This window comes from Sorex araneus, chromosome X (genome assembly GCF_027595985.1).
Source record: "Sorex araneus isolate mSorAra2 chromosome X, mSorAra2.pri, whole genome shotgun sequence".
NCBI lineage: Eukaryota > Metazoa > Chordata > Mammalia > Eulipotyphla > Soricidae > Sorex > Sorex araneus.
Window position 1 is genome coordinate 304533124 of NC_073313.1, and position 287719 is coordinate 304820842.

A 287719-nucleotide genomic window follows, 5' to 3' on the forward strand; every position below is an offset into this window, starting at 1 on the left:
ACATGGGTAGGGCAACTGGTCCAGACATTTTGGCAAACAATATGAACACTCTTCACAAAACTAGGAATTGAGGGTTGGGGAGATGGTAAAGTGGGTAGGTGCTTGCCTTGCATGCAACTGACCTGGGTTCTATTCCTGGCACCACATATGGTCCTCTGAGCACCAATAAGAGCATTCCCTGAGCAAGAGCCAGGAGTAACCTCTGAGCATCACCAGGTGTGTCTCAAAAAAAAAAACCAAAAACCCTAACAAACAACTCTAGGAATTGACCTTCCATATGATCTAGCAGTTCTATTCCTTGGTACCAACCTCAAGGGCCCAGCAATTCTATTGATAAAATTGACATTTGCAATTTTATATTCATTGCAGCACTATTCACAGTAATATTCACTATTCACACACTATTCAAAACCTGGATACGACCTAAGTGTCCCAGAACAGATAACTGAATAAAACACAAAACAAAACAATGACACATATACACAATGGAATATTTTACTAGGAAAAAGATGAAATCACAGGGGAATAACAAATGCACAAAGGAAACATACAAGTGGAGGAGGGGGTCTAGGGCAAGGAGGGGGACACTGGGGCAGTGACAAGGGAAGGGGTCATTCTGGTGGAGGGTGTGGTGTTGGTGGGTTTATGTGTGAAATACTACCAAGAACAGTTTTGTAAACTACAGTGATAAAATTTTAAATATTGTAATGTGCTTAAAAATAAAAACTGATATTGTCAGCTAAACAGGCCCAGAAATGCTCTGTACTCTGCTCCACACACCCACTTCCTGTCATCCCTCAGCCCCCAGCCTAGCTTGCTCCCACCTGCTGCCCCCTGCCCTGCTCGACCCATCCAGCTCCCCACGGGTCCCCAGGACACACCGTTCTGTCCAGGAAGAACAATGGTGTGTTCTTGGACACTTGGAAAACTCACGGTGAGTAAAATAGAGTTTGAAAAATAATAGTGATCAATAATCTCCTCACCTTCCACTCAAACAGCCCTGTGTGAACAACGGAAAGGTCAAAGGCTCCCGAGGCCTCGTGTGTCCCTCCCCCCTCTGTCTTCTCGGACAAACTTGTACTTTGCTCTTATCTAGAGTCTTGCTTTCTGCTGAGTTCTTTGACCAGCCTACCGCTCAACCACCACTCAAGCTTCTCAGAGACCACGTCCGAGGGACCCCTCCTCAGACCCCTGCAGATAGGAACTTAATTTTGTTATTATTTCTAAAATCCACACACTTATTGCTTTATTTAGGCTTGGGGCCACACCTGGTGGTACTCAGGACTTACTCCTGGCTCTGCACTCAGGGATCACTCTTGGTGGTACCCAGGGGACCATATGGGGTATTTGGAGACCAAAGCAGGGGACTGTATGCAAGACAAGAGTCTTATCTGCTCTACTATCTCTGTAGCCCCACACAGGAATTATAAAATTTTTTCTTTTTTTCATTTCATTTTTTGGGGTCACACCTGGTGATGCTCAGGGGTTACTCCCGGCTCTGCACTTGGGAATCACTCCTAGCAAGTTTGACGGACCATATGGGGGTGTGCAGGGGATCGAATTTAGGTCAGCTGCTTGCCATGCTAATGCTCTGCCTTCTGTACTCTCACTGTGGCCCAGAACTCTAAGTATTTGCATCACTTCGTGTTTATTATTTTTGTGTATTAGAAAAGCATCTGACTCACAGTCAACCTAGAATTTTGCAGGGCTCTATCCTGGTCAAGCAGCTAGAACTTGTTTATGCAGCTAGAACCAAGTACCTAGACCCTAAGGCAGTGTTCGGGGTCTGGGAGTCTGGAAATCTGTGCCGGGGTCTGCACATGGTGAGGGTCTGGTGGGAGCCTCTGGGCCTCTGAGAGGCAGCTTCGCTGGAAGGAGGCTGGAAGGGAAGCTGCGGACTTCCCGATGTCAGAAGTCAAGAGATAGACATGTCTGTACTCATTGGGAAAAAAGTGTTTTTAAATCGAATATCCCAGGGCCCCTGAAGCTGTCCTCCTCTTCCTGAGAACCCCACTCTGTGAATCACCTCCCAAAGGCTGCCTTCCCCCGCCCTCCCCCCGCCCCCCCCCCCGCACACCACCCCATGGGGAAAGGTTATCAGAGAAGAATTATGGAGGCCCAGACTATCAGTGTGTGACAGGCACTCCCAGGGGAAGAAAGAAAAAGAAAAACCATTTATTGAACGGGAACAAATAAATGGCTCTGAAGAAAATATTAAGTCAATAATAAATAATCCATGTAGTTGCTTGGCTATAGTGAAGAACAAGAGAGTTCGGAGACAAAGCAGGTTAGATGGTAAGCTCTGTGAAGTGATATCCAGCTCGTCTTGTATGTCTTCTTCTTTTTTTTTATTTCTTTGGGGGACCCACCCAGTGGTGCTGGAGACTCCTCCAAGCTCAGAGTTTGGGGTCATTCCCCAGCGGTGCTCAGGGGACCGTGCCGTGGCAGGACTCAAACCCAAGGTTCCCACGAGCAAAGCCTGCACTCAGCCCCTGAGCTCTCTCCCAGAAGTGGTTACTGTATCTGTGGGCGGGTTAGTGGGGTGTGAGTGGGCCATATCCGGGTAGCGGGGCTTACTCCTGACTGCTCAGGTATCACTCCTGGTGCTGGGGTACCCCAGTCAGAGCAAGGATTAAACCAGGGATGGCGGCATGCAAGGCAAGTGCCCTAGCTCCTGTACTATCTCTCCAGCCATTTTTCTATAACTTTTTATGAGGAGCAATATCTGGCTTGTAACAAGCAGTTCAAAGAGACTGACAAAAGTCCAAGACTTTCCTGTCTCAGGGGCTGGAGTGATTGCACAAAGGGTAGGGCATTTGCCTTGTACACGGAGGACTCGGGTTTGATTTCCAGCATCCCATATGGTTCCCTGAGCACTGCCAGAAGTAACTCCTGAGTGCAGAGCCAGGAGTAACATCCCTGTGTATTGCCGGTTGTGACCCAAAAAGCCAAAAAAAAAAAAAAAAGACTTCCCTATCTCAGAAATCAAGAGATAGACATGTCTGTACTCACTGTAAAAAAGTGTTTTTAAATCAAATATTACAGATACAGGGGATGTAGAAGCTGAAAGTTCCCCCCATAATTCTGCTTTCTAGATGTAATTAGTGATTTTACTTGTTGGAACCTTCTCCCAGATCTTGTCTGTGCTTGTGTGTGCATGCATACACATACACACATGCATCTCCCCCGACACACACACACACACACACACACACACACACACACACACACACACACTACAGGCTCAGAACTCTGAGCTTCACTTTTCCACTCTTTGACTCTGTTCTTCCCTGGTCGCCTTTACACATGCATTCGTGTAGACCTGCTCTATGAGGGGATTTTGACTTCGTTAGGCAATTCTTCAGGCTTGTGTTTGTATCAGACTACATGGAGTGCCATGATCCCAACGATGTGCTGAGTCTGACTTTCTCCCCATTATCCGTCAGGAAAATAGCACTGTAGCACTGTTGTCCCATTGTTCATTGATTTGCTCGAGCGGGCACCAGTAACATCTCCATTGTGAGATTTGTTGTTACTGTTTTTGGCATATTGAATATGCCAAGGGTAGCTTGCCAGGCTCTGCCATGCTGGCGGGATACTCTCGATAGCTTGCTGGGCTCTCTTAGAGGGACGGAGGAATCGAACCCATGTCAGCTGCATGCAAGGCAAACGCCCTACCTGCTGTGCTATTGCTCCAGCCCATCAGGAAAATTTTTTTTTTGCTTTTTTTTGGGTTATACCCGGCAATGCACAGGGGTCACTCCTGGCTCATGCACTCAGGAATCACCCCTGGCAGTGCTCAGGGGACCATATGGGATGCCGGGATTCGAACCTGGGTTGGCCATGTGCAAGGCAAACGCCCTACCCGCTGTGCTATTGCTCCAGCCCCTCATCAGGAAATTTTTTTAAAAAATCATAAGAATCTGGGTTAGAGTGGTAGTGCAGTGGGAAGGGTGCTTGTCTTGCACGTGTCTGACCCAGGTTCAGTTCCTGGCACTCCATATGGTCCCCCAAGCCCTAGCAGGAGTGATCCCTAAGCACAAGCCAGGAGTAAGCCCTGAGCACAGTTGTGTGTGATCCCCAAACTAACAAATCACAAGAATCACCAGTTCCTAGGCAGTGACTCCCTCTTCTCTGAAACCATCCCTCATTCCCAGCCCACACTCCCCCCAGCTGTCCTGCACCCCCAGGTGTGGGCTCTCTGTCCATTGCAATAATTCTAACCTGCCCCCCAAGGAGATTTTCCAGTTTATCCTCACAGGAAAGGTTTGAGTTGTTGGGGGGAAAAGAAATCAATTTTCTCTCAAGTGTGCCTGCAACAAAATATACCAAGAAAAATTATAATCAAAATGAACATGTTTCCTTAAAAGCCTATACAATAGTGGGGGATGGAGCAATAGCACACCGGGTAGGGCGTTTGCCTTGCATGCGGCCAACCCGGGTTCGATTCCCAGCATTCCATATGGTCCCCTGAGCACCGCCAGGAGTAATTCCTGAGTGCAGAGCCAGGAGTAACCCCTGTGCATCGCCGGGTGTGATCCAAAAAGCCAAAAAAAAAAAAAAAGAGCCTATACAATAGAATGTAATGTAAGCTGATGGAGGAACAAATAAAATACTTCTAACTGAAAAGTAAATTGAAGGCACCTGTCCTTTTGCAACAATTTTTCTTTTAGCCCTAGACCTGAGCTGCTGGCTGATGCACACCCCTGTCCATCTTTGCATGAATTTCTCAGGAGTGCATTGAGGGTGCCAGAAGTAACATGAATTAGTCATAATACCCTACTGTTTTTAAGAAAACAATTAGGCAAAATTGTTTGATATGTTATCAGAACAGAGGCTTTAAAAAGATGGGTGGGAGGGGCTAGAGCAATAGCACATTGGGTAGGGCATTTGCCTTGCATGCGGTCAATCCGGGTTCGATTCCCAGCATCCCATATGGTTCCCCGAGCACTGCCAGGAGTAATTCCTGAGCTCATGAGCCAGGAGTAACCCCTGAGCATCGCCAGGTGTGACCCAAGAATAAATAAATAAATAAATAAATAAATAAATAAATAAATAAATAAAAAGAAGGGTGGGAACATTGGTGGTGGGAAATGTACACTGTCATAGGAATGGGTGTTGGGACATTGTATGAATGAAACTCAATCATAACTAATTTTGTGTCTCATGGTGATTCAATTAAAAAAATTTCAAAATAAATTTAAATTAAAAATATAAAACGAAGGAGCCGGAGAGATATTATAGTGGGTAGGGGGCTTACCTTACACACAACCAACCAGGATTTGAATCCTGCACCACCCATGGTCCACCATGCCCTGCCAGGAGTGATACCTGAGCACAGAGTCAGGAGTGAGTCATGAGCACTGCGAGGCGTGACTCTTAAACCAAAAGCCAAAAAAATTAAAATAAGCAGAGGGGCCACACAGGTCTTTTTGTTTGTTTTGTTTTAATTCACATCTTACCTTGCTGAGGGCTGCTCCTGGCTTGGTGTGAGAGGTTTGTTCTGGCTGTGCTCAGGGGAGCTTGTGGCGCCAGGGATCAAGCCCAGAGCACTCACGTGCAGAGTCACCTCTGGGACCCCACACACATCTGTCTGAGCCACCCCACGCAGCCTGTGTACTGCTACTGGGCTGAGAGAGGGTGTCCCGCTGAATCAAGAGGAAGTTATTGAAACATCTCTAAAAATAGTCTGTACTCTATGACCGGATGTTAGTCATCTGAGCACTCAGGGGGTCAGAGGGAGAATTCAGAAAAGTGGCAAAAATCAAAATCCCATGATTCTATTTTCCCCTCTGTCTCTTCCAGTCTCCCTGGAGCTTCAAGAGAAGGTGTTACATTCCATCATTAGCACCAAGGCCTTTGTAGTCTAGATCACCACTGATTAACTTCAAGAGAGAATTGTTCCATTTTTTCTTCCTTAACAAAAAATAACAAAGCATAGCATGAATAGTAAAGAACACACTGAGACTATGGCCGCATGACTTTCTACATGGGTGTGAAGTTCCTCTCTATCTCTCCTCACCCGGGTGAACACCAGCTCAATGCAAAGGAGAGGGGTTGGAGAAATAGCACAGCAGGTAGGGCATTTGCCTTGTACATGGCCAACCCGGGTTCAATTCCCAGCATCCTATAGGGTCCCCTGAGCACTGCCAGGGGGTAATTCCTGAGTGCAGAGCCAGGAGTAACCCCTGTGCATCGCTGGGTGTGACCCAAAAAGCAAAAACAAACAAAACAAACAATAACAAAAAAAAAGCAAAGGAGATTCCCATCATTCTGAAGGAGCCCTTCCTCCTTCCTCCCAGGTCAGAGCCTTCCTCCAAAGTAACTACCATTCTGACTTTAATCACCACAGATGAATTTTGCCCATTTCTTTCCACTAGGATATTATTGACATACTATATTGTGTGATGAGAACTTATAGTTTTGTTCTGGGGTTTTGTTGTTGGGTTTCGGGTCTACACCCAGCAGTGGTCAGAGTGCAGAGGTTCTGCACTCTGGGATCACTCCTGATGGGGCCAAAGAGACCCTATGTGGTGTCAGGAATCAAACCTGGGTCAACTGCATGCCAGGCAAGCACCCTACTCACTGTACTGTCTCTCCAGCCCCAGTAGAAATAATTCTAAAAAGTAAGATAGAATGGGGTGGGCGATAGTACAGTGTGTGAGATGTTTGCCTTGCATGTAGCAGACCTGGGTTGGATCCCCGGCATCTCATATGGTGCCTCGAACCTGCCAGAGGTGATCCCTGAGCACAGAGTCGGGAGTAAGCCCTGAGCACAGGAGGAAGTGGCACACACACACACACACACACACACACACAAACAAACAAGAATAGAAATTGGGGGTTGGAGTTGAATCAGGGGTTAGTGTGAGGTCTTCTGTTTAGTCCCGGGTGCCACCACATGTACCAAGTATGATCCCACAGCCCAACGCTCTGAGATCCTTGGCACCACACATGAGTTCTGGCCACACTGCTCAACTGCTCAGCCAACCAAGCTCCTCAACTAAGGGGTGTGACCTAGCCAGTGCCAGAGAAAGACGTGCCAGCACTGAGAGCAGGAGCCTCCCGAGCCAGCACTGTGTGGGCACCATACATCCAACGCTTGACGTCTCTGCCAGTATGTGAGTGGCCCAGCCTGATTCGGGGCCCACAGCACCCACAGAGGAAGGAGAGGGGAAATAATAGCATGAGGAAAAGGGGGGAGGAGAGGGAAAGGAAAAAGAGGAGGAGGAGCAGAAGAAGTTCTGCTTAGAGAACACACAAACGAACCTCGGACCAGAGCAGCCTGCTGCAGAGATGGCCCTGGACTTTGCAATAGGCTGTTCCTGCTGGGAAGTTCCAGACGGGGGCAAGTGCCATCCCTCTGCCTGCCCTCTGGGAACTCTGGTGACCTCCATTTTCTAGAAGCCAGTGATAAGCTCCAGGTATGAGTGATGGTGGTGGCAAACTCCAGGCCTCATGGGACAGGGGTTGAGTGGACACTCCTCCTTCTTGTCCCGATGGGACTCTGAGATGAAGCCACACCCGGCCACTGTCTACTTAAGCTCCCACACAGCCAGGATCCAGAGACACACAAATGAATCTCGGACCCGAGCAACTTGCTGCAGCGACCTCTCCAGACCCAAATTATTAAAACTTTAGAATTCCTAGAGTGTGTGGCCACTCTTGTGTCTGTGCAACATTACACTGCATCCATAACAAACAATACAAAGCACATTGTCTAGCATTGCCTTTTCGCAGGTGGTGGGTCTGGTGTCAAACTATTGAAGGTAACTAAAGTAGAGAAAGAGAGGATTGTACAAATCGTCTGCCAGACAAGCAAGGGAGGTGTGGAATGGGGGTAGAAGGGGTTACTGGGGATTTTGGTGGTGGAAAATGTGTACTGGTGAAGGGACAGGTGTTTGATGACTGTATGATTGAAACTCAAACATGAAATCTCTGTTACTGTACCTCACAGTGAATCAGTTTAAAAAAAAAAAAAAGAAGTTCCACTTAGAGTCTCTTTCATGACTTCTCTAAACCAATCTGGTGACCTCTGACCTGTGTGGCCCAGCGAGGTCACATTCTCACTTAGGGACATGGGAAATTGCATTTCGGGGGAAGGATGGTCTCCCTTGGGCTGTGCGTGGTGCTGCCAGAGCTGCTTGAGGCCCCACTGGCCAATACGCCCCTCTGTCGGGAGGTCCCCCTTTGCTGAGCCAGCAAGGCTGCCCGTGTCCTGCCCCTGGCCTCACCTGCTGCCCTGGACTGCCACCACCCACGTCACTGTGCTCTGTATCAGTGTCGGTCCCTCACCTCCTGCCCCTGCTCTGGTGAGACAGAAAAGATGACAGTGAGAATCAGGGGGCCTCAGCAGGAATCCTTCCTTCGGACTTGGCAGAGTCCTGCATCCTCCCCCACCCCAGACTCTAGCACTTCTGCTGGGTCTCTAGGTCTAGCGAATTCTGTGCGTGTTTGTCCGAGGGAGGATTGCTCGTTGCTGCTCCAGGCCTCCCAAAGGACTCGTGTCTGCTGGGAGGTGAGTCCTGGTGTGATGCTCCTTCATCTGGAAATGGGCCATGGCCACGCCCCGACACCCTCTGTGCCCATGTGTGATCGTTTTTCTGTCCTGCCTTCCTGCCCTCCTCACCTCACCCGGCCAGGGCTCACCGGTCCTGCAATGGAACAAGCTCGTGTCCGGCTGACACTCTATACTGAAAACAGGATAAACAATGGCCCTTCGCAATGGGTCATTATATGGCCATCACGTGAGAGTTTTCTTGCTCCTGGGAGAGTTTTAGCAAGCGTGCGCCTTCTGGTGTTAGGTGCCAGCACTCTCAGTGTTGAACCTCCCCATGTTCAGTGGCCACAGCCTGAGCTCAGCGGCTGACTGACACACACACAAAGACAGGACAGGAATTTCAAGGCTTCCTTCACACCCCAAAACACACTCACACAAAAGGGACTCAAGGGGGTTGCAAGCCTAAGAGCCTTGGAACTCCGGTCGCCCTCCAGGAGAGGTTTTTAAGCCCTGTGCCCTCCTGCCCATGTGCCTGGGTGCGTATCTGCCTGTCTGGGCACCCCCTGCCAGGGGCATTCTCTTGGCATTCTCCGCAAGCGAGCGGAGGTACAGAAGCGAAACAGAGCGGCTCACACATCCTAGTACAGTTGCTTGAATCATCCTTATTATCTGTGGTTCGATATCTGGACACTTATGTCCAGGCCCTTGGGGTCTGGCATGTTTTTGGTACTAGGTTGTAAACTCGTAACCCTGCGGCACGAAACAGAGTCTGGCTTTCTAAAATGGAGTGGCGGTGGTCCTTTCACAGGCCCCGTTTCAGTTCAATAGTGACCCTCCACACCCTGCTCAGAGCCTTCAGAGGCCCCCGATGCCTGAAGGGCCCCATGCAGAAGCCTGTCCAGATCCCGTCCAGACCTATCAGGGCCTCAGCACACACCCACCACACCCTGGGCATCCCCACCTTTCACCTCTGTATTCTAACCCTGCCTGATGAGGCCTGGCACCAATGCCAGCTTTCCTCCCAGCACCGTCACCAGTGAAGCACGCTGTGTGGATTTGGGCAGCCACCCTTGCCATCTGTGGCCTGGCACTAAAGGTCAACTAGGTTAACTTATTTCACTAGTCAAACTGCTTCTCTGATTCGCAATGCAAGCTCCCAGTAGATCCTCCTGCTCCGTGGCACGTCAAATGCCTCCCCTCACTCTAAGCCTGGCACAGAAATGTGACTCCCACAGATAGATACATAGAGGAGAGAGCTCGTGTAGCAGTTGAGCTTTGGAAAAAACACACAAAGAAGTAGATGTCCTTGGTCTGTTCCTCCTCTCTCCGGTGAGCAATGCGTCGGGACTGCAGGCCTGGGTGGGCCTTGAAACTACGGGCTCTGGGGAAGCCCCATGTCTCCCCCTTTCCTGGGGTGGAGGAGGGGTATAGGCACTCCCTGGGAAACTCCCCCCAGCACAGGGCTAGGTGGCCCCAGAGCAGAAGCTCAGAGTTAAGAATGCCCACACAAAGTCCCCACTGAGACTTGAGCACCAATCAGCCGCCGAGTGCCATGGAGACCTCTGCGTGCAGAGAGGAGCAGAACTCCCACACCGAGGCCACTGTCTCTGAACCACGCTGTGCCCCCTGCTTCCAGCCACATCCGCTTGCTTTCCTCTCTAGCCCCCAGGAGGGTTTGCTCTGTGAGCCATTGCTCACCCCCACCCCTGCTGTGACATCCGGGGCGGGGGGGGGGGCAGGGCGCTGGCTAAGTCCTAGGGGAGGTGCCACCAGGCACCCTGCAAGTCCCCTTTGAAAGTCCAGAGGGAAGAACCTGGGCAGGGAGGTGGTCCAATGGCCAAGCACTTGCCTGGCAAGTGCGAGTTCCATCCAGGCACCTTGGAAAGCAAAAGTCTGTTCTGGGTGGCGCCGGCTCTCTGTTGCTCTGCCGGCCCACACCCCCCAAGCTGGACGTGGCTCCTGGAAAGGTGTCTGGGCCCCAGCTCCTGTTCCACTCAGGCCCTTCTCCTCTCCTGTTCCTGGAGGCAGCTTCTGGAGGTGTCTCTGCTGCACTCCTACACCTCCCGGCCCTTCCAGCTTCTTGAATCCAGGCCCAGCTACACAGATGCTGAGTAGAGTCAGAACCGAGCAGGGCCCGAGAGGCCTGAGGAGTCTGAGTGCTGGACCCCTGAAGCCCATGTACTGGTTTACAGAAGCGGCAGAGGTGTGAGGGGGGAGCAGCCCCGGGAGCCTCAGTCCAGCCCCTTCCCTCCAGCTTTGGCTGCTGTGAGCTGGAACACAGATCCTAGGAGCAGCAAAAGTCCCCGGAAGAGGAAGCCCTTGATCCTTGCAAAGGGGGGTCCATCAGCGGAAGGAGGGCTTGTGGGGGCAGGACTCTCAGAGCCTCTCTTCACAGGCACACACTGCCACCGGCCTTAAACTTAGCACCCAGAGCCCCAGGCTCCAGGGTCAGGGGCTGGTTGCAGCTGGGCAGCGGAGGCTGGGGCTAGGGGGACTGCGCTCCTGCCAGCTCCTGGGCTCCCCCCCCACCCAGCTCTGGGTCCAGCCCAGCTGGAGGGCCTGGGACTAGTTTGGCCTCTCCTTAGTTGCATAAAAGAGGCAACACTTTTGGGGAGGGAGAAGGGACTGGACAGGAAGGTCAGAGAGATCAGCAGGACACAGATGTCAGGGCCAGTCAATGACTGGGGCTTGGGGACTGCTCATGTTGCCTTTCTTACCTCTGGACAGCGCTGACCTCAGGGCCGAGGGATCAGGGGTGCTGAGGGGAACCCCCCACTGGCGGAGTGGCCCTGCCCCCAGTCAGCCTCCTAGGTGTGTGAGGAGGACTGGGGGGCAGAAGGGCAGGGCTGAGCGGCAGAAGCCCCCCTGACATTCCTATGGGCTGGGCAGGGGGGTGGCCAGTTAGTTCCTGGAATGTCCAAGAAAAACAAACTGGTTGTTCTGAGTGAAATTGCAGCCTGGCCTGGCGGGGCTGGGTCTGCTTCAGATTAAACACAGCATTTCTGAGATTCTTTTCATCTCCTTGCCACTGTGGGTTTGCTGAGACATTACCTCACCTCACCTTCCTGCTCACTGGGGGTGGGCCTGGTAGGGGGAGGGGCGGGGGATCCGGGCTCCCGGGCTTTTGCAGGGGTCAGAAAGGAGCAGCTTCTCCCTCCAGCCAGCCTCCCTGGGCAGAGAGGAGAGGGAGCGTGGACACTGGGGGTGGGGTGGGGGTGCCTGGAGTGCAGTCAGCCAACTCTCCGAATTCAGCTGGGGAATTAGTGTTTGCAAATCTGCTGCTTTTTCTAGGAGTGTTTGAAAACAACCCGGCTGCCCTTTTACAAGTGTGAGGTCAAATCTTTCCCTGGGTGGCCGGGGCCTGCCAGCTCAGAGCCCAGGCCAGGAGCTGAGGCCTGCGCTAAGGGGAGGCCTCGGTCAGGGTGAACTTCCATTTTGGCTTTGAAAGTTGCTTTTAGTCCGCTTTGCCAGTTTGCGGACTCCTAGAAAATTCCAGAGTGTGAAAGTCAGGCAGGCCTGGATGTGAGCCTCTGCAGCCTTACTTGATCTCACTCAGACCCTGAGTATCTGCGTATCGGAAACAGGGTAAGAGGGGCTGGAGCCTTAGTAGGCAGGTAGAGCGCTTGCCTTGCACCTGGCTGACCCGGGTTCCATCCCTGGCATCCCAGATGGTTCTTCAAGCCCTGTCAGGAGTGATTCCTGAGCTCTGAGCATCGCCACCAGGTGTGGTTCAAAAATAACACAAAATAATAGGGTAAGGGTGTTGGCCTTTAAGGAGCTCAAAATTATTATTTTGGGGTTTTTTTTTCCCTAGGTCACACCCAGAGATGCTCATGGGAGGGGACTGAACGACAGGAGCAACAGGCAAAGCAAGCGCCTTAGCCCCTGTACTATCTCTCTGGTCCCAGGGCTGATATCATGAAACGCTGGGACCAGAGGAATTGCGGTGAAGGGAAGGTGTTTGCCTTGCATGCTGCCTATTTTGGTTCAGTCCTCGGCACTATATAGTGGTCACTGGAGCATGGACATGGGTCACTCCAGAGCATAGAGCCAGGAATAAGCCCTGAACACCACACACTGGGTGTGGGTCCAAACCCCCCACCCCCTCTCAAGATGCCTTATGTCAAAGGAAAATGATTGCCTCGATTGTCTCCGTTGCTCTTATGTTTGAGTGACAGTTTGACTGTATACAAAATTCTTGAACCTCTCTGTCTGTCTCTGTCTCTCTTTCTCTCTCTCTCTCACTCGCTCATTATTTCTGCCTTCAGGAGTGTAGTTTCTCACTTGAGCAACAAAAAGGAGAATCATCAGGGGTAGGAAGGTATGGGATCAAAAAACTTCCATGAAAAAGGCCTCATGCATCTTGGGAGAACTGACCCTGAAGAGGCCTCTGGGGAACGCTTCTTTCTTCCTCAGACAGCCCTTCTCTTTCCTATTCACACTGGCTTCCTGCCACTCCTCCTGTGAAGCCCATTGTTGGCTCAGGAAATGAGGGCCATCTTCAGCGCCAGTGGGAGTCTCTGGAGTGGCTGAATGCTCTGCGTGCCCCCGGGGAGCTTCCTGCTCCCTCGAGATAATGGCTCTGTCTGTCTGTGTGTTGCTGGTGCTCAGCCCCTCAGACACCCACAGGAAACCACGGGAACAGGAGAACAGGCCTTCCTGCCCCAGCTTCCAGCCTGTGGGCTGTGTGGCTGCTTCCTGGGCCCACCACCTCTTGATCTTTCTGAGCTCTAACCACATCTTTGCCTTTTCCTTGCCAATCGGCTCTTTCTGTCTCTCTGTCTCTCTGTCTCTGTCTCTCTTTCTCTCTCAGGACCCAGTGGCCTAAGCACAGTGCATAGGTAGTAAGCAGATGAGCAGAGGTGATTTAAGTGGTTGACAACTGCATTTTTCACTTCCAACACCAGTGAACCAAGCCTCTGTCTTCTCCAGCCAAGCAAGTCTCACTTAGGGCTTGACCCTGATGACAGCTCATGACAGAGCTCCCAGTCTCTGGGCTTGATTGCCCAGACCGGCCACAGTGCACTGTCAAGTCTGTCCCTGTTTAGTTGCAGGGTGATGCGTGTTACCTTCCAGACTGTTTCCCCCACTGCATGAACTTCCTGTTTCTGACAGATCAGTGCTCAAGAGCTGGAGAGAAAGTACAGCAGGTAGGGCACTTGACTTGCACACCGTTGACGGAGGTTCCATCCCTGGCATCCTAGATGGTCGATCCCACTGTGGTGTATGCACTTCAGGACTGATGTCTGAGTGCAGAGTCAAGAGTCACCCTTGAGCATCATCAGGTATAACCCCAAATCAGTATTCAAAGACCTCGTTCTGGCTTCCATGCTCTGGTTCTATTCTTTGACTTGCAGGACCCATCCCTACCCCTCTGCTAGAGGTGATGTCTCACATTCAACTCCTACCACTCAGAAGAAGAAAACTTAGAAACCCAGGAGGGACAGTGTATGGAAGGGTCCTGATGAAAGTGGCTCAAAATAAACAGCATCTAACCAAGCAATTGCTGTACCACTAAAGAAACAATGGCTGGATAAAAGTCATCCCACAGAAAATATTTGCTGATTACTCATCTAACAAAGGGTTAATACCCAAAATATATACAATATTTGGGAAAATATAACAACAACAACAACAACAACAAGACTAGCCCATCAAAAAATGGGGAGAAGAGATGAACAGACACTTGCTTAAAGAAGACATAAAAAAAAGGCCAATAAATATATGGGGGAAAATGTTCTGCATCACACAAAATCAGGGAAATGAAAATCAAAACAATAGTGAGTTTCACTTCTTACCAATGAGATTGGCATATGTCACAAAGAACAAAAACAAATGCAGGGGGCTGGAGAGATAGCACAGCGGGTAGGGCGTTTGCCTTGCACACGGCCGACCCGGGTTCAAATCCCAGCATCCCATATGGTCCCCTGAGCACGGCCAGGGGTAATTCCTGAGTGCAGAGTCAGGAGTAACCCCTGTGCATCGCCAGGTGTGACCCAAAAAGCCAAAAAAAAAATAGAAAAAAAAAAACAAATGCAACCATTGTTGGCATGGATGTGGGGGCAAAGGACCCTCACCCACTGCTGGTGGGGTGTTGACTTCCATGGGAAACAATTATGACACTTCTTTTTTTTTTTTTTTGCGTTTTGGGCCATACTCGGTGATGCACAGGGGTTACTCCTGGCTTTTCAGTCAGGAATCACTCCTGGCGGTGCTCAGGGGACCATATGGGATGCTGGGAATCGAACCTGGGTAGGCCGAGTGCAAGGCAAACGCTCTACCCGCTGTGCTATCGCTCCAGCTCCCCCAGTTATGACACTCCTTAAAGATGATCTATTAATCAAATTCCTATAGGACCTAGCAAAGATCCACTTCTTGGCATCTTCCTCACTGGCCCTAATACACCATTTCAGGAAGGCATCTACACTCCTATGTTCATTGCAGCACTATTCACAATAGCCAAGATCTGGAAACAACCTAAGTGTCCAAGAGCTGATGACTGGATAAAGAAACTGTGGTGTATGTAAATATACAAAGAAATACTTGGCTGTAAGAAAAAAACCCAAGCAAGCTGTTTGCCACCATGTGGATGCACCTGGAGAGTACCGTGCTGGTGAAGTCAGTCGGGAGAGAGGCAGATGCAGAGTTGTTTCCCTTCTGTGTGGAATATAAAGAAACATAACATGGGATTAACACGTGATTGAAGCTAATGGACTCTGAGACCTGGTCTACAGAGCTGAGCTTACCTAGGGTGGGAGCCAGGGGGAGCTGAGGGACCCCTGAGACTGGTGGAGGGAAGCGGACGCTCTGGTGGAGTGTGCAGTGCTGGATTGTTGTTGTGACTGGAACCCTATCATGGACTGTCCTGTAAATCACGGTCCTTCAGGTAGAAAATTACAAAGATAAGTTGGATAAGTTGGAGTGATGCTTGATGCTTGTGACCCTTGGCCCTGTATTACAGAAATGAGAATGCCAAGACGGAGGGGCGGGGGGAGGAGAAAGGAAGCAGACAGGTGATAGCGTAAAGGCCTAGCTCTAACGCTGTGAAGGGAGTGCTCCGAGCAGTGCTCCAAAGACCGTGCGAGGCTGGGGGTCAAAGCTGCCTCCCAAGCACGTGCTCATTCACCGAACATCTGAACCTGGCTCAGGGAGGGGCTTCTCCCCAGCTCCCGGCACAATCACATGTCTTCAGACCGGGAGTCCTGACCTGGTCTATGCGTGTCAGGAGGCCTCGTGTCTTCTTTAACCCACGTAAGGCACCTCTGTTCTTTGAAGTGGTCGAGATGAACCTCAGTGGGTTCATTACGTCTGGCTTGAATTCGAGAGGGAGGCATCTCTAAGCACTTGGAAGCTGCACTCGAGGAGGCTAAAGTGAGCTTTAGACCAGCCTGTCTGGGTGTGGCTGGCACGGGCGGGGCGGGGTGGGTGGCAGAAGATGAGCCTGTGGCTGCCTCATGGCTCCGCCCAGGGTGGAGCTGAGTCCTGAGCAGGAAGGCCTGGTGGCTCTGCCTGTGGGGGAGGAGGAAGAGCTGAGGGGACAGCCCGTATCTGGCCTTGGTGCTGGATGGGATCGATGGGGCGCCATGTGGCAGGAATGTGGGCAGCCTCTCAGGTCCCAGGCACTATGGGAGGCATGAGTCACTCAGGGACTCGGTCACAGCCTGTGCCAGGCACCAAGGTTTGAGAGGTCACCAGCCCGGACATCCGCCCGTATGTCTGACGTGCCTTTATTCCAACTGCTGCCGCTGCCTCCCCTGACATGCAGGAGAATGGACAAAGCCAGCACAGAGGGGCCCACTCACCCCACCCTGTATGTGTGCCCCTGGGCTCACATACAGCAGTTACACGCGCCTTGCTGAGCGATGCAGGTGTACTAGGATAATTGTGGCCATCTGGCCCACACCACAGCTTAGGACGTGTGAGGAAAGGGGAAGAGCAAAGTCCAGCACCTGTCATCTGTCACCCATGGCCTTGGGTGAGCTTCCCGTACAGCCCACTCCGACTGCCTGGACCGCTAGTGACCCAGGTGAATTCCCCCAGCTGCAAGGGAAGCTGGGAAAGCATGTATTTTAAGTGGTACACTGTGTCACCGTCCCTCAGATATGAATTCTCAGTCAGGAAGAAGGGGAACTCACTTTTTCCATTGGTTTTTGGGACTACATCCCGCAGTGCTCAGGGCTTCCTCCTGGTTCTGCCCTTGCAGATCACTCCTAGCAGGGCTCAGGGGACAACATGGGGTGCTGATCGAATCTGAAAGCGTTCCACCTCACCCACTCTACTGACTTTCTGGGGCCCAGGCTCACTCTTGAGTTGCCACAAGCTTGGTGCTCCGTGGAAGCTTTGGGAGGGAGCGAGGGAGTGACGGACTCAGCAGTGTCCATGCTTCACCTTCTGAGAAAACCGAGAAGGCACTTTGTTAAGATTGGGCCAGACCTGGAAGGCGTTTCTCCACCAAGCAGCCAGGACAAGGCTGAGGCTGAGGAAACACCCCAAAGGGACCAGCTCGGTGTCACTGAGGAGGCAAGGATCCCTGCATCCCCTGGTCTTAGAAGTTCGTATGACAAAAGTTCATTTCTTTTTTTTTTTTTTTGGTTTGTTTTTGGGTCACACCCAGCAATGCACAGGGGTTACTCCTGGCTCTGCACTCAGGAATTACCCCTAATGCTGCTCAGGGGACCATATGGGATGCTGGGACTCGAACCCAGGTAGGCCGTGTGCAAGGCAAATGCCCTACCCATTGTGCTATCGCTCCAGCCCCAAAAGTTCGTTTCTTACTCACGCCGGCGTGCCCTCCCAGAGCAGGGCTGGTGGCCAGGCCAGAGCAGAAGTGGTAGCAAAACGCCGACTGGCTCTGAAGGGCCTTCAAGTCCAGTGACTGTGGCTGGTATCAGGGCAGAGGGGAACCCGGGGTGGGTGAGCAGTGCTGCATGCACAACTCAACTCAAGGGAGAGATAGGATTTGAGTGGACTGGAGGATAAACAGAAGCATGTACTGGAGAGAAAACATTCTAGATCAGGGGACACCATAGGTGGTGTATGCGAGAAACTTAGATCACTTCCTACTCAGTCCTCATGAGAGCCTGGAAATACGATTAGCCCTCTTCTTTCTTAAGAGACAGTTACAAAGCTTTCATATTCGAGATTCAGCCTTAACGATCGAACACCTATCCTCCACCAGTGCACACTTTCCACCACCAGTGTCCCCCGTATATTTCCCCCCACCCCATCCCAGTCTCCACCCAGTCTCCATGACAGGCAATTTCCCCAATACTCTCCCTCTACTTTGGGGCATTATGATTCGCTTGAATTTTCCCACCACCATTCAAGCCTGCCTGCCGGGGGCAGGTGATAGATCATTTATTGTCCAGTGCTCATTTTGTGTAACATGAGTCCATGGCCCTGTGCTTCTGGAATCCTAGATTGTAGATGGTTGGGTTCCAGAGACATTTCTGTAGGACACTAATCCATTTTGAAATTCAATTTGGCATCTCTGGACCAGGGCTGTTGGTGCTCTAAGATGGCGCCTGGAGGCACATTGTGGGGGTGACAACCAGGCTGACGAGTGGGAGGGGAGCTGGGCAGGAATAGCCTGGCACCTCTGCCACCACGCGGCATGGAGATTTAGTCCTGGAACCCGCATACCTGGGCCTTGCTCGTGGAATCTCTTGGTCGCTGGGATTCCATCTGGAGTAGTTCCATCGGGGAGACTGCACCTGCTCCATCTGGGGTGGAGTGCCCCAGTGAAATTGGCTTGGTATGGGGCCCGGAGAGATCTCTGGGTCTGTGGTGTCATCTGGGACTCGATGCTGTGTCTCTGGCTTTTGATCTCTTTCGAGATTTATTTATGGGTCTCTGAGGCAAGGCCAGGAATAAAGATTTCAGGGTGGTGCTGGAGTTGGTTCGTGGGGGTGACTGCCAGTGCTTCCATGAGTATTGGGAAGTAGGGGGAGGTAGCCCACCCCAACTCCACAAAAGCCTGGAGATTTCAGTCACAAAGCCTGCATACCCGAATTTTCAGCAGATTATATCGTGGTGAGGTCCGTCCTGAGACAGTGGAGTCAGGCCGGGGATATGGTGGTGATTTTAGATTGCGGAAGCAGGCGGCTGCTGGGGGCTCTGCTTGGGCAGGCACAGGCCAACCTGCCCCTCTCTGATTTATCCCAGTCTGTTCAGCCATGTGCAGGTCCGAGATTAACTGTGAATTCTGGTCTCTTTTGAGATTTATCTATGGGTCTGAGATAAGGCCAATATATGAGCCTGTATAGCTGAGTCGGAGGTGGTTTGTGGGTATGGCTCCCACATACCTAACTTTTGGCCGTTTAATTCTCAGGAAACTTGGTCTCAAGTTGTTGGGGTCTGGCCAAAGGCACAGCGGCAATTTTTGGGTATCAGGAAGCCTGAAGGCACCATCAGGCTGCTGATGCACATGCCCCGCAGGCACAGATAGATGGGTCGTAGTTTTATTTGTGGTACAATATACACAATATAACATTCATTATGTCAACCTAGGGAGTGAACTCAGCCCGGGCCTGTGCTGGCCACACTGTTGCAGGGCTGGTCGTCTCCAGACCGGTCCCTCCTGACTGCCCAGCCTCTGTCCTGTCCCCCACGCCCACCTCTGACACCCATTTGCCTGTCTCTGCATACTGCAGGTAAGTCGGTGCTTCTGCCCCCACCTTTCTTCCTGGCTCTGTGCTCAGGAGCCTTGCTCAGGGGATATGTGGTGGCGCGGGGTAATCCAGAAGTTGGCTGCATGTGAGGTAAGCACCTTAAACCCTGTACTCTCCTGGCCCCTGACCCCAGAGCAGTCACCAAGGCCCTTCTGTGGGGGTTGGAGGTGGGTGTCAGGGAGGTGGCTGGGATCAGGGCTATGCACATGCTGGAACAAGGACCTGGGGTCAGCTCAGGTTCAGGTCTGGACCATTAGGATGCGCTGTGCCGCTTAGGCCCTAGCAGTACTGACAAGCTCAGCCAGGCTGACACCTGAACACCCGAGCACTGCCTGGGAGTCCCCCCGAACTACAAGTGAGAAAGGGTCAGAGATGCCTGAGGGCTTTGTTTGGACTAACAGAATGCCCCTATACTACAGGATGCCGGCCTACGGCCCTCCCGTCCCCGCCGTCTCCTCCTTGCAACCCCCAGTGTCACCCCTCGCCAGCTGTCTTGGGGGGGAGAACCCATGGGTCTCTCTTGCACTGTGATTGGTTTCACAGGCACAGATCTTGCCTCAAATTGGGGAGTTCAACTTCCTGCCTTTCAAGCCTTGCGCCCCAAAGCCTGTTCTTAGACTGGCTTCCGGGGCCAGCATCTGAGCACAGCTGTGTGCACTGCTTCCCAGGACCCAGTTCTAGGGGGTAACCCAGAGCTGCTCGAGTTCTGAACTGAAGAGGTCCCCAATTTCCACCCATGGGAGGACAGAAGATCTTCAGTGACTAATCTGACTTATTTTTCTTGGTGGAGCTGCTTTCACAAAATCCTGGCCGGTCAGGAGGCCTCTCTGCAGGCACCCTGCTGGCAGGGACTTTTTTTGGGGGCGTGGGGTGGGACGGTGGGTGAAGATGGGGCATTCCTGGCATGCGCAGTGGTTGCTCGCAGCTCTGTCCTAGCTGCTCTGAGCAGTGCTGCAGAACCAGGGCCGGCCACAGCCAAGCCAAGGCAGAAAGGCAGAGCCTTAGCCCCTGGACTCTGGCCCAGGAACTTTTCTTCCTTTCTTTCTTTCTTTCTTTCTCTCTCTCTCTCTTTCTTTCTTTCTTTCTTTCTTTCTTTCTTTCTTTCTTTCTTTCTTTCTTTCTTTCTTTCTTTCTTCTTTCTTTCTTTCTTTCTTTCTTTCTTTCTTTCTTTCTTTCTTTCTTTCTTTCTTTCTTTCTTTCTTTCTTTCTTTCTTTCTTTCTTTCTTTCTTTCCTTTTTGGGGTCACACCCGGAGATGCACAGGAGTTACCCCTGGCTCTGCACTCAGTAACTACTCCTGGCAGTGCTCAGGGGACCATATGGGATGCTGGGAATTGAACCGGGACCGGCCACGTGCAAGGCAAATGCCCTACCCACTGTGCTATGGCCCCAGCCCCTGGCCCAGGAACTCTAAACTGAATAGCCCCCCGACTGTGCTGGAGGTGGGAGCTGCCTCCAGGAGAGCACATGGGGGCGTCCTCAGATCTCCACCCCACGCTATGGGGCCAGAGAGACTGACAGTACAAGCAAAGGGCTCTTGCCTTGCAGGCAGTGCACCCAGGACCGATCCCCAGCACCCCATACAGTCCCGCGAGCCTGGACTCAGTGATCCTGAACACAGTCAGGAGTAAGCCCTGAGCACCGCTGCGTGTGTTCCACCAGAAAGAAAACAAAAACCAAAAATCACCCAGCCAAGTAAGATGCCACGGGGCTCCCTGCACTCTACCCCACACAGACCACCCTGGAGGGGCAGAGACGAGCGGGGAAATCTGGTCCCCATGACTCCCTGTTCTGAGAAGTTGCTGCCCGAACGCGATACGGCAGTGGCCAGGAGTCGCTACAGCGCAGGTTGACTCTAAGTTACTGGTCCTCAATCCCGCCATGAGGAGCCTCTCCGGGGGATCTGAGAACCTCTGAGTGGACCTTGACTAAGTGGCCTGAGGTGCACATTTAGAAATGTTTGGCCACAGCTGCCTGGGCAACTGGGACTAAGAAGTGGGGTGGGAAAGCGGTTAGCGTGCCAGGTCAGGAGCTGGTCGAGTGTCCAGCAGCTCCATCATTCGCATGGCTACTGCAAGCGTGTTCCCTACAGCCCCCCAGCCAGGTGCAGTTCCAACATGTAGGACTGGCAAGGCATAGACACGTCGGCAGTTCCTCACTCTGCAGAGCACAGAACTCCAAACCTCCTCACTCATCAGGAAGCTCGGGAATGTCTGTTTACCGGGACAGTCCACATTCCATCTAAATCACACAGGAGCTGGTTTGTGGCAAGCTTCCAAAGTGTGTGTGTGGCAAAGGGAGGTCAGGATAGACAATAGACCAGTAAGAGATGTTAGAAATGATCACTCCGGACAAAAACTTAAGTGTTCAAAGTAGGTAAAAGGATGTACACGACAACCTTTTAGTATCTGTATTGCAAACTATAATACCCAAAAGAGGAGAGGGTGGGGAGAGAAGAGAGAGAGAGAATGTTTGCCACATAAGTGGGGGCACAGATGGGAGAAAAACTGGGGACATTGGTGGTAGGAAATGTACATTGATGAAGGGACAGGTGTTGGAACATTGTGTGATTGAAATCCAATCATGAACACCTTGAACTGTGTATCTATGATTCCAAAATATCAGTCATCCCGTTGTTCGATTCCAAAATAATAATAATAATAATAATAATAATAAAATCACAGACAACAGATAGGACCTATCTGGGGAGCTACAGAACCAAAGTCTAAGTACTGGCAGGGAGATGGGGACATGAGGATGGCGGGACGCTAGTGGCTGCAGCCAAGGACTGATGCAGAGAAAGAGGCTGAGTAGAGGAGTGCCAGGGCCCAGGGGCCGGGGCGCAGAGAAAGGCCACACTGGGATCAGGACCCGGCATATTCCTCCATCCATGACTCAGACAGAAAATGACCTAAATACTCATGGAGGACCAGTGAAAATGCTGAAGTGTCTTGATGAGAGTTGGTTAACAACAATCAACTGTTTATTTATTTATTTGCTTTTTGGGTCACACCTGGCGATGCACAGGGGTTACTCCTGGCTCTGCACTCAGGAATTACCCCTGGCCGTGCTCAGGGGACCATATGGAATGCTGGGATTTGAACCCGGGTCGGCCGCGTGCAAGGCAAACGCCCTACTCGCTGTGCTATCTCTCCAGCCCCAACAATCAACTGTTTTGTTTCATCGAGGCATCTACACAGCAGTGCTCAGGGGTCCGTATGGAATGCCGGGGACCGAACACGTGTCAATCACGTGCTAGGCAAGTGCCCTCCCTGCTGTACTAAATCTCATGCTCTGCTCCAAGCAAGGGAGCGGGACTGAGCCACACCAAGGAGCAAGGTGGGGGCAGGACCAAGGAACAGGCCACGCCTGGGCCCCCGACCTCACTGCCTCCACGGCACTGTGAACCCATTACTCACTCTCCATTCCATTTTGATTAAAAAATATGCTGTTGGGATTGCTTCATCTTCTTCAGCCAAAAATGGGCTTGGACCTTGATGTGGCTATTTCTGAAAACCAGATGTGCCCTCAGAGAAACCCCATTTGTCATTCCGGGGCTACTGCCACGGCAGGGGCTGGGGTGAGCCCGGGGCCATGCCAGCACCACAGGGTCTCCTGAGCAGCTCCATGAGCAATCCCCAAGCCATTAGTGACCCCTGAGCACTGCCAGGTCTGGCCCCCCGAAGAAATACCACAAAGAGAAGATGACTCGGTCTGAAGTGGCCTTGGCAGCCCCCCAAGAAGCTTCTGGACCCGCGTTGAGCTGCCTCCTGGTGCCCCAGGGTGTGTAGCTCTGGGATGTTACCCACTGGGAAGCGCAGGTCACAGCTGCCCGGAAAACATGGGGCACATGGGCAGGGCCCGTCACCAGCTCCCACCTGAGCTGGTGCCTGACTTCAGAGGGCACGACCTGTGCCGTGTCAGGGCCAGCCCGTCCCTCCCCTGCGCCTGTGGGGGAGCCCTGGGGCTGGGTGCTCACAACGGAGCCTGGGGGCCAAGAAGCTCTTCCCCATGGGTGTCTCCTCTCTGTCCTGGAGGAGGCGGAGACCGCCAGGCAGTGAACGGGCACCAGCTCCAAGAACACCTTGACCTTTGGGGCCGGAGCCTGAGGCAGCTCTTCCCTGAAGCCCTTAGCTGCGAGCCAGAGGGCACAGTGGATGACGACACAGCCATGACCTTGTGACTGATCCAGGCTCAATCCCCAACAGCACATATGGTACCCTGCACCCCTCCAGGGGTGACCCGTGAGCACAATGCCAGGAGTAACCCCTGAGCAGTGTGGGGTATGGCCCCCAAACAAAAACAAAACCAAACCCCACCTAAACAAAACCAGAAGACTGCACAGAGCAAAGTGGCCGTCAGCACTCCTGCCCACACGTCCCGCCCGAGCAGGTTTGCACAGGAGGGAAAGGCTAGTGTGGGGTCGTCTCTGGAGGGGGCTCAAGCATGGCGCCCTCTCAGCCCCCTTCTCCCGGGCTCCACTCCTGTCATGGGCAGCAGCTCTGACCCTCTGCCAAGAACAGGAAGAGGAACCCGGACTCGACTCTGCTGAGAAACATCAGTCCCAAGTTTTTGAATCACACCCGCAGAAGCCACAAGCCAAGGGAAAAACTGAAAACCCGAGGCATCTTTTTTTTCCCTTCCCAACAGTTCCAGTGATGTTTATTACTCAGCCTGGGCTGGAATAACTTTAGACAAAAATAGAAACGGTCTGTGGGTCTACAAAGCCTTTGCACACGTCCCCAATCTCTTCTGGTCTGTCAGGGTGCCTGGTAGCTGGAGTCAGGTCGGGGAGGCTAGAAGACTCCCCCCTGCACACCCCGTCTCGCCCTGCACTGGCCGGAGGGAGACCAGACACGCAGGCACCTTACTAACGGGGCTCTGCGGTTGGGCTGCAGGGCCGGGGGCTCGAGAAACATCAGAGGTCAGCAGGCACGGAGGCTGGCGTGGGAAGGCCCGTGCCACCCAGGCTGCGGCCCAGGCAGAGCGTGGGCGGACAATTCAGGCCAGTGTCCACGGGGGCCATGTGGCCGTGGAGAGCAGCTGTGGAGGCAGTGAGGTCTCCCCCTGGGGAGAGCCGGGCACTTTCCAAGGAGGCGATCGCAGCATGAGGGCCGGCCTAGCCTGGCAGCTCCGGCTGGAGCAGGTACAGTCTGGCAGCTGTGCCCAGGGGAACCTGGGCAGGTCGAGGCAGGTGCTGGCTGCAGGCTGGGAGAATCTCCCGGGCCCCGTGGGCGCTCAGTGGTCCTGGGGTGTCTCCGGACAGCGTGCCCGTCGCTATGTCAGGGGCTGCTTGAGCTCGAACAGGCCTGTCCCGCCCTTGACGACCTTCCCGACCACGAGGCAGGCTGAGGGGGACCGCAGCTCGTCGTGGGCTCCTGGAGACACGGGAACACGCGTCAGAAGGTCGAGAGAGACTCGGGGGGTGGGCATGGCGGGCTGGGAGTGGGGTGGGGGCCAGGCAGCTCTGCGACACCGCGGGAGGGGAGCCTGGGAGCGGGGCCCGCACTGACCCATCATGGTGGCCTGCTTCAGAAACTGGAAGCTCGTCTCGAACGTCATCTGCTGCAGCGGGGAGGAGTTGGAGCGGATCCCGAAGCGGTTCAGCGGCTTGTACACGCCCTCGAAGCACATGTAGTCCGCGACCAGGGAGAGGTGGCGGGGATCCACCGCGATGCCTGTGAGCAGGGGCCATGAGATGGGGGTCAGCGCCCCTGGACACAAGGCAGCGCTGGGCCCGGGGCCAAGCAAGAAGGGCAGGGCCCAGATGTCCTTAGCCCTCAAAGTGTGCCGGCCACATCTGCCCACCGGACTGTCCTCCGAGCCACACACGCCAGGAGGGACAGGTGAGGGCGTCTTGGGGACAGGCCGCCTTGCCCAGGACTGAGTGCCAGCCAGCCACCCTTGCCGTGACCCTCGGGGTCTCTTACAGGCTGTCCAGGCCTCCGTCCCCCGGAGACGGGGCTCCCGCCCTTACCATACACGGCAAACACGTCCCGGATCTCCTTCTCAATGACTCGCAGCGCCGCCTCAATGCCGTAGGTGTTGGCCATGGCGTGGATGTCGTTGGAGTAGAGGCGACGCAAATCCAGCACCTGGGAGGGAAGAGCAGGGACTACATGGGCCGCTCTGCCCACTCCTGCGGTGAGCCCTGGCCACCGGGACGAGCTGCCGAAAGAGTGGCCGGGAGGTGGGCCAGGCTGCGGAGGCCATGCGGGCAGAGCAGCTGCCAGCCCGTGTGCCAGGCCCCGGGTCAGTCTGGTCGTCACCACCAGTGCTAAGACAACTGGTCCGCGCCTTAGAGCCAACAGGAAACGGGCCAATCTTCGTTCAGAGACGACATCGTAGGGCTGAGGCTTGCCTTGGCAGAGAGGAACGTCTTCCGGCAGCCCCTTCACCACGTGCCGGGGGATAGAAGCGGGCTCTGCCTAAGGCCTAAGGCTCCGGTTCAGGCCTCCCTGGGGAGCTGGGCAGGTCATACCCCAGAGGACAGCAGAGTCCCTGGCAGCCGTGCAGGCTGGGTTTAAAGACCCCCTGACGACTCCCTGCACGCCAAGTGCTCCCCCAACGTGGCCTCTGCGGAGGGAAGCACAGGGCCCGGCCTCCAGGAGTCTATGGGCAGCGCCTGGATCCCGAGGCTGAGAGCACGTCAGAAGGTGCTAGGGGACTCTGGAGCGGGGACAGGAGGTATATTGGTGGAGCAAGTGGGAGAGCACAGGTCTCTGCCAGCATCAGCATGCGGCTGGGCCACCTCTGCCCCCTGCCTTCACCAGGTACGTGAGTAGCTCAGTCAGCCACCATCACCGTGCAGGTTCATTTCAGGGGGAAACAATCACTGAAACCAGCCCAGAAACTGGAGGTGAAAAGCCAGGAGGGTGTTTTGTGCTGTAAGCTTCAACTGGGCTGACATGGGCCCCCAGAGGTGGGATCACAGGCCGAGGATGCCAAGCGGGGCGGAGACCTGGTGCGTACCTCGGCGTACTTGAACAGCTCTGGGAGGTTGATGCCTTCCGTGTTTAAGACCAGCTCCTTCTCCTGCCGGCTGTTGGTGGTCTCGTTCAGGAGACACCGTGTGATGCCCTTGGTTGCGTAGACGACGGCATTGTGGGCCACGGACACGACCAGGGAGCTCATGTCAAAGTTAATTTTCATCAGAGGCAGCTTCAACGTCACCTGCGAGAGAACATAAACTCTAGGCACCGGGAGGCGTCTCGGCCCACACGGGCAGTGCTTCCGGTCACCAGAAGGGGAAAGAGCAGTGAGGTGCCATAAAAGCAGCAGCTCGGCCGTCACTCTGGCCACAAGGCGTCGTGTACGCGTATACGAAACCCTGGGCACTGGCTCAAAGCCAGGAATGAAAGGCTGCGCGATGATGCCCAGACACGCAGCCCACCCGGTCTTCAGGGCAACCATGCGCTCCTCGGTGTGAAGGCCTGACACACTCCGGCTGTGCCTGCAGGACTCTGCTCGAGGCTCCCCTAGTGCCAGGGCCAAGAGGGCCTTTGTTTGAAAGTCCCTAAGAGCCCAATGCGTAGGGCATGCTTTCGGGACACAGCAGCTTTCACCAGATTCCTCAAGAAATGTGGAGTAAGAAAGGGGATAACGAGGGTCAGGGAGACAGCCAGAGTGGGCACTGCAAGGCCCCGGGCCCCTCTGTGGGGTCAGCATTCCGAAGCTGCAGGGGGCCCAGGCCCACTGACCTCGCACCACAGGCTCTGCTCCGTGTCGAACTCGTAGCCGTGGATGAAGGGGTGGCACTCGAGCACGGCCCGCACACGGCTCTCGGCGGCCTGGGGCTCTCGGCCGCGGGCCACCCTCTGCTGCTGGCTCAGGGGGCCCTCGGGCGGCGTGTCTCCCTCGGCGCTGGCGCCTGCTTCCTCCTCCTGCTCCTGCTCTTGCTCCTGCTCCGGGGCCTTGTGGGTGTTTTCCAAATGCGCAGCCCCTTCCTCTGGCCGGTCCTCCTCGTCCTCCTCCCCTCCTTTCTCCTCCTCTTCCTCGCTCTCATAATCCACCTGGCAGGGGTTGAAGCAGAGGCAGGCCGCCAGCCTCTACCTGGATCCTGGCAAAAGAATGACCCCCCCCAGGGCCCGCCCACGCTGCACCCCTGCCTCCTGCTCCGGTGGGGCAGGCCGTGTCCTGGCGGCAAGCAAACGGGCACACAGGCGGCGCTGGTTCAGGGCCCTGCAGCCCGACTTCATCTTCCCGCCAAAGGCTGCCGGGTCCTCGAATTGGACCTTGAGTTGCACCCTATGCATTTCCCGCCCCGGAACAGCCTCCTCGCAGAGCACCTGTGGCTCTGACCAAGGTGTGGCCGAGTGCCAGAGCAGGCCCCTCACCTCCTCCTGCTGCTTCTCCTTGCGTTTGGCATCCGAGGCATCAGCGTCGCCCTCCTCGGCTTCTGCGTCCACGATGCGGCCCTCCTCCTCCTCCCCGTCCTGCTCTCCCTGACGTTTGGGGACAGGAGACGGATGAGCCCTGCTGCCAGGGCTGGAGAATCTGCCGATGCACCCCAACACCTGCCATCCACCAACTTGCCGTCCCTACCCCCTGACCCACCTGCTCCCCTGCCCACCCTCTGTGAGTGGCCCACACTCTACCCTCCCTCCACCCGCCCCCCCCACCCCTCCCACACTTCCTAGCCAGAGTGACTCTGTGCTGCTTGGAGCCTGCACCGTCGTCTCGCCAGCCTCCAGCCTGGCACCCAGGCACCTCCACAGCAGAGCTCAGGGGACACTCTTGGTGGTCCCTGGCCAGCCAGGTTGAGGCAGTTCCCTGCTGGGGCCCTGCCACACTTGGGATCATCAGGGACACCTGGGTGAGTGTTTGGGGGCCTCTAGGGGCTACACCGAGCAGTGCTCAGGGGTCATGTGGAACATGCCTAGTATATACCCTTGACCCCTGCACGACCTTCCTAACCCCCCCACTTTTGAAAAAAGCAAAAAGCAGTGGAGCTTTCCATGTCACTAAAAGCAGGAGGTACACAAGATTGTTCCAAACACGTCTGGTGCAGTGGGGATGAAGAGAAAAGATGGGCTGGGTGGAACACTGGAAAACAAAACCAAAACACACCCCAAAATTGTGCTCTTGTTTCTGACCTGGCCCCGGTCGGCTCTAGTCTCCAGGGCGACTACACGGTGTGCAGCGTGGGCAGTACTGGAGCCCCAGTGTGCACGCTGGCCCAGACCAGTCCCTTTCTCAGGGGCGAGGAGATGCAGGCCCAGAGAGGGAGAGCAGCGCGGGGCGGGGCAGCACCGTCTTTGCTCCATGCCCTGTAGCCTCATCGCCTTGTCTCTCAGCGGATGCAGCCACATCTTTCTGCTTCCCAGGGCCCCCCTCTCCTGGGTCATAGTAACGGTCTCACACCCCAGATTCAACATGCATCTCTGGCCCCTGCCAGGCACGCCAGAGCCTCAGCTCACCCGGCCTGAGTGAGCCCAGAGCGTACTTGGCGGCAATGCCTTACAGGGGCACCCTGAGCCAGGCCGCACTGTCTGGGGGTTCCCCACGGCCACCCAGGGCAGAGGGAGCTGCTGGGCTCTCACGGAGATCAGCCACGGTCAGCGTCTCTGCCCAGGCCTGGGGGAAATCACAGGGCGGAAGAACTCACCCTGCCCTGCTCTGCCTCCCCGTCCCGGTCGAGGTCCCGCTGGGTGGCTCTTCGTGTGTTTACATTTCTGAACGCTGAGGCTTTGCTATTCTTCTTTCTGATGGATTCCATCAGGATTTTAAAGAATCTGAAAGAAGAAGACAGCTGTGCAGAGCCTGTTTGGTGGCGGCGTCTCCACCCCCACCCAGGGGTGGGGAGTCACAGTCTCTCACGGCTGACTCGGTGCAGGGGGACAGAGAGGAGACAGATGCCCTTGGGGTGTACTTTGGAAAGATGCTGTCCGCAAAACCACTTCTTGTCATCTAGTCTCAAAACACTACAACATGGGTTAAAAAGGACACACATACACCAACCACCACACTTAGGGAAATAAGCCAAATGCCCCACTCCAGATTAGGTCAAGTTGTGGTCTAGGCACACAGCGGAATACTGTGCCGCTCTAAGTGAGGACAGTATTATGTCCACATCGTGCCGTCTGCTGTGACGAGGATGGACCAGAGGCTGTCATGCTGAGCAGTCAGACAGAAGGGAAGGGCCAGGCCCAGAGTGCTCTCTCACATGGGGGACTTGGGACACGCGCAAGGGAGCAAGAAAGGGCAAAAGGCAGCACAGCTGGAGAACGGACCCACACAGCTGGGGCAGCGGCGGCAGTGGTGGGGCTTTGAATGAAGGGGAGTGATGCTGAGCTTCGTGGGGGAGAGGTGGGTACAATGGGAGTGGGGGTGGGGCTGGAATAATGTGCATGAGAAATCATCACTAACAGAACTGTAAATCTGTTTTTAAAACGGAACTTAATAATAAAAAAAAAGGTGAAAAAAAATACTGAGGGGCCCCAAGTGAGTAGGGCGCTTGTCCTACATATGGTCGACCCAGGTTTGATCCCTGACAGCCCCCTCTCCCCCCACCAATACTGAACACGCAGGAAAGCAGGTTTCCTAGAGACTGACCCAAAAGCAGTTTTGAGTTTCTCTATTATATACAGATACTTTTTCTTTTTGTTTTGTTTTTTGGGTCACACCAGCGATGCACAGGGGTCACTCCTGGCTCATGCACTCAGGAATCACCCCTGGCGGTGCTCAGGGGACCATATGGGATGCTGGGATTCGAACCCGGGTCGGCCGCATGCAAGGCAAACGCCCTACCCGCTGTGCTATCGCTCCAGCCCCACCCCTTTTTTTCTTTTTGGGTCACACCTGGCAATGCTTGCGGGAACATATGGGATGCTGGGAATCGAACCCAGGTTGGCCGCATGCAACGCAAACGCCCTACCCGCTGTACTATCGCTCCAGCCCCCAACACAGATACTTTTTAAATGGAAAGAAAGAAAGGAAGAAAGCAAGCAAGCATCGAAGGGAGAGGGAAAGAGAGAGGGAGGGAGGAAAGGGAAGGACAGGGAAGGGAGAAAGGCTGTTGGTTGCAGGAGGCAAGGACTTTGTTTTCACTGGTGCTTCTCTGGGAAGAGGCCAGCAGCAGGAGGGAGGGAAAGCTGAGTGAGACCTGACTAGCAAGTAAGCGGCAGACAGGGTTTAGAGAGCTCAAGTTCTGGGGGCACAAATAGGGGTTTCCCCTTCTGAGGTGTGACTGCCCTGAAGGGTTGTTTACAGCAAGTGCAAGGCCTGGGAGGAGCAGGCTGCAGAAACCTCCCATCCCACATAAATAATTACAAATAGAACATGATCCCTGGATGTTTCCGAAAGTGCTGGCAACAGCCCCACCACCTGCTGTTTGCAAAGTCAGGCGCACAGAAGCTCTGGCAGTGGAGACAGCCAGCTCGTCCACTCCATGACGGGGGGCCAGAACTCAAACGCCACCTCCTTGCTCAGTGCCCGCTCCCTTCACCACCCTGGCCCGCCCTCCACTGCTGCATGTGTCCACGCTCGAGGCCCGACGCTGCATTCTGCTTGCTTCCCTCCGGTCTCTGCCTACCACCCCAGCCCCACAGAGACAGAGGGGAGAGGCGGGCACCACAGGGACAGAGGGGAGAGGCAGGGAGCAGGCGTGGGAGAGCAAGCAGGGAGACAGCAGGACACGCTTCCGGGGACAGCGACTCCTTTGAGAGTTCCACTGTCGCCACGGGCCACTGGGTTGCCCAAGCCTGACAAAGGCACCAGCTCTGGCTCTTAGGCCCGAGTTGTGGCAAGAGCTGCTGCCCATTGAGCCTTTTCAGGGGCATGTTCCCGCTGGGAAGAAGCCAGGGCGGCTTGGATGGATTTTTGATGCCCCACGGGAATGCAAGTGAAAAGGAATGGAGGCCCAGCCACAAGGCGCGCCTGGACGAGAAGACCCTGGCAGAGAGAAATGTGGGAGGATGGATCCTGTGTGCTCCAAGAACTGCAGCGGCCATGCAAGCTAGGTTCCCCTTCCAAGAGCAGGCTCGTGGCCAGCACGCAGGCGGTGCCTCCTGCAAGGGGGGCCGCCGGGCAAAGGGCAGAGTGGCCTTGGCACTAGGGCAGTGCGGGGAGAGCTGAGAGGTGGCCCGGAGCAGGACTTAGATGACTGACTAGGCTTCGATGCTGGTCTGATCGGTCACTGCCAGCATGGACTCCAGGCCCCCTGAGCACTGGAGTCACCGAAAAAACACATGCCCCAAGTTTTACAAAAGTCTGCCCCACCTTCAGTTATGCGACCCACAGCTTAAATTGTTCAGGAAGATACAAAACAAAAAACAAAACTAAACAAAAAAACCGACACAGACGACAGACACTAAACTAAAGTGTTCCCCGTCTTCAGTTATGTGCCCCATGATTTAAGCAGCCTCACCAGGTATTTACAAACAGATGGATGGGTGATATTTAGAAGGTCAGAGACATCCACAGGGCCGGAGAGGCGGCTCAAAGGGCCAGAGCAAGGCTTCTGGTGCAGGTGGCCCTGTTCTAGCCCCAGCTCCACACGGTCCCCCAGAACTGCTGGGGGAGGGGGACCCCCCAAGCCCAAAAGGAAAACAAAATCTGAAGACTCTTATTTATAAAAGCAAGAGCAAACAATCAAAGGCCAGTGACATGGAAAAAACAAAAAACAAAAGAGTGGGAGGCGGGGAACTTCCTGTTTCTGGTTTTAAACCAGAGATTTGGCACTCCTTGCCCCGAAGGGCCCTGCACCTGCCTCTGCACTCAGTGTTGGGGCCTGTGCTTGCCAAGTGCCCAACGGCCACTTGAGACAAAATAATGCTTGTCTTCCCTATCAGTGAGGAACAGAAGGAGAACTTCTAAGAATCTGGAGGTAACTCGACTTAGAGAAATGGGATTCAAGAGGAAAATGCCAGAAGCTGGAGTAATAGTACAGCTGGTAGGGCATTTGCCTGGCAGGCAACCAACCTGGGTTTGATCCCTGGTATCCCTTCTAGTTCCCTAAGCACCTCCAGGTGCTTAATTCCTGAGTGCAGAGCCAGGAGTGACCCTGGCATCGCTGGGTATCACCCCACCCCCAAGTGAACAAACAAAAAAACAAGAGCCACAAGCCAAATGCAAGTGAACAAAGAAACAAGAGCCACAAGCCAAATGCTGGCTCTCCACATGAGAGAAATGTCCCGGGGCCCACCCCAAGTCAAAGCCCTCCCCACTGCTGGCCCATCACAGAGCATGAGCTGGGGCCCCATTTCCACACCATGCCTGTGGGCGTAGAGGCTGCAGGGGGCGAGACTCATGCACGAGAGAAACTAAGTGTTCCAGGAGTGCGTGCGGGAAACAGACACCCCATGGCCAGGAGAGGTGGGAGGCTCCGGGGCCTGCCCGCTCTGAACGATGATTCCCAAGGACTCCCTTGAGCACCGCTGCCCAGCGGCCGGAGCCCTGCAGGGAGGCACCTGTGCCCTGACCTGGTCTCCATGAAGTGCAGGATGTCCTCGGGCCGCAGGCACTTCTCCTGCTGGTAATACGCGTGGGGCAGGAACTCAAACCTCAACCGGTACACCCGCAACTTGCTCTGCTTCTCCCCGACACAGAAGGACTCCTGGACGTCAATCTTCTGCAGCACCTTGAACCAGAGGGACACAGAGATGGCAGCTGGCCCAGGGCCCCAGGAGCGTCTGAGAACAGGGGCTGGGGCTCCAGGCCAGACACCAGGCGCGTGTGTACCCCAGAGAGAGGCCAAGGGCAGCGGGCGCCAGGAGTGGGTGGCGGCCCTGGGGTGCAGAGGAGTTGTGAGAATGCTGCCGAGTCCTTGGGAGAGCTTCTGACTGACCCTGCCCAGCTCCTGGCACAAAGGCAGCTCTCCACCAGAGGGAGAGGCGCCCTGCTCAGGGCCAGCAGTCTGGTCCTCAGAGAGGGCTCGGGGACGGGCCTCGCCTCCCGCGCAGCAGCCCTGGCCCAGACAATCACCTCTCCTAAGCACACCCTGGTGAGCTGCTTCTTCAGGCTCTTCGCTCTCTTCAGCGCTTTCTTGGTGTTGAACACCGGCACGCTCATCATGGGGGTCTTGATGCTGGCACTGGCCACCATGAGAATCTCCCGCAACCTGTCACGGAACAGGGGCGCAGCTGAGGAGCACAGCACCCACAAAACACAGACAGACAGATACACACACACGCACACACACCTGGTACAGATGAGGAACGCGCATGTGCACATATATGGGCACAGCACCCACAAAACACTGAAAGACACACGGCACAGCTGAAGAGCACAACACCCACTGTCACTTGCACACGCACAGCCGCAGAGCACAGCACCCACTGTCTCTCTCCCTCCCTCTCTCTCTCTCTCTCTCTCTCTCTCTCACACACACACACACACACACACACACACACAGAGCTGCAGAGCACAGCACCCACTGTCTCCCTCTCCCTCTCTCTCTCACACACACACACACACACACACACACACACACACACACACACACACACACACACACACACACAGCTGCAGAGCACAGCGCCCACTGCCTCACGCACAGAGCTGAACAGAGCAGGGGTGGGGCGAGCAAAGCTGAGACCCCCTCATCTCCCTCACACAGGAGCACACACGCACTGACGCGGCCGCACAGGCTCCGACAGACCTTGGTATGCCCAGGGTGACGTTCATCTCGCCTCTGCCTGCGAAGTGGAAGGTGTTGAGGGTCATCTGCGTGGAGGGCTCCCCGATGCTCTGGGCCGCCAGCAGCCCCACGGCCTCGCCCGGGTCGCAGAGCGCACGCTGCCACTTCAGCTGCAGCAGGGTCCTGAGGCTGGAGATGGGCACCACGGCCGGGTGAGGGGCACAGGCACCAGGCTGCCAGCACCACCCGCTCCCTCCCTCTCTCTGAGCGGGTTCCCTAGGCCTGACACACACTGACTCCTTGATTCCTGCCAGGGCAGCTGTAGTGCCCCCATGCCCAGCAGAGACCCCGTCGGCGAAGCAGGCCCAAGCGCTAGTGTGTGTCCTGGGAAGGTCACGTAGCCACTCGGAACCCCTGACCACCGAGAATGTCTGGGTTTCCTGCTCACACCTTCCTTTAGCTTTGTCCCCATTGGCTGTGACAGCTCTAAGAGAGCAAAAACCTCACCCCGCACCAACCGCGAAGACCAGGAAGGGGTTCACTAGGCCATTATGGGGCTGTGGGAGATGTGCGCCACCCCCCCTTCAGTGCCACATGCTTCAGACCTAGGAAATTCATTGTTTTTAGACCATACCCACTGGTGACGGGGGATCATATGGTCAAACTAGAGTTAGCCAGGTGTAACACCTTAACCCTGGTACTCTCTCCGGTCCCACACACCACAATTCTGTAGTTCTGCAACTCTAACCATCCTTCCTACAAAAGCTGGTCCTCTTTTTAAAAACAGTGACAGTAGTGCTCAGTGGTATGTGATTGGGGTCTCCGGCTGAGCTGAAGGTGGCCCCTCCATGCCCTGGTGAGCGTTCCTCGGAAAGCTCTTCTGACATCTTGCCACACTTTGGTGCTGCCTGGCTTCCCAGATGATCTGTCCACTGATCCATCCAGCCTGGACACCTGGGCCTCTCCTCATCGACCTTGGCTGACCTGACCTGTGTGTAAGGTTAGGGAACACGCCTGCTTCCCGGATTACTGACTGATGCTTCGGGGACGGAAGTGAGGGTCTCACGGGCGCCCTGCCAGCCTGTCCGTCCTGTATGATTTCTGGGACCCAAGTCCAAGCTGAGAGCCCCAGATGGTCCTTCTTCAGGAAACCCCAAGTGTAAAGGCTCATCAGAATCACCACATCCATCATCCCCACCCCAAGAAAGACAACCCAGCCGGCCCCATCTGTCCTGGCCAGAGGGGTGTCCCCAGTCCCATCCTGCCAGAGCTGCGCCCCCAGTGGCTGGGGCCCTCGTCCAGCGCACTGGGCAGTCCTGCCGCAGCCAGCACAGCCGTTACCAAGGTGATGTTACCTGTCGAGAGAAAGTGCTGGTCTCCTGTGACTCCGCTCAGCTTCAGCCGCCCACTCGCGACTGTAGTCATCCATCTTCTTCTCAAACGTCTCCGACACCGATGCAAAGTAGATGTCCGGGCGCCAGACGGCCAGGCTGGGGTCGGGGCATGGTGCTGCCCGCTTCTGGTACTTCCTCCGACTGTGCTCGTCTAACTCATACCACATACTCAGCATCTGAAAGCAAGACCGGGCCTCAGTGGCACGGTGAGACCCGGCCAAGGGCTCCTTGTGGCACCCCGGGAGGCTGAGGAGCAGCACAGGCATGGCCTCCCTGGGATGGGCACAGGAGAAAACCCTCGGCAAGGCGGAACCCACCAACTCAAGGCCCCGGCCACAACCATGAGCTCTTGAGGCCGGCCCTCCCCAGCACCGGCTGGAACACAGTCCACTCTCCACCGCGGTGTCCAGAGTAAAGCCGAGAGCTCTCACTGATGAAACTCAGGCGTGTGGCCCAGCCAGGGCTGTCCTGAGCAGGGCAGGACGAGCAGGGACACTGCCAGACCAGCCTGTCCCATCTGTCCACACACGCAGTGTATCTCCACGCCTGAACTGCTCCTGCCTCCCAGCCTTGTGGGGCGTGTGTGTGCGTGTGTGTGTGTGCGCGTGTGTGTGTGTGTGTGTGTGTGTGTGTGGAGGGTCCAACAGCAGAGGAGCAGGTGGTTGGAGTGGGCCCACTTCCTCTGGGAGGGGAGCAAGCCCCTCCCTGCCTCCAACTGGACGGGAGTGAGTCACCTGCTGAGTGTCAGGGCTGCGGCCGTTCTGGTTTGCACCCTCAAGGCCGGCAGCTTTCACTGCAGCCTGCACTTTCTGGGAGTAATTCAGGAAGGCGCCTCTCCTCAGCGGGGCGCCGGAGTGCTTGCTTTGCCACTTCTTGATAGCTCTGAAATGGCGCAGGGCTTTCTGGGGGTCCGCTCTGGACAAAACTTCATGCAGATGCTTCGATTTCATGATCACCTACACCAACAGAACACACAAGGCCAAAGAAATGAAGGTCTCAAGGCAGGGCCCAGGCACGTCGCTTCAGGGGGCAAACACGGCAGGACTGACACGCTAATCAGGCCCCTCAGAGGTGCGGGTCCCCACGGTGAATGGGGGCCTTCTTCACCTGTGCAAACCAGGCACAGGAGCCAGGAGTCGAGTGGGATATGAGGTTGCCCGACTCGCTCAGAAATATGGGCTTTCTGTGAAGAAAGGAGGCTCGGGAGTTGCGGGCGAAGGCTGGTTGCGGTTGCAGAGACGGAAAGCAGCCAGTGCTGGGCACAGCCCTCAACCAGCCCCCAGCACAGCGACTGTGCCAACATGTGTGGTGTGGGGTCTAGGGCTCTGCCACCACCCACAAGTGACCTGAGCTGAGTGTCAGGCTCTGAGCTACTGAGTGGGCGGCGAGGGAACAGAATCAGACAGGGCACAGCGGGCACACTCAGGACCCTCACGACAGCCGGGCGGCCACCCAGCTGTGGGGCATGTGCCTTTCTGCCGCCCTCCATGAGCTGTGAAGCTGCAGTGTCCTGAGGCCAGGCCAGCGCTTTACCAATACTTCCCACTCCACCCTCCAGTAGCCACAGGGCCTGGGTGCCAGCGCGCCCCTACCTCATAGTTGCTGGCGAGGAAGGGGAACTGCTTGGGTTGCAGGAATTGCGTCTTGGGGATGTCCAGGCCGTCCTCCCCGTACAGGAACTGCACCACGCTGCCATCGCTGTCCCGGACTGACAGGTCGTACTGGACCACCAGGCCCTCCAGGTGCTTGATGATACACCTGCGGGAGACCCTCCCTCAGGTCTGGGGTGGGGGACTGCCTGGACCCCAGGGCAGGCTGCCAATGCTGGGGTCACAGGCTGGGTTGGGATGGGTGGTTAGCCCACCCACCGCATCTCGATTCTGCCAGCCTGAATGCTGATGGGTTCTCTTCTCTCTCCCGGGCACCCCCCACCTCTGTCTTCCCAGAGCTCAGCTGCTCCCGTCTGCCTCTCCCCTCCTGCTGCCCGCCCCTCTGTGCTGGCTGCCTCCACTTCTCGTCCTGCACATGAAGAAGCTTCCCAGGAAAGTGCTCCCCTAAGTCCCGGGCTGGTACAACACCAACAGCCATTTCCACTGGAAACGCCCGAGGCCTGATCTCTCATTGCCAGGCCTCACCCTTGCAGACTGTGCCCCCACCTCCCGGGCCCCCCAGACTGCATTTCCCGCTCTCTCTAGCACCCCCCGCCAGGCTGTGTTTCCCCACCTCCTCAGGCCTTTGTCTCGAGGGTCCGGGACATCTCCCTCAAAATCCCGAGGCCACACAACACCCCCTTCTCTCCCCACCTGCACCTCTCACTTCCAATCACATGTAGCCATGCAGACTGGTCCCCTGCTCTCTTGTTTTTTGTCCCCACCTAATGTCCCACGCCATGCTGGTACTTTCTACTGCCACCCTCGGGGGGCACCTGCAGAGATTGCCTGGGACTCTCCAACCGTCCTGTCTTAAGTGCGTTCATGCCTCTGTCCCACGAGGCCCCCTGAACCAGTGTCTCCTGCTCCTCTGTCCTTCCCCCACTGCAGCCAAACGGCTCGGGCATCCTGCTCCACACACGACCCCCAGACTCGCCTGATGGTGCTTTAGAGCCTCTTTTACGCTGAACTTACATTCTTGGTGATTTAAGAAGATGGAGGTGGGTAACCCCTGCTCCTGGGGGACCTGGCTGGGGCACCGTGCCTACAAAGGGAGAGCTCGTCCAAACACAAGGACTGTCCACAGCTGGCTGGTGCTGCCATCTCGCTCACAGTGTCCTTACTGGCCTCCTTGCCATGGTACACGCAGACGTGCTCCCACCCAAACCCTATTCCCGACAAGGGGAAAGCTCAGGGGGGGTTTTTGGCTCAATAAAGAGGGCAATGGAGCAAGCTACCGGAGCATACAGGAGGCGTGCAGTTGGGGGCAGTGTGCCATGGGTTCCAGGGAACATTGTCCCCAACTGGCCCAGTGGACAACAGGCACTGCCTCGTCCATTTCCCATCCAAGCCCCAAGACAGTCTCTATGCTTCAGCCCAAAGAGGACGGTGGAGGAGCTGGCCACTGCTCTTGTCCTGCGGGCACCTTGGAGCTGGCCTTGCTCAGTTTTGGGCTTCAGTGCCCATCACCCTTCCCACACAGGCTGCTCAGGGCGCCTGTTTCTGCAGCAGAGCCAGGGCACGAGAAGCGCATGCCATCTGGGCCAGTCAGACAGACTGCTGCTCCCTCTGGGTGGGGACCCTGATGCCACCCCTAGAGCCTTCTCTGCCTGGTTCTGCCCAGCTGTCTTGCCCAGGGCAGGAGAGGAGCATGTCCCTCTTTCCCCAGGGACTGGGACCTGCGTGCCACAGAACACAGGGTTCCCATGCACAACCCTGATGGGGCTCTGCCACCCCATTAGGAGGAGAAGAACTGCCCTTCTCTCCCTTCTCCGTCTGTGTCCATGGATGCCGCATCCGGTGTGGCTGGGGACATCGACCCAGGCATAGCAGCGAGCGAGCAGGTGTACCTTACCTCTGGAGGTAGCCCGAGCGGCTGGTTTTCACGGCGGTGTCCACCAGGCCCTCTCGTCCTGCCATGCAGTGGAAGAAGAATTCCTGCAGGTAAGGGGAGATCAGCGCTGAGGGAGCAGCCAAAACAGTGCTCCCTTGGGCCGGGGTGGCCCAGGTCTCTGGCAGCCTTACTGCGTGGCCCTGTGACTACCACCCTGTATTCCTGTGGGGGACAGGGAGAGTTCTGTTGCCAACCAAGTACAAACTAGACATTTGCTAGAGCTCATTAGTGTTTTCCCGGTGAATGAGGAGGGTCTCTGGGGGTGGCAAGGCAGTGGGGAGTCTGACATAAACCCATGTGACGCTCCTGCCAGCAACAAGAGCACCAGGAGGGGCAGTGCCTTCTGCCTGGCAGGTGAAAGAAGGAAACAGGAAACAGGATGCAGTGGAGCCGGGATTGCCTCGCTCTGCTCTACAATGAAGGCCCCTTCCCAGCTGGGCAGCCTGCCTGAGGGCTACAACACTGGAAACAGCAGCATGGCCTCTCTTATGTCCAGTGGGCAAATGGGTCATTTGGTCGCCCCCCGCGCAAGATGCGGTGCAAGGTCACAGGTCTCTGTCCACGGAACTGAGAAAGCGAGAGAGAAAAAGCCGCATACGTACCGGAGGCCTGATGCCCGTGAGGAACCTGCCGGTGACGAAGCCTCCCGCCCTGGGGGTGAACTCGTAAGGCTCAAAGCAGGGCAGCGACTTGCCAGATGCCATGAGTGGGGGTCTGCGGCCTTCCAGCTCGATCTGGCCCAGCAGGCAGGAGATCTACAGGGAAGGAACCCACAGGGAACTTAGGATCCCCACAGCCGCCCCAGGGCCACACCCTGGAAAGGCTGAAAACTGCCCACGGGGGTCGGGGAGTGTCCAGGTTTCAGTTCAGTCGGGGCGTTGGGGCCTCCTGCTGTGGGCTTCAGGCTTCCGGTCTGTTCCCGGAGTCTACACCCAGCAACAATTGGTCCCAAAGGCCTGTGGCATGCAAACACAAGCCGCTCTCCTTTGTGAACACGCTCTGAAAGCAGTAGTGACCCAAGGAGGTAACAGGAGGCCACGCTCAGGGTGACGGTGCTTCCAGAACAAGGTTTGTAATGCAACGTTGAGTGGAGAACTCAGGTCACAGACCTGTAGGAACTCAGCTCAGATACCACAGGGCTTATATACATATATACTGAGGTTCTTATTTATTTATTTATTTATTTATTTATTTTTTTGGGAAGGGGCATTAAGGAAGGAGGTCTGAATATATTAATTAAAAATATGGAACGCTTCACGAATTTGCGTGTCATCCTTGCGCAGGGGCCATGCTAATCTTCTCTGTATCGTTCCAATTTTAGTATATGTGCTGCCGAAGCGAGCACGGTTTTTATTTTTTTATTTTTTTAATATTTGCCTATGTCTATGCCTCGGTCTGTACCACCGACATCAGTGGCCAGTGTCTACCGGCAGTGGTCCACTTCTGCGGCGATTTCTCTATGCTTTTGTACTCTGGCAGACTTGAGAATATTATATTTGTCTTTTCTTTATTCTTATTTTTTTCTTGCCAACATTTTAAATGGGAGGTGAATCTTTTTTAAGCCAAGAGAACAGTAACGTGTGTTATGGCAAAGCACTTCCCTTGCAAGCATTAGGCCTGGACTCAATACTGACCACTGCAAAGTACTACTAATAATAGGATAATAGCAACAATCACATAGCAATGAACAACTGCCAATCAAATCTGCCAAGTGCCCCCGAGACCACCCAACCTCCTGGCACGCTGGCCTTCGCTCGCACCTGCATGGTGTTCACGGTGGACCCTTTGGCTCCGGACTGTACCATCATCTGCAGGTTGTTGTCTGGGAACTGTCGGTGCAGGCCGAGGGGCATGCACACCTGCGAATCAAACAAGCGCGTGGGCCAGGAGGCTCAAAGGCCACAACCATTGCATGGCACCTGGAGACAAGAGCCCAATGCCACTCCCGGGAGAGAAGTCTCACTCTGTGCCAGCCTCTTGCCAGAACTCTGCCAGAGCTCCCTGATGGGCACTGGAACACCCTCTACCCAAGCCTTAGGTGACCGACACTGGCCAAAGGGCAGCAAAGGCGCAAACAAAAAGAAAGGGGAAGCAGACAGATGAGCAGTTTTTGAGCCTTTTTTTCTAAATATTTTTAACTCCAGGTTCAACAGAACCAGGAATGGGTGACCTCCCCCCATCTCCACTGTTTCCAGTAACTTGGCAGTCATGCCCACAAACCACCTCTGGCTGGTGCCTTATAATCGTCATGATCCAGAGACTCATTACAAATCAGAAAAGGGCATAAACCGACATACCATACCCATGCTGCTGGACCCTGAGCCAGGCTGTTTTACTTGGGGCGCTCGGGAGTTGGGCTGGTGAGGCCCCGCCCCGCCCCTAGCAGCCAGTTCTGGCCACTGAAAACCTCAAGAACTCAACTGCTGCCATGCTCATGGCCGCTCTCCAAACACTCAGGCCGAGCCTCACCATGAGTGAACCTATTCCTGCACCATGAGCATCGCTGGTGTGACCCAAAAAGAAAAAAAACAAAAGAACAAAAACAGCCCTAACTCATCAAAACCCAGGCTCTCTCCCAATGTCCATGCCACATTCACATTTGCCAGCATGCTGCCCAGGTATATGGGGGCTTGGGGAGCCCTGTGCTGGTGCCACTGGAAGAGCAAAAGGCCCCCAGATAGAGCCTGGAGAAGTGCCAGGAGAGTCTCAGTCTGTCAGAGCAACTGCCGCAGGTTCTGGGACCAAAACAGAAAAGGCAGAGCCCCAGCCTGACAAGCAGCAGCTCAGGGCTGCTTCTGGGCCGCGCCCAGCCCTGCCCCCAGCCCCGCCCCATCCGATTTGCGCTTCCTGGAAGCCGCCCCATCAGGGGCTCTGGAAGGTGCCGGGAAGGCTCCGTTGAGGAAGCCCTCTCTAGGATGGAGCTCCTGAAGTAAGGACTGTGCTCCTGGTAGCCTCAGAGGGGCTGCAAGGTGGTCAGGAGGCCAAGAGAAACTGGCCTTGCTGAGAATCCCGGTGGGCTTCGTGGCCTGGGAGTCCAGAGGAGCCAGGCTGAGGCCAGCTGCTGTGACCACAGGACTGGGAACGGCGGCCCTGGGGCTGAAAGGTGGGGAGAAGGAGGTGTGGTCTGGACTCGGGTGGGGGATTTCCCTTCGTTCTCCACCGAACAAAGAGGGACTCTGGACTCTGGGGGACTTCCCCAGAGCTCCTGCCAAACCAGGGCACTGTGATTAGCTTCTCCACGGCCTCAGCCACCCTTGAGGTCTGGGCTTGCCACGTCCCTGGCTCCAGGCAGGAGCCCAGGGCAGACTGGTACCTCACTCTGCAAGAACCCAGGCCTTCACGCCTGCCTCCGCTACACACGTGGCTTTGGGTCTTCAATGTGCCCCTTTCACCTTGCAGTAGCCCCGCAAGAAAAAAATGTCTTCAGGTTCCTTGAATGCAGGCACTCGAAACCCAAATACTTCACAAAAAATTCCCTCTCCACATTAATCAAAGATCCCTTTGTGCAGACCCAAATAGTGAGACTCAGAACCAGACCCTGGTTTCTCCAACGAATTCCACCCATCCCAACTCACACCGCACACACCTGACTGCCTCAACAGGCAAAGGGCCCAGGTGAGAAAGTGTTGTACCACACGCACTGCCAGGCTGACCTTGTTAATCTCGTTGCTGTAATGGTTCACTTCCTCCTTGAACTTCAGATCAATCATGTTAAAATCTCGCTGGTCTTTGCCCAGATGGGCATCCTGCCATTTCCCTCGGACCTCATCACATGACGCAGCCTCGGGCAGGTTTAACGCGGCCCTGACGGCCTAGGAAGGGGGAGGGAACGTGTCAGAGGCTGCAGCGGAGACAGGAGGGGGTGGGGGGTGGGCCGCACTCTGCAGCAGGCCCGGCTCTCCTGCCCGCTGCCCCTCACAGGGTCCTCCTCACCCGGGGCCCGCAGCCAGCAGACTCTTCAACGATCCGGCGCCTCTCAGCATCCGCCTTCGGCTTCACTAAAATGTCCTCCACACCTGGGAAGCCAAACACACAAGCTCAGGCCGCCTTCTCCCAGAACCGCAGTGGGTCGGGACAAGTGTGTGGTGACACAAGGAAGCACCTGAATGATGATGATCACGTTAGGGAGAAACTGTCCCACCTGGGAAGGGCTTCCCAGAGGCCAAGCCCCCGCTGTACACACGACAAAACCGAGGTGCAAACTGCAGCGACTCCCTTCCACAGGGACAATGTAAACCCAGACCTGTGACCCAAACTGGTGCGTTAGGCATCCACGAGACGGCCTCCACTAAGGAAGCAGCTGCTGGACGCAGAGACTAGAGGTGAGGAAAGACGTGTGGGTGGAAGCTTCAGCTTTAGGGAAAGAAGTGAGCGGGAGGAGGAACAGGCAGGGTTTGGCCTTTCAAGAAAGTCACAGGCCCAGCACACAGCTGCGATAAAGCACTTCCTTTCTTTGAACCTTTTAGTTTCGGAGGGCTGCGCGTGGGAAAACAATGGCTGGGCTCCCCATCTGGAACCCCACAGTAGGGTGCTTGAGGCTTGGTAGCTACTGTGGAGCCCTGCAGCGAGGGGAAGAAACGGGGGCTCTGAGGAAGCTACTGGCACGGGAGTGGTTCCTTCCTGCGATGGATCCAGGCTCTGGGGCTAACCCTGCACTGACCCCTCCCACTGGCCGGGCAGGAAGGCAGCGTCCCAAGCCCACCCTCTGCTGGGGGGGCTTGGAACAAAGCTTGGCCTTTCCACCAGTCTCGGCTAAGTGGCTGGTGTTTGCACTCAGGCGCTAACATCTCTGGCTACGCGCACCAGGCAGAGCGGTGGCTTGTGTGCTCACGCGTGTCCTCACCTACGGAACTTCTACTTTTCACCCTGCACGTGTCTGTGCAACGGGAGCCATCTCAGCCATAATGTGAAAACCTTGAAAGGGTTTAAAAATTTGTTCCCAGGATGTGGCTAAAAAAAGCCACGCTGCACCTGTCCAAACCACAATGACTGGGAGCCACAGGCCTGAGGACGGACTTATGTCGACTTTTCTACAGTTAATGTACATTGCATAGTTTAGAACTGCTTTAAAGGATAATTACATGAATGAAAACAATTCAAATATATACATCAGTATTATTATGTAGAATTTTATGTATTTATATACATAAGTGATGTAATAGATCATTTTATATACTACATCAAACAATTTTTTTCAAAAAATCATTCTTGTTTTTCAAAATATTTTGGGTCATAAGGACAAAACAACACACACACACACACACACACACACACACACACACACACACACAAAATCACAAAATCCGGTAGTGCTCAGGCCTGACCCCAGCACTCAGAGATCACTGTTGGCAGGTTTGGGGAACCCTATGAGGTGCTGGGGATTTAACCCAGGTCGGATACATGCAAGGCAAGCACCCCACCTGCTCTGGATTCAAAATCATTTTTCTTAATGTTTACACATAAAGTGCACTGTGCAGGCCCCACTACAGGCCAATGGACAAAGTCCACTGTGGCAGCCCAGCAGTCCACCCACAGGGTGTCTCTGCCCCACTTGCACAGGGTCATCCCCGAGCAGCCGTGACCTCACAAGCAGGCTGGATGGGAACCACCGTAGCAGGGTCCCGCTCACTGCCCTGAGCCGACCCGGGGCATCAGCACAGCCTCTGCGCTCTGGCCCGGCCTGGGGTCAGGAAGGACACACCTATGCTGTGTCTTCCAGTCCAGGGAGGAAAGAGGTTGTGTCCCTCCCCTGACTCACAGGCATCCCTGAGAGCTGTTGGCATGCAGGAAGGTGCTGGCACCTCCCCCGGGTGCCCAGGGAAGCCGGAGAGAAGGGTCACAGCGCAGTGAGGGTGCTGAGAGACTCGTGGTGGATGTGGTGGACGGGGAGTTGCCGTGTGGGGAGGGACGCAAGCAGAGTGGGGCCACCGCGCCGGGGCCCACCAGCACTCACCCAAGGTGAAGCCTCTGTAGAGCTGCAGGTAGGCCGTGAAGAGCCGGGCCAGGCAGGTGAGGACGCGGCCGCTGGTCTGGCCCCCGTAGACCTCGTAGCAGCAGTGCACCAGGCCGTAGGCGGAGCTGCCGTAGTGCGCCTTGTCCAGCACCCCGCAGAGCAGCTCCCCGGCCCTGATGATCACCTGCAGGGACGGCCTTGAGGCTGAGCTGGGGTGACACTTGGCGTGCACGGCCCCCCTCTCTGCCCAAGCTGGCCTGTTAGAGGACACTGTCCTCCACTGCACACCCTCCGCTCCCTCGCAGAAAGTCAGGCACAAAGGCCAACCCTGCGGTTTTCAGTTCTGAAATACGGCCTAAGGGCTCAGCTAGACCAATGGATTTAAAAAAATTGCTTTCTGGGGGGTCTGGGAGATGGCTCAAGGGGCTAGAGAGCAGGTTTTGTTTTTGGGAGGCCCATCTTCCGTCCCCGTCCCTGGAACCAGGGGGTCCCCTGAGCACTGAGCCAGGAGTAGTTCCCAACTTTCTGGGGCATGGTCCCCAAACCCAAGCATTTTGTGGGGTACCCCCGCACCCCACACACTGTCATGTACTCCCCAGTCCCCCTTTCGTCCCTCACTATCACGTCCTCCTCACAGGGCTGGAAGTGGGAAGGTCCAGACCCGGCCTTGGACGAGGCTCTCCCGTCGCTGTACTCTGGGAGCACTGTGACCTCCCTAGCACCCGCGGTCTGACTCAGCACTGTCACAGAGCTGGGGGAGTGCAAGGAGCTTGAGCTGTAAATGGGGGTGCGCAGCAAACCAATGGACTAGGAAAGGGAAGTGGCAGTTTCGCTTCTGCACAACGCTCCCCTCCCCCCGCGACAGAGGACCACAGTCAGAAGCCGAGGGACTTCTGTGCTCCCCCTCCAAGAACATATGGTGGTCTTGGAAATCTTTGTTGGGGGAAGCACCGACCTGCCCCTATGGCAGGGCATGCCTAGATGGGCGCTCTGGCCGGTGCCACCTGCCACTCCCGGCCCTGGCTCCTACGGCCTCGAGCTGGGAGATGCGGACCACTCAGAGAACTGTGCCGGCCTCATGCCACTTGGGGCTGCTTGCTTTCTGGGGCTGGGACACCCAGTGGCGCTCAGGAAACCACGAGGAGCTGGGAACGGAAACTGGAGCTCTGGCAGGCAAAGCAGGACCTCGGCCCTGGGCCATGGGTCTGGGACAGCACAGGCCCTGCCTCTCCAAGGCCTGCAGTCAGGGCCAGAAGCCTTCTGCGGAAGAAGCCTGCCCAGCTGGCCAGGAGGATGATCCCAAGGCTCAAAGGCCAGAGGCTGGCCCTGACCCTTTCCACAAGCAAAGGGTCGCCAACACAGCCACAACTCCCCGGCTGAGGCACAGAGCATGCCCGGGGGGTGAGGGGGGAGGAGAGGCGGGGGGGGGGGCTCCAGTTCCTTATTTCTGCTCTAGATCAGTCTGCCTGCATACCCCAAGCCCGCAGCAGCCACACCTGGGACTCGCACATGGAGTCGGGGTTGAAGCCGGGAACGGGCCGCGGGGTGTCCTGCACCCAGGCCTTCCCGCTGATCTTCGCCTTCCCAGACAGGTTCAGGGGGAGGTGGTCCTCCGGGATGATGTTGATGAGCAGCGTGGACACGACCTGGAAGGGAGAGCACAGAGCTCCAGCGTGAAGGGAAGGGGTGAGATGCTCCCTCGAGGTACCCCTCTCCATGAACACACCACTCGGACCCGTGGGACCTGCCAGGTTGGCTGACTTTCCTCCTACAGATGTGAGGATGGGAAAGACACCAGATCTGCATTCCTCCAAACAGTTCTTTCTTTTTTTTTTTTTTTGCTTTTTGGGTCACACCCAGCGATGCTCAGGGGTTACTCCTGGCTTTGCACTCAGGAATTACTCCTGGCGGTGCTTGGGGGACCATATGGGATGCCTGGGATCAAACCCGGGTCGGCCGCGTGCAAGGCAAACGCCCTACCCGCTGTGCTATCGCTCCGGCCCCTCCTCCAAACAGTTCTTAAAGTAAGCCATCCCCTCGGCCTCAGTACAGCAAAGGAAGGAAAGGAAAAAACGTGTATTGCTGTGGGCTTACACTTAAGATTTGAGTCAAGTATTAAAAAAAAAAAACCAGGGCCAGAGAAATAGCACAGGGGGGTCAAGCACTTGCCAGGCACGCGGTTTGACTGAGGTTCAATCCCAGCACCTCATACGGCCATCTGAGCCTCGCCAGGAGTGAGCCCTGAGTGCAGAGCCAGGAGTAAGCCCTGAGAACAGTCAGGGGTGGCCTCAAACCAAAAAAATAGTAAATAGAATAAAAAAGTTTTTTTTATAAATAATGTATATTAAACATATATTACCTATATAAAAGAACTGGAGTGATAGCACAGCAGGTAGGGCATTTGCCTTGCAAGCAGCCGACCCGGGTTCAATTCCTCCGTCCCTCTCGGAGAGCCAGGCAAGCTACTGTGAGTATCCCGCCCGCACAGCAGAGCCTGGCATGCTCCCCGTGGCGTATTCGATATGCTATAAACAGTAACAAGTCTCACAACGGAGCCGTTACTGGTGCCCGCTCAAGTAAATCAATGAAAAACAGGACAACAGTTCGACAGTGCTATCCATATAAAAATAGGAGAATCAGAAGGGGGGCCTGTTACTCTGCCTACGGCCAGAGGTACTAACACGGCACCAGTCATCCAGACAGAGGCAAAGGCCGGAGAACACTCTCCAGGAGCTCTCTGGAGAGATGACAGCCGTGAGACCAGCGCTGCGCTCCCACAGAAGCCGTGACATACTGGTGGGTGCCAGAGGAGGAAAGAGACAAAGACCAAGAGCCTCCCCCGGGGTACAGAGGTACAGCCGGTGAGCATTTGCCGTGCATGAGGCCCTCCCAGGTTTGATCCCTGGCACCCTGGAGAGTTCCCTGCCAGAAGAGATTCCTGAGCACTGGGCCAGGAGTAAGCCTTAAGCTGTGCTGAATATCACCCTAAAACAGAACAAAATGAAAAAGGGGGGGGCTTTCCTTCAGAAGGCCTGAGAAACAGCTGCAGAGGGACACTCCAGGGATAAGGGGGTTCCCGCGCCAGCCCCTAGAGAATGGGCAAGTGCTGGTGCCTGCCCCACCTCAGAGTGTGGTGTGAAGAATCCAGACAGGTCCTCCTGCTCCCCTGGCTGTTTCCTACAGAACGCTCATGCGGGCGTCAAGTCTAGGAGGGGCCTGGAATGCAGAGTCTCTGCCCGGGTGGAGCCCGCACCCACCCAGGGGCTGCAGGGAAAGGGGGTCAGTGTGGTGGCGGGGGAAGTAGGACCCGGACTGCCCGACGAGACTGGCAGGGAGGCTTCAGCCAGAGCAGAGGGCAGGGAGCCAGGCGAAGGCCACAGGAGCACTGCAGGGAGAGCAACAGCAGGGGGTGGGGCATGACGGCCTGAGTCTGAGATACCCAGCTCTCCCAGGATGCTACCCTCTACCTGGGCAGACTCCTGGTCAGCCAGTGGGGTTGAATCAATGCCAGAGAACAAGATGGTGAGGTGCTGACCAGAGCGACCAAGTGGAGAGCACCCCCCGCCCCCCCGCCGCAAGAGCTGAGCCATGGTGCAGCTTCATGACAACTAGGTTACGAGGTCTCCCACACATAGCAGGGTCTGGTTTGATTTTGGGCCACATCGGTGGTCCTCAGGGGTACTTCTGGTGCAGTGCTCTGGGGTCACTCCAGGCACTGCTCAGTGGACCACGTGATGCTGGGGACCAATCACGTGCTCCAGCCTGCTGAGCCATCTCTTTTGCCTCACCAGGAGTAAACGTACTAAATTTCGAGAGGCCAGGAATCTTCCTCCTGTGCCAACAAGCAATGGGCTCCTCAGTAAGCCGCTCCCAACAGGAGGACAGAAGAGGCCACTTCTTTGTTTCTCTTTTCTTTGTGGGGTACACGTGTTTGGGGCACATCTGGCAAGCTGAGGACATAATCCTGCTCTGATCTCAGGGATCATTTCTGGTGGGGCTTCAGGTACCATGTACAGTGCCAGGGAGCGAACCAGACTGGCTATGTGCAAGGCAAGAGCCCTCCCCACTTCCTGCCCTCCAGCCCCTTCCCTACTGGGGTGTGGAAGGGTGACAAAGTGGCCACTAGAAGGATTATGGGCCCTGGATCTCACGCCACAGGAAACCAGACCCTCACTCTGCCAAGTTAGGAGCTGCAGGGGTGGCTGGTTCCCTCCCGCTGACTCACGCCCTCAGGAGCTGTCCGGACTTGACAAGTCAAGTCTGACTACATATTATGGGCAGCAGCAGCCCCCAACCCTCCATCTCCCTTTGGGGACAGTTCTAATGTCCTTTATTTCTAACAGTGACATAATAGTAAATAAATGGATAAGCCAGAGTTTACTGGTCCCAATTTTGAACAGTAAGATCTTTACTAATTTCCCACCAATATAAACCATGGTATAACGGGCTGCTTCAATCAAGCAGTTTTTCCCACATTCCAGATTATTTCCTTAGGCTATATTTCCAGATTGAAGGGTAAGGCTACTTCCAAAGTAACATAAGACGGCATATAAAATAACACATAAATAGGTAATAAAAAATAATGCAAATATTTACATGCTAGAAAGAAACATAGGGGCAAGGTGTTTGTCTTGCCGGCAGCCGATCCCAGTTCGAATCTCCGGCACCACACATGGTCCCCTGAACTGCCAGGGATAACTGTTGAGCAAAGCCTGCTACAGCCCCGAGTACCGACAGGTGTGGCCTCAAAGCCCCTAAAATAACAGCAACAACCACCACAGTACTAGGAACAATAATAAAAGATGTAAACAGGAACAACCCTATAAACAAATACTACATAGCCAACCAAGTCAGGAGTCAGCGAACTACGGCCGTGGACAGAGTCTGGCCCTCCTCTGACTTTGTAAAGTTAAATTGAGTCACAGTCAAGCTCATTCACTTCTGAGTTGTCTATAATCTTCAACTGCAAAATTCCCCATTCATTCTGCCAGACTGACCCATTTTCTTTTCCAGTAGGGGACAGAACCACCATGACCAATTTACTTTCCTACCAGAAACATCAGGGACAGACATATGCAGGAAATGATGCATTTCAAGATAGCATGTTCCAGGCAGTGAAAGATCAAGCAGTAAAAGTAAGCAAGGGCAGAGCAGACCTGGATTGTTGATGGGACCTGACATTTGGACAATGCTATTAAGACAGATTGTATCTGAAGCCACAAAATTAACCTCAAAAAAATTCAAAACAATTTAAGTCATCCAAGGTCTGCTCTCTGGCCACAACAGAGTTGAATTGGAAACCAATAATATAGATAGCTGGAAAATCTCCAAATATCTGAAAACAAAATAGTGGATTTATAAATAATTCATAGGTCAAAAAACAGAAATAGAATCCAGAAAGTTAACTGAAGTAAAATGCAATAACTTGTAGGAGGACTGCTGGGGGGAATTGAAATTTTAAAAATGCCTGTAGTTTTATGAAGGATGGGATGTGTGTGAAGTGACAGTACAGGGAGTAAGGCGCTTGCTTTCTGTGCAGTTCCCTGGTTTGGTCCCTGGTGCCATCTGTGGTCCGCCTGAGCACAGAGCCAGGTAAACACCAGCTACAGCAGGTGTGATCCAACCCACCTCCATTTTTAATGATTTTTTTTTTTTTTAAATTTCAAAAGGATGGAGGTCTTAAACCAATGGTAACTGGAAAAAGAAGAGCAAGTCAAAATACACCGAAGAAAGGAGATTAAAGTTGGTCAAAGTAAAATTAATTTGAAATAGAAAACAGCAAAATAGAAAAAGTCATTGAAATGAAATGCAAATTCCCTGAAGGCAGTAAAACGGAAACAGAAGCATAAGTCCACACCTTCCAAATTCTGGCAATAAGGGTCTCTGCCCTGCAGGTTCCTTTGAGGATCAAGTTGGTAAAAAGAGCAAAAACTCTCACCACGTGCTTCACAGGTGCTTATAGCAGATGCTCCCACCACTGTGTTTGGATCTCACAAAAGGACCCTTGCAGTCCACCCTCAGTACCCACCCTCCTTTACATCGCCCAGACCTGGACCCTCAGACAAGGTCAGACCTCTGCTGGATTCACCAACTATCTCCAGAGCGGGGGAAACGGACCCTGAGCGCGGGAGGCATGCTTTCTCTCTGACGTGCACTGTTACCTGCTTTCCTGTCCAGAGTGGACAGGGCTTCAAGATGGCGGGAGGGAAGATTTTCACACGCCCCACTTTGTCGGTGAGTCCTCGGTACACCAGCTCCATGTACTGCTCCCGGGTGAAAAAGCACCCTCGGATGGTCATGTTCGCACCCGACACCATGTGATCCTGGATCAGCCCTGCCAATGGCTGACCGTCCTATGAACCAAAACAGACAAGAGAAGAATGAACTCTTTTCTTCCTCCTCACCTGCTCCTCTCAGAGCCCCGGCTGGCCGTCCCCTCGCTCACTGGGCCGTGCTTCAGGCTCCCGCCCCGAGAGCCAACTGCCCCTGAGCTTCTGCCTCTGCCATTTGCCACAGGGCTCCAGATCAGAACTGCTCTGAACTCATTCATCAGCGTTCCAGGCCTACTCTCCCAGACTCCATCTGGTCTTGATTATTCTAGTATAGCTCTGGCATTGGTACACAGCTTTGGTTAGGCTGCTGCCAGCTGTGTTCTTGTTTTTATAGTTTGGTTTTACGCTTTCGTATCTTTTCACACATTTCTGGTCTGATTCTCCACTCAGTCAGTCATCCATTCAGCAAATATTTATTGAGAGCCTAGTGCATGACCTGGGACTGGGTTTAAGCCTTTCCTCTGCTCCAGGGGCCCAAACAACCAACAGTCCTTCAATGTGCCCGGGAAGAGTTGGAAAGTAAGCAGAGGAATAACTCCGTGGGCACAGAGGCAACAGGAGAGGAGCAGGATGGGTAGTCTTCTAGATCTAGGGTGTGGCGGCTGGAAAGGAAAGGGTTAGGAGTGTATCAACATGAAGCTGGAGCTGGCAGGGAGGGAGGGTTCTGGCCAAAGTATCCCCAAGAAGGCCCTGAGGTCCACGGAGCAGAGGAGCCCGGAGTCCCATGTGACTGTTCCCTCGCAATGTGTCCTATGCGCACGGTGGCCGTAATGGCCGTTACCTACCAAGTACTCAGACAAAGGCTTTTATCCAAGTCCCAGGAATGGTGGACACAGTCCTCATTAGACTTTTCACAGCTTTCTGGACCCTCCACTTTCTCAAACCTCATCTGTAGAGGTTTGTGTTTATGGCAACGGAGGCAAACCAGAGCAAAAATAGTGACACTCACTGACATTCCTTAAGATAATTTTGCAAACTTTTCAACAGCTACGGGAACCCAAGGAGGGGACAGCTCTGTGCTTTGGATCAAAAGATTGTTATCATTAAGTTATCTGTTTAGCTCTATCCAATATTACGGATAACTGCTTCATAACTAAGGCCAAAGGAACTCACGAATGCAACCATGGAGAAGTGCCAGGAATTTAGCTACACATACTAATTCAAAAGCTAAAAAGGCTGCTTGCCAAATTGTCTAAATAAATAACCTTGGCAATGGGCTCTATGTAAACATCAAATAATTATTATAGATGGGCTGCAGAGGTGCTGTGGATGTAAAGCAAGATCGACTGAAGAAATAACCCTTCTCTTACGGAGACTCAGTTAAAACAGGAATAAAAAATAGACTCAAAATTTTGTTCCAAGATAAGGTCTTATTATGCTTGGGGGAAAACCCAAACCAATATTATGCATCTGACTCATCCCTTAGTTGTTAGGGGCAGATAGAGACTTTACCCTTTTGTTTCCTTCCTTTAAAAAAGCAAACTATGGGGCTGGAGCAATAGCACCGCGAGTAGGGCATTTGCCTTGCACTGGGCCCACCCGGGTTCAGTTCCCAGTATCCCATAGGGTCCCCTGAGCACCGCCAGGGGTAATTCCTAAGTACAGAGTCAGGAGTAACCCCTGTGCATCGCTGGGTATGACCCCAAAAGCAAAAAATAAATAAATAAATAAACAAACAACAACAACAACAACAACAACAACAACAAAAAGGTTCTGGGGGCTGGAGTGATAGCACAGCAGGTAGGGCGTTTGCCTTGCACGCGGCCGACCCGGGTTGATTCCCAGCATCCCATATGGTCGCCTGAGCACCACCAGGGTAATTCCTGAGTACAGAGCTAGGAATAACCCCTGTGCGTCGCTGGATGTGACCCAAAAAGCAAATAAATAAATAAATAAATAAATAAATAAATAAGCTAACTATAAGTAATATAATCTACTCGATATTTTCTCCTTTATTCAGATTTTTTTCCATGCCTAGAAAATAGCCTAAATAGTTAAACTGCTTTCAATGCAATAATCAGAAATTTTAGGGAAGACTGCTGATTAAAGCAATTACTATGGGTCTGCTTATACTTCTGAATTTCCTACACCTGCTTAGGATCAGGAAGACTGTCTCTCAGTTGAAAGTTCTGGGCCTTAATAGCTATCATATTTCACTTACGGTCATAACAAAAGGACATTACAATTAATGTCTTTGGGCAGGATGCTTGGAGAAGTAGGGAATTTTGTGGCTTGAACGTTCTAGCTGACTAAGTCAGTCAGGAAACCCAAGCCTTATTTAAATACTTCGTACTAAACTCTGGCTTCTCAATAATACAACAGGCAGAAAGGGAAAAATAAAAACCAAAGCTGAATCCAAACAGAAATATAAGTTTAACTTCTGAAAAAGAAAGTTTAAGCTTCTATTTAAAAAAAAAAAAAAGAACGTCTTTGTTAAGTGACAAAACCCAAAATAAATGTACTTTAATTAGTGCTGTGGTTAAGGAAGAAAAATAGAGGATGAAGTGGAATATAAGGAAATGGAGTAAGGAAGAAAAATAGAAACAAAAGGAAATTTACATTAAAAAAAATCGGTAAGTGTTCTCACAACCAGCTCTGGACCACTTAGGTTTATCTACTCCAGTGCTGCAAGTCACACTGCTTTTTTATAACCGTTAAAAACCATTCTCCCCAGTGACCAAAGACCCATAAGGACTAAATGACCCTTATCAAGAATCACAATCTCTTTCCCCTTCCTTCTTTGGTTTTTGGGCCCTGCCCTGTGGTGCACAAGTCGGCCTACTTCCGGCAAGTATGGGCTTGAGATTGCAGAGCTACGGCTTGGGCGGGTCCCCAGAGCTCTTCTCTCCGACAAAAGACAAGAGTGTGGCAAACCCTTGGATCAGGCCCTAGTAGCTCTTAAACTTTTTAAAGAAACCAGTGTGATGATGTACAAATCTATTTTCTACCTGTGTACTGCCCTAAAACTCACAGGCATGCATACTGCAGGGCACATGGACTTACACAGCCCCTTCATCCAATCCAAACCAACAGGGCACCCTGTTTCGCTGGTCTGAGAACTGTGGGGCACTTGACCCCCTTATAGCCAATGTCCAGGGTCACCTTCTCAGCAGGGACTCACCTGCTGCTCCCCAGGAATGACACTTGGTGAAAGGCCCATAGAACGGATCAGTCCTGGTGCCCTGCCTCGTCTAGCCTGTCCTGTTCTGGGGGGCTAGTAAAAACATGGCACTGACCGTGGGGCTCGAGAGTCACTGGTGTTGGTCTCAGTCCTGGCGTCACTACACTTGTGTTGCCCTGAGAAGGTTGTTATGAGCACTGATCACTGAGTAAGACAGCTGGCAAACGGCTGTGCACATAGACATTAGCGTTGCCTCCTACCACTGCTTGCTGCGGTCACGACGCTGCTGAGGCGAACAGGCAGGTCAGGACTTCTCATTTCCAAGTGTCTCTTCATACTCTCCCTTTCTTTTCGCCTATTCACTCATCAATACCCTTCTACGGGAAAAGGGGAAGGAAGGTCCCTAGTTACCTCACGGCGTCGGGAAGGGTGCCACACTGAGGTGGCGGGAAGGGCAGGGAATCGGAGGGACACTGTGCATCACCCTGGGGACAGCGGACTCTATCACCTCTGCACTAGGGTGACAGGCCCGCCAAGAGAAAAGGGCACACGGATGTGGGGGCTCTTCCTCCTAATCAGCTATGTATCCAGGGGCAAACTCTGCGGTTCCAATTCACCAAACCCAGAGTGGACACGAACAGTACCTTTTCCATGAGCTGGATGGAGACGGCTCTCGGGCTCAGCGCATGCTTTATTTCCAGGGGGCCCAAGGTCAATCCCAGAACCACACGGTCCCCCAAGCACTGCTGGGAACAACCCCTGGCCCAGGGCCAGGAAGAGAGTTCTCTTCCCACCATACCCTCACCACTGAGGGTACTTCCAAAAGGAAGAGGGGCAAACCACCTAGTCCAAGGACTGAGAGGAGACTTGGATGAAAGGAGATGCCACCAAAACCATGGTTGCCAAGTGGTGACACTGTCCTTGAGTATCAATGCTGGTTCTTTTTGACTGCGCATAAGCCACGTGAATGAGGTATAAGTGCATATCACTGTGCTGCAAAAGGCTTATCATCGGAAAGGCCTCGGGGTGGAGGGCGCTATGCAGGCCGGGAACGTACTCCATCAATCATGCTTCCTCTTGCAGCCTGGCTCTGGCCCAGAGGACCCCCCAGGAGCACATGCTGACTTCCGCTCCTGAACTCAGAATTGACCAGGCCAGGGAAAAGCAAATACATCCTTCCATCCTATGGGTCTCTACACGCACCCGTCTGAGGACTGATCTGAGAAAGAACTCCAAGGAGACACCGTCAAGTGCTCAAGGGGGGTCTAGTCTAACCCCCTTGGGGTTAAGCGGTCTCTTAAATCTCTAGTCAGACCGTGAAGGATCAGTTACCCACGGGCCACTGAGACCAGGAGAGCTGGAATGATAGCCAGGATGCTCATGTTTGCCAGAGACTGCTAGGTCACATCCAAGTCTGCAGCCACTAAACTTAACGAGGTGCCAGCCCTCCATCTGAGCAGTCAGCGAGTGACAAGGCCAGCTGGGAAGAAACCAGGCCCTCTGCCCCCACATGCTCTTACCTCCGAGCTGCCTGCTCACCCCAAGAGCTGACAAGGGCCCACATTGTGCTGGTAAGGGCATGGGATAAACTCAAGGCCACCTACCTTGGGGACAAGGTACTGCTGGTCTGTGCAGGCCAGGATGTAAGCTTCGGCCCGACCCAGCTCACTCTGGGGGAAGTGAGCATTCATCTCGTCGCCATCGAAGTCCGCGTTGTAGGCCTTGCAGTTGGCATAGTGGAGCCGCAGGACTTTCTCTTCGGGCAGGATGCGGGCCTGGTGTGCCTGGATGGAGGGTCTGTGCAAGGTGGGCTGGCGGTTCAGCAGGAGAATGTCCCCATTCTTCACGTGCCGACACACCTACCGGGTGGAATGGAAAAGGGGTGGTGAGCCCGGGCGACGCCAGAGTCATCCCAGTCAGCCTGGCTTGAGTGTGGAGTCTGGCCGGCTCTGGCTGTACTCAACTAACAGAGGAGGGATTCGAGGTGGGGGTCTAGAGTGAGACCCTGAGACATCTTTAAGAAATATCTCCCAGGCTACGCGGACCTGTTGGGAGACAGCCCCCAGCGCAGCAGAGCCCCGGTCCTGGCTCTGGCTCAGAGAGCCAAAGGGCAGTGGAGGGCCGAGGTCCCTGCCCCATCGTCTGCCTTCCTTACAGAGATGATTGGGCTTCCCTGGCCCTTCAGGAAAAGCTCTGGACAGAGCTAGAGACAGAGCATCACAGATGAGCATGGCACCCTAGCCTTGAACATCTGGCGGCCTTTTGACCCGCACCCCCTCATGAGACTTGCTCAAAAGATGAATTCTGGAATATAGGAACACCTGGCCCAGCATTATACAGCAGAGCGAGGGCAGGCACACTGAGCTCAAGATTGCCAATTTCGGGGCCGGAGCGATAGCACAGCGGGTAGGGCGTTTGCCTTGCACGCGGCCAACCCGGGTTCGATCCTCGGCATCCCATATGGTCCCCCAAGCACCGCCAGGAGTAATTCCTGAGTGCAAAGCCAGGAGTAACCCCTGAGCATCGCTGGGTGTGACCCAAAAAGCAAAAAAAAAAAAAAGATTGCCAATTTCAACACTTCTGACACATTTTGTTGCATGTGAGACACCGAGAAACTCACACTGCCACCAGTCTCTTGGGGAGGCACAGTGACAGAAAGAACTGAGGAGATCAACGGTGTGCGGGGCTGGAGAGACGGAACAATGAACGGGTCGGGTGCTTGTCTTGCAATCAGCCCACTGGGTTCGAGCCCCTGCACCCTGAGCTCCACAGGAGAGATCCCTGAGCCCACAGCAGGAGTAAGCCCTGCGCACAGCTGGGCCTGGCTCCAAAACAAAAAATAAAGAAAAAGAAGCCTTAAGCCTTGTACTGACCCCTACCAGGTACCTGTTCCATGAACTACCAAACTTTGTAAATGATGAGCAGAAATGCTACTTAGAAACAACAACAAACAGGGCCAGAGAGATGATGGACTCCCATGAGCTAAGGGGCTAAACACCTGCTCTGCTTGAAGGAGGTCTAGGTTGGATCCCGAGGCACTGCCAGGAGTGACGCCAAAACAACAAACACCAATGCAGGGCTGGAAAGAACTCAACAGGCTGCGTGCATGAGCCCAGGGGGAACCCCCGGCACTGCTGTGTGCAGGAAGGGCTCCTCCGCTGCAAGTCACCTTGAAGTCAGCGCAGTCAGTTTGGGGGACACGGCAAACTTGGAGTCACGGCAAATGACTCCAAGACTGGTGTCTTCTTATGCTGCCCTGCCCCCAGTTTTGAGGCTGCACCAGGTTACAGAGAAAGGCCAGGGGTTAGTAAGAAACACTCCCCAACTCCCCCTGCTCATCCTAACTCTGCTGCCAGGAATTCCTCTAATCCTAGCAGGCCCTCGAGAGTTGCTCGCCAGTCACCCTCCTGCTCCCGTGTGTGTGAGCCTCCCCTCACGTGTCAGTCTCCAGGGCAAAAGGAGCTCCAAGGAGCATCCAGCCAGCACGTACCAGAGCCTGAGCTGACTTCCCAGGTCTTGTGCTTCACCCCTCTAGGGAGGAGCTGCCCAGGACCTGTGGTTCGGCCCAGAACCCCAGGCTGGGCATTGGAGCAAAGGCGCACCAATTCGAGACCTCCTTCCGTAAATGCAGAGACTGCAGATGGAGGGCACCCGAGCCAGCCAGCCAGCCAGCCAGCGGCCAATCCAAACAGACGCCAAACCGGTGCCAACCCGCACCCAAGGCCCCCCTCTGTCTCTAAATAAACACCGCAGCAAAGATTAATGTGCCGCAGTGCCTGTGTCGGAGTTCTCAAAGGCAGATCCACAGCCAAAGATCTGTTTCTCGTAGACTACGGGTCCAGCTGTGAAGTAAGACTCTGCGGTCTCTTGGCCATTTCCTCCACACTTACACGGCCCAGGGGAGGGGGCTAAGATTTCACACCTCGGAGGAAACAGGTCCCACCAGCCATCCACGCCTCGGTGAGCCAGGGCTGTCCTCACCCACATCTGGGTGTTCCCTTCCCAGCCCTTCAGGGCTTTCCTCATCCTTGAGCAGCACCAGACGGGAGTGTGAGGTGTTTTTTTTTTTTTGTAAAATCCTCCTTCCTTCCACCTGTTACAGTGACAGGGGTTGCAGGCTTGGCTCTGGTGCTCACCTGCGGCTGCAGACTGCAGCTGTCTGCACCCACCTCACACGCACCAGCCACAGCCCCTAAGTGTTTTCAACCCTCATTTAACATCACAAACTGGGCCCAGGCAGAGTGTGCCTTGCAGAAGACAGGAGTGATGGAGCAGCCCTGCTGTGGACCTCCCTGCTGGCCCTCAGGGGCGCTCGTGGTCCCCTTTAGAGTCCCCATTTGGAGCCCTGACTCGTGATGGACTTCTTGCCAGCCTCCTCCACGTACTGCCATGCAGGGATTTGCACTAGGGGCCCAGCAAGTTGCTCTTGGGAACTCAGCTGGAAGCCAAGAGAAGCTGCTTCCCTCCAGTAGGGCCGTGCGAAAGGTGGGCCTCAGGGCAGTGGCTACAGCAGCCCCGTGAGTTCATGGGATAAAGACTAAGTCACTTGCATTTTGGGCAATGCTGGGTTGTCCTTGCTGCTCCTGCAGGGATCACACGTTTTAATGAGCCACTCCCACAACAGTGCAACTGAGGCACACCCGATTCCATCACTGTGTCACTGTCACTGTCATCATTAATTGCTCATCGATTTGCTGGAGCAGGCATCAGTAACGTCTCCATTCTGAGACTTGTTACTGTTTTTGGCATATTGAATACGCCACGGGTAGCTTGCCAGGCTCTGCCGCGCGGGTGAGATGCTCTCGGTAGCTTGCCGGGCTCTCCGAGAGGGGCGGAGGAATCAAATCTGGGTTGGCCGCATGCAAGGCAAATGCCCCTACTACTGTGCTATCGCTCCAGCCCCCAATTCAAGCACTAATAATTCTATATTGCTTCTCTCTTTCCTTTGTTAAATAAATCATTTGCATGGTCTATTAAACAACGTCCTTTTTGTATAGACACAAGAAGACAGTTAATGCTATGCTATGTCACATGGGAGTTAATTGACTCCAAAATAACATTTACTCCTGGGCATCCACATTTACTTGACTTAAGCCTCAGCTGCCCTTAGTTCCTAGCACCCCAAAAGCAGGGTCCTGAGGAAGGGACTGGATGGACCCAGGACAAGCTGTGAGCTACCCTGGCATTGAAATGGACCAGGCCAAGCGCCATAATACTTAACAATAAGTTCAGAGCAGGGTCATGGACACACACAGATGAGCATAACTAGAGTGTTTGGGGACTAGGGCCCTGGCATCAGTCTTAACTCTAGACAGCTCCTCCATAAGTAAGTCTGCGATCTGCCCTGGAGGAAGGAAACACTCATGGCATGGTGGCCAGCATCTGATGCTAGCTGGCTCTGAGGCTCTTCAAGGTCAAGAGCATCAAGTCCCTGCTTGACGTCTTTGGGGTGTCAGGCAGGAACTGACCAAACCCCTGGTCACACCTGCCCACTACTCACAATCTTGGTGCCCTGGGGCTTCGGTGCCCCTGTGGCGGGCGTCAGGAGCTGTTTGGCGACAGCCTCCCGCTGGGTTTGGTCCACCGCGCTCAGGGCCGTGCGGCTGCCGTCCTCGTTGATGACCATGGAGGCCCCGGGGTGCACGTTAGGGCCGTTGATGACTGCCTGCCTCAGTTCCTGTACGTTCCAGGGGGTGACTGGCTGCGGGTAGGTCAGTTTGGTGGCAAATACCTGGAAACAAGAAGTGGGTGTGGAAATTCAGAGCCGACAGAAAAGGTTACTCGGACCCAGACCGAGTGCTGCAACAGGCTGTGTGAGGCCTTCCCGAGACAGGGAGGCCCTGCTGGGGAGGACACAAGTGGCCTCTCTCCTCAGGCCACCCCTTCCGGTCACACTCCCTTGGGAGGGACCTGAGAGCTGGGCTCCTTTCCCGGCACGGCCTGAGGAGACACCTGAGGCTTAAGTGTTCCACAACATTTTAAACTATTCCGATACTTCACTTACCAGCCAATAAATTCACAAACCCTGAAGACAGGGACACAGATGGCAGCTTGAGGGGCCAATACCAGGCCATACCCTGACGCCACAGACGTTACTGGCTGCGGGGCCCTTGTCCTGAGCCCAGACATGGCCCCGGAGTCTCTTTATTCGGCCTGAGATGAAACCGACTGTTCCTGGCACGTGAGAAGAGGGGGCTCCTTTATACGAGACCCGCATATGCCAGAAGATCAGGTTCCATGCGTGAGTGGGCTTCTGAGCTAGAGCGTAAGCCTGCTGATGCGTGCCCCCATCCACACTGCACCAGGGACTCCGGGAGGGCCCGTCCTAGGATGCTGAACTCTGTCCAAGACTCTGGACACAAGCCCTCCGCCTGCCCTTCTGCCCAGGCGCGAGCACCAGCTGCCAGGGCGTTTCTGCATTAGGGTGTCAGCTGGGGCACAGGGGTGTGTCTGGTTCACTGCTTCCTCATCTTGTCATCTTACCTTCCTCGTCACTGCTTCACATCTTGGCCCAACCCACTTAGCTGCGTCCCCTGGTAACACCTCTCCAGAGCACACGGGGAGCAGACGCGGCCACCTCACCGTGGGCTGCGGCACGCGCTCTGCGCCAGAGGCACTGTGAGCGGCAGCCCTTGGCTACCACAGAAAGTAGAAGGCAGCTGCTCTAAGGGTCTCCCGGAAGCGACTGCCCAGAGGGGCACCCCCCTCCCCCAGCCCCTCAGCCCCAGAGCCAGGAGTGCCACCCCTCGGTCATGTCCTTCCCTGCCCTGTGACTCGGCTTTCAGGTGCAAAGACCCCTGACTCCCAGGGGGCGAGGGACAGAGGGACCAAGTGTTCCGACCTTGTCCCCTCACCTGTGCTGCTGAGCGGCAAGGCGGCAGGCCCAGGGGACGGTGGCGGGAGCCCCTGAGCTCGGCTCCCTCCCAGCGGCGCCCAGGAGGCAGACAGCGCAGGGCAGGCAGATGAGGCGCCGCACAGGGAATTGAACCAGCTTCATCTGACCAGCTGCTGGGTCCATTAAGGAGGAAGCTGATTACGGGGCTAATAAACATCACACCCTGCGCTGGCCGCGCAGTGAGAAAAGGCGGCTGGCTTCCTGAGGAAGCCCAACGGGAGGAAGGATGGGAAGAAAAACAAGCCCCTGTGGCTGCTCTGGGGGCTCACGCCCCTTTGCCTCCCTGCAAGGGATCACATTCCTGCTGCCAGACAAGAACACGGGGTAGAAAGCTTCCTTTTCCTCCCCCTGTAATGTCTTTAATCTGACTAGGTCTTTTTTCTGGGGGAAGCACACCTGGCAGTGCTCAGGGGTTACTCCTGGCGGTGTCCAGGGGATCAGATGGGGTGCTAGGGATCGAACCCAGGTTAGCCATGTGCAAATGGCCTACCCACTGTCCTGGTCCCCAGCGCGACAAAGAGATCATATTGCAAGGACAAAGGGCTGGGGATGTGGCTAAGGAGTGGAGCAGAAGGCTCCAGGCTGCATCCCAACACCGAGCAGCCCCTGAGCACCCTCGCAGCAACCTAGCGGCCCAGAAATGGGCTTTCCTGTGTCCGGCGATGCACCTGGTGTGCAGCAAGCTATCACAGCTGTACAGCTGCCAAGGGCCTTTCCTGGGGAGTGACAGAAGCGGGCCCGGCCCGAGACCCCACAATCAGCCCAACCCTGCTTGAAAACCTCATCTGCATCCAACCGCAGGGAACAGAGGCGCCTGAGTACACACCATGGGGATTCCAATTTCGTTGGTGTTGATGTACATATCTGGGCAGATGACCGAGCGGGCTGCGTAGTCCACACGCTTTCCCATCATGTGCTTTCGGAACAAACCTTCCTTCTTCTCTAAGATCTTGACGAAAGAAGAAAAGAAAGAAGGAAGAAAGGAGTCAAATATATTATTTTTTTCTCTTTGTTTTTTGGCCACACCCCTCTGTGCTCAGGGTTTACTACTGGTTTTGTGCCCAGGAATCACTCCTGGTGGGCTCAGGGGAACGATATGGAGTGCTGGGGATCGAACCAGGTCAGCCACTGGCAAGGCTAGCGCCCACACATTGTACCATCTCTCCAGTCCTCTTGGTCATTTTAACTTTTTTGTTCATTTGTTTCTGGGAATTTAGCTGCTCCAACTCACATCCTCATTCGGACTGGGACAGTTTAGTTGTGCCAATGGGTCTACATGCCCATGAGATGAGAAACCCATACCAGAAAAAACCCATACACAAACAGGGAGAACATACAAACTCCACGCAAACAGAAAGAGATTCTTTTTAAATGTCATTGTCACAATGAAATGACATCGAACAGAACATTAGTCAAAGACCGTCTTTTTTTTTTTTTTTTTGCTTTTTGGGTCACACCGGGCGATGCACAGGGGTTACTCCTGGCTCTGCACTCAGGAATAACTCCTGGCGGTGCTCAGGGGACCATATGGGATGCTGGGATTCGAGCCCAGGTCGGCCGCGTGCAAGGCAAACACCCTACCCGCTGTGCTATCGCTCCAGCCCAAAGACCGTCTTTCTTAACCCCTCCAGCTAGCAACGGGAATCCAATTTATCCAATTTCTGATTTGCTCACCTGCCTGATACCAGGAAATTTTTCCATCATCAATTTGTCCATCTCACTATCAAACACAATATTGACATGGCTCTGAAGGCGAATCCAAATGTTATAAAGTTTGTCTGGGAGGGACTGGCCGGGCAGCAAACCCAGAAAGGACCGGTCCATGGCAACGGAAGCATCTTTCTCCTGAAAGACAGAGTAAGAAAACAAACATGATGAGAAAAAACACAAAAGCCAGGCTTGATTTCATTTCTCTTTTGGAATCCAACTCAGGCAAATTTTGAGTTCCAGGGTTTACGTCTGTGTCTTCCAAACCGAACAGATGGGTGGCAAAAGTTATTAATGACAGTCTGGTCAGTCTGAATCAACAGGACCTCAGTCCCATCGAAGTCCAGCTAAGCCCATCTCTTTCTGGAAGTAAAAAGAACTTAATCTTAGAAGCAGGATGTGGGGGCCTGAGCAATAGGGGTTTACCCTGTGTCCAGGGGACCAGATGGGGTGCTAGGGATTGAACACAGGTTAGCCATGTGCAAATGGCCTACCCACCATTCACCCAAGGTGAATGGTGGGTTTACCTTGTACTCGGTCGCTCCAGGTTAAATCCTCGGTATCCCATATGGTCCCCTGAGCACTGCTAGGAGTAATTACTGAGTGCAGAGCCAGGAGTCAGCCCTGAACATCACTGGGTATGGCCCCAAAAACAAGAACAACGACAACAACAACAAAAAACAAAAAGGAGAGGAAAAAGAAATGAAATAAAAAAACAAAAACAAAATAATCCCCCCCCAAAAGACAACACAAAACCAAACCCCCCCAAAAAAGTACAAGCAGGCTCCTCTCTTTTCTATCAACAATTATTATTATTACTTGGATACTTTTACTATATTTTTATTTGAGGCACTGTGATTTACATATTCATGACCGAGTTTGAGGCATTCATTGCTCCAGCACCAATCCCTTCACCAGTGTCCACTTTCTCCAGTAATGCCCCAGTTTCCCTCTCAGCCTCCTGCTGGCCTTTGTACAGGCACCTTTTCTCCTTTTCAGCTCTGTGGTTTACAATACGGTTACAAAAGTGTTATGGTCTCACACGTAACACTTCCAGCATGCCCGCTCTGGAGCGGCCACTGCATCAGTCACAGTGCTCCCCTCCCTGTCCTTCCCCCACAACCCAGGGCCGCTTCCCACCGAAGGCCAGTTCTCACGTTATTTCTATTGTGCAACACATTAATGAACCCAAATTCTAGGCTCTAGGTTTCAGTCTTACCCAGATGACAATAAAGAATAGGCCAGAACTAGGGTTTTATTTGACCCTCTTCTGCTCCACTTTTTTTTTTTTTTTTTTTAGGGGCCACTCCTGGCAGCGCTCAGGGGTTAGCAAGGCTATACTGGCAGTGCCGGGGAGGGCTCACAGTACCAGGGACTGAACTCAGGGCCCCACACAGGCTAGACATGTGCTCAGCACCTGAGCCATCTTCCAGGCCTTCCGCTGAGCCGAAGGTTCAGCTTGGGGAGGATCCAATTCAAGACTCCTCTGACAACCGCTCACATCGTTCATGGTTGCTGGCAGGATTCGATGCCTGTGGGCAACCAAGGTCCTTCATTCTAATTTTTGTCATCTGTGACTCGCCCAGCACGCACCTGGTCATCTATGTATGCAGGAAGGTAACCAAGCAGGTGGCTAGGAGTTAGCGCCTTTCTTAAGGAAGGTGCTGGAGCTCCTTGATGTTTAGTTCCTAAGACAACCCTAGAACTTCTGGAACATTAATACTCTTGCTACGGGAGCTCTACTGTCCTGCCAGCTAACCAATTCCCATATAGAGTTTCAGTTCTATTTATGGCTATAGAAAAAGCTGATCAATTCCCAAAATGCAGGTGAACAATTTTCTGAAAGGAACTTTGCCATCCAGTCTTCTATGTTCTCAGTTCCCAAGCAAGACATGGCAAGTTCCAGGGCGATCTCCAAGGTTCACTGGAATAAACAGGAACTGACCCTTTAACTCTTTCTGTCCCTTCTCTGCCTCCTCCTCCTTCCCCCTCCTGCCCAAAAGACAAACCCTAAGCCTTAGGCTACCTTAAAGCACGGCCTACTGACTTCTATTTTCTACGGCCACCGACTGTCCCCATTCGGCTGAGTATGAGAGAAGACACAGGCCCCACTCCCGCCCTTCACTACCCACTAGAGTGAGTCACAGGAGAAGAGAAACCAGCTGGTGTTTTGGGGGGAAGGCTGGGAAAGGTGGGCGAAGATCCAAGAACCGAGATGTCATGTGACTCAGAAATCAAGAAGCGGGGCACTCCTCAGTCCTAAGGAATTACAGAGGGGTCTTCTTCAGTTACTTCGAAGACAACGATTTCTGCTCTGGTCACCCCCAGGGACGCAGGCCAGGCCCTCCCTCACTGCCTGCCGCTGCATGACCTAGCTCAGGGTCTGAGGGAACGTGGGGAGGGGAGCTGTATTTTTAAGGACATCAAAATACCATTCTTATTCCATTCTTATTGTCTCTGGCCTAGGGTGGTCATGCTGTGGTCTTATCTCCCAACTGGACTTCCATAATTTTTTCATAGATGGAAAACTTTTCATTCACTTAACCTTTATTTAAATATATATATATATATATATATATATATATATACACACATATATATATACTCACACTGGCAGAATAGAAAACAAGCCAAGCTGAAGAATCCCTTGGCAGTGGAAGCACAACTGTCCAGGACACAGACAAGTGGCGCCACCTGGTGACCAGCCCAGCTCCCTGCAGCTGGGCAGTGCCTTTCCTATTGGCTGGGGAAGACCTCAGTGATCTTAGTCTCCTGTGTCTGGGATTCATCTTTACAGTAACCTCACACACTGTGGGGCTAGGAAATGCGGGCTAGGTCAAAGCGGATTCGACTCCAGCCTCATTGAGAACGCTGAGACCCCAAACCCGGCAGTCCTTCTCTGGGGAAATCTAAGCACCTCCAACTGCCTTCCTGTCCCCAATGCTAAGCCTCAATGTGTCAAAACCACAGCAGTCCAGTAGCCCAGAAGGGACACTAGGAGGCCAAGAAGAGCAGGCTGTCCTTCTCAGACAAAGGTGGGCGGCCTCGAAGCACCTACGTGCAGGTGTTCACCACAGGCTATCCACACTGCCTATCAGCGAGGGGTCTGTGAGATGAAAGCAGCTAGCTCACGGCTCGCTGGCAGAGGCACTCTGGCTCACACGCTGCTTCATCCTGCCTGTCCCCAGATCCCTCCACCTGAGAGGTGCCCAGAATTCCCAATCAGCATCCCCCAGCACGGCATGGTTTTGCTTCCATGTCATGCGGAAGTGAAGAAGCACTAGGGCACTGGTACCACCCACTCCCAGGCGCTCTGACCTCCTCAGGGGCACATTCTGCCACCTCCTGGGGCAGCTCCTGTTCCTGGGCCATCAGTGCCAGCAGCTTCCGGATGAGAACGATGTCCTTCATGACTGCCTGCAGGTTCACCGTCTGGCCATTGGTGAACATCTGGTCCCCCAGGCGATTAACAGGGCGGTATCTGCGGGAAAGCCATGGAATCAGAGAGCACTCAGCATGGGAGAAGGAACACGCTCTTCAGAACATCACCCAACCCGACTAGAAGCAACTCACACCCACCAAACTCAGAACAGCCAAGAGAACAGACAAGGCCCTGTGAGGCTCAGGACAGACCCCCAGGAAAGTAACTACCCCACATTTCTGTGTCTTTTTCACCCATCCACACATTCCCAGAGACCAACTAACGGGCATTACCTTGAGGGTGGCACCACCAAGAAATCCAGGAAGAACATACTGGGATTGAATTTGGACTCCATGCCAACATCTGCCAGTCCCGAAAACAGGTAACTCAGAAAGAACCCTGTTTGAAAAGCCGAGAAGACTGTAAGGGCACTAATGGAGCATCACTCATACCTGGCAGTGTTTGAGGGTCATTCTTGGCCGTGCTGGGGACCATAAGGTGCCAGGAACAGAAGCTGGGACAATGCACCCAGTTCTGAGCCATATTCCACCCCCCCTGCTCCTTCTCACCCCACCTACGCCCACACACATGCAATTTATTGAGGGGAAATAATCTGGGAGTAGTGCTGGATAGGCAAAGGACTGAGGAAAAGTTCTGCCAGCAGGAGCCCCAGATTCAATCCTTTGCAATCATAGTGTCCGTGAGCACTGCCAGGTGTGTCCCCAAACCAAAACCCAATAAACTGAGCTCCCCAAACACAAGAAAATATGCAGCTTCAGAGCATATTCTCTTTAAAAATGAGAAAACACACAATCCCCTATAGATGGTGAGTCTACACACAGAGGGGACACAAGCTGGTTGAAGACCATTAGGGACAGCAGGGTCTGGGCAACCCACTGTGTCACCACCCTCGTTACCCTCCTGCCCATGACTTGGAGCCCAGACACTCTCTTCCTCTTTTTAAGAGTATTTTAAAATAAGGGGAGCCGCCAGCAGGGCATCCCGGCCACCACTGCTCCCCCCGGTTCAGCACTCACTGCCACTGGGGGCTCCAGTAGCGTATTATGGAGAAGACTCTCCCTGAGCGCCAACTGGCTGGATGGAGGTTTGTGCCCCTGGCCAAGTTCTGCTGGACTGGTGGCTGGGGCCCGCTTGGAGCACCCAAGCCAGATCCAGTAGCCGCCCTGGCCCTGGTCCCTGCTGGGGTTACTGCCGCCGTCACCTCTGGGGCCAAGGGCACAGCACTGCCAGAGGGTCAACCTGGACGCGCTGGGCGAAAGCATCAGCTGCCTGGTGGTGTCCTCGGGCTTCCAGACATCCCAAAGTCAGTGCTTTGTCTCTGGCCGGACTCCGGACTCCAACAACATGGGACCAACTTTTCCAAGAAATTAAACCACCAAAATTCAGGTATACAGGAGCCATGCCCATAAACCACCTCCAGCGACTCAAATAAGTCTCGAAAGAGATAAAAAAGATGCAGTCCATCTTCTTGGACTGGCTGAGTGATCTGGAGCACAGCGGAGAGGGGTGGGTTAGCCCAGTGCCTGTCCAGAGCCCCCAGCATCTGCTTGCTACCATAGTCCAAAATCGCCACCATGCCCCCTGCCAGACCTCACTGAGATATTAATCTGCTGAAAATTCGGGTAAGAGGGTTTTATGACTGAAATCTCCAGGCTTCTCTTGGAGTTGGGATGCTCCCCCTACCTCCTGTACTTCTGAAAGCCCTGGCAGTCACATCCACACCCCAAAGCTGCCAGCCAGTTAAAAAAGTTATTCCGGCTGTGTCATCCTGATAAAAATACTGAACTCCCTGAACAAACATGACGACCTCTTAGTAGCTGTACTGCAAACCATAATGCACAAAAGGAGGGAGGAGAGTGAGGGGAGAGAGGGGAAAAAGGAGAGGGGGAGCGGGGAAGAGAGCGAGGAGGGAGAGAGGGAGAGAAGGAGAGAGAAAAGAAAAGTGTCCATCATGGAGATAGGCTGCTGCATGTGGAGGGGCAGGGGTGGAATGATGGTGGGAAGGAAACTGGGGACCAATGGTGGTAAAAAATATACACTGATGGAGGGATGGGTGTTGGAACACTGTATGACTGAAACCCAATCATGAACCGTTTTGTAATGGTCTAGCCCATGTTGATTCAAAACAACAACAACAGTAATAGTAATAGTAATAATAAAATAAGGGGCAAAAAGTCAAACCTAGAAAAAGTCTTTTGAAAAGCAAAGCCAAAACAAACCCTATGTAGATGCCAACAAGATGGGTTCTTATGGGGATCAAAGTTTAAGTTCCTGGTGACCTTTACAAAAACAAAACCAAAAACTACAGAGACAAAGAAGAGAATGAGCTAGGGCCCATGTAAAATGAATCATGACAGTCTGAGTGTTTTCTCATCTGACATCCCTTATCCTTTCAGCAGCATTTCCATTTTTGAAGTGCTTCTCACTGTATAGTGTTTGAGCATATGCTCTCAAAGAGTGAGTCATAGGAGGGCTTGAATACACCACATCTTGGTATATCCACAAGAATTAAAAGCGTGTTTTGGGTAGGAGCTGAAAATATACACAATTTGAAAAGAAAAAGACATACTATGTTCATTTTTTGGATTTGCATAAGGAACTCTTACAGAAACCTTTGGAAAAAAAAATCTTTTTAGTTACAAGCACTTAAAGTGAGTCTCTACTGAACCTTCTAGAGTCACGTCCAAGTGTAGCAAGTGAGGCCCAGCTATGGCTGTCATTGAATGAGCAGGCTCAGTCACAATATCAAGTTATGGCCCGAGGTGAGATAAACTTCCCACTTTACAACATACTCTGAGGCTTGCCTCAACCCTATGGACATTTCAGGAAAGATCTAGAGTTCTGGAAAACTGAAAATAAGGCAGGGTAATTAATAATTAAGGAGATTAGCATCCAGGAAATTCAAGCCAAGAGACAGTAAGGGGTGGCTGTTTTAGTCTGGTACCGCACCTTCATTCTTCCAAATGGCCGTGAGATGCTCCCGGGCGGTGCTGGGAGTCAAGTACCCTCTCTTCCCCATCTGCGCTTCCTCAATTCCTGGAATTAGAGAGGGGACAGAGCACAGTGAGTAACAGGCACTCCTCCTATGATGGGATTGATCAATTCCTCCGCCCCATCCTGCCAAGCATGTAATTTGACCCCCAAAAAATCAATGTTCAAGACAGTATATTCTCAGCTCGAGACTACTCCCTTTCTTTTTTTTTTTTAAATTTATTTTAATTTTTTTGGCTTTTTGGGTCACACCCGGCGATGCTCAGGCTGACTCCTGGCTCTGCCTGCACCCAGGAATCACTCCTGGCAGTGCTTGGGGGACCATATGGGATGCTGGAAATCAAACCTGGGTCAGCCGCGTGCAAGGCAAACACCCTACCCACTGTGCTATCGCTTCAGCCCTGGCTGCTCCCTTTCTTAAATCAAACTTCTAAAGTTATGAAATAATGCAAATACTGCATAGAAGCCTAAGAAATAAAGGGGGGGGAAAAATCACCCAATTTCTATCACAATGTCAGCACCATCACTTTTTTTTTTTTTGGGGGGGGGGCACAACTGGCAATGGCCAGGGCTTATTTCTGGCTCTGTACTCAAGGGTCACTCCTGCTGGGACTCCAAGGACCAGCAGGGATGAAATCTGGCTGCAGGTAAGGCAAGCCTGCTACTCTCTCTCTCCAGCCCTAGTACTATCATTTTTATTTTATTTCCATTGTTTGACTTACACAGTGAGTCCTATTTATTTATTTTTTGCTTTTCAGGTCACACCCAGCGATGCACAGGGGTTACTCCTGGCTCTACACTCAGGAATTACTCCTGGCGGTGCTGGGGGACCATATGGGATGCTGGGAATCGAACCCAGGTTGGCTGCATGCAAGGCAAATGCCCTACCCGCTGTGCTATCACTCCAGCCCCCACACAGTGAGTCTTATTTACATTTTTGTTTATTGTGGGTTTTGAGGCCCACAGCTGGGTTACACCCAGTAGAGCATAGGGACCCTGTGGTGCCAGGGACAGAATCTGGGATGCCAACCAGCAAAGCACGTGCTCTAGCGCTTTGTACCATCCCAATGGCTCATGTAGGCATTTTATTTATTTATTTTTTTGCTTTATGGGTCACACCCGGTGATGCACAGGGGTCACTCCTGGCTCATGCACTCAGGAATCACCCCTGGCGGTGCTCAGGGGACCATATGGGATGCTGGGATTCAAATCTGGGTCAGCCGTGTGCAAGGCAAACGCCCTACCCGCTGTGCTATCACTCCAGCCCCTCATGTAGGCATTTTAAATTATTGCAATCTTAGTGCAGATTGGTTTTACATGCTATTCTGTTCATTTCGTGGCCTCTGTGAGCATTTCTGCCTGTTACCACATACTTTTGCCTTTTTCTTGGCGGGGGGAGGGGGGATGGGTTACGGAGGAGCATACCTGGCAAAGCTCAGGCTCTGAGCTCAAGGATCACTGCTGGTGGTGCTCAGGGGAACATATGCCAGGGATCGAACCTGGGTCAGCTGCATGCAAGACAAGAGTCGTGCAACCATATGTATGGTATCCCCAGTCCCCCATTTTCATTTTATAGCTGTAAATGATGCTAGGAGAATGTTTCCTGAGTGACTGAATTACATTGCTTTTGTTGCGTATCTTGATGTTACTTTTGTTTTGGTGTCACACACTCCAGTGCTCAGGGCTTACTCCTGGCACTGCACTTAGCACACTGCCCACTGTATTAACATTGTAGCCGTCTCACTTTTTAACCACGGGGTGTACGATAATAACTAATTCTATCCACAGGATCTTTAACCACGAAGGCTAAAACCGTTTGGGAAGCAGAACTATGTATGAGTCGTGTGTGTAAATGTCTATTTGATATTTCCTCTTTACAAAGATGATGTCAATGTGTAAGGAGTAGACTGCTGGTTTCTCATTTTAAGCAGAATTCTGGGATATTACCTGTCAACTACACCCTGACAATCAGGAAACAAGCCATAGGAGTCTCTACCATCTGCAGAGGATATGTCACCCCAAGTTTTTAGAAAAGCCTGCAAGAATCAACAAAAGTGCCCCAAATGACCTACTCTATTTGAACAGCCATGTAATGACTTCAGCTTTAATACTTAAATATTACTGGGTCAGAAAGAGTATACAGTGAGTAGGATGCTTGCCTTGCATGCAGCCAACCAGGATTGATCCTCAGCATCCCTGAGCGCTGTGAGGGGTAATTCCTGAGTGCAGAATCAGGAGCAAGCCCCGAGCATCGAGAATTGCTAGGTGTGGCCCCCAAAAGAACAAACAAACAAGCTGCTGACATATTTAATTCTTTGTATTAAATCACAGACGTGAAACTGCCAAATCAAGAAGCCTACAACCATACAAATTCTGATGGCCATAAACATTTCAACCCTGTCCATGTCCATGTGGAATAAAATAAAGAGAGGCTCTGACCTTCAGGAATAAGCACAGAATAAAAAAAGCTACAAATGTTTAGTGGCGGGGGGCTGGAGCGATAGCACAGCGGGGAGGGCGTTTGCCTTGCATGCAGCCGACCCGGGTTCGAATCCCAGCATCCCATATGGTCTTCTGAGCACCGCCAGGAGTAATTCCTGAGTGCAGAGCCAGGAGTAACCCCTGTGCATCGCCAGGTGTGACCCAAAAAGCAAAAAAAAAAAAAAAAAAAAAAAAAACCAAAAACCAAAATACAAATGTTTAGTGGCGGAGAAAAAAAAAAAAAACAGGTATAAGACTGTCAGCCACCTGCGGCGGTGCCCCCAGCGCCTGTCCCAGCACCGTCCTGCTGGAAGTGAAGCCCCCCACCTCTGTGGGGAAAAGGACTGGTGGGTCTCAGAACCCGAGTCCCAAGAGCCGACTGGGGGCTGCCACACCTCCTCCTGGGTGGCTGTCTCTGATGCTTTCGGTCTGCAGCAATATAATCTGCCTATTTGGAACGCCAGAAATTCTCCGGCATCAGTTTCACTCAGCTTTATATGCTTCCCATGAAGGAGTTGTTGGGGGACTAATGAAGGCTCAACCACGAATGGGAGATAATGCACCCAACTCTAGTTCATTGCCTGGCACGCCCTGAGCACAGAGACAGGAGTAAGTCCCGAGTACTGCTGTGTGTGGCCCTCTGAGGACTCTCTGGCCCTGGTTCTAAATATTTACCAATATTCAGAACTTTTCCTCTTTTTTTTTTTTGGGGGGGGGTCGGGGTAATTTTGATGCCACATCTGGTGGTTCTTAGGGCTTACTCCTAGCAAGATGTATCTGGCTCAGCCTGAGATAAACGAAGCCCCATCTGCTGGCTCTGCTGAGAGGGGGTCAAGCTCTCACTGGGATCCCTACAGTCTTTTTGTTTTGTTTGGGGCCACAACAGTGATGTTCTGAGCTTACTCCTAACTCTGTGTTCAGGGATCATTCCTAGGTGGTGCTTGAGGGACCATGTGGGGTGCCAGGGATCAAACTCAGGTCGGATGCATGAAAAGCAAATGCCCCACTAGCTGTACCTGCTCCAGCCCCAGTTCCCTCCGGTCTTAGGGGCCTGGATACTGTCTCCGGAGTTGCCACCGAGGACCCGGGGAAGAGGGCCCAGCCTGCTTACCCAGTGGCTCCGTGTCCTGGCCAGCTTTCTTGTGCACTATGGCGGGGTATGTGATTGTCAGTTTGCTGTTGTGTTCCTTTCGGACAACTGACCGCCCGGTCCTAAACACAAGAACAGTTGTTATGGAGGGAGAAAAGACCCAGCGAGATGATTAATAACAGCGGAGGGACTGGCCAGAGGCATCCCACCTGGAAGAGGGAAGACAGGCAGCAGCCCGATACTCACTTGCAGTGCGGACACCGCTTGGCAGTCATGTGCGTCTTCCAGAAGTAAGCGATGAGTTTGCTCCTGCTCTCACAAACGTTCTTGACCTGTTTCCAAAAAAACAGGCAGTGAACTGTGCAGTGCCATCCTGGAGAGAATCCAGCACACCTTCATTTGGGGGTTTTCGCCTTTTTAAATAAACCAGAGGAAGCCATGTACTTTCTTAAACAAACTTTTCCATGGCACCCTCTTGCTAGAGCCAGGCCCCATCAAACCCTGATGACACTTTGGCCCCTACAGCTGCCTCATTCATAGACAAGAGTATCAAGTTGCTCCTAAACTGAAGAGATCATGAGTGCAGCAGAGGATGTGCAGCCAACCAGGTTTAGTCCCTGACACTACATATGGTCTCCTGAGCACAAGGTAAGGAAGAAGCCCTGGCGACAGTAGGTACAGTCCACATGTGATCCCCTTTTACCCCCCCAAAAGCTGATCTGTTCCAACCTGTGTTAGTGAAAGGTGATCTGTATGTAATCTGTGGGTCGGATTCCAAGCCAGGGCAACTTTACCAGCCAAAAGCTCACACGAGTCAGCAGGGAGAGCTGGGGTGATGAAGCTAAGCTCAAATGCTCCAGGGAAGAAGGCAGGGTGACTCACATGTGCGCCATGGGGCCCCAGGAGGTTGTCTTGCACAATCTCGGCTGTCCGCTGCTCTAACTCCTCCTGAATTTCAGATCCAGTCGGGTCAGGGTTTTCTTCCAGAAACTGAAAGAGCAGAGTCACCTTGTCAGTGGAGCGCAAGAGCTCATGGCGGGGCCAGCCTGTCTGAGGGCAGGAGTTTAGCTGGGGCAAGCGGGGAGAGAGGATGATGGCCACAGGGACATTTTTAAATGCCCAACACAGATGAGAAGATGCTGCTCCCCGAAACGGGGTGCCGGTGGTTTTCAACGACAGTGAGGTGGTTTTCAATGAGAGTGAGGACCAGCGCTGGCTGCATGTGCAGAAAGGCCGAGTACACCAGGCATACTGCAGTGGCTGTCGGGATAGGTCACACATGTCTGCTGGTGTGAAAAGACTGAGACACACTGAGCCAGATGACTCCAGCCAACACTAGCACGGGAGAGAACCAGGCTGGGATTCAACACAGAAACACCTGTAAAGCTGAGGCACCAACAGGGCAGTGGAGACGGGGGAGTGAGGCCCAAGAGTGTGGGGCACATGCCAGGAGGCAGAGCGACCCCTGGTGGAGTCCTGTCCTGGGGAAGCTCTTCCAGGCTCCCTGGCACCCCCCCCCCCACCCCAGGAGCCACGAGACAGGGGCTCCGGCCTGCACACATTTTTCCTGATTCAATAACCGGGGACTTCATTCCGCCAGCCTCACACGAAGGGGAAAGAAGTCAGAGCCTGTTGTGCGAGGACATGAGATTTGTTCCTTCCACCCAACGCAGAAACAGAGTAAGCAGGGATCCCCCAAACCCAAGTGCGCAAGAGGCACCCCCACCGGTGCACCCGCCCAGTCCCCACGCTCAGATCGAACGCACCAGAGAAAACCGTGGCTTCTTTCATCACTTCAGCAACGTTCCTGGGTATACTGTCAGAGCGGGGGATGCTCCTGAAGCGTGTAGCCGTTTGCTCAATCCCCAGTGCTGGTCGCTGGTGGCCACTGCCACCAACAACTCCCCTTTGAGGAACCCCTATCACTCTACTCCACAACACTCTCCTTGAGGACGCTTGCCTCGCCTTCTTTGGGCTCTGTCCCTGATGCTGGGCGACCCTTATGGGCGTGACCTTGCCCCCTGAGCTCAGATGTTCCAAGCAGGCTGCCAGCACATGCCCAGATGTTCACCCTGGGACTGTTTTGCTCTTATCCTTCGGGTTCTGGCAGCGCACACTAGGCCATACCCATGTAGAATCTTTTCTGTGCTGCCCACCTTATGTCCTTACAGCTCAATGACTCAAGAAAGATAAGATGAAGAAGCAAGGGATAAGGTTTACATTTGGGACAAACCTAACACACCTGCTACCTTTCCAACTGGGCAATGGGAAACTGAGTCACCAGAAAAGAAACAACATGGAAAAACTGGAGAGAAGGAAACTCTAATCGCTCACAGATAACTGGATTGTGCCAAAAATCTAGAATCTATGGAATACAATTAGAATCAATAAGACACTTTTCCCAGGTGTCACATGAATTTTTAGTACATAAAAACTGTACACACAAAAAAATATTTTATGGCCTGTAAACAAACAAACAAAAAAGAATTAAAAAAAAAAGGTATTTGTAAATCACGCTAGAAAAGTCTCCGCAATGATGAGTGAAGAGGGGAAATATGTGTCATTCTGCAGAAGAGATCTGGCAGTGATACCATATCCGGGTACCACACACAACAGGACCAGGAGAGAGCAGCCTGCCTCTGGGCACCCTCTGTCACGTCTGTGAAGTGAAGCATCCCAACAGCCTACGTAGTATTTGAGAAAAATGTGTCTCACAAGGAAATCATAAAAAAAATTCAAAACATGAAAAATCTGTTAAGACCACTTACCTAGAGTTTTTGCTACCATAAAAAAAGTATTTTTATACATTAAAACAAATACACAAAAGGCCAGAGTATAGCTCAAAAGGCTAGAGTGGATGCACTGTAAAATGCAGGAGGCCCGGGTTTGGTCACCAAACACCACCTGGTCTCCTGAGTCAGGCGTAGCCCCAAGCACCACTAAATGTCGCCTCCAAACCACAAACAAAGAAAACTAGACTGAAGAGATTAAATAATCCAAAACAGTGCATGAGCCTCAAAGAAATGTTCCAACGTGAAAGACCATCTGATCGATTCCTGAGGATGAAATGGTTTTTCGCCGTTGTTTTCATAAACATTTCTTTCTGACTTTCACGGCTGTATGTCTCACGTTGAGTTCTTTGTATGAAATATTAAGACCAAAGCTTCTGGTGACTATTGGGATGGAAATTCACAGGGATGACAGACACCCAGCTCTTCTCCACACCATCCGGCTTTCCTGATTCCCACCATGCACCTACCCTGCTGAGAATTCTCTCCAGCTCATAGACGGCGTGCAGGGCCCCAACTTCCAGGACTCTCAGCTGACAGACTAAGAGATGAATCACAGCTCGGGGGCAGGTCAGCAAGTGACAGTTTAAGCAAGAGCCCCGGAGCAGCAGGTAGAGTTTCTGAGGGGAGGAAAAGATACACTTCGTTAGAATGAGTTGTAGTACCCAAGGTACTTATCAGTAATGGGCATTTGTATTGGTGTAGCAGCTTACCCTTGGGAGGTTTCTGCTACAGGGCCAGAGAACTAGTACGGGAGGCAGGATGTTTATCTTACCTGCCAACATCCTGGGCTCAATCCCTAGCACCCTCTGTCCCTTGAATATTGCTGGAAGTAATCTCTGAGCAGAGCTAGGAATAAGCCCTAAGCAGGTATGGTCCAAAAACAAAATAAGAATTCTACTTAATCATTAATACCTAAAAAAACTCTTTTGAACCCAAGAATTGGATAAATATTCCTCTCCATATTCTTCTGTGATCTTATTTCAATTCACGAAGAGTTTTGAAAGCTGGAGTAGTCTTCACAGCAGAGCTAGGGGATGTTTCTTTTGGGAGGCATGTGGAATACAGGCTGGGGATCATACCTGGGATTTTTGGCATGCAAAGTGTGCATTTGACCCCGATAAGCTATTCCCTACTCCCTAAGACTTACTTAGGTCTGAGATAAGGAACTACTTTTATTTTAACTAAGTTCTAAATACTAAACTTAATATTTCAAATACTTTATTACAATGCTAAAGTATTTGTACTTTAACATTAACATGAAGCTGACCGTGGTTTGATCCCCAGCACTGCATATGGGCCCCTGAACCACACCAGAAGTTGTCCTGAAGCACAGAGCCATCAGTAAGCCCTGAGCATTGCCAGGGCTGGCCCAAAAGTCAAAATATATGTACGCAGTACTTAAATAACTTAAATGTAGTTAAAAATTCAGTTTATGGATGAGAGAGCTCCCCGTCCCTCACATGACTAACAGGCTGCTCTTCAAGGTCCTGCTCCTGTGAGCACTCGCCTCACCGGCCTGTCTCTATATGCCCCTCCGCTTGCTTGCTCTTTTAAGCTGTGTTCCCACCTAAGCATGGGCTTTTCCTCTCTTCTTATAGCTAAGCAAGTTTTGTTTAATAAAAACTATCTTGCTTCATTCAAAAAAGAACCACGTATATAAACACCTATGTATGACTAACAGACAAAAAAGCACGCTCACATCCACTAACACCTGGATCATTTCAAACACACCTATGTGACTAGGTTAAGTGATAAAGGGCTGAAGAGGAACAATGAGGACCGTTAGGAGACTGTGAGGGCTTCTCGGGCTTTGCTCTTCCTAGCACCAAGCATCAGCCTGGCATCCACCTGAAGACATCACAGACTAGGGTAGGCCTGACTGTCAGCACGACCAGCACGAAGGGTCGAGATGAACCCAAACCCCTCCACCCACCATGTGATGAGATTCCATCTGAGGCACAGAACTGAAACTCCTGCAGGGAGGTCTTGGGTACCCAGGGGTAAATGTATGACTTGGCACAACGAGGTTTCACCCTGGGAAAGAGCATGTTCACCCCAAGGGTCTGAAGACACCTCCCTGTCAGGTGAAAGGTGGTATTTGCACCCCACCAGCAGGACTGAGACCCTCGCCTCCCGGCAGCCCACTGTGAAACGTACGTCGAAGAGCAGGGGATTGTAGACGGTGAGTGGGAGCTCGATGTGACCCAGGTGCCCGGAGCAGTTGCTGAAGTCCTGCACGCAGGTGGAACACACCTCCTTGGAGTCCGCAGGGCCCAGAGCCAGGTCATATAGGCCATTCGCTGACGGGTTGCCCAGGCTGTCCAGGTACCGAGGATTTGTGATTGACTTGACGCTTAGTTTCCTAAGGAGATTAAAACCAGATAGCAGGAAAACCAAGGTTACCTGACTTCTCAAAAGTTTCCCCTTTGCTGTGGTCGAATGATGGATTAATGTCTGTTTCTCAGACACTGGCAGCTGCAGAATATGTGTCTGAGTTCGTACCTCCATAGGCCAGTGCTGAGGTGAGCCTGCTCACAGGAGTGGCTCAATAAATGGGTACTCAATGACCAAGTGAAGTAAAAACCTCTCAAACATTAATTTTGTAGCAATCCTGCACTGAGCACACTGGAACACTATGAAAAGGAGGTTAAACCATCTGCCACTTAGATGCTTCAAAGTACTTAGTCAACCATAACTCTCCAAATGGGCATCACTACATGAAATTTCCAGAGGAGGAAACTGGGGCTCAGAGCAGAAAGGTGACTTAATTCAGGTGACCGAGACAGAACGAGGGCTGGCGAGAGACAAGAGATTTAGACTAACTCTAAGGACCCCCACAGTTTAATAAAGGAGTTGTAATCCAATAATCCCATTAGGCAAAGTGAGTGAGTGCTGAAATTTTGGCATATAAATTTAAGATCTCTGTGTGATGTTCAAGATGCTCAGAAAATAGCTGAATAAATAAGTGAGAACATCAGGAAAAGCAATTTGGGCTAGAAGGAACTGTGAAAGGATTGGCCAGTTAAGAGGTGAAACTGACTAGGGGAAAAAAAAACCCATTTAGAACAAGAAAAACTGTGCAGAGCTGGGCAGATGGCTCAAAGGGCGGGTGCACATGCCTGCAGGAGCCCCCAGGGTTACATCCCCAGCACCCTCATGGTCTCCCAAACACAAGTACTAGCCAAAAGAGAAAGAAAAAAGTTATGACCACTATAAAACCACGAGAACACCTGATTTAAGAAAAGGAGTCATCAGTTAAGAAGTCTGAGAAGAAACAATATAAGCACCTTGTTCAACAAGGTGTTGCTAAAGCAGAGTTCACTGCCTGTGAAAAACTGGATATTAACAGTGTCTTCGTTCGATAAACTGAGCAAGGAAAAAAAAGAAGTACTTTTCCACAGAAATTCAGTTACAGAAACAGAATCTGAAGACAGTAGAATGTTGAGGCTGCACTCAAGACTGTCAAAAAACTCCAGGAATCAAACTGAGGACGGAAGGGCGTCCTCAATTGATCTGGGTAGTAGAAGGAGAACTTTGCAAAAAGTTGTTGCCTAAACAGGCTTGAAGAATAACCATTTTAAGAATGAGACTAATGACGTTTAAGAAACCGCGTCTTGGGGCTGGAGCAATAGCACAGCGTTTGCCTTGCACGCGGCCAACCCCGGTTCGATTCCCGGCATCCCATAAGGTCCCTGAGCACCGCCAGAGGTGATTCCTGAGTGCAGCAGAGCCAGGAGTAATCTCTATACATCCCCGGTGTGAACCCCCAAAAAGAAAGCAAAAAAAAAAAAACCCGCGTCAATAACCTCATATAACTCCACAAACGCCGGTTAATTTACTAGGAGCCGGGAGAATGATACCACTGCAACCTGGGAACTCCCTCCATCCTAGCACAAACTCTTTCCCCAATCCCACCGCAGAAGCTAGCCGAGCATCTCCCGGACTACCAATCCCAGCAGGCGACGCGCCGAATATCGTGGGCTCAGAGCCCACACTGCGCGCAAAGCCTGGCGGGAACCGTAGTTTGAGGCGCCCGACTCTTAGCGGCACGCTTTGCTGCATTGCCCACCAACTCCTTACTTGAGCTCTTCGGCCGAATACATCCCAAAGGAAACGCCCTGCAGCCGCCGCCAGGGCAAATTCTTTGAGCCCAACATCTTCCAGGTCAATTTCGAGTCCGGACGCAAGAAATTTCAATCACCACGCGTACATTCTCATAGCAGCCCAGAGATCCCGGGCACCATGTGATTTTTCACTCCGCTTCCGCGCGAGATGCGCGCTGGGAAATGAGATTTACGTGGACTAAACAACCTCCTCTGCGGGGGGAGACAAAACAATTTCGTGACTTTTGCTCTCTAACTGTGAAGACCATCGGATATATATTTGAACATTAAAACAAGTATTTTATAAAATATCTCCGAGGCAAATGAGACATGTTGAGGCTTTCATTTCTGTCAGGAAAAAAAAAAGAGGCGCATGTTTCCCACCTTTCTCGTGCTTGGTTCGGTCTTGCCCCGTCTCCACCAATAGCAGCGCTCTAGCCGCGCTCGTTCCCGCCCAGCCCTCCGTTCTCCCCGCCCCCGGTGACCCTGAAGGGCGAAGGCGTGCTCTCCCAGCGTGCTTAGCGGGGGGCGGCCATGGCGGCGGCGGCGGCGGCCTCGGGGCTCTGTCTGCGGGCCCCCAGCAGGCTGTGCCTGCCCTTGACGGGTCGGCACGTGGGTTTATGTGGACGGGCCCTTAACTGCAGGTAAGAAACGCGTGGGGGAGCCCACGGGGAGGACTCCGGCGTGGAGCTAGTCTGGCGCGTCCTCGGCCGCGGCCGCTGCCATCCTTGCGGCTGGGAGGCGAGCGCCCGGCGCCCTCCTGGCCGCGCGCTCCTCCCGCCTGGCCGCGCGCTCCTCCCGCCCTGCGCCCGCCCGGCCGCGCGCTCCTCCCGCCTGGCGCCCTCCGTGCCGCGCGCTCCTCCCGCCCGGCGCCCGCCCGGCCGCGCGCTCCTCCCGCCCGGTGCCCACCTGGCCGCGCGCTCCTCCCGCCCGGCGCCCGCCCGGCCGCGCGCTCCTCCCGCCTGGCGCCCTCCCTGCCGCGCGCTCCTCCCGCCCGGTGCCCACCTGGCCGCGCGCTCCTCCCGCCCGGCGCCCGCCCGGCTGCGCGCTTCTTCCTGTGAATACTCGGGGGACTGTATGGGGTGTCTGGATTGGACCCCTTAGTGCCCTCAAGGCAAGCGCGCTACCCAGTGTGCTATCTCCCTGACGCTTGAGGCTGTCATAAGTAATTGAGAAAACTCCAGTCTAGGACTTGATGTTCGAATTGCGTTTTGTTTTTTTTTTTATAGGATGGTAGCACTTTTAGCACTATCGTCCCGTTGCTCATCGATTTGCTCCAGCGGGCACCAGTAACGTCTCCATGGTGAGACTTGTTACTGTTTTTGGCGTATTGAACACGCCACGGGTAGCTTGCCAGGCTCTGCTGTGCGGGCGAGATACTCCTGGTAGCTTGCCGGGCTCTCCGAGAGGGGTGGAGGAATTGAATCCGGGTCGGCCACGTGCAAGGCAAATGCCCTACCCGCTGTGTTATCGCTCCAGCCCGATCAAGCACTAGCCTTTAAGAAAATAGGAGTAAGTGAGATACGTAGTTTACAGCACATGATTCCTTTTCTTATATTTAAAAGGATGGGGATCCGGTGGTGGTCAGGTCTTACTCCTTACTCTGTGCTTAGGAATCATTCCTCCAAGTGCAAGGAGGACCTTATGTGGCCCCAGTGATTCAAATCAAACTCGGATCCATAGCATGCAAGGCAGGCGCCTCCTGCCCACTGCAGTGTAACCCTCCACCTGGTCCTGCACGAGCCTTAATGCCCTAGTCCAGACCCAGTCTTCGTTTTGCAGGTGGAGCTCTGTGTTGCCATTCTCCTATCCATTTCCTTTGCCTGGCAGCAGTATCTTCCCCTTTAGCTTCCATCCGTTGATCTGTGACTTAATAGCATAAGAAATAAGTAATTTCTTTTGTGAAATATTCCTGACTGATAGAGACGGTCTATCAGTTGAGATGGCTCAGAGAGCTGGAGAGCCTTGCATACTTTGCATGCAGGAGCCTAGATTTCCTCCCTGAATGCCATGCATGGTATTTGGAGTACCCCCAGGAACAACCCCCAGCTTTGAACCAGGAGTAGCCTGGTTCAAAGGGTATGACCCCAAACCCTAGAATAAATATCATTTATTATATAACAGTAAGTTAAATGATGCCTGAGACCAGGCAACAGTATGAAGAGTGTTTTTCTATTTTGGCAATTTTCTAAATAGTACAAATGCCATGTAAGGAAAGGGAACACACAGTAGACACATACATTGTGGTGTGTTAGCTATTTTATTTTTTGAGTGTGATCAAAACCTATTAAAACCAAATTGTGGGTCAGGATAAAATGAAAAAATAACAATTCCATGTTTTAAACTGCTCTTTCCTGATTGTTGAAGGAAGTAGAATGAAAAGTCATGGTGATTTTAGATTCATAATCAAATTTGCTTTGAGTAGGATGGCTTTATCAAGAACACAATGATTAAGATGTTGCTACAAAAATCAGGGACTTGCTAAATTGTTCTTAGAGTGTTAATCCGCCTTCAGATTTTTCACTTGCTGTTAAACTCCCCTTTTAGGGCCAGAAAGATAGTACAGTTCTACATACACTGTTTGATCTTAAGTACAAGTGGTCACCCTTCATGGTGGGGCATGGTCCAGTTCCCTCTTAGTCCTGTACCCCCACCAAAGAAACCACCCCTACCTCACTTCTCCCACGGCCCCTTTTAAAAAATTATGTAATGAGCTTGCGTGGTTTTTTCGGTTTTTTTTGGGGGGTGGTCACACCCAGCAGTGCTCAGGGGTTACTCCTGGCTCTGCACTCAGGAATTACCCCTGGCGGTGCTCAGGGGACCATATGGAATGCTGGGAATCGAACCTGGGTTGGCCGCATGCAAGGCAGACGCCCTGCCCGCTGTGCTATCGCTCCAGCCCCAAGCTTTCGTGGTTTAAATCATTTTGGCTGTATTATCTATCTGTTGCCCATTTTGTAATTTAATGTCTCTTGAGACTATTTTCTAATTGATCATTGACACAGATTGTTTGGTTTGATCTATGTGTGGTCATTAGGCCGCAGATTGTACATACGTTAGGTAGGAACTTTAGGTAGGAACATTAATGAGTGTTAGCTTCAGGTTTTTGTTTTGTTTTGTTTTGCAGGCCTTATTCTGGAAATATAGCTGTTTCAAAGGTTGAAGGAACTGATGTAACAGGTAAATATTAGAATAATTCTGTTGTTATAAAACGTTGGTACTTTGTAATAATAGTATTGAGAAACTGTTTCACTATTTTATTTTTTTTTTTCACAAAGGGATTGGAGAAGTGGTCATTCCGAAAAAGAAAACATGGTGAGTATTAAGAGTATTAAGCCCCTGTGGATTCATCAGGTGATTGAGGGCTTCTTATGAATGGAATGGTGGAAAAGATCCATTGACCTGAAGTGCATTAGGAGAGTATTCTTGGAAAGAAAGTCAGAAGGTTAGAGAGTTTTAAAGAGCATGAAGTGGGCTGGGGGTGCAGTTCATGGGTTGGGAGCATGTGCTTTATGTGGATGAAGCCCTGGTTTTGATCCCATGCTCTGTGTACACTCACATGGAACATGAGAGAGAAGATGGAAGGTAGTGAGTGGTGAATAAGATTTATTAAGATTTGAAAGGGAGGCACTGCAGAAATAGTATAGTAGGTGGGCACTTGCCAGTGACCCTGGTTTGGTCCCCCAAGCCCTGCTGGACTAAGCCCTGAGCACTGCTGGGTGCTTGCCTTTATGCGGTTGACCCAGGTTCGATCCCTGGACCACAAAGGGCCACGAGTGATCCCTGAGCACAGAGCCAGAATTAAGAAAGCCCTGAGCACTGCCAAATGCAGGCCAAAGACAACACCCCACTGCCCCAAATGTTTAAAGAAAATAAAGAATAAAAACATCTTTGGGGCTAAATTTGGGTTTACATTTTTGAGAAAGGAGGTAAAAGTAATCTTCATATGTAGCCTTTAAGAAGGTTGAAACTAATGATGCTGACTAAAATTTTTTTTTTTTTATCTCTTTTGGGGGGGGGGCATTCATACCTGTCAGTGCTTGGGAGCTACTCCTGGTCTATTGGTTGATGGTCATTCTTGGCAGTGAACCAGGATTGACAAAGATGCCTCCTGTGTGAAAACATATGCTCACTTCTTACAGCAGTCTCAACCCAAAACACTTCCCTTTTAACTCAATAAAAAGATCCTTGAGTGAGCTGCCTATTTTTTGAAATTTATTTATTAATTTTTTGCTTTTTGGGTCACACCTGAGATGCACAGGGGTTACTCCTGACTCTGCACTCAGTAATTACTCCTGGTGGTGCTCGGGGGACCATATGGGATGCTGGGAATCGAACCCAGGTCAGCCGCATGCAAGGCAAATGGCCTATCCGCTGTACTATTGCTCCAGCCCCCTAACTGCCTGTTTTTTAAATTTGTTTTTCTTTTTTGAACTGCCTATTTAGCATAAAAGTTCTTGTAGAAATGTTTTAATTGGGTGTATTTAAACACAAAAAAAATAGGTCTTCCCTGAGTGACCTGAAGATTCTGGTATATTTATTTAAGAAAAAAATTTTGGGACATTGCCTGTAAAAATATCCCCTTTAGAGGCTATTGAGGAATCTGAATGGCAGTCTTTTAAGACTATTGCATGAGTGTCACTACAGACCTAATGGACTTTTATGAGCCCCTCCACTCTGAGAGGAGAACCCATTGTTTGTTTTGTATGAAAAGTCCTGACAAGGGTTAACTTGTGGTTTTTATTCTTAGGGATAAAGTGGCTGTTCTTCAGGCTCTTGCATCCACAGTAAACAGGGTAAGTAAAGAATTCTGCGGTTTTGCATCTAGAATAGCTAATAACAAATGTGTTTATTATTCACACCTCTTTGTTATGCAGAATTAAATGTCTGTGAATCCAGAACAGTTTTCTTAAATATTGTCTTAAGTCAAACAACTTTCATGTGACAAGAGTCTTAAAAGTTTTTGAAGTGGTCTTGTTAGGATGATAAAGTCTGGATTTAGTTTCCTGTTAGAAACTCTTGAAATTCTATATACCTACTATACCTGTGTTACTTACAAACTTAATATTCTGAAGAGTGAGCTCATGCGATGTGTGTTCCCGGGGGATAGTTTGTACTGTCACGCAGGGTTATCTTCAGATCAGCTGTGGGAAATTGTGTCCAGGCCACGCTAAGAATATGGAACGTGAGTTTAAAAAAGCCAAATATTTTGTTCCATTGCCAAGCAGCTGGCTCTGTTAGCTTTGTGATTACCTTTTCAGTGTGATCATTGTTAATTTTTTTTTTTTGCGTAGTAGCCATCTTTTAATTCCCTGTGTATTTTGTGTTTTCCTAGAGTAGGGGTATTTTTGGGCCTGGGGGTCTCTAGTGTTTGACTAGTACTTAGCACGTAAGAAGTACTCAGTATTGGCTGGATGTATAAGGAATGCCTTGCACTCAGTGGCAATTAGCAAAGAGACAGTGGGGTTGGTAGGCAGAGCTATTAAGGCGCTGGAATTGGCTCAGTCTGGTAACAGTTTCACTGAATAGAAGAAAAATGCCATCCAGCTGGATTGCAACGTGGTCAGTGCCATTTATTGAAATAAAATAGGAAGGAGATTAATAATTTCAGGAATAAATTGGATTGGACTAGACTGTGTGATAAGGAATCCAGCATGGCATCTAAACGGGTTCCCAGATTAGTATTCTCGAATGTTGGTGGGGAATCAGAGCCTGCTCCAACTGCTTGAGCTGATCAGGGAGGAGCCTGGGGCACTTGCTCTAGAACTGTATTTCTTTTTGTGATATACTTGCCGTATTACTCAAGGGGGGCAGGTAGGTAGCCAGTAGGCACGGAGGGGACTTGGGTATTAAAAATGGCAGCAGGAAGATAGGACTGAAAAATACTGCCTCCCTTGAGAGCCACAGGACTCTCAAGGACAAGGCATCAGGGGGCTGGAAGAAATTTGGGTATCGGCGGGTTTGCCTTAGGAATCAAAGGTCCCAGAAGAACTGCAGAAGGGGAATCTGAGAAAGGGGAGAAAAGGGAGTAATTTGAGGACAGTTCTAAGTGTGTACTTGGGAATAGAGGGTAAGTATTCCTCAGAAAATTGAACCGTATAGAATGTTGTAATAAAATAGCAGAATAATTTAATGAGGTAAGACAAGACAAAGAATCTCCTCTTGGGGTTCCTGTGGTACCTTCCAGCTGAGCAGGAACTCAGGATCAGTGGAACTAGCTAGTTTGGGAGGAAAATAGAAATAGAAGAAACTGATTCAGCCCATACTAGTTAATTCAGAGGATTAATCCCTCGTCTCTAATTGACATAAACCTGGTGATAGACTCATCTTTTGCTCAGGCTTAGTCCTGATGGGACTGGGCTTGAACCTGGGTCGACCTTGTGTGAGGCAGGCAGATGCTTTAGCCACTGTTCTGTTGCTCCAGCCCTCTTTTTGTTGTTGTTTGGGGCCACACCTGAAAGTGCTTGGGACTGTACTGTGCTAGGGATCAGATCTGGTGCTCTTGTATGCAAAACCATGTAAGGTTTGGGTCTCTGGGGACAGAGAGAGTGTATAGATAGTAAAGTCTGATCAGTCCCTGTTCAATCCCTGGCATTGGTATAGTCCCCAAGCACTAAGCACTTTCAGGAGTAAGCCCTGAGCACTGCCAGATATGTCTCCAAACACCCCCTCATTCTCAAACCATCATAAAACACCAGAATTTAAGGCCTCACATACCCTGGTTGATCCCCACCACTGCATGGACCCACTAAGCACAGAACCCGGAATCACTCCCAGTCACTGCCTGCTGTGGGCTATGCCTCGGACAGGACTGATTTGGGGGTATCATTGTAGCATTGTCATCCCGTTGCTCATCGATTTTCTCAAGCAGGCACCAGTAACATCTCCATTGTGAGATCTGTTGTTACTGTTTTTGGCTTTTGGGGTATCATTGATTATTTTCTGTTGCGTATAATTATAATTCAGTCTGACAAAACTGAGTTTATTCAGGTTTTAGTGTTTTTTTATTTGTATATGTATATATAGAAAGGCTTATATATTATACATTAGCATGTATATTCTAAATATAATTAAACAATTAAAAGTAACAATTTTTAATTATCACTAAAATTTGCACGGTCCTCATTGAAAATCTCACTGAGGCTTGCACACAGATGGCCCAGGCAATCCCTGGCACCCCTGTGGTCCCCTGAGTACCATCAGGAGTGATTGCTGAGTGCACAGCCAGGAGTAAGCCCTGAAGCAAGCCCTGTGTGGTCCTAAGGCCTAAAAACCAAAACAACCTCCCTGCCCCTCCCAAAAAATGTCACTGAAGAGACTCTTCTCCACAGGATGTCACAGCAGTCCCATACGCCTTTCAGGATGATCCTTATCTCATACCAACATCTGCATCGGAATCTGTAAGTATTTTTTAATAACTTACATTGCTCAGTTTTATTTTGCTCGTGTGGACACAAGAGTGCCTATGTATGTTAGAAAAACCTTTGAAAAATAGGTGCTTGTATTTTTGGTAGATTTTCTGAAATTAACCAGGAAGTTTTAGAGTTGGTCTGTGGAGAGGGTTAGGGTTAGATTTTTAACACTTAACTTTCCTTCACATTGTAGCAACCACAGAATTTAAATTGTTTTTCTGTATCTTAAACTGTATAGAATATAACCTGATGGTGGGGAGATCCCTCCCAAATGTGGGGGAGGACACAACCCCAAAACAATAAATGGCCCCTCATGCTGACATGAAAAAAGAAAAGAAAAAAGTAACCTGAAGTCATCTCACCCATCACAATGGGAGATGATTATAATTAATTTGTATAAGGAGTCCATGTATTATACATTCTTTTTTCTTTAGGGAGGAAAACAACAGTAAAAATTCATGCCTAGGGTATGACTTTGCTACCTGTTACATGTAAATACCATTAACTGAATTATTTCTTTATTTTAGCATTCATTTTTATTGGCAAAGAAGTCTGGAGAGAATGCAGCAAAGTTTATTATTAATTCACATCCTAAATATTTTCAGAAGGACATAGCTGAACCTCATATACCGGTAAGGAGAAGTAACTGACATTTGGAAAGTACTGTAAATTAACCAGATTCTAATAACTAATATTGGAGTAATCGTTTGAATACCTTCAATGTTGGAATGAACATCTTTTAGTCTATATAAGCTTTTTCAATACTAGCCCCTTTTAATTTCTTCTTTGTGTATTTGCTTCTTATTTTCCACATTTAGCTTTTGTAACACTGGGCTCTTAGATTTTTTTTACCTCTTTCATTTTTTTTTTAGATACTTTCAGGAGCGTTCTCATCTATTCCTTGAACAATGATATCTTAGGTTTCTGTACTCAGTCACTTTCTCTTTGCTCCTAAAATCCTGGTTCATGACATTCCTTTTAGCTGTTTGTGTATCTGCTGCTGTCTCTGCTTTTAACTCTGCTTGTAACATTTTTAACTCAAATGTCCCGAAGAGTATCTGAAGAGTATCTTGCTGCGCTTGGTGGGGAGGGAAGCTGACTCTGCCCACCTGGGTTTATCACTGGGGAGTAACCTCAGGCACCTTGTCCCATGCAACTCCTCTCAGCACTTCCCCACTTCCCTGGAAATGCCTCGCCCAACCCTGTGCTCCAGAGCACTGAGTTCCGGGGTGAGGAAGCCAATGGCACTGTGTGGGCAAAATGACGGCTCCTAGAGTGAAGATGTGGCACATGGGATAGAACCCTGCATGTGGCCCTGAGGTGGAGCCCTGGGCCTTCAACTCTGTCCTCTCATACATACACCTGCCCACTGGACTCACCCCTTTCTCCCATGACCCGACTCTCTCCTCTCATATACATGCACCCACCCACTGGACTCACCCCTTTCTCACATGACCCGACTCTCTCCTCTCATATACATGCACTCACCCACTGGACTCACCCCTTTCTCACATGACCCGGCATGGCTCTTAGAACAATAAACATACATATTTGGCTGAAAATATCAGGAAACTTTAGGTGGATTTCTCAGTCTCTATCTCTCTCTCTTTCTCTCTACCTTGACCTCCCCATTCCACCTCTGTGCAGCATCTCTTTCTCTCAACCTCCGCCCACCCTCCATCATTGCATTGCTGGGACTGGCTCTTAGAACAATAAAAATAAATACTTGGCTTAAAATCTCAAGAAGCCTGAGCTAAGATCTTGGCTGTGGCTGTTTACTGATGTGCTGTTTTCCTTTTGTTTTTGGCTAACAGTTTTCTGTGTTGGCTCCCTTTGGCTGGATGCTTTCCTTCTGTGTGTCCCCTGCATCTGGGGCAGACAGTGCTGTCACACTCAGTGAATGTGTGCTGTTCACCATCTCCCTCGCTTCTTTGGTACCCATTATCAGAGTACTCAAAAGTGTTTTGATTTCCCTAACATCTACTTAAGGTCTCCTTAAGTAGTGTACATTAAAAAAGTTTATGATTCAATTAGTTTTGAATTAAAGTTCGCATACTCTGGTGCAACACATACTTAGAGTGAAAGAAGCATCACAAAGAAAACTATGTGTGCTGTGCAGTGTTTTTAAGCAAGATTGGGAGAGGGAAGACCTCAGCACATGAATGAATGACCATAGCCGGGATCTTAGTTCAGGCTTCCTGATTTTTTTCAGCCAAGTATTTAACTGAAGAGAGGGAAAATACTAAAGTCTAAAACTTAAAGTTGCAAAATTTAACTGGAAATGGGATTCTTAAATATGGATTAAATGTTTGTTTAATTTAGTTTAACCTCTAAATTCTCCTCAGCTAGGAGATGTCTAATCATTGAAACTGGAGACTTATTTTTGTTGAGGGGGCCAGGGAGTGGGAGGTGGGCCATATTCCACAGTGCTCGGAGTTAATCCTGTCTCTGTGCTCGTGGATTATTCTTGTGGGACACGAGGAAGTATGTGGTACCACAGATCAAGCTGGAGTGGGGTGCATGCATGCAAGATCCTTACCCTCTGTACTATCTTTCTGGTCCTTTCCCTTTTACTTTCCTTTTCTTCCACTATAAAGACTTTTGTGTTAAGATAAAGAACTCTGGTCCATGAAAAACACGAATGAGATCAATGAAGTTTTATTTTGATATTAATAAAAGTTTTGTCCTACTTGCCTTTGCCTATATGTCCTAACAGTAACACTGGTATCTTGTTTTCCTAGTGTTTAATGCCTGAGTGCTTTGAACCTCAGATTGAAGATGTAAGTGAGGCTGCCCTGCAGGAGCGGATCAAGCTCAGAAGAGTGAAAGCTTCTGTAAACATGTTTGATCAGCTCTTACAAGCAGGTGACTAAGTTTATTTGCAGCCTGTCTAGCAAAGTGTGCTTGGAATTAACATTTATATACTCAGATTAGTTGTGAGTAGAAGTTAGAAATGCTGTTTTATGTACTGTGTTTGATAGTTACATTGATCTGCTAATGGTTTACTAAATAACTTTTTTTTTTGCTTCTTCTTTTGGGCCACACCCTTTTATGCTCAGAGCTTACTTCTAGCTCTCACTTAAGGATCACTTTTGGCGGAGCTGGGGGGCCCATGTGCATTATCTAAGATCAGATCAGGTAGCCTGTGTGCAGGGCAAATGCCTGTTCTGTTGTACTGTCTCTTTGACCTTAGCTTTATTTTTAAATTGTAGGTGAGAAAAAGTTGGAACTTTTTCATTTATATTTTCTAGTGTTACAATTACACAGCTGTTCTGAGCTTTGTTCTGTTTTTTTTTTTTTTTCACTTTGAGTTTTGGTCATCACCAGACCGTGGTCAGGGGCTTCATTGCTCCTGAGAACAGTGTGGAGTAGGAGATTCAGCCCAGAACTCCCATATGCAGTGCTTGCTCTCCAGTCGGTTGAGCTCTGCCCTTGCTTTCAGTGTTGATGTGTGGAGGGACGTGTATTATATTGTTACCCTGTGTTTATAAAGGAAGGAGCACTAAATTGCAGAGTCTGCCATTTGGGTACTGGTTCTAGTTGTAACACTAATTGTGCCTTGATTCTATTTCTATTGAATCAGTCATTTTGAATGAGTGACTTGATTCCTCACGGTGACTGTCCACATGTAGATTACACGGCATGTTAACTCCCATGATCTTAAAGGAAGCAGCAGCGTCCTTTAAGTTTATTGAGTGATTTAGAATAAAAACCAAGTGGGGAAAAATGAACTAAACCACTCAAAATAATACCGACTATGGGGCCAGGGCGATAGAGCAGCTTACACAAGGCTGACCAAGCATCCTGAGCCCTGCCAGGAGTAAGCCCTGAGTGCCACGAGGGGTATGTCAGTGACCCCCCTCATTTCCCTCCCCCCACAAAAATAATCTCAAGGCCCGCATCCTAGTGAAATAGTTTTGGTTGCGCTTGTAAGAATGAACTGGACCGGGAAAACTTAAGTGGCAGTAATTTGCAGAGGATTTGGTTTGGAGATGCTTGTGAAAACCAGATAGGGCTGAGAAGACTGGATCAAGTGCTAGGGCACTTACCTAGCATGTGCCAGGCCCTGGGTTTAGCCCTGGCATCATATGCCTTTGGCATCTCAGGTGCAGGCCTGATTGCCCCTATACCAAGCACTGTTGAGTTTTTGCCCCTGCACCCTTCTCCCCCACCCAAAAAAAATCACTACAGCTCTGTGAGTACAGACTTGGAATATTCTCATGGGTATAGTGATACTTCACTGACACTTCATCTTGGTTTTTTAATCTTAGATGTCAAACCACACTGGTTAGTAGGGATTATTTCTCTGCCTCACTCCAGTATTTCAATTATTATGGAGTGTACATATTATCTTTGGATAAGATGTTGATGGTACTAAATAACCAAGAAAGGGAAGAATTTTAACTGAAAGGGTTTTTGAAGCTCAAAGGCTTCTTGCCTTTTTTTCTTTACCCATAGAAACTCCTGTGTCTCTGGAAACAACTAATAGTCTCTTGGATTTATTGTGTTACTATGGTGACCAAGAACCCTCCGCTTACCACCATTTTCAGCAACAATCAGAAGAGATGGTAATGTTTTAAAAGTTTTTGTACGTATAAAAGGGGGAAGGAGAATTCTTGTGCTCTGTTCCAGGGTAGTGGAGATTTGCTTTGGGGTACGTGGTTAAAGAGTGGAGCAGGGTAGAGTAAGAGAGCTCAGACAGAAATTGGTGGGTTCCACTCCTGCATTGCATGGCCTCTGAGTACTCAAGTACGGAGCACTGCTGGGTGTGGACCCAAAACAAGAACAAGCCATAGTGGTGCAGAGCCAGTGTGGTTTTCCCATTCTGTCACTGTAAATAGCAGAAGAGCTGGCCCAGACAAATCCAGACAGTTTTGTCTGTGTGGACCGAATTCGAGTAGGTAGTACAGAGATTGAGGCACTTGGTTTGTACCAGACCGACCCCGTCAGTCCCCAGCATCACGTTTGGTTCCCTGTACACCACCAGGAAAGGTGTACAGGAATGAAATCCCAGCACAGTCAAGTGTCAGCCCTGAGCACAGCCAGGTGTGGTCCAGATATTCCTCCCCCTCCCGCAAAAAGAGAAAGTTTTGCCTACATATAGACAAAGGCAGACAAAGTCTTTCTTTTGAACAGAGTTTTTTTCTGGTTACCAGATGTTGAACCTGAGTCCTCTGCATGCAGGGCATGTACTTTACCAATGAGCCACATCCCCAGTTTCTAAAAATACTGTTAAGGAGTCTGAGCAGGTCAGAAAGAGCTCGAAGGGCTGAGCCAGCTTTGCTGGATTCAACCTCCTGCACTGCGTGATCTGAGCACCGCTGGGAACACTGAGGAATGGGCAGGGAAGGTCTCCCCTCACCCCTGCCCCCTCTGAAAGTCAGTGCACCATGAACAATCCCAAAGCACCTTGGATTTAGGGGCTGGAGCGATAGCGGATAAGGTTCTTGCTCCACATGCAACAGACCCAGGTTTGATCCCTGGCACCCCATATAGTCCCCGAGCATCACCAGGAGTAATTCTTGATTGCAGAGCCAGGAGTAACCCCTGAACATCACCAGGTGTGACCCCCCCAAAACAAAAAAAAGCCTAGATTCATTACATATTTGATAATTAAATTTTTTATTGTTGGGACATTCAACCTTTTACTGTTGCCAGTTATTTTTTTTGACCCCCATATTTAGTTGCATGACCTCAGATGGGATTGTGACCATATTTGAAGAAACTAGGACCTACACAGTATGTGATTCCATTTTAATAAAAAGTTTTTTGTATGAGTAAGGGAAAGTATCAAAGAGTGTTATTGGGGTGGGAGATGGCTCATGTGGCTAATTGAGCGCCAGAGTCTCAGGTCTTGGCTCTGTCCTGCCCTGCCGCCTCCAGGTGTGTCCCTGCTGCTCCCCGAGCCCAGATCCTCTCGCCCGGCATAGGCTTTTGCTCTATAAGCTACCCTTGTCAGATGCTTAATTCTTTCCATGCTGGTTCATTTCAGGAGGAGACCACAGAGGAAGATAGTGAGAAGCCGAAGAAGAGGCCTGTTCATCAATTATACAAAGTTACATGGAGGTATGTTCTACAGAGCTTGCATTGTGGCTTATTCCACTGCCTGGGATGTTCCCCATCTCCCAGAAGGAAGGTATTGATCCCGTAATGTTGTAAGTTTTACCTACAGTGTGGTAAAATTCCATAATTGACACTTAAGGGGTATTTTCTTCAGCATTTTCCCCCATAGGATCTCTACCTCTCTAAGAAGGAAGTTGTCTGCCATAGAAGTGCAGGGGGCGGGGGGTGGGGGGTGGCGTGAAGGATACTGGGGCATTGGTGGTGGAAAATATACACTGGTTGGGGATGGGTGTTCGATCATTTTATGACTGAAACTCAATCTTGAAAGCTGTGTAACTGCATCTCACAGTGATTCTATTAAAAATAAATCTCTACCTCTTTAACACTAGCTGTCCATATTTGGTTTTCTCTTTTTCCTTCAGTTAGCTCTGTGGCCTTTGTAATAGTTTCATTAGTAATCCTACTTTGCAGTAGATAGCTCTAATTCCCAAAGATTCAATAACTTTGATTGCTTAAGAGTACACATGTGGGGGCTGGAGATAATTGTACCGCAGGTAGGATGCTTGCCTTGCATGTGGTCGAACCAAGTTCAGTCTCCCAAAAAACCCTAAAACAAACCAAAAAAGAGACCCATGGGCTGGAGAGAAGACAGCTACTGACCTGGTTTTGATACCCTGCGTCCCATTTAGCTCCCCAAGCACCACCAGTAGTGATTCCTGAGTGTAGAGCTCAGGAGTAACTCCTGAGCATCACCAGGTATGACTCAAAGACTAGTGGGGGGAAAAAATACATACTCGCGCTCGTGCATGCTGTAATATAGTTCTAAATTAAGAGATTTTTCCAGCAAGCAAGAATTGTTACTCTGTTTTGTTCTGGGCTTTGGAGAGCTGGTGCTGCGACTCCCCAGCTTGGTGTTGGCATGTGTTCCTGGCAGTGCTCAGTGACCATGTGATGCTGCTCGGGGCAGTGTGGGCTTCCTACAGGCAGAGCATGTTGTGTTGTCTCCTTCCCAGACATCATTTCTGAACAAAGAACCACGTTTAATTATTTGCCAGTTTATATCAGCAAAAGTGTCTAGACAAAACTACTGTGTTTGTGTATCTAAAGAAGGAAATCTCCTGTTACCTAAAATTTACTTTGAAGTGAAAAGTGAAGTATTTTCGATGTATTTTTATAATTTCATGTAGTGGATAGTATCATGGACTCTAAGTGCCATTCTCACTCAGATCCTGGTTCCAAATTCTGAGAGAGAAACTAAGTTAGTATGACAGGTGGTCTTTATTTTTTACTAGGCATATGGTTTCTGGGGTATAATATCTATATATCCTGGGTGATGGCAAGATTCAGGTCGATTGTCTCTGGAAAACTTGACTTTGCTCTTGGCTCAGTACTTACCTATATAAAAGGCATCGTAAAATGCCTTTTCAGTCCTTCTGTCACTGACAAACTTTGGACAACGTAAGGTCATTGAGCCTGAGTTATTTCCATTTTCAGAATAACTATGACCCATTATTGGCGAATGAATTATTTGAAATTGTATGCAAATAATGCTTAGTGTATTGTGAGTTCACAAAGTGTAGGGTATCCAATTTTGATGCCGGGACAGCTTCACCACTTGCCCCGGATCCATACCCGTCCCATGGCAGGACCTCTCTTTATAGGGTATTAGGCACTACAGCAACCGAAGTCTGAGTCAAGTAATTATGATGGGTGCCCACGAGTAGGTACATTTCAGTCAGTCAACTCCCAGATATTAGTAGTATAACATTAATGGTCTTTCTGTGTTTAAGCAATAGCACAGCAGGTAGGGCGTTTGCCTTTCACGCCGCCAACCTGGGTTCAATTCCTCCATCCCTCACGGAGAGCCCGGCAAGCTACCAAGAGTATCTCGCCCGCATGACAGTGCCTGGCAAGCTACCCGTGGCATATTTGATATACCAAAAACAGTAATGAGTTTCACAATGGAGATGTTACTGGTGCCCGCTTGAGCAAATCAGTGAACAATGGGATGACAGTGACAGTGCTCCAGTGCTGTGTTTAAGCAAACAATGTTGCTCTGTGGTAAAATATAAAGAGGCTATAAGGAAAATAGAAAAGCAAGTAATTCACTGTAAATGCAAAGACCAGGGTTACCAATAAGTTTGACTCATAAGTAACCAGCCCTGACTTGGGGAATTTTGACAGTGAGAGGCAAAGCACAGTTGAAAAGTTAGAGATAAACTCAGGATTAGGGATTGTCGAAAGAGCGCAGAGAGCTTTTCTGGGAGGAGGAGAAAGGGAAGTTCACTGAGGAAGCCTGAAACACGTAGGGTTAATGTTTAACACGGTAGTGCTTAGAACTTTGTGAAATGTAGTTGGCCATGTTTGGTCCCCACGCCCCCACCTTCGTCTATTTTCCCCCGGTTCACATTTATGTGCTTGTTGTGTCTAGGGCGAAAAACAATGCTGAAAGAATCTTTGCTCTAATGCCAGAGAAAAATGCACATTCCTATTGCACCATGATCCGAGGAATGGTGAAGGTAACTTGTTGGGACTTTATTTGGTTTTTCTTTTTGAATACTTAATTAATTTTAAGAATTAAGAATTATTAAGAACTAAGAATTAAAGAATACTTTCTTTTTTCGTTCCACTAAGTCAGGGTTTCTTAGCCTGAGAAGCATTCATATTTGAAGCCAGTCATTTGTTGTGGGGGCTTCCCAGCGCCTCGTCAAAATGTTCTGATTCCCCCAGACCCACTGCCAGACTTGACCCTCACCACCCCAATTGTGACAACTAAAAATGTCCCCAGAATGTCACCTAAAGCTGCAGTTGGCCCCAGTCAGAAATATTAGATCAGCTTCATGAGACCAGGATGCTGTTTTGTTCACAGCTATTTTCTCAAACCCTAGAGCATTAGATTTTCGGGTGTTGTTTTTTTTTTTTTTCAACAAATACATTTATTGATTGCTTAATCTTTTTTTTTTTTAATCTTTCCCTTTTCTAGCACCGAGCTTATACGCAGGCGTTAGACTTGTACACTGCATTATTAAACAACAGACTCCATGGTGAGTATATCTGGAGAACTCCCTTCCCTCCTGCTTTCATTTCTTTTGAGCCTATGAACTCTTTGAATCTTGCTTTAGTCACTGGCTTGCATGCATCTGCTTTCCTGTGGGATTACTAAATGAAGGAGGACTAAAAGAAATGCAGAGAGAGATGGACACATGTGAGAAGAGCTCACAAACCACATTTTATATGAGAGGACCACTGAGGATCAGTCAACCCCAAATTCTGTTAAAAGTAGTTTTCCTCTTTCAGCTGATGTTTACACTTTCAATGCATTGATCGAAGCAACAACGTGGTTGACAAATGAAAGATTTGAAGGAAAGTGGAATAGTGTACTGGTAAGAATATTTCACCTTTGTTTTGTCTTCTAACAGATGCAGGTACTTTTAGGTGGGGAGGCCTGGGTTGGTGCATCAACTGTGTGAGTCTGATTGGCCCTGCTGAGTGCACTGTGGGTTATCTGCATATTGTCCTGGCTGCCCTGTTGTTTTGTTGTTTTGGGGCCACACTCTTGGCTTTACACTCAGGAATCACTCCGGGGGTGCTCAGGGACCATAAGAGGTGTCGTGATTCACAAAGTTACTCATAGTTGAATTTCAAGCATACGGTGTCCCAGCACCAGTCCTACCATCAGTGTTCACAGGTTTCCTGAGCTCCCTCCTTGGCAGGAGTCTATTCAAGTTTGGTTGTTGTGATCTGGGTACCGTGTATTCAGTGTCGGCTCTGTGGTTTGGGTCTGTAGAGATAGCACACATTTTGCCGCCAGTATATCTGAGGCCCCTGGTTCCTACCATCTGCCCCCTTTTCTTAACTCACCTACTAAACACTCCTTCCCCAGAAGCCCCCTCCCCACCAGCCCTCAGTTTTTTCCCTCCCCTGTCCTTATTTCTGTACTCCAGGGTGAAGGGTAATCTAGCTATCCCCTTTTATGTTTTATATTTCCTTATTTTGTTACTTTGTCTACCACAGATAAGTGAGTTCTTCTGGAATTTGTACTTGTGACTGACTTAACAGGAAATCTTCCAGTTCCATCTGAGTTGCTGTCAATTGCATAATTTCATTGTTTCTTGCAGCTATGTAGTATTCCATTGCGTGTCTGCCACACTGTGTGATCCCCTCATCTGTCATCAGACACCCAGATTTGTTCTGTAACCTAGTTGCTTGCTAAGTGCTGCCGTGAAGAATGGTGTGCATGTGCTCTTTGGAATTTTGTCCTTTTTTTTTATTATTTTTTATTTTATTTTATTAAATCACCGTGTGGAAGATTACAATGCTTTCGGGCTTAGGTCTCAGTTATACAATGCTGAAACAACCATCCCTTCACCAGTGCCCATATACCACCACCAAAAAAAAAAAAACCCCACACAGTACACCTCCCATCCCGCCCCCCCACCCCCTACCTTGTAACTGATAAGTTTCATTTTACATTCTGTTTACTTTTGTTACATTCAATATTTCAACACAAACGTCACTATTGTTGTTAGGAGTACCCCACTAGATTCAGACCTACTGTGAAGACAAATAAGGTCGCGCGGCCGCTACTGCGGCCGCGTGGTTTTGAATTTCTGTACTTTAACAAGAAGTCCAGGGAGATTTCTTCCAGATATTAGATAATTGCAGGCTTGAAAACCCAATCTGTGGTCGTCTTATTATGGCGGCCACCGCGCCCTTCATCCCCGGAGAGAAAGAGGCGAGAGAGAAAAATACCTTTCCCCTCCTGGGCGGGCACGGGGCCAAGGCTTAGTTCTCAGGCTGGAGACATTCTGCGAGGAGTTGCCCACGCCGAAAGAGGTTTTGCTGGGTCTGGATTCACGCTTGTGCAGCTGCGGAGAGGCCGCACATGTGTGTGGCCCCCGGGATCACATCTCGGCGGTGGGAGGGAATTTTGTCCTTTTTGGCAGAAGGACAGAAAAGGAAACCAAGAAACAGAATTGCTGTATCCTGGCAGCTGTATTCTTTTCTGAGAAATCTCTCAATTCTGTCATTTAAATAACTCCTTATTCCAAGATGCGAAAAGAAAAAAATCTCTTCTTTTGGTGTGTTTTTTTTTTCTTTTTGGGTCACACTTGGCAGTGCACAGGGGTTACTGCTGGCTCTGCACTCAGGAATTACTCCTTGCAGTGCTTGGGGGACCACCTGGGATGCTGGGAATTGAACCCTGGTCGGCCGTGTGCAAGGCAAACGCCTTACCTGCTGTGCTATCACCACAGCCTCAGAAAATATTTCATGACCTGAAGAATACACGTAGACCTTAGTGAGATCTAGGTTGCTTTGTTCTTTGATTTCTCGTAATTATAAAACTAATGTACTTACTGAAGTAAATTTTACTGGGTAAGCTTTGAAAAATTGAATTGGTTGGGTTGGAGAATCACAGCAGTAGGAATGTGCTTTTTCATTTAAAAAAGAAGAAAAAGATAGGAGATGTGACTCAGGTGTACAGCCCACGTCTTCCCTACCTGAGGCTCTGGGTTTGTGCGCCAGCACGGTGTTTCCCCTGACGTCCTGGCCCCCAACATCACTGGCCTCTGAGCAGCTCCGCAGCCAACAATAAAATCCGTGATTGCAAATGGCGGGGAAATAGTACATGGCTTAAGGCACCTGTGTTTTATGCAGCCAACCACGGCTCAGTCCCCAGAACCACTTATGGTCCTCTCAGCAGTGCCAGCAGTGATCCTTGTGGGCAGGACCAGGAATAGCCGTTGCACACTGCTGGGTGTGGTCCCCTGCACCTTCCTGAAAATTAAAAAGCAAAGTATCGTTCTAGTCTGTCCTTGTGTTGACATCTGAAGACCTGCTAGGGCTCAGGGGTAGCTGGACCTTCTCTAAAATGCAATGTCTTTGGCCTACTGACTAACACAGTTTAGGGAAACATTTATTAATCTGCTTTATTGAGACTTAGTTGTGGTGGGGGAGGGGCACACCCAACATTGCATGAGAGACCTCTTGGAGCCACTTATTTTTTCTCTCAAGCCTTTATTGAAGAGCAGTGTTCCATAACCTCCTTTATATATAGTCCTTTAATCCCGTCACTATATTTAAAGTCATATTCTTTTGCAGTATATAATGTTATCTTACTGAGCAGATTAATCCACTAGATGTTAATAATAATCTCTATGTGGATTAAACAGGAGCTGCTGAAACAAATGGCTGCACAGAATGTAAAACCAAATCTACAGACTTTTAATACCATTCTGAAGTGTCTACGAAGATTTTATGCATTTGGAAAATCGCCAGCCTTACAGACCTTTCGGGAGATGAAAGCCATCGGGATAGGTGAGGGGGTGCCCGGGGTCAGGCCACCAGGGGTTCTGGGTGAGAGCAGCTTCTCTAGTGTGCTGTGATTGCATCTTTCTCCCATTTGGCAGACCTCCTGTGTGATGTGTCTTTGTGTTCTCTAAGGCTGCTCATAGTGTTCTCTTAGTGGTGTCAGTGCTTTTATGGACTGCACCTTAATTCTTGGGCAGATTACTGACTTCCAAGTTAGATCATTTTAAATCCTGTGATGTTTTCTAGCATAATTATGAATTTGAATCCAATATTAAATTTGAATATACCTCGATATTCTATATGCTTTCATTTGTTGAAGGTTATTTTGGGACTCGGTTCACTTTGATCCACTTTAGTGTTTGTAAAGTGTTTTGTTATTTTTGTTTTGGTCCACACCCTGCTGTGCTCAGGGGCTTATTCCAACTCTGTGCTCAGGAGTCACTCCTGGCAGTACTCAGGATCTTGTGGGAATCAAATCCAGACCTCCTATATTGGACTATCTGGTCAGCCTTGCTTTGGTATTCTGAAATGGACATCAGGGCCATAGAGATTGCTTAGGGGGTTGAGTGCATGTTTTGCAAGCAGTGGCTAGATTTACTACAGCGCACTGCAGGAAGTGACTTCTGAGCACAGAACTGGTTGTGAAGAGGGGAAAAAAAGAGTCATATTACAGATAGATTAGTTAAGACATTTCAGTAACTAAATATAATTTAATCATTTTGATTCTTAAACCCAGTGAGCCTGTGGTTTCCTTATTCAAAGGAAAGAAGAGCCTAGTCTTTCCTCTCAGTACTAGTGTCACTGTGTTCTCAGTTCACTGGGCCCCTATTCTGGAGAGCAGTGTTGGACTTGTAGCATTTCTTCTTTTAATTTTCTAATCTTCCTGGTCATTTCAGAACCCTCGCTTGCAACATATCACTACCTTATTCAGCTGTTTTATCAACAGGGTATGTATGAGATTATGTTACATTGATACATGTTGAACCAGTTTCAAAAAAGAACGTCCCTTTAAATTCATATGACCAGTTCTAGATCACCTTTGCATATGAATTAAGAATAGCTAATTTACCAATTGTTTCCGTTTTGAGCAAAATACTATGAGAGCACTGACTGCATTGTTTTTTTTTTTTATTATTTGTTTGTTTTTTTGTGGTGTAAATGAGCTGACTGGGAGGGGAGGCAAATCTCTAAATGTCTTCATACTGTTAGAAGTGGTCAGAAGGCACAGGAGTTTGCAGTTTCTTTGTTCTCCAGAGCTATGTACAGTAGTACCTGGCTGTGCATGACTGTTAGGTCAAGTGTAAAACACCTTCATCCCAGTAGTGCCCAGCGTCTACTAAAGTCACTGAGGCAGAGGAGTGGCCTTTCCTTCCTATCACTGTCATGGCAGCTGTGACCTTGTTTGGAATCCCCATGGGAGAGCCTTGCCGAAAGGGTTGGGAAACCTGGGGAACACGAGAACACAGACCTGTGGCTTGGACACTGCCCTGTGACATGTGTGTTCTGCAGCTGCTTCCTGACCTGAAGTGCGCCCGGTCTTGGGATAGAGGAAGGGGCAGGTGACCTCTGTGCCAGGTCTGGGCACTGGCACCAGAAATAGGCTTGGGTCAAGCCCATTTTGCCTTGTTTTGCAGAAAGTCCTTCAACAGGCGCAACCCACATAATCTATGAAATCATGGAAGAATTGACGGGAAAGAAATTCTCCCCAAAGGATGTGGATGATGGTAAGTACAGAAATAGCTTGTGGAGGCCGGAGCACTGGTATAGTGGCTAGGGCGCTTGCCTTGCACTGGCTGCCTGGGGTCCCATCCCCGGCACCCATATGGTCCCTCGAGCCCCTCCAGGAGTTATCCCTGAGCATAGAGCCAGGAGTAAGTAAGCCCTGAGCACTACCAGTGTGACTCAAAACCAAAACATATATAGCTTATGTAGTCACAGGAAGAACCTGCTTTCTGTGCAAGTTACTAGACACCTTGTGTTGAGGACAGGGTTTGATCTTTCGGTAGATGCTTTGCAGTACACTTCCTGTTGAGCTTTTAATTCCTTTAGGTTTTTTTTCTTACACAACATTAATTCTATGACCAGGACTGTTATTGATGTTACTAACCCCAAAATACATCTTAACTTCGGTAACCAGACTCTTGTGAACTTTGATTTTCAGATATGTTTTTTCAGTCAGCCATGAAAGCTGTAAGTATCATTTCTTCGCTTTTGTTTTCCTTTCTCCTTTGATCCATTTCCTATCGCTATCCTTATGCATTTTCTACGGCTGGGTGGTGTATCTGGGAAGCGGGGTGCTCCCTCATTTTTTCACTCCATTATTTTGTTCATGTCTTTCATATTTCTAAAATTGCTAAATCATCTACCATCCCTTCCTTACCTACTCTGTAATTGTGTATTTATTTTCATATCTGTTCACATAAGGCATTTATATTTATCTATTAGGGCAGCCCCCAGCTGTGCTCAGGGCATAGTTTTGGCTCTGCTCAGGGGCCACTTCTGCAGGCTCAGGGGAGCATATATGAGTCTCAGACTAGGGTCAGCTGCAAGCAGGACAAGCACCTCAGTCTTTATTCTCTGTTAGTAAATTTTAAGGTTGATGAGTGGCTTTTTTAAGTTTGGTGTTTCAATTTATCATGCTTCTCAGGGGAAAAAAATTAAAGCAGTTTCTGAATTGATAAGCATAGCCCATTCCCTCAGCTTTATAATCTAGTTGGTGTCTTTCAGATTTTTTCTTAGTCTTAACACACATACCCAGGCACATTTTGTGTTGTGCTGACACCGTGTAGCTGCATAGGTGGGTGGTACTAGGACTCACGGAGCCCTGCTCCTGCAGAGAAGTTGCGGGGTGAATTCTGTGAAATGCTTCTTGTCGAAGGGATTCTAAATGTCTGTGATCACCGGATCAGAATTCTGTGTTAAATTTCACAGAATATGGGGTTTGTTCTTTTCCTAAGTGTTTTATGGTTCATTTGCTCTTAACCAGTACTAGCACTGAATCAGTATAAATAACTCCACGTTTGTTTATATAATGAGCCACTATTTGGATAAGGATTTTAGTGATACTTATTTTGCTGTTTGCAAATTTTCAGTGCTCATCTCTGAAAGATCTAGAGCTTGCTTATCAAGTACATGACCTTTTAAACACTGGAGAAAACTGGAAATTCATCGGATCTGACAATCGACGTAATTTCTACTAGTGAGTGTGTTGGAAGTCTCTCCTATACTGTTGGGCTACCTTTTGGCACCCATGCTAGGTGGGGCAGGCACCTTTCCTAGCCCTTCTGTCTTCTTACTCGGGCAGTGTGCCACTGACCTCGTGATTGGGCACTTTGAAAATCAAGCAGTGGTAAGAATGCAGGCTGACCTTTCTGGTATATTCTTTAAAGCTTTTTCTCCTTATATATTTGAATCCACATATCTTTACCTTTTATGCTCTTGTGTATTTTTGGATTTTTAGCAAGGCACATCTCTAAAACTTTCATCATAGCCTTTTTAGTGGAGGATGCTATCTCCCCAGCAGTGTTTGAGAAGGGGCTTGACAACACTTGGCCCAATTTTGTGGACCTGATGGTTTATTACTTGGGCCAATAGTGCTCAGGGTTGAACTCATGGCCTCCTCACCAGCCCTTTGTTCCTCTCTGACCACAGTCTCATTTGTTTTAAAGATAAGATACTGCAACCCAAAAAGACTTCTTAAAACAGGTTTGCTCGAAGATGACATATCAAAACAAGAGTTGAGGGAGATAGAAGGAGATGTTGTGTGCTGATAGTTCATGTTCAGATCCTTACTTCACATTGTATGTTTTTTACAAAGAAAATGGTATCCCTAGTCTGCTGAGAGTATGCTGAGGCAGTCTGAATGATTGTTGAAAGTAAGATTTTCATTGGCAAGCAGAAAACACAGTTAGTATACCCATGTATCACTGTCATCCCTTTGCTCATCGATTTGCTTGAGTGGGCACCATTGTGAGACTTGTTACTGTATTTGGCATATTGAATATGCTATGGGTAGCTTGCCAGGCTCTGCCGTGAGGGCGGGATACTCTCAGTAGCTTGCAGGGCTCTCTGAGAAGGACGGAGGAATCGAACCCAGGTTGACTGTGTGCAAGGCAAACGCCCTATCTGCTGTGCTATCGCTCCAGCCCAAAGGTGCTGAGCATACCCATGTAACTCAGAATTATTGCAACTTTGAAATTACAAGAAGGCAATAAATGTTTATTCATTCATTTTATTTTGGGACGACACTTGGCAGTGCTGGAGGCTGCTCTTGGCATGTGCTGTGGGCAGGGGTCGAGGGAGTGTATCACTCCCAGTGGTTCTGAAGGTGCCATAATGTGCCAGGGATTGAGTCCTGTCCAGCAAATACATGTTAACCTTTTGAGCCATCTCAGCCCTGTTCCTCTATTATGTAGTGTTTTAAACAAACTCTTTCTTTCTGTTGCAGTTCTAAATTTTTCAATTTGATTTGTCTCATGGAAAAAATAGATGTCACCTTGAAGTGGTATAAAAACCTGGTACCTTCAGTAAGATCATTTGTTAACTTGTCACTTACTGTGGATGTATTTCGGTGTGGGGCGGTGCTAATTATTGCTTTCAAACTACATTTCTGTCTCTCTTAACTAGGTGTTCTTTCCTCATTGCCAAGCACTGATAGATCTGCTTCAAGCACTGGATGTGGCTAATCGGCTGGAGGTGATTCCTCAGATCTGGAAAGGTTAGTGTTAAGCTTATGTGTCTAGGCTTATACATCACTGTATTTCATTTTGATTAACAAACATGCTGTCAATGTTAGAAATAAATTTTTGATTTTTGTAGCTTACTTGAGTATGTTAGCTTGGATAGGAATTAAGAGATAGGACATTTGTACTCTGTCACTGAGCTCCATCCCTCGCCCTACAGACTTTCATTGTTAACTGAATTGAAGGCATTAGTTAAGTTAGCTCCAAGGTGCTCTTGCATATCTTGCTCATCTTGCCTATCAGATTTTATGAGCTAAAACAATCCAGTAAGTTCCTTTATGACAGGGGTGAACTTGGAACTGTCTTGCAACATGACAAAGGGGAGGTGAATGCTATGTAGCACACCCAAATCTGAATGTAGATGTCCCAACCCCAGAGTTCCTGCTGGTGCTGTGCACCGTGTTGAACTGCTGAACAGTGATTCTTAATGTTTGTGAGAAACAGCTCTGTATGAACTATGTAAATAGGCTGCACAAAATGTTATATCTGTTCCATCAGGTTAATGGTTGTCAGTTTCTGTCTAATTCAAAAATTAAGTCTTGCCAATGTAGTCAGTGACTGAGTATAGAGTGGGACTAGGAGGCTACTGGCATTGGCTTGCTGCTCTCTGTTCTAACCATGAGTCACCCTGTCTTTCTAGAATAGTACTGGAGTTTATCAAATTAGCATCTCAGTTTCACCCGCCCAAAAACATAGGTGACATTTAACAGTGAACCAATTGTGCCAGAAGGTTTATGACAGTGATCACTTTTTCACGTTGGTATTTATTTGTTTCAAGATTGTAAAGAATACGGTCACACCTACCGCAATGACCTGAAAGAGGAGATTTTGACACTTATGGCAAGGGATCATCATGTGCCAGAGGTAGGACTGAATCCCTGAGCTTCAGATACACACTGCCTAGTATAAACTCATGCTGACAGCCTTTTCAGGCCTCGTGGAGAATTCTGACACAGGTATCTTTTAGATACTGTGTATCTAAAAGAATTCTGTTCTGAAAGTTAATTCTCACTCCTCTAGTTCAAAGTAGACAATCAGTTGTGACATGTTAGTCACTTGTGGGATTTTCTTGTTTTTGTTTTCATATCTAAAATGAAAATCTGTGAGGCCAGAATGATAGTAATTCCGGTAGAGCGTTTGTCTTGCACATGGCCAGCCTGGTTTTGATATCCTGGCATCACATATGGTCCCCCCCAAGCTTGCCTTGGGTAATCCCTCAGCACAAACCTATCACTGTGTGTGGCCTAAAAACCTATAAAAATAAAGTGAAAACTCGTAATTGGATTATATGTGGAAAATTCAGCTCATCAGATTACACATGGCAGAGCGCCTTTTTTTCTTCTTTCTGTGTTTCCATGTGTGCTGTCCACATGTGCTCAAATGGCAAATGGTAAAATACGTCACACGATGGTCATGTGGAATCTCCTGAAGTCGTGAAGCGTGTGAGTTTGGCAGTTCTGCTGATTCTCCGTCTCTCAGCTTCAGGCGGCATTCGCTGACTGTGCTGCTGACATCAAAGCTACATACGAGAGCCAGGATGCCAAACAGACTCCTGATTGGCCTGCCAACCCTCTCAACTGTATAGTCCTCCTCCTCCTACGGGCCGGGAGAACCCAGGAAGCCTGGTGAGTACAATACACAAATATCACTACAAATGTTTGTATGTGGACCTCAGAAAACACTGAACCTGGTTAGTAGAGGTTCTCTAATTGGACTGTGTGATGTCTTATATATCTGGAGACAAACGAGGATGTTTACCGAGTCCAATGAGAAATTCCAAATGTAGTAAGTCTTTGCTTACCAGGAATGAGTAGTTGAAAAACAAAAGCAGATCATTAAATGCTGTCATTTCATTTAGCTTTGACAAGAATGTTTATCTCCATGGAGAGTATCATGCTAAGTGAAATGAGTTAGAAAGAGAGGGACAGACATAGAGGGACTGCATTCATTTGTGGAGTATAGAATAACATCACATGAGGCTGACATCTAAGGACCGTAGATACAAGGGCCAAGGGGATTGCCCCATAGCTGGAAGACTGCTTCATGAGCGGAGGGGAGAAGGCAGATGGAATAGAGAAGGGATCACTAAGAAAATGATGGCTGGAGGAACCAGTTGGGATGGGAGATGCATGTTGAAAGTAGATAATGGACCAAACATGATGATCTCTCAGTGTCTGTGTTGTAAGCTATAATGCCCCAAAGTAGAGAGAGAGTATGGGGAATATTGTCTGCCTTAGAGGCAGGGGGAGAGCGGGGAAGGGGGTGTATACCCGGGATATTGGTGGTGGGGAATGTGCACTGGTGAAGGGATGGGTTGTTTGATCATTGTGAGATTGTAACCCAAACATGAAAGCTTGTAACTATCTCACGGTGATTCAATAAAATTTTAAAAATAAAAAAAAAATTATATATAAAAAGGAATGTTTATCTCATTGCATTAAGAAATAATGTTACTCCAGAGATAAGTCGAGGTTGGAAGGAAGAACATTCATTCATTGGGCTTATTTTCTTTCCGTTTTTGTTTTTGGGCCACACCCAGATGTGGTTGGGCGCTATTCTTGGCTATACTCAGTGGACCCTGTGATTCAAGGATGGACTATGGGTCTCTGCATGCAAAACTGTGCTTGGCTCATTGAACTATGCCTCTTTCTGTGTGTGGAACTTCCTCTGGTCAACATTTTCTTTGGTGTTGGCAAGGATTGTTTTTTACTTTTCTCATCGGCATAATGAGTCCAAAGGAAAAGCAGATGTAGAAGAAACGGCGTGGTTAATTGGGCTTTCCATTTCTTACCTTTCTGTTGTCTCAGGTAGTCACTTAATTCACTTAAACTAAATAAACCAAAAATACCTGCTCTTGAGGGCCAGAGGACAGTTTTCCTGGCTGGAGTGCATGCTCTGCATCCAGGAGCCCGGGTTTGACCTCATGTCTTCAATGGTCCCCAGAGCACTGCTGGGTGAGGCTCCAGAACAAGTATTCTTCCAAGCATGTACTAAACATGGCCTTGACTAGAACCTTTCTGGTTTGTTGGCACTTACTTCACATACTAATTTTTACGTGGGTGTTACTTGAGCACAAGGAAATAATTTACTTTGAGAGGCCAGAGAGATCGTATAGCAGGCAGGGCACTTGCCTTGCATGTGGCTGATCTGCATTCATTCCTAACAGCCCATGGGCACTCCTGAGCATTGCAGGTATGACTCACAAACCAAATATAAATTGAAAACTTATTTTGAATATGATCATGAGTACAAAATGCAGCTATTCACAGCCTTAGGGTAAAGTTGATGGATGCTTCACTACTTCAGCTCTTAGGATCCTGAGCCATCCATGTGACCTGCTATGATGATGGCGAAAGAAACATGTGGTGTGAGACTTTGGTTGGCGCACACCCGTTATGAATCAGGCTGTGATGATTGGCGCAGGGGTACGGACCTCAGCTGAATCATGGGAGCTGAATGTATGTGTTTTGCCTTTGTCCTGCATGTGGCAGGTTGATGGCAGGCACTTACATGAGACTGATGCCTTAATCTGAGCCTGCTCTTCATAATGTAGTGTTAGTTTACAACTCCTGAGTTACATGAGCGTGCGGCTCATTGACTTGCATCCTTCTCTTCCAGCCACCATGAGTAAAGAGAAAACAGGCCATTCTCAGCAACAAATGAAACTTAGTTTGTCAGACTTCATGAGCTGTGTAGGGTGGGAGGTGTTGGCACACCAGGGGAAACTGAGCCAAGTCAAGGGTGAGTGGCAGGGTGGCTCACAGATTGACAATCTTTCTGCTATTTTACCTTCAACAGGAAGATGTTGGGACTTTTCAGGAAGCATAATAAGATTCCTAGGTAAGTTGAAGTTAAGCCTGTTTGGGCACATTGTGGAATCAGCAGAGGTCACTCTTGTGAAGTGACTAGAGTTAACTTCACAAATCTCAACTCTGGGAACTGGGTGTCCTCCACAGGCAGGTGAACGGAAAAGCACCCACCACTGGAAGCCTGGCTCCTTAAACCAGGGAGTGTGAGTCCATCATACAGATTTTGTTTTAGGGAACCCAGAGAGAGTACAGGGGCTCAGGCTTTTGTTTTGGGTCACACTAACTGCAGTTTGATCCCCAGCAACACATATGATGCCCCAGACATAACTTGGGGTGATTCCTGAGCACGGAAGAGGAATAACCCTTGAGTACTGCTGGGGTGTGGCCAGAAATCCCCCAAATACATTTAGTTCATCATAGAAGTTTGATTTATATATCCTACTTACCTGGAGTCAAAGTTTGCCAGGCAAATATGGTTGCAAGTGGAAAGAGTTATTTTGGGTGAGGAGTAGAAGGTTGGGGGCGGGGGAGGAGCAAGGTCACCAAGGATTGTACCAGGGGATCAATCCCAGCTATGCTCCAGGGATCATATATGGTGACAGGGATCAAACCCAGGTCAGCTTAACAGGCAGGTACCTTACCCACAGTACTATGTCTCCGATCCCACACATAGGAAAAACCAGTAGCCCTGCACCCTGCCCTAGAGAATCCAAGCAAACCCCTTTTGGAAACTCTACTCAGTGATTGCCACACACGTGTGGAATGCATTGACTAGTCTTTGATGAAGACATACAGAACTGCTGTTCATTATCTCTTTGGTCCTTTAGTTAGCCTTGTATCACATTACTTCTAAAGCTACTACGGAGAATTTTTGACTGAACTTGTGTTTCAACAAGTTTTAACAACAAATTTATTGTTTTAAATAGATTTTTGCACATAAACTATGCAAAGATTAGTTGTGTTGAAGAATCTTCCTGATACTCTCCCTTTAATAGAAATGATGTGCTGAAAGAACTCATGGATAGTGCCAAAGTTTCCAACAGTCCTGCACAGGCCATTGAGATTGTGAAGCTGGCACAGGCGTTCAGCTTACCTGTCTGTGAGAGCCTCACTCAGAGAGCGATGACTGACTTCGAACTCAGCCAGGAGCAAAAGTAAGTGGGTCTGTGCCCCCACCAAGAAAGATAAAAATGAGGGGCTGAAGCGATAGCACAGCGGGTAGGGCGTTTGCTTTGCACGTGGCCAACCCGGGTTCGAATCCCAGCATCCCATATGGTCCCCTGAGCACCGCCAGGGGTAATTCCTGAGTGCAGAGCCAGAAGTAACCCCTGTGCATTGCCAGGTGTGACCCAAAAAGAAAAAAAAAAAAAAAGATAAAAATGAAGCCGCAGCTGGAAAGATAGTACATTGGGTTGGGCGCCTGCCTTGCATGCGGCGAACTGGGTCAACTCCGAGCACCTCCAAGAAAAATTTCTGAGTGCGGAGCCAGGGGAGTAACCCCTGAGCACTGCTGGGGTTACTCAGATTGCTACGTTAAAATCTAAAGAAGTAGATAGCTAGAAGATGCTATCTGCCCATTTAGGTATCTTCCTGGGAGAGGACAGGGTTAGTTAACAGTTGTTTCGTCGTAGGAGTTGGGGGTGTCTGTGGAATTGATTGCTAGAACGTTTTCATCTGTAGAGTTCATAGCTGCAATGGAATTGTAGGTAAACCTTTGAATAACTCTGTTTATAGAGAGGCTCTGGGAAACCTAAGTGCACTGAGCAGTGACAGCGAGAGTGACAGTGACAGCGACATTGGTGAAAGCAAATGAAAATGAGATGAGAAGCAGCACTGGCTGGCACAGTTGTTGAGGACTACACTGTTAATACTGAATCATGATATCAAAGAAAAGAGACGTCAGACTTGGTGTACTGGGAACTGACAGAAGTCTTACGGAATTCCTGACTGGATACTGGCTGTCCATTCTGGCTGTGCCGTTATTCATGCTATTCATGTGGAACATTCCAGCCCTTCTCATTTCCACACACTGAGGTGCGCTGATTCTGGTGTCACTATAAACTCTGCACTTGTGACAACAGCACACTGTCATCGATAGCCTTTGGCTGGGGCTGTGATGCTGGTACGTCGGCTTCAGAGAAGGTGGTAATCAAAGGATTGGTGTTGAGCCTGTGGTCTCCCTGTTTCAGGGATGTTAAATGTGAAAAACCATACATCTTTGTAAATAAATACTGAAATGTGCATGTGTTCTCATTTATATACTGTATAGATAGGGAAAGAAAATTAAGGTCCCTAGAATTGGTTTCCACCCCTTGTTTGGGGTGGGGAGGCTTGCCCACACTTGGCAGTGCTCATGGCTCTTCTTGATCAAAGAACTGGGGTTGGCTACAGACATAGATAGTGCCTTCATCTCTGTCATCTTTCTAACTCTGGCATTCCCATATTTAAAAGGTTACTAAGGTTACTGAGCCCATATTTAAAGGGTAATTGCACTGACAAGTTGACATCTTAGCCTTGAATAGTAAAAAATGTGCTCCTTTTCAACTACCAAGTTTTAGTTTTGATTCTGGCCTTTCATTTGTTTTATACAGTCTAAATATTTCTCAAAGGCATTTACAGAAAGAAGCAACTTCTGGTAATCATCCTTCCCTTATGTTCCCATTTGGGCAACACCTAGCTCTCTACTCAGCCTCACATAGGGGAAACATGAACTAGGCCCTCTTGCTTCCATCTTTTTTTTTTTTTTTTGCTTTTTGGGTCACACCCGGCGATACACAGGGATTACTCCTAGTTCTACACTCAGGAATTACTCCTGGCAGTGCTCAGGGGACCATATGGGATGCTGGGATTCGAACCCGGGTCAGCTGCGTGTAAGGCAAACACCCTACCCGCTGTGCTATCGCTCCAGCCCCTCTTGCTTCCATCTTAATACTTGAATTTCAGTGTATCAACTGATGTTTATATGGGAAACATTTAATATTTTAAATATGAGAAAGCTCTGAGTTACTCAAATCTAATTTGGATATTGAATGGTTCTGAAACTCTGGAGCATTAGAAGGGGATATGACCATATGGCAGTGAAAGACATGCCCTTTGTCTCTGTCCAATTTACCCAGACATTCATATATAAGCTTCCTCTGCACATCATACCAGGACAGGTGGTGAGCTACATAAATATATATATATGAATCGAGTAGATCTGGACTCAGGACACTGTTTTACCAAACCTGACAGCAGCAGTAACATAACTGCTCCTACTCTCAGTCCTAGTGAATCTGACATCAGAAGGCACCGCTTATAAGAGGGGTGGGTCACTGAAGAGCATGACACCCAATAGCCACTCCTGTGTGTCCAAAGTGAAACCAGCAATAGGATTCAAGACTGCAGCCCCAGGAATCATCAGGCATGTAAATCATGCTTCCCCATCTCTTCAGGAGCTACCTCAAGGCATTTGAACATCGTGACCATTATCACTGGAACTCAAGCACTGACACATTATCAAGAACACCAGCAAGGATGTGAGAAAGTTACTGCAGGGGTTAAGGTGCTATCTTTGCATACCAACCCCAGTTTGAAAACCAGGCACCACATATCACTCCTTTTTTTTTTTTTTTGCTTTTTGGGTCACACCCGGCGATGCACAGGGGTTACTCCTGGCTCTGCACTCAGGAATTACCCCGGCGGTGCTCAGGGACCATATGGGGTGCTGGGAATCGAACTTGGATCGGCCGAGTGCAAGGCAAACATCCTATCCGCTGTGCTAGTGCTCCAGCCCCACCACATATCACTCCTTAATACGGAATCAGGAACAGTCACTGAACAGTGTGGCCCCCAAATAATAAAAACTATGTGCCAGGAGGAAATAGACTTTTCAAATGAAAATTTGCAACAAAATATACTTGTATTATAATAAATGCTTCCTTGCAAGTTAAAGGAGCTCATGAACATTAGTCATGATTTTAAAAAGAACGCTGGAAACTCCTCTACTACAAGGAAATAGGAAAAAGGTACACAAAACTGGGTAAGATTCTACTAACCAAAAAGTTGCAGGCCTATTTCAACATAGGACATCAGGGCTAGGGACAAAGCTAGAAGGGCCAGGGCACCTGCTCTGCGTTCAGGAGGCACAAGTTCAATTACTGTACCACATTTTCCCTCAATGGTCCTTTTCCAGGAAAGGCAAAGAAAACTAAAATTTGGGGTCAGAGATTCAACGCAATTGTGGTAGTGCACTTGCCAATGTGGGTCCTTTGGATCATTTGACACAGTATTGAACAATTTATACTAAACGCAAAGTTGGACATCTATTTTTGCCATAGAACATGTAACTGGTTAAATTTTTTTTTCTTTTTCAGCAGAGACAAAAAGGGACACAAGTAACAGTTGAGGCCAGAGAGAAGGCTCAAAGGGTTGAAGCCCGTGCCTTCCATATGGGAGGCCTGAGTTTTTACACAGGCACTACATGATCCCCTGAGCACATCTGAGTGTGTGCCCTCAGTAAAACGGTCATCAAAGGGCTGTAGAAAGAGTTTAGGGGATGAGACACTTGTTTTGCATGTGGCTAGCCCTGGTTTAATCCCAGTACCACACATGGGCCCCAAGAACGGCCCATACTGATCTCCAAGCAGAGCTAGAAGTAAGCCCTGAGTACCACCAGCTAAAGACAGTCATCATGGAAAACCAAAATAAAATGACATGTGAAACAAGGAAAACGGAAACAATGATTTAATGCAACAAGCACAAATGTAAGGAAAGGCCACAGATAGTACAAGGGTTAAGACACTTACCTTGCACGTGACAAACCCTGGTTCAATCCCCAGTCCCATATATGGTCCCCTGAACATCTCCAGGACTGATTTGTAAGTACTGCTGAGTATGACCCCAAATGCTGCAACACCCCCCAACCCCATCAAAAGAAATGAAAGCACAGTATAGTAAGTCACCCTTAGTGTCAAAGAAATGCTCACTAGTCTAGTCAGTAGGCTGGCTACAAAAAACACCTAGGGGTAATTACAAGATCAAATTAGGGTTGAAGATGAAACTTATGGCTAGTGGTGACCAAAAGGTAACAGGCATAGCCACATTTAACATCAGACTTCTATCTAGCCAAGAAGAAATGAGATGGAAATGAAGTATGATAAAGAGGTCAATTCATAAGGAAGACAGTATGTACCTAACACAGGCACCAGAATTTATAAACCACCAGGAGAATTTAATCTTACTTTTTAAAATTTTTTAATGCTTGTTTTTATTTTGGATTTATACCTGGTGGTGCTCAGCCCCAACCCCTACTGAATGGGAAGATCAGACAAATCAAGGTAAACTGCGGTCTTAAATAAAACATCAGACCAAAGAGGCTTACAGAAAATTCTATACAAAATGAATAAAACATTTCGCCAAAAATGTTCCATGGAACATTCTTAAGCAGAGACCATACACCAGTACACAAAATAATTTATGAACATGAACTCACATTTAGCAACCACTGATCCACAGTGGTATCGAGTTATAAAATACCAACAGGATGGATATATCCACTTATGCAGAGATTGAACAACATGTAAGAACTCAAAGGAAAAGTATCTGAAGACGAAAGCAGAAATAACTCACTGGAATCTCTGTGATGCAGCAAATAGTACTAACTAGGCAGTAGAAGACTACCTCTCAAAAGTCTGTCTAATCCTAACACCTAGAAAAACAAAGCACTAAGTAAAGAGAAGGGGGGATAGTCCAGAACAAGCTTCACTATGGAATTTACATTCAAAAAATAGTAACAGGGATATTAATCAGCCACAAAAAGTGCTTTTGCCATATTTAACAACAGAGCTAAATATTCTGCTGAAAGATTGTGATAAGTACTGATTCTCATGAACTATAAGTAGCAAATCAACACAGCAACAGAGAACACATTGCTCATCAGGTAAAATGTGACTAATGGTGAAAGGTTCTGGTGATCCTGTGCACATGCAGATGTTAAATGTAACACTACACAATAAACCTGAGAAAATTTATTTTTTAATTTGGCAGGGGTGAGCTCTGTGTTCTGCTTTGATAGCTGGAAAGTCATCCATATTAAAGGCATATAAAGCGACTAGTTTTAAAATCATAGTCAAAAGGCCAGAGACAGTAGAGCAAATAAGATTCTTGCCTTGCACATAGCCAACCTGGGCTGGATTGTTTTACCACACATATATCCGCACTGCCAGGAACAATCTCTGATCATAGCCAGGAGCAGTCCTAAGAACAGTAGTGTTAGATGTGGCCCCCAAACAAAAATAAACACACAAAAGCTAGAGAGCATAAAGCATAACTTTTTTCAAGAGGTGGTTTAGGGAGCCAGGGGACAGCTCAGTGTTGAGGCCCTGCCTTGTGTCCAACTCACCAAGAACAAAACAGGTGGCAGAGCCATTTGTGATGCCCACTGCCACAACCATGTGCCAGTACAGCAATGCAGCCCAGCAGAGGCCACAGTGCATACCACGGTCAAGTGAGAGCAAACCCAGGCCACCAAAACAGAAAAAAAAGGGAGGGGGTGTCTGCAAATACCTTGTAGCGTGTTACACTAAATGCTGAAATTCTAAAAATTAAAGACAAGGCTAAATGTTAAGTCTGGTTCATGACAACTCAGTCAGGAAGCAACAGGCTAAAGCCAACAGCAAGTGTAAATAAAAATGCTGAAGAGTCCCACCTTGACCACCCAGGGTCTGCCTACCTTCCTCTCCACCTCCTCATATCATTCAAGAGCTGGTAGGTAACCCAAGTCGAGCTGAACTCCACGTAAGAATGACAGGAAGGAGAATCAAGGCCTTGTCAGAGCCTTTCGACATCACCGTGTTACAATATGCAGTGAAGGGATCACAGCTTGCTGGAGGAAAGCCAACAAGTGCACTTCATTTTTTCGGTTTACAGAACTCAAACACACTACCCAGTGTTGCTTACTTTTTGTGAGCTGAGATCATCATAGCAGAAGCAAGTTATTCCTAGGAGCCAAGAGAAATCTACATTTCCTGATAAGCTATATTTTACAAGTTAAAAATCACAAGCACTTCTAAGATGAAAAACAGGTCACTCTGCAAGTACTCTGAATTTCATGCCATCCCAAAGGTGAGAAGGCTGAATTTAGAATGCCCTCATTATGTTCTAGCAAGAATTGAAGAGCTCTTAAATGACAAGTGCTTTCACTCTCGAGATTCAGGACATTACAGGAAGCATTGGTGCCAGAGAAGCTAGATATATCCAGCTGAATAAAGAATCTCGTTAAAGGGAAGGCCAGAAAGGACAAGGTCAAATGCTATGCAGACTTGAAAGAGGAGTTCAGGAGTTCAATTTACTCTTTCAAAAATATAAAATAATGCCTGGTATTTTTCGTGATTTGCAAGATGTGCTACTCAAATAAAAGCACTTCTAGGGGCCTGAGCAACGGCAGAGTGGGCTGGTCATTTGTAGTGCTGACCTGGTTCCTCCAAACCCACCAGGAGTAAGCCCTGAGCATAGCTGGGTGTAGTCCAAAATAAAAGTATCTTTCTATGCATAAATTCCAACAAAAAAATTTGGGGATAAGAAAAGCACCATTTGTGCCAAACACAATAGTACCTTGCACATGGCTGACTTCATAATCCCTTTAACACCACCAGGAAATGACCCTGGGCACCTTCGAGCGCAAACACCAAAAAGTAAAGTATTTGGTTCAATTCCATAACACCAGTGGGGGTGACCATCAATCACAGACCTGGAAAGAGCCTCCAGAACCACTGCAGGAGGCACAAACAGCGCCCCTCCCCCCCAAGTATCTGAATGGAGTTAAATAGTTTTTTCCTGGTGATCCAATATGGCAATTACCCAAAACATCAGTGGGCAAAGTTCCCTAAATTTTGTGGAAATACAGTTCAATTCTACCAGAAAATGAGTCAATCCTTTTAACATTACAGACTGCAGACCCAAAGATAACAGGGGTTAAGACACTTGCTTGCATATGGCCAATCCCCAGGGTCCCCTGGTCCCTGGGCACCACCAGGAAGAATCTAGTCTTAACACCACCACTGCAGCGAAGAGGGTCCAGGGTCCAGAAGCAAAGGAGCAAAGGTCAGTTACAGGAATTTCAAAGCTGTGCTGTGACTGGGGGGCTGCTGAGTTAAACAGTGGGTAGAGGAGATGGGCAGTTTTAATGCCATGTGACAGAAAAACTGTACAAGTGGAAATGGAAAACGGTGGTTCGAGAAATAGTTCATGTTCTGGAGAGAGGCTAAGAGACTGCAACATGAGTGGTCCCTGAGCACCAAACCGGGAACAGACCCCAGCACTACTGTTATCAAAACAACATGAACACCAGAATTGTTTCATATATATATATACACATACACAGAGTTCCAATTTGATATTTAATTTTTAACTGTGTATTTTTTGTGTTAGGCTTTCTGGCCAACTCACCTTCTCCTTTCCTGGTGGTGCCAGGTCTTATTACTTATACACATACACGCACAATTATTTTCCTGTAATACCTGTAAAATTTGGGATACACACCATTTCCTGTGTGTCTTGTATAGTGACTATCACTAGGTGGTAGAGCTGCAATTATATATGTCACTGTAGCTTCAGAATCAGTTTCTGAGTCTGACCAGTAGGAATCAGCACACCAAAACCTGAGCCCCTGGGAGCAATTCCGACTTCCCACTTCTGCTGTTGCTACTTGTTTGTTGTTTCTAGGCCACACCTGGGAGTGTTCAGTGCAAGGGAAGTGTGTCACCCACTATATTCTCCCTCCTTTGCTACTTAAGAAAATGCTGTGCACACAAAGCAAAACTAGAAACGACAGTTTTTAAAAAGCTACTCAGTTTACATCTTTGTTTTATTCAGTTTGCTCCAAGGGCAAAATCAATAGTAATAGGGATCACAAACATTATTTTGATTGGCTCACAAGCCTGATCAGTAAAACCTGAAAAACGGAAAATGTTACACGAGTTGCAAAGAAAGTACTCCCGGTGTTCACGGACATGATAGCAAATGGAAAGAACAGAAATGCAACAGGTGTGAACATTTACAGCAGCACGGTCACTGCCCGCTTTCTAGACCATTCTGGGACCCTGTCGCAAACCCTTCATGTCTCACCGCAGCTCTCCTGACACCAAATGTGGCTTTACAAAGCTCTTACTGGGCCTGCTCCTGCTGCACCTGGGTGGTTCCTATTCCTACGGCGCTGGCATATGCCGTCAGGATTTCCACTATCTGCTTTGTTTCTAGGGTCATTCGGGCTTCCTTGAGCCAGTCTTGGGCCACTCGTCTGGATTCCCCTTTCAGCTGATTGACAAACTTTGCTGCCAGCTCCAGATCGCCATGCTCAATGCAATAGGAGGCATAGGACAGTAGCTTAAATGTGTTTATGTCCTCAGGGCGGAGCTCTGCGGGTGGCTTCAACTGCTGCGGTGGGGACAGGAGTAGGGACTGCAGGTAGGAAAGGAAGTACTGATACAAGCTATTTCTGGTCTCATCAATCATAGCTACCCTTCGGGCCAGTTTCCGGACATCATAGAACCGAACTCTAAGGGTCTCTTCGCTGTACACCCCCCGGGTGAGGGACTCGGGCGGGATAGCTGCAGTTAAAGCTTGGGCGAATTCACTGTCGGCGCAGCTGGCCTTGATGGCCTCCACTGCACCCCCCAGGGGGACCGTGGGCTGCTCTGCGGACGCCGTCTTCATGCTGTACTTCAGCGCCTCCACCGACAGCCACAGCTGGTGGGCCTTGCGCGCCTCCTCCTCAGCAACAGCGTGGCCTATGGCACAGGGAAAGAAGACGAGGAAACACACGGTCCTCACAGCGCCGGAACTGCAGTACCTCAGCAAGCCCGTGCCAATGGGGTGGACAGGGTCACACAGTCATGCCCAAAGCCACTGCAGCACCTGTTTCCAGCAAGCGCCTTCCAGGCTGCTCTCGGCAGAGAGCACAATTCTAGGCTGTGATATTTGGGCCTTGAATGCAGACACTTATTCTCAGAATGGCTTTTTAGAAATCCTTACAGTAAAAAGATCATGATATTTAGACTAAAATTTACGTGAATGAATTCCTTCTTGCAAAAGAATATTAACTTAAACCTTCGGATCTTAAAATTTGAGTCTTTAGTTCAGCTTTAACTGAAGGGAGATAAAACTGATTGCACAAATATCCCAAAGAAACTCAATTCATGGGGTGCAGGAGGAGGGGGGCAGACTTTCATCCCTGGCACCCCACATGATCTCGAGCACTGCCAAGAGTAACTCTTCAGCCTCACCAGGTGTGGCCCAAGAAACAGACAAAAAAACAAACAAAAAAAAAGGTAAAGAAACCCATTTCAATCAATCTCCTCCTCCTATTAGTTCACCTTCCTTCACTGGGGTGCAATGAGGCGGAAGGAACTGCTGCTCATTTGGCAGGTGCAAAGCGCAGCACTCCGACAGCAGTGGAGACAGGCACATGTTCACAACGGCCGTTTTTCCCATCCAAGCCATGTGAGACATGTGCGCTGGGTAAGCGACTTTGCACACCGCTGTGTCAATGATGCCCATCAAATAAGAAATGAACGAACTCTTTGTTGTTTGGATTCTTAAAAACTTCTTGTTATCAAACATCACATTCGAGGTTTCTTATCTAAGAGATGAGTAAAATGTAGTATGCCCATGCCTAATGTTAATGCATTTATCCCACCAGCCCCACAAGAAGTTAAAAAAAAATTATTCTAAGAAGTTGGACTGAATAGTATTATCTATAAGAGGTTCGTGTGCTTACTCTGAACAGCCTGTTCAATTCCTCTCAGCCTGGCATAGGCAGTGTTTATATCCAAAGTAAAGTTGTCAACCTGCTCCTGACTGAGCCGACGAAACTGTAATTCTTGATCAGCAAGCTTATCAATCAAGTCCTAAAATAAAACATAAACAGCACACAGAAAATAACGGATGCAACCTTAATGTCTGTCACTAGCAACAGCTTCTTCCAAAAGCAAACAGACACCTATGATCTCCAGTGACACAAGACTTGCATACTGTGAGTCTTAAAAAAAATTTCCAACTTCTTTGTGATGTCTGATTTTCTGCAAATGTATTAATGAGACAAATTTCATAGTAAATGGACCAGGAGTAGTAGGTAGCTGTTAAAAGTGAGATCCAAGTGGGGCTGGAGCAACAGTATAGGGTAGAATGTTTGCTTTGCATGCGGCCTACCTGAATTCAATTCTCAACACCCCATATGGTTCCCTGAGGACTCCCAGTAGTAAGCCCTGAGCAATGCCTGGTTGTGGCCCAAACCCCCCAAAGGTGAAATCCAGGGCCGAGGAGGTGCTGTACAGGGCTGGGATGCATGCTAGCATGCATAGGGCCTCAGGGTTCAGCTGTACACCACCTCACGGTATAACCTACCAGCCTTGGCATCTCTGGAAAGATGATGCCAACCTCCCCCCCCCCAAAAACAAAAAACAAAAAAACAAAAAAAACAAAAAACAAAATAGTGAGATACAACCTGCCAGCATTAAAAAGAAAAGTAGGGCAGAAGTTGAGCATGTGAGATGCTCACCACCACCAGGAGTGACCACTAAGTACTGAGTCAGTCGTAGCCCCCAAGCATCACTAGATGTGGTCCAGAAATAAAAAATATTTTAAAAAAAATATTAAAAAAAAATTTCTCAAAGCAGGGATGATGCTGACGTGGAAGTGAGGGTGAAATACAAATTTTATGTGGTCTCTGGCACCACACGCCCCTAGCTCTGCAAGGAGCAACCTCCTAATAGGGTGCAAGGAGTAACCCTCCCAAGCACCACTGCATACAATAGCCCAAAAACAAAGAGAAAAGTTAAGGTCCTGGGTGGCGCTGGCAGATCAGACCCAGGGCCTCACCCATGCCACACCTGGCTGCTGAGTGCCCTCTGCCCCAACAAGCACTGTGCATGAACCATATACAACTGCCCCACCTAAGAGTGTATATTCAAGGAGGAAAGCACGCCTCGAAATGCATAAAGCACAGGCCCTGCCCATGACTGGGTGGGCCCTAGATGTTCCCAGCAGTGCAGGCCCCAAACAACACCAAACCCCAGGCCAAGTACCACCAAGAGTGGCACTGAGTGCCGCTTGGGAGGCGGGAGGCCAAAAAAACATAACAACAACAACAACAACAAAAAAAAAAAAAAAAAAAAAAAAAAAGGGAAAGGGAAAAAGTGTGTAAACCCACAAATAAAACGAAAATAAAATGGCTTTTTAATACTGGCATGAATTTCAAATTTTTGAAAAACTTTCTACATAGAAAACTTATTCCTTTCTCCTTTTGTTGCACGTATGTCACATCCAGTGGTACCCAGGGACTGTAATCATTGTAGGGATCAAACCCAGATCAGCTGCACACCAGGCAAGTGCCCCAGTTCCTGTACTCTCTCTTCAGCCCTGTTCAACCCCTTCTTTTAAGATAAAATAATTTACTATATTATAAAACAACTTGTGGAATGGAAAAAATAAAAGAATACTCTGATGATCTGCTTTGATTTCCAAACAACCTTTTGGATGAATTTCCTCAAAATATAATTTTTATTTTTTAAAGTTTTTGGGCCACACCTGGCAGTGCTCAGGGTGTACTCTGGGCAATGCCAGGGGGACCAATCTTTGGTGCCAGGAATTTGAAATAAAGTGGCTACATGCAAGGCAAACACTTACATCCTGTTCTCTCTCTCGAGCCCCCAAAATAACATTTTTAAGGAGAAGGGGGGTTGGGGACACACCTTGTGCTGCTCAGGGCTATTCCTGGCTCTGTGCTCAGGAGTGATCCTTGGTAGTACTCAGGATTAGAACCAGTGTCACTACTTCCATAGCCTCATATAAGGCAAGTGCTTTATCTCAGATACTATCTCTCTGGCCCAAGATATAAACTCTTGAGCACTACCAGAAAAGCTCTGGGAGTTTGAAGGTGGGGCGTAGCAGTTGTGATCTTCGGCATTCCTAAAATCCCCTATATGTCAAAGTTTTAAAGTACAAAATACATCTAATCAATAACATGTATGCAGAGATAAATAGATCTCTATCTCATTCTGTGCCTTTATGTAAATAGCAGTTTTGGAGATATACAAAAAGGTCTATTCTACCAAGACTTGGTATCTTTCTCCCGAACATAGCTCACTGGTACATAGGTTCGATCCCTGGATCAGCAAAAGATTAATCTTTTCCCCATTCTTGCAAATCCTCGGAGTGACTGGCAGAGTTCATTAAAAGGAAAGGAGAAGTGATTAATAATGTAAAGGAGAAAAAGAGGTAGAAGGGGACCTGATGCTTTAAAATAGTCCCTCACCTGCTCAAATTCGTATTTCAGTTCCTGCTCCTGCACCCTTAAGACATCTCGTAAGTGATCCGTGTGGGCAGCAGCCTGCCGGCGAAGCTGGGTTCTCATTTCATTCTCCATGGCATCTCTCACTTCCTCTACCTGCAAAACCCAGCAGACATGGTTAGTTCTCATCCTCATATATTTTTAGGAAAAGAGAAAGACTAGTAACAACAGTAGCAGTTTCTGGACTGAAAAGACAGTACAGGAGGTAAGTACGTGCAGGTCTTGCATGTGGCCAATACCAGTTTGATGCCAGTTCAAGCCCTGGCATGACATGGTCCCCCGAACACTATCAGAAACTCCTAAGCACGCACACACGCTCGACATGGTCCCCCGAACAATATCAGAAACTCCTAAGCACAGAGCCAGCAATAGATTCTAGCATTGCTACCTGTGCTGCTCCCTCAACACACACACAGACACACACAGACACACACACAGACACACAGACACACAGACACACACACACACACACACACACACACACTTCTTCGATCTGAGAGATGGTGCAGGAGGTAGGGTGACTGCCATGCACAGACATTTCCTGCTACCCCACAGGGTCCCCTGAGTACTGCCAGGTATGATCTCTGAGCAGAGCCAGAAGTAACCCAAGCATACCCATAAAATATTTCTTTAAATAGAAAAGTAACTTCCACTCTCCTGCACTCCAACCTATGTACTCATATTTCACTATTTACCTGAATCAGAAAGCTAAATGTGATAAAAATCCTATTCCAAACAAGGGTCTCTAGCCTAGAAACCTGGGATTCTTCCACATCACTAGGCTGTCTTCCATAGAAAACAAAGTCGATGGCATCCAAAATCACATATTCCGTTATGAGGGAAGATTCCCAGGCTGGGATTTAGCTCAGTGGTGAAACAACTATTTGCATATTGGAAGTTCTGGGTATGATTCCCTCACCACCAAGAATAATAAAGAAGCCACAGTCATAGGACATGGGTTAAGGTACTGGCCTGGCACACAGCTTGCCCCAGTTCAATTCCCAGTACTGTATTGTCTGTATTGATTGTATTGTCCTTGGAGCACTGCTAGGAGCAGAGCCAGGAGTAAAACCTTAGCACAGCCAGGAGTGGCCCAAAGTGAGTGAAAAATTAAAAAAGGTGCCAGAACAATGTACAGATCAGAGCAAAGACTCCAGGCAAAATATGTAGCAAAGGCACCAAAGATAGTGACAAGGCACTTAAGCAGTGAAAGGAAGAAAAGCCTTTTCTTTTTTCTTGACCCACAACAAGCAGGAAGAATATGAAAAGGCCAAGGGGTTTACAGTAACTGCAGTGGGCATTAGCTGGAGGATTTTCAGCCTAGTATCAAATGAGAATACTAAAGTCAGGGCCAGAGTTACATTACAGCAGGTATTATGGGCTGCATGCATTTGTTTTGCATGTGGCTGACCTGGGTTTGATCCTCAACATCTCAAATCATCTCCCGAATAATGCCAGAAGTTAATCCTGAGTGCAGAGCCCGGGGTAATCCCTGAGCATTGCTGGGTGTGACCCAAAAAGCCAAAGGAAAAAAAAAAAAAGAGTTCATTTATCCACATAAATAGGCAACAGAAAGATGGATACTTTGGAAGATGGATACTTTGGACAAAGACGGTGGTGAAGAGAAAGAAGAGCTAACAAATTTGGGCTGTACTTTTGACACTTTGATTATATTTATAAAGGAACAGGATGTGAAAATGCACAGATGGTGGTTTATTTAGAGAAAAAGAAGTTGAATGGGCAAGAAGAGAGGTGGGAGAGATTCAAGAAGTTTACTTGAACATAATGAATTTAAAACAACCACTGAAAATTCATCAGGAGACACACCAAGTCAGTTATTAGACAAGAGCCTGATGCAGAGATTAATGTCAGAGCCAGCAAAACAAATGTCTTCTGCATTGCTCACATAACCCGCTAAATCAATCCTTTCTAGAAGTTCTGACTTGGACAGCAAGGGTCAAAGACCAGGTTCTGGAGACAAGACCAAATTTCTGCATGCTACTTTAAGGAACCCAAAGAGTGGCCAGCCAGATCGGGGAGAAGGCAGAAGAGTGGGGTGTGGTGCTCTAGAAGCATCAGGTCAAGAGCGAGCTTTGGGTCAGCAGTGCTGCTGTGAGGACACAAGCAGACTGAAAGAGCCAGTCGGGTTCAGACACCTCTTCAACAGATGGGCCAGAGAGTCAACAGATGGGCCAGAGAGTCTACTGCCTCATCCATCCTCAACCATCAGCTACTTAATAATACAGGCTGACAAAAAATTACTCAGAACCCAACTAATTCTTTCAGTATTTTTTTTTTTTTTTGGCTTTTTGGTCATACCCGGCGATGCACAGGAGGGGTTACTCCTGGATCTGCACTCAGGAATTATTCCTGCTGGTGCTCAGGGGACCATATGAGATGCTGGGAATTGAACCCGGGTTGGCCGCATGAAAGGCTCTGCCACTGTACTGTTGATCCAGCCCCATCTTTCAGTACTTCTTTGGGAACAGAGGATCCAGTGGGAAAAGATACAGCCAACAATCCCAAATACCAGCAGCTTATTACTTTTTACACTCCTGCAACTGCTCACATAACCTGCTATATCAATCCTTTCTAGAAGTTCTGATTTGGACAGCAAGGGTCCAAGCTCCATTCACAAAATGTAAAGGCATGTCTACTACTTTCATGTGACTACCAGTATTCTTTTTAAAAGCAGAAAATCAACTTTAAACAGGGGATGAATGGTAGCGCAACAGGTTCTGTGCATGCTTCAAGTTCAGGTCACAGCACCGTCAGGTGTAACACAAAACCTAGACTGTCTTTTGAAGGGAATTTCTTTACCTTTCTGTCCTGTTCAGTCTGTATTTCACCTCTGTGATGCTCTAATGCTTTTGCCACTGCAGAGTCAAATGCCCGCTTTTCTTCCAGCTTCTGTTTTTCCAAAGCAAGTGAAATGTGCTGCTTTTCTTTGGCTTTCTGTTCTGCCAGTTCTCTATTTAGCTGATCTATGCGGCGATGTGCATGAGCAATCAGAGAGTTCAGATCATCTGTGGACAGCTTGTCAGCTGAACAGAAAAGCATATTAAAATTTTAATGACTGACTGGACACACCTATTCTCTCCTGACCATTTATCTTTCTCATCCCTCTCACACTTGTCTAAGCACATTTCTTTTTAAAAGAAACAAAACTATTTTACTTCACTAAACACAGAATGTGAATGATCTCACTAAAATTATGTATCTATAATGTAACTTGCTTCGGCTAGATTTTAATTATTATTATTATTTTTTTGCTTTTTGGGGTCACACCTGGCGATGCACAGGGGTTACTCCTGGCTCTGCACTCAGGAACCACTCCTAATGGTGCTCAGGAGACCATATGGGATGCTGGGAATTGAACCCGGGTTGGCTGTGTGCAAGGTAAATGCCCTACCCACTGTGCTATCGCTCCAGCCCCAGATTTTAATTGTTAACAGCTGCAAAGAGTAACTAACATTTGGAAAGAGATTTACATTCTCCAATGCAATCAAAAACTTGTATATTAAGTGTTCAATAACTTAAGTCAAATCACTACCACGCAAAGTAATTTAGGTAAGTCATAAATTATATAATCAATTCATTTCCCGGAACTCAAATTTCCAATCTGAACTAATTATAAACAGGTGTTGTCCACTCAACATAATCTTGCTATTAATGATGCATCTTGGGGCTGAAGCAATAGCACAGTGGGTAGGGTGTTTGCCTTGCACACAGCTGATCCAGGTTCGATTCCCAGCATCCCATATGGTCCCCCAGCATTGCCAGGAGTAATTCCTGAGTGCACAGCCAGGAGTATCCCCTGTACATCGCCGGGTGTGACTCAAAATCAAAAAACAACAAAAAAAAAGATGCAAGATGCATCTTATATAAACAACCATTTTTGTACTTTCTTTCATGCACCCAGAAGAAAAAAATTTTTTAAATTTTACTCAGGAAATATGAGCAGGAAGGGAGAGAGATGGGGAGGGAAATCATGCACTGAAACTGGGATGCAGCATGTCCAAAGGGGAATATGTCCCAATTAAAAATCACTTCTGCTAAAACTTATATTCTCATACTTTTCCCTATTAACATTTTTGTTCCTATTTTCTTCCTCGTTCCCCCTTTTGTTTCTATACTTAAACAGTGATGTATAACTAGTGCTGTGTATTGGAATCACTTACAAACTACTTAATTTACTGAAGCACAAAAATACTGACTTAAGCTTAAAATATATTCCCCCCAAATCTTGTAGTCTTAAGTGTGTTACCAATAGACAGGTAAAGAATTAAGGTTTCAACCAAGATACACAAAGTCAAAAATACTACTGGAGGAAGCCGAGGCGTTAGCACCAAGGGTAGGGCATTTGCCTTGCACGAGGCCGACCTGGGTTCAATCCCAAGCATCCCATATGGTCCCCTGAGCACCGCCAGGAGTAACTCCTGAACATTGCCGGATGTGACCCCCACCCCCTGCAAAAAAAGATAAATAAATATATTTAAAAAGAAATACTACTGGATACATGATAATTCTATGAAAGGGCAAAAAGTCAAACAAATTAAGGTTTATTGACCAAATTCAGTAAGTATGTCCTATAGACAAAGACAAATATTTAAGTAACTGAAAAAAATCATTCTATGAAATGGTTTTGGATATCTGAAAATGGGACAGATATTTGATGGCATTAAGGAAAAATTATTTTTGGTGTGATTATCTTTCCTAAAAACATTATTAGAAGTATCTAAGAGTGAAAAGATGGTATTTGGGATCCGCATATGACAAAACTAGCAATGTGCTATATACTGTTGAAATTGGGTGATGGATCTATGATGATTACTTGCTTTCTACTTTTCTAAAGTTTAAAATTACATATAAAATATAGGGGTCAGGAAGATATTTCAAAGAGTTAGTATTCAGGCTTTACATGCAAGAGACCCAGGTTCAATCCCCAAAAATGCACAGTCCCCCACAAATGCACTGGGAATAGTTTGTGAGCATTGCCATGTATGCCCACCCCCAACCCCCCAAACAAAACCCCATAAATATATATATGTCTCTCACACACACCCACATACACAAACATCTATCTATAGGCTTCAGATCACTTGGTAAAATTTTATATTCCTGACAGTTAATGAATAGCAAAAACTCCAAGTCAGATTTATCACATGCAAGTGAATTCTAGTCTATATTATTCAGATAGTTTAATATAAGAATCATAAGCAAAGAAAAAGACTTCAAAGGCCAAGGATGTGGCTCAGTGGTAGATCACATGCCTCTCATGTGTGAGGCCCTGGGTTTGATCCCCAACACTGGAAAAAAAAAATAGGCTTTAGTCTCTGAAGTCTCAAAAACAAACAAAAAAAGAGCTATTAAATATAAAATATACATAATTACTCACCTAGATCAGAAATACCTACAAAGAAAAAGAAAAACAGTTTGAAAAAAATATTTTTTACATTTCAATTAATGACCACTGAACAGAGTATCAGAGAAAACCAAAGGGAGCTAAAAAGGAATCCCAGAAAAAGCCTACTCAGGCCTCTTCTCAAAACCCATAAAGGGGGGGGGGGATGGGAGGGCCCGTGACATGCTTCAAGTACAGTAAATCCGGCAGAGACCAGTGAAGTAAAGCTAGTGAAGAAGGAAATTCTGGGGGAGCGCTCAAGGGGCTACGTGCACGTTTGTACAGAGGCGGCCCAGGATCCATCCCCAGTAAAGTGTGCATTGGGAAAAACAGGTGCAGCCCCTCAGCACCATGCAGTGTGGCCCCACAACAAAACAACCTACCCTCCAGAAAATCAAATTTGGGCAAATTACTTAATCCACTGCTTCAGTTTTCTCATCACTAAAATGGGCACAATAGGGGCCAGAGGGATAGCACAGAGGGCAAGGTGCTTGCATTTCAAGTGGCCAACCTAAGGTTCGATTTCCAAAATCCCATTCAGTTCCTCGTGCACTGCCGGGAGTGATCCCTGAGAGCAGTCAGGAGTAACCTGAGTACCCCCATGAAATAATAGTAAAATGGGCACAATAGCAAACTTACCTCCCTAGGTCTGTTGTGAAATTAAATGAATTAATACATAAGCAGCACTCAGAATAGAAAAAGCAGCTTAGCATTACCTACTAGTATGTCAGAGTTACAGAGAACACAAGGATTAGGTATCACCAGACATACAGAATCTTAGGTAAATAAAACTCAGAGAAACAAAAAAAGCAATACTAAGCATTATTACCGAGTTTATTAAATGAGTTCAGATTTCAGATGTGATTCTTTCTACTCTGTGACAGCATTTCACAGAAATGTGACTTCCCTTGCAGTCATGCAGTGTAATTCCTGAGCAAAGATCCTGGAGCATGAGCAATTCAAGGTCAAGAATGACAAGTTTTCCTTTCTCTTACAGCACCCCTGGGTGTGTTCTCAACATAGTACTGTTGCAAAGCAGTCTGAGGGGATGCCCTAAAGTAATTCAGCATATTACCAATTTTTTAAATTTTTTTACAAATAGATAATATTCTAACAGATTCAAGATCATAAAGTCATCCTCACTTGAATTCCTTTTTTGGTTTGTTTTTGAGTAGCCAAGACCACACTGGATTCATGGAATTTAGAATGAAACCCTGGCTGGACCTGACGCCCCCAAAGCTAATACTAACCGAATACACGGCAGGCATGTTATTTAACTGTGATGAAACACCAAAGTAACTGCTCAGCACACTCAACAAATTTGCATTCCAGAGGAATTTAAACTAGATGACTAGAGTTGGAGCAAGTTTAGGTAAGTTGATCAGCTGCTAAAAAGACGAAAAGAAACTTCATTTGCACTTACTTTTCCCTTTCCACCCCGGCTGGACATCTGGAGTAATACTGTCCAGTTCCCGCCTGAAGTCATCCCGAGCTTGGACCACCAGCTCATGGTACTGAGACACAACCTTGGCCTCAGACTGTGCTGCCTGGACCTGAACAAAAACAAAGAGTATGTAGCTAGCTGGACAAAAATCACCCGGAATCATTCCAAAATACACACAATATTCATCCATCTATTTATGATGGACTAGAAATGTGAAGTTCTGCAAAAGGATCAGACAAGCTTTGTTTCCTAGTTCTTTGCAGGAGCCACCAACAAGCTTTCCCCTCCTACTGTTCTAACCCTCTTTCTCTGGCTCACGGAAGCTACCTCAGATTACAGAAACAGATCTGCTACCAAATAGCCATTTTCAGAAGGGATTCATAAACAGGACCAAAAATATTACCAATTATAAAAAGTTTCAAAAATACAGAATATCTTACTTTGTGTCCAATGCAAGGTTTCGATATTTGTCACAAATGATATTATCTATAGGGCAAGTAAAGGCAATGGCAGGACTAGTATTATTCACCTAAATTCTTAAAAACCTTCTGCCCAAAGAGATGATATCAAAAAGGAAAATCAGAAACTGGTGATAGCACACTGGGTAGGACACTTGCCTTCCACAATGGCCAAACCTGGATTTGACCCAATGGTCTCTTGTGGCCCAAAAGGAGTGATCTCTGAGAACACAGACAGGTGTGGCCTCCAAACCAAATATAAGTAAATAAATACAAAAACAACTGTAGGGGCAAGAGATACAGTACAGTGGGCAGGGCACTTGCCTTGTAAGGAGCTGACCCAAGTCAGATCCCCGGCATCCCATATGGCCCCCCTGAGCACCACCAGAAATAATCCCTGAGTAAACAGCAGGAGTAACCCCTCAGCATCACCAGGTGTGGCCTCAAAACAAAACAAACAAAAAGTCCACCTGTAAAAGACCTGGGAAACACACCTTCTGGACCATCTTATCCAGATCGACTATCATGTTGTGAAGCTTCTCCTCTGCCGAAGCGATGTATGGCTTGGCCCCTGCAACCTCTTTTTCCTTTGCATGTTCAAGTGTAGTTTTCATCTTCTCTAAATGCTCTCTAGAAACCAATAAGAGAAATATTTAGGTTATTCCATGTCAACTTTATTAGAGAGTTCGAAGTCAATACACTACTTAGTTTTAAGAAGTCTATAAAAAAATACAACTTAAAACAAATAGCACTAGGTTTCTTCATAATTCACAGCCGAGAAGGCCCTCACAACAACTGAAAACACTAGGTTGGAAACTAGATTTAGCAGCACCGACAGAAGCGCATACGGCGTGCAGGAAAGACATGTTACCGCCCCAGTCCTGGCAGCCTCTCCCTGGCCTCACGCTCTCCGAAGGGAATAAAATCTGTGACAGGTACCTGCACTGTGTGAGCCATATCAGAGAATTCCTAGATAGCAGCTTCTGCAGGTGTGGGGCTCAACTTCCATGTTAGTGAGAGCAAGTTAAAAAGGGTGATATTCTCAGTCCACTTAAGTTTTCACATCTCAGAATATTTCACAGGCCAGATCAACTCTAACCTACCATTACAACAGAGACAGTGCAGTGGGTAGGGTGCTTGCCCTGCACAGTCAACCCAGGTTCAATTCATGGAACTCCAAATATTTCCCGAACACCGCCAAGAGGGACTCACAGAGTCAGGAGTTGAGCCCTGACCGCCAGGTGTAGCCCCCAAACCACCACCACACTCCCCCCAAAACACATGAGTTGGGGATAGGGGGAGGATGGGATTGGGGTGGTGGGAGGGATGCTGGGACCATTGGTGGTAGAAAATGGGCACTGGTGGAGAGATGGGCACTCGATCACTGTATAACTGAAATGCAAGCACGAAAGTTTGTAAGTTTGTTAACTGTACCTCACGATGATTCATTAATAAAAATTTTTAAAAAATTATTAAAAAAACACATGAGTCCTGAGACAATGCAATAATACGAACTCAGTGTCTTGGGTATATTACATTTGTGACTTCTTTCTATAATCAATGACTTTTTAAGACAAAAAAGTAAATAAATGAAAAACTATCCCCTACGTTGACAAGAATTCTTGATTCAAATAAACACTGTCAGAAGCTGATCCAAGAATCCAGACCCAGGTGGCCTATGAGACCAACCTGCACTAAAACCAGCAGTGCAAGACAATCTACCACGTATTTCAGTAGCTAAAGCAAAGACACGATGTGCTCTATAAATCCGGAGAAAAGTTATTCAACCATTCCATAAAACCCCTGGAATTATGATAGGTGATTTCAGAAAGTGTGTAGAGCTATATCACCTAAGCAATAAAGGAAGCAAAACAGGCTTTTATATAAAATCCTTAATGCGGGTCCCTGCCAAATTTATTTTGATTTAGTTACAGTTGATTCCCTCTTTTTTAAGCCTCTGTGTTCCTTATATCAAAATCAATCCAGTTGGATGAAGAGGGAAAGGGAAGTTTCGTTTCTTCCTCTTTTACATACAGACAGTATGAAGAAAACCCAGGCCCCGAGAAAGCCCCCAGGAGGCCCTAATTACTTGTCAAGTCCATGAGTAATTACTTGGCTTTGAGAAGGGCATCAGCAGCCTCATTGACTGCCTTTCTGCGTTCCTTCAGCGCACCCTCCACCGTGCGCCACTGAGCTGCTTTCTTCTCACCTGAAATCTGAACAAGACATTTAAATTATGTAAATGCAAGTAGCTGCTATTATTGGCACTGACACAACAATAACTGCTATTATTGCCAACATGACTAAATGTAGTGTGGTTCAATTTCAAAATCAACCATTTCCTCAGAGTAGAAATACAATCCATTAGGCTCTTAGGCTCAATGCCGGTCATTAGGATCAATGACGGTCACGAACCATCTCCCAACTACTACTACTGCCTCTCCAACCACAATTGCAAAAACATATGGCCCGGTGCATTTAAGTCTTTACTAGAGAGAGATTTTGTTTCCCTCTTCAGTTTCTGGTTCACTGATGCTCGGGGAACCATGAAGAATCAGGGATCAAACCCAGATGACTTGCACGGCAAAGCATGCGCTCATGCGCTCAGCCCTTTGGGCTTATCTCCAGTCCAAGAATATTTTTATTAGAGTGTCAAAGTATAAAGCAGTCAAGGCTAGTAAGCACAGTAACTTTTCATTGAGCTTGTTGAAAATCATTCTTCAGTGAAACATCAATACTTAAAAATTTTAATTATCCATTTACCAAAAGCATTATTTTAAAGATAAGTAAAAAGTTCCCATATGTGTAAGAGATTTACTCCTCTAAAAATATTAGCAAAGAGATGGTTCAAAGGGCTTTCATGAAGCAGCCCCAGGTCTGCTTCCTAACGCCGCCTGCACTCCTAAGCAATGCCAGGAGTGGCCACCACCCTCCTGCCCCATAAAAATGCTATCCTTAGTTTTTACTTTAAGAAAAAAAAAAAAGATTCTCTTCAAAATTTCTTAGGCTAGTAAAATGATTTTGCTTTAGCAAAGGAACTGAGTATCACTTCCCCAAATGCTGGTTTAAGGGATACATCAGGACAACAACAAAAGAACAAAAAAGCTCCTTTTACTACAAGGGTCACACTCCGTGCCACAAGGCACTCACAGAAGAGGGTCAAGATCACTATGAAAGAGACTTGATATGTACCTCCCTGTTTTGCATCACGTAAAACAAAAGTGGAATGTTATTTGAAACTGTCTCAACTATTTATATGACATTAACTAACTATTAACTATTTGAAATTGTTGTCTTTTTTTGTTTGTTTTGGGGGGACACACAGATGCAGTGCTGGAGGTGGCTGGGATTTCTACTCCCGAATGCAGTGCCAGGGATCAGACCTGGGGCAAGCACACGAAAACATGCCCTCCGGCCCTATCTCCTATCTCCTCGGCCCCTTTTCACTTCCTCCTCTTGCTCAATTTTGAGTACATGCAATTTAGTGTGCTTTGTATAGATATGAAGCAAAAATCACCTTATGGCTTATCTTTTAAGTACAATATACTAAGATCCCTGGATGAACAGAAATGTAATAAATTATAGAGAACACAATACTTTTCATCTAGGAAAATAACTGGCTCAATAATTATGTTTCAAATTACCCAGAGGGCCACAGCAGAGGCTGATGCCTACCGAGGACATGACCACCATGTCAATTAGGCGTCTCGGGTGACCCCTCTGGATCCTCTCATATTACAGAGACAAAAGGCTCTCCTTCTGCAGTCCCAGAGCTGCTACACAGCAAAAGTCATACCTCCAATTCCAGCTACTCGGAACCAATTCACATTGTGTTCCCACTTGAAATCTAGTGTGGCTCTGTTTTAAGACATTATTGCCAATGGAGCTTTTTAAATAATAAAGTCCTTTCAGGCAAAATTAATCTCACCCAATGAACCATTATGGCAATCTAAAGAAACATCCCAGAATATAATTTTTAAACATTTAAAATGAAACTACAAGTTTACAAAGAAATGAAATTACAATGAAGTACTGTCAATTTTTTTTTTAATTTTGTGAAACAGGAAGAAAGATCTAGTGATAGTATTGAAAAAGCCCTAATTTAGAAAAATTCACATAAGCATTTCAAGAGATTTCTAAATACTGTAATGTGCAAACACCAGAACTTTCCACTGTGATTTTAGTGCTGTTAAAATTATGGTGATGTGTTGCCATCACACATAACTGAAAAAAACTGTTGAGGCTAAGAAAAATACTGATGTTTTCCATAGCAATCTAATAAGCCCTGGAATTCTATCCATAGACCCAACTCCAGGTTAAGAACCCTGCTTTTAATAAATGTATTTGGTATTTTTTTCTTCTATCACAACTTTTTGTTAGTTATGTTCTAACAAAATGTTACAAATATCATAACATATTATAAATACTGTGCTATTAATAGGCTTAAGTTTTAGTGAATGTTAAGTCATCGTGGGGGAAAAAATACTTCAAAGAAGAATGCTGGTCAAAGATGTATGGATCTGTAACTGTACCCTCACGATGACTCTCTAATTAAAAATAAACTAATAAAAAAAAAAAAAAGAAAGGATTCCTAGCCAAAACAAAAAAAAAAAGAAGAATGCTGGTTTGCAGTATCCAAAAAAAAAAAATTAAGTTAAAAGAAAAAATTAAAATAAAATGAAACAGAAGCACTGACCCTCAAGGCACCAAAGACTCAATGGGGGAAATTCTAATTAAGAAATAAACCAGGGAGGGTGGGAGAAACAGAACAGAGGTTTTTGTCTTGCAATCAACTGACCCCAGTTCAATCCCTGGCAGCACACAGTGTCTTCCTGAGCACAAAGCCAAGAATACTAAGCCCTGTGCACCAACAAGGGTGACAGCCTCTCACCCCCCGCCCCGAGTCAAAACGTCAAAAAAAGGAGCAATAGGGGCTGGAGCAGTAGCACAGCGGGTAAGGCGTTTGCCTTGCAAGCAGCCGACACGGGTTCAATTCTCAGCATCCCATATGGTCCCCTGAACACCGCCAGGAGTGATTCCTGAGTGCAGAGCCAGGAGTAACCCCTGTGCATCGCCAGGTGTGACCCAAAAGGCAAAAAAAAAAAAAGAAGCAATAAATACATTCAAGAACTGTTAATATAGGAAAGCAAACTGGCACTACTTAGTGTGCCACAATATTACTGAAAGATAAAACAAGATATTAAAAACTAATAGGCGAGGGAGATATGTCATATGGCTTGAGGATGTTGGTGCCTTGGCTTCAACCCGCTTCAAGGCTTTTGTTGCTTGAGAAGTCAGGGACTCGAGATTCTTGCTTAGTGAGAGTAAGCAACGTAGCACAACTACAGGAGACCCGGCAGCCCTTACGTCCCAATCATGCTTTGGCTCACCTCTGCGTTGTCCATGGCTGCTTTCAGAACGCTGGAGTGTGCGCTGACGGCCTGGACCGCAGCCTTCTGAGCAGCAATGGCCTGCACGGTGACGGAAGCGGTGAGGCCCAGAGATTCTTCTAAGCTCTTAACTAGAGCTGAAGAAAAAAGAAGAGGTAAGAAACAGATCCCTCTCCTAAGAATGACTTTTATTTTAAACTTTTCCTGCTCATATTGAATCTGCCATTGTATTTCCCAAAAGTGTCAAAAGAAACAAAAACAAAGATTGAAAGAATCAAAGCTTCCTTTTCGAGTATGGCAGTGAGTTGGAGATAGTACACTGGGTAAGGCACCTGCCTGCACATGTAACTGACCCAGGTTCAATTCCAGGCACCTCCAAGTATGACCCCAAAACAAAACAAAAAAGCATGGTAAGAGGCCCGATAGATAGTGGAGAGGAGGAAGACATTGCCTTGCATGCAGCCAACCCAGGTTCAATCCCTAGCACTACATACGGTCCCCTGAGCAATGCAAGGAGTAACCCTTGAGCAGATTCCTGAACACAAAGCCCTGAGGACAGCTGGGTGTGACCCCCCTCATAAAAGGTATGCAGGGTCATCTGATAGCTCAATGGGCTGAGCGCATGCTCTGCTTCGAGAGACCTGGCACCTCATGACCCTCCATGCACTAAAGGCATCCTGAAAGCAAAGTCAGAAGCATCTCCAGAACGCGTGGTCACAAAACAACAAAAAAGTAGGTATGGCTAAAGATGAAAGATGTATGTACTGAATCTGAATGATGGCCTGTAAGGGTTTATTATACTACTTTTATGTGTACCTAATTTTTTCAAAAGAAAAACTATACGTATAGGTCTTTTTATGGAAAAAACAACTTTAAAGGAGTTTACAGAGTAGATTTTAAATGAAAGGAACAAAGTTTGGAATATTTAGCCCCTCTTACCTATTACAAGTAATAAATTCAACATAGCAACCAATAGTTTTCATTTTAATGACATATTCATCATGGGGGAAAATGCCTATCTTCATCTCGGCAGGAAGGACTATTCAGCTAATTATATCACTAAGTTATAAGGAGAGAGGTAAGAAAAAGACAAAAACACGCAACAAATAAAGCTTGAGAGCAGACAATGTTTTTCTGCAAGAGGACTCAAGCAGATAGCAGGCTCAAAGAAGGACCTATTAAGATGCTTTATGTTGCTTCAGCAGCAAAGCAAGCAATAATTTAGCTGTAACTCTAAAATGGAAAAATAATCATCTGAAGGCCTCTCACTTTATTGGATGGCATAAAACACTGAAACATGCTCAGCAGATAAGACAAAAACTAAAAGATGATTTTGAGCAAAAGCGCAAGCTTGAGATGAAAGGAACCTAATGAACTCCCAGTGTTGCTCGCAACAAAGACAAAAGGAGAAAACTAGGAAACTAGGTAGGGTTGAGTTCAACTAAAGATGCAGGGCACGGAAAGAATGAGGCAAGGGAGGGTCAGTAAGTAATTTGGTCGCCATGACCCGCGCAGCACGGCAGTGGTGGGACACACATGCATTGTTAACATGACTAACAGTAAGGCATTTTAGAGGAGTCCAAACACCCTGATCAGGACGCTGGCTCCAATCCTCCCCAATGCTTATTCACTGTGCTTGGGTTCCTCATCCTCCCACACACCCCCTACATACACACAACTTCGGTTGTTTCTGCTCTCGAATCGTGCAAACTCATAAATATTTTGGATCTCAATGCTTCAATAGAAAAATGGTTTGCAAATTTGTCTCCCATTCCTTAGGCTGCTTTTTCACTTTTCAACAATCATCAGCTGATACTTGGGAAATGTTTTAGCCTTACAGAGTTCTGCTTGTGGACATTTTTATGTTTAATTTTGTGTACAAATCATACACACCCTTTTATAGGGAACACATATATCCCTTAAAGAAAAAATCAGGAGGTAGGGCAGGAGATAAAGTCTGGAGATTAAGGCTGCGCAGGGCTGGGTCCCTGGCACTACACCGTACCCTGAGCATCACTGCAGCGATTTTCAAACAGCCTGGAGCAGTTTCCAAGCACCATTGGGTGTGTCCCAAAAATCAAAAGCAAAACAAAACCGAAAAAAACTAAGATGATAAAAAATTTTGAAATTTTTCACTTTGCCCCAATGAAAAATAACAGGACAGAGAAAACAGAGCATATTCAAAGAGTAGACACTTTTATTTAAAAACTTTAGAACTTACTGAAGGTATCCATTATGATCTAACTGAGAAAAGGTGAAAAGAAAAAAAACATGAGGGAAAAAAGTGACCTTTGATCTGCAATAGAGAATTCAAGAGGAAAAAAAATCAAGTGGGAAAAGGGTATATATACAGAAACACACACACACACATACATACATGCACACACACACAAATTACTTTTCAGAAGCCACTAATTCAATATTCTCAAATCTATGTAAAGAATTCAGAACACAAAGCACAAAAACAAAATCCAAGTAACAAAACCATAGAGTTAAAACTCACTCATTTTGTCCCTTCTCTCTACAATTTGAAGAAATTTGTCTCTTTAGCATAGGAGACAAGCAAGCACATTACATACAGTAAATAGGATTCACTCAAGGCAGGACAAATACGTAATGGGGAGAAACAAAACAAAATAAAAATTATAAACTGTTAGAGTAATTTAAAACAAAAATCTCTTAGTTTACATACACACTACATGCCAACTACTTCCAGAGACATCAACATCTTATGGCATAGTAAATTATGTTCCATGTGCCTTCCTTGAGAGAAAAATCACAATTTTAGATACTAATGCAATCTATATCCTTTTATTACCTGCCGTGCCAGGAATCCAGGACCGCACACATACAAGGCAAGCACTGTACCACTGAACTCCAGCTCAGTACCTACTATACTTTTTAAACCATAAAAACACTTAACACAAAGTTGAGACTTAAAAGGTATGTGCTTCATGAAAACCAGCAAATTATGGAACATTCCATTCTTCATGAAGGCCAGATAAAGAGTGACTAGAACAAAAGTCCAGAGGCAGGATAATGAACCAGAATAAGTCACCGTAAGGACCTCGTGGCACAACGGTAGCGCGTCCGACTCCAGAATAAGTCACTGTGACTCACTCAAATATATGACCCTCTAAGACAAAATTCCCAAAACAAAGTCCCTGCTACACAAATTGTTAAGAATCTTCAGCATTAACCATAACAAAAACAAATGAATAAAGTGCCGATATGACTTAGAATTCTTATCAATATACAATAAGAATAGCCTTTGTCACCCGCGCAAAGACGTTTAGATGGAAAGAACACGAATGATGAAATAAAGGCGGTGAATAGAGAGCTATGCTACTAAAGGAACAAGGGAACTAAGACTAGTTGGTGTATGACGGTTGGTTTTGATGGTTGAAGAGAGCGATGGACAGAGATGACCCAAAAAACTGTCTGGTTTACATACACTGAATCTTAACTTGTTCCTGCTTTTCCTGCTGTGCAAGGCGGGCTGCAACTTCTTCAGGTGGTCGCTCCCCTACAGAAGTTGAAGATGCTACTTCTTGTGGCAAAAGTAAATAAGAAGAAATCAAAGTTCAACACAGAATTTCAAAAGCTAACAGAGATCGAGGTCCCTCCCTACCCCAACCCCCACCCCTACCGAAAACTAGAATGGTTACTGAGAATGCTCAAAAACATTTTCCATTTCCATTTTATTAATGATAACAGCATTCCAGATGCCCCTGCCCCCCAAAAAAAAAAGTTTACCAAAGGACATCAAATAGGAACATTCTGTTCAGAAAGAAGAAACCTGTATATAGCATAGCAGATTAGGTACCTGCCTTGCATGAGGCTGACCCTGGTTTAATCCCTGGCACATTCAGTCCTCCAAGCACCAACAGGAGTAATCTCTGAGCACAAAGCCAGGAGTAAGCCCTGAGTACCTCCAGTGTGGCCCAAAAACATGCAAACAAAAAACCCTCTCATTTTGTATTGGCCAGATAGAGCAAGGGAGGGCATGCTTCTAATAAGGATTCTAAACTTTCCACATCAACAATGATTCAAACACTAAGAAAGGGACCAGTTCTTATATACCCACCTCCCTTTTTCAAAGACTTTATCAAATTTAAAAACTTTTAAGATTTCCCCAAGCAGGTCTACAGACCCACTTCAGTACATACATCATATCTAATAAGAGTTTCATAGTTTTAGGTCTTAACTTTACTCTTTGATCTTTGATTCTTCCATTCGGACTAATTTTTATGAGAGGCATGGTAAGAGTCCAGATTCTTTTTTTTTTTTTAACTTTAAGCATTATTTATTGAAAAGACCATCTTCTCCTATTCTTGGCTTCCTCGCTACAGGGAGTTGGAGGGTTATGCTTGGGTTTATTTCAATTATCTTAATTCTCTTCCACTGATCCAGTTGTCTGTGTTTACTCCACTCCATACCTGTTTGATAACTATGCTTTTTTGGGAATATTACGGTTTTTATTTGGAGGTTTTTGAAAGGAAGGAGGAAGAGAAAATGGGAGAGAGTGGAGAGTAACGTGCTCAAGAGAGAGCCTGGGCTTCTTCAAGGGCAGAGAGAGCTCCTACACACACATCCCAGCATTAGACAGGAAAGTATGAAAGTACACATCTCAAGGGAGGGAGATGCAGGCGACACATGTGCTCAGGCATCACATGTGCTTGGCCACATGGGCACAAGCAGCACACGGGCTCAGGCAGTATATGTGCGCCAATAACTAAAGCTTTACACTGTAACAAAGTCAGGATGTGGGAACCCTCCTGCTTTGTTCCTTCTCAGGATTTTACATCAAGTCTATAGGTTGCCCAGGCATTGAGTATTTCTGATGAACACAAAACATAAAATCATCAAGATAAATCATTAAACTACCTGAAACCGCAGGCTTGTGTTTTCTTTCACCAATTTCAGTTTTTTTATATTCCTCAAGCTGAACCGCAGGGGCTGGGACCGACAGTGTATCACCTGCTGCAGAAATAATTTGAGCTGCCTCTGTAGGTGCTATAAATATTTGTTACTCGTGGTATTTATAGTTCCCTGGGTTAAGAGAAACACAGAAATTGACTACACATTTTAGCCAGACTCCTTAATGGGGCCAGGAGAGAGTTCAACGGGCTGCAGCACCAGCTTTGCATGCAGATACCATGAGTTCAACAACTGTCACACATGAGAAATAAAGAAAAACAAAAAATGCATTTGCTGCCACTCTTCAAACACACAAGCTGACAGAGGAATTGCACATACATAACCACAAACGATGGACAATGTCTGAGAATGCACAGGAGAAAGGAGTCCTGTCAGTGCTCACCTGCATTTTAACCATCACTTTTCTCAGAAAAGATTCCCAGGAAAAGTACTACTGTAAAAGTTACTAAATAGCAACAGTGAGAAGTAGACAAAAGATTTACAGTAACATGGAAATATATAAGCAAAGGAAAAAAAGATATAAAGAGAGTAAAAAAAATAACCAAAAAGAACAGCCTTGAAGAGAGGAAAGAGATTTGAGCAAGAAACAGTTTGAATCATAAAGAAGTTCACAATGGTGAGTTAGAGAAGAACAAAATTCAGATTTTTACAAAATTAATTCAGACTTTAAAGATGAAATGTGGAAGGATCAAGAGCTAGTAAATTACAGTAATATAGATGGAAGAGAAAAATCAATTATCTAGAGGTGGAATAGAGGTGGGTAAATCAACAGAATGAAGAAAAGCTTTAAGATAAACTAAAGGTCCATTTTAAGAAAAAAATCTTGATTATCACAAAGCCCATTTAAATGGGATGTTGTTCAACCCCAGTATCTTTATCTATTCTCCATAATCTCACTGTCAGGGGTCATTATCTGCTGCAGAACCCTTCCAATACCTTCCCCTTCTACTCAGAACATCAATCAAAATTATTGCGATGACCTCCAACAATGGCCACGCAGGCTTTTTCTATTCCTTCTCTGACCTAATTTGCTCTAATTCCCTTCGCATCAATTTTAGTTTGCTCTGTGCTAGACTGTGGCAAGCCTTCACACCAGTTAATCCTTCTACCTAGAATGCTTCTCCCCCCTAGCTTTTTGCTTAACTTAATCCCTCACCATTTTCTAGTCTGCTCAAATGACAACATCCAAGATGAAATTCTAATCTACTCCAATTAAAATTGAAGTACTTCCTCCCACACTTATCACTGGCATTCTATGTACTTCACCTGTATATTAATATGGGATCTCTCATTCTCTCTCCTTATCCCATTATGGACTATCTGCAGGCTTTTTCTTTTTTAAAAACATTTTGTTTCCTGTTATAATCACAGTACCTGAAAGAATGCTTGGCACATCATAGATACTCTGTGAGTATTTGCTGAATGAGAAATTATTGATTTAAGGACTGGTGAGACAGTATCGCAGGCAGCATGACTGACTTGCACATGGCTCACCCGATTCAATCCCTGGCACCCCATATGCTCCCTTAAATCCAGCCAGGAGTGATTCCTGAATGCAGACATAAGAGTAAGCCCTGAGCACAAATTAGTGATTTAATCAAAGTAGGAATTGATTAATGAAAAACTAAGTTAGTTTGGTAAGAACTGTAAATTAGGATGGAACTATTAGTAAATCATAAAGACAAAATATATATGCAGATGAGAACCTTATTTCTTTTAAAAAATGGGAACAAGAAGATAGTTTCAAGGGCTGGAGTGTATGTTTGTATGCAGAAGCCCAGGTCTGATCCTCCAGCAAGGCATGGTCCCCCGAGCACTGCCATGAATGCCGAGTCCAGGAGTAGCCCAAGAGCTACCAGATGTGACCATGAAACAAAGTCAAAACCAAAACAAGCTGGAGCATATATAGGCGGGTAAAGCACCTGCCTTGTAAGCAGTCGACCTGGGTTCAGTCCAGCATCCATACCCTGAGCACAGAGCACAGGAGTAAGCTTTGAGCACCGCCAGGTGTGGCCCCAAAATAAAAACAAAACAAAAACTCATCAGTAAATAGAGTGTAAAAATTGGTGAGGAGACAGAAAAAGGGGGTGGAAATGAGAATAAATCTTATCTAAAAAGAAGAAAAAAGGTAGATAGTCAGAAGAAATACAAAACTTATGAAAGAAAAAAATCTGCTGCAGACAATTATCACGCTATCCTCATTCAGCAGTCACACAGCACAACTCTGCTCCAGATACCTCCACATGAGAGCCAGGAAAACGGGCTAGAGGCCAGAGGGAACACTCACAGGATAGGGTCCCCCTCTCAACCATGGGTACAAATACATCAAGAACAATTCTGGCACCTGTAACTGCAAGAGAACGATTCTAAATAAAGGTACCTGTTAAAGCCGGCGTCTCTCTCTGTTTCTGTTTAGATTCTTTCATTACCTCTGATACACTAGAAATCTTCATTGGACCAGACTGAACCTTGAAAATGAAAAGCATTTAACATTTAAGATAGTATGTATATTTTAAGGTGACCTGTATTACTTCCAAAGATTTTCAGACTTTCAGCCAGAGACAGTACAGCAAGTACTCCTGTACTGCCTGTCTCAGAGTAGTGAGTGTTCCCCCCTCCCCACCACCAGCAGAAAACTAAAAGGAGTCACTACTAACTACAGCGGTTGGTTTCTATATCATGACCATCCTACATTTATACATTTAGTCTTGAAAATCAGCTTAGTAGCTGAATACGGCATACCTCACTTAAGCAACAAAACAGCTACCTATCTCTTCCTGAGTGGCCTTTTCAGTCACCCTGTGTGCCTCACAATTTTTTTTCCCTTTTTGGGCCATACCCGGCGATGCTCAGGGGTTACTTCTGGCTTTGCACTCAGAAATCACTCCTGGCTGTGCTCAGGGGACCATAATTGAACCCGGGCCGGCCGTGTGCAAGGCAAAGGCCCTACCTGCTGTGCTATCATTCCAGCTCCTTTATGTGGCATGTATAAATGAAAGCACTACTGGATTCCACAAAGATAAGATCAACTCCACAAAGCTGACATATGTCTGGAAAATTCTACTGAATTATACACACAAGAGATTTTCAACATGAAAACAAATTGCTCTTCAAAGTATTACACAGGATAAAATAGAATGTTGTTAAACTCTTACCTGCTTCTTTGGCACTGGAACATTGTAAGGTGGAGCGCCCAGAGTCATCTCAAAGAGTTTATCTGAATATGGTATGGTTTTCTCTACGCTTTCCCGAAAGTGAGAATCCCATTTGGCATATAGAATTGTGCCGCCGATACCTCCACCAACAAACAAAAACCCAGCTCCAGCGATTTTGCCAGCAGTCAGCCTGAATGAGAGAATTAAGAGACATGTTTTATATTGTTCAGCTCTCCTAAGACTATCTCCTGAGACCAATGAAAGGAGTCTCAGGTCAAAAATAAAGCTCAAAGGAGTGGGCATACTCTCTGCATAGAGTAGACCCAGGTACCAATCCCCAGCACCAAATAATTCCTAGGCACAGAGCCAGGAGAAACCCTCAGCACTGCCAAGTGTGCCCCAAATTAGAAACGTCTCAAAGGCCTCGATATCCTCTAGTTCTCTACCATTGATTCTAGCTCTAGTAGCCAAGCTTATACCCAGAGCTACATATCACTTTTCCTTCCTTGATTTGCTTTAAACATGTCTGTCATAAAAACAACATTGATTTATGAATAGCCAAAAAAAAAAATGTACTAGGGTTAAGGAAGTAGTTCAGTAGTAGAGAACTTGCCTTGCATGAATGAAACCCTGGGTTTGGTCCTTAGCAAAACATAGACACACAGACAGACAGACACACACACACACACACACATACTAATACTGTAGTATGTAGGATAGAAAGAATGAAGATATCTAACCTGTAACATTTAAAATTCAACCTGCTTATAATCATGAGATTTCCTTTCAATTCATGATATTGGAATATCATGAACTTTGAAAGTTCCTATCCATTTATTTTTGTAAATACAGGAAAAAATTAACCCTCTAGAAAAGATAACATAAACATCAAATAGAATACTTTTAAAATACATGGAAAGGGTCCATCTACCTTACCTTGGATGTCAATTACCAGAGAATCAAAATGGGCATAAATTTCACCTACAAATAAACAATGCTCCAAAGTTACTACAGCAAAGCTCCATTAACAAGGTTTTAGGGTCAGAGCAATAGTACAGTGGGTAGAGCATTTGCCTTGCACACAACTGACTCAGTTTTTATCTCCAGAATCCCCAGAGCCCTGCCGCCATGTACGGCCCAAATCCAAAAAATACCAGGGTCTTAAGCAGCTATTTCATTCCCAAATCCAATACATGAATGCACACGCACACACACAAACAGATGTGCACACTTAAGTCCATAGTCAAACACATCTATAGGAGAGACTACATACCCAGAACTGCCTGAAGTGGAGTATCTACGGCATGGTTGCAACGGACGAAAGACAAACTTCCCACAGAGACAACTCTAAAAAGAAAGGAGAAAACATTACAGTCAGTACGTTTAAATCTGGGAAGCTTTTAGGGATGGCAAATCACAAGTCATACTTTTACCAAAATTAACTTCACTGAAGAAAAATTTGACTTTCATAAACAAGGGCCAATCATATTTACAGACCCTTAGAAACAGTGATGCTTCCTGCACCTCAATGCTCATATGAAAAAGATCAGACTATGATCAACTAAGGGGCCTCCCTAGCAGTGCTTGGGGTCACCCAGGGAGCTCTCCAGAAGATACTCAGCCGGGCAGTATAGGCTGAGCAGCAGTCCGGCTCAGCAGTTGCTGAGACGCACCCAGTGTCACCCCTACAGTGGTCACCTAGTGCTACACCCAGCAGTGCCAGGGGAAGGCATGTGCTACTAGGTGCTAATAACAGAACCTGGTGCCTCCCACATGCACTCTACCCTTTTCAGCTATCGCCAAGACCCCGCAATTAGCACTTTTAAAAAGTAATACATGGGGCTGGAAATAGTACAAGAATTAAGGTATAAGCCATGCATGCAATCAACCCCAGTTCAATTCCCAATACAACATGAGCCCAGGGCTTACTTCTGGTTCTACACTCAAGGATCACTCGTAGTGATGCTCAGGGGACCAAGTGGGGTGCTAGGAATTGAAGCCAGGTCTGCTGCGTGCAAGGCAAGTGCCCTAATCATCATGCTATCACCCAGGCCTGTGGCTGTTTTTGATTTTTTTTTTGTATTTTTATTTTTTTTTTATTTTGTTGAATCACTGTGAGACAGAGCATTACAAAGCTTTTCATAATTGAGTTTCAGTCACACAATGTTCCAACACCCATCCCTCTGTTGTTTTAATAAGAAACATCCCAATAGGACCCAGAGGAACCCCACAAAGTGGTAAGAAAACTATCGATGAAAACTATGCCAGCCTGAACTTAAAGGGGAATTTAAAGATCAGAGAGAGATTCAACCCGTGGCCGCCACACAATCCTTTGAGCACTACTAAGAGTAATGAGCGAGCACTTAGCTGGGAGCAGCGCCCAAGAGACAAAACATGGTTCAAGCAGCAAAGATTAATTTTTTTTTTTTTTTTTGCTTTTTTTTTGGGTCACACCCAGCGATGCACAGGGGTCACTCCTGGCTCATGCACTCAGGAATTACTCCTGGCGGTGCTCGGGGGACCATATGGGATGCTGGGATTCGAACCCGGGTCGGCCGCGTGCAAGGCAAACGCCCTACCCGCTGTGCTATCACTCCAGCCCCCAAAGATTAATTTTTGTTTAGATTAGAAACAAAGCAAATTTTTAAAAATTACAAAACTTCTGGAATTTATAACTTGTAAAGCAATCTGACAAAATAACTCAGCTACAAAGAAGGTACATTTTCTGGAAAAGGAACATTTACGAGATGAAACCAAGAGACCAGAAAGTACTGCCAAAAGCTATGAAAATTCATATCCAAACAATAAGACCAAGTCCCAATTAAAAACCTAGACAAGCACTCGGCTAGATTTAACATTTTTTATGGAACAAGGAGTGCTGTGCATCTCGTTTTCAGTCTTGCTGAAGGGAACGGTCTCTGAGACACAGGAAACAGGGAACAGGTTACGTCTTAGTTCAGAGGTCTTTAACAGGGAAGATAAGAAAGTTACTGACAGACCACAGATTCCACCCATACCTGCCTACCTGAATCTGACCCAGATGGGAAATACTCTCAGCACAATTTTGTGATAGGGTGAGAGTTTGGAGGGCTCTGAGGCAGGTTGTGGATAAATTTAGATGAGGGGCAGGGAGTGAGTTCCTTGTCCAGACCAAGTAACAGTACTTCCTGTACCACATACTCTTCCAGAACCCTATGGCAGCTTATGCAGGCTTCTCTGAACAAAGGGCAGGCTGCAGTTACTAATTGACTAATGAAGGGCAGTAAAAGAGGTCTCTGTGACTTGAGGAAAGTGATACAGCTCCCACCCGACTCTGGCTCTTATCCTGGCCGTGGAACCCAGCTGCCAAGTTGGAAGGCAGCCAGACACAAGACACCACGCTGGAGGCGGTCCAGTTAGCAGTCCCCGCCAGTCACTATCAACCACCAGGCACGGTCGAGGAAGCTCTCACATGACCCTAGCCAGTCGCCGTCCTCTTTCCAAGAGAGCTAACTAAAAACTATCAACTGAGCTCAAGCAACATCCAAAACTGAATGAGGAAACAAGAAATCATAGGTTTTACTTGCTTTTTTTCCAAGCACATCCCGCAGTACTCAGACTATTCTCACTCTGCATTCCTAGTTCCACAAGGGACCATGCAGAACTGGGCATCAAACCCAGTTTGCATACACAGCTTGCACCCCAGCCCTTTTAAGCTTCCCAGCCCAATTGTGAACTTGAAATAGCAGGTTTTCTTAGTGAATTTTACCACACAGGAAAAAAAGACTGCTCACCCCGTATATTTGCAGACGGTCCGAAACAGAGTTCGGGCAAGACTGATAATGTAGCAGGCTAGAGGGGTAACAGTAGAGCAGGTGTTCTCTGCGTGGAGGAGGCTGGGGTTCAAATGCTGGTCTCCTGCATACCACCAGATGGACCCCCAAGCAGAGGCAGGAGTAGCCACCAGCACTGCAAGGTGTGACTCAAACACCACCACCACCACTACCCACCCCCATAAAGAAAACAGAAAAAAGCATAAATGTACATACAATTCAAAGTATAGCTCTACGTGGTTTTCACTGACCAAAGATGGGAGAATTGAATTTTCCTTCTTCTTTTTTTTTTTCTTGCTTTTTGGAGTCACATCCAGCAATGATCAGGGGTTACTCCTCACTCTACACTCAGAAATTACTCCTGGCGGGGTTCGGGGAACCATTTATTGGAATGCTGGGGATCAAACTGGGTTTACCACGTGCAACGCAAAAGCCCTCCCCACTGTACTATAGCTCCAACCCTGGGCCAATTTGCATTTTCAAGAGGCCAATGGGCCTAAAGAAATCCATACTTTTTTTGGTTTGTTTTAGACCACATAGGCTGTGCTTAGGGATCACTTCTTAGGGACTGGAGTCACCGTATGTTGCACCAGGGGTAGCACATAGGTCAGCCACATGGATGGCAAGTTACCTTCCCAGCTCTACTAGCTCTCTGGCCCCCAAATTCCTGAGTTCTTAAAGATGTATTTGGCTAGAGCTGCAAAGGAAGCTTGGAAGAAAGCAATACCTTGGATCAGAGACATAGCTCACCTGCTCTGCATGCTGGAGGCCCAGGTTCGATTCCCCTAAGGCAATTCCTGTTAACCAGCAGTAGCTCCCTAATTTTCCCTCCTTATCCCTTAATGCTACACATTTGTCTATTCTGGATATTTAATATAAATGAAATCAAACAGCATGTGAAAAATTCTGTGCCTGAATTTTTCACTTGAAATACTGTTTTCAGGTTCACCCATGTCACCCATATCGCCTAAGTAGCAAGAACTTACTGTAGCAGAATGTAATGTTACATTGTATGCATATACAGGTATCCCTTCCAACCCCTACCACCCCCATCTTTTCAAAAGCTTGAATTGCTTTATTCCATAATATCCCTTCTTTTAAGGGGGGAAGGGCCCAACCAGCAGTGCTCAGGAGGCCATATGTATGACAAGCACTGCTCACTATGTGATCACTCCAGCCCCCACAGAAATCTGAAGATTTCTGCTTTACTACAAAAGATCCAGTATTTGGCGGACTGGGCTCATGCTTTGCATGCTTGGGTTCCAGAGCACTGTCCCATGTGATCCCAAAACCAAACAAACAGCATCTGTTTTATAGCAGTGCTGACAGAAGCAGCAGGCATAAAGAATATGTACTAGTTAGGAAGCGGCTCTCTTGGCAACAACTCTACACAGCGCGTTTCCGGATTACCCCTGCATTTATGATGTGAGTTAGATAATGAATTTTCTGTGCAGAGGATCTGAGTTAGGAGCATCCCCAAAGTGTTGTGGGACCACTCTCAGTGACAGTAGGGCGGGTGGTATGGTGCTGGTGGCTCAATGCTCAGTCAGGTGACATGCTGCTCAGGCCAGCAATGCAGGGAGTTCCAAGAGCCATCCTGGCAGTGCTCGCATGTCACCAAGCCACACTTAATGGTGCTCAGAGAACCATGAAGTACTGGGATGGAACTGAGGGCCTCACCTAGTAAGGAACATACTTAACCCCTTTGAAATGTCCCCTCAACCCTCAGGCTTTTTTTTTTTTTTGAGTCTGGAAACTGACAAACTGTCCCTATATAAATTAATTACTTCTTCGTTTACATCACCTGTTTATTACTCTACTTTCAGAGAACCCTGTACCAAATTTTGTTTCAACAAATGTTGGACATCTGGAACATACCCGTCTTTTGATTTATGATGAATAGTGCTATAAATATTCATCTACTTAAGTTTTTTTTTAATATCCAATCTCAATTCTTTTGGAAGTGCAGGACCATACAGTAATTATATGTTTAAGTTTGAACCACTTTATATTCCCATCAAAAGGTATGAGGTATGAGGATTCTAACTTCTCCATAGCCTGTTCTCATTACAGCTGCACGAGTGAGGGAGGAGTGGCTATTTCATTGCATTTTTTGGAAGGGGTTTCATACCAGACAGAATTGGGGGTTGCTCCCTTTGTTGCTCAGTGGTGAGCAGAACCTGGGGTGTCCACAAGTAATGTATGCACTACAACTCCTCATTGTCATTTTTAAAAACTTACATTTGGGCTGGAGATATAGTATAGGGGCAAGCATCTTGCCTTGCGTGTAGCTGACACTAGTCCAATACCCTACACCGCTTATGGTTCCCTAAACACTGCCAGGCGTAATCCCTCAGCACCACCACTGAGTGTAGCCCAAAAACAAAACAAAAGTTTGTGTTTTAATTTGTAGGGTCTTGGGACCACACCCAACAGTGTTCATGGGTCACTACAGCAGCGCTTAGGGGATTGTGCAGTGGTAGGGAGAATATGCAATGTCAAGGACTGAACTTCACACACTCGTCATATGAGCTCTCTCTCTCTCAACCCATCTCACTGCAAATTTCGCTTGCATTTCCCCAATATCAAGTGGTGAACATCAGCTTGCTAGCCATTTGTACATATCTTTGGTTAAATGTCTACTAGAACCCCATACCTACTTTTTCTATTTAGGGCTTTTTCTTTTCACTTTCCTGAGTGTTCTCTGAAGCATGCCAACAATTTTAGAAGGCAGGTAGTACAGTAGGTAAGATGCCATGCAGCAAACCCAGGTTTGATCTCTGGCATCCTATATGTTGTCTCATATCAGAAGTGACCCCTGAGCACAGAGCCAAGAAAAAGCCCTGAGTGTATCTGGTGAGGAATTAACTCCCCTCCCCCCGCGTAATCAAAATAAGAACAGTTTTGAATGGATGGAGTCAAATTTATCTTTGACTTTAGAAATATAGTAAATTTGAGATTATATTTAAGAAACTACTGCCCCACTCAGCAAACGAGAATGGGCCTAGCAATGCACTACTGGTACTAAGAGAAGCAGTGAGAAACTAATGAAGAAGCAGAGCTCCAAAGCACAAGCACGTTTCTGGGAAATAAAGAACATGAAAGAACCAATTTCTGATTAAATATCCACAATCATGAAACTTAAGGGTAAGTCCAGTTTAAAGTAGGGGTCACGGAGGTAGCTCAAGGGACAACACTGCCTGGAATGTGCAAGGCCCCTAGTTAAACTTCACATACTACAGGACCCTATTAAAAATATAAAGTAGGGACAGAGTGATAATACAGCACCCAGCGTGGATGTGGCCTACACAAATTCGATTCCTGGCATTTCATATGGTGCCAGAGCCCATCAGAAGTGATTCCTGAGTGCAGAACCAGGAGTAACCCCTGAGCTGTCAAACATGGCCCTAAGCCAAAAAATAAAGTAGAGCCATCTGTGATATTAATCCGATGTGTCAACTTGGAGGTTGTTTTTGGATGAGATTAAGAATGAAATGCTGAGTCTTTGAGAAAAACAAATTGCATCCTACCAAGTGGGTGGGCCTCATCCAATCAGCTAAGAGACAGCCCCCCGGGGCAGGTGCCATTCCCGACTGAGCAGACCGGACTCCATGGGTCTCCAGGTGAGGGCCACTGGATTAAAACTACATCACAGGCTCCGCTCTCTGAGGTCTTTGCAGAGTGAGCCCACCAGGCTTTGAACCTACTGCTCTACAAGTACATGAGTTAGTTACTTATAATTAACCATTCTATCTGTAAACATACCCTTGGTTTCCTGGAGAAGCCTAACATACAATCATAAGTTTGGAAACCTCTTAGAATGGGGAGGTTTAAAGTGGGTTTCCACCCACTTAGGAAAATTAAGACCAATTCACATTTACTCTTTCAAGGTGTCTCCAGAGAGGTAGCACAATGGGCTGAGTACATGCGAAGCATACCTTGCATGCCAGAGGCTGGGGTTCAATCTCTGGCCCCACAAAGCCCCTCTAGCACCTCCAGGAGTGACTGAGCACAGAGCTGGAGTAAGGTCCCATGCACACATCACCAAGTGTGGCATCAAAAACCAAATCAAATAAGATAAAATTCGGGGGGAGGGCATGTCTTGGGGCTATTCTCACAGTGCTCAGGGCTTACACCTGTTCTGCACTCAGGACTCATCTCTGGCTGTGCTTGGGGGACTGTATGCAGTGCTAGGAATCAAGCCCAGGCTGCCAGCAAGGTAAAATCTTAATTCGCTCTACTATCTCTCTCTGCTCCTCTATCTCCTCAGTTTTGTTAGAAATCTAAAACTCCTTCAGAAGGAAAGAGGGTATTTATTTATTGTACAAGGAAGACACACATTCAATAAAAGAATCAAGAAGAATGAAGGATAAAATAAGATACTTACTTGAGAAAAGCCAAAACTATGAGAAAAGCCACAATACAGAGTGTCGTAAACCTACAAATTTAGCTACTATAGAATGAATGAGATATAAATCAATAAATTTTACAATATGGATCTGAAGGTTGCTTGTGAGCTGAAAAACACTTAATATTTTAGATTTTCCTCTAATTTTCTGAGATCCAAATACGGCTGGGAGAAAGTTTGAAAAAGCAAAGAAAGAAGAAAGCAGCAACCACAAAATAGGCCAAGGGCACACAGGCCAGTAAAGAAATAGTTCAACTTGGAAAGGCAGCTTGGCTTCCTCCATCCTTTTCCTACGCAAGGTGGGATTCTGATGGACCCTATTCTCTCCATCCACTGCTATTAAACCCAGGATTAGGTGAGATGGCAAAACTTAAGATTTTTGCAGATGAATTCAAGTTACTGATCTGTTCACTATGAATTATTCAAGATAATCAGTATGGAGGGACTATTCTGTGGGGTAAGTGTTGATCTGGGAGGCCCAGGTTCAGGTGCCAGCACCTCGTGATATCCCCAAACACCACCAGCATCAGGGCTAGGAGTAGCCTCTGGGCACCACCGGATGTGGCCCAGCACCCTCTCATAGCTCACAGCCGCCCCCCTTCCCCCAAAAAATATTATCTAAGTAGGCCTAGGCTAATCATATAAGCCCTTTAATCACTAGATCTGTTATCAGAAACAAGACTTCAGGGTTTGGGGTTGTTTCACTTGGGAGTAAGGGGTGGATTTAGGCCTCACCCAGTGAGACACTACTTCTGGCTCGGCGCTGGCGCTGGTGCAGAGAGGGACCTCTGGAAGGGACTCAGGGGACCATATATAGTGCTAGGGATTTAAACTTCAGTCATTGGAATGCAAGACAAGGGCCTTAAGCCCTGTACTACTTCTGCAGCCCCAGAAAAAAATAATTTTAAATTGCTAGTAACCTTCAAGAAAGTTATTAACTCCCACCAAACACTTCACAGCAGTCTTTAGGAGACAGGCAATAGCCAACAACAACAACAACAAAAAACACCTAAAAAAAACAAGCTTCACTGCTATGGCTACAAGATACTGAATTCTGCCAACAAACTGAGTCTGGACGCGGAACCTGCGCTCCAGATGAGAACCACAACACTCACTCAATACCTTGATTCCAGTCCAGTGAGACAGAACACACACACTCTATGCCCAGAAACTGCAGTATCCATATGGGTTGTTGCTAAATGTGGATTATTTTTTCATGTAGTAACAAAAAACTAATACAAACCCCACTCTTGTAAGAAAGAGGATTGGGGGCAGGGGCTAAGGTGCTTGCCTCTCATGCAGGTGAAGAAGGGGTTCCATCCGGAGCACCACATACTGTCCTGAGCCTCACTGGGTGTCATCCCTGAGCACAAAGCCAAGAGTAAGCCCTGAATACCACTGGGTGTGGTACAAAAACAAATGAAAATATAACTCTAGCAGGATGCTTCTTTTATCCAGGCTTAAGATGGGAGGTAAACGTCTTTACCATAAGACCGTTAGACTTCTGATTCCAAACTCACACTAGTGTTTGGTTCAATTACTACTTGAGTCACAGGATCTGCTCTGCAATGCAATCTTATACCAAAACATCCTATTTCTTCAAATTACGAGCAATGGGAATAGATTTACTTTTAGAAAACCACTCCAACCATGCAAAAATAACAGCAGCCGAGTTTCTTAGGCTCCATGAACGTCCACCAAAGATTTCCCAGCACCTGGCGGCACAGGTGGCCCAGGCCTGTCTTAGAAGTGACCACAAGGTCATGACTGTGTCCTTCCTCAAGTACTTAGTCTTTAAACTCCATAAACTACAATCTTTCATTTTTTGTTTAGCGTGGCAGTAGCTCAGATGGGCTCTCACCTAACAGTGGGGCGTCCCCTCCGGCATAATTGCTACCTTGACCCCTAAAAGGCGAGTCCAAGCACCTCCTTATTAGAGATGCAACAAGCCAGGGCTCTGCAAGTCCTGCTGGGAATGGTAGTTCTCCCCCCACGACCTTCAACTACTGCTGCGCGAAACCCATCACGCGCCCAACCGGCGACTCGGGCGCCAGCGGTCACGATTGGTCCTGGCCCGCGGAGCGCCGAGCTGATTCGACCACTCGTCCCCAGAGCAGCGGCCCCGGCCCAGCGCCCGCCCCCCGACTCTCCACACCCCACCGGTGCCAGCGATCACCCTCAAGTCATTCCTACCCAGCCCACTCCCGCGGGCAGGGGCGCACGCAACCCCGCGGCGCGCCCGGCGCGCTCGCACCGAGGGCGGCCCGGCAACGCGCCTGGGGTCCGGGCCTGAGCGCCGCCAGAGCCCCCGCCCCCGCTCGCCGTTGGGCGCCCACGCTCAGCTTCCTCGCCCGCTCACTCGCTCTCTCGGCGCTGCGGGGGCTCACCTGCGCCGCGGCGGTGACGCCCGACAGCTGACAGGCCCGCAGCATCTCGGCCGGGTGGGCAGCTCTGTTGGTGAAAGCCGGAGCCGGGGCGGGCGTGCGGCTGACGGCCGCGCTTGCGTGCTGCGTGCTTGCGTGCCCCGCTTCCGGGCCGTCTCTCCGCGCCCCGCGTACCGGAAGGCCCAAGCGAGCGCAACTGCGCACGCGCGGCCCTGTGCTGCGCGGGCGGGGCGGTGGGGGCGTGAAAAGAGAAGGTGGTTTCTCCTTCCGGGTCGCGCTCGGAATGCTGGGCGAGGAGCGCTGGGTTTCGCTCCACAAGGGAACCGGACACCGGCGTCACTCGGAAGCCGTAGCAAGCCGGCATTGCTGGTTGCTGTGTCCCAGAAGGAACCGATGTGGCCGAAGTTGCCTGAACAATGGGCTTGTTTCGGCTTGCGCGGGTTGTTTTTAATTTGCAGCCCTTTCTAGAGTCATTCTCATTGCTCGCGGCGAAGTGAACAAACAGTGGAGAAAGTTGTGCAAATGTATTGTTCACTAAATGGCTCCGCGGATGGATTCCACATTCTCCAGCGTCTGGAGCTTCAGTTCTTTCCAGATTAGGTCGTACTGCTTTCTCCAGTATTTTTTTTTTTTTTTTAGAAACATGTTTGTTCGTCATTCTGTGGGATGGGTTGGAAGATTAGGGCACCGCAAAAAGCATTCCACTGACTAGATAATCCACTTATCCGTAACAGTATTCAATACTGTTACTACTACTAATGATCTTACAGTAATGATCAAAATCAAACACGTTAAGTCTTTAGCTGATTTGTTACAATGTTCTTTTCTCCCTTAGAGGTAATGCAACAACCCCCTCTCCCCCCTTTTTTAAATGGAGAAATGGATTCGAAAACTGACATAAGTTTTCACTATTCTTTATGCTATTTCATATTCCATTGACTAACATCCTCCAGAATAGTCTCATCTATTTTTTTTTTTTTTTTGGCCAGGTGTGCAACCCGTCCAAGAAAAAAACTTCTGGGGGAGGGGGTGGAGAGAGAGCCTGTGGGTTAAAGGTTTGCCCTTGCATGCAGCCAACTTCAGTTTCAAATCACTGGCACCACATATGGTTCCCTAATCACAGACAGGAGTCCTGAACACAGAATCAGGAACAGTCCCTTAAGCACAAAGACTGTGTCCTCTCACTTAAAAAAAATATTTGTTTTTGAAGGTCATAGAGATAGCTCAGTGGACTGTATACACACTTTGCACACAGGAGGTCCAGGTTCAACCCCCAGCACAGCTCTCTCCTACAACACTGCAAGGAAAGACCCCAGCACTGAGCTCAGAGTAGCCCCTGCCCTGAGTACCACTGACTGCGCCCCCACCCCATTCCCCAACCAAAAAAAGATCTTGCCTTCATTAAAATCTTGTTCTAGAAACCAGAAGATGGCTCACAGTACTGGAAAGAAGGAACACTTTTCATGCCCGGGTTTGGGCACCACGTGGCTCCCAGAACACGGCTATTCCTCTCTATTCTTTAAGACTAATTGGCTATATTTCAGCTCCTCCAATGAGTCCTTTATATGGCTTGTATTTGTGTTCTGTACTTAACTCTTTGCTAAATTCCTTCACACCCAATGCTTGACTCTTAACCATTTCTTGCAGTAGTATACCATGTATATTCATGGGGTATCAGAAGCAACACGGGTAACTTTATTTTCTGCTTATCTGATTACCAACTCTCAGCATATGAGCTGAGATAATAATCTTACAATTGACAGTCTCTTAATAATTAGGGAATAAAATGGATGTGTAATATTCTTAGGGTATTTAGCCATTAGCCTATAGATGCTATTCAGTTGGTTTCCGTAATAATTTCTATAACAATGCTATTTCCCACTCACTTTGTTGTATTTTATTTTGTGTGTATTTATTTATTACACACGCGCGCCTTCAGAATATTAGGCATTAAAAAAAGGTTACCTTGAGTACCTTTGTTAATTTCCTTCCTGGACCCTGCCTCGGTGCTCTTCCTTCACGCCCCTTTGCCCTAATGCTTTTTGAGCCGGTGCGGCTGCCGTAGGGCGGGCGTCAAGATGGCGGCCCCCGTCGTTGCTGGTGTGCTGAGATTAACCTCAGGTCAGTGGAAAATGATGCGTTCGACATTTCCCTTCACGTTAGGGGATGCGGACGCGGGATGGCATGAGCATTTAGCGCGGAGCTTAACAGGACAGTAAAAAAAAAAAAAAATTAGCGGGGGTTTGGGGTGGTTCATTGTTTGAAGGCAGAATTGCTCCGACTTCTCTCGGGAGCGGCCGGTGGTCTCCCGCACGGCTCTCGCCTCTCGCCGGCCTGGCTGCCGCGCGCCCTCCGCGTCAGGCGGTTCCTCGCCGTCCCTCCTAGGAAACAAACCCCAAACAAACCAGGACACGGTGGATAAAGCCGAGAGAGATGAGAGACGCTTCTGACCTTCCGAATCAGAGGCGAAGTCACGGCCAGTGACCTTGAAAAAGCTTTTAAATGTCTGAACTTCAGAGTCTGCAGCTCCGAAGTGGCGATGACACGGTCTGTGAGGAGGAAGTGTAGGGGCGCATGGGGGGCACCCCACAAAGTGCCCTGCGGCTCGCGCACAGGCTTCCTTGACAGGAGACAGGAGAGGCAGCTAAGTTTAGTTGTCCCTGCTCCAAGGACTTTCATAAAACAAAGAAAAACAAGAATGAAATATCACCCAACAACCATAAGATTTCCAGTAAAGTTCCTTTAACAAAAGTAACTTGGCGTACAGTTCTGTGGAAGAATAGTAAACGAAAAGGCTACAGTGTAAATTTCCCATCCCTTCCAGAAGAATGGTAAACAAATGTTTTGTATAAAGAAAAACGTATGTAGCGTTTATGAGTGGCTTAACAAAGAATTCTACAGTAACCCGTGTAACTGACAGTCAGGTGAGGATATAGAAGCTTCCAGAAAGCTCCACCCTCTTTGCCTCCCTGTGAAATGTCCTTGTTTCTAATATGAACACTACCCTCCTTCGTAGTATGGCCTTTTCTCGCACATCTCCAGGGTGCTTCTCTTAGGTATTAGGAGACTCCTTTTGCCTATTTTTATATTGTAGGTGAATGGAATCACAGCATATACTCATGTCCTCTTTTGCTTGTGAATTTAAAATTTCATGTATGTTACAGTAGTTTTCTCTTTTTTTTGCTTTTTTTTTTTTTTTTTTTTTTTGCTTTTTGGGTCACATCCAGCGATGCACAGAGGCTCGTCCGAACGTGTGGAGAGGGGCCTTGAGCATAGCTGTAGCTAGGTTCTGGTGGTCTTCGGCCACCGGGAGCTCTGCTCAGAGTGGGGAGGGAAACTGGAGCCCATCCCGTCCGAGGAGGCCCCAGGGAAGGCAGCCAGGCGCGCAGGCAAGAGACTCTGCATTTGACTTACCTGTGGCTTTTTCTGTAGCCAATTATTGAGGCATGTTGTAGATTTAAAAAATTATCCATGTCTGTTACTTAGTGATTTTATTCTTTTTAGTAATTTAGTAAATTGTGCGACCATTACTACAAACTAGTTTTAGACTATTTGCAGCATCCCATGATTTTATTTTTCAACCTGCAGATTCTTGAAACCTACCCTAGACGCAGAGTGTACCAGGGTTCCCTAAGTGATACAGCTTTGTGGTCATGAACTTGGGCTTGTGGTAGTGTGAAAGACAGATGAAGATCCATATGTCTGTGCCCTTCATGACCTGTCCCGGCAAATGTATTTTCTACCATGATTCCCCAGGCATCCATATTGATGCTGGGCTACTGCCCAGGTGTGGTCCTCTCCCCAGGACTCTGTTCTTCTTCTTCTCATCACCTATATGTTTCTAAAGAAGAGCCTCTTCCTTTTTCTTTGTTTTTGCCTAGTTTTATTTGTGGGAGGAGCGGGGCACACCTGGCAACGATCAAGGGATATTCCTGGCTCTGCACTCAGGAATTACACCTGGTGGAGCTCAGGGGACTGTATGGGATGCCAGAGATTGAACCCAGATTAGCCCCATACAAGGCAAATGCTTTACCCACTGTACTATCTCTCCAGCCCCTCTCTTTCCTTCCTGTGTTTTCTTGTCACCACTCTTGTCTTTCCAGGGTGTTGTCAAGCTTTGTTTTTGGGGTTTCTTGTTTTCTGGTTTTTTTTTGGGGGGGGGTTGTTTTGTAATTTTTGGGCCACACCCAGCAATGCTTAGGGGCCACTCCTGGCTCTGTGCTCAGGAATCACTGCTGGTGGTGCTTGGGGACAATATGGGGTGCCAGAGATCGAACCCTGGTTGGCTATGTACAAGGCAAACACCCTTCCCGCTGTATTATCACTCCCGCCTGAGTTGTCAAGCTTTGTATCTCTCCCCTACTGCTACATTCTCTGGGGCTTTTGAACTAGTCAGTGGAAATTAGTGTAAAACTCAGATTTTACTCCCTACTTTTAAACACAGAACCAGGACACATAGAACTGGATTGTGGTGATGGCTGCACAGCTCTAAACACAACTAAAAAGCATTGACTTGCATACAGATGGGTAATTTTATGTAAGTTTTATTTCAGGAAATCTGCCAGAGTGCCAAGGTGAGTCATACTCCGGAAACATTAATGGGTCACTGAAGCATATGCTGATTTTGATATCTTACTAAATTTTATATATCTGGATGTATTCTCTAAGTTGACATACTTCTTTCTCTTTACAGGGCTCTTGCGGCCACTGAATAAAATTTTGGTGTCTTCAGCCTATCCAAACTGTGCCAGGAATGCCTGCTCTGCGCTGACTGCCCAGCAGTTTAGTTGTCTTCAAACTCCAGTTGTTTCCTCTGTTCCCAGATTTATCACATCTGTCAGGAATGTGACTTGTGGCCATGCTACAGGGATCCTCCCCAGGTAGAGTATAACTCACTAAACAAGATTGTAAAATGTCAGCTTAGAAGGACCTGATAGTGTGTGCCTGTCTGCAGTGTATTTTATAGTTTTTGCCTGACAGAGCAGAGAATATGCTTAACGCTTCTGTGCCTCTCTGCCAACCACAGAGATCAGCAAACAGCACACAGCTGATTTTCTAGTGTGATTTCCCAGATGGAAGCGTCAGTTAAACAGAGGCCGAACAAGATGCTGAGCTTATCAGGCTGGGTCGTATGTCATTTCTTCAGCTAACAAACACACCCAGCACTGCACTGGGCATAAAGGAGAAAAAGAGAAACAAGTCCTCATGGAGTTTATAATCTACTAGGAAGATGGGCAGGACACCCAAAGATTCAAATATAATGGGATAAATTCTCTCAGTGAATGGAGATAGTACATGGTTTAAGGCACTGGCCCTATTTGATTCCTGGCTCCACATGTGGTCACTGAGTCAGGAATGATCCTTGAACACCGCTGGGTGTTACTCCAAAACCCACTACCACCACACGCCCCATGCCCCCCCCCCAAAAAAAAAATTCAGTGATTAAAGGAATAAATGATACAAGTTTGTGCTGGTTGCTATTCTTATTTATGCGTAGTGTCTGAATCATTTTAAGTTACTATTAAAGGTCAGTGGCTGGGGACAGGAGAGAGAATAAGTGGGCAGGGTACTTGCCTTACATGTGGCCATATTGGCTTCTATCCCCGATACCCCATGTGGTCCCCTTAGACAACTAGGAGTGATGCCTGAGCACAAAGCCAGTATAGTAAGCCCTGAGTACCTCAGCATATTCCTTGTTCCCCCAAAAAAGTTAATATAGGGGATCAGATGCTTGCCTTCCCTCTGGCTAACCAGGGTTGAATCCCAGCACTGGCAGTTGTGATCCCTGAGCACAGAGCTAGGAGTGAGCCCTGAGCGCAGCCAGGTGTGATCCAAACTCCCAACCCTCCCTCTTCCCACCCCCACCAAAATATCAATGGCTGGAGAGAGCTCTACAGGCTGGAGCTCAGCATTGCCTGTGAGAGGCTTGGGTTCAATCCCAGCATCGCATGGTTCCCTGAGCACTGCTGGGTGTTTCCTCCCAGCACAAGAGCCGGCAGCAGCTCTCAGGTGACCATGAGATGTGGTTCCAAATGCTATCATCCCCCAAATCAACCCTATTTCAATGGAGCTTCTCTCCTTACTTTTAAGTATAAAAATGGAAGGGAGTGTAGGGATGTTGGATCAGGCCCTGCACTTGTCCAGGGGCTACTCCTGGCTCAGCTGTGGGTTGTGCTACTGGGAATAACCTGGACCTCTTGCATTTCTTGCCTTAGAAATAGATGTTTTTTTTGGGGGGGGTCACACCCAGCGATGCACAGGGGTTCCTCCTGGCTTTGCATTCAGGAATTACTCCTGGCGGTGCTCAAGAGACCATATGGGATGCTGGGAATTGAACCCAAGTCGGCCACGTGCAAGGCAAACGCCCTACCTGCTGTACTATTGCTCCAGCCCCAAAATAGATTTTTTAAATTTTATTTTGATTTGGAGGTCACACCTGGTGGTGCTCAGAACTTATTCCTGGCTAAATGCTCAGGCATCACTCCTGGCAGAGCTCAGGGACCATATGTGGTATAGGGATCAAACTGACAACAGTGTGCAAGGCCAAGTGCCCTACCCACAGGATTATCACTGCAGCCCCACCGACTCCAGATTTTTATTCTTTAATCAGTCTTATTGCTGATTTAAAAGTTTTGAAATATATTTTCAGAGTGGCTTCCTTGCTTCCAAATATTCAGACACATCCGGTCAGAACATTAACATACTGCAGCACGAGAAAAGGCAAGAGAAAAACTGTAAAAGCTGTTGTCTATAGGTTTCTTCGGCTTCATTCTGGCCTCTGGCTAAGAAGGAAGGTGAGTCTTCACACTGTTACTTGATTGAAAAGTTGCTGAGCAGATTAAAATGTCGTGGAACTCAATTAGCTTATTCATTGACATAGTAAACTTCAGCAGAACTTGGTCACATGGCTCAGATATGGGACTGAAACACTTTAAAAGCCTGTCTTGGATTGGATCTTTAGTTGGCACAATCTGTCTTTTAAGGTTTTTTTGTTGTTTGTTTGGGGGATTTTTTTTTATTGCGGGGGGCGGGGGGGAGGAGGGATTGAGGATGGCATCATAACTAGGGATTATACGGGATATTGGGGAGAGGCTCGGGACTATATGGGATGCTGGGGATTAACCCAGCCTGGGCCAGCCACGTGCAAGGCAAGTGCCCTACCCACTGTACTGTTGTTCCAGCCCCAGTGTATTTGGTTTTTGAACCACAACCAGTGATGATCAGGTGACCTGTCTCACGTAAGTGAAGGATGCTCATCCTAGCCTTCCAACCCAAGGCAGCTGAATGTTTATTAGTTTTTGTTTATTTATTTGTTTGGGGTGGGAGAGGGCACATGTGGCACTGCTCTGGGCTTACTCCTGGCTCGGCACTCAGGGATCACTTCTGGGGCCTTGGAGGACTGTATATGATGTCAGCGATTGAACCCTGGGTTTGGCGCATGCAAGGCTTACCTGGTGTGCTATCTCTCCAATGTGAATGTTTTTTAACTTTATTATTCTTATTATTAACTTTGAGTTTTGGGGCGATACCCCACTGTGTTCAGGGGCTACTCCTGGCTCTGTGCTCAGAAGTGATCCCTAGTAGTGTTTGGGGGCTCATATGTAGTATCAGGGATTGAACAGGGTTCAAGTATACAAAGCAAGCAACTTAATCTCCTGTTTGATCTCCCCGGCCCTGTAAATTTTCTAAAGATCAAAATTTGTGTCTCTGTAAAAATAAAAGAATTAATTCAGCCTGGAGCAATAGTAGGCAAGGCACTTTCCTTTCATGTGGCCAACCTGGGTTCAGTCCTCAGCATTCTGTATAGTCCCTGAGCACTACCAGGAACGATCCCTGAGCATAGAACAAGAAGTATGCCCTGAACACCACCCGACATGGCCCCAAAACAACCAAAAAAATTATGTGGTAGGATTCTTTCACTGTTTGAAGCATTGACAGAATTATTCCCAGCCTATAAACAATACTAATTTCAGAGAGAAATTACTTTGACTGGAACTCATAGCTGTTCTCCATGAAAAACTATGTGACAGTTGAATAATTGCTATGCATATGTGGAGAATTATGTTTGAGTTTAATATTGTAAGCAATGAGTAGTAAAAAAAATCTAATCTCTGGCATATTATTATTATTATTATTTGTTATGCCAGGAATTGAATTCAGGACCTCATGCAGGTAAGGGGTGAGCCAGCCAGGGTGTCCCATATCTGGCACTTTAAAACTATAACATTTGTTCCAGGGAGATGTACAGCCGATAGGGCACTTGCCTTGCATATGACATACCTGAGTTCAGGCCCCAGCATGCTATGTGGTTCCCTAAGCCTATCAGGAGTGATCCTGAGCACAGAGCCAAGAATAAGCCCTAATCATAGCTAAGTGTGCCAACCACCCTCCCCCCCCAAAAAAATAATAAAAATGTAAAAGCCATAACCCTTTATGTCGGGCATGGGATGGGGGGAGGGTTCACACCCAGCAGTGCTCAGGGCTTACTCCTGATAGGGCTTGGGGGGCAATAGGTAGTGTGAGAATCAAAGCCAGGTTTGCCATATGCAAGGCCATAGCACCTTACTGCTATACTCTCTTCAGTCCTTAAACAAAAAATTTTTAAATAGCACTTCCTTATTTCTGAGCATCACTGTTCTACAGAAGACAGCAGTCACAATGACAACACTGAGGCATGTAAGAAATCCACAGCACTTTCTCAATGAAAGGGTTGCTTTGACAGAACCTTTGGTTTGAACAAACCCTTGTGATTAAACCGGATTATCTATTCACTTACTAGATAGCTTAGCCAGCATCAACCCTGTGGCAGTGGGGTCTATTATGGTTTAAATGGGCTATTGCTATAGCTTTTATATTCAATCTGATCATTTCTTTAAAAATTTATTACTTAGGGGGCTGGAGAGATAGCACAGCGGGTAGGGCGTTTGCCTTGCACACGGCCGACCCGGGTTCAAATCCCAGCATCCCATATGGTCCCCTGAGCACGGCCAGGGGTAATTCCTGAGTGCAGAGCCAGGAGTAACCCCTGTGCATCGCCAGGTGTGACCCAAAAAGCAAAAAAAATAAAAATAAAAATAAAAATAAAAATTTATTACTTAGAATTATAGTGCATGGATCATATATAGCAATTCTGGTTCCACACCTGAATGAACAATTCCTTTGCTATTTTCATAATTATTTTGTATTCATCACTCCTTAGAAAAGCAATTCCTGCACAAGTTGGTCATAATGTACAAAAAGAAAAATGAAGCAGGAGCCAGAGCTATAATAGTAAAGCAGGTAGTGCACGGCCCTTATAGGCCGCCCACCCAGGTTCGATCCTGGCACCACATATGATCCCCAGAGCCCTCCCAGGAGTGAGCCCTGAGCACAGAACCATCATGTATGTCCTCCACTCTCCACCCCCAAATGAAGCAATGTATTTCAGAACTGTTGCTGCTCAGGCTTTGAAAAAGCTAAGCTCCTGAAATGAACATAAATGTCATCATACCACTACCCCCTTCGTTGTCTTGCCCATTAGGAAAAATAGTCTTATAGTGGTTAAGAATTTTTCTAGTTCTTTCACCTCAACCTGCTACTTAGCCTCTCTAGTCAAGTGTTGTTTCTCTCTGATCTACAATCTGAGAATGCTGTCATCGTAGAGTTAATAATGACATATGAATACACTGAGTTAACCATTAGAATTCTCTCACCCTGTATTTCATTAGCCACACAGATTTATTTAGCTTAATTTTTCCCCAGTGGTTCCAGTTTAACATTTTTAAGGACTAAATTATTATTATTATTATTATTATTTTTGCTTTTTGAGTCACACCCAGCAATGCACAGGGGTCACTCCTGGCTCATGCACTCAGGAATCACCCCTGGCGGTGCTCAGGGGACCATATGGGATGCTGGGATTTGAACCCGGGTTGGCCGTGTGCAAGGCAAACGCCCTACCTGCTGTGCTATCACTCCAGCCCCAGGACTAAATTATTAATACATATTTTTTCAAGCTATCCATGCTTTCTTTTTTTGCTTCATATTGAGAATCACATCTTTCTGAAAAAATTTCAGCCCCCATGTCTAGTCTTTATTACTGTTGGAAATATGAGCAAGGAAGATGTCTATTGTTCTGTATATAATGTTTTCAATGTCTTGATAATGTTATCTAATAGGCTGGTTATAAGAAGAAATTGTGGAAAAAGACAGCTGCAAGGAAAAAACGCCTGAGGGAATTTGTGTTCTGCAATAAAACCCAGAGTAAGCTCTTAGACAAAATGACAACATCTTTCTGGAAGAGGCGAAACTGGTATGCTGATGACCCTTATCAGAATTACCACGACCGAACAAACCTGAAAGTATAGATCGCTTTTATGACTTCTCAGATATTGAACGTCTATCTGTATGTATACGATATCTCTGCACACCTTAAGTGTAGATGATGTAAATTATTCCAGCGGATGTGAAAACATTTGTTATCATATTAAAATTTAATGTATTAATAAACATTCCCAGATTTGTTCAGAAAAATAAAGGTTTGAAGTTGTTGAATAGGCATTTTTAACAAACGGTAGTGGCTTAACTAATTGTTCAATTAGACTGTTTAGCTGCAAGAAATCTCATTAGGACAGACATAAAAAGACTATAAAGCTAATAAATGAGCAAGCAGTGTGACATTATTTTATGATGCATGTCTGTTTGCTCAGAATACGCCTCACACCCCCATCTGGAGAACTAATCCCTGAAGCCTGAGGAAGAACAAAAATGAGAAGGTGACCCTGGATCCAAGGGACCTCAGCAGCAGGAAATGGTGGCACCATGCATGTGGCTTGTCCCTTTTTTACATTGTTGGCTCTGGTTCTTCACTCGCCAGCCTGTAACCCATAGCATCCACTTAGTTTCTGAGCTCTGATCATAACTCTGGCTTCTAACTTTCACCTCAGTTTCTTTTCTACATCAGTACCTTCAGCTCGTCTGCAGCCTCTGATCACCGAGAGAGTAACTGGGTCAGCTTTTCTTTCGGTGCGGGGGGTCGGGGGGCAGGGCAGCTGCCAAGCTATGCTCAGGAGACTTGGAGGCCACTCTTGGTGATACTCTACTAACCATACCAGGTGGTTTGATGCTTGGACCCCACGAAGGAGTGCTGCTAGAGCAATACCTGGTAGAGCTTGGGAGCACCAACACGAAGGGGGCATATTGTATTGGGAATCGACTCGGGTCCTTGTACATGCACAGCATGGACCCCTAACCCCAGACTCTAGACTGTCTCCCACCTATGGCCCTAGCCCCCAGTGTGTACCGCCAGCCCTCACTAACCCCCACTCAATCCACAGCCCCCAGTTTACTCCCTCATTTTATCCCCCTGCCCCTATACCAGGTCTTATCAGGGTGCAAAGGGACTGGCTGTTCTGAGGGTAGGGCCCGCCATGGCCCCTGAGTTATGTTAGCAGATAGCAGATTCCCTGGAGCAAAACATAGTTGTGGGAGAAGTTTCACTTGGAGATGAGAATAGGTTGGCAACACATGTCTAGTGTGTGAGATTCATTAAGTTCATAGCAGTTCGTTCTTCACTTGTGGAATATTTATTGAAAAAAATAGAAGAGTAAATGAAATAGCCTCTTAGTGTGTCCTTTGATAAAACAGGAGAGGCCACACAATACTTTACCTGAGCATTAAAACATACCTTTTGGGAGTATACCACTGAATCTCCACAGGGAGACAGGTTGGGGCTGAGAACCCTGGGGCCTTCTTGGAATGGTGACAGGCAGATTCCCCTTTCTGCCTGAAGGCACCAAAACCCACAGCCACACCCGACACCTTTCCACATAGGAACTGCCCAGGTTCACACCTTAACCTCATCAAATTGCCAAGCACCAAACCTTTCCAGCTCTGTCTGGAATGTGTGGCTGCATATGTGGCCACAAAACACCTCAAAATATCTTAGTGATTTCATAGTCAGCCCAGTAAGGTCACCACAAATATGATGGGAAAGTTGCATAGAAGCCTGCCAAGCTCAGTGAGCCTGAACAATAACAAAAGGCTCAGCTAACACCAACCAGCACAGAAGGTCCTTAGACAATGACTTTCATAAAACCATTGTGAAATACAACAGTTATCACAAATTGACTACTATTGATCTGTAGCACTGTAGCACTGTCGCTGTAGCACTGTCATCCTATTCATTGATTTGCTCGAACGAGCACCTATAACGTCACCATTGTGAGATTTGTTACTGTTTTTGGCATATCGAATACACCACGGGTAGCTTGGCAGGCTCTGCCGTGTGGGCAGGATACTCTCGGTAGCTTGCCGGGCTCTCCGAGAGGGATGGAGAAATCGAACCCGGGTCGGCCGCGTGCAAGGCGAATACCCTACTGTCTTTGCCTTTGTGTTGTAACAAACAATGTGAAGTGCGTCTGTGCCTGCAAGGGGGCAGGCTGGAGTGGTGAGTAGAGAACAGGAGATACTGGTGAGAGGTCACACTGGTGGGATTGATGCTGGAACACTTAAGGTCTGAAGGCTGTGTTATGAACAACTTGGTAAGTCACAGTTATAATAAAATTTTTTAAAAACCATACCTTTTGTTGGGAGAGGAGGAATTGGGCCATACCCAGATGTGCTCGGGGCTGACTCCTGCTCTGTGATCAGGATCATTTCTGAACATGCTGAGGGGGACCACATATGGTGCTGGGGATCACACTGGGGCTGGCCACATCCAAGACTAAAGCTTTACTGTGGAGTCTCTCTGGGCCTTTTTATAAATGGTTTATTTAGTAGCCACACCTGCCTGGGTTTCAGAGCTACTCCTTGCTCTCTGCTTGGGGGTTGCTTCTGGCCGTGCTTAGGGGAGCAAGTGGTGCTAAGAATTGAAACCAGGCCTCCTCATGCAAAGCATGCACTCCAACCCCTGCGCTCTCTCTGGCACCAAAGATATCATATGTTTATTTAATGGGTTTTGGGGGTGGGTGGCTGAGGGTTCTGCCAGACTCAGGAGTCACCCCTGGCAGTGTCCAGGGGATCCACCTGGAGGGCGACTACATGCAAGGCAAGCATCTTAACCTATGTATTGTCTTTCCAACCCTCAAGAAAAATACTCTTATTTAGGAAAAATGGAAATGAAAGAAGAGGGAACCACATGGAGTAAAAGATCCCCGGTATCCCATATGGGTCCTCAGCACCGCCAGGAGTAATTCCTGAGTGCAGAACCAGTAGTAACCCCTGAGTATAGCCGGGTGTGACCCAAAAAGAAAAAAGAGGAAAGTAAAGGAAAGGGAAAAATAGGATTTGCATTTCTGAAATTGGAATACAGGCAATTCCAAAAGAGATAAGTATTTTTGTTTGCTTTTGTCTTTTAGGCCACGCCAGGCTCTGTAAAGAGGGATGTTCCTGGGTGGGGAGGGGAGTGGTAGCTCGGGGAAGACCAGGTGTTGCTGGGTTTGGCATGCACTCAGCCCGACCGCTGCTATTCCTCTGGCCCAGACTGTATTTTGGGGTTTGTGTTTGTGTTTAGTTTTGGGTCACACCCAATTGTTCTGTGGGTTACTCCTGGAGAACCCTGGGGACCATATGCAGTGCTGAGGATGGAACCCAAGTCAGCTGCGTGCATGGCAAGTCCCCTACTATTTCTCCAGCCCCCTTTTTTTTTTTTAACAGTTCATTTACTTGTTTGAAAGTTCATATTTTTAATTGTGAATTAAAATCTTTTAAAGGATATTTTAAAATTCTATTTAAAATCTTTTGCCAAGGGGCCGGAGCGATAGCACAGCGGGTAGGGCGTTTGCCTTGCACGCGCCGACCCGGGTTCGATCCCCGGCATCCCATATGGTCCCCCAAGCACCGCCAGAAGTAGTTCCTGAGTGCAAAGCCAGGAGTAACCCCTGAGCATCGCTGGGTGTGACCCAAAAGGCAAAAAAAAAAAAAAAAAGAAAGAAAATCTTTTGCCAAAATTTCCCAAAGATATATTGTAGAAAATAAGGAACAAGAACTAATCTCCATCATTTAGGAAATGACATGAGATTGAGCATTGCAGATGGGCAGTAAGGGAGTGAGGAAGAGCCAGTGGATTGAGTGGTTCCTGTCCAGGGCCGTGTTTTTCATCACTCCCAGTGGGGTCAGCTGGGAAGTATATTGAACAGAACACTTACCCTGGCTGGAAGCCAAGTGAACTTACACTGATTAGTGTTTCAATTTCTTTAATAAGTGAAGTGGGACCAGAATGATAGGACAGCAAATAGGGTGTTTGCCTTGCACACAGCCAACGTGGACTTGATCCCTGCATCCCATATGGTTCCCCCAGCACTGCCAGATTAATTCCTGAGCACAGAGCCAGGAGTAACCCCTGAGTATCACCAGGTATGATCCAAACACACACACACACACACACACACACACACACACATGCGTGTGTGCGACAATGATTGCAAATGTTTCTCTATTGCTGATAGAATAAGTAAAAGATTACCAGTTTGAAATTCCATGACATGTCAGATAAGGTCAGAGGAATTTCTTGAAACCAGCGTGTATTCACTCAAAGGAAAAGAGGTAACTATAGATTGTTCTAGAAGACTATGTCTATATCTGGGGTCAAATAATAAAGAACAGACATTAGATTTGAGATGAGACTTAAGTGAAGCATGAAATGACATACTAGGTGGTTTATTTTTTTTTGTTTTTCTTTTCGGGTTACGCCTGGTGATGCTCATGGATTACTTCTGGTCCTGCACCAAGGAGTTACTCCTGAGTGCTCTGGGGACCATATGGGATGCTGGGGATCAAACCCAGGTTGGCCGTATGCAAGGCAAATACTCTACCCTCGATACTATCATTCCAGCCCCATTCTGGATATTTCTGTTTGGTTGTTTAATATGGGGCCTCACCCAGTGGCACTCACAGGCTGCTCTTGGCTCTGTGCTCTGGGATCTTACCAGTGGTGCTGGGGGACCACACCATGCTGAGGTGTGAACCTGGACCCTCCCACATGCAAACTGTGCACTCAGCCCATTGAGCCATATCTCCATCTCTGAGTGTAGATTTAGGCTCATTATCTTCCCCATACTTCTATGGCAGAAGCCACCCCCCACCCACCTTCCACACCATTCTTACCTGCTGCTTTCTGCCCTCACCAGTTTCAGGTTGGAGGATGGAACTAATGCCTGAAGAAGCAAGAGAGAAGGATACTTTCCCACATCCTCCATCATCCTGTAGTGCAGTGGTCGTAACTGGGTTTGTGTGTGTGTGTGTGGGCGGGACATAGGGTCCCCAAACTTTCTCAGGATATTCCAAGAGGGCATAGGAAAAAATTATGTAAATTTGGGGGGGGGGGGAGGCAACCAGGAAGATGGAGACCACAGGAAGGAAACCAGGCCAGAGGCAGGCTTTGAGAAATGCTGTTCCAGTACAACTGGAGATGACCAGAGCCTCTCTTCAGCAACCTCAGAACCCCTGAGCTTCTCCTCTAGTCCAGAAACAGGTGGGGGAGAGGCAGGAACTCCATGCCTCAGCATCCTAAGATGAACTGAAGTGGAAGGGCTGGGAGGCATTACCTCTAAGGGAAAGGAACTTTCCATACACATCATTTTTGTTGAGTGGGTAGCAGGGCTCATCAGCACCAATTTCACAGTTTGACCACAAATCTTCTTTTATTAAATTAGAGGGTCTACCTACATGATACTGAACTCTAGTTACCATTCATTGAACACTTACTATGCCTAGCCCTTTGTCCCAGCATAGAGTTGGGTTCTATATCCACAACACTGCTGGTCCACATAAAAACTTTGAAATGGAGGAATTATTCATCCCTAGTTTATAGTTGAGGAAACTCTAGTTCACAAAGGCTTAAATGGATTACCTGAAATACAGCTAATAACTCACAGAACCCAGATCTGACTCCTTAGAATCCACTGACTCTTCTAAAACACATGAGTGTGTGTGGGGGGGGGGGAACGTAGTTAAATCAAGTATCTCTAATTCAGCACTATAAATATTAAATAATTTTTTCTTTTTGGGTCACACCCGGCGATGCACAGGGGTTACTCCTGGCTCATGCACTGGGAATGACTTCTGGCGGTGCTCAGGAGACCATATGGGATGCTGAGAATCGAACCCGGGTCAGCTGTGTGCAAGCCAAACTCTCTACCCACTGTGCTATCACTCCTGCCCCTATTAAATAATTTTTTAAATAATTTTTAATATATATCAAGTCTGCTTTTAAGTTTCAGAAATTGAGGCTGGAGCGATAGTACAACGGTTGGGTGTTTGCCTTGCACGTGGCCTACCTGGGTTCGATTCCCAGCATTCCATATGGTCCCCCAGCACCGCCAAGAGTAATTCCTGAGTACAGAGCCAGGAGTAACCCCCGAGCATCGCCAGGTGTTATCCCAAAACAATTATTAAAAAATTCATAACTTTTCTTTTCTGTTATTTGTCTGTTCTTAGTCTGGTTAATCTCTGTCTTGTTGATTTAGGGATTTGCTCAGTAAATGAATAATTGAATAGATTTTCAGCAGTTCTTTTTGTTTGTGTGTTTGTATATTTTGGGTCACATCCCACAGTGCTCAGGGCTTTTTTTTCTGAATCTGCACTCAGTAATCAGTCCTGGCAGTGCTCAGGGAACTATATGAAGTGCCAGGAATTGAACCCCCAGCTGCCTATAAGATAAGTGCCCTACCTGCTGTACTATCTCTCTCTGGCCCCTTCAGCAATTCTCTGCATCTTTTCCTTTCAGTTCTCTGAATCTCTTTATTTGCTGTTGCTTTATATTATAACTCTTAAATCAAATATGCAGAACCTGGGACCATGAACACAAAGACACGAATGCTGGATTTTGGTGTTTTGTATTTTGAGTGTGCGAGTCTTTGGGACCACCAATGATGTGAATGTGTGTTGTTCATATTTCAAAAGTTGCTGCACTGTTAAAAGCACCCTCACCACTCAGTACCCACCCCAGACACCACCCTCTTCCAACATGCACACATAACTTGCCATTTGAAGACAAGGAGACTCTTTTTTGTTTGTTTGTTTTTGGGTTTTGCTTTTTGGGTCACACCCAGCAATACACAGGGATTACTCCTGACAGTGCTTGGGGGACCACATGGGATGTTGGGAACCGAACCCGGGTCAGCCCAGTGTAAGGCAAACGCCCAAACGCCCTACCCGCTGTGCTACCACTCCAGCCCCAGGCCGAGACTCTTTTTGAAAAAAAAAAAATTTTTTTTTTCATTTAAGGGTCACACTCAGCGTTGCTTGTGGCTTATTCCTGGCTCTGTGCTCAGTGAATGCAGTGCTGGAGATTGAACCAGGTCAGCATGTGCAAGGCAAATGCCTTAACCCCTGTACTATCTCTCCAGCCAAAGAGACTAATCATGAGAAGGAAATGGTGGACCAAAGGTCTGTTTGTAGAATTAAAATTCACCAGGTGGACTATTGTTTTCACAGCTCCCTCGTTTCCACTGGTGACCTTCAGAAATGGAAATCACACATACAACTAAGTTTATAGTCACTTGATCAGTGGGTTTTCAAATCACTCATCATTTCCCTGCTTGGCAATAGTTCTGTGCATTAGGCCAGAGGCCAGACCACTGGCAGTCCATGGCTGAGCAAGCACTCAGAATCCTTGCTCTTAAAGTCTTCTCTTTTCTTGTAAGTCCAACATTACCGAGATCTTTTTAAAAGAAAAATGTTAAGACTTTATTCAAGATGTATATCAAGCATCATAACAAAACAGCAGAACTTCGACCTTTGGAATACTGTTATTTTACATCCCTTTGATGCACAGTCCAGTACACTACCTTGTTACAAGATCATTCTAAGGGGGCTACAGAAAGAAACTAGGGAAATATGCACAGTCACGGTCCAGAACGCCAGCTCTCTGCAGCGTGCTGTTGGAGAATGAAGCACATCCTTTGCCATTTCAAACACTGTGCAAGGTGAAGAACTAGGACGGAGCTCGGTGATGGTCATGGCTGACAAGCACTGTTTTTACATATACATGGACAGTTCATCACGGAATACACACACTTCAAAGGCCAGCAAAAGCGAGCAAGCTATTCACACAAAGCCAGGAGGGATTAGGACTAAACTCTCCAGTTTCTAAGTACAACACCTTATCTCATTGCCTCAGAATCAGAGCAGATGCTCAATGGGAAAGAACTAAAAGTTGTTACAGGAAAAGTACAGACTTTCCGGCTTGCAGTTTGTAAACAACCTGTGTCTGCAGGTCAGCAAATCAAAGACAGTTGTATCCTCTAAAGACAGATGTATCCTCTAGACAGAACAGCCACGCCACTAAGCAAAGGCTTTCACATTTTATATCAGTTCATACACAAATATACAGCTTGTGGAGTAGGTAAACACATTTTGCCAGAATATGACAGCTGCTCTCCATTGTATAGTGAGTGTTTTTTAAGAGAAAAAACTACTCCCTAATCAACACTTGAAAGAAAAAATAAGTACATTTACATTAAGACAGCAATTTGGATATCTATCTATATATATTTGTTTTCAATTTGAGAAGTAATACAGCATGTCTGAGACTAGAGTGTTTCAAAACTTGGTTTTGGCATAGTTAAGTGCAAACTTTATAGCCTGTACTTATTAAAACTTTGCACTGTAAAATGGTGAAAATATAGCTTTTTCACAATAGGGTCTGAATCTCTACAGCTAAAGGCATTATTTTGGCAAAAAAGTTTCATTTAAAAAATCTGCTTTAGCTAAGCTTTTTTTTTTTACACTTGTTTCTGATCATTCTGAATGTTCCCAATGACAGATAAATACATTTTACCTATTTAGTACCACACCCAGCTATGCTCAGGGGTGACCCCTGGCTCTTCACTCATGGATCATTCCTGGCAGGCTAGGGGTATCATATGGGATGCTGGGGATCAAACTCTGGTCAGCTGTGTGTAAGACAAGCACCCACCTGCTATACTATAGCTCTGGCTCCAGGTAAATACATCTTACAGTCTATATTTTCTTCATTCTGAAACTATTCATTGAGCTTGAAGAAAACATTTTCTGTTTCCCTTAACAGGTAATGGGGGCATGGGGCACAAACAATCAACATATATTTGCCCTCCGAAACACAAATTTGGGGTTTGTTTATCTAAATCCTTTTGTAAATTCAGAGCCACTTCCAGAGAACTCTGAGAAGAAGGGGTTGAAATATACATCTCTGGCAACTATCAACTTCGAGTTAAACCCTTTCTGAGGTGATTCAGATTTCGCCAGCGTGTCCTCAGCAGAGATCAAGGGTGCGTTCTGAAAGTTGGTAACGAAACAGCCGTTTGTAGCTGGTGGACAGTAAATTCTATGTGGTACCTAACACTAATTTTCTAGTCTTTGGGCTTATCTATGAACAAACACAATCCAAGTATTAAGAAGTAACTGGGTCGTGACCACTGCATGCATTACACTGAAGGAAAACACCAACTCTAAGCACGAGTATACGAGGTCTATGTTCAGGCTCGGCTCTCGAGGGGAAGAGCAGCCACCTCAGATCAAAACACTATTAACATCAAACTCTTCTTTCCGGGAAACTTCCCAATCTAAATAGTGAGTCCCCTCAGATCTTGCTTTATTTGACTAAACAAGCCAGGCTTGTGTTAAACACCCACGAAAACCAGGTGTGCCTGAGTGGGAGACCTCACTCCTTCACACTCCACCCAAACCCCAAACCTGACTGGGAACAAACAGGAAAATAAAGGTCCCAGCTGCCTGAGGGGCAGAGCCACCGGTCATGGTCATAGAGATCTCCACCTCTGAGACCTTGCTAGAAGCCAGCATATGCGCTGCCGGGCACCTATCCTGATGTTTTCCACAGCGTATCTCAGAGTTCTAGTGTTGGTTGGGTTTTTTCTTAGTGTTCTGTAAAACAAGGCATCCAGGTCACAAGGTCTCACTCCAGGGGGGATTAGTCATGGCACTGGTTACTGGGAAGGAGACATCGTCACTGAAATGTCAAGCACTCTGGAAACACTTGACATGAGTTCTAACAACAACTTGTAAGTGCCCAAGAAATTTGACCACGGGTGGGATCTACCTGCTGAGACAACAGGAAGTGCCCTGGGAGAGTTTCTAATCCCGAATCCAAGGGGAGATTCAGAATCATACGTTTCCTGTGGTTCTTCTCTCACTCCCAGCTCTTTCCCAACCTTTTTACACTCATTTTTGTCGCTAAACTGTTTCTCCACTCTAACTTCTCTCTGTATTGACAGAATTGCCTAAAAAAAAAGTGTCCTGCAGGAAAAGAGATTGTTTCCTGGAGTAATACTAGGAAACCTTATAAGCACATCTGAGACATTCGCTAGGCTTGAAATAACATGTTTACACTTGTAGTTTTGCTGTTTTCTTACATGGCAGAACCTCTGGCAGCCCTCGCAAATCCATTCTGTTAAGCCAAAAGCCATAAATATGTACATCATAGTCCAAAGTATTAGTACCAAGAACAATAAAAACAACAACAAAAAATATTTTAAAAATTGCTTTGCATTTACAGGACTGGAAACAAAGTATGCAACATATAAAGTACAAATGTACATCTCAGCAGTGTGGGGTGTCTCTAAAATCTGCTGTCTGCAATGACAAACCAATTGTGGGAAATTACAAACCTCAAAAGACTCAAAGGTCACACCCCACACACATCTTACCTTTCCCTCTAGCTTCTCCCCAGCAAGTAAAGAAAAGGAAAGGGGGGGTCTTAAAGTGTTGGGGGGAGGTGGAAAGGCCATGTGTGAGGCTGCGCATGAAACACACCAGCTTGCAGATGTCTATGTTCATAAATAGCTCTTTAAGGCAGAGGAGAAACGTTCCGTGGATCCTGTTGTTGGTTCATCTCACTCACGTGGTTTCAGTGGCCGAGGATGAGGTACTTTTCTTCCTGAAGCGAGATCGAAGGAGTCTAGGCGGTGCCTAGCAGAGAAAACAGAAAAGGGGATTCCTCAATTTGGCAGGAACACAGAATCTCTTGAGGGCGGCACCTGGACCACTGTGTGGGCAAATCCAGCTCCTTTGGCCAAGCATTTGAGACAGCTGGCCGGGCCCAGGCGGGCCCTGAGCTCTCACCACAGGAACCACAAGATACTTCCCAAACCTTCCCAAGCCCAGTGACGTGGCCGGCACCGCCCACGTCCTAGGACCTCCAGAGGAAAGGTTGGGAGGAAGGTGACACAGATTTCTTGATTCTACCTGGGGTCAAAAATGCTCTGAACCAGTGCCTCGGTGAAGAGAGAGGAGCCTTCCCACCTCTCCCTCTGTCTTGGTGACTTATTTGGGATACTGGCCCCTCTTTTATGGGTACGTGCTTCACATTTTCATGGCCAAGTTTCCAGTCCTCTGTATGTGAAGTTCTTTCAGGCAGAGCAAGCCCTGCAGCAAGAGGTAACACTGCCCTTATGTTTCAATGTCCCCTAAACACTGTTAAGGGACCCCTCCCACCATGGACCACAAACTCCAGGAGGCATTACCATTATGGTAAAGGAAAGGAAAATTTTTTTCTTGACAGGCATTCAGGAGGGTCCATACAACTTTCCCCAACCTCCCTCAACCCCCATCTGAGCCTTCTTTAAATTCAACCTTTTCCTACTCTGCCCTTTCGCACCTTACTTCTGTCCCGAAGGCTCTTCCTCCTTTCTTTGTGCCATTTCTAGTCCTCTATGTTAAAACCACATTTTTTTTTTACACCCAACATTACCAAAATTATTCGGCTTCAGAATAAAGAGAGCATTTGACAGTGGTTAGATGTGTTTATTCTAATCAATTTTAAAACTGACCGAGGACAAATTGCCAGGTAATTTTACATTATTTCTTCGAGCCTGGGATTTCCCGATGACTTCAGATTTGGGTTCTTCCATGTGAAGCTGGGGAACATAATCATGTCTGCTTTGCCATACATTTGTTTACGCCTTAAGAGCTCCCTATCCGGCTCTGGCCGATACTCTGGGTCAGTACCCGCAGGTCTTCCGGGCCACTGTGGTTCAGTTCTGCATTCTCTAATCTTGTTCGTGAAGATTCTCTCTACAGGAGCAAGTTCCTGATTAAATGGCACTGCGGCGACACCAGTGTTCCTCCTCACATGGACTGAGACTGCAGACTGAACGAGAGAGGAGAACCTGAAGGCCCCCACGGTGACCCTGCACTCAGCCCCCACCCAGCCACCAGGGCCGCTGTCACCTTTATTCTCTGCACTGACTCTGCCCACGGCCCGGAGTGGGCTTGCTCTGTCTGATGACCCCCCCACCCCCTCATGAGAACTTCCAGACGTACGTGAAAGAAGATATAGCAAGGCTTATCTTTTTCCTTATTTTCTTCTTCTTTAAGATTAGTTAATGAATTAATTTAGTAATCTGCCTCAGGCTGCCATATATATATATATGTAAGATATATATATACATATATATATATATTGGCCATACTGGAACGATAGCACAGAGGGTAGGGCGTTTGCTTTGCACTCGGCTTACCCTGGTTCGATTCCTTCGCCCCTCTCTGAGAGCCTGGCAAGCTACCGAGAGTATCCCGCCCACACGGCAAAGCCTGGCAAGCTACCCATGGGGTATTCGATATGCCAAAAACAGTAACAACAGGTCTCACAATGGAAACGTTACTGGTGCCCGTTCAAGCAAATCGATGAGCAACGGGATGACAGTGCTTAACGTGCTAACCCCAAATAAGAGGATCCTCAGCAGTGAGCCCTGGTGGTGCTCAGGGATTCGAACCAGGGTCAATGGGATGCAAGGCCAGCACCTACCCCCAGTCCTATTTCTATGGCCCACCTCAGACAATTTAACTATAAAGTGCAAAACAGCTTGTGCAGCAAGGAAAAAAGAAAAAAATTATTTATTTATTTTTGCACAAACCCGTAGGCCCTAAAGTATGCGGGGCCTCTTCCCCACCCTGGAAGCTGGGCCTCTCTTGATTGCAAGGAGGGGAAGGTTGCCTGGACAGTCATGAACTCCACAGGCAAGGGTCCAAATCCCTGCCATCTTTTTCCAACACTGACCCACATGTGCCTCCCTGGGAAGGAACCAGATGTCCCCGGAACACTGCAGTGATCTCAATGAGGACAGCAGGATGTACCAGTGCGACTGATGAGAGAGGGCAACGTATCTGCTCCAAAGCAGTGCTTGGGGGACCATGCAGTGACTGGGAGATAACTGAAAGTTCCCACACAAAAAGTACAGGTTCACTGAGCTCTCCCCTGCATAGTCATTTTATTTATTTGGGTTTTGGGCTCCACCGGTTGGTGCTTGGGGCCCTCACACCTGGCTCTGTGGTGCTCAGGAGACCATAGGCAGTGCCAGGATTTGAACCAGGGAGGCTGCCAGAGCCAGCTGCTGGCCATGTGCCATAACTTTTGAATTTTCTCTCCTGCCCTGGATCAACGGTGCTAGAAAACTGTGCTCTTTTATCAATAATTATCCAATTCTCTCCTTTGTATCAGGCATGATGCTGTATCTCAGCAACATGCTTTATTTATACTTGTCGAATTACACAGTCCAAGTTTCCCCCCCCCCCCCCACAAAACACCCAGGTAGAATGCTTTCTCCATTTACAGTTTAGGCTGGGAGTTGCTTTTGGTTTTGTGTTACATTCTAGAAGCTTGATCGCCTCCTGTTTTTAAGTACAACCCACAGGGTTATTTTCTCCTGGTGGCAAATCAGCTACTTAGTCCCTGGTGCTGCCCTGTTTATTTATTTTGTTTGGGGGCCACACCTGGCGATGCTCAGGGCTTACTCCTGGCTCTGTGCTCAGGGATCACTCCAGGAAGGGCTTGTGGGACCCTATGGGGTGTGGGATCAAACCTGGGTCAGCCTCATGCAAGGCAAATGCGATACCTACTGAACTATCGCTCCCGCCCCCGTCCTGCCTTTTGGATGGAGGGAGAATTTTCTCACTCCAGTTCCTTATGAGATGTTTGGTGCCCCAAGAGAAGCTGCTCCCAGGACCTCCAGCTCTCTGGCGTGGAGCCCTTCTGCACACACACGCGCTCCACCCCGCGGCCCCAAACACCGTTGTACCTCCAGGGGCGGCACCGTCTTTCGAGTTGTCTTATACTTGTACATGAACTCCATCAGGTCTTCCTCTTCCTCGTCAGAAAACGCCAATGGCTTTTGGACCTGGTGGGGCTCCCACGCCTTCACACCACCCTCATTCACATCTCCCTCGACCACTTAGTGTCCATTTACAGTCTACACGGGAGACAGAGCACAGCAGCATGGTGTCAGCGGAGAAAGAAGCCCGGGGAGGCCGGCACAGGGGTTAGGCACACAGCACCACAGGCCGGGCTTGTTAGAACCGCTGCGCCCACAGGTCAGCAGACCACCTCCCTTCTCTGCTGGGTCTCCCTGCAGTGGGGATGTAGGAGTTTGAGGGTCCAGCTGCCATCTGGCAACACTCTGCACACAGAAACCAACACAGCTGCAGAATCCAGAGGGTCGCATCCTCGGAGGTGGGGGTATGACATCCTCAAGAGAAAAATGTTGCTTTAACCCAGATGTGTCAATCCTGCAGCTGATATCTGTGATCCACATCAGAAGGAAGAACCTGTTTCTTCCCCAACTCTGGAGTCTAGATCTAACCCAGGGTCTCATACATGCAAGCATGTGCTCTACCTCTGAGCTTCAGCCCCGGCCCCCAAGAAGCTCCTTTATAAAGGAACACGTGCCAGGGGTTTCAAGAGGACCACATGGTCACAGCACCGTGCCGATGGTACCTGAGGCTGCTTATTCAGCTCCAAGCATTAAGAGGCAGGATATAAAAATGCCAGGAAGTTTGTAGAGAGAACATTAAACAACGCTCCAGTGATGTTTCCTCTCAAGTACTAGAGAGAGAGGGGAGCCCCGTGGAAGGAGAATTCCATAAAGACAGCCGGATTTCTCTTTGAATCTGCCCTGACTAATGCACAGGAAGGCTCCAGAGTGAATTCACTTCGCTGAAAGTGCCGTGAACGCTCAATGTTCAGAACTTAAGCCTACTTATTATATGCTACCTGGCCAGCTAGGCCTATCTTAATCAATATAGACAGAATTTCCTGCTCTATAAGCTTATCCAAACCCACAGTTAGAACGTGATAGACTAGATTTACAATATAGGGTTGGGGGCCCTTAGATCCCTAGGAGCCCACCCTTCGCCCTCCTCACCCCAACACAGAGGAGAGCAGATAGAAATCAGAGGTATTTCCGCAACACCCCGCTAATATTCCTCAAGAACATGTCCAGCCACCAAAAATGCTCTCTCCCAACTACAGGGGACAGCAATACTACCAGAATTCCACTGGTTGTGGGAGTGGCTTTCATGAAACTAACCACCACCTCATCTCTGACTACACAGACAGTTATTGCTCCAACAGCCAGCAGGAGGCAGCACCAGAGCGTGGCTGTCAACCCTGGTCTTCAGAGCCGTCCTATAGGCTGGGGGTGATCTGTTAAAGATTTAGGTCAGACACCATTAACCTTCCTTTGACCTCTTTGCTCGGAGCATCCCTAGCCTACTTAATTCAGGGTTTAGGCCGTCTCCTGGCCCCTTCCCCTGCCCAAACAGCTGTCCACTTAAGACTGCTGACTATGAAAGCTGGCCCCCCACTCTGCTCTCAGGCAAGGACATGATCACAACCACCACCTGTAAACCTCAGACGGTGGCATCAAGGCCTTGATTCTCAGAGCCACCAGCCCTGACACGTGGTCTCTGGCAGGGGCCCAGATGTGTGAATGTGTGGCCTTGGCTGACATTCTGTTTTAGCCAGTGAGCCAGGGAGGCCACGGAGACTGGAAAGCAGTTTCACCTCATTCAGTGTGGACTGGACAACTCGTATTCGCTTGTTTGGGGGTTCCCAAGCTGTGCTCTGGAAGTCCAGGGCTCCCACTTGTTCATAATTCTGCCAACAAGGTGATTGGCTTAGCTCAAGGGCCCAAGGACATAACAAAGCTTGTATCCTGAAGTGCCAAGGACATCCAAGCCCCTAGCATCTGACTTGGGGGCTTGTGCTGGGGGCCTGGGATACACCCAGTAGTGCAGAGGGTCTCCTGGGCTGCACTCAAGGATGCTTGTGGGGACACTAGGTGCTGGGAAACCAGGTTGGGAATACCCACTGTAATTTCTCTCAGCCTGAGCCCTTCATTTTTGTTATCCTATCCTTCTTTATTAACTTTTGTTTGGGGGCCACACATGCAGGTGCTCAGCGGCTACTCCTACCTTAGTGCTCAGGGGCTGCTCCTGTGGTGTTCAGGATATCACACAGTGCTGGGAAACACACTCTGGCCTTTTGCATGCAAAGCCTGCAACTCTGAAATATTGGGTTATTCCCGCCCCCCCCCCCCCACCCGCCTCAAATCTAAGTTCTTTAAAGGCCTCCCCACGCCTGGTGCAGCAGAAACACATCCCCACCCTACCCCCAAGTTAGCAAACACATCCCCCACCGCACACATTAGTGGGAGCCTGTTAATGAGAGTCAGTAAATAGGGCAGAGGCAGAGCACACCCCTCACGCCCCCCGGGACCACTTACGTCCACATCCCCGACAGACAGCCACCGAGGAGAAAGAAAAGAATGTTCCGTTAGAGAAGGGGTCTTCGGGGATGAATCAAACATTCATGAATGTCAGTGCGCAGGCACGCCCTGCCCACGCGCCCGCCCACGCATTGCACTCCCAAATCTCCAAGGGCTTCCTAAGTGAGCTGGCTGCCAGCTCAGAGCCTGCCTGGCATCCCCCCAATCAAATGCAATTCTCTCTCTCTCTCTCTCTCTCTCTGGAAAGATGACTTTGCTTTCTTTAAATTATGCCCCATACACTTGATTTTTTCAAAAATGGAGCCTCATTCTATTATTTCTATGACTAATTTCTAGGCAATAATTAGCAACAGAATTCAGCACTGTGTTTATGACAGAGTCGGTAGAGGGGAGGGCAGGGAGAGGGGTCCTAGGGGTGGATGGGAGAAGGAATTAACAGCTACGGAGAAAAAGAAAGCCAGGACAGGAGGAGATAGCTGTGAATCAAGTGACGGAGGGACAGGAATGGAGCAGAAGCGGGGACAGAATGTTCTCTGGGCATCTGAGTTGCATAGATCAATACCATTTCCCAGAACATCAGGAGGGCCCCTCACCCGACCAGAGCAGAAATGAGTGGTCTCCCAAAATCCTCTCCTGGCATCGCTGCCTGGGGGCTGGCCTCCAGCCCTGGGGGGTGAGACAGGGTCACACCGTGCCACCACACATACACACCACTGAGGCCCCCTCACAATGCAGCACCCAAAGCAGCAGATGCTGGGAAAACCCAAAGGCACTGAGCCTGCCCACCTGTTCCAGAGGCATTTCTGAGCCCCGGCACTAACAGTGGAGAAGAATAGCTCATCACTCGAACCAGTTGGCTTGCAAGCCCATTAGATGAGGGAGAAATCCGGGGCTTCCAGCAGGCAGGGCTGTGGCAGAGACCACCCACACCTGCTGCCCACTCTCCAGTCACCTCTAGGATGAGGAACCAGGACTGCCCCTTGAAGCCAGGACCCAGCCTGGCACCATGGCTCCCTGGAGGACCAAGCTCAGCAGAGAGCAGGGATGCACCCCAAAAACCAACAGAAGGAAGAACAGGGGAAAGGACAGTCGCTGGAGACCACAGCTCTTCCCCGAGTATAGTCCCCTGCTGACAGCCCTTCCGTTCCTTTCCTTCTTCCAGTGTGCTATGCCCAGTGTATGACACATGATTGAACACACATGGACACACTATGTGCATATGTATGCTGACATGCACAGGTGCGGCTCTGACACTGAGGTAGAACAGGAGGCTATGAGAAACAGGCTGGCTAGACTCACAGCTGGGTGGACACTGGGCCCCCCGGCCCCCTGCCCAGAAGTCCTTCCTTTCCTTTCCTCCTTTATTTATTTTTTTTTGTTTGCTTTGGGGCCACACCTGGCAGTGCTCAGGGATTACTCCTTGCTCTGTGCTCAGGGATGACTCCTAGTGGGGCACAGGGAACCATATGGGGTGCTGAGGGCTGAACCCAGGCTGGCTACCTGCAAGGCAAGCACCCGGCTCCGGTCCTCCTCTTTATTTTAACTTTGGGTCACAACTGCATTGCTGAGAGGTCACTCCCTGCTGGAATCTTGGGGTCTGCAGCGTGGAGGTCACACCCAGGACTCCTGCCAGCACATGCTCCGGCCCATGGAACTCTCTCAGGCCCATCCTATGACTCCCAATTCACTTGGGCTTATGTCCTCCAAACCCCAGGGCCTACGGAACCAGACAGAGAAGCCTAAAAGCAAAGAGAAAACAGAGCATTTCATTATTCTGTCTTTGCTTTTGAGCTGCTCTTGGCTTTGGGGCCACAATCAGCAGTGCTGGGGGGCTGGTTCTTGGGAGTCACTCCTAGTGGTGCTTGGGAGACCATGTGGTGATGGGGCTCAAACCTGCAGCCTCCAGCCTGCAAAGCATGTTCTCAGTCTATTGAATTATCTTCCTGGCCCCTGAATTTTATTAAACAATTTAAAACCTCGGGCCACACCCAGTTGATGCTTCGGAGAGGGCCTTAAGATCTAACATAGTAGGCATGTCGTCTACCACTAGAGTCATCACTTCAGCCCCAGGACACAGCTTATGACACAGTTTCATGTACTTCTGCTCGCCACTCATGTCAGAGGACAATCCAGGTCTCCAAGCACCAGCTCTGGTGACATGGGGAATGACAGGTGCTATGCCAACACTGGAGGCCAGGGCAGCCCCCTTTGCCTTCTGAGCCAAGGCAGTTGCTTCCATAGTGGGTGAAACGGAAGCTGAGTTAGTTCAGCACCAACTCCCATAGCTCTTCATGCATCTAAGATTAAGAAAACAGCTAGATCAATATAGACTGTTGCTTGTGAATAATTAAACAATAAGCCTTGTTCCTAAAAAAATTAAAATCAAACAAAAAGAGAGATAGAAGAGCATTTTGGGTGCTTGCCTTGCATACGACTGACCTGGTTTCAATCCCTAGCACCCCATATGGTCTCCTGAGCTCTGACAGGAGTGATCCCTGAGTGCAGAGCCAGGAGTATCCCTGAGCACCACAGGGTGTGCTGCCTTACCAAAATTTTTTTAAAAATGAAAAAGAAGATGAAAACAGGGGCCTGAGCAATAGTACAGTGGGTAGAGTGTCTGCCTTGCATGTGGCCAACCCAGGTTCAATCCCCAGCATTCCATATGGTCACCTGAGCACTGCCAGGACTAATTCCTGAATGCAGAGCCAGGAGTAACCCTGAGCATTGCTGATTATGATCCAAAAAGGAAAAAAATAAAAAGGAAAATGAAAACAGCTGAGGAGGTCAGGATGGAACAAAACAGCTAACCACAGGGTGACCATGACCTCACAACACATCCTAAAGTGATGCAAGAGTCTCTGCCTCACACAGGGGGTGTCTGCACTCAGCCCTTCTTCCTGAGGTCTCCAGCCTCTAACAAATACTACAGTCATGATGATCCTTCCCGGAGTCCTTTCATGTCCATCTCAACAACAGTGCACTGAGGGAGAGGGAGAGGATCTGCATCTGATTCTAAGATGAGGAGACGGTGGCTCAGAGCGGTTAGCTGATGCACACACACTTGCACAGCTCGTAAGTGGCAAAGCAGGCCCAAGGCTCCCTTGGCTGCACCAGGACAGACCCCCCAGATTTGCAGGGCTTCAAATGACTTGGGGAAATTCCAATACTCCTATCACCCGGAACAGAAGGAAATCGGACCCAGAGTTGGTTTGAACTCTATGCTTTGGTTAACTGCCCACTCCCCTTCTTTTGAGGCTGGACTTTCGACAAATGGGGCAAAGCAGCATGGTGGAGTGTCGCTTTAGAGACTAGGTTCTAGAAAGGTTCTAGAAGGTTCCAGCAGTTGTGACTGGGGATGAGGCTCAGCAGTAGAGCATTTACCTTGCATGTATGAGGCCCTGGGTTTGAGCCCCAGCTCTGCAAAATAAGTACACATTTGAATCACAAACAAAATGAAAGGTACTGGGTTTTTTTCCAAGTGCCCTTGGATCACTACTCTGTGCAAAGTCAACTGCCATGCTGTAAGGATGCTCAAATGGTCTTAGAGCAGCCCATGTGGTACAGAACTGTTGCACTCAGTCCATAGCCACGAGACAGCCTTCCTGGGGAGAAGCTCCTCCAGACACCTGTAGCCGGCCCATCACTGTACTACACTTCTTTGAGAGACTCTGAGCCAGAATGGACCCTCGTAAGTTTGCCCCAAATCCCTAGATTCACTTTGAGAGTGAGTTCACATTCATGGCTTTAGGAGTTGTCCTGAGCTAATGCACGTTCACTGTGTTAAGGAGTTACCCTCAGCCCCCTCTCCCTAGACCGTGCAGCTGAAAGGGAGCCCCAAGGTCAGGTGCCAGCTCATGGTTAGAACCTTCTCGCCAGGCAAGCGTCCAGCACACTGAGATGAGCTGGCTGCTTACTCACCTTTCCGGGTCCTGCAGGTGGAGCAGCAGGTGCATACTGTGGGGGTGGGGGGAACCGTCAGTGAAACTCCCCACGCACAGGAACCAGCCCCCATGAGGACTGGGGACGGCAAGGTGGTCAGTATGGGGTGCTGGGAGCGTGCCCTGGTCTGGTTGGGAGGGCAGTTCTTGCATCCTGCAGTGCTTGGGATGGAGGGACATAGGGGTCGATGGGAAACAATCGGATCGGAGCATGCCTGCCTAGAAACCCTCTCACTTGGCCTTTGGCCCCCCCAAAGTGCTGCTTGTCTGGTGAGATGATGCAAAACCTCCCTGAGCCTGCTCCACATGCTCCACTGGTCTCCGTATATGGCAGGAGCTCCCATGACACGGAACACAAGGTTTCTTCTCTCCCCTAAGCCTGAGGCCATGGGGTGTCAGTCACGCCATCTGACTGCAGTGCAGCTCCCAGTTCAAATGTTTTTTTTTAAATGACATACACATATTCCTCTTTTACATAAAATGATACATAGTATCTTATTCTTGCCAGGACTTTTGTCATCAGCCTGTGTGTCCCCTGCAACTGCAGCCCCTGCAGCCTCTGACCTCAAATGCGATCTGTGTGAATGAAACCACATTCCCACGCGAGCCCCTGATTGAATGTGGCTTCCTGTTAAACAGCCCCCACCAGGGTGTGCGAGGGATCCCAGAGGATCCCGGGAGGCACTGAGGCTGAATGGGGGCCTCCTTGCCTCTACGCAGAGGAGAAAGTTTGCATCTAAGGCGACAATGTCGGTTTCATCTGGGAAAAGGTTTTGAGGTGAACCTGAACTTGAGGAATGAGTGTGGTGACTGGCTGGGACTGTCCGCCTTGCTGTGTCCTATCCATGGGTTCCTGTCAAGACAAGCGCCCAGACGTGGGGTGCTTTCCTCTGTCCCACCCAGACCCCTGGTGTCCCGGGCCCACTCTGGGTCTCCTTTGCCAGGAGCCCCCCAGCTAGGGGCTACGACTGCCCAGACCTCAGGTCAGCTCAGGGCGGCACTCAGCTCTCTTCCTGGGAGAACCTTTCCTATAGCCCCAGAACACCTCCCTGCAGGGCAGCACCTCATCCTCTGTCCCCCCGATACACAGTGGACAGTAAGGCCAGCCAGAGGCAGAGCGGGCTGTTCAGGGCCTCAAGGACACCACCTGCAGGGCCTGGGGCCAGAATGACCTCACCGCACTGGGGACAGAGGGGCAGGGCCTGCACCCAAACGGAAGGCCCCCAGTGCCTCTCTACCTGGTGCTGAGCTGGGGACACGTCAAAGCTTCCTGTGGCTCAGAGAGCCCACCAGAGCCCCCTTTCCTCCTGATTCCCTAAGTCCACCAAGGGAGATTTCCGCAGGAGGCCTGGACTCTGCCCCAGGTGCAGTGGCGCTGGCAGGGTCTACACAGCCCTCGACCCCCACTCGGTCCCCTCCATGGTGATGCCTCTCCCCGACAACCAGACCCACCTTTGTCAGGGAACCCCCATCCTCCTCCACAGTGAAGTGCGAGATCGCCCCGCTAACAGGCCGAGATGGCCACTGGTATGTTCTCAGGACCACGTGTGAGGCTCAGTACTGGCACACGGGTTTTTCTGTTTTGTTCTTTGGTGTCACACCCACAAGAGCTCAGGGCTGACTCCTGGCGGTGCTCAGGGGACCATATGGGGTGACGGGGATGGAACCCGGGTGAGCCGCTGCAAGGCAAGTGCCCGACTCGCTATACTATCACTCTGGCCCTTACGGATTTTTGTGTAAAAATGGCAGGCTTTTTTCAGGTGGCACACAGCTTGTGGTGTTTGGGGATGCCATCAGGGTCGCTAGTGGCAGTGCTGAGAGTCACATGGCACTGGGAACCAAACCCAGGATCTAACACATGCAAGAGCACATATATGTGCTCTACCACTGGGGTCACCTTCTCGGCCCCAGACTGTTTCACTGGGACCCCACAACCACCCACAAACAGGTGTCACTGTGGGCTCAGAAAGGAATCTGAGGGCTGGGCGGGTCCCCAGCTCGACAGGCCGCAGAGCAAGAAGACACCTTCTCTCCCCCAGCTTTCCCTACAGCTTCTGGCACGTGGGCCACAGGGTCCCTACAGGGTCACCTGCCCCTGACCCCACAGGGTGGAGCCTACCCTCTGACCCCAAAGGGCCAGGCCTGCTCTCTGGGATGCAGGATTCCTTGGCTGAGCAAGGTGGTAGTGACCCAGTTCCTTCCCCTGGAGTTACCATGAGGACAGAGCCTGGAGGGGTAGGAGCTGTAGATGTTCTGGGACCCTAGAGAGCTGACAGGTGTATGATCTGAGGGGAGCTGCCCAGGGGTTCCTGGGGTGAGCAGGTCACAGGAGAACCAGCCGGTGGCCTTGAGGGCAGTCCCACGGCCTCTTAGGAAAAAACCAGAGGGGAGACGGAGTGATTCCTTTGGCTTTTGAGGTTCCAGGGAGGAGTCCCGATGAAGGGGCTCTTTCCCTTGGGGCCACATCTCCTGGGCTGGACCTCAGCCTTGTGGCCACCCCAGGACACTGGCCCTGAAACTCACCCTTAGAGCCAACCGCCTTCAAGTGGGGCTGGTGTGGGGGGATTCCGCTGGGGGGGTCGTTGTTCCCTGGCAGCCACCGCACTGCCTCCCTCACGTCAGAACCACCCAAGTGGCAGGCGACACGCAGAGACTCAGACTCCAGGAGAGGCTGAAACCCCTCAGCGGGCAATGTTCCTCCTCCACCAAGTGCTCCCCCAGCTCCTGACCCCCAGCCCACACCCCCACCCTTCACACGGGGCCTGGGGCAGCAGGTCCTAAACCCGGCTGCAGCCCATCAGGATGGCCAGCTGGGGTTCACTCCAGACCCGCAGTCCCCTGCAGGGGTCCCCGGCTCCGGTGGTCTGAGCAGGTGCTTGGCTCTGACACAGGGTGCTACAGAGCCAGACCTGTGCTGGAAGTCACCTCAGCGCCATCAGGGCCCTCGCATGTGGTAACTGAATATATGCAGGGCTGGGGGCTTGGAAATAAAAAGAAAATGTTGGGGTGGGGGTGGGGGATGGGAAAGGGAACCACAGGAGTCTTGGGGGGGGTGGGAGGAGACTGAAGGGGGACGCCCTCCTGGGAACATGGGGTCTGAGGGAAGGGGACAAAGGAAGTGCTCCTGGCCCAAGTGCAGCTTCCGTGAAGCCCAGGTACCCCACCCACCCAGCCCAGGTCCCAGACAATGAAGAGAAGGAGGCAGGGTCCTTGAGAGCCCCTGTCAGAACTCCAGGGCCAGAGCCAGCTCCGCTCTGCCCCGTGGCTGGCACAGATGGTAGGACAAGCCATGAGCCAGGCGGTGGGGCCAGCCTCTCAGCACCAAAGCCAAGTCCATGAAGTGGCAAAGGGGAGAGAACGATGCCTACCTGAGCTGCCAGCGCTCTCAGAAGCACTCCTGGACATCTTCGGCTGGCCATGTTTGCCGCTGGCCCGTCCGGTTCCCGGTGGAGGGGGGCCTGAGGGGGCAGGAGCACCGTCTGCCCTGATGGTGGTGAGATCCTGCATGCTGAAGCTCCGGAGTCTCTCCGACAAAGCGCCCTGTCCCTGGGGTGGACAGAGGAGCACACGTCAACGAGGCACCAGTGGGGGGCAGCTCAGGCCCCAGCAAGTGGGAACCAAGTCCCAGACTGGGACTAGGAGCCAGGCTGCTTGCTAGAAACAGAGGGAGGGCCAAGGCCTGGGAGATCGATCCCAGGGTCCGTGTGGGGCTCAGCCACTGTTGTGGTCTCCACATCTCCCTCGGATGAGGCCATGATGAGCCACGCTTGGAAAGATCCAGGGAGCACGCAAGCGCTGGCCACTCACAATTCCTTTTCTATCCAGTACATGTGCTGTGTCTCAGCACAGGGCAAATGAAAATCCCCACAGACCTATATCCCTCAGTTCCCGGTGCCCAGGCATCTGATCAGAAAATCAAAACTGTACGGGATCCGAGATGCTGCCCACGAACGACCCCGGCCCCCCACCCCTGGGCAACTGATTAAACTCCTTAACGGTCATGATCCTAGAGATGCACAAATGAATCTCAGACCCGAGCGGCTCTTGGCAGAAATGCCTCCAGACTTTGCATTAGTCCTCCTTCTCCGGGCCACCCCTGATGGGAAAAGGCATTGTCCCTCTGCCGAATCCCCAGGTAGCCAGCAACCGCCATCTTCTAGAGCCCATTGGAAAATCCAGGTATGGGTCAGCAATAACGACACTGCTGGCCTCTAAGGATAGGGGTGGAGCTGGTCCTTTTCCTCCCCTGGCCCAGTGGGACCCAAGATGCCACCCATGTACGGCCCACGGCTACTGAGTAAGCCTCTTAACAGCCATGATCCCAGAGACATACAAACGAATCTCGGACCCGAGCAGCTCTTGGCAGAAATATTTCCAGATCTAATTATTAAAATTTTAGAATTCCAAGATCACGCGGCCACTCTTGCAGCCACACAGCATCATATGCTACTTATAACCAGCAATAGAAAAAAAAATTGTCTAATGTTGTCTTTTTGGAAGGTCTGATTGTTTAGGGGAAAATTCCAAATAATAATGGTGGGACTGGTGTAGAAATATTGAATGTAATCAAAGCAGAAAGAGAGTAATGTGGAAATTATCTGCCATACAGGTAGGGGTAGGGGTGAGATGGAGGTATGCTGGGGTTTTTGGTGGTGGAAAATGAGCACTGGTGAAGGGATGGGTGTTTGATCATTGTATGACTGAGACTCAAACATGAAAGCTTTGTACTGCTCTCAGAGTGATTCAATAAATAATTTCTTTTAAATGAAAAAAAAATCGAAACTGTATCATCATTGTGCTTAGCTTTCATTCTTTTCCAAGGAAATGAAATAGAGTCAGTAGATTGCTATGGATTTTCTCATCTGCACAGTTTACGAGGAACATTCAGTTCCACCGTCACACTTGAACTTCATAAAAATGCCCAAAAGGTAATGAATCAGGAAGGAGAAAATAATTATTTCTTTATATATTAAAAAAGGGGGGGAAACCTGCTGACTCTAACCATTTTCTCTTCGAAGGGAGTCAGAGAATTCATCTTGGGGGAAATGGCTCTTTTGCTTAGGGAAGCAGGAGCTTAACTGTATGAGAGGGAGGCGAGGCTGTCTGGACTGGGCTGTGTCCACAGGGGGACAGCAGCAAGGGCTGGTGCAGGGGTGGGGAGGGAAAACCTGAGGAGAGGGCCTGTGGAAGACAGGGTGACTGAGATGTGAGTTTAGGATGGGAGCAAGGGATGACAGGCAAGGAGCACCCAAGCATGCAGGGACACTGGGGCTCGATGAGGTGGCAGGAAATGAGGAGAAGGAGTTTCCCCAGAGGTCTGAAGAATCTGGGGTCAGTAAAGCAGAACAGATACACCAGACTAACCAAGAGCACAAGTGGATGAGAACAGTTGACCAGAGAGTCTGGGGCTGGGGGTGAGAGTGGAAACAGGACCATACCGGCTGGCGAAGAGGCCTTCAGAGATGGCAGAGGGTTGGGGAGAGATGACAGAAAGTTTCCCACTTTATTCAATAAGAAATAAAGTCATGGGGCTGGAGCGATAGCACAGTGGTAGGGCATCTGCCTTGCACGTGGCCAACCCGAGTTTGATTCCCAGCATTCCATATGGTTCCCTGAGCACTGCCAGGAGTAATTCCTGAGTGCAGAGCCAGGAGTAACCCCTGAGCATCACTGAGTGTGACCCCCCAAAAAACAAATAAAGTCATGACAACAGAGCAAGAAAACACCACTTTTCACTGAAGTGGTCTGAGTGAAGAAGCCCAGCTTGCTAAAGGGCAAGTGCAGAAGGAGCTGTGAAAGGGAGGGGAGCAAAGGGCTTTTCAGGCAGGGTAGGAGAAATGTCGGGAATCGCCCACAGGGTTAGAGCCTAGGGCTTGCACTCGGGAGCCCTGGACTGGATCCCCAGAACCCCCTGGAATGATCCCCAAGCACCAAGCCAGGAGTGGACACCACTGTGTGTGCGAATTCCCCCTCCCCCCTAAAAAATGCACACACAAAAAGCATGAAAATAGAAGAAACGTCAGAATAAAACAAAGATGCATGAAAATCTGAGGAATGCAAGTTCTCAGCCTACCAAAGGCATGTAAACCATACCAATAGGAAACTAACAACCCAAACAGAAAATGATCTAAACCATCAACCATACATCACTGGAATTATAAGTCTGCTCAGGGAAGGGTCTGGAAGCTGTTGTGTGAAAGAAGAAGTGAAAAAAGGAGAGTGCCTCAGTGCTCCCAATAGTGCTCTGAGCTCCTCTGGGGGAAAGGCCCAGGGGTCTTCCCAGCCGCTGCTGAGCAGTGGCAGGTGGGTGGTCTCTGTAGAGAACATGAAGGAGGGCCGGATCCCAGGGTAATCCTCTCCCCTTGGTCTTGGCCAGCCAATAGCCATGATCAATTTACTCAGCTGCATTTTAGATGAGACTCAGAATTAAGAAGAAACCACATGACTCAAGAATAAAACTGGATTTTAAAGAGAGGGAGAGGAGGAAGAGTCTGGCCATCGTAATAGAAGAGTTTCACGGTAGAAACACTCAGAAAAACTGCACTCTTATACCTCCTCCTCCCCCTCCTCCCCTTTATTCATTTATTGGTTCCATTATTTATGAAGAACGTCCTATGGGAAATAAATGCTGTGGGATATTATTAGAAAAATACCAAATCCTGAGCCCAATGTCTGACACAACATAAGAACAGGAATGCATAAATAACCACGCAGAAAAAATGCCACAGGAAATGAAGGCTAAGACCAACATACGAGGGGCCGGGGCCATGACTCAGCAGCAGAAGCACCTGCCTCCTGTGAAGATGCTCCTGCTTCTGTTCTGGGGTTGTTCTGTGGTGCAGGGATTGAAGCTGGGGCTCACAGTTGCAAGACTAGTGCCGGGCCTCTGAGCTCCATCCCCAGCAAGGTCCTGGACCTGATCCCAACACAAAGACACTCCATCCTAAAGTCAGACTTGTATTCAAATCCCACAGTTTGTCATTGGCAAACTTTAACCTTATTCCACCTCTTTACCCTCATCTACAAAAAACAATGCCTATGGTAGGAGGGTGGTGAGGATTCAAAGAAATTATGCCCATAAGACAGTTACACAAAGGCCAATATGCACTGAGTGTTAAAAACAAATGTCCACTCTGTAGCAGGGGAGATACTTGAAGGTCTGGAGGTTTCCTTTGTCCACGGGAGCTCCACATATCCATATGCCCCTTATGCCCCAAGCGCCGCTAGATATGGTCCCAGAGCAAAGCCAAAATGTCAACTCTGATGGTGACAGTGGTGCTCCTGCTCCTGTTGCCTGTGACATACAAGTTGCTGTTAAAATTTCTAAAAATAAAAGAAAAATCACATAGGTCCAGAGAGATAGGACAGCACTTGCCTTGCATGAGGTCAACAGGGTTTGATCCCTAGAACCCCATCTGGCCTCTCAAGCCTGCCAGGAGAGACCCCTGAGCACAGAGCGAGGAGTAAGCCCTGAGCACCACCAGGCATGGAAAAGAAAGGAAGGAAGAAAGGAAGGAAGGAAGGAAGGAAGGGAGGGAGGGAGGGAGGGAGGGAGGGAGGGAGGGAGGGAGGGAGGGAAAGAAAGATAGAGAGAAAGAGAGAATGAAAGAAAGAAAGAAAGAAAGAAAGAAAGAAAGAAAGAAAGAAAGAAAGAAAGAAAGAAAGAAAGAAAGAAAGAAAGAAAGAAAGGAAGAAAGGAAGGAAGGAAGGAAGGAAGGAAGGAAGGAAGGAAGGAAGGAAGGAAAGAAAGAAAGAAAGAAAGAAAGAAAGAAAGAAAGAAAGAAAGAAAGAAAGAAAGAAAGAAAGAAAGAAAGAAAGAAAGAAAGAAAGAAAGAAAGAGGCACTCAGCAGTGAAGAAAGCCGGTGGGCACCATAACACTGGAGAATTCTCCGGGCCCCATACCAAGCTGATATCTCCAGGACCCCCAGATGGAGCAGGTGCAGTCTCCCTGCCTTTTCCAGATGGAATCCCGGTGACCATGAGCTTCTATAAGCATGGCTCCGGTATGTGGCTACAGGAAAAGGACTATTCCTCCGAAGTAGAATAGTCCTCATATACAAAGTGAGCAATGGAAAAGAAATGATCTAGCGTCTGCCCCTGCCCCAAACTAGAGAGAGAGCAGTGACACACAGGGCCTCGCTGGATGGAGGGTGAAACCAGTCCCTCTCCCCACCCTGATGAGGCCCCGAGGCGCCTGGCTCCTGGACGGCCATGTGATCCCAGAGGCACACAAACCAATCTCAGAACTCAGTGGCTTCTGGCAGAAATGCATCTGGACTGAGCATTAAACTATGGTGCTGTGCCATTCCAGGTGGGGAAAGGTGTTTGTCCCTTCCGCCTTTTCTCCCCAGCGGTGCAGTGGCCACCACTTTTTCAGAGCTTACTGGACAGCCAGGTACAAAACTGCAGTGATGTGACACGAGGGGCCTCACGGGATGGGGGGGTGGGGTGGTGGAACTGGCCCCTCTCCTCACCCCAACGAGGCCCCGAGTTGCTGCCCATGAACGGCTCCTGGCTCCTGAATGGCCATGATCCCAGAGGCACATAAAACAATCTCAGAACCCAGCAGCTTTTTGGGCAGAAATCCCTCCAGACTTATTACTAAAATATTAGAAATCCAAAATGCTTTTCTATCAGCAATAGAAAACAAATTATCTAATGATGCCTTTTAAGCAGGTCTGTCTATTGGGGAAAATTCAAATAATAATGGTGGATCTTTTGTTGAAATATTGAATGTGATCACAGAGGAGAAAGAGTAAGATGGAAATAATCTGCCACATAGGTGAGGGAAGGGGAGGGATGGGGGGGGATACTGGGTTTATTGGTGGTGGAGGGTGTGCACTGGTGAGGGGATGGGTGTTTGATCATTGTATGACCGAGACTTAGACTGGAAAGCTTTGTAACTGTTCTCATGGTGATAAGAAAGAAAGAAAGAAAGAAAGAAAGAAAGAAAGAAAGAAAGAAAGAAAGAAAGAAAGAAAGAAAGAAAGAAAGAAAGAAAGAAAGGAAGGAAGGAAGGAAGGAAGGAAGGAAGGAAGGAAGGAAGGAAGAAAGAAAGACAGAAAGAAAGAAGGAAAGAAAGAAAGAGAGAATTAGAGAGAGAAAGAGAGAAAGGAAGAGAGAAAGAGAGAAAGGAAGGAAGAGAGAGGAAGGAAGGAAGGAAGGAAGGAAGGAAGGAAGGAAGGAAGGAAGGAAGGAAGGAAGGAAGGAAGGAAGGAAACGAAACCAGCAAGAAAACCAGCAACCAGCAAGTGGGCCGGAGCGATAGCACAGCGGGTAGGGCGTTTGCCTTGCACACGGCCGACCTGGGTTCGATCCCCGGCATCCCATATGGTCCCCCAGGCACTGCCAGGAGCAATTCCTGAGTGCAAAGCCAGGAGTAACCCCTGAGCATCGCTGGGTGTGACCCAAAAAGAAAAAAAAAAACATCAAGCAAGCTTATGTCCAGAAGAGACTGGGAAGGGCTTCTCAATTCAAAGCCTAAATGAGTGATCAAAGACTAATTACATTAGTGTGTGTGCCAGATCTGGCAAATTATCAGTGAGGGTCTGAGGGAAAGTGTCAGCAGACACACCCACTTTAGCAATGCCCTCAAGTCCACTCCAGCAGCCTGCCAGCTGAGCTCCAATATCACTAGCATCATGAAGATTGAAGTGGCAGAGGTTAGGAAAGAGAGGCGGGATAATAATAGCTCAGAATCAACCCAGCCGTGTCTCAGAGGAAGTCGCAGTGGCCTGGAGACAAGGTTACTGAAAACAAATTACCCTGTTGCCGTCAAAACAAACAGCGATGGTTAACATCAATATGGCTCTCACTGCTAAACCTCTGGGCCTTCAGCCTCTCTGACAAACCTCATTTCCTTTTTCTGCCTAAGAACCCCAAGTCCATCCAGCGACTCAGACTCTGCCCTGGAGAAACCTCATTGTTATTCTGGGTACAACCAAGAATTGTTTACTGGCAGTTTGCAAAATGGGGTTCCCTATTTTGGGAAAATAATTCTAGATTCCCTAAGTTTGGCAAAACTTTAATATCATACTCTCCAAATTCAATGAGTCATATCACCATGTTAAAGGTTTTTCAAAATCCTCCAGTGTTTAAGGTTAACTCAGTTATTGAGTTGTTGCGTCTTTCTTTTTTTTTATTTTTTGCTTTTTGGGTCACACCCAGTGATGCTCAGGGGTTACTCCTGGCTTTGCACTCAGGAATTGCTCCTGGCAGTGCCTGGGGGACCATATGGGATGCCGGGGATCAAACCCGGGTCGGCTGTGTGCAAGGCAAACGCCCTACCCGCTGTGCTATTGCTCCGGCCCATTGAGTTGTTGAGTTAAAGTTAACTCAAATGTATCTGACCACTGTGGGCTATATTTCGAGCTGACCACCTCGAAGTCCTTCAGGGCGGGGGACATGGTTGAATGGTTCAGTATATGCCATACATGTGTAAGGCTCTGGGGACTGGAGGGCAGAGGGAGGGTCGCAAGGAAAGTCCTCTTTAATCCCAGTTTTGAAATGGGAAATGAAAAAACTATTTCCAAAGCCTCCCTTGCAAGGGTTCATCTGATGCAGTTCTAGCCAACGGAAGGTGAGGGGAGAGGTGCTAAAGTGACGAAGGGTTTCTGATGAGAATATTTCCTCTTTCCAAGCCCCTGATTTCTGCTGCTGACTGAGCTAGAACTGCTAGCATGTGCTAGAAGCCTCTAGAGCTTGTCGCCCCGGAATCTTGTTTGGTTTTATTGGGATGGGGTCGGGGGGAGCCAGTGCATGCACCCATCGGTTCTCAGGGATCCACCTGACTCAGTGCTCAGGGATCATTCTTGGTGGTGCTTGGGGGAATCCTATGTACTGCCAGTGGGATCAAAGTGGGTCAGCCACATGCAAGGTAAGTTAGTACCTTACCTCTGTACTGTCTCCCCAGCCCAGCACCCAGCCCTCTTCCCCCGAGCACCGATGTCACTCAGTCTCTAGAGGAATCACAGCACCCACTTTCTCCTTGTAAATGATTTTCATCTGTTCTGGGACATAGTTTCTCATCTCTGAATCTGGGGTGGGACTTACAATAGCTGTTGCCTCAACAACGTTGTCTGGCCCACCCAACAATGTATGTAGCTGTTTTTCTGCAAGGTATAACCTAATGACTGAAACCCCTGAATGTTCTACCAACAAACCACTAAACCCCCGTTTTAGGAGGTCATCTGAATTTGGTTGCCTGGGACACACTAACACCTGGTAAGATCAAGAAAGTGGCAACAGCAGAACCGGCAGAAGGGCTTGGGCACTCTGCAGTAGGGATAAATATCCCCGAGCTGACAGCCTGAATCCCCAGTGTTCCAGAAGGCACAGAGGGTGATAAATGTGTTGTCAGAAGCGATGAGCTGATTTGGACAGTGACTCAGAGGCTGAAGAAGTGAAATTAGAGAGACACGAGCCACTTTACTGTGCTTTTACGTTCCTTTCGATGTACCTCAAAGAGTCCACACACCAAAATGAAGCATAAAAAGATGAGCCTTTATAGAGGAATAATAGCTTCCAGTGAAAAGAAGCATGTGCTCATTTTACTGGAAATACACCCTTAGTGATTCATAAGACAATATAGGCATATGAAGAGGGGGAACAGGTGGGGCTTAAGCAGGTGCAGCATTTTAGATTCAGAGTGGTAGAGTTTCTCTTCCTACCCCATCACGCGCTCTCAGACTGGCCTGGGCTTTTGACAGTAGACTGTTCCTATTTGGCATGCTTAGATAAGTTATTTGGGGGATCTGGGAATGGGAAGGCATCTCCCCATAAAAATGAATGGTAACAACATACTCAGGTTCCTCAAAAAAAAATCTAGCCAATCACACCTAATAATTGTCTTCTATTTTGGTGTAAGGGAATTCTCCAGAGAATTCTATTTCACCCTTGGTACTATTAGTAGGACTGCCTTGCCCTCCAGGTTGTTTGTCTGCTATTGCAGCCTGGGCACCTGTCACTCTACTTGATACACACTAGGGACTATGGAATTGAATAACTGTGACTATTTATTTATTTATTATTGAATCATCCTGAGATACACTGATACAAAGTTGTGCATGATTGGGTTTCAGTCGTACAATGTTCTAACACCCGTCCCTTCACCGTACACATTTCCTGCCACCAGTGTCCCCAATTTCCCCCCTCCATCCCCCCTGCCCCACCAGCCCTACAGTCTGGCACTGTGATTTGCAATACTGTTACTGAAAAGGCATCATGTATATCACTCCTTTCAGCACTTTTTTTCCCTCATAGTGTTCATTTCATAAATATGACTATTTTTTGAGTAAGAAATCACACCTCACTTCACCATAATGCATCAGACCGGGTCCCAGAACTGGAGGAGTGTTCAGTGGACAGTTACTTAAGTTAGGTCCAGGAGGGGCATGGGATGATGCTAGAGGGCAGAGGGGCAGAGGCCCAGGACACACACCTAGAAAGGCAAGGTGTCCCAGAAGAGAGAACATTTACTCAGCCTGGGACAATATAGGCATGTGAAGTGGGGAAACAGGTGGAAGAGAAAACTGAGTGTCTGTGACCTCTAAGAGTTGTCACTTCATTTTACCCGAGATGAGGTCTTTGCTGTTTTGCCTGCTACAATGGGAGTCTAGTTATACTGTTTTAACCAGTCAAACACATGCATTCAATTCATGAAAGTGATCGCTGAGAGGTTCCAGATTATTTTAAAACAACCATGCTAGTGGATGGCACAGCAGATGGCAGGCCAGAAGAGAGACTGGCTGTCATTAGTTAGCATTCTCTCCTTTTCAGGAATGAGACACGCCCTGTAGTGCTCAGGGGCTACTCTCAAGTGGTCTTGGGATGGGGGAAGGGAGGAGGGTTACTCCTGGCAATGCTTGGGGGACCATGATTTGTGCCAATGCCAGAGATCAAATCTCAGGATTAGCAGGCAAAACATTTTCTCCAGACTTCTGAGCTGTTTTCCCAGCCCATGCTCTATATTCTTTTCTGCATTTGTAAATATAGGCCTTGCATGACAGGGACAAATGTCATCTGGATCAAAACACACAAACAACTCCACATGATAGAATTTTAAAACAAACTGAAACTGAGAAGGAAGGAGTATCATCTCTGGGAGCTGGAGAGATAGTGCAGTGGGTAGGGCACTTGTCTGCACAGGCCAACACAGGTTAGATCCCTGGCATTCCATATAGCCTCCTGAGCCCCTCCAAGGAGTTATCCCTGAGTGCAGAGTTAGGAATATGTCCTGAGCACTGCTGGGTGTGACACAAAAAACAAACAGCAGCAACAACAACAACAACAATAAGAAGTATCATCTCAGTAAGTCCAGCCAATTTGCATCTCATCTCAAATCTGCTGCTGGGGGCTGTGACCACGGCAGTTTGGACTTTCTCAGCCTGAGAAATTTCACTGGGGACATCATGGGCTGGATAAGGTTATCTTCCAATTGGGAAATCTCCTAGGACCCCTATCTTGCTATGTTTGCAATTTCAAAAGATTTCTGGACCAATTTCAAAATATCCAGAAGAAATGTTGGGCCTCCCAAAGAAACTGATGAAGAGTGAATACATTTTGGCATGTGTGTTTTTGTTAAAAAATTTTGCATCAATTCCCTCAAGTTAACACTGAGTTTAGAATATGAGCCATCAGATAAGTGAAGAATTCTGGTGTGGGATTGGAGAGATCAGAGGGCTGGAGCACATCTTGGATTGAATCTCTGTTATCACCTGGTCCCCTGAGCACTGATGGGGGCAATTTCAAGCACCAAGCCTGGAGTAGCCCCTAAACAAATTGTGTGTGCCCTGCCACACCACCCTCAAAAAATAATTTTAGAGAGGATCTCAGCAAGGATCTCAGCGGGATCATCTTCACTCTTAGACCCTTTGCTTTCTCAGCAAACTTGCAGATGAGGTTAACCTCCTGACTGGACTTTTTTGGAATTGAAAACGGGTTCTCCATCCTTCCATCTGGGTCCTAGCAACCTCCATGCCCAATCTGTCATCTCAGCAGGCCCATCTCCATGTCTCCCTGCTTGCTTCTTCCTGTGATGGTTTGTATCCTGAACTTCATGGCCACACAACAGCTCTACCACCTCACTTCACACTGCACACACTTACACCGCCTGTCACTGGGTGAAGACCACAAAGGCAAAAAAACATCAGCACTCCATCTAATCTCTCAGAGACTCCCAGTGGGGCTAATGCCAAAGATTCACCCCCAGCACAGCAAACCCAAAGGGGAAGCCACGTAGAAGCCCACCAAGCTTAGTGAGTGAGAACATTACTTTGCATGGCTCTGCCAGTGCCAACTAGCGCTGTAAATGCTCAGAATGACTCTAGTGATGCCATGTTAAGGATTTTAATGAGTTCAAAGAAACAATGGCACAGGTCGTTGCTAAATACGAGAATGAGAATGAAAATGAAAAGACTACAATCAGAAATGCCAGAAATGAAGGGTGTGATAGATGCTCAAAATAAAATCTCAACAGAGGGGCTGGAATGATGGTACAAACATTTGCCCTGTACATGGATGACATGGGTTCAATCCCTGGCACCTGATGTCATTCCTTGAGACCCCTCCCCACCCCATTTAGAAGTCCAATTTACTAAGTTTTAACCAAAGGGTGAAAAAGATGAAAATACTCAGGACTGTCTTTTACACCCTTGGCTGTAGCCATTCCTAGCGGCTCTGCTGAGAAAGCCCCTGGCCTCTTGGGTTGATGTGGCTGAAAGAATCTGGGTGAATCTCTTGAAACAACACAACAGCATGTAAACAAGCAACAGTGCCCCTGGGTCCATCCTGTTCTGACAATGTGGGGAGTAAAGCTGCCAAGAGTACAACAGACTGGAGGCAGGAGATCCATTTTCATGGGTGCCCCAGCCAAGTAGGTCTCCTTCTCCCATCCCATGATGCTCAGCTATGAAGAATTCCTTCCAGTGGGCTGCAAGGGACAATGCTGGCATGGTATATGCCCTAAGGTTGGCTGACCTTGATTGTTAAAGGGCCCCAGCACTCTTTTTCGTTTTTTTTAAATTTGTTTACCACTTTTATTGAAGTACAAGCGTTTACAATCCTATTCACTACACTTTGCATGCACGCATCATCCCAGCACCAGAGAACCCACTTCCCTCCACCAGTGCCCCAAAGGCCTCTTCCACATACATTCAATTCTACAGAAAAAATCTCCAGGTCTCCAGGGTAAATTGGAGGGGGGAAGGTTAATATGGTGCCTGCCCAAGCAGAGCCCTCAGCAGCCGCTTGCTTCCACTACGCCAAATCACTGCCATACCCCCGGCCTGACTCCACTCCACTGCCTCAGGACGGACCTCACCAAGATATAACCTGCTGAACATTTGGGTATGTGGGTTTTGTGACTGAAATCTCCAGGTTTTATTGGGGTCAAGATGGGCTATCTCCCCCCACTCCTGTACTTCCAGAAGCCTCAGCAGTCACATCCTCACTCCAAAGCTTCCATCCAATTAAAAAGCTACTCCAGCCTTACCATCCCGATAAAAATACTGAATGCCCTGGACAAACACCATGACCTCTTAGCACCTGTACTTCAAACCATAATGCACAAAAAGAAAAGGAGAGAGAGAGAGAGCAAGAGGGAAAGTGCCTCCCATAGAGGGAGGCTGGGGTTGGTGGGTGGGGTATTGGGGATGGTGGTAGAGAAACAGGGGACATTGGTGGTGGGAAATGTACACTGGTGGAGGGATGGGTGCTGGATGGATGTATGACTGAAACCCAATTATGAACAGCCCTGTAATGGTCTATCTCGTGGATATTCAATTAAAAAAAATTTTTAAAGAGTAATGTGGAGTTTATGCCCATTTCAATCAGCTTAATCAGTGGCTGAATAAACAGCAGTACTCCTACACTAAAAGAAAAAAAATCTCCATGTCTCCTGGGCTGGAGCGGTAGTACAGCGGAGAGGGCATTTGCCTTGCACACAGCCTAACTGGACTAGATCCCTGGCATCCCATATGATCCCCTAAGCACTGCCAGGAGTAATTCCTGAGTTCAGAGTCAGGAGTAACCCCTGAGCATTGCCGGGTGTGACCCAAAAAGCCAAAAAAAAAAAAAACCCCAAAAAACAAAAACCTCCAGGACTGATGTGTTTGTTCATTTGTCATTCCCTTACTGTGTTTCTTTGTCTTACACACATCTGGGAGAGACAGGTTTGTTTTTTTTCAATTGTGGAGGTGGTGACATCTGCACACATACAAATGAATAAATCTAAACTTTTGAACTTCCACAAAATTGAAAGTCAGTGATAAGTTAATAAAAAAGAGGTTTTGTCAAACACTGTATATTTTCTATAGGTATTTATAATTTTTTTAAATCAATAGTATGTTTTCTATGCTAATACCTTAAAAATTACATGAAATATTTAAATTCTACAAATGTACAATTTAGTAAGAGTGAGAAAAAAAATTTTTTTAATTTCAAAATACAATCTGACAAGCCCTCTCGAATTGAGACTGGACCTCCTCCCACCAGGTCCCCAGTTTCCCAGTAGCTTGGCAGTTACACCCATAAATTGCCCCCGGCGCCATGTAATCTCATCAACAGCCAAGACCCAGAAACTTTAAATTAAAGCTCCCAGAAAAGAGTGATGCAGAATGTCCTGACTCTGCACCAGGTTGTCTTCACCAGGGCAACTCGGAGGGAGGTGGTTTGAGTTCCCCTTCCCATCCCAAGCAGAACCCCAGCAGCAAAAAACCTCCAGAACCCAACTGTAGCCATGCTCAAGGCCATGCTCCACACACTTGGATGAGCCTCACCCAAGAGGGAACAGGCAGAAAAACCCAGGTAATGGTGGGACCCATGACTGAGATCTCCAAACCTGTTTGGCTCGGGACTGGGCCTCCTCCCCCCAGCTCCTTATTTCTCCAGCAGTTTGGCAGTCACACCCACAAACTGCCCCGGCACCATGTAATCTCATCAATGGCCAAGATCCAGAGACTTGAAGCCAAAGCTCATGGAAGAGAGCAACACAGAATTTCCTGGAGTGCACGGCCACATTTGTGGCCACGTGACCTCTTATACTCTAGCCCATTTACTTACCAAAAGTAGCACATGTTTGTTTGGTTTTAACATACTTGCTTGTATTCTCTTATATACAGGCTTAAATGGCTACACAATGAAATGCAACAACCTTCACACACTTTCCTCTTCTTGTGATGGAAAGGTGCTTGAATATTATTTCTAATGAACTACTGTGAACTACTTTATGAAAATAAAATACATAAAAATTGCAAAAAAAGAAAAAAATGACTAAATACAATCTGAATAGGTCTATTAAAGTATAAAATTATTTGATTATAAAAGGAAATTCTGGCTTGATGTTGGAAATATATCATAGATAATGCTTAAGTATCTGTGTTAAGTAAAAGATTGTGATAAAAATCTCATTAGATATTTAAAAAATAACCTGAATATACAGAGAATACTCAACATAAATGATATTTTTGTTCATTATTATAATACATATTAAAAATCCTTAATAAGCCAGGAATAAACAGACAATTTTTAATCTAGTAAGGATCGACCATTAATACAGTCAGCCAATGCCATACTCAGTGGTAAGGTGCTAAAACTTTTTTCTTGCCTTTTAAGGAAGTTCTTTTAGTGCTTCTTGCAGAACTGGTTTCAAGGCAATGACTTCTCTAAACTGTTGCCTCCATGAAGCTCTGAAATGTTCCTTCAAATATGATGACAGTCTAGCTGTATATTCTTGGTGAGGTGTTAATTTTGTTAAGTTAAATCTCACCATTTGTTTCTGGTTTATAGAGTCTCATGTGATCTGCTGGAATCATATGGGTTTTGCTATATGTAAATTCCTTTTTTGATCTTGATGCTTCCAGTATTCTGTCTCTGTCTTTGGCTTGTGTCATTCTGATTATAATGTGTTTTGGAGGTATTCTATTTGAGCCTGTTTTCAATGGGACCCTTTGGACCTCTTAGCTCTGGGTGCCTGCACTCCTCAACTCTGGGAAATTAGAACCTATGAGTTCTTTAGCTAGTGGTTCTTGGTTGTTTTTGTTTTGTTTTGTTTTTCTTTTTGGGTCACAGCCGGCGATGCTCAGGGGTTACTCCTGGCTCTGTACTCAGAAATTACTCCTGGCAGTGCTCAGGGGACCATATGCGATGCTGGGAATTGAACCCGGGTTGGCCACGTGCAAGGCAAACGCCCTACCCGCTGTGCTATCGCTCCAGCCCCTAGCTAGTGGTTCTTAATGAGATTTGCTTTCCTGCTCCTCAGGGACTCCCATGATTCTTATACTACTCTTCTTGCTGAGAAGAGCCATAGTTCTCTGATATACTGTTCATTTCTGTCAACATTTTTCCATCTTCTGTTGTTTTCTAGAGAACTCCTGAATTTCATCTTGGAGCCTATTAGTTTTTCCCTCAGCTGTTGTTATTCTGCTACTCAGACCTTCTATTCATTTTTTTAAGTTTTGTTTTTTCTTTTTTCCTTTTGGTTTGTTTTGTTTTGGGGCCACCCCCAGCTGTTCTCAGGGCTAACTTCTGACTCTGTGCTCAGGGATCACTCCTGGCAGGCTCAGGGGACCATATGGTGACTCAGAATTGAACCTGGGTCAGACGCGTGCAAGGCAAATGCCCTACCTGCTCTCTATGGTTCCAGCTCCTACTCTGATGCTTTTCTTAGTCAAAGGAGAAAGGTGGTTTCTGGGAAAACTCACATCCTTATTGCTTTTTTGGGTCACATCTGGCAATGCACAGGGGTTACTCCTGGCTCTGTACTCAGGAATTACCCCTGGCAGTGCTCAGGGGACCATATGGGATGCTGGGAATCGTACCTGGGTTGGCTACATTCAAGGCAAACGCCCTACCCGCTGTACTATTGCTCCAGTCCCAGAAAACTCATATCTTTAATAGCATGTTTTGCCAAGTAAAACTACTGTGCACTCACAAAATGCCTTCCCTGAGATCCCATGAAACCCCCACACAGAAGCTCCATGTGATTTTAGGTCTCATCAGGGTCCTTTTCCAAAGGGCAGCCCCAGTCAGATTTTAACCCATCCCACCTCACACATTGTCCCACCTGTGACTGGTGGCAATGCGAACACAGAGGTTTTAGTGAGCCAGGCAGTTGGTAACCAAGGCACCAGAGAACGAGATTTCTTATAGGTAGTTCTGAGTTAGTACTTGCTCTTCAGATTCCACATGTACCCACCTTACCAGCAGAGTTACTCTCTGCAGTTCCGCATGCCCCGAAGCAATGCCAAGCATAGGGGCTCCTTTTCAACATGCCAGATGAAGAGAGGGCCGTGTGCAAGATGCAAAATTGAGGTCACAGAACAAAAGAAAGAGAACATTTCTCCCACAATGGCATCAGTCATCCAATTCAATTCATTCTTCAGGCATTAAACAAAGACAAAAATCCCCAGTAAGTTAATCTCAAGTTAGATGCTACCATATTCACATGCTGGAAAGTTCTGGAAGGTTCTAAAGTGAGGCGTGGTTCTGGGATTAAGGCACAGATAAACACACAGGTGTCAGGAGGAGAGACACTGCTACGATCCAGACCAGGTGCTGGTGGGCAGAGACACCTGGCTGGATCAGTCTGGAGTTAGTCACATCTCTCAATAGCATTACCTGCCCTTCTCTGAAGTCCAAAGAGAAGACAAAATGAAAGAGCTGAGTCACCTAATAAAGGGGAAAAGAGAAAAAAGGCCATGGGCACCAAGCTAGCAAACCAAGGTCGAATGGAGACATATGGTCCTCACTTCTGACACTGACACACATTTCATCCCTTCGAAATGAACACCAAGGGCATGTTTTAAAAGCTCTGTGTGAAACTCCGCAAAGGGACTGATATGAATATTATACCTGACACTGTTCCCACTTCCAAAAAAGCTCAAGCTCAGCAGAAACATTTAGACACAAACATGTCCAAGCAACAAATGACAAAGACAACAAAAGGTGTGATGTAAATCAGGAGAAGGCGTCAGATACTGTGAGTTGTAGTCCATGAGTGGTCTGGGCCCAGGAGGTGAAAATGGAAAATCTGAGGTGCATTTGGTGAACAAAGGGTCCCACAGAAAACGGTTGGTAGAGCAGAGGGACAGCTTTGAAAGTACTGAGGTGTCACTGAATGCTGTGCCCTGTGGCTAAGTCCTTTTTAAGCGGCTCAGTCCTGGGTCCTCAGGGCCTGTAATACAAGCCAAAGTAGAAAATGGTCAGGAAGCATTAGCCTAGTGTGTGCAGAGGGGAGGTGAGACCTGAGGCACTAGCAGGTGACACAAGAGCTCTGGAATGGACACTCGACTCTGTGCCCAGCAAGGAAGGCTGTGTGACCTCTGGGTTCACAGGAGATGGCTGTGTTCTCAGGTGTTCTGGAGGGCTGCAGGTGTTCATGTGTTGAACGCTGTCCTGCAGGAGAAGCTAGGCCCAGAACAACGAGGGCCCCAAAGCCTAGGTTTGTCCTGGGAGTTCTGACACAGATGAGGGAGACAAGAACAGAAGCTCTAGCTCCCACACCACACGACAACATATATTCAGCAGTTCTTCATGCCTTTAATATTTTCACTAAGCACTTCCTAGGGATGCATATGAGCCATACTGAGGAACGCAAGGAGTGAAAGACCAGTTCGACCTGGAAACGAGGCAGCGGAGCTGGAACTTGAGCTACACAGAAGGTGAGTGCAGTGAGGAAAAGTGCTGGAAAGCTAAGGAGGGACAAGGCAGGCGGGTCAGAATGAGGTCAAACACGAGGGACAGGAGCGGTGGAGCACTTGGGATGCTGTCGCAATCATCTATGCTAGAAGGGAGGATGAAGAGGATGAGGGCAAGGATGTCAAAGGGGCTCCTCAGAAGAGGCCCCTCAGAGATGGCTGGGACTAGGGGTCTCTGGAGGAAGTGATCCCATCATCATCATAAAGAGGGGACACAAGAGGAGAGAAACGGCAAAAAGATGAGGAGACGTGTTCAGCAGAGAGCCAGAAAGACTGGACTGGAAACACCGGTAGGGATACTGAAAAGTGGAGGTGCATTTGGGGAATGCACCTTACTTTCTTAGACATCAGGTGACATCTAAAGGTGAGGCACAGGATGAGGAGGATGAGGTAGTTTGGGGAAAAGAACGAGGCCAACAAAGTCCCAACCAACACTGAGGGAGGGAAGGGCAGAGAATTAGTGTGAGAAAGAGGGGAGACAGGATGAGGTGACCTAGAAGATGGCATGATACCATACAAAGGAACTGATGTTCCCCTTCATGTGTGAAACCCCCAACACTTCCCCGGACGCTGTGAGTTCATTTGGGCTCTTTGAAGTTGGGCAGATGGGTCTCTCCTTCCATTGGTAACCTCATAGGTACACTGAGAACACAAAGGGGATAAGGAACATCTGGCCAGAAACTCTGTCCTTTCTCCTCAGCTGATTGGTGATGATGGATCTTTTGCTCATTCCAATTCACAAATGCCTCCATAAAGAGGAGTCAGGTAACATTCCAAGGAGAAGTGCCAGAGACAAGGAATCCAGGACAGGGTGCTAAAGACAAAGCAGAGAGTGGCAGAAACCCCCAGGTCAAAAGTCTTGTTAGGTTCTGCTTCAACACTTTATGGCTCCTCTGTTTTGCAGGACCAGAGAAGGTAGGGAATACTTCCAAATGTTTGTACCAGGTTGTCCATGACTGTTTAGATAGCCTTGGTGTTTGAAACTGGTTGCCACAGTGAAGTCTAAATATTAATTTTATGTCACTCAATCCTTGGCTAAAACAGAAGAAAGAAGGCTAACTTGATGCGTGTTGGCACAGTGGCTGGGAAGCGTTCCTCTAAGGAGTGAAGAGACGAGCGTCAGCCTTCTGGAATCCTTGTTCACTTGGAGTCAGCAGAGAAGAGGGCGTTAAGTCAAAGAAGTGAGACCCAAAGAAGGGACAACAGCCTTTCTTGGAAACGCCCTCTCAGCACAACCCAATATGGGGATATTTTAACTAAAAGAAAACCAATAGTTTACCTCTGATTAATTATAATGTGTTTTTTTTTTACTTTTATTTGTCAGAAAGGAAACAAAAACAAGGGCAAATGACTCCTGTATGTATCCTTTGGCCTTTGAACTTCTGGAATAAACTTCTGATTTCAAAAATAGTTCCATGGTGATTTGAAAACAATATTTTCTTCCAGCAAGATACACAAATAAAGCAGTATGGATGAAAGATAAGAGAATGAGAAATTATTTTAAAAAGATGCCAAACTGTTTCAAGGATTTTGTTTTCTTTTTAAGGCAAGACTGAATGAAAAACATTTTTAATTTATGTAGGAAAATGCAAATACTTAAATTTGACTTCCCTGTGGATTAAGGCTAGCTGCAATCTGCAGTAACTAAAGCTACCCCTGATGGCCACTGGCCAAAACTACAGGAAAGGACCTGAGTTCTGGTTGGCAATTTCAGATTTGGAGGAGAAGGGGCTGAACCAGGGAAAGAATAAAGAAAGAAAAGATGCAACACCAGTGGTGCTCTAGGCTGGTTTTTATCCCCTATTTTCTTGGAAAACGTCATGTACCGAAGTTCTGAGTTCTTGGAACACAGGGAGGGATGCTGTCAAAGCAAGACAAGACAAGCAAAAGGGTGAGACTCAGGTGAAGGAGAAGTCAAGATGTGTAATAGTGGGTTTGAACCTTCTGCAATGACGGAAACATTTCATGTCTGTGCTAGCCACTAGCTGAGGACTTGAAATAAGTCTACTGTGACTAAGAAATTAAATTAAAACTTTACTTTTAATTAAAGTAATTAAAATATTCTATTCTTACTTAGGTAATATGGTTTACAGGGGTGCTATTGTTCATGGTTTTGGTATACTTAAATAGTCACATGTGGCAAGCAGCTACCATACTGGATTGAGAAAGACTGGAGAAGTCAAAGTTTTTTCTTTAGATCAACCAACAAGGTTTAATTAGTGTAAATATTGAAGTAGGCATTGTTGGGCTGGAAAGATAGTACAGGGGCTAAGGAACTTGCCTTGCACACTGCTCACTCCGATTTGATCCTCAACACTACCTGATCCTCCAGGCACAGAATTAGGAGTAGCCCCTGAGCACCACCAGACATGATACAAAACCCAAAAAATTATGACTGGATAGTACAGGAGGTAAGGCATTTACCTCACATGTGGCTAACCCTGATTCAATCCCAAGAACCATATATGGTCCCCCAAATGTGGCCAGGTGTCACTCTTGAGCACGGAGTCAGGAGTGACCCCGAGCACCACAGGGTGTGCTTGCCCACATCAGTAAGTGAACAAAATAGGCTTTTATTTAGTATTACGCCTGTTATTTCTTTTATTTTTCTTTGGGGGGACCACACCAAGCTGTGCTCTGAACTTATTTATGGCTGGATCTGTTCTCGGGAATCACTCCTGGTGGGCTGATAGGGGGAGCCAGGAATTGACCCTAAGTTGACCACATGTAAGGTAAGTACCCTACAATCTGAACCCCTGAGCCTATTTTTTTTTTTTGTAAGCAAGGAATAGGAAAGAATCTAGTCCTTCTCATCTCCCGAAGCTAATCATTTATTAGGAGATGCTAAGATTCAAGGGAGTAACCACCCACTCCCAGGGAAGAAGCATCTTGTAGTAGAGAAGCGGATTGCACAGGCAACTTCACTGAGTACTGGTGTCACTGGAGCTGTTGTAGGAACAGGGGCTCCCGGACACCAAAACACTATTTTCAAATAATGAGACATTTTTTAAAAAAGGACAAAAGAAATAAAGCAAGGCTAGTTTATCTGACAATGGGGCAGATGACAGAGACATGGCACATGGTTCAAATTTTAAGGGGAATAAGTTGGCTATAATATCTCACATCTCTAAAACTTTGGTTTCCTCCTCCTCCCTCTCCCTCACCCACCTGGCCCTTTGTGTGACAGAGCAGATGGTGGAGGCAGTCAGGTCCAGGCTCAAGGACGGAATCCAGGGCCTCACCATCCAAGTCAGTGCACCTGGCATTCGGGCCATCTGCTCAGCCCCAGAACTGAGAACCCATTCCTGTTCTGTACTATGTATGGTTCTTCTTGCGTGGGACAAAGTGTTTTGTTTTATAAATGAATTTCTATAGTGATTTTTTAAAAAGAGAGTGAGATATTTCCAATTCTAGCCTTTAAAAATACCCTGGAGCCTAATTTTTTCCCCTCTAGGTGAAACTGGTGGTTAAGAAAAAGCTACTTTCTGGGGCCAGAGAGATAGTACAGCAGATAGGGACTTGTGTTTGACTTGGGTTTGATCCCCAGCATCCCATATGGTCTTCTGAGCCCACCAGGAGTGATCCTTGAGCACAAAGCAAGGAGTGGTCCCTGAGCAGAGCCATGAGTAAGCCCTGAGCACAGCCAGATGTGGCCCAAAAATGAGAGAGAGAGAGAGAGAGAGAGAGAGAAGTTGGTCCAAAGGATGTCAGTCTTGTCTTGTATTGTTAAACTGAGAAGGAGAGAGAAAGACACGGAGACAGAGACAGAGAGAGAAAGAGAGAGAGAAAGAGAGAGAGAGAGAGAGAGAGAGAGGGAGAGAGAGCACTTCTATCTAGGTAGGGAGGCAGTTTGTAAATGAGGTTCACTTAGTAGGTGCTAGAGTGAGGCCCCGGAAGGAGACAGTGCAGTTTTCATGGAAAGAAAAGCTGCCTTAACACTTTCCTGGTGGCAGATCAAAGGCTGGAGTGGAAATGGCAAACAGGCCTGGGGAGAAAAGTCCCAAGAGTCATTTTGTTGTTTTAGATTTTCAAGTTCTCCCGTAATAAATTAATATTATTAATTAACTTGTACAGAGATGTGGTTTCCAAAATTTCCTCACACTCACAATGAGGTAGCACTGTCGTAACACTGTCATCCTGTTGTTTTTCCATTTGCTTGAGTGGGCACAGTAATGTCTCCATTGTGAGACTTGTTACTGTTTTTGGCATATCGAATACACCACAGGTAGCTTGCCAGGCTCTGCTGTGCAGGCGGGATACTCTCGGTAGCTTGCCGGACTCTCTGAGAGGAACGGAGGAATCGAACCCAGGTCGGCCTCGTGCAAGGCAAATGCTCTACCCATTCCTGCAAATATCTAAATGGTTGTGTTGTTTTTTGTCAGTGCGAGAAAGCAAATCCAGGCCCTGTCATACACAGTGTAAGGCCATTACTGTTGACCTGCACCTCAGGTCCTGCAAACATTCATTTTTCACTGGGGTCAGGGAAGGAAGGGGAAAGAAGGCTAATTAGTCTAAGAGGGAGTAAACGGAATTTACTGAAAGTTACCTAAGAGACCTTTCACTGAAGCACTGAAGTTTCTTTCAAGGGAGGTTTCAAAGGATGAAAAATGAGTAGGGGAGACACCTTACCTGTCAGCTAATTCCACCTACAGTGTCTGAACTAGAGTCTCTAAAGAAATAGATTAACAGGTGGGTGGGGGACAGGCCACAGGCAGCAGTGGTCAGGACTTACTCCTGGCTTGGTGCTCAGGGACCTCTCCCGGCAGGGGCTCAAAGGACCGTATGTTGTTCTGAGGATCATACCTGGACTGGTCTTGTACAAGACAAGTGCCTTCAGCCTGTACAATCTTTGACCCTGAAGTGAGGATCTCACAAGCATCTTGCTTTCGTGCCATCCACTTAGATCAATGCAGCCAATGTCTAGACTGAGTTGTCTGATGAAGGCTGATGGTTTCGGGGAGGAGAGCACAGGGTCCAAGGAAAGTGGGCTCTGGGGGCGGGGGGGGCGGTGGACACAAAGCCTGTTTCCCTTGGAGGAGCTGCAGGGGCACCCTCTAACTTGCAGGCATGTTCTCTGAACAGAAAATTATAGGATCCCTCTAGCCATGAGTGACTAGGCAGGGTGATCCCTGAAGTTGTCCTATTTGTCTGGGGTAGCACAATTTGTTCAGGTCTCAGCTGGATGCACTGTACTTTCAGGTACTACCTAACAGGTAGAAGAATCTGCGTTCTTGTGGCCAGAGCGATAGCACAGCGGGTAGGGCGCTTGCCTTGCACACAGACAACCCGGGTTCAGTCCCTTGCAATATGGTTCCCCAAGCACCGCCACGAGTGATTCCTGAGTGCAAAGCCAGGAATAACCCCTGAGCATTGCCAGGAATGATCCAAAAGACAAAAAAAAAAAAAAAATCTGTGTTCTCACCATATTCTTTTTTTCTTTCTTTTTTTTTTTTTGGGGGGGGGGTCATACCCAGCGATGCACAGGGCTTACTCCTGGCTCATGCACTCAGGAATTACTTCTGGCGGTGCTCAGGGGACCATATGGGATGCTGGGAATCGAACCCGGGTGGGCTGCGTTGCGTGCAAGGCAAATGCCCTACCTGCTGTGCTATCACTCTAGCCCTCACCATATCCTTTAACCAGTGCTGGGAAGTGCCACCGAGATGCAGAGGCCCATGTGCCCACACGCCTGGGCCCGCACTGTTTCTCATTCTCAGGCTAAAGCTTCTTGAAGCAGAATCTGCACTCCAGGAATGGAAAAGAAGGTGGGCGTGTTCCCTCCAATCACCAGGGTGCCTCTGGCTTGGAATGGCGCCTCCAGCAACGACCTGCACGGAGCTGCCTGGTTAAAAGGCACCTGGGGAACCTGTTAAAAATAGAGATCCATGCACCGGTGGCCTTCGAGTCACATCCAGCACATCTGAGGAGCTATCAGAAGGGAAACAAAGCTTCCTAGGTGGTTTGGACATGAAAGCTGCACTTGGCCCCACTGATGCGTCATCTTCCTCTGCTCCCGCTGGTGGGATCTACCGTTGCTGTGGAAACCACTGAGTTACTCTCAACCAGATGGGATTTCACTTTTCTTTTTTAAAGTACACATCTGGTTCAAAAATAGAGGACATTATTTTTGGAAGAGATGTGTTTTCTCTCTCTCAAGATATTTAGAAAGGCAAGGCAGAGCCCTCACTAAGGCAGAAAATTCTCTCATCAGAAACCGAATTCAACAGGAAGCAGGCACCCCTCACGCTGTTCCTCCAGAGAAAGCGTCTCAGTGATTTCCTGAGGCATGTTCCAATGTGAGCGGTTGCCTGGCAGGAAGCTCAGGCTCACAGGTCTTCTGAGGGGTCTGAGGGACCTGAGGGGTGCACAGGGGCAGGCCACATCAGGATTCTGCAGCTCTAGCTGGAGGGAGCCCTGGAAGAGGACTACTGAGAGAACACCACTTCCAGACACTCAGCTGACCAGGCTGTGTTGCCCTGATCAATACCCCCCAGTGATGTCCTGTGACAGGGCTGAGAAAGGCTGAGGGCTCAGGCACTAGGGGCAGAGAAGGTTTCTGCAGTTCTGTACTGCAAAGGTGGCCTGAGGAATTCAGAGCTTAGCAATTTTGATTTCCCTTCTCCTGCAGCTTACAAAGAAAATTCTAGGTGCGAGAGAGAGAGAGAGAGAGAGAGAGAGAGGGAGAGAGAGAGAGAGAGAGAGGGAGAGAGAGAGAGAGAGAGAGGGAGAGAGAGAGAGAGAGAAAGAGAGAAAGAGAGAAAGAGAGAGAGAGTACAGTAAGGCAGTAAGGTCTGTGCCTTGCCTGCAGCCCACTCCAGTTTGATACCTAACACTACATGGTCCCTCCAGAACCTCCGCTGTGGCCCAGGTGATCCCCAAGTCCAAGGTCTGCACTGAGCCACTAGTTTGGCTGGCTGCGCATCTCCAGGAGGAGCCTCCCACCCCCACCCTGGCCCATCTGAATGGTGCGTCTTCAACAGCAGGCTCCCGCACACCACTGCTCTTTTGAAACCCTGATGTATCTCCTTGGGGTACCAAAGCAGATTTTCCTCTGCAAAGACACTGTCCCTGGTGTCCTGGGGAGTGGGGTACCCCCATGCTGAGAGCAGTGACAGGTCACTGTAGAGTGGACGAAGCTGGTCCTTCTCTGAAACAGGAATTCCTCCCATTTGTTCCTTCTCTTCCTCGCCCAAGCTCTATATGCTAACCTAGAGAAGCATGTTTTTTTTTCTTTTTGGGTCACACCTGGAGACACAGGTGTGGCTCTGCAATCAGGAATTACCCCTGGCGGTGCTCAGGGGACCATATGGGATGCTGGAATTGAACCTGGGTCGGCCGCGTGCAAGGAAAATGCCCTACCTGCTGTGTTATTGCTCCAGACCCCCCCCTTTTTTTTAAATAAACACAAAATCTTGGGTTTTTCTCCCAGAAATGCTCTTAATGTGCCTCATGCATTTAAGAGGCACAGAAAAGTCAAACCAGCCATGTAGCTCCTATTGCCTGTCAGCACCCTCCCTCCTGCCACACAAAATCCACAGCGCACCAAGATTTCTATCAACCCTCTTCAAACCCTGAGAGGGTTCCAGCCACCTTTCCCAACTCTCACATCCCGTCCAAACTGAGCGCTTCCCTCTGCTAATACAACAGACCCGCCAAGCACTGGCTTCCCTCCCAGCTCTACAGTGGGGTTCAGAGAAGCATTTGTCAACAGGACACAAAGAATCTGCTAGATTTCCTCAGAGAGTAAATGTGTCCCAGTGTCCCTGCTTGGGGCCAAGCCCACTAGGAGACAGTGACATGAGGACAAGATGCCGATATGAGAAGCAGCGGGTGGGAACACAGGACTTGAGAAGAGGTGCGGGCTGCAAAAGAGTGGAGAATAAAGCACAGTACCTCACCAGCCCAGACTCCATCTCACACCCCCATGTCTGACTGGCTGGCACCACCTCCCCGCTGTCTGCATCCACCAACCTTCTCTGGGCACCTTCTTTTGGATCTACTGAGACACATGAGCACAGGGACACCTCTCCACAGACAGTCTCTCACCTGGACACTTAGAGTTTGGGGGACACTCGCAGAGTCCTGAGAAGCTGCAGAGAAGTGCAGCTTTCCCCTCTCTCCTAGGCTTTAGGTCAAAGTCATTTAGAGATTCTTATTCTGGTACCCGTGGATGAGATTCAGGGCTTCTGGGAACCTCTTCAAAGTGTATAAATTGTGTGTGTGTGTGTGTGTGTGTGTGTGTGTGTGTCTTGGTGTCCCAAATTTTCTGGAGCAAGAATCACCTGATTCTTTTTCCCCAACAAATTTCAAAGGTACTCTAGAAAACAAAGGACTCAAACCTCCCTCTGAGACAGGAAGTGAAGCGCCCATAAAGAAACCACTGATCGGTCTTTCACTGGTGCAAGCTGCATGGACAATCACCAGGGCAGCCTGCGGGGATCAAATGCTCATGCAGCCCCAGCTCAGAGACCAGCTTCGTACCTTGGAAGCAGCCATCACCGCCGCTGTGGCCGCCACGTTCAAGCCCCGCTTTCCGAAGTGCACCAGGGCATCGTAACTTTTGTCTTTTGCTTGGACTAGGCAATCGTCAATTTCCTGTCAAATGGAAAAAAGAGACACAGTGAACTGTCAGAGCCGGTGAAATCTTTCCCTTTTCTCCCTCCTGAGTGCTGGGCTTGGCTGCCTGCCCCATCACTGATTCTCACAGGGATTCTAGTGTGTGTATGGAGAGAAGAAAGGGTGAGAAGAGATATGGGGAGGGGGTAGAAAACAAAATCTGCAGTGGGGGTGGCGGTGCTGGGAGACAGAACAGCAGTCAGGCTTCATCCATTCCTCGCACCCTGCGCATCACTGGCCATGGTCCACGAGGCTGCAGCCCATCATCATCAGATCCTCCCCCCAAAAAAGCAAGAAAAGGAACTTTAGAGAAAAAGCAGACTTTATTTATTTATTTATTTTTTGCTTATTGGGTCACACAAGCATGATGTTCAGGAATCACTCCTGGTAGTGCTTAGGGGACCATGTGGGATGCCAGGGATCAAACCCAGGTCGGCCACATACAAGGCAAACACCCTACTCGCTGGACTATCGCTTTGGCCCTCAAAACAGACATTTCCTAATCCTGAAAGCATGTCTAAAGTCCTCTAACCTTCTAGGAAGGCTCCAGAGTGCCTGAATGGAGACTCTCCTGCCCTCTCGTACACGGTCACCCCGTTAGACAATGAGGGACCTGGGAAAATGTCCAGCAAGAGCCCAGCATCTAATCCCACACTTGCCACGAGCTGGGGGACAGTTTTGTCAAGCTGAGCCTTGACAGTTTTGTCTTCTGGATGGAGCAGTGATGGTGCTAAGTCGGGTAGCACAGCAAGCAGCAGGACATCATTCTGCTGAGCACAGGTTCCCAGAGTTATCTGGGTTTTTTTACCACCCCCGCCTCCTTGAGGGGGCTGCAGTGGTCAGGGGTTACTCCTGGCTCTTCACTCAGGAATTACTGCCAGTGGGCTCAGGGGACCACACGGGAGCCAGGGATGGAACCCAGGTTGGCCATGTCCAAGACAATTGCCCTACCCGCTGTACTGTCACTCCAGCCCTGACACCTCCTATTTAAAAACAAACAAACAAAAATTACTAAATGCCCTCCATCTGCCTTCTTTAAGGGAACCAATAGAAAGCGCCCTTCCCCACCCCCAACCAGTCCCTATCAGCACCCTCGCCCCCAACTGGCCTAGTGTCCTCCAGGGGGTGATGTTTTTCAGTGTGGGAAACACTAGCGTCTCCAACTTTCAGGAGAACCTAGAGTGCTCCTGAGTTTAAAAAGGCATATAACTAGTGAGTTATACAATGTTGGGCCCAAATAATTCCATTCTCGGGCATTTAAGGTAATATGTCAAAAGAAGGAACTAAGCTTCTTTCATATGGTGGTCCAGTCTTGGTCATCACAAAAACAGCAGAAGTGGATTTTATTCACACATGTTAAAGTTCTCAGACTGCAATTATGATACCTGTTTTATTTTTTGTTTGAGGATTTGGAAATACATTAAACATTTATTTTAAAAACAGTTTACATAGACTGGCAGGCACAAAAGGTCATCAAATTCATAAAACCAAAGCAACTGTTCATTTTATTTTATTTATCAATTTTGGTGTGGGGGCCACACCAGCTGTGCTCAGGGCTTACTCCTGGCTCTCTGCTCAGGGAGCACTCCTGGTAGCTCCGAGGATTATCTGGGTGCTGGGAATCAAACCCAGATTGGCTGTGTGCAAGGCAAGTGCCTTACCTTGGCCCCAGCAACCATTCATTTTAATAAGTTTGTATCTATCATATGGTAGGTCAAAAAAAAAAGAAACAATTCATTGAGAGAAACAATTACTGAGAACAAAACTGGTGAAACAGTTTGAATGAAGGTGCTAAACAAAAATATAATTGTATAGAGTGACATTTTTAAAGATCTTAAAATTAATTTTATCTTAAAAAGATACATATTGGAATTCTTCCTTGAATTTTTATTGTTGACCCTTTCCTTAATTTCTCCCAGGCTTATTTTTTTTAACTCTCACATGAGACAAAAAAATTTCAGTTTATAGATGCTTGTGAAGTACTTTAAAGGTGAAAGACAAAAATTATGATGACTTCTCATTATTTGCTGTGACTATTACCATACTGATCAATAATCATTATGACTTATTGACTGACAATCACCACAACAGCAGCAGTTTGTTGACAGCATACATTTTTATCATCAAACAAGGAAGCAAATGTTGTACAAGGAATCAACTACATTCCAGTCTCGCTCCTGGAAGTAGTAGCTTGATTCAAGTCATTTCATTTCTCTATGCTTCACTTTTCCTGTCTATGTAAATTTTCTGGTTTTCTTTTTGTTTGTTTGTTTGTTTTGTTTTGTTTTGAGGGGCTCCCACAATAAAATAACCTGATCTTTTCATGGATAAACTTTTAAGTTGTTTTTTTTTAAAAAAAAAAAAAAGAAAAACTTGTTTAAGGAGCGAAATGCAGCACGGCACCAATTACCTTTTCTTTTGAAGACAGTGTGGGATGTACAAACTTCCTATACAGGAGACTGGAGCCTTTTGTGTAGGGAGACAGCAGCCAGGCTACAAATGCTATTTTGAGTTCATAATAGAAAGGAAACCTAGAGAGGGGGTGGAGAAAAGACAGGTTTCATTAGTCCTCAGAGACATGATGATGAGGGGGAGAGCAGGAGATCTCTCTCTCTCTCTCTCTCTCTCTCTCTCTCTCTCTCTCTCTCTCTCTCTCTATCTCTATCTCCTTCTTTCCATGCATCTGCATTTATAAGGCTCTGATCCTTCTTTCTCTCACTTACACAGGAGAGTGCACCCACACAGCACAGGCACAAGGCCTCTTGGACAAGCTGACTCTTATTTCTTTTGTGGTCAAATCCAACCAGAACCCAGGCTCTCCCCAGGATTCACCCAGGGTCATGCTGGCAATGCTTCTTGCGGGGCTACGCTCATTCAAGATGGGGCTCCCACTGTTGGAATATAGCTCTAAATATGTTAGGCCTGACTTTGGTTCGTCCTTGCTCCCCTTGCCCAAGGAGCTTAGGTTTATCAGTCACACCCATCAAAGTGCTCCCGAGTCACTCCCATTCTTTTGTTTATCTGTAACCAATTCTACCAGTTTATCTGCTCTTCCCTTAATCAAACTCTGTTAATTGGTAAGGTCAGAACTTCCTAGGACACTGAATATTATAACATTGCCTTTCTCTCCTCTTTATGCCTTTTGAATAATTTACTTTAAAGCTATGTCTTTTTTGTATAGACACAAGAAGACAATATTATGTTTTTATAACTTAAGACTTAATTGGCCTCGATATTCCCTCCTGGGCATCTGCTTTCTCCACTTAAGCCTCAGTTGCCCTCAGTTCCTAGCACCCCAAAGTAGGGTCCCCGACGTGGGACGGGAAGGATCCAGGGCAAGCGGTGAGTTATGTGCTACCCTGGCATCGAGATGGGCCTGGCCAAAGTGCCTAATTCTTAACTATAAGTTAAGAGCTTGATCATAGACAAATACTGTCATGATCCAATAGTAATTATGAGACTGGGACCCTGCCAGGGCTAGGAAAGACTGATCTGGCCTGAGCACTGTAGTCTGAGATTGAGATGGCCCCAGGAGAGCAATTCTATAAGCTTTAATGCATCTCTTATTGTGTCCATACAAAATAATTAATATTATGAATTCTTATATGTTTGCTGGCTGAGGAGAAGAGAAACACATTCATGGGACTCTGCCCTTGGGTGGATCCTCCTGCTGAAAGAGAATTAAGTCCTAGGAGAAGCATCCCCTGAGGAAAAAGAACCTTAATCTATTGCTGACCACACCTATGTGTATGCCCCAACCCCCTGATGCTGTGGAGATTTAACTAGGCTGGAAGAGTGGGTTGGGGGCAGATCCAGATCCACAGGGGCCAGATCCACGGAGCCAGATTCATGGGGGCCAGATCCACGGGGGCCAGATCCACTGATCGAGAGAGAGACCGAGAGCCGGGAGAGAGGCAGAGAGAGAGAGAATGAAGTAGGATGGGGGAGAAAGAAGCAGGAGGAGAATTTTTATTACAATTTATAAGACTGTATTGTGTTTGGAATTGTTCCTCTTTCTATTTCAAATTTTTGTAATTTTGTAAACATAAAAGGGGGAGATGTTGGAATATAGCTCTAAATATGTTAGGCCTGACTTTGGTTCGTCCTTGCTCCCCTTGCCCAAGGAGCTTAGGTTTATCAGTCACACCCATCAAAGTGCTCCCGAGTCACTCCCATTCTTTTGTTTATCTGTAACCAATTCTACCAGTTTATCTGCTCTTCCCTTAATCAAACTCTGTTAATTGGTAAGGTCAGAACTTCCTAGGACACTGAATATTATAACATTGCCTTTCTCTCCTCTTTATGCCTTTTGAATAATTTACTTTAAAGCTATGTCTTTTTTGTATAGACACAAGAAGACAATATTATGTTTTTATAACTTAAGACTTAATTGGCCTCGATATTCCCTCCTGGGCATCTGCTTTCTCCACTTAAGCCTCAGTTGCCCTCAGTTCCTAGCACCCCAAAGTAGGGTCCCCGACGTGGGACGGGAAGGATCCAGGGCAAGCGGTGAGTTATGTGCTACCCTGGCATCGAGATGGGCCTGGCCAAGGTGCCTAATTCTTAACTATAAGTTAAGAGCTTGATCATAGACAAATGCTGTCATGATCCAATAGTAATTATGAGACTGGGACCCTGCCAGGGATGGGAAAGACTGATCTGGCCTGAGCACTGTAGTCTGAGATTGAGATGGCCCCAGGAGAGCAATTCTATAAGCTTTAATGCATCTCTTATTGTGTCCATACAAAATAATTAATATTATGAATTCTTATATGTTTGCTGGCTGAGAAGAGAAACACATTCATGGGACTCTGCCCTTGGGTGGATCCTCCTGCTGATAGAGAATTAAGTCCTGGGAGAAGCATCCCCTGAGGGAAAAGAACCTTACCCTATTGCTGACCACACCTATGTGTATGCCCCAACCCCCTCATGCGGTGGAGATTTAACTAGGCTGGAAGAGTGGGTTGGGGGCCAGATCCAGATCCACAGGGGCCAGATCCACGGCGCCAGACCCACCGGGGCCAGATCCATGGGAGCCAGATCCACGGGAGCCAGATCCACGGGGGCCAGATCCACAGATCGAGAGAGAGACCGAGAGCCGGGAGAGAGGCAGAGAGAGAGAGAATGAAGTAGGATGGGGAGAAAGAAGCAGGAGGAGAATCAGAGGAGAATGGAGATGGACATGAAATAAACCGATCGAGCAACCAGTTTGGCCTTCTTCCTTCCTTCGCCTGCCTCGCCGCCTGCGCGCCCCTTCCTTTCTTTTTATTTTTATTTTTATACACCCACCATGGCCTGCAGGCTCAGCCATCCACCCAGTCCTTCTCCCTTCACTTGTGGCCAGAAGGCACAAGCGGCTGGACAATTTACTGCAGAGAAGAGCAGAGCGATGCTCTTCACTGAGAAGAAAAGCCTCCTTCTCCTGCCTGTCCTCTTGGCTCCCGAAGAGGCAGGGACAGGAGCCAAACTCGTGCTAGGAAAGAGGGTGCTGTGCGCCCAGCTCATGTCAACAGCAGCCAGACAGATCTTGAATTTCAGGGTATCAAAAGAGTTTAGGTCAAGATGTGACTTGGTGGTAAAGTACATGCCTCACCTATAGGAAGTGCCTAGCACCAAAATAAATAAACCAAATTTTTATCTCCAGCACCAAAAATAAGTAAACCAATAAAAGGGGGGAAAGGCATTTAGGATGCAGAGAACATTAATTCTGGAGCTTGAGGTCCTTCATGCCATTCTGTCCACACACATGTACCAGTCCCTATATTGGCTGACCACTGAGACAGTGTTTAGCCACGGAGACCAGATCCCCACCCTCTTAGAGCTTGCAGTCTACTGGGAAATACAGACATGATTTTGGAATCCTTGAAACGAAGGCAAAGTAGTCAAAGAGACAGACTGATTTTCACAAATAATACAGAACGGCAACCCACGACCTGTCATTAACAGGTCTCTGCACAGTCCCTTTGCACATTACAGTTAGTCAGCCCCGTCTCTGGATGCAGTCCCAGAGCACTGGGCTTGCCAGCAGGGCATCCTTAGAACTTCAGCCCCATTTGCCTTGAGCAGAGAGCTTGCTCCATCCATACCATGTGCAACCATGTCTGTGGTCCTGAAGCACACTAAGAACGCCTTTCCATTTTCTGTAGGGGGGAAGGAGTGCACTGACATCTTGGGGCCACGTTTACTTCAGAGAGCCTGCTGATTTCTGAAGACAGGAAACAATGCACTGGATAGCAAACCTTGGACAGGCCAACCAGAGTCCATGACCCCCACGCCCTCAACACCTCCTCCACAGAGCTTTCACACGCACATTCTCCTCGCCAGCCACTGGCTCTAAGTATCCCGGGCCAGCTACTGGACCACCAGATACAGCCCCCACAGTCAAGCGGGGCCTATGGAAATGATTCAGGCTAGGCCATCTGAGACCCGCTCACCTTGCCTCGTGCGTGCTTTCCACAGAAACCACAGTGTAGGCTCTTCCCCACATTCCCACCCCTTTCTTCTTGATCGGCCCAGGGCGCTGTGTGGCCTGCGGTAACTCCGATTTCTAGGGATCGGCAGAGAAAACACTCCATCCTTCCTTGGCTGTGTCTAACTGGTCCCAAATAAAATGAAGCCCAGGTAGTCTGAAAACATGACTGAGGGAAACAAGACCTGTGCTTGTCTGGAAAGATCAGAAATGTAACTCTTCCACGGCATCCTCCTCAGATAAGGAAGTCAAGTGAAAATCCCGGTCATTTCAGGGCCCCTTACCTGTCCTATGGTCCCCTCACCTCCCCAACAGAGTGGAACAGCCACTCTGCCCCACTCCACCCCTCATCAAGGTCTCAGAGTCGGCTGTTTTTGCTGCTGGCAGGCTCTTCCTGAATGAACATTCCCTCCACATCGAGAGGATAAGATCATGTCTAGATTGTTTAAAATTTCACAGCCAGAGGAGAGAAGGGCCAGGAGAAGACGGATGCATGATTTTCCCACACTGGATCATGTTGGTGCTTATAATGGAGCAAATTTTGTCTTGAAAACAAGTATTTGCCAGCCCCAGGGGGAAAAAAATGAATCTGGCAAGCACGGGCACTGACCCAAGGTACACACAGTCCCATGAGAATCTGCCACACTGCAGTTCTTTTATTATGTAAGAAGCATTTTTCCTCATAGGTAAAACACATATACAGTTTAGGACTCTGAGAGGGGGCTGGAGAGATAATAAAGTGGGTATGGCGCTTGCCTTGCAGGCTGCCAACCCTAGTTCAATCTCTGGCATCCCATATGGTTCTCAGAGCCCCACTAGAAGTGATCCCTGAGCACAGAGGCAGGAGGAAGCCTTGAGCACTTCAGGTGTGCCCCCGCCCCCCACCAATAAAAAAGAATCCATTTCTGAAACAAAACACAAGTAACTTTTAACAGCAATATCTCTGGGGAGAGGAACCAAAGGCCCAGGGGAAGACAAAGTGTCCTGTTTACTTTCAGCGTGCTATTTTACAGTTTAGTGTACGGCTTCGATTTTACATCGTCCTGTATGTTTATTACTTTATTCTTTCTGAAAACTTAAGTGAAAGTTTTTCACTTCACTGGGGGTGGAGCTGTAGCACAAGCATCAGAGCACAAGCCTGACGTGTTCAAGGCCTTTGGTTCCATCCTGACGCTATGTGAGGCCCCGAACCCGTGCCGATCCAGTGTGGCACTGCTGTTCCTGAGCGGCATAGGGCGTGACACCGAAGACAATAAACAAAAGAGAAATGAAATCATCTACACAGACTGAAACTTCGAGTCCAGCCCCAGGGCCTTGGGAAGACAGAGGAGGGCCCAGGAGTCCCGGGTCCACTCCCGAGGACTCAGCTCCGGCACGCCTGTGCTGGGTCAGGGCACAGGCAGGATGACACCAGCATATAGAAGTATGTCATCAAGATTCCTTCCCTCGACTGGAAGCCACACTGGCTGAGACGGTTATTTCTCCCAGTGGAGATGAAAGTCAGGCTCTTCCCAGGGAGAAGAGCTACCTACTAACATGACAATGGCCACTGACCCAAAACGGGGTCAAGAAAAGGAGTGTTGGGGTCTGTTCTTTGGGCCTGGGATGACCTGGAGAGCAAGTTCCTAAGAGTTCCCCTTGGAAATACTGGACATACTGGGATACTGGAAATACTTTCCCAGTGATAGATATGTCATTGTGGTGAAACATTCCGACACCACTTGCAAAAAAAGCCCCATAATCCCAAGTTGCAAAAACAACCCTGGTTAACTCAAGGGTTTCCCCTGCACTGCTTTCACATGTGCACAAACTCGGACTCTTCAAGTATTAAGGGAGATACTGTACATTATTCACAGTTTCTTTCTTCTGAAAGGAAGAACTGGGTGAGAGAAATAGCTCAAGGGGCTGGAGCACAAGCTCTGCATGCAGGAGGTCTGGGATCCATCTTGGACTCTACAACCCCCCAGGAGTGATCCCCAAGCACAGAGCTAGGGATAAGCCCTGATAATAGTCAGGTGTACCACTCCCAAGAAAAAAATAACAAAAAACTAAATACACTGAACAGGCCAGGGATATAGTTCAGTGGGAGAGCACATGCTTTGCATGTATGAAGCCCTGTGTCCAATCTCTGGCACTGAAAAATTAAAAAGTAAGTAAGAAATAAAAATCAAAGTAAATAACCATTATATCCTATAATAACAGTTTAAAATGTGCATATGTATGGATATACATTCACCTATATTTATTATTAGAATGTTAGTGAGAATAATATAATTGAAATATTAGAATATTAAATATTCTAAAATATTTATTTTTAGAAAGAACAAAATAGCAGTCTTGATAAGGGTGAATGGTGTAGGAGAGAAACTTTATTGAGTACTTTTGTGCACAGTTTCTTTTCCTTTTACTTTTTCCTTTGGTTTTTGAGCCACACTTGGTGTTGTTTAGGGTAACTTCCAGTGTATTTCCTGTGGGTTGTTCCCAGCAGTGCTCATGAAACCATATGATGCCAGGGACCAAACTCGGGTTATCCACATGCAAAGCATGCACCGTCCTTTAAGCCATCTCTTCAGCCTTCTCCCATTTGAGGTGGGGGTTGAACCAGAGCTTAAGTGCTGAGGGATATCCATGGCCCTGTGCTCATGGATCACTCCTGGCAGTGTGTGGGGGACCATATGAGGTGCCAGGAATGCAACCAGGCCACATGCAAAATATGTCCCTTAACCCTTGAATGGGCTCTCCACCTCAATTCAACCCTTCTGCAACTTATGAATGTATGCCTTTTTTGCCAACTCCATTAATTGATGAACTGTGTTTATTTTGTACATCATTAAACATTACAAGAACAATATCTGCATTTATAAGGTAATCCCATAAATATTTGAAAAACAATTCCATAGATTATTATTCTTCTTTTTTGTGGTGCTGAGATAGAACCCAAGTCTCCTCCATGCAGAACATGAATTTTACCATCCTTGCCCTTGACTAGGTATTTATTCAGAACAATCCAGACACTTCTGAACTGTTAAAATTCTGACACTTCTCAGCTCTGAAGGAAGGCCCGAGTGTGTTCCCAGATCTTTCCCAGACCTTCTCTGACCCTGGGCTATCCCTTCCCTTAAAATCTTCCAGTTCCTTAGGTACTTACCAACAAAGGAAGATGTCAGTGAAGGTCTCTGCTGTGGTGAAAAGTGCAAATATAATCCAGTACATCATCCATTTGACCTGTTGGAAGAGACATAAACAAAGTCAGTAATGCCAGGTCATCTAAAACTGGTCTCCCAGTTTCAAGAATGGGCAGAAACTGAAGGAGCCCAGGCAGGCAGCTTGTGTCACTGATCCTTTCTCCTGCCCTGTGTCCAGCGCCAGTCCAGACCTGGGCTGAAGCACATGATATCGGTTCAAGGTGGGAGGAAATCTCACAGGGAGGCCTGCAGACCAGGAGAAACTTTGCATTTGGTCCAGTCCTTTATTTCAGGATGGGGTAAGCAAACCCTCAAGTCCTCCAGAGACACTCCCTGGAATGCACCTGTGCCCCACTATACTCTCTGGGTTGGAATAATGGGCATCCCCATTGAGAACCCTTTCCTGGGGGTCAGGGATGTGGCTTAAGAGGTAGAGCATGTGCTTTGTGTGTGTGAGGTCCTGGGTTTGATCCTTGTCACCACGCAATCCCAAGTAATACCAGGTGTGGTCCCCACAAGTATTAAAGTAATAAACACACACACACACACACACACACACACACACACACACACACACACACCTCTTCTCTGGAAGAAAGCCCCAAGACCATCATAAAAATTGGGTACAACCAGCCAGCCTGGTTCAATGCTTTTCACGCCATATGGTCTCCCAAGCACAGTTAAAAATCATTTACAACTATATACAGATATGAAAGAAGATTAAATGGGAATAAAATATAAAAATGTCCTAGTTATTACAGAGACAAATTTTTTGTTGCTCTTTTGGGGCCACACCCAGTGCTGCTCTGGGCAGAGTTCTGATTCTGTGCTCAGGGATCACTCCTAGTTGTGCTCAGGGAACCATAAGAGGTGTTGGGGTTGATTTGTCTCATGAGATGAATCTCATACAGGACACGCTCTCTACCCACTGTACTATCTTTTCTGACCCCCCAAACAAAATTCTTAACCTAAAAAAAAAATTGGGTATTACTTTCTAATCTTCTTTCCCACATTTCCATTTCCTCACTTCTCTCCCACAGCTGAGGCTTCCCTTACTTTCCTTTCTCTTCATCTACTACTACAAGTCTGCTGACTGCTTCCCTCTCTTCTGACTTTCTCTCACCTGCCATCCTATAAACGGCCACCATTAATCTTCCAAGAGAAATAATGCATCTGAGCCAAAGAGATGATACAGGGGGTCAAGCACTTGCCTTGCATGTGCCTGAGCATGGCCAAGAATGATCTTTGATCAGAGCCAGCAGTAGCCTCTGAGCACAGCTGGGTGTGGCCCAACTCTCCAGTCCCCACTCAAGAAAAATGAACACACTCAATTGCTCTCCCATTTAAGGTATTTCAGCATGCAAAATGAAATCCAAACTCTTGAGTATCTCCTGACTTCTGGAGTGATGAAAAAGTGTCTCCACTTATCTTCCTATCCAATATAATACTATTACTAATACTAATAATTCCTATTCAATATAATTCAATATAATCCTACCTAACGCAATAAGACAAGAAGTGTGGGGAAGGCTGGAGCCATACTAAAGTGCTTGCTTTACCCTGTCTGCAGCTTTGATCTCCCAGGTTTGATCTTCAACACTTCGTAAGATTTCTTGAGCCCCACCAAGAGTGATCTCTGAGCACAGAGCCATGAGTAATCCTATGGCACCACTGGGTGCAGAAAAAAAATGTGGGGGGAAGTCAAGAGAAAATTATTCTTTTTTTTTTTTTTTTTTACTTTATTTTTATTTTTTTTATTTAAATTTTTATTTTATTGAATCACTGTGAAAAAAAGTTACAAAGATTTCAGGTTTAAGTCTCAGTCATATAATGATCAAACCCCCACCCCTTCACCAGTGCATATGTTCCACCACCAAGAACCCCAATATACCCCCTCCCACACCCAGTCGCCTACCTGAGTGCTAATGATCTTCACCTTATTCTCTCTATACTTTGAATACATTCAGTTTTTCAAAAGAGAACTCACAATTATTATTTGGAATTTTCCCCCAACAATCAAATCTGCTGAAAAGGCATCATTTGATAATTTGTTTTCCATTGCTGAGAATGAAGATTATATGAGCTTTGTATTTTGGATTTCTGATATGAGAAAATTATTCTTGCAGGTGGTATTATTGTCAATCTAGACTTTAGAAAATAATTGGGGAAAAAAACTCTTGTAAGCAATGATAGGAAGGTTAATGATATAAGGTTAATATCATCAAATCAATTGTTAGGGGCCCAAGGATGTCTCAGTGGTATAGCACCTGCCTTGTATGGAGCGATAGCACAACGGGTAGGGCATTTGCCTTGTATGTGGCTGACCCAGATTTGATTCCCATTACCCCTTATGGTCCCCTGAGCACTGCCAGGAGTAATACCTGAATGCATCAACCAGAAGTAATCCCTGTGCATTGCCAGGTGTGATCCAAAAAGAAAAAAATACAACAACAAGCTCAACACCTGGTGACAAGTACATGTATTGCATGTGATGATGGTAGTTCTGCTGTCTGTGATCCCTGGTACCACAAGTGATTTCCAGCAGCACCTCACCCAGGTGTGTGCAAGCACCACAACTAAAGGACGAGACTCATAAAATTCATCACAACTTACAAAGATGTGTGAGTAGTGCAGCTAGGAGTGTGATCCCTCAGTGAGCATGAGTGTGTGCACTACAACTAAAATGTATGAGCTTGGCAAGCACAACAAAAAGAATGTGTTGTCAAATGATTAAAGGATGCAACCCCTGGAAATTACCACAAGGATGTGGGAGGTGGAGGGTAGTTAAGATAGAGTAGGGTCCATTATGACCATGTTAATGGGAAATGATCACTCTTGACAAGACCTGAGTATTCAAAGTACATAAAAGAATACACATGATAATCTTTCAGCATCTGTATTGCAAACCATAATGCCTAAAATAAGAGAGAGAAAGTGAAAGAGAGAGAGAGAGAGAAATGAGGTGATGCCATAGAGGCAGGGTGGGGTTGGGGATGTCTTGGGGGATGGGAGCAAAACTGGGGACGTTGGTGCTGGGAAATTACACTGGTGGAGGGATGGGTGTTGGAATACTGTATGACTGAAACCCAATCATAAACAGCTTTGTAATGCTCTATCTATCTCACAGTGATTCAGTAAAATAAAAAATTGATTTTTTTAAAAAAAGAGTGCAACCTCCAGCAAGCACATGTGCGAACACTGCAGCTAAAGGAATGCAGCCCCAATGAGCACTGCAGCTGAGTGGGTGCACACCACAACCACAGCTAAGTATTGATTCCCAATCACTGCAACAACATTAAAGTAAGGCAGAGAAGGTGGAAAGTAGATACTTAAAAAAGAAAATAATTTTACGGGTGTGAATAATTTTAATTGATCCCATAATATCTATTAAACTTCTTGGAGGGTTTTTCCTCCATATGAAATAAAGAGAAAGAAAAAAATTGGGGTGGGAGGGAAATAAGTTGACAGCTACCACCACATCAGCTCACCACTGGCCCTGCTCTTCAGATTCACAAACTAAATCCCTGAGGAGATACAAGCCAAGCAACTAAAATTCATGGACACATTGTCATGGACACATTGGTCCCCCTGCTAAATACTCTAGGACATTCTTGGGAAGGGAGTGGACTGAATCCCTGCCCCTTCGAAGCCTTGGCAGTGGCACCCACAGCCACTGCTGCCACCATGACAATGGCCTAATCACACAGCTTCACTATGAATTTCTGCAGACTCATCCCAGTCCTACAGGTCCTGAAGTTTCTGGACCACACTGCTGCATATGCAGCCACGCAACACCTCTATATTCCCAAGAACTAAAATTCCAGCAGGAGCAACGAAATTAGATGGGAAAATAACAGAGAAACCAACTCAACTCCACAAACAAAAACAATGACATAGACGGCTCCAGCAATGAATAGCAACTAGTAATGGATATTAAATTGTCAGACGAAGGCTTAACAACTCCTTGGTGAGCTATAGCAATCTTCACAAATCTTCTATTACTGAAGAATTTTTGATAATTTGTTTAACCAGTTGGTTGTAACAAGTAATATATATAATAAATTATTGTGTGCCTGCTAAGGCTTTATAGGTAGTTGGGAAAATGGGACAACGGTGGAGGGAAGGTCACTCAAGTGGTGGGATTGGAGTTGGAACATCAAAAGCCTCTAACAACTGCATTATGATCAAGTTTGTAAACCATGTTGTGTAAATAAAGTATTCAAAAAATGTGTTCTCAAGGTGTCAGGCTGGGATAGGGTGGTGTGGTGGGGTGGCAGTGGGAGGGATCCTGGAACCCTGGTGGAGGGAAGGGAAAAGGCACTGGTTTTGGGATTGGTGCTGGAACACAGTATCTCTAAAACCCTACTATGAACAACTTTATAAATCGTGAAACTTTAATAACATTTTTTCAAAGACTTAACAAACTCTTCGACACAAAACAAGAAAAGATCTGTGAACTCAAAGATATGGAAAAGATTCGACCACATTAAAGTTCAGATTAAAAGGAAAAATGTCTCAATACTTATGGCGCATGATCAAGTATGAAACTGAAATTTTCTAGAGTAACAGAAAAAGAGTATGGGACAGAAAAAACAAATCCGAAGAAATGTTATTTTGGAAACAAAATTTTGTCTTGAAAGTTGAAGGAAATTTCCGGATCTGCTCAAAAATAGAAAACTTACAGAATTAAGGGACCTCCAGTAAGATAATATAAATTCCAACTAAGAAAAATTTTTTTTAAAACCCACTTGGTCACATTATAGTAACATTTCTGAAATACAAACTAGAAATCTTAAGAAGAGGAAAGACACATTAAGTAAAGGGGAATAATAGAAACTGTAGCCCTGTAGCCCTGTTGTTCATCCATTTGCTGGAGCAGGCACCAGTAATGTCTCCATTGTGAGATTTGTTGCTACTTTTTTTGGCATATCGAATATGCCACAGGTAGCTTGCCAGGCTCTGCCATGCAGGTGGGATACTCTCAGTATAAAACTTATAACCTATTTTTCATCAGAAACAATGAATATAAAATGAAAATGGGATAGTTTTTAAATTTTAATTTCGTATTAAAGTATTTTCATCAAGAGCTATAATTTACAAGGTTATTCATAATTAAGTTCTAGACTCACCATCAGAGTGTTCCAACACTAATTCTACCACCAGTGTCAACTTCCCTTCACCAGGTTCCCTCCCAGCCACTCCCCTCAACCCCCAGCTTGCCTCCTTGACAGGTACGTTTTTAAGCTTGATTGTGGTGGCTTGAATCTCCTGTTTTCAGCGTTGTTGACTGCATTTTGGATATAAAGCTATACCATTCCTCTTCACCACCCAGGTACTCAAGGCCCTTGACCTCTGCCTTCTGTTACTTCCCATCTACTTCTTGCTACCCACCTTGATCTATTTTCCTATCTGTCACCCTTCCTATATTCTGGGACCAAGGATGATCTAGATATCCTCCTATTACGTACTCTGCATGGAATAGAATCTTTACAGTGCTAGAAAACCTTGGTAAACCTGGATTCTATACGCAGAAAAAAATAACTTTCAGAAAATAAAAATAGCCCATCGTCTTTGTGAATCTTAAACATATGGCTTATTAGATTAGAGGCCTTATCAATTCAGAAAAAAATAAACAATCCCTAGGAACAAGACTGGCTTAGTCCATACAGTAACTGCGTTACCACACCCAGCCAAGGCCACATACAGCAGGCCAGGCTGCATAGCAGGCAGCAGTTAACAAAGTCTAGTCTAGTTATAGAGCTGGAGCGATAGCACAGTGAGCAGGGCATTTGCCTTGCACTCGCGGGTTCGATTCCTCCATCCCTCTTGGAGAGTCCAGCAAGCTACCGAGTGTATCTCACCTGCACCACAGAGCCTGGCAAGCTACCCGTGGCATATTTGATATGCCAAAAACATTTAACAACAAGTCTCACAATGGAGACGTTACTGGTGCCTGCTCGAGCAAATCGATGAACAACAGGACAACAGTGCTACAACTGTCTAGTTATAAACTGACTTGCCTGCTGCGACTCTGGATCCAGCAATCTGCAACACCGGTGTCTACATACTCCCTCTGGAGCCTGAATTCCCTGTCTATAGTCTATTATTTCTAGCTTTGAGACCATGTTCTAGTATCTCCAGTTAAAAACAAAAGACTGAGAACACCAACAACAAGACCAAGAAAACAAAACAAAACAAAATCAACCCATTCCCTGACACAACTTTTAGCTACAAATGTTTCCAGTGCACTCTGTGTGTCTATGGCCTCATCCCCCACTGACTCCGTGTCCTGCATCTGTGGCACAAAGACTGCTTCTGATGGGGGGTTGACTATGGGATAGGAGGCACAGGAAGCCCTTTTCTGTGCCTTACTTAACTTGCTTGATTTTATAGGTGTTTGTGAAACTATCATTTCCTGAACTTCTCCTCCTTGCTTCCCTCTTGACTTTATAGCTACCTTTCAGGTTCGCTGATTCCTCTCCAAGGCTTTGTTCTGAACATTCTTTTCTAACTCTAGATTAAACACCCTTCCTGGGAAAAATTCGGCATTCCACCTACCACAGCCAACATATCACCAACAGCTATCACTTCAACTTACCCTTAGTTTTTCGTCACACCAGTGGCAGTGCTCAGGAGTTAGATCCAGCTCGGCTGTTGGGGGTTGTTTCTAGCAGTGCTTAGGGCACCATGTGGTGCTGAACTCAGGCAAAACACGTGCCCCAGCTCATCGGGCTATCTCTCTGGCCTTCACTTTCTTGTTCCTTTTGAATCTCTCCCTCTATTCCTCCTATCAGCTCCTTATTTCAGACCATCCACATCTCTGTTGAGAAAAGAACCTTAGCCCTTTTGCTATACCTTGACCCCGCCTAAATATGTATTCCATATTCCACATAGACAGATCTTAACTCAAAATCTGTTCTCTTTCTTGGATTAAAGCCATTAGCAGTTCCTTATTGGTTGAAGGCAGTCTGCGGGCTCAGAAAGAGGAATAAGAATGCCCATAAGAGAGCCTTGGAAAAGCAAGAACAAATTTTAGGAGAAAATCTGGCCCATGGACAAAATTTAGGCATCCCTGGTAAAAAAAAGGCAAGTTGAAGTGGTTCTCCTCGGGCATTTTCCTTCATACACTCCTCCGCTTTAAGATACTGCCAGCAATCACACACACAAAACATGATTTTACCTTAAAAATTTGCCTTTTATTATGATGTTGGTTGAGTTAAAAGCATGTATTTGCAGGTTCTTAGGTGCAAAGGGTCTGCACTCAGCAGTGCTGGAGGGCTAACCTATGCCAGGGATCCAACCAAGAGCCTCATACATGCAAAGCATGTGCCCTGCCGCTTCTTTGTACCTGAAATAAAGCTATCTTAGAACAAAACTATAAATGTCACCTGTGAACCCACGACCATTTGAATAAATAAGGTCTATGGCTTCTATATTTTTCATGTGATATACATGTATGTATATATGTGTCATATTTATATAAAATATGTAACAGTGACCACTTTGGTTATCCAACACTCACTTTGCCATGATTCCCATATTTTAGTGTATAAGTAAACCTTCCAATAAGAATTCTAACAACTCATCTACTTGCCGAATATAAATTTCTACAGCCGAGTTCAGCTCCAGGTTCACATCTCTGGGCAAAGTTCTTGCCTTCTTTGCAAAGCTCTGGCACAATAGAACTCTAACTTAAACGCTTTAAAAATTAACTTGTGAGAATCAGAGAGATAGTTTGCCTCGCACATGGATGACATGAATGACACTGGTTCCATTCCCCTGAGCCAGGAAAAATCCCTGAGCACATAACAGTATGTCCCCAAACAAACAAACAAAAATAACAATTTAAATTGTCAACCCAACCATTGTCAATTCAAATTTTCACCCCAACTATATGGGGGTAGGAGAAAAAGTGGGAAGATAATACATTTGTTGAAATATTTTAAGTCTAGGAGCCAGAGAGAGAATTCAACAGACTGAGCAGGTACTTTGCTTACAGTAGGCCCTGATTTGGTCTCAGGCACTATATGGTCCCTCGAGCACTGCCAGGAGTGACCCCCCTCTTCCCATTCAGTGCCACAATTAGCTCCTAAGCACTTTTGGGTGTGACCTTTGGACCTTCTCTAAGGATGCAAGTCCTGGAGGGAGTATCTGATTTTTTTAAGCCTATGTAATAGGCCTTGTTTTCCACAAAGACCATTAGGATGAAAGAGATGCCTTCAAAAAATGCAGAAAGGCAGATCCAGATGGGATTTTGGGTATGGAGCACTTTCAGAGAAATGGCAGGAAAGATGAAAGATGAAAGACCAAGAGGGCATGAAACACTGCATAATGGAGTCTGGATTTCATCTTCAAGTTATAAGCAGCCATGAAAAGATCCCAGGGAAATGAAATTAGTACATTTCTATTTCCAAAAGACTCCTATGGATGGAGAAATGGTACAGCCTTGCATGCAGCCAATTCAGGTTCAATCCCCAGCATTATATATGGTCCCCTGAGCCCTACCAAAAGTGTCCCTGAGTACAAGCCAGGAGTAAGCCCTGAGCCTGGTTAGGTATGGCCCAACCACACTCTCTCCACCCCGCCCCCCCATAAAAAAGGTTCCTAGAAGTTAAGTGAACAGTAGAATATAAATGAGGAGCAGGAAGTGAGGGGAACTAGTTAGGAGATACGTTATGCAGAATAACATCCCTCCCACAGGACCTCACCATTCTTTTTAAACTTTTATTTTTTAAAAATTTTTATTAGTGAATCATCATGAGGTACAGTTACAGACTTACAAACTTTCGTGCTTGCATTTTAGTTATACAGTGGTAGAGTGCCCATCCCTCCACCAGTGCCCATTTTCCACCACCAATGGTCCCAGCATCCCTCCCACCACACCCATCCTGTCCTCCCCCTCGCCTACCCCACCTCTGTGGCAGGGCATTCCCTTTTGCTCACCAAGCAAAGGGTACTAGGAGGGCCCGTTCGGGATGGGAGATAGGGGCTGAAAGTAGACCAAATATGATGGCCACTTAATACCTCACCAGTTTCGTTTTTTTTTTTTTTTTGAGTCAATCCCTGTTCTCCCACATCCCTTCCCTTTGCTGTGGTCACTGAAGTGTCTGGGGACACACTCGCAGCACCAGGGATTGAACTCAGCAATATGGGGCAGTGCCTGGGACCGAACAAAAGTGAGACAGGCAGTCTACCAGCGGGTCCTGAGACTGCTACGTGTGCGACCTGTGGACTATGCCGAGTTAATAAGTCAAGCTCTCTCAGAGAGGATGCTCAAAGTGGATTATCCAGGTCAGCTCAGAGTATTCCCACAAACACTGAACTGAGGAGACCCGAGGCCTGAGAGATGACTCAATGACCTGAACACACGTGTTGCATGCAAGAAACCCCAATTCGGTGCAGGAAATTGAACCTGGGTCAGTTGCATGCAAGACTTTACATTCTACCCACTGTACCCTCTGGCCCCTTTTGTTCATATTATTAGTCTAAATTTTCTTCATGTTCTTCAAGGAGAAATATAATTTTAGGGCTATTTTCTGACTTACTCTAAGAGTAGATAATTGAGTCAAAAATGTGCTCCTCATTGAAAAAAGTACAAGAGTAGAAAACAAATTTCAATAAAATCAAATAAGATAGATTTCTCTTTGGTATTCTGTTGCTGTGATGTTTTCTTGTTTGTGTTGAAAGGTTAATTATAATAAGAAATGAAGCTCAACATGTTGCCATTCACACGGTGTTTTGGAAAACTATTAAAAATGGGTATGGAACAAAAAAAAAGAAAAAAAAAGAAACCCCAATTCAATCCCCAGCACCTCATGATCCCCCGAGTATGGGACGACCCCCAACCACTGAGCTGGGAGTAGCCTGGAGCCCTACTAGGTGTTTTCCTGAGTGTGCTCAGAGGGCGACACGACTGGGAAGATGGGTGAGAGGTACGGTGTTGCTGGCGCTGAGAGTGGGGTGAGAGGGCATTTGCGAGGACAGCATGAAGCTTCCAGGACCTGGAAAAAGCACAGAAGCCATCTGGAAGAGTCTCTAAAAGGAACATGGCCCTGCCTGGCACTGTCCCTGTGAGACCTGCCAGCCTTCTGACACCCAGGGCTGAGAAAATCAGCATTGTCTGAAGCGCTACATTTATGGTGACTTGTTACAACGGCAACAGTAACCCCAAATCCCTGGACCCTTGAGGCTACTGCAGCATCCAGGAAAGGCGGCAGCAGCAAAGAGGGGGGCAACGGGTGTGAAAGATAATCAGGGGACAGATAAAGAGGCACAATCACCAACCGGCTGTGGTGAGCGAGAGACATGGAAAGAAACTCCTGGGTTTCTCTCCTGGACAAAGGGGTCAATGGGCGACTGTGCAGGAGAGCGTGCACAGAATGGCAGAGACACACCCGCATGCCACGCAGTTCCTTCCTTCTGTTTCCATTTTTACCAAGAAACCGTCTCATCTTAACCCTCTGGCTTTCCTCTTGGGAGGCGCATACGCTTGCCAGCCCAAACAAACAGCTGCTCCACTTGTTGGAGCTAGCCTTCACCCGCGACTAATGAACTGCTTGTCTAGACCTTGATCAGACCCCTGTGAGTTTACTCGGGGCACAGCCACACGCAGGCTCGAAGCCCGCCCAGAGGAGCTGACAGAGATCTTTTTGCCCCTGCAAAAGAGAAGCTCAGTACTTGAATGTTGGGGACCTTGCTCAGGCCACTTTACCTGGCATCGTGCCCCTCCCCCGCCTTGTCTACCCAAGGCTGCACCTCTAAGAGGCTGCTCAATGTTTGTGCCCCAGGTCACGTCAATAGCACCTCAGGAACTGCTGCCACTTAACAGCTATTTATAGTCGCTCCCAGCATGCTGGAGATGTTACTTTCTTGAGGAATCTCGCTGCCATTTTCCATAGGGGCTGGAGCAGTGCACGCGAGTGAGTCCCTTCTTTACCATACCCCTGCCAAGAGGGGCTCCTGTCCTTTCTGATGCATGTCCTTTTCACTGGCATGGGGTAATAAACCTCACTGTCAAACTAATTTAGATTTCCCTGATCATAGTGACCATGACCACTTTTTTATTTGCCTACTGGCCTGAGACACAACAACAGTCACTTGAAAAGATCTGTGCTTCACATCCAAAAGAACAAAAGCAACCGCTGTTGGAGGGGATGTGGGGAGAAAGGGACCCTTCTACACTGCTGGTGGGAATGCCGACTTGTTCAGCCCCTCTGGAAAACAATATGGACGCTTCTCAAAAAATTAGAAATTGAGCTCCCATTCGACCCAGCAATACCACTTCTGGGAATATATCCAAGAGAAGCAAAAAAGTATAGTCGAAATGACATTCGCACTTATATGTTCATCGCAGCACTGTTTACAATAGCCAGAACCTGGAAAAAACCCGAGTGCCCGAGAATAGATGACTGGTTAAAGAATCTTTGGTACAACAACACCTAATGAGAGAGAGAGAAAAAAAGTAAATGCCCTGCCACAGTGGCAGGGTGGGGTGGGGGGAGACGGGATTGGGGAGGGTAGGAGGGATGTTGGGTGTACCGGTGGTGGAGAATGGGCACTGGTGAAGGGATGGGTTCTCAAACTTTGTACGGGGGTAACATGAGCACAAAAATGTATAAATCTGTAACTGTACCCTCATGGTGATTCACTAATTAAAAATAAATAAATTTTAAAAAAGAAAGAAAAAAAATAAAATAAAATAAAAATAAATAAATAAATAAATACCCTTAGCTTGAATTTAAAAAAAAAAAAGAAACTTTGGTACATCTACACAATGGAATACTATGCAGCTGTTAGAAAAGATGAAGTCATGAATTTTGCATATAAGTGGATCAACATGGAAAGTATCATGCTAAGCGAAATGAGTCAGAAAGAGAGAGACAGACAAAGAAAGATTGCGCTCATCTGTGGAATATAAAATAACAGAGTAGGAGACTAACACCCAAGAATAGTAGAAATAAGTACCAGGAGGTTGGCTCCATGGCTTGGAAGCTGGCCTCACATGCTGGGGGAAAAGGCAGTTCAGATAGAGAAGGGAACATAAAGTAAGCTCTGGTTGGGGGACCTGCTCGGGAGGGGAGATGCGTGCTGAAAGTAGACTATAGATTGAACACGATGGCCACTCAATACCCCTATTTCGGACCACAACATATCAAAAGGAGAGAGAGAGAGAGAGAGAGAGAGAGAGAGAGAGAGAGAGAGAGAGAGAAAACAAAAGGGTATGCCCTGCCACAGGGGGGGGTGGGGGGGATGGGATTGGGAGGTGGGAGGGATACTGGTTTCACTGTGGTGGAAAATGGACACTGGTAGAGGAAGGGGTGCTTGAACATTATATGAGGGAAACACAAGTATAAAAATGTGTAAATCTGTTACTGTACCCTCATGGTGACTCACTAATTAATAAAAAAATTTTTTTTAAAAAAGAAAAGATCTATGCTTAGTACAATGCCAGGATACAGAAGCAATCCGGGAGGATGAACAGTTAATTGGCCATGGCATGTATGCACAGTGGAATACTGTGCAGCCAGAAGGAAGGATGAAACCATGCAATTAGCTGCAACTTGAACTGAAGAATTCCATGCTATATGAAGGAAGTCAGAAGGACAAGGACAACACCAAATGTTCTCACCAATCTGGGGCTTAAGGGACAATTTGTTAAGAGAATGGAAAGTATCAAAGGTGGACAAACCCTTGGCCCTAGATTACAGAAACAGAAATGGCAGGAAAGCTGAGAAATGGAGGGGGAGGTCAAAAAGATGGGTCTAGAGGTAATATAATGGGCAAGGGTCAGGGGACTTGGCTCAGTCGAGGTGCGGCCGTTTATACTTGACCACATATATCTATATATGTATACATTTATATATCTAAACCACTACTATAAACATGGAATCCTAACTCTAATAATTAGACTTAAAACTATGTCTCCGGAGCACACCTGGGAGGGAGGCGTGGCTGGCAGGAGCCCTCAGGACACTGGGGAAGGAAGTTGGCCCTCTGATGATAGGTGCCATGTTGGAACAATGTATGCATGAAAGTACAGTTAACATTAGCGCACAGGAACAGAGACATAGTTCAGCAGGTAGGGACTAGCCTTATTCACGGTTGACCTGGGTTCTATCCCCAGAATCATATCATATGGTCCCGTGAGCCCTCCAGGAGTGATTCTTTTTATTTGCATCACACCCGGCATTGCACAGGGGTTACTCCTGGCTCGTGCACTCAGGAATTACTCCTGGTGGTGCTTGGGGGACCATATGGGATGCTGGGAATCGAACCTGAGTCAGCCACCTGCAAGGCAAACACCCTACCCGCTGTGCTATTGCTTTAGCCCCTAGGAGTGATTCTTGAGTGCAGAGTCAGGAGTAACCCCTGGGCACTGCTGGATGTGGCTCAAAACCCAAAAACCAAACAAAAGCAGTATTGCAAGGCAAGTAAAAATATGGTTTAAAAAAATGTATCTGTCAAGGACACGGGCTGGGGGTTGGGCAAGTATCTGGGGACATTGGTGGAGGGATGCAGGTGCTAGTGGTGGGATTAGAACTGGGCCACTGCCTGCCTAAAACTCTGTCAACAACTTTGCATATCATGGTACAAAATTAAATTAGAAATAATGATGATGATAAAATAAAACGTAGACACATACACTCCGAGATCAGGGACATACAGACACATACACTCACACAGATCAGGGCCCTGGACCCCAGAGGAGACAGCATCCCTGCTGTCTGCTTCTTGGCACATGCCAACCTAGACACAGCTCTGGGAAACTGGGAGAGCGGGGGTGGGTTCAGTTGACCCAAGGGCTGGGGGCTGGGAGACAGGTTCATCACAGAGACATCTTGGGGAAGCAGAGAAAGAAAAACTTTCCGATCCCACTTTGAGTGGTCCTTCACCTGTCAGCTGTACCGGGTGACATCTTCAGAGGGAAAGCAGAAAAGCAGTTTGTGCCCACATGAGCTCAGAGGTAGGATTGCTGACCTCCCTCTCACTGGACTGAGGAGAACGTGGAGGCCCTAGGCATGGAGCAAACACCAGAGCCAGGGGCAAAGTCTCTGTCCCTTGCACTGTGACAGGGTCTCTGTTGTCCATGGGAGGGGCATGCATCCTCATGAAGTCCCTGTCAGCAGGTGGAGGAGGGTCTCCTGACTAGCAGAGACCAGCAGGGCTCCATCCTCCTTCAGGGCTTGGGTTCCCATTCCACAGGCTCACTCCCATGGCCTCACGCTCCAAAAGGCCACTAAAGCATCTGGATCCTCACTCCCACAGCCGGGAGACCTGAGCTCGGGCGCAAGGACCCTCATGGCCTGTCCTGATGCCAGACATGCGCTGTACCTCCACGGTGATCTCCAGATGAGGAAGCCAGGGCCCAGAGAGCCGCCATCACTCGGGCAGGCCAGGGACCTCGCTCTTTAATTCATTAATGTTTGTGGATCTGAGAATGGTACAAAATTAAATTGAAGACCCAAGGCCTCACACATGCAGGGCAGGTGTTCTGACTGCTAAGCCGCATCCCCAGCCCTGGGCCCCTTGTTTTAGATGGCTTTTCCTGCAGGCCCTGCCGCCCAGCCTGCCTGGCTCCCACATTGGAGCTTCACAGAGAAACTCGCTGGAGAGGAAGCCCCAGGCCGGCACCAGCCAAGTGCCCTGAGCAAAGGCGCAAAGAGCTGCCTTTCCTCTCCACTGTACTGCGCCCCGCCCCGCCCTCCTCCCCCCCCCCCCCCCCCCCGCACCAGAGCGCTACTTACATATTCCTTGATGTCCTTTGATTTCACAGCCTTGTAGGAATAGTATGCAGGGTAGAGAGTGCCAAAGATAAGCCTGCCGGGAAGAGAGAGAGGAAGAGAGAAATGTCACTTTCATTCATCCTAATTTGACAGGGAAATGTGTCTGCAGGGACGGGTGATGCGTTGGCCAGAAAAAAAAAACCCATAGCCTGGGGCACATGAGGGTGGGATATCACGTTGCTGTGTAGCCAAGATCCTTGAAATAAAAAGCCAAAGCCTCCTTTCCTGCTGCTAATCTGCACCCCAGGCTTGAGAAGGCTTCAGAAGCCTCCCCACCCCTGCAGCCTTGTTCTCCCTGAAAATGTTTTCGCTGCAAGTCCTGGCCCATTGCACTTGACTTCAGCAGCTTGCAGACAGAAGTCGGCTTTGCAAATTGTCAAGCCAGTCCAATCAAGCACTCCTTCCACCCACCCACGGGCACTGACCTGTTTCCTCACTGCTCTTGGCAGGAAGAAGCAAAGGTAATGGCAGGGGAGGGGTGGGGTGCCTGAACACCCACTCCCTGCTCCTGACTCACCCTGTGCTCAGGGCCACCCCGAAGGCCCTGTGGCATGGCTCCTCCTGCCCTCACGCTCTCCACCCACCCCCCCCCCCCCGCCCTGTGTTCACTGGTGCTGCCCTCTCCTTCTAGAGTCTTCCTCCATTTTGGTTAATGCCTATTGATCTGTCAAGTCCCCAATTAACCACAACTTCTTAATGGTAGATCTCCCTGACATCACTGAGTAGGACAAATGTCCCACTGCTGTCTCATAGCTTGGTACGGAGATCATCGGGGCACACAATTTCCCAAATCAAAGTTTGGGTGATACTTTGTGTCTCCCCACTGGGCCCTAAGTATCTTCAGGGCACAGAATTAGTCTGTTTTGTTAAAAAATGCATTCCCAGAGGTATGATGCCACCAACAGGTCAACCTGTACCTGTGGGGCAAGTGCATCAGCAGCCTGCTGGTGCCTTCAGGCTTCCTGACACACCAAAATTGCTGCTGTACCATTTGCCTAGACCCCAGCAACTTGGGACCAAGTTTACTGAGAAATAAAATGGCCAAAAGTTAGGTATGTGGGAGTCATGCCCACAAACCACCTCCAGCTCAGCTATATAAGCTCATTTATTGGCCTTATTTCAGAGACTCATAGATAAGCCTCGAAAGGATCAAAAGCCACAGTTAATCTCGGACCCACACATGGCTGAACAGACTGGGGTAGGTTGGCCTGTGCTGCCCAGGCAAAGCCCCCAGCAGCCATTTACTTCCACAATCCAAAATCACTGCCATACCCCCAGCCTGAATCCACTGTCTTAGGACGAACCTCACCAAGATATAATCTGCTGAAAATTTGGGTATGCAGGTTTTGTGACTGAAATCTCCAGGCTTTCATGGAGACGGGGTGGGGTACCTCCCCCCACTTCCCAATACTCATGGAAGCACTGGCAGTCACCCCCATGAACCAACTCCAACACCACCCTGTAAACTCTATTACTGGCCTTGCTTCAGAGACCCATAAATAAATCTTGACAGAGATCAAAAGCCAGAGACACAGCACAGAGTCCCAGAAGACACCACAGAGCCAGAGATCTCTCTGGGCCTCATACTGAGCCAATTTCATTGGAGCATCCCAGATGGAGCAGGTACAGTCACCCCACCTACTCCAGATGAAATCCCAGCGACCAAGAGATTCCACAAGCAAGGCCCAGGTATGCGGGTTCCAGGACTAAATCTCCAGGCAGCATGGTAGCAGAGGTGCTGGGCTTTCCCTCCCTGGCTCCCTGCCTGCTCGTCGGCCTGGCTGTCACACCTACAATGTGCCTCTGGGCACCATCTCAGTGCACCAACAGCCCTGGTCCATAGATGCCCAGTTGAATCCCAAAATGGATTAGTATCCTACAGAAATGTCTCTGGAACCCAACCATTTACAATCTAGGATTCCAGAAATGAACAGCGGTGGCACCCATGATATTCAAACTGAGCAATGGACAATAAATGATCTAGCATCTGCCCCAGCAGGCAGGCTTGAATGGTGGTGGGAAAATTCAAGCAAAACATAATGCTCCAAAGTAGAGAGAGAGTATTGGGGAAATTGCCTGTCATGGAGGCAGGGTGAGGACTAGGATAGGGCAGGGGGGATATACTGGGGACACTGGTGGTGGAAAGTGTGCACTGGTGAATGGATGGGTGTTCGATCATTATTCATGGTGATTCAATAGAAAAAAAAAGTACTGTGGAGTTCATGCCCAATTCAATCAGCTTAATCAATGGCTGAATAAATAGCAGTACTTCTACATTTTAAAAAAATGCATTCCCAGTATCCACTCCATTTAGGCACACAATAATTTCTAACGTATATTCTTCTTTATTTTGAAGTGTGTGGGATTGGGCCATACCAAGCAGTGCTTAGGGCTTTTTTCTGGCTCTGAACTCAGGGATCACTCTTGGTGGGGGTCGGGGGACCACATGCAGTGCCAGGGATGGAACTAGGTTGGCTGGATGCAAGGCAAGCGCCTTAGCCCCTGCACTAGCTCTGCTTGAAGGAAAGGTTTCCAAGGCAGTGAGCCTGGCAGGCATGATGTCTGTCCGAATGCTGCCCTGGCAAAGGGAACCCTCTGACAGGCAGGAAGCCAGCGTGCACTGCACCCTGCTGTCAAGCACCCATGACCAGTAACGAGTAAAGGAGGGTCTGGGATCCAGCCTGGCTCTTGCTCACTGCCACACACAGCCTGAGCGAGGCCTGCTCTGGGAGGGGCCTTAGCCCACAGAGCGGACAGAGTGTTTCCAGAAAGGACGAGCCAAAAGCAGGACTGGGGGTGGGAGAGAAGAGCAGGACGATCACAGTGCCAGGGACCCCAGGCTAATGGGACGGAGTTCCAGGGAGGCTCATGACCTTGACGCGGAGGGCTCAGCCTGGGGAGACGTCAGACAGCATGAGCTGATTCAGCAAATCCTCAGGCACCAGAGCAGATGCCCTGGATATCAGCCACTCCTGCCAGCCTGCTGTCTGTCTCTGCCCAGAGGAAACGTGGGAGCAGTGAAGAGAGATGGGTGGGGGTGGGATGGAGAGTGCTGCCCACCCCTCCAGCCCAGGGATTTGCTCTCATGTAAACAAGGATGAGCAGTTACACGGAGTGGTCCCAGGCCGAGGAGGCCTTGAAGGGCCCCTGACCTGAGCCAGGGACTGCATACTCTGAGGGTGCACGTGATGTGACGCGCTGAGAGAGAATATGACAGGACAGAATGTCATACAATTTCAGTCTGGCAAACTCAATAATACTGATGTATAAAAAAGAAATTTAGCATTTCACAGCAGGGGAGGGAGACTGGGTTGAAACAAGTTCCCAAAAACCAATTTCAGAGAAAGGAAAGAACAAATAAAGCAGGTGCTAGGACTTAGGTCCATTCAGACCAGACCTCCTAAAAGGCCCTTCCCCACCTGCCCATGCCTTTCCTCTCCCCCCACCCCTACTCCTCTCTCCCGCCTCCAGATCCCCCAGACTGCAGTGGGATCTCTGGATGCACGACAGTCTTGCTCACATCGATGACTTCCTGCCTGCATCATAGTGCCCAGGTTTTCAGCATCACAAATTTACTTTTTCTCTGACACCCATGACTTCGGTTTTCCTGACTAAATCCCACTAATCTTTTAAGACCCATCTCAAAGGAGTCACTTCTCCCATACACCTTTGACCCCTTGTCCTTCCTTCCTCTTTTCTTTTTTGTTTTTGGGCCAGACCCTCGGGTGCTCAGGTTTACTCCTGGCTCTGTGCTCAGGGATCACTCCCGGTGGTTCTTGGGGCACTACATGCAGTGCCAGGGAGCAAACCACAGTCAGCTGCATCCAAGGGAAGCACTTTAAGTCTCCTTTCTTTTTCAAAACTGAGGTGTGTGTCTGTATTTTGAGGTCACACCTGGCAATGCTCAGAGCCTAGTTCTGGCTTTGTGCTCAGGAGCAATGCTGGCAATGCCTACCAGATCATACCAGGGATTGAACCAGGGTCAGTTACATGCCAGGCAAGAACCTTTCCTTCTGTACTATCTCTCCAGGACCTCTAAGAGTTTTCTTGACGCTATTTAATCTACCAGAGCCATATGGCACAGTATTAAGAATGAAACTTTACAAATGAAGCTAGTATCATTGAGGACTCACTATTCCATTCTCTTATTGACTCCTATCAACAGCGCATGGGCTAAGAACTTTCACTGCCCATTTCACAGACTAGGACACTGAGTCCTAAGGACACACCAATGGTGGAACAGAGTTGGGAAGAGAATGAACCTAATAGCAGTTAGATTCCCTCTTCCCTCTTCCCTCTGCGCTGCCAATGTCAATATTTTCATCCAGGCCCCAAGGTCCTAGGTCCTTAATGGGATTCCTAGTGCCTGTTGCTGTCTGTGCCCCAGGAGGAGCCTGATAAATGTCCGTGGAGTTGGGCCAGAGCAATAGAACAGCAGGCAGGATGCTTGCCTTGCACATGGTCAACCTGGGTTTGATCCTCAGTACCCCGTATGGCCCTTCGATCCCCATTAGGAGTGATTCCTGAGTGCAGAGCCAGGAGAAAGCAATGAGCAAAGCCAAGTGAGGTGGCGTCCAAACCAATGAACACAAAAACCTTCAGAAGACAATAACTAGAAATGATATTTTACTAAGGGCAAAAGCACAAAATGGCATCAATGTATACATTAGAGTATCTTTTCATGCTCAGATGCAACTTTATGCCTTCAGGAAATGAAAGACTTTGACCCACTATAAAACACACCAGTATGTTGATCACATTTTGTGCCTTTTGTTCTCACTAGCATTTTTATTTATTTATTTTGTGGTGCTGGGGATCAAACCCAGGGCCTCACACGATGCAAGGCAAGTGCTCTACTTCTTCTTTGTCTTTTTTTTTTAACTATTTATTCTGGTGTACTCAGGGGTTACTCCGGGTGGTGCTCAGCAGACCATATGGGATGCCGGGGGTCGAACCTGGGTCAGCCATGTGCAAGGCAAATGCCCTACCCACTGTCCTGCTGCTCCGGCCCCACAAATGCTCTACTTCTGAGCCAAATCCCCAACCTTTGTCTCTCTATATACTAGTTATTCTCTGAAGGGTTTTACTAAAAGTTCAATAATTGATTTTAACTCTATATAAGAATTAATCTCTAAGGCCATTTTGCTGCCAATTCTAAACAGAAAAATGTCCTCTGCTCCTGAGTGCCCTTTCCATACTGACACATAGGCTACGATTTTTGTTGCTGTTGTTCTTTTAGTCTTTGGATTGCACTCAGCGATGCCGAGCAGCTTTCCCTAGCCCTGTGCTTCAGCGTGAGTCCTGGATCACTCTGAAGGGATCAGAGGATTGTATGCAGTGCCTGGGATTGGAAGTGGGTTGGCTGCCGTCCCCTATAGTCTGGCTCCTAGGCTAGGAATTTCATTTTATGTTTTTAGATGGTTTACATACTTTACTGTTAATTCTTTATTTTAATTTTAGGAAATGATTTATAAAACTGCTATTAATAGAGTTTTGTACATAACACACTCCAGCACAGAGTGTTTTGTACATAACACCCTCACCAGAGTGCCCACTCTGTGCCACCATTGTCCCAGTGTCTCCCCTTCCCTGTACTATCTCCCCCTTCCCTTATAGCTCTCTCCCCCCCCGGCTCCCCGCATTCCTCTGTGGTAAGATTCCTACCGAAGATTAGTTCTCTGTTCTCTGTCTCTAGGCATTTGATATTCCCCTATGTTTCTTTATATCCCGCATATGAGGGAGATCATTCATTCATAGTCTATCCCTCTTCTGACTAACTCCACTCAGCATGATACATCCCAGATCCATCCGAGTAGCAGAAAATTGTATGATTTCATCTTTCTTAAAGCTTTACTTAAAGTCTAAGTATATCCTTAAGTACATTTCATCTTTCTTAGAGAGTACTATTCCATTGTTGTACGTGGACCACAGTTTCTTTGTCCAGTCATCTGTCTTAGACACTCAGGTTGTTTCCAGATTTGGACTAGTGTGAATATAGCCAAATGAACATAGGAGTACAGATGTCTTTTCTGAGTAGGGTTTTGTGGGCCATTTTATTTTCTGTCTTTTGGGTCTCACCCAACTGTGCTCAGGGTTTACTCCTGGCTCTGTGCTCAGGGATCACTCCTGACAGAACTTGGGGGACCATGTGGCATGTTGGAGATAGAACCAAGGCATGCAAGACAAGCATCTTACCTGCTGTACTATCTCTCCAGCCCAGGTGTTTGGGCCCTGGCGGTAGATACCCATAAGTGGAATTTCTGGGTCATGTGGAAGCTCAGCTCTTAGTATTTGAGAAATGTCCATATTGTTTTCCAAAGGGGTTGAATCAATCGACATTCACACCAGCCATGGGTAAGGGTTCCCTTTGATTCACATCCCCATGTCTTTCTAGATCATTTATAAGTACTCCATCCTGCTTCGCCATGTGAAGAAGTCACGGTTTCTGTGCCCATTCTGTTGATGTGCAGTGAGGTTCTTTCCACTTCTGCCTATGAGAACAGGGCTGTGCTGATCACCCTTCTACACATGTCTCACATTTACATGCACTTTCACGGGGACACTGAGTGGGACAGCAGCTCTCTCCTCCAGCTACTGCAAAACCTCCCGTCAGAGAAGTGGCTCTAATCTCTCTCCTCCCCGCAGTGCGAAGCCTTCCAGTGCTCCCTGTTCTTGCCAAATAGCCCGAGTCAGATCAAAAAGTTTGCCAGGCTGAAATAGTATTTCAAGAATGCTTTCCTCAATTACAAGTGATGTTGAGAAACTGCTTATGCCTATTATCCATTTGGACTTCATAACTAACCTAGCAATACGCCTCGCCCTTTCAGGCTGTTTATTATTTTCTTAGTGATTTCTAAGAATTCTTTGTAAATCCAGGATACTAATTCTCTTAAGCATATGAAATACAAATATATCTTCCAATAAAAAGCTCTTCTAATGTTGTTATAGAAAAAGTTTTCAATTTGACATGGACAAATATATCAACCCTGCCTTTTATATCTTACTGAGAAAAGTTCTAGTCACGCATGTTTTTTTCTCATAATAGTTTTCAGCTTTTGTTCTTTCCCTGCTAGGTTCACCTGGAGCTTATCTTCTGTGTGCTGTGAGCAGGGGGTCCCGGGTCTGGTGGGTCCCAACTGTCAGGCACTAATTGCTTCCGACTGAATTTCAGTTCTTCCTGCCACATAAAATCTCTCAGTGTGTACAGGTGCTCTCTCGGCTCTTTTTTTCTGTTTCATATCTATAACCATCTTACCATCCAAGCATGTAGCCAAGCCACAGAGTCATAATTTCCATAGATTTGTAAAAATTCAGATAACCTGAAAAATGTCTATCCTTGGTCTTTTGTTGTTCCTGTTCTTTCTCCCATCCCTTTAATCCTGTGGAATCACACAAGGAGCTGTGCACCAGGTCATGGTGTTTATACATCTGGGGCCAGAGAGACAGCACAATGGGTAGGGCGCTTTCCTTGCATGCAGCTGACCCTGTTTCAATCCTCAGCATGCTATACTATGGTCCCTGTGAGCAGACCAGGACTGGTTCTCTAGTGCAGAGCCCAGAATAAGTCCTGAGCATTCCTGGGTGTGGTCCAAAACACAAACAACCAAAAAAAACCCCCAAACCTACAATGTTTATACAACATATGTCACAAAATCACTGCACCATTATTTTCCTGGTAAATAATAGCCTCATAATTTGGAGTGGGGGAGGACACACCTGGTGGTGGTTCATGTTTGTCACTTTATTGTTCCCTTCCCTGTCCTAATCTCACTCTCCCCTGCCCTGTAGTGGCATGGTTTCTACGGCAGACCAGTTTTCATGTCCTTTGTTTTGTTGTCCTTTGGGCATTTGTTATTCCCCTGTTATGTTCCCTTATATCCCATGTATGTGACAGACCATTCTGAGAATCACTATTTGTGTCGGGAGGTGGGGGGGGGGGTTGGCGGGAGCACATTCAGTGATGCTCAGAGCTTACTCCTGGCTCTGCACTCAGGTATCACTCCTGGAGGGGCTCAGGGGATCATGTGGAGTGCTGGGGATTGAAATGAGGTGGGCTGCAGGCAAAGTCAACCCCTTACCCGCTGTACTGTTGCTCTGCCCCCAGAATCACTATTTTTATATCAAGTTTTTTTCTTATGAATAGATAATTTTCATCTATTCATGTTTTTCTTTTTGTGCTCAGGAGCTACTCCTGGCTAAGTACTCAGGGTCCCTTCCAGTGATGCTTGGGATCCAGAGTGAAACAGGTGTGCTCGGAACTTTGATCCATCCCCTTATCACCATGGTTCTCATTCCTGTCTCTTTAAAGGTCATTTCTGTGGTGTTATGTAAATTTCCCCCTAACAATATTGGGTATGTTTATTTTATTTTATATTTTTTGGTGTCAGGGATTGAACCCAGGGCCTCACACAGGCAAGACAAGTGCTCCACTGCTAAACTATATCCCTGGCCTAGTACTGTTAATTTTTCATTAGCATTCTATTGGCTATTAATGGCATACATGAATGCTACTGATTTTCCATGCTGATCTCAGTGCCACTATGCTTGCTGCTGTCAGAAGCATTTGGCATGCTCAGTGACAGAACCCAACATGCTGTAGAGATTCCATTTAGCAAGCACTGTTGTGAGGAGGGGAGAATGGGGAAAGTTTACGAAGACAAAACAGACCGGTGCTTGCCAATCTAGAGGTGATAAGAGGGACTAAAGGAATTGGAGCCATGATGGAATGGGGGCCTGACCTTGGGGGTGATATGCTGCATGCATTTATCAAAACCAAGAACTTATACACAATCAAGGGGAGAAAAAAATCACAAATAAACAAATGGATTTTGGTAATTACACTTCAATAAACTGGACCTTTTTTTTTTTTTGGCTTTTTGGGTCATACCCGGCGATGCACAGGGGTTACTCCTGGCTCTGCACTCAGGAATTACCCCTGGCAGTGCTCAGGGGACCATATGGGATGCTGGGAATAGAACCTGGGTCAGCCGCGTGCAAGGCAAACGTCCTCCCCGCTGTGCTATTGCTCCAGTCCCCAGGACCTTTTTTTTTTTTTAAAAAAAAAAAGAGGGCATTTGGGGACTAGAAAGCTAGTGTGGTGGGTAAGGTGCTTGCCTGGCATGCAGCCAAGTTGGGTCGGGTGTGTCCCCTTTGCAGGAGTGATCCCGGAGTGCAGAACTAGAAGTAAGCCTGAGCACAGCCAGGATGTTCATGCACCACCCCCCACCACACACACACACACCACACACACACACACACACAAGCAATTGGAAAAATTCATAATTCTCCCTTGTGGAATATAAAATAACACAATAAGAGACTGACATCCAAGGACAGTAGAGACGGGGCCAGAAATATTGCTCCATGGTTGGTGGTCTGCCTCATGAGCTGAAGAAGAAGGCAGCTGGAATAGAGAAGGGATCACTAAGTCAATGATGGTTGGAGGGATCGCTCGGGATGGGAGATGTGTGTTGAAAGTAGGTAAAGGAGCAAACGTAATAGCCTCTCAATATCTGTAGTGCAAACCATAATGCCCAAAAGTAGAGAGAGAGAGACTATGAGGGAAATTGTCTGCCATGGAGGCAGGGGAGGGTTGGGATAGAGGGGGATACTAGGGATATTGGTAGTGGAAGATGTGCACTGGTGGAGGGATGGGTGTTCGATCATTGTATGACTGAAACTCAAACATGAAAGCTTTGTGACTGCATCTCATGGTGATTCAATTAAAATAAAAAAGGAATGGGAGCGTATGTGTATGTGTTAGTTGTGTATGTGTATGTATCTCTAAAAATAGTGGATGAAGCTGTCTGGGCCTAAGCTCAGGATTTTTTCCTGGATTCGATGAGCAATGTGAGACAGAACAAAGATTCCCCAAACCCATGATGCACTTTCGGGGACTGTTACACTACAGCTTGAGCTGATGGGCTAAGACAGGGTGCAGGCCTGGCTTTGTTTGTCTTTTGCTTTATTTATGGGCCACACTTGGTGGTCCTCAGGGCTTACTCCTGGTTCTGTGCCTTCACCCCTTATGGTCACTCCAGCCCTGTGCCTGGGCTCTTGACTCAACTGAGTGAGTCTGATATTAGCACACCGCCACAGGGATCCAGTCCTTATTTCATAGCGGCGCGTAAGCAGGGCAGAGTGGCTCAGGCTGGTTGCACAGCTCAAGGTTCCCATGACACAATAACACCCCCACCCCCTTCGGGCTTTGGTTTCCATGGCTCCAACCAACCCTTGGGCCTCAGTGACCTTCTAAGAGCTAGAGGAAGAAAACAGGAAAACAGTGGGACTGGCCCACTGTGCTTTTGACTCCCTGGCAGTCTACCGCGATACTTTCCATCCACTGTCAATTATTGAGAGCTTGTTCTATGACAGAAACCATGCAAACCTCTTAAGAAATAGGATCACTTTAATGCTCAGATAATCCCATGAGACATATTCCTGTTCTTCTCATACAGATGAGGAAACTGGAGTTTTGTGAGACTAAATGAGTTTCACAATTAGTCAGGGAGACCAGGTCTATCTGCTCTTGAGGGGAGCACACACCTGGCAGTGCTCAGGTGCTACTTCCAGAACAGTGCTCAAGGGTCACTTCCAGCAGTGTCCAGGGAACTGTGTGGTGCCAGAGACTGGATGCAGGGCTCCCTCATGTCTCCCTGCAGACCTTAGAGTCCTCTCTCCAGCCTTTATCTGCCTTCTTGACATCAGGGCAAGGTTCAGAGCCAACAGTAGTGATCCCTGAATGAATTCTAGAATGAATGAGTGAATAGAAATGGAGACGTTACGTCTTGGTTGACTACTGTGAATCTGGGGTTGTAGCTCAGTGGTACAGCATGTGCCTTACACATGTGAGGCCCTGGGGTGCACCTGGCATCAACCCAGATAGCCCCCAGCATGGCAGCAAGTGCGAGCCTCCACCACCACTACTACCAAAGAATCCCACTCTGACCCCACACTGTTTACCCACACCAGTGACAGTAGAATTACAGATTCCACACACATATGCATTCCCCCCCACACACAAACACACACTTGTCAGCACAAACCAGGTTCTCTCAGCCCAAGCTGGTTTCTGGGTGGACAGAGCAGCGACATCCTTTGCTCTCTCTGTAGACAGATTCTGCTGTCTGCAGACTTCCCCTCACCAATGTGTCTCAGATTCTCACTCTCTCTGCAGACAAGGGACACCTACCACACAGAAAACTCTCGCCAGCGTGAGACCCTCACAAACGCCTCTCACCTTGTTTGTTCATCTCGTGTACACCACAACCTGCTGAGATGACCCTCAGACGATCACCACATGAACAACAGGCTCAGTGTGGTTCAGGCCCAGCCAAAAGCCCTTTCTCTTCCCAAGAAGATTCACACCCAATCCTGCCTGCAAGTTTGTGACCGTCGTCCAGCCTGCATGGCCTCGTAGTGCAGGAAGTCTTTCATTGCTCTAATTTGGACCCGTGGGTAATGTTCGTGGCAAAATCCCCAACTTATAATGGATTGTGGAGATATTTTCAAACTCAACTTAAAAAAAAAAGTGTTGGGGCTGGAGCAATAGCACAGCGGGTAGGGTGTTTGCCTTGCATGCGGCCGACCCGGGTTTGATTCCCAGCATCCCATATAGTCCCCTCAGCACCGCCAGGGGTGATTCCTGAGTGCAAAGCCAGGAGTAACCCCTGTGCATCGCCAGGTATGATCCAAAAAGCAAAAAAAAAAAACCCAAAAAACAAAAAACGAAGTGTCCTGAATGTGGTGGAGACCTCTTTATTTGAAATGCCAGGTCAGTTATTTACCTTGGTTCCATTTCTGTCTTCTCTTTTTTAAAATAGGGGTACAGAATCCTGGCTGGCAGGCTCCACAATGCCGGAGAATGCTCCAGACCCCAGACTGAGCCGATAATACCGGGATGCCCCAGATACAGCAGGTGCACTCTCCCCACCTTCTCCCGATGGGATCCCGGTGACCATGAGCTTCTACAAAGCTCTGGTATATGGGGACCAGGACTATTTCTCCAAATCACGTGGCCAAGTAAGTGGCTGTTCGACCTTTCCTAATATACAAAAAAATAAACGCTCAAGAATGACTCTTCCGCCCCTGAACGGCCTTGATCCCAGCGGCATGCAAACCAATCTTGCAACACAGCGGCTGCTGGCAGAAATGCTCCTGGACTGTGAACTATGCTATGGCCCCATGCCGCCCCGAGAGGGGAAGGATTTTTGTCCCTCGGCCTTTTCCCCCTTTGCAGCAGCATAGCGACCAGCACCTCTCAGAGCCAATTGGACAGAGAGGTAGGAGCTTGCAGTGATGGGGCTCGTGAGAAATCTCACAGGGGGGTGGGATGCGGAACTGTCCCTGCTCCCCGCCCAGATGAGACCCCGAGCGGCCGCCCACGAACAGCTCCTCCCACCTGAAAGTCCATGATGTCAGAGGTACACAAACTAATCTCGGAACACAATGACTGCTGGCAGAAATACCTCTGCACTTAATTACTGAAATACCAGAATTCCAAAACCACGTGGCCACTGTCGCAGCTGTGAGACATCATATGCTCTACAGTATCAGCAATAGGAAACAAATTATCTAATGATGCCTTTTTGGTAGGTCTGATTGTTGGGGGGAAATTCCAAATAATAATAGTGGGTTTTCTGTCGAAAATTGAATGTAATCAAAGTAAAGAGAGAGTAAAGTTAAAATCATCTGCCACACAGGCAGGGTGGGGGATGGGAGGGGGGTACACTGGGGTTCTTGGTGGTGGAACATGTGCACTGGTGAAGGGATGGATGTTTGATCATTGTATGACTGAGACTCAAAACTGAAAGCTCTGTAACTGTTCTCACAGTGATTCAATAAAAAAATTCTAAATAAATAAATAAATAAATAAACAAAACAGGGGTACAAGACTCTACTGCTTACTAAGGCCACTTCAAAATCCTAGGAGATGCTATACTTCAGAAACTCTTTGAAAAGAAAATAAGGAAGACTGACTAGGAACATAGTTCAGTGGTAGGTAGGTTTGTGCACACACATGCATGCACACACACAGAGCTGAAAGATGTTAGAAATAAAGGTGCTAGGATGCTAGAAAGATCTGTACTCTTACAAAATAGAAAATGCTCTGAAAATTGAAAGAAAACAAAACTGACATTTACTTAGGAGCAAATAATACTAATAAGTATTTCCTTCAGTTTTTCTGTTGAATTATGATATCTTCTCCTGGTAATCACATTCCCTGGTCCTCTGTGAGGTTATCAGAATAGAGTCTATTTGGTTTGTGCTGGAAGCTATAGCAAATGGCCCTCACTCCCTTTGAGAGACTGTAGAGCTTGCCTGTCTCAAGCTGTAAATGAATATAAAGGTCACACGGGCATTTTGTGCATTTTGCATTGTGATTCAAGAGCTTCCAGAGACCAGGGAACTCGTTTTTGTAGTCACTGTGGTTGGTGAGTGAGGGAAGATCCTTTGGAAGGATTTCTGTCAGGTTGCTGAGATGATGAAGGAAGATTATATGACGTGAGCTGAGAGCAGGTCTGTGTTAGATCTGAAGTTCTTACAAATATGGAAGTGTTTTGAACAGAAATAATTTTAGTTGATTTAAGAATAAACCTTTTTATGCCTGAGGAGGTGGTTTAGTGGTAGAGCACATCCCCAGCAGCCAAAAAAGATAGTTATTAAAAAATTTCCTTGTAGAATTTTGATCTCTTAACTTATGTACCAAATTCCTGGATACATATTACTCAATTCACTTAACAAAATCCTACCAGTAGAGTTGACATTCTTTTGTCGACTTCCTGATTGTATCCCTCTCATTTCAGTCCTTTTCTGATGGCATGCCTCTCTTGTCTCCCCCATAAATAGACCACTGGAATTAAAGTTTATTATTCCTTAGCACAGCATATGTCTTTTTTCTGCTGTTTTTGGGCCATGCCCCGTGGTGCCCAGGGTTACTCCTGGCTCTGGACTCAGAAATTGGTACTGGTGGTGCTTGGGAGACCATTTGGGATTGAACCTGGGTAGGCTGCCTGCAGGCAAATACCCTACGCGCTGTAGTATCACTCTGCCCCCACCAGCATGTGTCTTGAATGTCTAAAATCAGCAAACAGTTGTTCAGATTTGAATTGAATGCACACTGCTATTCTGTTTTCTTTTTTTGGTATGATACATCTTTTTCACTTAAATTTTTGTTTTTATTATATTGTATAACTTCACATATGTACATGTACATGTATTTGTGTGAGTGTATACCAGGTTACAGTATTGTAAAGTATTATAAGTAGAGATCTGTACACATTGCTATTTTAAACACTTGGAACGCATGTTTTCCTTAGTATAGGGAAAAGTCATGATACAGATAAGAGAACTCTAGGAGTAGTATACTATGTATAATAGTAACACAGTCTGTAAGCCTCTGTGTGTAGGAGTGGGATCACAAAAGGTTCTGGAATGAAAAAATTTTCAAATATTTAGTTTGGTGGCAAAACAATAACTAACTAACTAACTAACTAAAAAAATAAATAAATTTATGTGGTAGAGAGGGCGAATGGGTTGGGCCACATCTGGTGATGCTCAGGGCTTACTCCTGGCTCTCTGTTCAGGGATCATTCCTGTTGGTGCTCCAGAGACCATATCTGGTAACAGATTAAACCGTGATTGGCTGTATATAAGACATGCAAGCCTTAGTTCATTGACTATACCATCTCTGCAGCTCTATCCCAACTCCCATGGTTTTTTTTTGTTTTGTTTTTGTTTTTGTTTTTGTTTTTTTACAGTACCAGGGATCAAGCTCAAGTTGTCACCTATGCAAGGCATGGGTTTTACGAGTGAGTTACATCTCAGCCCCATACAATTTTTCATTTCACGATATTAAGTTCTTTGGAGGGAGCCTCTCAAACAGTGCTTAGGAAGCCCAGGGCCCCATTGGCCATTCTTGGCAGGCTGGTCTGGTAGTTCAATCAGAGGACCTAAGAATATGGTGAGGGTTCAAAGATCCAGTGATGTCAGGGATTACCCAGGCCACCTGAGCAATAATTGGGGACCTCTAGGGTTGCACCCAGCAATGCTCAGGGACTGGTTAAACCCAGGTCTAGCATATGCCCCATCCACTGTAATATCTCCTAGCCCTCATGCTGTTAAGTCATAAATTCTCCAATCAAAACCACTCAAACCCTATTGAAGTATCAATCTGAGTCTTAAGTTTTTAAACTCTAAATTGTACCCTTAGAACACATACACCTGTACTCTTTTAACCCAATAAAAACAAAATAAAGTGTCCTTAACTGTTCAAAGAAAGAGAAGCCCAACTTTTAGACTGTGTGTGGAAGAATGAGGGTGAGTTTGGAAATCAGACCTGAGCTAGAATCCAGCTCCATAATGGTCCAACTATAGAACTCCTAGCATGCTTCCTTGAGTGTAGAGGCCAAAATACCTATTTCCTATCACCATGGGGCAGGCTGCACAAGAAACCCATATGGTTAAAGAGTTCATGTCCCAGAGACATCATACATGATTTTAGTTCCCTCCCCTTTTGAAGAAATCATAACTTCTAAAATCAACTATTTTTGTCACAAAATAGCTTTCATTTGGGCATTAAATATCTCTGAACAACTAATATGTGCACCTGCATCTCCTGGTAGACAAGATAACCAGAGATCAGACAAGTATATTTAGAAAAAGAGAAAAATTACAAGCAAGCTGCCACCATGTAAATGGCCCAGCTTCACAGCATCACCACTAATCCTGAGAGAGAAGCCAAGCCAAGCTGATGAAGCCCATGGGCGCACTGACCTTTGGGCTGAAAACTCCGGGGCCCCCTTGGGAAGTGGGGCGGGCTGGGAATTGTCCCAATTCTACAGGTCCGGGAGCTCCTGGAGTACATGGCCACATACCTGGCCACAGCATTCCACCATAAATTCCACAATACTGACAGACCAGTAGGAACATAGCAAATTAGGTGGTAAAATAGCATAAAAGCCAAATAATCTCAATAGACAAAAATAATAACACAGAAGGTTCAACTAGGAACAAACACTTTGATAACCCCAGTGTGAAATATAACAATTTTCACAAACTTTCTCTTACTTAACTTTTTTTTATAATTCCACTTACCATTTTGTTGTAACATTAGCTTGTGTCTGCCAAGGGGGCAATATTAGGGTGTGGGTGAGAAACTGAGGACTATGGTGGAGAGTTGTGGTGGGATTGGGGTTGGAATGCCCTACACAACTATGAACAACTTTGTGAAGCACAGTGTTAAAATGAAGCTTAAAAATTTACTCACAACCATTATGTTGAGTTCTGAGTGTGTTCTGGAGGACTTGACAACAGCTTTGGCTACCTGTCTCCCAACACAGGCCCCTTTCAGGGTAGGTAAACCAAAGACACCCCCCACCCCTGTACTACCCCCCAGCCAGAGTTACCCAGTGAAGGGCTGTGGAGTCCACCTGCAGGGAACTTCCTTTAGTGCCCCAGCCAAGATCAACAGGTCTCCCGTCTGACCATGAGAGATAGGACAGGAAGTAAGCAGAGAGAGCTCTGGGCTTTCAAGGAACATTGGTGTCAGCAAGAGGGTCTAAGGGGCTCTGGGGAAGATGAGGGGGAAAGGAAAGACCTTTGCTGACGTCCATCAGGCACTGACTCAGTCACTCAGCCCCCACTGCAGTCAACTGAGCTTGTTTCTTGGGGAGGGGGAGTTGGAGCACAGCTGGAGGTGCCCAGACATCCCTCTTGGGGTGCTTGGAGGACTGAATACAGTGCCAGATATCAAACTGAGGTTAGCCATGTGCAAGAACAATGCTCTAATTTACCCTGTATTCTCTTTCTGCTCTGAAGTTGCTTCTGTTACCTGCTCTCTCCACAGGAGGGACTGGAGAGGAGAAATACATTCACTCACCCATTCATTCATTCAACAGGCATTTACTGGGTACCTACTCTGCTCCAGATTCTGAATTCTCAGAGGCTGGAGGCGGGAGGAGAAGATGACTACAAGATTACAGAGCTGTAAGTGGGTCAGCCTATTCAAACAGTCTGCTTGGCTTCAAACCCCCACTCTTCTTTTTTCCCTTTTTTTTTCTTTTTGGGTCACACCCAGTGATGCTTAGGGATTACTCCTGGCTCTGCACTCAGGAATTACTCCTCGCGGTGCTTGGGGACCATGTGGAATTCTGGGGATTGAACCTGGGTCAGCCGCATGCAAGGCAAACGCCCCACCCATTGTACTATTGCTCCAACCCCCAAGCCCCTACTCTTTCCATTATGATGTGAGAGTTCAAGAAGGCCAGAATTTTATTTATTTATCGATTTATCTGGGGAAGGGGCACACCCGGCAGTGTTCAGGGCTTATTCCCAGATGAGTGGTCTAGGATCATTCCTAAGGGTATTCCAGGGACCATATGCAGTGCTGGGGATCGAACTGAGGTCAGCTGTGTCCAAGGCAGGTGCTATAATCCCTGTATTCTCTTTCCTACCCCAACATCAGAATTTCGATTCCTAGTGCCATGTGTACCAGAGCAACACAGAGAAGAAGCAGGCAAAGCTTGTGGACTAAGCAGCAAAGAAACACCTGTGAACAAACCCAAGTGCCTCCTCCTTAGACTCAGAGATACTTGTGGGTAGATACACTCCAACACAGTATCACAGATGTGGCACAGCACAGTATCACAGATGTGGCACAGCACAGGTGATACACAGAACAGCACCAGAGAAAGACACACCAAGTGGAGTGAAAGAAGTGAGACTAGAAAGGCCACAGCTGCACAAAGAAGACAACGCTCTAGAGATGGAAAACAGATGAGTTGTCAGAGGCTGGAGGCAGGAGGAGAAGCTGACTACAAAAGGGCATGAGGAAATTTTGGGACATGATGCAACTCATCTATATTTATACTGATAGGAGTTATGTGACTGTTCACATTCATAAGTTCATCAAACCACACGATGAAGAGGGTAGGTTTTACTGAATACAAATCAGATCCCTTGCTTTTGGGTTTTTTGTTTGTTTGTTTTATTGTTTTTTTTTGGGGGGGGTCACACCTGTCAATGCACAGGGATTACTCCTGGCTCTGCACTCAGGAATCACCCCTGGCGGTGCTCAGGGGACCATTTGGGATGCTGGGAATTGAACCCGGGTTGGCCACGTGCAAGGCAAAGGCCCTCCCTACTGTGCTATTGCTCCAGTCCTTGTTTGTTTGTTTTAGATGGAGTAGGGAAGTGATATAGCTAAAGAGAGAGAGAGAGTGAGGAGAAAGAGATAGGAGAGGGTGCAAGAGAAAGAAAGAGAGCAAGAGGGAGAAAGAGAAAGGAGAGGAGACAGGAGAGAGAGAGAGTGAGAGAGAGAGAGAGAGAGAGAGAGAGAGAGAGAGAGAGAGACTTGAACCCAAGAAGTAAATTAGTAGATTTACAGTGAGGTGAAGGATGCAAAGGCTTCAGGGTTCTTTCACTGCACACATCCTGGGAGAGGTCGGTCCTAGAAAAATGTTCTAATTTTTTTCCAAGTTGGAGATAGCACTCAGGGCCTTTCTCATGCAAGGCACCTAATCGACCACTGAGCCACAACCTGGTTTATGACTTTCTCTGAAAAAGCTCAGCTTTGCTGTATCTTAAAAACTTCCAGCCCCTGAAACCTAGCCCTGTCACTAAATGTATGCATAAGAACATATCAAGAATGGAAGAATGGGGCTGGGGAGAAGCCTCAGAGGGCAGGCATACATGCCTTGCATGCAGGAAATGTGGGCTGGATCCTAGGTATCATGTAGCCCTGCAGCACCATCAGGAGCCTCTGAAGACCAGAGCTGTAAGTAGCTCCTGAGCATCACTGAGTGTGACTGAAAACCCAAGAAGATAAAAAGAGAAAGATAGGGTCGGAAGTGATAGTACAAAGGGTAAGGCACTTGCCTCACATGTGGCCAGCCCCATTTCAAATACGTGGCACCACATGGTCCTCTGAGCCCTACCAAGAGTTATCCCTGAGTGCTTGGCCAAGAGTAAGCCCTAGTTGTGGCCCAAAAACCAAACCATGGGCTCCGCTGAGACTCGACCCGGGTGGCCACATTTTGGTGCAGCCGCTTTGCTGCTGATTGACCATGATCCGGAGGCCAGCTAGACTACTTTTGGTCCCAGAAACTGCTTGCAGTCATGGCTCTAGACTGTGAACTAAGCCATTGCCCTATACTGCCCAAGGAAGGGAAATGATGCAATTTCTAACATAAATCTCCCTGGACTTAATTACTAAAATACTAAAATACAGAAATCCTAAACCATATCACTTCATTCTCAGCAATGGAAAACTAATTATCAAATGCTTCCTTGTCAGTAGGGCTGTAGTGAGTTTAGTATTGAAATATGGAATATAATTAATGTAAAGAGAAAATGGGGTGAAGTTTATCAGTTATGCAGGTGGGGTTGGGGTGGGGGGGAGGTATACTGGGTTTTTAGTGGTGGAATATGGGCACTGGTGAAGGGACGGGTGTTTGAGCATTGTATAACTGAGACATAAGCCTGAGAACTTTGTAACTTTCCACATGGTGATTCAGTAAAATAAATAATTAAAAAAAAAACCATGATCAAAACACACACACAAAAAAAAAGAGGAAAAGAAAGAAGAAGACTCAAGGATTTGCTCCAAACTGGAATGAGATGGGGGAGGAGGGAGAGGGAGAGAGAGGGAGAGAGAGAGACAGAACAGAGGTCAATTCTGGCAAAGAGAAAAGGCAGGGAGATGAAACAACATGAATCTAAGTACATGAGTTTTCCAGAATGCCAATGATCCCAGCAAATACTAGGATAGTGGTGATGCTATCCTGTGTGTCTACCACCCCAAGCACCCCCATGACACTCCAGGCAGGTAGGAAAGCTGTGACCTAATGGGACAGGAAAGTTCTACATGTTGATATTGTGGCACTTACCATTCCCTGCCTGAACTGGCAATGCCTGAACTGCCATATGTAGGGGAGTATTTGTCTTATGCACCTGAAGTTAAAATTAGTTAATGCTCTTTCCCGATCTCCCCTGATTCTCTGGATCTTTGGCAGGCATACGTGCCCAGTAAGAAACCAGTTCCTCCCAACACTCACCAGCTCTATAAAGAAACTTGCCCTGCATATGCCCAATCCAGGTTCTATCCCTGGTACTCCATATGCCCCCCTGAACCCCACAAGGAGTGATCCCTGAGCACACGGCCAGGAGTAAGCCCTGAGCACAGCCAGGGATGTCTCAAAAAACCCTCCAATGATAATAATAAAATACATAGCCTGTTCATGCAAACCGTACATAACAAGACTTGGGTGCTGCTGAAGCCAAGCGAGAGAGTGAAGAACCGGCCCTAAATCTGGCCTGCAGACCTCGGCTCTCTGTGGGGACTGGGTATGACACAAGCCCATCTGCCATGCAGACAAGGTACCTGCTTTGGGCCAGGCACTGCATCACCACCCAGCTGCCCCATCTCCTCCCACACACATCACCCAGTGGCTGCTCCTCCCATAGAGCCAGTGAGCACCTGTGAATGTGGACAGGGATGCTGAATGCCTGGCTGGGAATGCCTGGAGCCCAGTCTGAGTCCAGACCAGGGCCCACCTCTACCCCCTGGGAGCTGAGAGTATGTGCATGCAGCTCATAAGACCAGGGACCCATTTAAGTCCCCCTGCATAATGGGTGTCCCCACCAGAGCCAGTGGGAGGGTCAGATGGGATGATACACAAGGAAGTACCTTGAAAATGAAAATGATGTGTGGGGAGCTGGAGCAATAGCACAGCGGGTAGGGCATTTGCCTTGCACACGGGCAACCCAGATTCGATTCCCAGCATCCCATATGGTCTCATGAGCACCGCCAGGGGTAATTCCTGAGTGCAGAGCCAGGAGTAACCCCTGTGCATCACCAGGTGTGACCCAAAAAACAAACAGAAAGAAAGAAAGAAAGAAGAAGAAGAAGAAGAAGAAGAAGAAGAAGAAGAAGAAGAAGAAGAAGAAGAAGAAGAAGAAGAAGAAGAAGAAGGAGGAGGAGGAGGAGGAGGAGGAGGAGGAGGAGGAGGAGGAGGAGGAGGAGGAGGAGGAGGAAGAGGAGGAGGAGGAGGAGGGAGGGAGGGAGGGAGGGAGAGAGAAAGAAAGAAAATGATGTGTAGACCTTTGAAATTCTTTCCCCATGTAGTAAGCTGTGAGCTGAGGTTCCGGATGTGTTATCCTACCACCCAGAGGGAGATGCAGAATCTACTATGGGAGTTGTGGGAGCAGTCCCATGTGGAGAGTATCAGGCCCATGTGTCTATAAAATCCGGGAATGCCAAGGACAGCCAGAGGCTGTAAGACAGTTTCTCCCCAGGCCTGGGCTGGGGGAAGTAAGAACTGGTCTTCTCTAGGCAGATGGTTTCAGAGGCTGGGATGGGGGTGGGGAACAGGTGCAGGACGGGTCTCTGTCTCTGTGAAATGCTAGTCACCACCCACCCCTGACTTATCTGGTTTTGATCATGTGAGGTCAGGGATATGCTTTTTCCAAGAATTCTCCGGGAGTCTCAGTGTTTGCCTGAGGTCCAACCTAACTTCCCTCCAACATCAAAATAAGAGCCAGGGTTGGGAGATGGCACAAAAGGAGATCAGGCAGACCTTGCACGCTTGAATTTAATCCCTGGCACCACATGGCCCTTCCTCTAGCACTGCTGGGTATAGATCTGGTTGCCCCTGAGCACCACTGCTGGAGAGGGCGGGGGGAGTTACTGAAAACTCACAACAATGAGTCAACCAGTTCACAACCTTCCTTTCCTGCACCCAAGAAGGAATTGACTTGTTTGGCCCAAACATGAGCTCTTAAAGGATTTCACCTCCTTCCTTCAACCCAAGTGGTCCCCTGAGAAATGTCTGTGTGAAGGCACCCAGGAGATCCAGGAGAGGGGGTGAGGTCTTTCACTAAAGTAACTGGCACTATTGAGCATCTTGTGTAGTGCATTTCTCCTGCTTCTTTGCCAGGCAGAGGTAGGGGTGAGTTGTTTCTTAGGAGGCATAAGCTGGCTGGTGTGGGAGGAGGGACAGGACCAAAGGAAGAGGAGGGGCAGGGGCTTGGAGCACAGAACCTTGGCAGGGCTTCTTGGCCTTGGGGCAGTTCCACGGGAGCCAGTGCTCAGTGCCATGTCTCCTGGTCCTTGCGCACAGATGCGGGGGAGCAGCGCAAGGAAAAGGCTCCCAGATGGAGGTCAGGAACTCCAGTTCTCAGCTCAGCTCTCATCCCTCCTGCCGGGGTGATCTGAGTCCTGGAGGCCCTGCTCTCCTAAGTCCTGCCTGCTGATGCAGCTCCCACTCACGGCCTCATCCAGCGGGGAGTTGGCGTTCCTTCCCTGCTGATGAGCCAGCAGTGATCAGACGGCAGAGCATCCTGTTGGGAGGCACCGCTCCCCAGCACGGGCATTCTTCACGCACCCCCATGCAGGTCCAGTCTTGGGCATGGACTGCCCACTCCCCTCCCCAACTCCCCGCTGCATCCTGAGATAGGGTGAGGACGTGAGCAAACAACCAGTTATCAGCACTGGTGTTGATAAGAGAAGCAAGCAAAACTGTTGCAAGGCCACTGACCACTCAGGGTCAGTCACCCCTGGGCCTGGTATATTCCTGGAAATGGCAGCAGGAAGTAGCATGGTCAAAAAGGGTTTTGTGTTTTTCGGTTTGTGTTTGTATCTCACTGTAACCAGCAGATGGGAATCATGGATCAGCAAGGCAGGGCGCTGACAGAGCTTTCCTTTGGATGGGTGGAAAACAAAGATTGGGTTGATGAGGGAGGAAAACAGGAAAACAGGAGCAGGTTTTTGTCTCTGTGGCTGTGCAGATAGGATAGCAGTGAGGCAGAGCTGGAGTGATGAAAACTGAAAGTTTTCTGGATAAAGGCTTCCTTCTATTCAGTGCTCAAGAAATTTTCAGGGGCAGAAGAACTTGCCTGGGTCCCTGCTGCCCACACAAAAACATCCAATGGCTTCCTCTGGCACTGGACACCTTCACCATCTAGCCATGGCCCCCTGCTTCCAGTGCTCTCCACCAAGTCCTGTGTATATCTCATGCATTTACATACCGTCATTCTGCCATTGTGCTCCTTACTTGGAATGTCATCACACATCTGTCTACCAAAATCTGATGTATGCATCTAAGGTGTCGGATGAGAATCCATGGCACTACTGACTGTGGGGTCAGCGAATTCTTTGTTGGGAAGGGGCTACACTCAGCATTGCTGGGGGTTCAACAGTACCTCTGGGCTTTACCCACTAGATGTCAGTATGATGCATTACATCCCAGGTGTGACCTCAAAAAAATTAGATGAGAATTCATAAAGTACATTTAAGAAAACATAGAACTCCTCAGGAAACAGACCTAAAAGGTGTCTTCAGTGATTTGATTCCAGAGGCAAAAAAAAAAAATTGGACTACAACAATATTTTTTAAAGTTTTGCATGGCAAAAAAAAAAAACAACCCTCAAGCTAAAATAAAGAGATACCTTACTGAATGGCAGAAAATATTTGCATACACTACATCAGACAAAGGGCTAATATTCAAGATTTGTAAAGCACAAATATCAACAACAAAAAACGCCAATAACCCCAGCCAAAAATGGGGACAGGGAATACATAGACACTTTTCTCAAAGAACTCATACAGATAGATACAAAAATAAAACTTACTCAACATTATTTGTGATTAGGGAAATGTAAAAACAACAAGAGATATCTTACAGTGGAGAACAGATATATAAAAAATACTAGAAACAACCAGTGTTGACAGTAATGTGGTGAGTAAGGAATCATCATTAACTGTTGGTGGGAATGTCATCTGGTTCAACCTCTGTGAAAAGCTGTATGGAGACTTCTCAAAATGAAAGAATAGAACTCCATGTGACCCAGCAATTCCACTTCTCAGCATCCACCCCCCCCCACACACAAACATCATTAACTTAAGAGAATATATGCACACCCATGATCAACACAGCACTTACTACAATAGCCAGAAAAAAAGGAAACACACAAATGTTCAGTCACAGATGAATGGATCACGAAGTGGTGGGATATATATACACAATGCAATTCTACAATGCAAATCTATAGGATGCCATTCTATAGAAATTGTGCGGTTTGCTGCAACAAGGATGGAACCGAAAGATATCCTGCTAAGTGGAATATCAGAAGAAAAATATAAATGCAGGATGATCTCACTCATCTGTGGAATAGAGACTTAAAATCAGAACACAGACAATAGGCTGGAGAGGTAATTCAGCAAGTATGGTGCTTGCCTTGTATGCAGATAACCCAGGTTTGATCGCTGGTGCTCCTCAAGGTTCCCCAAACCCTGCCAGGAGTGATCTCAGAGCACAGAGCCAGGTGTGAGCCCCGAGCACCACCAGGTGTGACTCAGAAGGAAAAAGAAAGACAACACTGAAAAACAACAAATCCCTGGCACTGGAAAACAAAACCAATTACCAAACGGAGGAGTGGGGGATGACTATGGAGAAAAGCATAATATAAGAGATATAAAGATAGTGGTAGAGGGTTGTATACACCTTGGTGGTTATATGGCACTAATTTGATTATCAATACTATGAATTTTAATACTGCTGTAATTTCCTAAAATAAGTTTTAAAATGTCTCCAGGCAGGGGCCAGAGAGATAGTACAGAGGGTAAGGCACTTGACTTGCACACAGCCTACTCGGGTTTGATGCCTGGAACACCATCTGGTCTCCTGAGCTTACCAGGAATAATCCCCAAGTGCAAAACCAAGAGTAAACCCCGAGCATAGCCAGGTGTGGTTCCCTCAAAAAACTAAATAAAAAAAACTAAATAAAAAATTAAAATGTCTACAAAAACAACTGTTTCATGTTTCCACAGACTAATTAAGCCGGCATTATCCTAAACTCAGACCCAGTGCGTCCCCCTTTCCTGAAACCCTTTCCTGAATTCCTTAAAAGGTTCTAGCATATACTAGTGCTTTCTACTCACTTTGTTGTTTTGAATTCAAAAACTGTTTCTTAATTTTAGGCACCATGATTTACGAAACTGTTAATGATAGGGTTTAATGCATATATAATGTTCCAACACCACACCCACCACTGGAGCGTTCCCCCTCAACCACCCCATGCCTCACTTTGTAATATTCTATTAGCACTCACACGGCCTCCTTTCAGCTTAATTCATCTCTCACTCCATCCTAATTCAACTTTAAGTTCCTTCAGGGTAAGGATCACCAACTTTTCATTGTATAAAAGCCATAATACCACCCAGAGTAGACAACAAATATTGACCTGGTGAAATTCAACTATTAGGTTCAACCTGCTTACTGTTAATACAAACACAACTTCCTTATGTTTATTGTGGAAAAGTTTTGACTACACAGAAGAATAGAGCAAAAACTCAAAGTACTCCCAGCATACTATCCAGCAGTAATAGTTAAAATACTACACTACTGGGCCCAGGGGTACATTTCAGCAGAAAGGCACTTGCTCTATATGTGTGAGGCCCTGGGTTCAATTCCCTGGAACCACAAAGAAAAAAAACCCTTAAATCTGCTATTCTGACTGTTCCCCACCAATAATGGTATACCAATATTAAAGATCAAAAGTAAATATATGTAGGGGGCTGGAGCGATAGCACAGCGGGTAGGCCTTGCACGCAGCCAACCTACGTTTGATTCTCAGCATCCCATATGGTCCCCTGAGCACAGCCAGGAGTGATTCCTGAGTATAGAGCCAGTAGTAACCCCTGAGCATCACCGGGTGTGACCCAAAAAAGAAAAAAAACCCAAAAAAACCCAAAATTAAGTATGTATGTGTATGTATGTATGTATATACATACATACATATATATATATATGGAGCATCAGTTTTCTGAGGTCTGCAGGATATATGTGTATACATATATGTGTATACATATATATTTATATATATTTATGTATATATATATGCTCTTTCTTCAATGCATGAAACTCAGGGGAAGTACTTACAGAGGAGGAACAGCTTAGAACTAGACCGTCTGACCACTAGGGACCCCAAAGGCCATCTGGTCCATCCTCAACAGATGCTCGGTCTCTTTTAGGATGCTTCTGACTCTGAAACTCACTATCACCCTATCTGGTCTACCCCAGACCACATTCTAATGAGCTCTTTCTTCTACCAGTCTGAAATCTGTTTCCTAGTGTAACTTATAAATTTCCCTTATTTTAGTCTGGTCCAATTCTATATCTTTAGCCAAAATGATTAATTTACTCTACTTTCCTTTGACAGACTACCAGTCTAAGCCACCCCCTGCCCTTCTGAGAACTAGATTTCTCACTCCCAGGCATGGTCTCAGCTGCCGGGTTCATGACATGTGAGCTGTCTCTGCTCTGAGCAGTGGGATTTGATCTCCCAGTGAGAAAGGGCTAACTGTCCTACTGGACACCAGCTAAAAGGATACAGAGTGAGAACTGAAGATAACCACAGTGGGGACCCATGCTTGGCCTTTTACATGGAAGCAGCCATCTGGAAGGAGATGGTCAGAGAGTAAACACATATATCCATACACACAAAAAAATAAAACAGACGTGACTGGAGAACAGAGAAGTGAGATCTGGCTGGAGGGAAGGAAGGAGAGAGACGAGAACAGTCTTTCTACTTGCATCCTAGTCCAGGTTCCTGTGCCCTGTGGAGTCTGACTACAATGTCCTGCTTCTTTACAGTACAGAATGCTCCTTTGGGTTCATTCTAGACCAGTCAGTTTGGCCTATTCTGGTTCATGCCACCAAATACAAAATAACGGGAAAAGGTCTTGATTAAGATACAGTCCTGCAGACTTCAGGAAACTGATGCTCCAAAGTTCAGGTTCCCTAAGCCTCCTTTCCTGAACATGACCTCAACTTGGGGGGCTGTCCACTGCAGCTGGCTACGCTGCTATGATGGTAGATCAAGCATCTATCTACGTGCACAATATCCTTCACATCTCAGTACTGCCAACACCCCCCGATTTATGATGGCACTGAATAAGAAGGATTTGAATCCTCAGCTGAACCAGAAATCCAGCCAAGCAATATACAGAAGTGCATAAGGTGGTCACTCAAAAGGGAGTGTTTATATTAGAATTAATATCATCCCAAATACACACAAACACCCATGTTGAGGGTTTATGGCCAGAGAAAGCTGTATAATGCTCAACTTTTCTCCCTATCTTCCCGTATTTAATTTATTTGGGAGGTGGGGGTGTGTGGTGTTGTGGCCATACCCAGCAGTACTCAGGACTTACTCCTGGTTCTAAGTTCAGGGATCCTTCCTGGATATGCTTGGGGGATCATATGTAGTACTAGGGACCAAACCAGGGCCAGCCTCATCCAAGGCAAATACCTTACCCTTGTACTATCTCTCTGGTCTTGTTCCCCTAAAAACCTTTTTATAAACGGTGGCTACAAATGGTGTTGTTTAGGTCTAGTGATGCTGGGATGAAGGACATGGGTACCCTCCAGTGATGCTTGGGGACGAGGTATGCAGTCTTAGGGACCAGACTCAAGAGCTTCATATATGTAAGGATGTGCTCTACCACTGAAACTATTTCCCTCATACCCATGTTCCTTAAGTTCCCAGCACTTAGCATTTCTCAGAGCAGATGTAGCCCCAGCAGAGATCACAGCAGGCTTTTCTGCAGCACACAACCCCACCTTCTCTAGGAGCAGAAAGCAGCAGCTAGATTTCAATGTCCCTCCTTTTGCTCCTGCCAGAACCAAAAATAAAACCACCTCCTGAATACTGAGAAGAGCTACAATACAGACATAGATTCTCACCTACATTCAAACACTTCCTGGCTTATGAGAAAGTTCTTTGCTTCGGGGACACAACTGGATTGTGTTCAGGGCTTATTCCTGACTCTGTACTCAGAGGTTGGAAGGGTCTTAGAGGGGGTGGCATATGTGGTGCTGGGGATCAAACCCAGGTTGATCACATACCAGGCAAGAACCTTAACCCACTTACCCATTGTACTAGCTCTCCTACCCTATGATAAAGTTCTTAACTTCACTAAGTTTCCATTTCCTATATAAAAAATAAGAAATGACAACAGTTTATAATTTAAGGGTCCCATGCAATAAGGGATCTTAGTCACCTGAGCCATCTCCTGGCCTCTAAACTTATTGTAACTTGCTAAGTGACAATATGTCAACTTTAAAACATGCTATTTGAGAGATAAACTGCACTATATGTAATTAACTGGGAAAAACACACAATAAAACTTGATGAGAGCTTTTTTATTTCATTTTCTAAGTGTCCCCTATACACCATCAATCCCAGAGTAGTACATTAGCCAAGATGTACTTTGCTGATGTACAAAGTACAAAGATAAAGCACCACCAGGTGAGCATACTTAATACTTGAATCAATCCCAGAAGTGCATCAGCAAAGATAAGCACCTATGGGCAAGCATACTTACTAGACGCGAACCTCTAGGAGCTCCAACTGCAGTTCACAGGCAGGTTTGAGCCCTATCAGGGAGATAGCCAACCTCTCAAAACCCACATTTGTTCCTGGGCTTCCCTGGCCAGGAGGCCCTACGTAGACGGATGCCCAGGAATGACCTCTCTTCCTTTCCCGTGAAAACGAATGTTTTCCTTGGCACTCTGTTTTCCTTTAATCCTCAGTAGGCTTCCTAAAGCCAGGTGAGCTTCCCACAGCTGGAGCCTCCTGCCCAGAGAACAGCAAGCAGCTTCTTTCCCTCTCGCTCAGTCTGTCTCAGAGGCAACCCCGACCCAGTGTCCTGCCCGGGAGAGCACTGAAAGTCCCTGAAAGTCAAGCACCAAGTCCCAGGCTACGGCTCAGCAGGTCTTTCCCCATGTCCTGGCCCTTAGCAGAAGGGGCCACGCACCCCCCAAATAAAGTCATAGCTAACGTGGCCATTGGCACTTTTCTGGGGGGGAGGGAGTGAAGGAGAAGAGGATCCTCAAGCAGTGCTCACAGAGCCCCACTGACCACACCTGGAGACACTCGACCAATCAGGCAGATGGCCTGATGAAGTGCCACTGTTTAGCCCACAAGTAGCGCTGGGATGGACCTCAGGCCTTGCACATGTGCAGATGCATCCTGACAGCTGCTGAGCCATCTCCCTGCCCTTGGGATTGCTGGTCGTGTTTGTTGAAACCACAACAATAAAACTTTTTTTAAAAAGTGCCTATTAAAGAGGCAGGCTGGGTGGTGGGAGGGAACCTGGGAGCCCTGGTGGAGGAAAGCTGACCCTGGTGGTGAAACTGGTGCTGGAATATGGTAACAACCTAAAACCCAACTATGAATAACTGACTCACAGTAAACCCGTAAGAACAGCAAAGAGCAGTAGGCTGAGGCTCAAGAGGCTGAGTCCACACTTGCATGTGCAAATCCCTGCATTCAATCCCTGGTATCCTGTGGTATCCTGGTACCCTGGTACCTTGAGTCCTCCCCTGCACCCCCAATGTAAAATGCTGGTGGGTGTAGAGATAGGTAAATCTTTATGGGAATCAAGGTGCCATTATCTTTTAAACTCTAACAGAATTGTTACCATCTGACCTACTAATTGTACTCCTGGGAATTCATCCAAAAGAAATCATCTGGGACAGAGATTAAGTCACAAATACATCCTATGCTTTTCTTATGAAAATGATATAAATGACCAACAACTTAAAAACAAGAACTAACTAAACCATTCTAAAGGGTCACTAAAATCCTCTCCAGAAATCTTCTGGGCCCAAGAAAACATTAATATGTTAGTGTGAGTGAAAAGAAAGAGTAACTTCACCACAATCTTTAGAGATTCAAAGTCTTATGCATTCCTCTAGAAAGCATCTCTGAATAATGGAGTGACAAAATATTTTTTATTTTTGGCAGAGATGCCTCCAGACCCCACGCCAAGCTGAGTTGCAGATCCAGGGCACCCCAGAGGGGATCGGGTGAGTCCCTCCACCTGCCCAAGCAGAGCCCTGGGAGCCGAAAGCCTCCAGAACTCAATTGCCACCATGCTCACAGCCAAACTCCACAGGCTCGGGTGACCCTCATCCATGAATGAATCTGTTGAAAAACTCAGATATACCAGTTCTGTGACAGCTCCCATGGAGTCGGGGATGGGTGACCTCCCCACATCCCCCTGTCCTTCTGGGAGCCTGACGGTCACACCCATGAACTGTCTCTGGTGCTGAATAAGCTCGTTAACCAGTCATGATCCACAGACTCATAAATAAATCTCGAAAGAGACCAGTGAGCTGCAGAGATGCTACCAGACTCCAAAGTCACTCTGCAGTTAAAATCTTAACCCCAGCTGTATCATCCTCTCAAATGTTTAGAATTCCTGGAGCATGCAGCGATGTGACATCTCCTACTCTGCATCACTGATATACCAGTCGGAGCCCACCCACACTGGATGGGATATGAAGTAGAAGGCAACCAATCTCGATTAAGAAAATATTAGCACACAAGGTTTAACCAGTACCAACAGGTTAGTAATCTCTTATACAAGAGCTTAATGGCTCCAGGGTGTGATACAACAATCTCCACACACTTTCTTCTAAAGAACTCTTTTTTGATGATTTTTAGCAAATTAATCATAACAAGCAATACAAAATAAATATTTTAGGTCCTGATATTGGGGTACACTTGGGTGGTGGCTGGAAAACTAGGAAATAATGGTGGTGGGAAGGTGTAGTGGTGGTGGGATTGGTGTTGAAATAGTGAATGCAATATATCACTGAACAATTTTATAAAAACTAGATACCATTTTAAAAATATATTCTTATTTTCATCTTTATCCTTTCCTTTTTCTTCCCCGTGATATCACCCCCAGTAACATTCGATTCTTCATTCTTTGTTGCCACAGTATACAGATGGAGGGCCAGAGAAACAGCACAGTCCAGAAGGCCTTGCCTGTGACTGACCCAGGTTTGATTCCCGACACTCCATATGGTTCCCTGAGTCTGCCAGGAGTGATCCCTGAGAACAGCGCCAGGAAAAAAAATAATAAAGATGAGTGGGAAAGACTGAGCCAACATGAGTTCAGGTCCAGTAGGCCAATCCTCAGGTCTGACACCAGTGCCTCAGCCAAGCTGGGCTTCTAAGCCGGTGAGGCCTGATGCAGACTGATACAGAGGCTCCTCAGCTTACCTGACGTCCCCCTTCCTAGGAAAAGAAAAACTCAGCACCACCTGTAAATCTACCTTCTTTAAGTGAATAAACAGAGAGCACCTCTGAATGCAGCTACTGCCCCCACATCATCCCAGCACCCTGGGAGGGAGGATAATATCACTCTACACTAGAAGGTCTTAAAGATGAGAAGTGGGGTGGAAGGTAGGGGCAGATGGGGGCATTCTGGAAAAAGTGAAAGCATGAGCAAGCCCTGAATCTGGAGACAGCACCGTGAGTTTAGGGGCGCTAGCGGCTCGTTACAGTGGAGGCCCAGCAGGAGCTACATCTCCCTCCCCAGAGGCCCAGGGGAGGAGGGAACACAGACGACAGTGGCATGGCCAGGGACTGGGATGGAAAAGGACCAGCACCGCCTCCCATCTTGCATGGCACTTAGTCCGAGCATGGTGAACACAAATAAGCAAATTCATGAAGGGCTGGGCAGTTAGGGAAGCAACCGGGGAGTTGAAGTTCTCTCTTGAGAAAGGAGAATAAAGATCCATTCACACTCTGCCCTGTGGTCTCCAGGACTCACACGCATTCCAATGTAACAAAGACATAATTCCTGTAAAACCGTTAGCAACCAAGCCTGAGAGCCAATGTGTCCTAATGCACCAAAGTTCCAATGAAAGATGAGTCTGCTGGGGCCAGAGGAACAGAGAAGCTACTGTGATACCCTTCTCTCCCCTTCAAGAATCTCCCTTCAGATCCTGTTGTTCCCTTTGTCATCACAGACTCACAGGGTGGGGAGAGGCACTTTAAAGTCCATTGACCCATCCTCCCCTGAGAAAAGCGACGTTCCACCCACTGCGTCATCAAGCTCCTCCAGACCACTGGCTTCCAATGAATCAGCTTCAGCAGCCCGGGACCCTTGACCCGATCCATCCTAGCCCGCATTGTGGCTCCAGGAAGACGTTAATTATGCAAGAAAGTGAAACCATCTCCTTGCATAGATCCCACCAGCATAGATGCTCACAGTGTCCTCAGGCACAGACACGGCTCAGGTCCCCTTCAGGACTACTGCCCACCCCCCACCCCAAGGACCCCGTGACCAGGCACAACTATCAGGGATTTGGAATCAGAGTTGAGAGGTCTGTGGGTTACATGGAAGGACAACGGTGCCCTGGCATCAGTGGGGAGGAGAATGGGAGGACCCAGAGAGGCAGGGGCACCTGGGGCCGAGTAAGAGAGACACGGGCTCCCGGGGCACAGGCAGGGCCCAGCTCTGCTTCTGCTTTAGTTCCAGCTCATCCTTCATGCACAAACAGGCTCAGGGTTAGGGTCTAACGGGTTAAATACAGGAAAGCGGCAGAGAGGCAGCTGGACATACACCGGAGTGGGGATGTCGCTCTCACTTTCCTAGACCAACTGCTCCGCGCCCTCCCACCCTCCGTCTCTGAGCCTCAGTCTCTCTGCAGCAGATTCCTGATTCCTGCCACCTGACAGAGATGACCCCAACCCCAATGTTCCTGGATTCTCTGCCCACTTCCCCTCACAGCACCCCTGATGCTCTGGTCCCAGAGCCCATATCAGGGCTGCTGTGCCCGGCCCAGCCCAGCCCTCAGCTCCAGCAGCCCGTGGCCTCTTCTCCTGAGCTCACACTCCCACCATCTCCAAACAGTTTTCCCATTTCCAAAGCTCTGACGTTTGTGCAGCATCAGAAGGCACTGGCGGGGCTGTTGAGGCCCAGGTTGCTGGGTCCACCCCACAGAGTCTGATTCAGGAAGACTGGTGTGGGGCCAGGTAGTCTGAATTCTAACATGTATGCAGAGGCCCCTTCCCTACCTAGAGGCCCCTCCCCTCCCCCCACCTCAGGCCCCTGCCCTCTCTCCATCAGCAGTAAGTACCACACCCTCTCTCTCTTCTTTTTGGACTACAGCCAGCAGTGCTTAGGGGCTCCTGATGGCTAGCGGTGCTCAGAGGATCACGCAGTGCCAGGGATCAAATGGCCTTCCATATGCTAAGCCTGCACTTGGTCCATTAAGCGCTCTCCAGCTCCTGTAGTGACGTTTCTACTCAGCCCCCACTTCTCCCCTGCCACAACTGCCCAGAATCTTCTAAGCAGTGTCCTTTCCCTTTATTATGATCCTCTGTGGTCAATGTTGCCCACCACTTCCAGATTCTTTCATCTGAAGCACAGTTCTCCTGAGACCACCCTCCCCTCATAACTCCTTGCCACTGTGGACACAGCTGCTGAGAAAATCTTGTGTAGACATGTGCTCTCATGTGTCTCTTGTAAATACTTAGGAGTGACAGTGTCACATGCCAGGCTATCTTCTAAAGTGGCCGGACCATTCTTCATTTCCTCTCTACTCATCACCTTCCAATAACTCCACACAGAGAATTAATAATTTCCCAGAATTCTGGGCTTGGTTTTCCAGGATCCTGCAACCTGGTCCATAGCTGCCAATGCAGCCAAACCACCATCTCAAATGAGTTCTAACTGAGCCTGCACTCTGCTTACCTGCCTGTCCTCCTTCCGTCTGAATCTTCTTTACAGACCAAATCCAATCCTACCTCCTCTTCTGTGAGATTCTTCTATGAGAACTTCCCCCACCCACCCTACTCAAACACACAAAGGCCTCTCCTCCCCAAACAGAGAGTACATGCAAGAGAATGAATAAAGGCATCCTAGGGCCCAATCTCAGGAGGAGGGGCGGGCCAAGTTCCCACCTATAAAAGACTCTGCAGCAGCACTCAAAGACTGTCGCCATGCCCCCAGCCAGACTCCACCAACTCATGACAGCTCCACAGAGATGATAGCCTGCTGAAAATTTCAGCTACTGGGTTTTATTTGAGTGGGAGCTGGGGGGCTAAAATATGGCATTCTCAAAGTCAAGAAGGGTGACTTCCCCCCACTCTATGAAAATTCCGGAAGCCATGGCAGCCACACCCACATCCCACTGCTGCTTGTCTACTGGTCCTGCTCCAGAGACTCATAAAGAAATCTCCAAAGATATCGACTAGCTGAAAAACTCTCAGATGCTGGGTCCTGGCTGAGACCTCCAGGGTGATCTTGGGAGCAGGATGGGGGGGCGGGCCAGTTTCCCACCCTACCAAGGCCCAGCCAGCCACATTCACACCCCAGTGTCTGTTGCCATGCCTCTGGCGGTTGGACTGCCCAGTAAAATATTTGGGAGTTTCTGAAATGGTATCTCCAAACTCTGCAATACTAACATCCCACTAGGAGCACAGTACATTGGACGGGAATATAGAGCAAAAGCCAACTAACCCTGGGTAAGAAAAACATTAACACAGCGGCTTAATTTGCAACAACAGCTTCACAAACTCTCGGGCAAGGACTTAATGTTCCCATGGTGAGATAAAATAATTTTTACAAAGTTTTCTTTTACTGAAATGTGTTTTGATCATTCCAGTGGCTATTTAGTGATACCAAGCAATATAAAATAAATTATTGTGGGTCTGCTCTGAGGGCGGGCTCGAGGGGTGGTTGGGAAAATGGAGACAATGATGGAGGGAATTTGACAGTGGTGTTGGAATATTTGATGCCTGTAATGAATCATCATGAACAACTTTGTAAACTGGAGTGTTTAAATAAAGTGGGAAAAAATAAAAGGGTGGACCCCCCACACACAAAGAAGACATTCTAGGGCTAGGAGTATAACAGGATTAAGACACTTGCCTTGTAGCAGCTGACCCAGGTTTGATTCCCAGCACCGAGTATGCCTCCCCACCCCCGACACTACCAGAAGTGATCCCCCAGCACATAGCCAGGAAGAGATCCTGAGCACTTCTTGCTGTGCCCCCAAAACAAAACAATTTTTAAAGACAATCTAGTTATCCATTTTTCCATATTTTTTGTGCTTATAAATGTGGTCTCTCTCACACACACAAAGAAACAAACAAAAACAACAAAAAAAAACCATCTTCCTAGCTTGCTTAAAATTGTTACCAACTTCTTATCTATCTTTAAAATAATAAAGCAGGTCAACTGAACAATTATTATGTGAAAGTATCAGAGCATCACACTGGGACAAACTGCTACTATAACAGTAGTGAAAGAACTGAATACACATCTTTGCTCTTTGGGGAGTGGCATCTGAGCTGCCAACTGAGGCTGGGAGTTCTCCCACCCAAACTCAAGAAATGCAAACAGAACCAGATATTTATTCTTGTGCCACTGTTCAGAGGAAGGGCAGAGAGAAGTACCACGAAATTCTGACCGGGCCTCTCCTCCTGCTGTGGGTAGAGGGTGGGTGACACCGTGAGAGGAGAGATCCAATGACATCTGTCACAGCCTCTCCAAGAGCCACACCTGTCCTCCCATAGTTCCATGCAGGGGATCCAGTGTTAGCAAACCATCTGAAAAGCTATCTCCCATTCCCTACAGTCACACGCAAAGAATTTGAAATCAGTACAGTATCGAAGAAATGGGCATTGCTGTCACATTTTACATGTTATTTAAAAGCCACTTGTGCTCAAAAGGCATCTCTATACACTAAAGGTCACTGTGCTCCACTTACTAGAACGGATACAGGCACTAAAAATAGTATTGATGAAATGTGTGGAACAGCACAAAACTGTGTATGTTATATTTAGGGAAGCACTGCAGAAAGTAATGAATGCATGTCATCAAAACTGTAGGTTTTTAATAGATGAAGTTCCCAAGTACAAAACGAATAGGAAGATGCTCTACAATGAGGCTGGCAATCGTGGGAGGAGGGTGAAGAGAGTAATAACATTTCCTTTCTATTTTTATATTCTTCAATTCATGGGGAGTCCATTAAAAAAAAAAAAAAGAAAGTTACCATTGCAAAAGCACAGAAGCCAAACAGGGCCCATGGGTCAGGAGTTCCTTATCACTTCGCTCAGATATAATCACCTGTTCTTGATATGAATGTGTGTCAGCTTGCAAGAACAAAGGCAAACACATGCAAGGAATGCACAAAGGAAAGGAAGCGTGGTGCTGTGAGCCTGCGCACGGGGCTAAGAATCGCTCAGAGCCAAGATTCCTAGGCCAGCAGGCAGACTAGGCTCTGCTACTTAGCCCGACAGGATTAGAAACGGGGGTTGGGAGGCACATCCAAGGGCAGCAGCGCCCACGCCATGTTTGGAAAGGACAGCGGGGAGGAGTAACAGTATTTCTCTCTCTCTCCCTCCAGCTTCAGAACCTCCCAGGTCTAGCTAAGGACTTCACGGGCCAGCCTGGGAGACTGAGAGGGCAGAGACACTGGCCTCGGGAGTGCAGCCCTGCGCTCCTTGGCCTCTGCTCTTGCTTCCTCTCTGGAACACCCAGGATCTTATAGAGGACCCTCCAGTCCAGCCGTTTCCTGACAGTCTAGCCTCCTTCCCTCCCGGTGGCCCTTCTTGTCCTATTGGTTGGGCCCGTGGTCTCATACTCTGCCCACCCCTCCACCATATGAATGTCTGTGGCCCTGCTGGGATATCCTGGGGCCCACAGTGGCCATATGGCCCCAGTTGAGAAACCTTAGTCAGAACAGAAATGAATTCAAGTTGGCTCAAGCAATAACAGAGGGGACAGTACCTGGCCTGGCTAGGAACCCCGGGGCACTGGGCCTCGGAGGTGTCTGCAACCAGGGGCTGAAGGCGCCTGGGAGAGCCAGTGTATCCAAAATACATAAAGAATGGGGGCTGGAGAGATAGTACAGCAGGGACGTTGTTTGCCTAGCCTGCAGCCAACCCAGGTTCAATCCCCAGCAACTCATAAGATCTACAGAGCCCCTCCACCCACCCAGGAGCGGGCCCTGAGCACAGAGCCAGGAGTAAGCCCTGAGCACCACTGGGTGTGCTGCAAAAACCAAAACAACAAAGTACAGTAAAGTATGAACTCACACAGCTCAAAAACAAAAACAAAGGACATATATTTTTTTAAAATCTGCATAAGGCCATTGCTAGATACATCTCCAAATAAAGCCATACAGATGGTCCAGAGAGACATAAAAAATGGTCATGAACACTTATTACAAAGACTTGCAAGTCTTAACCATAGTGAGATATTACCTCAGTCCAGTGACGATGGCATTTATAAAAAAGAAAGGAAATCATGTATTGGTAAGGATGGAGTTAAGAAGGAATTCTGGTATACTGTCAGTGGGGGATGTAAACTTCTATAGCCATTTTGGAAAATGATATGGAGGTGATAAAAAAATAAGTAGAATGAAAATTCTATGAGATCCAGCAATACCGTATGTAGACATATATCTATAGAATGTGAAAACACTAATTCAAAAGTATATTTGTCTTTCTGTGTTCATAAAAGCATTGTTAACAACAGCCACAACATGAAGTCAACTCAAGTGCCCCTCAACAGAGAACCAAATAAATAATCTGGTCTGTATACTCAATGGAATAGTATTCTGCCATTAAGAAGGATGAAATTGTGCCTTTGGGGGGGAAAGTGGATGGCATTTGAGGTGAAGATATAATGTGAAATAATGAAGTGAAAGACAATTACAAGATGATTTCACTCATATATGGAATATGAATTACTAAAACAAATGATTGACCAAAACAACAACAAAACTAATTTCTAGACTCAGTGAAAACTAGGGTTGATTGCTGCAGTGAAATGGGAAGAAGTGAGAATAATAAGAAAAAGGTCTTTGGGGTAGTGGATGGTACATAGGAGGAAGTGGTATATATTATACACACATACAGTTATGAAGCTAAACCCCTGAAATTCCAGAATATTGTAAAGCAATACAAAAAAGCTGTTATGGAGAAGGCTCAACACCAGTGCAAAATTCTAGACTGGATTATTTCAAAAATTGTGAGCACCAGAAAGGACAAAGGGAAGTCTCTGGAACCCATGTGGTTCCTCTAAGGACAAATCCTGCAAGGCGGCCCTAGTTTCCTTTAATGACAGGCTAGCAGCGACTGTGGGTTTGTCAAGATAACACACAAGCCTTAGTTTGCTAGGACTACTGGAATAAACAAACTGAGTGGCTTAACACCAGAGAAATTCATTCTCTCCACTTCTGGAGTCTGGAACCAAGATGCCAGCAGGACCCTTGAAATACTCTAAGGGAGAATTCTTCCTTGCCTTTCTAGAAATCACCAGCAACTCTTGGTCTTCTTGACCTGTAGAGGCATCATGCCAAACATTCAACCTTCACATGTGACTCTCTGCATGTCTCATCCTTCCTCCAAATTTCTTCCTCCTCTTCCTCTTTCCTTGCCTCCCAAATATCTCTTCCTTCCTTCCATCCCTCCCTCCTTCTTTTCTTCCTTCCTTCCTTTCTTCTTTTCTTCCCTCCTTCCTTCCCTCCCTCCCTCCTTCCTTCGTTTTTTGTACCACACCAGCAGTGCTCAGAGCTTACTCCTGGCTCTACACTCATAGATCACTCCTGGTGGTGCTCAGGGGACCATATGGGATGAGATAGAACCCAATCAGCTGCCTGCAAGACACACACCCTATCTGCTGTACTATCTCTCTGCTCCTCTCTCCACAATTTTTTTCTTATAAGGGTGCTAGTTAATGGATTAGAGCCAACCTAAATCCAACATAAACTCATCCTAACTTGATTACATTTGCTAAAGACTTCTTCCAATAAAGGTCATATTCCGAGTTCCTGGGTAGATATAAACTTTGAGAGACACTATTTATCCCAGTGTAGATACTAAGTAACTGTCCCTATTTTAAAATGCTAATTTTAAAAGCTAATGACCATGTGAGGATGAGTGTCACTATCATGCACTGGAAGTAACTGCCGTGCACATGTCACTAAAGTTGTCCTTGCAACAGGACAAGACAGACTAGTGAATTCCAAAATCCTATATAATTCTACATATGTGTGGTTCAAGGTCCTGTCAATTAGTTCCACTAATTCACCAGTTCAGCCCTCTCTAATCCCACAGACAACATGCTTGTTCAACTCTCTGGCTTCCAAACCTGGTATCAATTCGTTGCTTTCCCACTACTCCCACCCCCTTCAATGCCTCACTCCTACCCTCTACTCACTCTGTGTGTTTTTTTTTTTCGTTTTTTTGTTGTTGTTGTTTGTTTGTTTTTTGCTTTTTGGGTCACAGCCAGTGATGCACAGGGGTTACTCCTGGCTCATGCACCTCAGGAATTACTCCGGGCGATGCTCGGGGGACTATATGGTGTGCTGGGAATTGAACCCGGGTTGGTCCACGTGCAAGGCAAATGCCCTACCTGCTGTGCTATTGCTCCAGCCCCTCATTCTGTGTTTTTATCTCAAATCTACCTTTCTCACCTGAACTTCCAAGAGGTCACTATATAAATGCTAAACTCACTCTTGTCTCGGCCTTTAAATACAATTGAGATGGCGCAGGATTAAGGCACTTGCCTTGCCGCTGCTGCCCCAGATGTGAGGTCTCCTGAGCACCACCAGGCGCGACTCTGAGTACAGAGCCGGGTGGGAATAGCCTTTGAGCACCACTAGGTGTAGTGTGGCCCCCAAGTCACAAAGTAACATTATTAACAAAATTAAATAAATAAAACAAACACAATCTCAGCCTTACATATGCCTCCATCCCTATAGAATAAAACCCAACCTGCATTTCGAAGACTATTTATTTACTCCTCTCTGAAGTTCTCCCTACCAGCCAGTCCAGCCCACAGGACCTGGGTCTCCGGCAAGTCTCTGTGTTGCAGAGCTGGGAGCCCTTCTGCTCATGCTGCATTTCCCTGTGAATGACTTTTCCATGAGGCAGGGGATACGGCAACACTCAGGCAAAACCTACCCTGCGGCTCTACCATTTTAGTCACTTAAAAAGATTAAATTCCTTAATCTTCTTACTCATCTGTAAAGTTTCCTCACTCATAGGGCTACCAAAGGGATTAAATGAAATAAGGTGTGCAAACAGTCAATGCAACATCAGCCTGGGAGCCGAGATGTGTGTATGTATTAAAGTTAAGACACATTTTGCCTTCATAACTAGGGAACAAGTCACTAAATTCCATCCCTTTAACCCCTGACGGCTGGAGCAATAGCACAGCGTGTAGGGCATTTGCCTTGCACATGGCCAACCCAGGTTCGATTCCTCCGTCTCTCTCAGGGAGGCTGGCAAGCTACACACGGCAGAGCCTGGCAAGTTACCCGTGGTGTATTCGATATGTCAAAAACAGTAACAAGTCTCACAATGGAGATGTTACTGGTGCCCGCTCGAGCAAATTGATGAACTACAATACTACAGTACTACAGTACTAACACCTAACAGGACTGTTGATAAGCCCTCAAAGTGACTGAGGTCAGCAGCGAGACGACCCCCGTGAGCCTTCAGCACCCCCGCTGACCCCTTCCCTTTAGTGGACAGGGAGACTGGGACCAAGGCAGGGCCCTGCCTGAAATGGGCGTGATCTATTTCCCCACAGCTCATGTTGCAACCTGCGAAGGCCTTAGTTACTCACTGCAGAAACAGGGATACAAATGCCTGCCACCCCAGCCTTCTCGGGAAATAGTGCAACAAGCTGATGATGGACAGGATAGGGTGTAAGATAACCACCAGAAGCAGCAGGGGCTGGGGCCCACCGAGGGAATGCCTGGGCCCCAGGGAGTCGCCACTCAGCGTGTCGGATGCTGCCTGGCGGGTTTGTTCTGCATTGCCAATCCTTCTGCCTCTTCTGAAAGAATACAAACATCGGGAACTTTCTGTCATGTCCCTCTGTTTTAAGCGCTGGAGTCTAATCTAAAACCCTGCAAAGCAAACCCGCACCTGCAGGCGTTTGCAGACTGCCAGGAAGGACTGACCCCTGATGGTCACTCTCTCCAGGAAGCTGTCTTCAGAGTACAACCCCCCAGCCTGAGACCAGTGCCTCCACCCTGAGTCACTTCACCCAGCGCTTTGCCTGGTGCCAGGCCTGCGGCAGCCACAGCTGACCTCATCCTGTTGCCAGCCCAGGGCAGCAGCTTGGCTGCCTAGGCATCCATGGCAGCTGGGGAATTTGCCCATGGCCTGCAGGGAAAGCCCGCCCTGCCCGGTGCCTCATTAAGCTGGGTGAGCAGCCTCCAGGGAAGCTTCAGTCCTGCTCCAGGGGACACTGCAGGGCTGGGCCAGCCCAGGCTGACCTCAGGGGTTGGATTCCAGTGTCTTGGGCAGTGTGTGTGTGGGGTAGGGGGAAGAGAGGCAGGTAGGCGGGGCTGAACTGGCCTCATGGCAAACTTAGCAACTGGATTAAATTGCTATGAAGTTTTGGGGTTTGGGGGTAGATACTGCTAAGGGGAATCGCTGAATCATATGGAAGCTCAATTCTTAGTTTGTTTGAGAAGTGCTCATATTGTTGTCCAAAAATTGTTGAACCGGTCAACATTCCCATCAGCAATAGCTAGTAGCTCCCTCCCCCCCACACCCACACCAGCACTGGCTATTTTTATTTGTGATGCGTGCCAGTCTCACATGTGTGAGGTGATATCATTACCCTGATGCTAAAGGATGCAGAGCATTCTTTCATGTACCTGCTTCTACCTGGATGTCTTCTTTGAGGGGGGTTTTGTTCATCTATCCTCCCCAATATTTTTTGATGGAGTGTAATTTTTTTCTTGTCAAATTTTACAAATACCTTATAATAATCTTGTATATTAACCTTCAGATAAGTGGTGTGCAAATATCCTCTTCAAGTCTGTGGACTAATTCTCCTGCCGACCCCCAACCCACCTTGGTCTTTTGCAGTGCAGAACACATTTGTTTATCTTGACTTCCATATGCTTGTTTTCCTCAATATAATTTATGGATTCACTCATACATCAAGGTCTTTAATCCATTTTTAATTGATCACGGTATGAGATGGGTATAAACTCATTCCAGTACTATTCACAATAGTCAAAATATGGAAACAACCCAAGTGTCCAAGAATAGATGGCTGGATATGGTATTCCCACATATACATATAAGACAGATCATTCTGTATCTGTCCTTCTTCTTTGGAACATTTTATGTACGAATCTCTAGCATTAATAGTACTGTAAACCATGGTGCCTAAAATAAAAATTTGTATATATAATGAAATTATATTTGGCTATAAGAAAAAACAAAAATGATGGACTTTTATGATACTTTGGTGGATTTGGAGAGTATTGTATTGAATGAAGGTAGTCAGAAAGAGAAGGACAGACACAGAATGATCTCTCTCACATATGGATATAAAAAACCTAGTAAGGGAATAACAAATGGTCAAAGGCAATAGAACTTGAGAGTTAGCCTATGTAATAGGGCTTACAATGATGAAGGTACATGGGGTGTGCTGGGGAGGGGGGATGCAGGTTGAGGGAAGAGGACTCTCTGGTGGAAGATGTGGTATTGGCACATTATACGCATGAAACCCTGACACTGACAGCATCATGCACCACAGTGCCTAAAATAAAAATAATAGGTTGTTATGAAGGAAGCAGAACCATGGCTCCTTATGTTGGTTCTTAGGATCTGAGAGGACAGAGCAGCACTCGCCAGCTATCCTGCACATCCCACTGTCTCCTCCTCCCAGACTCCAAGATGTGGGAAGAGATGGTTCTGCCTTTCCTTCTCCTCCAGTCTCTTGGTGTCAACAGTTCCTCCCTGCAAACGGCAAAGACCCCAGGCAGATCCTAAGACTCTGGAGAGAACCTGAGAGTTTCTGCATTGCTCAGAGCCCTTGGTACTTCTCAGAGCTGGAAAGAGAGAAGGTGTGACCCTACGCACTAGCAGCTTTGACTGAATCCGCGCTTCACTGCCCTGTTGTTTTCATCTTTGCAGGTTTGGGTGTGTTGTTACAGAAACCCTAGAATAATATAGGGCCAAAGAAGGGCACCATCCAAGGGCAGAGAGATAGGGCAGCAGGTAGGGCATGAGCCTTGCATGTGCCCAACCCTTGTTCAAAACACGGTTCTCCAGCACTGACAGGTGTGGCTCTGGAGGCCCAAGCACTGAACCATGAGTAATGCACTGCTTGAGAGGCCCCCTGAAACAAAAGAAGTGCACCATTCATAAAAGGGGAACCATAGGTAAACCTGTCGCCCTCTGAAGGGACAGGAAAGGAAAAAACCCATTTCTTTAGCCATGACAGTGCAGGAGAGGAAACAACATTTCTCCTGAAAATCTGGAACCACCAGCCTTCCCTCACACAAGTTTGTAGGCCAATTTTAATCTACCCAAAGAGGTCAAGTGAAAATAAATCTCTCAAGACTCTGCTTTCCAGTGATCTAATAAATGGTAGTGTCTTTAGAAACTTGGCAGAATCAAATGCAAATCTCTAGAGGAAGCTACCTTTAATTTGGGTCTCAAAGAATTCCTACAGATAAGGTCACAAAGGATGCAAGTTCATTGTAAACAAATAAATACTTGAAAACATGAAAATTGTAAAATATATCTTGATTGAGAGCCAACAGAAACAGGAAAGTGCTTAATTTGGGAGGGGGGGTGTAAAAAAAAGTGTTGCCTGGAGGTTACTCCCAGTGATCGTTGGGGAACCATAAGAACCTGGCACTCATAAAAAGCATGTACTTTTCTTCCCATAAGCCATTTTCTTGATTTCCCAAATTATAAAATCTTATTGAAAATAGTTAAAAACCTAAATTCACGGAGATAAATACCATGTTTATGGATTAAAAGACTCAGTATCTTAAGAACGTCAACTTCTATGTTCACATACATTCAACATTATTCCAGTCAAAACTCCCAGAAGGTTTTTGAGTTGTGTATATGTTGTAGCATGTAATTCAGAAATTATTTTACAGATACATACATATACATATAAGTATATGATGTATATACACATCATATATATGTATATATATGCAAGAATTAAGCAAAAGCACTAAGTGGGACTTGATGTTGCCAAGAAATTTCATAAAGTTATGATAATTAAGATTGTTCCTGGTCGAAAGTTTCCCAAAATGTTCTATGAAACAGACCAGAGTACCCATAAACAAACTCACACATCTATGGAAACTGGATATGGCAAATCTACAGGAGAAACAAAGTTTATAATAAATGGTGCTAGACATTTCTCATGGAAAAAAGAATCCTGCAGTCCTACTTCACATGGTCAATAAAAATCATACCAAGATGGATTAAAAAATTAACTGTGGGGGGGGGGGGCTGGAGTGATAGCACAGTGGGTAGGGCATTTGCCTTGCATGCGGCCGACCCGGGTTCGATTCCCAGCATCCCATATGGTCCCCTGAGCACTGCCAGGAGTAATTCCTGAGTGCAAAGCCAGGAGTAACCCCTGTGCATTGCCGGGTGTGACCCAAAAGCAAAAAAAAAAATTGACTGTGGGGGCTGAAGCAATAGCACAGCAGGTAGGGTGTTTGCCTTGCATGCAGCTGACCCAGGTTCTATTCCCAGCATCCCATATGATCCCCTGAGAACTTCCAGGAGTAATTCCTGAGTTCAGAGCCAGGAGTAACCCCTGTGCATCACCAGGTGTGACCCAAAAATAAAAAATAAATTAACTGTGAACGGCAAAACTATAAAAGTGCTAGGAGTATTATAGTTAAGTGCTTACAGTTATGAGAGTCTCTTCATTATATTGTGTAGGTAAGGTTTTTCTAGGAACAAAAAGTAAAAAAAATAAACAAAAAATGATAAACTCATGGCAATAATATTAAGAACTTGTGTTGATCAAAAGAATAAAACAAAAATGAAGAACAACTTTCCATGAGACTTTTGTTGTTGTTGTTGTTGTAGAGGAGTTTTATTTTATTTAAATGAAAGCAATACAAATGAATGAATATACATTCAATAATAAGAATGAATGTCACAAAAATAATTTTGAAGATGAAGTGAAACAAAATCATTAGTTAGATTTAATTGTGATAACATTTAAATCTAGGCAAAACTAATGTAAAGGTAAGCAAATATTGAAACAGTGGTTACTTTTTATTATGTACTGATATGTAGGTGGATACAGAGTTATCCTGAAACATTCATTTCATACATGTTCACATATGTGATTCTATATTCATTCATAGATAAGAAATAGATGATAAAACCATGATTTAGAGAGTTTCTGATAGTTGTGCTTCAGGCACACAATGATTCAATACAAATTCCTCTATCAGTGTCAACTTCCCTCCACTAGTGTTCACAGATACCTCCCATCTCAACCCCCACTCTCAGCCACCTGTCACCTTGAATCTCAGGCACATTCCAGAGACTCAGTGACCATGAGAAGACTTTTTAACATCAACTTAACAGAGAACTACTGTCCAACATATCTAAAGAACTCTCACAAATCAATAAGACAAGAACAAAATTGGCAAGACTTGAACAGACTCTTGCAGAAGAGAGAACATGAATGGGCAATAAACATAAGAAAAGATGCTAAATCTCATTAGTATTCAGGGATATGCAAATTAAACCGATGAGATTCCATCTTGCAACCACAAAATTGGCAAAGATTCTAAAGTATGGCCATATTAAGTTATGGTAAAGACATGCTGCAACTTAAATTGTATGTTTTGTTGAAGAAAAAACATTTAGGGAAGCAATCTAAGGAAGAAAATGTGAAGGGTATGTACTTAAGGCCAGCTATCAAGCTTTTTAAAAAATTAATTAAGACAGTATTTTCCTGGGGAAGGATTAAATAAATTGACTAATGAAACAGAAGAAATCCCAGAAACATCTATGGAAACTTCATGCAAGTTATTTGGGCAGGCAAAAGATAGATGCACCCTATGCCATGACCAGTCCATTCCTATGGAAGTTGGTGCATGGGTGCACCAGGAAATGTGTAAGAATGTTATACATTCTAGTCTGAATAAAGGTGTCCATAGATATCCAAAATCCTAATCCTTGGACCATATAAATGTTTACTTTATATGACAAAAAAGATTTTATAGATGTGTTTAAGTCAAGATCTTTTAGCTGGGGAGATTACTCTGGACTATCCTGATGAACTAACTCTATATGTAATTGCAAGGATTGTTAAGAGGAAGACAGAGAAAACCTGAAAACAGAAGAAGCAGAAGCAGAGATTGAAGACATATATCCACAAGCCAACGGATGGCCACACACGCAGAAACTGGAAAAAGCAAGAAAGGAATGCTCCCCTGGCACTTCCTGAAGGAAACACCATCCCAGCAGTCACTTGACCGAAGCTCCATATGACGTGTTTTAGGTATCAGGCTCCCCGAGACTCAATTTCTGTTGAGATAACTGTGTTTCTGGCTCTCTGTGACAGCAGCAGTAGTAGACAGAGTGAGTAAGGACACATAACTTTACTGACATTTTCATTCCGGAGTGTTCTCATCCTCAGCACACTCAGCATTCTCATGCCTTCTATTCTCTGTCCACATTGGATGCCTCAGAGACATCCCCCTACCCTGGCCAGATTCGTATACTTCTGAGCTAATTCTGCCTGATGTGTATTGATAGTTCTTAGGAGACCGGGATTAACTTCTACTAGATATCCTAGTATTTACCCTGGCCTGGTAACACCCAGTGGTACTCAGACTTTACTCCTGACTCTGCATTGTAGGATCACTCCTGGTACAGCTCAGGGGACCATATATGGTGGTTGGATCCTTGGTCAGCTATGTGAAAGGCAGGCACCCTACCTGCTGTACTGTTTCTCTAGTCCAGCCCATCCAAGCAACTTTTTTATGTTAATCTCTCAGCCAGGGGGCACTGAGACCAAGCAGAATATGTTTAAATCCCAAATCCATATGATGTCCATTTTGGGTGGGATCTAGGATTCTGCATCCGAACTAGCTCCCAGAGATGCCAAAGTTCCACAGAGATGCCAAAAATGCCACCAGGAGGGACTGGAAATATCATTTCTGAAGCCCAAAGTGGCATCCATAGATCTCGACCAGGAGGCAGAAAGGGTGTGAATGTGCACATACATAAGAGAAGGCCAATGCAAATTTACCTGAGCTGGACTGATGAACAGCAAAGGAAAAAGGGAAGATCTGGTCTGAGTGACCATCCCAAGAGGAAAGAGTGACAGACCAGCAAGCCACCAGCTGGACAGCTCCCTATGCTGCCAATAAAGAGGCACCTTTGTCCTGGCACTGCTTTGAGACGGTCTGGGCCTGGTAGGCCCAGGATCCCAGGAAGACTCTTGACTCAGGCAAAGAAGGATCCTGTTTCCTAATCTAGAAAGTCTGTAAAATTTCAAAAGAGAAATAGTTCTTCTGTGATCAGAAAGGGGTTATCCAACATGGTGCTCCCGTTACCATCGTCTTCATAGATGGTATGAAGCTGAGCTGCACCCAACCTCCCTCTCATCAACACTGTATCCTAGGCACCTGCTGTCAATCACTGGAGACGAAAGGCACCAGCCTCACTGATCAAAACCTGATTGCTATGCTTGGATATATAGATACACACACACATATATATATATACACATATATATGTGTGTGTATATACACACATATATATATACACATATATAGTGTTTCTCTGTAATCCAAGAGAGTCCCTGAATGTAATCCCAAGAGAATCCTTGTATGTGACCTGGATTTTTTTAAAAAATCCAAAAGGAAAACAATTTTCTTCTTGGTACAGAGCATATGAGACTGGAAAACTCATAACTCCACTCAGAGGAGAGTGGAGGAGAAAGAAGAGGGAGCTTGAAAAGGAAAAAGAAGAGTAAGACAAAGAAGAAAGAGGAGAAGGATAAGAGAGAAGGAAGAGAAAAAGAAGAATGCACCGCCAGAGCCTAAATGCAGTAACCCTTAGTTCTTAATGCCTCTCAAAAATTTCCATAGACCCAAAGAAACCTGGTAACTGCTTAGCTATACGTGTGGCTCATTCTTAGTGATGAAATTCCAGAGGTGCCAAGTGTTCTGTCTAATGCACAGCCAAGTCCTTCTCTACCTCCATCTTCTTAGAACACACATACACTTCCACCCACACATGCACACATGTGCCCATGCACAGACATGGCCAAACGAGAGCCTCACCACGTGGCGACAGCAGGCCTGGCCTTCCCTCACTCTTCTCAAGGCTCTCCCCCTCCCCCAGTCATACACTCTCCCAAGAAAATAGCTCATGTTCGACTCATAATCAGCAGGTGAGATGATCCCTTGTCAACTAAACCTCAAATAAGACATGAGGGGAAGGTGGGGGGATGACAAGCACACAAAAGCTACTTCCCAGCAGGCAGGATTAATCAACAGAGAACAGGGCCGCAGAGCAGCCGTGAAATCTAAGTTGGTATTTTTCACTTCCTGGAGGATACTCCTCCTGTTTATAAATAAACCCGGTGCACTGGGGTGCTGCAGAGGAGGGGGGAGGATGGGCCTAGAGAGCTAGTAGGAACTCCAGGCTGCTGCAGGGCTCGTCCCCTTGGCCCACAGACTAGAACCTGTCACCCATGGAGGGTGCGAGCTGCTGCCTGGGAGTCAGACCTGCACTTGGCCAAAAGTCAGGTTTGTGAACTTCTAGCCCAACATCCTTTCTCTCACAACTCAACTCTTTACCCAGCTCCTAGCCTGGCCTGTATCACAATGTCAGGAAATAAATCCTCAACCAAGCCGAACCCTCTATTAACAGGATCGTTTTTCTGCATTCCACTTGTGAAAGCAGGCCCCAGAGAAAGGCAAGTCCGTGTTTAAGGCATGACGTCTTTTTCTTTCCTTCCATTCATCTTGCAGCAATTGGGGAATATCTTGAGATCAATTCCTATTCCTTCCACTCTACTTGCACATCCCTGACTGGGATCCAGTCTGCATAGTTTGGGACTGAGACAGAACTTCAGGAACAGAACGAGAATGCAGCAGGTAGGAAGCTTGCCTTGCAGGAGGCTGACCCAGGTTCTACCCATAGCACCTCATAAGGTCCCCCCCAAGCCCTTCCAGGATGCATCCCTGAGCATAGAATAAGGAGTAATCCCTGAGCACTGCCAGTTGTGGCCCCAAAACAACAAGCAAAAACATAAATTAGAACTTCAGCTATCCCACCAGGAGCCTGTTTAAACATTAGATAGTGGGGCTGGAGGAATAGCACAGCGGGCAGGGCATTTGCCTTGCACGTGGCTGACCCAGGTTCGAATCCCAGCATCCCATATGGTCCCCTGAGCACTGCAAGGGGTGATTCCTGAGTGCAGAGCCAGGAGTAATCCCTGTGCATCACCGGGTGTGACCCAAAAAGCAAAAAAAAAAAACATAGTTCTTTCTAAAAAAATAAGTTTTAAATATGGACATTGTGGGGCTGGAGCGATAGCACAGAGGGTAGGGCGTTTGCCTTGCACGCGGCCGACCCGGGTTCTAATCCCAGCATCCCATATGGTCCCCTGAGCATCGCCAGGGGTAATTCCTGAGTGAAGAACCAGGAGTAACCCCTGTGCATCGCCGTGTGTGACCCAAAAACAAAAAAAAAATGGACATTGTGGAAATCAGGGCTTTTCTTTCTACAAAGCTTTTACTTATCTAGACAATTTGTTGAATCAGAACTCTCTCTTTTATGCAGTGAATCCATTTTGGTTGTAGTAAACCCATGAGTGGTGGGAATCTTTGGATCTGTTTAGCCAATATCCTGGGCCTCTGCAACACTCTGTCCAGAGACAATAACATCTGTTACTAGAATGAAATGCCCCAAGAGAAAGCAGAGAGAAGCCTCCATGTGTTCTTACCCTTGCATGTGAACACTGTCCCACTTCAAAATTCATCGGGGCCTTTGTAGTTGTTTGTAAAGAAGATAAATATTAAAGGAGGTGGGGGACTCCCCAGCAGTGCTCAGTAAACCTGGAAACCCTTCCCAGTGATTCTCAACTGATGAGACCCATGGCTCAACCCAAGAGTCAGAGGATGCGGTGGTCCTAGGGCCCTGCAGTGAGCAGATTACACCATCACTCTGATGGTGCACAGGGGCACCCAGGGCTGCCCCCGGCATTACTTGGGGGATCACATGGTACCAGGTATTGAACAGGGGTGACCCTAATCTCTAGAATATATCTCTGGCTCCCCCCAAAAGTATATTTTGTTTGTTTTTGGAGGCCATATCTTGTGGTATAAGGTTAGGGATGATTCCTAGCTCTGAGCTCAAGGGGTCATTCCTGGAAATACTTGGAAGACCTTTACTGTAGGATAACATTGGGTTTGTCCTTCCAGCCTCATCACAGGGAACTTAGGTTTATTGGGTTACATCCACCACAGTGTTCCCAAGCCACTCCCATTCCTTTGATTATCTGTAAACTCTTCTCTGCACCCTCCTTCCCAACTAGTTAATCACCTTTTCCCTAATCAGATTCTGCTAGCTTATAAGATCAGATCCTTCTAAGGACACTGAACCTGTATTGTAAGTTATGTCTTTTGCATAGTTTACCTTAAAGCAATGTCCTTTCTGTATGGACACAGGAAGACAGTTAATATTATGCTTTTGTAACTTGGGAGTTAATTGACTCTGAATAATATTTACTCCTGGGTATCTGCTTTCCCGACTCAGATACCCTCAGTTGCCCTTAGTTCCTAGCACCCCAAAAGCAGGGTCCCAATGAGGGACTGAATGGACCCAGGGAAAGCTATGAGCTACCCTGGCATTAAAAGGGGCCAGGCCAAAGCACCACAATACTCAACTATAAGTTGAGAGCATGGTCATGAACAAATGCTGTCATGATAGAAAAGTAACGATGAGATCAGGACCCTGCTGGGGTTAGGAAGACTAACCTGGCCTTGAAGACTGTGGTCTGGAATATATAGTGAGATATCCTCAGGAAGAACCAAACTTTAAGTTTGATATATCTCTTACTGTGCTCACACAGAATGACATTGCTAGAAGTATTAGAAGCAAATTTACTATAACTATTTAAGTGGATTACTAGCACAGTGGGTAGGGCATTTGCCTTGCACGTGGCCCACCTGGTTTGATTCCTCTGTCCCTCTCGGAGAGCCTGGCAAGTTACCGAGAGTATCCTGCCTGCATGGCAGAGCCTGGAAAGCTA

General features: G+C 47.5%; 5 protein-coding genes and 2 non-coding genes across 19 annotated transcripts in view; 3 read left to right on the forward strand and 4 right to left on the reverse strand.

Annotated features, from left to right (window-relative positions):
* Positions 1-22134: 22134 nt before the first annotated feature.
* Positions 22135-79755, reverse strand: POLR1A (RNA polymerase I subunit A). The gene is made up of 34 exons (XM_004612092.2): positions 79569-79755; positions 77646-77850; positions 75956-76105; positions 73579-73686; positions 72943-73028; positions 72718-72818; positions 69084-69170; positions 66407-66512; positions 66011-66173; positions 62660-62830; positions 61812-61934; positions 59591-59821; positions 55695-55949; positions 50799-50990; positions 46134-46283; positions 44638-44821; positions 42618-42700; positions 42338-42496; positions 40445-40543; positions 39287-39439; positions 38646-38728; positions 36734-36899; positions 35876-36097; positions 35103-35317; positions 33769-33936; positions 33093-33228; positions 32591-32748; positions 28777-28903; positions 27506-27613; positions 26870-27181; positions 26142-26342; positions 25147-25264; positions 24683-24847; positions 22135-24547 (listed from the first exon to the last, which is right to left on the reverse strand). Exons 1-34 carry the CDS (start codon positions 79643-79645, stop codon positions 24447-24449), a joined length of 5163 nt encoding a protein of 1720 aa, XP_004612149.1. The 5' UTR covers positions 79646-79755; the 3' UTR covers positions 22135-24446.
* LOC129400379 (U6 spliceosomal RNA) lies at positions 39923-40029 on the reverse strand. Its single transcript, XR_008627622.1, has one exon. It is a non-coding gene; the product is annotated as a U6 spliceosomal RNA (small nuclear RNA).
* A 340-nt stretch (positions 79756-80095) lies between the features above and the next one.
* Positions 80096-110170, forward strand: PTCD3 (pentatricopeptide repeat domain 3). The gene is made up of 24 exons (XM_055122422.1): positions 80096-80235; positions 82719-82771; positions 82870-82906; positions 84342-84387; positions 86923-86991; positions 87531-87635; positions 89745-89868; positions 91462-91571; positions 92996-93069; positions 95498-95585; positions 96050-96110; positions 96364-96449; positions 99240-99384; positions 100275-100325; positions 101013-101102; positions 101540-101568; positions 102471-102577; positions 103826-103904; positions 104005-104095; positions 104899-104984; positions 105600-105745; positions 107919-107960; positions 108925-109083; positions 109664-110170. The coding sequence occupies exons 1-24, from the start codon at positions 80126-80128 to the stop codon at positions 109740-109742; spliced, it is 2067 nt and encodes a 688-aa protein (XP_054978397.1). The 5' UTR covers positions 80096-80125; the 3' UTR covers positions 109743-110170.
* Positions 107522-107658, forward strand: LOC129400202 (small nucleolar RNA SNORD94). The gene has a single exon (XR_008627521.1). It is a non-coding gene; the product is annotated as a small nucleolar RNA SNORD94 (small nucleolar RNA).
* Positions 110171-116756: 6586 nt separating the features above from the next.
* On the reverse strand, positions 116757-152827 carry IMMT (inner membrane mitochondrial protein). Of its 12 annotated transcripts, none has more exons than XM_055120068.1 (15): positions 152656-152813; positions 143322-143395; positions 142049-142238; positions 141274-141361; positions 138840-138968; positions 137407-137499; positions 133953-134089; positions 130675-130778; positions 129057-129192; positions 128084-128213; positions 126655-126669; positions 124077-124300; positions 121221-121352; positions 118686-118815; positions 116757-117696 (listed from the first exon to the last, which is right to left on the reverse strand). In XM_055120068.1, the coding sequence occupies exons 1-15, from the start codon at positions 152698-152700 to the stop codon at positions 117074-117076; spliced, it is 2250 nt and encodes a 749-aa protein (XP_054976043.1). In that variant the 5' UTR covers positions 152701-152813; the 3' UTR covers positions 116757-117073. The 12 variants fall into 12 exon arrangements, with proteins under 12 accessions (XP_054976043.1, XP_054976049.1, XP_054976048.1 ...); XM_055120074.1 differs by having other exon boundaries at positions 138840-138932; positions 152656-152812; XM_055120073.1 differs by having other exon boundaries at positions 137407-137502; positions 138840-138932; positions 152656-152812.
* Positions 152828-154645: 1818 nt separating this feature from the next.
* MRPL35 (mitochondrial ribosomal protein L35) lies at positions 154646-163313 on the forward strand. The gene is made up of 4 exons (XM_004612094.2): positions 154646-154773; positions 157346-157532; positions 159302-159446; positions 162810-163313. The coding sequence occupies exons 1-4, from the start codon at positions 154731-154733 to the stop codon at positions 162996-162998; spliced, it is 564 nt and encodes a 187-aa protein (XP_004612151.2). The 5' UTR covers positions 154646-154730; the 3' UTR covers positions 162999-163313.
* Positions 163314-170294: 6981 nt separating this feature from the next.
* REEP1 (receptor accessory protein 1) overlaps positions 170295-287719 on the reverse strand; it is a 122251-nt gene continuing 4826 nt past the window's right edge. The window contains exons 2-9 of one of the 2 annotated variants that reach the window (XM_055121728.1): positions 236779-236851; positions 221998-222074; positions 214791-214911; positions 212246-212359; positions 186439-186616; positions 183051-183086; positions 176646-176797; positions 170295-173538 (exon numbers count right to left, since the gene is read on the reverse strand). In XM_055121728.1, coding sequence (XP_054977703.1) covers positions 173467-173538; positions 176646-176797; positions 183051-183086; positions 186439-186616; positions 212246-212359; positions 214791-214911; positions 221998-222074; positions 236779-236851 — 823 coding nt within the window. In that variant the 3' untranslated portion in view covers positions 170295-173466. The remainder of the gene's footprint in view (positions 173539-176645; positions 176798-183050; positions 183087-186438; positions 186617-212245; positions 212360-214790; positions 214912-221997; positions 222075-236778; positions 236852-287719) is intronic. The other variant, XM_055121727.1, reaches the window with a different exon arrangement.

Excerpts from the sequence above, each read along its gene's own strand:
- POLR1A (XM_004612092.2), bottom strand. The coding sequence starts at position 79,645 with ATGTTGGGCTCAAAGAATTTGCCCTGGCGGCGGCTGCAGGGCGTTTCC. Across the intron at positions 55,950-59,590 it reads AGCCCCAGGGCACCAAGATT|GTGTGTCGGCACGTGAAGAA; the intron begins GTGAGTAGTGGG and ends TCCACCCGGTAG. Across the intron at positions 33,937-35,102 it reads CCAGCACTTTCTCTCGACAG|CCTCAGGACCCTGCTGCAGC; the intron begins GTAACATCACCT and ends GCCCATCTCCAG.
- PTCD3 (XM_055122422.1), top strand. The coding sequence starts at position 80,126 with ATGGCGGCGGCGGCGGCGGCCTCGGGGCTCTGTCTGCGGGCCCCCAGC. Across the intron at positions 87,636-89,744 it reads TAGCTGAACCTCATATACCG|TGTTTAATGCCTGAGTGCTT; the intron begins GTAAGGAGAAGT and ends TTGTTTTCCTAG. Across the intron at positions 101,103-101,539 it reads CCCAAAGGATGTGGATGATG|ATATGTTTTTTCAGTCAGCC; the intron begins GTAAGTACAGAA and ends TTTGATTTTCAG.
- IMMT (XM_055120067.1), bottom strand. The coding sequence starts at position 152,700 with ATGCTGCGGGCCTGTCAGCTGTCGGGCGTCACCGCCGCGGCGCAG. Across the intron at positions 138,969-141,273 it reads AGAGACGCCGGCTTTAACAG|CACCTACAGAGGCAGCTCAA; the intron begins GTACCTTTATTT and ends AAATATTTATAG. Across the intron at positions 117,697-118,685 it reads AATTGAACAGGCTGTTCAGA|GCCACGCTGTTGCTGAGGAG; the intron begins GTAAGCACACGA and ends CCTGTGCCATAG.
- MRPL35 (XM_004612094.2), top strand. The coding sequence starts at position 154,731 with ATGGCGGCCCCCGTCGTTGCTGGTGTGCTGAGATTAACCTCAG. Across the intron at positions 154,774-157,345 it reads TGTGCTGAGATTAACCTCAG|GGCTCTTGCGGCCACTGAAT; the intron begins GTCAGTGGAAAA and ends TTCTCTTTACAG. Across the intron at positions 157,533-159,301 it reads GCTACAGGGATCCTCCCCAG|AGTGGCTTCCTTGCTTCCAA; the intron begins GTAGAGTATAAC and ends ATATATTTTCAG.